Source organism: Ostrinia furnacalis, unplaced genomic scaffold, assembly GCF_004193835.3.
Source record: "Ostrinia furnacalis isolate ACB-3 unplaced genomic scaffold, ASM419383v2 OfSCF4967, whole genome shotgun sequence".
In the NCBI taxonomy this organism is placed as follows: domain Eukaryota; kingdom Metazoa; phylum Arthropoda; class Insecta; order Lepidoptera; family Crambidae; genus Ostrinia; species Ostrinia furnacalis.
Window position 1 is genome coordinate 1 of NW_021135206.1, and position 229,211 is coordinate 229,211.

Genomic DNA, 229,211 nt, shown 5'->3' on the forward strand with positions numbered 1-229,211 from the left:
AACCACTGTGTTTATTGCTCTGTAGCGGACTTAATATATCCCTAACAGATTGGAAGTCGACGGAGTCTCCATTTATTGCTCTAATAATTCTAAAGAGAGAGATAGAGACTAAATAAATGAGATATGGTAAAATGAGGTCTCCCCAAGCCCCAACCGGTCTGGCCAGCGTGGGGAGCGTAGACCAAATCCTCCATTTGCTCTGGTAAATTAAAGAGGTTCATTCTTCTGCAGTGGAGATTAAGTGACCTGATTCGAACTCCTCCTATGTTCTGCTGATTATTTTCGTTGCGGGTCCAATGACAGTTTAACTTTCTCCCGGGACAACTTGACCTTCACTGGTTGGGTTTTTATTGACGGTCAAGGTGTAGATCCTGGCTACACACGAGTTGCAGTGATGGGAACGAGAGGTGGGTATAGTCCCGTTTGATGATGAATAAATCACACTCCTTCCTAGTTTTTAAATAATAAACACTTGGATGGCGGACTGTAAGTCTATGGAGTCTCCGTTTACTTTTTGCTCCAAGAGTTCTAATTATTCTAGAAAGAGAGAGACTAAACAAATGAGACATGCTAAAATCAGGTCTTCCCAAGCCCCAAACCGTCTGGCTAGCGTGGGGAGTGAAGACCAAATTCTCCATTTGCTTTGGTAGAGAGGTCATTCTTCTGCAGTGGAGAGTAAGTGACCTGATGATGAATAAATCACACTCCTTTCTATAGGTGTGCCTAAGTTAAGTTAAGCCTTAGGCTTTAGTCACACAGTGCCTGTGGTATGTGAGCCACGCGGAAGGGTGATTTTAGGACGTCAATCGTCAGCAGCACTTCAAATGCGGTCTGAAAACCAGCGTCGTGGCCTTCCCCACCGTTGGCCACGGCATATGCTGAGTGGAGTCCCATTGCGATGGGAATCGCTGTTGCGACAAGATAACACTGCTCACTTCACTTTTTATTTCCTTGTAATATTTATGTGCTATTTCTGTCTTTATTTCTGCGTTATCTGTCCTAAACCAAGTGATGTTCATCGTAATAAATGTTTTTTTCTTTTTTTCAAATGTGCTCAGATTTGTATGATCTGTCACATCGTAATTATGTCAATGCTATCCCGTGCCGCTCCCATACCACAGACACTGACTGAGTAAGGCGCTAAACTATACAGGGTGTAATTTTGTAATGCCACATGAAGGGAAAGTACTCTTAATGTAGATAGAATATTTTACTCAAAGAAACCATCCATTATTTTTGAAAAGAAATAGAACTGCATTCAAAGATTTCCAAAAATTTACGCTACACCCGGGAATCGAACCAACTAAAATATGTGAAAAATTACACCCCGTATTTTTATTGCATCGATCGTTAGGGTTAAGTACAAGGATGAAATCTCTCAAACAAACTTGATAAATCAAATGAAAGGAAAACCATGAAATCTTAAATTATTGTAGATACAGATTATTGTATGGTGGTATGGTGGTAAATTTTCGAAAAAAAATCGAAAATCTTTGAATGCAGTTCTCTTTCTTTTCAAAAATTAAGGAATGTTTTCTTTGAGTAAAATCTTCTACCTACAGTATTAAGGGTACTTTCCCTCCAGGTGGCATTACAAAATTCCACCCTGTATAGTCTTTATTATTTGGGTGGACTGGAAGTCTACGGAGTTTCCATTTACAGTTATTGCTCCAAGAGTTCTAGTAATTTCTAACTGCAAATCACTGGGTTATTAAGTATGGCATGCTGTCGTTTGAAATTTAATTATTGCCGTAATGCATTTCGTATATTGTTAACAGTTACGTCTCGTTACATCCTGACCTTTAATGGCTTCAGAATAAGTTTTATAGTTTATTGCATCTTTAGGACTAGTGCATACCTAATATTATTCTTCTGTTTCCCGTTTTATTTTTAACCTCCAAGGATTAAAGGCGCTACAAGATTCAGTGTCTGTCTATGGCACTACAGCTCTCAATAAAAAACGTATTTTTTTAAGATGATATTAATATTGTTCTTAGCCATATTTCACAAAAATGATTTCAGCAGTTATGTATCTAAGTTTATAATTTTTAAGTGAAACATAAATGTCTGATAAAGTTATTTCCTCATTTTTAGTTTTAATGGATAAAAACATAGATAAACGTACAAGTCCTTTTTTTCCTATGAAACTTTTTGACTGAAAGGACAAATTGAATATGTTTGGAATAAAGCATTCAGCCTTTCAATAGCTATTTATATTTAATTTTATAGTTTTATGTCACACTAGCGGCCGCCCGCGACTTCGTACGCGTGAATCCCGTTTTTCCCGCTAATTCCCGTTCCCGTGGGAATTTCGGAAATTCCTTTCTTAGTGCACCTCTACGGTACCTAAGCTACGTCCCTTCCAAATTTCAAGTGCCTACGTTTAGCCGTTTAGGCTGTGCGTTGATCTGTCAGTCAGTCAGTCAGTTTCTCCTTTTATATATTTAGATTTTAAGCAGTCGCAGTGGTCAGTGTAACTTTAGCGCGGCATCCATGCATGTAATGCAGTTCTATCCATTTTTTCCACCCTTCTTTATTTATTTTTACATAATCGTATGCACCCACCTTAACGCCATAACGTCTTAAATTTTATTGCCCCACTGGGAAGCCAGTAGCGTAATATTAATGTAAGATTGCCCCTGCTTCAATGGACAATGTTGGACCATAAACTAGGGGACACGTCCAGTCTACTTTACTGGCAACACTGGTATTCCGCTGTTTGTACTCTCTATCGGTCTGGGTATTGTTCAGAATAAATAAATTTGCGACTGGCAATATTGTGTTGTCTAAATATTTAGTAAACGATAAACGGTTAAGCTTACTTATGGAGAATAAGAAAATTTATGCGAAATGCATTTTGGGAAATTGTTCGTTCGGTTGATTCATCAACCAATTCACCAACCAACCAACCAATGCTGGACAGAGACCTCCTCCGGCTAGAAACATTGAATTTTTGGATAAATCCAGTTTATTCTGTAACCTTTATTTGTGTCAATTCTTCTTCTTGTCGTGTCAACAACTAACCTACACAGTGTCAGCCCAAAACTCCGCCACAAGAGTGGCGTTGTCAGTAGCCTTCATTAAATCTTCCTGCGTGCAGTTGTTTGGGCTCGCAGGACATGACATCAAGTGCTTTGTCGAATGGGGAACAAAACTACACTTGCACTCCACGTTTGAGCCATCCAAGAATCCACTTGAACAGATTGTCCATACTACGGCCGACCTGCGCGTCCGAAGTCTATTTAAAGACAATTCAATTATTGATACCATTTGATAGAGCTCGTGAAGCACTTTTAGAATCAGTAATCATTTTTTTATATGTTGTAGTTTAGAAATAATCGAGTGACTCGCGTGGATCCCGTTTTACTCCCTTAGGGGTGAAGTTTCGTAAAATCCTTTCTTAGCGTATGCCTACGTCATAACATCCACCTGCCAACCAAGTTTCAGACCGATCCATCCAGTGGTTTGGGCTATGCGTTGATAGATCACCATGTCAGTCAGTCAGTCAGTCACCTATAAATTTAGACTAGAAAACTAAACTGTCCTTTATGATTGGCTTTCCCTGCAGATTATAAAAGGAGTCTCAGTGGTGGGAACAAGAAGGATTATCCCATGCTTCTAAAAATAGCCAACCAGTTCAAAATGTATGTCGCAATTATTATACCTGGTTCCATTAAGACGCATTTTACATTATTCGCTATTATAAAGAAAAGTTATTTTTATAACAATAAACTTGAGCTGTTTCAGGATTTAACAAGTCAGACTCATTATCTACAAAAGCGAAAGGTCACTCATTGACTGACTCACTCATCAATCTCAGAAACTACAAGTGCTAGGAGTCTCAAATTTTGCATGGAAGTTCCTTTTAGAACGACGACGGGATTTTGCGAAATCCAACTCCAGGTAAAAGAGGATCAACGTGTACCAAGTCGCGCTAGTAGTCAATATAATCAAGCAATTCTGAAACGTCAAGTACCTACCAAAAATCTGAACTAATAACCCAGCATTGATAGTTGCGCCCTCCTGTCAATTTTATAGCTGGGACGGTTCAGTGACAGAGACAACTATATCTTTATTGAATAAGTTGATACAGATACCTACGGCATAGCGGGCCGGGGGCGTGGGGGCGCCCCCGCCTGCACTGCACAGGTCACCACCACCGTCGGACGGGAACAGCTGTGTGCTTCCAGCTGTTCCTGTCGCCCCCCGTCCTGGGGGGCTTGTAGGGCCCGCCATGTAGGCGGGCAATCGCCGGGAGGGGCTGTGGTAGAGAAGGCTTTGTCCGGAAACCCACAGTCTCCTCCCACTTATGGCGAGTGACGGAGCACCGGGGTCTTTTTAGTGGGTATGCCTCGTCCTTCTGACGTGGTGAGCCCCACATAACCTACCCTGTCCCCGCAGGGTAGGTATGCGATTCAACGCATTTTTTCCCCGTAAAAAAAAAAAAAAAAAAAAAGATACCTACGGCATTATCAAAGTTCACATTGTGACATCTTGTGCAATCGTGTCATTTTACAATTGTGTTAAAATAATATACATATTATTCACAGCATTGCTTACGTTAAGTAGAAATTCAGATAATCAATGGTATTCCCAATTTCAGATGGGTCAGATAACTAAATTGATTAACTTCGATTAGTACAAAATGTTTTAACGCTCATTTTATTTTAGCGAGTAAGCTTTTAAAAAACATTTTTGCATAATATTTATTTTTACGTTTTAAAAATACTCATTTAAAAATCTCAGAACATTATGCTTTGAAAAGTGAACAAAAAGTCTTCAAAGTAACTACTCGTACTTTCCTTATGAAGATGCTTCTTCTACATTTAGAAGTGTCAATAAGGCAGCAAAGCAAAACAGTGTAAGTGCGTTTGTTGGCGTGAAACAAAAGCCCAACGTCGGCACAACCAATTAGTGGGGGCTTTGAGATAATGTTCCTCTCTTTGTGGAGGAAGGAATCTATTAGATATTAATATGTGGTAAAAAATATTTTGGTTTATGTGGTTTGGATCTTCAGCCTTCTATTGTTAGTGGTTTAGCGATGGTATTAGATTAGAGTATAGAAAAGACTTTCATAGTTCGGAGTTTGATTCTCAAGTATAAGTCACAAGTACTGTGGATCTTAAATAGTCAAATTCAAAATCTAAAATCGTTTATTCTGAACTACTGGTGAAAGAAATTCTTAAACGCAATAATGAAAATGAAACCAAACGGGACTATTCCCACCCCTCGTTCCCACCGCTGCACCTCCTGTGTAGCCAGGATCTACAGCTTGACCGCCAATAAAACCCAACCAGTGAAGGTCAAGTTTATCCCGGGGGAAAATTAACTGTCATTGGACCCGCAACGAAATTTATCAAAAGAATATAGGAGGAGTTCGAAGTTCGAAATGAAACCAAACAAAAAACTACTCGTAAAACGATTAAAATAACAATTTATTAATCTCTTGTGTGTAACACAACGTGAGCTACAAAGCTGGTTTGAGTCTTGGCTGAGTCAGTCTATTGGTAAAAAGAGTTTGCTTAATTTGAGACTTCTGTATCGGCAGGATAAAGCTGGTCCTCTTATAAATACGCATCTAACAATATACTCTTAAAAATTCTAGTCTATGACAGAGTATGAATAAGGCATATCTAAAGTACACTCGCTCTATGACCTTTCACTTTTAGCAAGCTTTTAGTTTCTAAGAACTCTTTGCATAGTGTACACGAAGATGTTGCACAGTGATTGGGTACACTGAGAATATACAAAATATAACATTTATTCTTTAGAAGTCATATGGAAGGAGTAAGGGAGATAAATGCGAACATCAGACCTCCTCAACCCGTACCCAGCGTGGAGAGTGTAGGCCAAATCCTCCATTTGCCAATGGTAAATTGGAGAGTCGTATTCCTGCAGTACAGTACAGACAGACTTAATAACCTGAAGATGATAGTTTTTACTAAGAACAATAGTGATATAGTTAAATTCCTCCAACTTGAGAAGAAGTTTCGCTATACAAATCTAAAAACCTTTTCTTATTTCTCATAGATTTATGTTGTTTCTTACGCCCGTATTCACAAACATTACTATGAGATTAACACTTCACGGGATTTATTGCAACAATATCTTTTTTAACGGTAAATAAGATATTATTTAGGTACCCTCCCGACGTTTCGGCTCGGTTGCACGAGTCATGGTCGCGGGCAGACTGAAGAGATGCGGCGTCGTCCGCTCCGGCGATAATATAAGTGATAATTTTATAGTAAAAAATGCAACATAATTGTTTAAAATATTACATTACTATGAGGTCTTACAGTGCGCGTGAACAGGGTGACACACGAACCAATCACAGAGCTCTATTCGATGCTGTGCGTTCGATTTGCTGCTTCACTTAAGCAAGCATCGTTTGTAAATACGTTAAACATTCATTGAACTAAGAAGAGGCAAATATCCTGAACAAAACAGCAGGATAAAGTAGACATCTCTCACTGTACGTACAACCGTGTTTAAAGCATAAAGGACTGAGCTTCATGAACTTTTACATAAGATAGGCATGCGTCAGACTAGCAACTAAGTCGCAAGTATGAAAAATATTCGTCAGTAAAAAAGTCTCCAATTTCAGCCACACAAAAAGTAGGTAACAGTTATTGTTACAAAATGTTGAAATAAATTATGAGGAAATATTTTAAGAAACTTTTGGTCTAACATGGACCTTAATATTTTATCATTATCATCATCATTTCAGCCACAGGACGTCCACTGCTGAACATAAGCCTCCCACAACGATTTCCAGACGGAGCTTTCCAACTTCCAACGCTTTTTTCTCTTTTTATTACTCCACTATTTTTCTAAATACCTATTGGAACTCCATTATTCCTATCTTACTCCCTTCTTGCCACCACGGGGTGGTGAATTGGTGATTGGCAATAAATATTAAATGACCTTATTGGAAATTATTGGAGGAGACCTACCTATGTTCAGCAGTAGACGTCCTATGGTTGAAAAGATGATGATGATGTATGCCTTACTTGTCGTATGTTTATTTTGTCTGAAGTGTTCAAAGCGCCTTAGAAAAGATTCTTTATTTTCTAAGAGCAAGCGAAGTGTCTCCGATAACACATCTCAGTGCAAGTGTACAAGACCTTTGTTAGGGCAGCTGTGAACTAGCGATTTTAAATTTGTCTTATTTAGGAATGTAGCTACTATTATAACCGATACAAGTTGATACAACAAAGACTGTTACCTACCGTGTGTGTGTTTATTTTTCTTGATTTTAAAGTAAAAATATCGAGCGCACTGCAAAGAATGGCTCGTGGTATGCGTACCATATTCTAATAAGTATTATAATACCTGTAATATGGTTTTAAAGTAATAATACTGCGACGCGTAATAGCACTTTTTAAAAGCCTATTTGCAGAAAATAAATTACTTTTATGACTTTTAAGAGCCTACCTGGCACTGAAAACCAGTGTCTCTAACTAAATTTTATGTATTAAGTAATCACTACCTAATTATAAAATTGACTGCTACTAGTGACGTCACAATATTTTAATCCAGACCCATCATGGCCGACGGCGTTTATTTTATAATAATTTTAGCCGACTTCAAAAAAGGGGAGGTAATTTAACTTTAGAAAGCCAATCAAAACGTCAAAGTATATTAAAAACCCAGCTCATTTCGAGCCAGCTGACAAGGGTCAATTCATGGGAATTTCATCACGGGTCTCATACCTCAAAAACTAAGCATTATAAAAGCATTATTATAAAAAAGGAACGTAGCGTGCAAAAGCTCGCCATACCTTGCGTTCGAGTGCGTCGACCCTCCGTAAGCTCAAAAACCTTTCTTTAAAAGTGTAAATTTATTCAAATTTCAAAAAACGAAGCCTATGCCTGCATCCTTTCCACGACGTATCGGTGCGAGAGAGACAGAATTACCTTAGCCAAGCGTGTGAAAGAGACAAGCGTACGTCTGTTCACCGCTGCCCGAAACTCGTTTAACAATAGCAAAGTCAAGTGATGCGCTCACGCAACAAGAAAGGCAAAAATGCAACTCTAAAAGGAACGTGGATTACTTTTCATAGAATATTGATCGACATTAAATTTTATGGCTATCGGTGAAATAGGATAGGCATCGGATAAAAAACATAATTGACTTTTTGTGAATAAGTGTACATAAGCGTAATTCGAGATAAATTTTATTTAGTATAGCATTGAGGCATGGAAGAATGTTTGGTGGAATTCAGGACTTAGGCCTCCATGATCCTAGTAGATTGTTTAATCAAACTCCAAGATAAGTAAGTCTTTGGGTTTCATTCACTGATAGATATGGTTTTATTTCCAGGTGAAACATACCCAAAACTTTGTAATTGTACATACTTTTGATAGTATTATAGTTCTTGGAACTCACGAAGGCGAGTGAGCTTTACTTGTGTGTGTACTTGTACATGCACGTACCTAACGATAGTATAATGTCTATCAAAACTTTTGAAAAACGAACAGTAGCGAGCCACCACACATGTAAAGCTCACTCGCCTTCGTGACTTGCAACAACTATACTACCTACATGCGTGATGTCAAAGCTCTTTGCTCTTGATCTAAGCTTTGAAGCTCGAATACCTAAATTACTTTTGTTAATTGATTATTATGTAGAAAAGTACTCAGAATACTTTAATCATCATCAACCATTATGACTTCATCATCATCGTCATATTAGCCAATGGCAATCGCTAACACTCTCTCCCTGTTCTTAGTCTAGCAGTACTTATTATTATTCTGTGGTCCAGCTAACGACAACTAGACTGGAGCTTTCAAATAGTATGTCTAAGACTCTAAGTACACCATCCCCTGCTTTTTCGTCCCTGAATTTTCTTCAGGTTCTAAACAAATGACTTTCATCACCAGCTTATTTAAAGAATCCCACTGCTGGATATTTAAACCTTCATTGGGGAGGATCACTCATAAAGGTAGCAGGAAGGCGCTGGATGCAGGCCGCCACCGACCGACCATTGTGGAATGCAGTGTTCAGCAGTGGACGTCCTATGGCTGAAATGATGTTGTGATGATGATGATGATGATGGGTACGTCCAATACGCACCATATTATTATATCTTATGTTGGCAACTTTATTCAAATCGTTACTTTTCCTCACTGGATATGACTTTAGTACTAGAAAATTATATATTTTTAGCATTCTGAATATGTATTTCACACTTTTAACATTTCCTTATCCGTCGACACAGCCCAATTATAATGTTTTATAGTGCACGGATATTATAACTGCCTTACATAACAGTTACATCATGCGTTTGTATCCTGTTTTTATTTTTAAATTATTTCTAGTGTTATTTCCGATTTTTCACGATCAATTTCAAGTATTTTGCGGTCGATAAAAAATTAAAAGCAGACGGTACTGCAAAAACTAGATGAGTATTGTCTTACGTAACCATTTGATAGTTAAAATAGGCTACGTTTTATGACGTATCGAAATAATCTAAAGAACTTCTAAAGGCAGATTTTACACTGAAATAAATACATATGTTATTTCCGCCACTTCTTTTCAGAACCCAGATATGGTGTCCCTAAGTGGTGGTAGTGTAGGTATTTAGAGGTTGTTAATAATTAAGAAATTAAACCATTTTTAGCAACTCCTCAAATAGAAGATAACCTTTTCATTCATTGTCTTAAAATAAGTATCTAAGTATGCATTTATATTTTACCAAATTTTTTTTAAGTTATCAACTGGAAACATACATACTACAAGTAGGTACATCAAGATGTGTAGTTTATCATGACTCATTCATTACCAATACAAAAAATAACATAATTTTATTTCATTTTAATTCCTCTATTTGCAATTGGATATAGTGGGTAACGCTTGTCATAATTACTTCTAAATCGAGTACAAAAAAGTCGGAATATTTATACAAAATGGATATTAAACAATTAACAAACCATTCGATCTAATAAATTAGCAAGTTGTAAACTTTAAATTGTGCCAGCAATAACAATATTGACATTAATTAATAAAGTCTGCAGACAGAGCACTCTGTAATTTAGACTCCGCATTTTCCTTATCTTCTAATTCGTTTCGCTCTTGGCAGAGCGGTCGTGGTCACGTTGAGGCGTTCACGTCGGTTGTAGATGCAGATTAAAAAAAAAGGTATTTAAGTATGTTTATATCCGTTTTCTAGTACCCATAGTATTTATAAGCTTTTGCTTAGTTTGGGACTCGCGGCGCAGTGTAAAATGTCCAAGGATGAAAAAAAAAACAAAAACATACAACTCTTCCGCCATCTCTCTCTTTTGGCAGACTGCCTGGTGCATGGTTTTCCACTGCCGATTTTACTTGGTCCGTCCAGCGCATAGGTGTCCTGCCACGCGATCGGGTACCTTAGAATTTTCCATGGACGACCAGTCGCTATATGGGGTTGTCACTTGTCATCCCGCCTTAAGACATATGCCCATGCCATTTTCATTATACTGTAGGTCTAAAATTGCGACATAGTATTTTTCGGAAATACTGCAGTTTTTACTAACATCAGCAAGAGAGACAGCAAGGCCATTGTTTATTCACAATGAGAAAGCTCTTGCTCTGCATCTCACCTGATGGAATATGATGATCAGGCTGAAGGTGGAAGAGAGCTTCACCCGGAATCCTAAACCATTTTAAAAATCAATTTGATGCAGAAAATATTGAATTCCATAATACTTCATCTTCTCTGAGAATCGAACTCTTGGTTCCAAAATCTTTGATTCAAGAGAATCGAACTCTACCATCACAGTGGCGTTTGTACTATTGTGGCATACCTACTTGCAAGGGAATTCAAAGGCGCGGTTATTTTATGTAGAGTCTATAGTTGTAATTTGTCTCTACATGTGAAGTAAAAAACAAACGCCCAAAGTAAGATATTCTGTCGGTCGTAATTTAATTGAAAATTGGCAGCGTTATAAATCGACGTGTCTTAACCCTTTCACAGGCTCCATTCGTTGTTGTTACACCTTAAGCCGAGGTAATAGGGATCAAAATATGACGGGAATTTTATTCCCACTGACTTTCAAAGGGTTAACTTCGGACCCAGTAACGCCCTTTGCTCCGGGCCCTTATATGGCATCGATCGAAATTAATGCATGAAATTGTTATAATTAAATAAAAAATTGGAAAGTAAATTGTATGAGCCATAATAATAATTATTATATTGATGACCGTCTGTCGCGCGTCTACTGTCCATCAAGCTGCTAGTTACAGGTTCAAATCTCGATGGGGTCAATTGCTAGTGTAATAAGAACGAGCGTTTGTCAAAGTCATTTATTAGACAATAGCTTTTGCCTGCGGCTTCACCCGTGTGAAATTTGGTGTGTAACATATCGTCATAAATTAAAGCTTTTATGTTATTCTGGGTTATACATATACAATAATACTGTCAAGTTTCATCAAAATCCGTCCAGTAGTTTTTGCGTAAAAGTGTAACAAACATGTTAACATCCAGACATCCATACAAACTTTCGTATTTTTAATATTCGTAAGATAAGAGATTTCAGAATTTCTACAAAACTAAAAAAAACTCAGGTTTTTTTACGACATCAATCGATGCCATAATAATAACTACTTTTGTGAAATTGTCTGAAAACTTATACAGTGTGAGTCACGTTAAAGTGTACATATGAAAATAGACGAAACTAGAGCTATTTTTAATCAAAAAATTTTAAAGATTTTTTTTTAATTTTTTATAGAATTTTTTTTCTTCCAATTACTTATTGTAAAGAAAACGTAATAACTTTTAAACTAAGCGGTATATCCTGATAAAATAAAAACAGTAATAATGCTAAATAACAGGCGATACTAAAAAATACATAAAATACACAAAAAAGGCCAACAAATAATATAAAAATATACTTTTTGAAAAAAATCTGCTTAAAAATTCGTGTTTTTTTGGTTAATTGATTAATCTCTCCAAAAAATGCCCCTATAACCGGGGGTTTTTATTACTTTGTATTATTCTCTATCGTATTACCTTCGTAAAACCAAAAATCGCATGTCTCTATCCCTATCACAACGTTTGCAATGATCGTTTAAACTAAGCCTCTCCGGGCGCGCCATTCAACGCTTCGTTAACAACGAAACTGAAAATGGCTCTAGATTTGTAATTTTGATAAAGACAAGTTAGATTTCAAATAAAAACAAAAGATTTCGAAGTAAAATAAGCATTTTAGTTATAATTAAAATTGTCTCTACCTGTAGCGGAGAATAATGTTGTGGTAGGCCTGTGTTCAAACGATCATAGCAAATGTTGTGATAGGGATAGAGACATGCAATTTTTGGTTTTACAAAGATAATACGATAGAGAATAATACAAAGTAATAAAAACCACCTGTTATAGGGGCATTTTTTGAGAAATTTATCAAATAACCAAAAAAATACGAATTTTTAAGCAGATTTTTTTCAAAAAGTATCATTTTTTATTATTTGTTGACATTTTCTGGATATTTTATGTATTTTTTCAGTATCGTCTGTTATTTAGCATTATTACTGTTTTTATTTTATCAGGATATACCGCTTAGTTTAAAAGTTATTACGTTTTTTTTACAATAAGTAATTGGAAGAAAAAAAATTGTATAAAAAATTTAAAAAAAATCTCAAAAAATTTTTGACCTCTTTTTTGTCGATAAAAATAGGTCTAGTTTCATCTGTTTTCATATGTACACTTTAACGTGACTCACACGCAGTGGATGGGGCACATAGCTTGTAGAACTGACGGCCGTTGGTGCAGAAAGTTCATGAGTGGTGTCCACGGACCGGAAAATATAGAGTAAGACTACTCGGTAGACCGACGATCTTTTATAGGCCAAGGGAAGCGCCTGGATGCGGGAACCCCACACCGGTTGTTGTGGAAATCCTCGGACAGCCTTTTATCCAGCGATGCTGCTAAAAAAAACTCATAAAATTAATTTTATTTATACAAGTAGCCTTTTAAAAAGCACTTTTACACGTCCCAGTATAACCCTACCACTGCTTCGGAACACAAGGGCCAGTGCTGAGAAGAAGCAGCGCAAGAAACTCACGCCCGTATTCACAAACATAAGTATGAGGTCTCACAGTGCGCGTGGACGCACAGGGTGACACACGAACCGACAGAGCTCTATTCAACGCTGTGCGATTTGCTGCTTCACTTAAGCAAGCATCGTTTGTGAATACGGGCGTTAGTCACTATTGTCAGCCAAGTGCGAGAGAGATTCTTCTGATTAATTTCGTTGCGGGTCCAATGACAGTTTAATTTTCCCCCGGGGCAAACTTGATCTTCATTGGTTGGGTTTTTGTGGCGGTCAAGCTGTAGATCCTGGCTACACAGGAGTTGCAGTGGTGGGAACGAGAGGTGGGAATAGTCCCGTAAGATGCGAGTGTCTCAAGTCGATCGACACCAGAATAAGGCTCTACTTATAAACTCCCCAATTAAATCCCATCCAATACGTTTCGACACTGATTCATCGGTAACATTCGAACTTTTTGTTTCTGAGTATTCAAAAACAAGTGTACAGATGTGAATCATTAACAATGTTGCAGGTATAAATTAAAAGCAGGCTTAGCACTTTAGGCCTTAATATCTGCATCAAACATCGAAAATGCGCATGTAATTACAATTTTTATTAAAACAGATACTAACTGCAACATAGTGTAAGTTTCTTGCGCTGCTTCTTCTCGGCACTGGCCCAATTATTGTCCCGAAGCAGTTGTAGGGTTAATACTGGGACGTGTAATTGCTTTTTAAAAGCCTACTTGCATAAATAAATGAGTTTTAGAGGTTGTTATATCCTTAGTTAACATTTTAATGCGAAAGTAACTTTGTCTGTCTGTTACGCTTTCACTCCTAAACCACTGAAACGATTATGATAAAATCTGTTTAGAGATACTTTGAGTCCCGGGGAAGGACTTAGGATAGTTATTGTCCCTGTTTTTGAAACAGGGACGCGCGTGCCAAAGTTTTTCTGTGACAGACAAAATTTCACCAATACGAAGTCGTGGGAAATGCTAGTCAACTATCTTTGCGCCTGAGTGTGCCCGTAGTAAGAAAATTCGAAAAAGGACGTCCAGTTTATTCCGAATAAACATTTTGGGAAACTTTTCCTGCTTTTCCTAACAAGTAGTTTAACATGTTTCATAAGTTCATAAGTTTTCAACACGACACACTGTGTATGTGAAGTAACAACAGTTTTATAAGAGACTGCGATAATTTTGGATAGGTACATTTTTCAGTCATAATAGTCAAGTAAGTAGTTTCGTTTGATGACTTGTCCCTGCAAGTGATTCTTATTTTTTGTTATTTTTACATTTACATACATAGATCTGAATATTACCTAGTTCTCAAAACTTTATTCAAAACCAATTTTAAATTGCATACATTTTCATGAATTTTCTTAAGATTTATCAAAAGTGTCAAGAGTTGTGGTTCACGTAGCATATTCTTATGATAACATAGATTATATACAAATAACAAATCCGAAATTGTGACACGTTTAATGTAAGGCGTAGTTAATAATGGGTCTTCTATTTTTTGCCAAAGTTACTTTATTTACAACCACTTCCGAAGCAAATAGAAATATCCAAACGCCCCATCATTGTCCAAACGCCGTGAAGTTGATTGAGCGAAAAAAGCTAAAAGCTGAGCGACCACTTTTGCCTAAAGAATACTGGTCGGAGCTAGCTCGATTCGCTCGCCGAAGGTCAACCACGCTTCCTGCGAGCGAACCAACCAGTTGCAATCCGACCGCGGCCGGGACCGCACGCGCTCGCTCCAAAAAACCACGTACATAGACACAACTTTTTTTACGAGCGTACATGTAAAAAGGACTATCTGTGTTGTCAAAGTTCCAAAGTATAGTGACCCAACACAAACAACTTGTGGTAATAAACTAGAAAGTTTTGCATAGCAGTGTTGCGTGCCCAGTTTAGTTTCATTTCGTGTAGTGCTAGAGTGAGGTTTATGAACCTTTACTGGATACTTTTTAGGTTATTCGGTAAGTGCATTTCTTTTGTCTAATTTTAAATTGACTTGCAATTTTGTTTTGACTGTTTTAGTAACATTATCATTGTGAAATGTCACTTTGAACAATAATAATATCGTTTTATCGTTCTGTAACTTCAATGTAAGTTAATGCATAAAACATTAACATTGAAATCTTTTACATTTACTTTAGAACTATTGAAAAATAATAAAAATGGCATCATTAGGATTACTAGTTTGAACGTAATCATTACATATTGGATCTGTTTTTTTATTTCATGTATAGACAGGGTATCTTGAAGTTTTATTTTTAGTAGGTTGCAGAGTCTAGTCTTAAGTAAGTTTTAAATCTTTTTTCTCTCTTGAAGTCTTAATACATACTTGATACAGCCTTGAAGCGAAGCTTAATGCATTTTTTGACGTCAACAAAAGCAAGGTTTTTAAATAGTATATTGAGTTAAGTGTTATGTCAATATTCGTTATGTGTGATTTAAGTAGAATGGAAATGCGCTTAAGTAAGAGAAGGACGCCATTAAGTATTTTGGTGTGCTATAAATTAAAGGAATTTTGAGGTCAAAATGAACAGGAATTTGGCTTTTGAATAAGGTAAAATACCTTATTGAATATAGTTCCGTTTATATAATCTATAATCACAAATGCAATTAATGACTGCAATAGTCTAGGCGGTTCTTTTGTAGAGTTTAAAAATAAGTTTATTAATTATTAAGCAATTAGGTATCCACTAGTAATTAAAACTCCAGCTGTATTTTACTTAAAAAACAAGCAGTTCAGTCAAAACTTATAGTCACATTAGAATTTTTGCAGAATTAAAGGAAATAGGTAGGGTGGGTGCACCAGTCCCACACCAGGAACCAGTAGTACACCATTTCTAATTTCACATCAAAATATTAACAATCTGTCGTATTTCCCGCCACTTTTGTTACGTTTGGTAGCACTGCCGTACTTCTACCAATAATTAGTCATTAATAAAAGCGACAAACACGACTTGGTACGATCTGGTCAACCTTAGGCAAATTGCGACTTTCCACATTGATTGTTAAATAAAAATAAACCTTACAGTATCAAGAAATTCGGAATAAGCTACTTGATTCTATGATAGACAAGGAGTAGTTAATTCTTTTTTTTGCAATTATTGTTGTATTAATTGAGTCACAATATCAAAATTACTTTTTAAATGTCGCTTATTCGGTTTGTTACACCCACCCTACCTACAAAGAAAAAAATATAAAACCTCAGTTAAATACTTTTATATCTCAGGGTTGATACAACTAGTTAAAAATACATGAATTAATTTTGTTTCCTATTTATGTTACTGACTCTACATAGACCAATAAAGCGACCCAAATGTAACAACTGCAAATACTTTTCCTACAGGAAAAATTTACATCTCCATAATAAGTAAGAGATGACCATGTGACAATTGAAATTTTGTATGTCACAGAAAAACTTTATCGCGCGCGTCCCTGTTTCCAAAACCGAGTTAAAAACTAACTAACTAAATCCTATGTCCTTTCCCAAGACTCAAAGTATGTATATCTATGCCAAATGTCATCAAAATCAGTTCAGTGGCTTAGGCGTTAAATCGACACAGACTGACAGGGTTACTTTCACATTTATAATATTAGTAGGGATCACGCAGGCAAAGTCACGGGTAGAACTTGTCTATAAACAGGAAAGGTATCTTTAGTACTCGACCCTGACTCCGTTCGCTTTTCTCCACAAAGAATATTATTTAGACCGCAAACCTGCAAGTATTGTATTTCTCCCATATAATATTACTTGCCACTTGAAATGACTGGTTTTTAAAAACGAGTTTATCGCCGTATTCCTGCATGTTTTGACGTTTTATTATCCTTTCTAGCCTTCAAGGCACTTTCGATATATTCCATAAACAACATATTTTATGGTAGACAGCATAGAGTCGTTTTTTGATCATTAATGATAATGTATCTTTGGGAAAAATATTGAAATGGCTTAAATTTTATATTTTGGGATTATTTAAATAGAAATTGGCAATTTTGCGAGTCAATAGGTACATTGACACTGAGTTTTGTGTCTTTTTTTAAGTTTCCAAGTGAACGGATCAAAAATGAATAAGTTGGGACATAAAAACGTTTCTTATCTTAAAATTAAACCAAGTCTGGCCTATTATTATCCGACTTCAACAAAAGGAAGAGGCTCTCAATTCGGTTGGCATATATTTTTTTATAATAACTCTTAGATCGCCTTAGGATCCAAGTAGTTATTATAATAACATTCTTTAAACGCCTAAAAATCCGAATGATTTGACTAACCATAACTTTGAAAGCCCTACGATAGCTTTTTTTAAAGAATACAGTAAGTGTTTTTGTTTTAAAATAATATTCGCTGGTTAAATAATGTCATGAAGATCATTTTAGGTTCCATGTATCTTTACACCAAATGAATTTTGGTTCAAGTACAACTTAATTGATTTAACACCTTATGCGTAAAACGTCTTAAAGTTACTTAGGCATATACATTTATTACTAAATGCATATTTCGATTCACGTTCACGGCTTAAACGTAAAACGTCATAAACTCACTTAGGCACTTATACACTGATAAATTGAAGAAATTGAAAAATATTTTCCATAATTCCAATTAGCCAAACACACCGTTATATAACTCTTATGTTGAACTCGATCATGATCGATTCAGATAGAATCACGAGTGATCCTACAATGATTTATAACGACGATACCATCTTAATGTCGACGGATTGAACGGTAAGTGTAGTAATTTGAATATATTATATTACATGCAATTTTCTTAGGGCTGTGCAGTTTGTGACCCGGCGCATGTAATGAAATGACACTTGCATGCATGAAGTCTAAGATTAATAAAAAGATAGATAAATCCAAAATAAATAAACAAAGGTACAAAATCTGGTGGGATGTTGTGCAGAATTTTGTGAATGTTGTTGTTGGCCATTAGTCTTTTCAAGTGCAAAATTCAATTTTTCTTCACACAAGAGACTACTTTAACTATGTTATCTTGCACAATCATCTTCTTTTATTTTTTTAATGGGGAAATAAAACTTTGTCAATCAGTATAACTAGGAGTTGGCAACCCTAATCTCTGGGATGCAGTTTAAAAGCAACTAGCTTTCCGCCCGCGGCTTCGCCCGCGTGGAATTTTGTCTGTCACAGAAAAACTTTATCGCGCGCGTCCCTGTTTCAAAAACCGGGATAAAAACTATCCTATGTTCTTTCCCGGGACTCAAACTATCTCTATGCCAAATTTCATCAAAATCGGTTGCGAGGTTTAAGCGGGAAAGCGTAACAGACAGACAAACAGACAGACAGACAGACAGAGTTACTTTCGCATTTATAATATTAGTTGGGATTTAACTTTACTTTCTTTTGTTAATAATTGGAGGTACTTTGTACGTGTGACTTTTATGAAACTACCCGTATCTGAAATCTTTTGCGTTTGTAGACCAGCCAACAAAGACTTACCATTTGTATGGGGCTGTGTCCAGTAGAGGTGTCAAGCTTTTATTGACATGTATGGACGGCAGCATATTAAGCTAGACACTGTGGCATTTATGTAATTGTAATAACGGCTATTTTAGATCCAAAATTCAGACTGTGGACGACGGCACACTGCAACGTAAACACTGCGACATCTTTTATACTTAAAATGATTGTCTATACTTATAATAAATCTGTAGAGAGGTCAATTCTGTACATGAAATATATTTTCAAAATAACTATCAGGGGTGATTAGTGATCGATACTGATGCCAAAAATGCAATCAGTAAAATTTTTGTCTGTCTATCTGTATGTTCCTCATAGAAACAAAAACTACTCGACGGATTTTAACGAAACTTGGTACAATTATTCTTCATACTCCTGGTCAGGTTATAGTATACTTAGGAATTCCCACGGGAACGGGAATTAGCGGGAAAATCCTTTTGTATGAAAAATTCTAAACCGCGTAAGATAGATGAAGGGGGTAAAACGGGATCCACGCGTACGAAGTCGCGGGCGGCCGCTAGTTTTAACATAAATGTATAAGTCTAATCTGCTGTTGAGTGTACAGAGTTACACTATTTAGTAACTTATGAATAACTTTAGTTTATTTTTTACATTATTGAAGAAATTTTACTCATATTTCCAAATCTGTACCGATTGTCTGAGCGCAAGTCAGCCGTATCAAAATATCTCGGGTGAAAGTTGTTTTAATTGATAAGTTTTCTAAAATTACAACCGGTAAACTCTCAATTTGTTGGTAATTTCAGAAAAATTGGTAACCAAGTAACGGGACTATTCCCACCTCTCGTTCCCACCGCTGCAACTCCTGTGTAGCCTGGATAGACTACAGTTTGACCTCCAATAAAAACCCAACCAGTGAAGGTCAAATACCTAAGTAGGTATAATTATTATAGACAAGAATTATAAAAAAGAAAAAAAAATTGCTACTAATGAAGTTGAATAAGATTTCTAATTGCTGACTGAAGCAAAATTTCCATCTAAATTGGAAGAGTTCCATCAATATCCGTCTAGTAATTTGTGCGTGAAATAGTAACAGAAATTCACAGCGTATGTAACGATCAATCAATATAAAGGTCAAAATCACGTAACGCAGTTAAAAATAACTATTGTCCTAACTTACCATGATAATGAAGTAAAAAGTCCGTAAGGTTTTATTTTAAGTACCTACATTATTAAATAATAATGTTATTATTTGTAAATGTCAATAACAAAGTGAATTATGTCATTCCGAAAATGACATAATTCGGCCTTTAAATTGATTTAACCTTTTAACTGCACCTGTCAAGTGTGTAGAGTTTGAAAAAAGTCTAAGTAGTAGTACTGGTGATTATTTTACGAGTACGTAATCATTAATTTGGTTAGAAAATTGAGTAACTCTGACTAAAAATAACTTGTGATTTAGAGAATCCTACTTTTCTCTATTTTTTAAACAATAATAAAGAGAGAGAAAAAGAGCATTGTGGGTCTTTTAAATGTCATCATCATCATTTATTTCAGCCATAGGATTTCCACTGCTGAACATAGGCCTCCCCCAATGATTTCCATGTTGATGGATTGGTAGCGACCTGCGTCCAGCGCCTTCCTGCTACCTTTGTGATGTCGTCGGTCCTTGTGGGTGGACTTTTAAATGTATTTGTAATATAATATTATCCTGTTTTACTGCATCTATTTGAAAAAAATCTTCCACTTTTTGAGGTACCGGTATTCTAGTTATAGTATTAAGCTTTTCGCCCGCGTGGAATTTTGTCTGTCACAGAAAAACTTTATTACGCGCGTCCCTGTTTCAAAAACCGGGATAAAAACTATCCTATGTCCTTTCCCGGCAGGAAATCTCTATGTCAAACCACATCAAAATCGGTTTTGTGGTTTAGGCGTGAAAGCAAGACAGACAAACAGAGTTACTTTCGCATTTATAATATTAAGTATAGAAAGTATAGATTCTTGCATCCAAGTAGATAAAGCCGTATGCAGACTCTAGTTTAAAAGTTGTACATTTAAAAGGTTAAATTCACTTAAAAACTTTAATTTGCCAAGGTTTCGTAACAAAAAGCAAATATTTATCGACTTGAACTTTACATAAAATTGGCTTTAATGAGATCAGAAACTGACCTACAATAATTAACATAACTGGATTGGTCAAAGTTAACAATCGTATCAGATAATGGCAGGACCGAAATAAACCGATAAAGTTCATAATATACTAGCCTTTGCCCGCGGCTTCGTCCGCTTGAATTTCAGCTGTCTCTCTGTTTGTCCGTTATCCTTTTCCGGGACTCAAAACTATTCTTAAATCGAATGTAGAGTCTTCCAGTGACTTGGCCCACTTTTAGCTTGGTCTACGGGCCAATCACTGGTTTGATTTTTCAAATAGTTTTTCTTCCACCTTCAATGTTTTATTAATAAATTAAACACCAAGTCAACCAAATTCTACTCTAGAATCTTAGAGGTGGGCCCAGTCACTGGAAGGAAAACTATTTAAAAATTAAACCAGTGACTTGGCCCGTGGACCAAGCTAAAAGTAGGCCAAGTCACTGGAAGACTCAAATATAGAGTCATCTAAACAGTCCAGTGGATTAAGGGTGACAAGTGTGACAACGTGATACTCGAGGACAGTTACTTTCGCATTCATAATATTAGTACGAATTATTATCACATTGGTTATCATTTCTAAAACTGAAATAGGAACTATCCTATGTTTTTCATGGGTTTCAAAACTATTCCGATACCAACATCAAAATCAATTCAGTATAAGCGTGACAAGGTAACAAACAGAGCTACTTTCGCATTTATAATATTAGTACCTACAGAATTTTATAATTTTGTTAAGAGCTATTTTAAAATCAGCTGATTTAAAAGTCGTTTACATTGAGTAGTAATTAAATCACTAGCCAAAAAATCTACTAAGTACTCATTTATAAAACAACAACTTAAATTTCATACTTCAATTAATATTTACGCAATAATATAATATCAATCGAATCAAAATAAAACAATTAATCGTTAAAACTAGAAAGTTAATTTGTTTTGGTATTGAATTACTAATCTTTATAATTAAGTAAATAATGTTTTATTTACTAATTTGGGACAAAACAATCAATTATTGTCTTTGTAATGTAATATTAATTTATAGTTTAATGAAGTGTTAATGACTTCATATTTATCTAACGAAAATAATAGCTACCATAATAGTTTGTTACCTACTACAGTAATATTATGAAAAGGAAAAAATTGATTGTTTGTATATGTCAACGCGAAATTGTGAACTCCGTCAGTGGGTTAGGATAGGTTAGATTATAATTTAACTACGTTAGATTACAATCTGACGGAATTCACAATATTACGGTGACATATATAACTCGGTAAGTATACCGATTTGAAAAATTCTTTCACCATAAGAATCCTGCATTATTTCTGATGAAAATAAGCGAAGCGACAGCTAGTCGTTATTATAAAGATATTTTTTATATAAACTTTTGTGTCTTTAATGGTATTTACGTCTGCACAATAAAAACATAATATGTAAGAGTAAGTATCATTTTTTTATAAATAACATCAAGAACAACAACAGATAATTGCATTGATATTTAAAATTGAAAATAAAAGGATCCTGACTAGATAACAACTAAGGAAAATCCTATGTATTTACATAAAAAGTATAGTATGAAATCGTGAGTTTTTTTCTTCCGGTAGTTCGGTCTCTCTTGATATGTCAGTCAATAAGATATTTGTAAGCTTAATGAGGGAAGATGATACAATAGTACGCTTTGTTTGATTTAACATGTAAATATGTCTGCACGATTATCTACTACTTAATTATAATGTACGAAGATGCAGGAAGCCCGCTTGTAGATTATGAAGCGATTGATTACAAAATTATGAGCTAAACGTTTCTACTCTTTTATAATGCGAACAGCTAGGGACTGGAATTCGCTGCCTGCTGCTGTCTTTCCCAAAGACTATAATCCGAGCCTTTTCAAGGTGAGAATGACAGGCACTTACAAAGCAGATATGCACCATCCTAGGTCGGTCAAATACCTGCCTTCTGCTGCAAAAAATTAGAGAAGTAATAACATTTCAGCTCCAGTCTAGTGTCTAGGAATAATGCCCAAAAGGTTTGAGTAGTAAGTATTGCCTTTGTCCAGAGAGGCCTCTAGATAGCCTCTAGATAAATAAATTCGCTGTTTCACGTTTGCAGCCTTTTTAAATTACCATCATCAGGTCATTTAGTCTCCATTGCAGAAGCACGACCCTGTCTAATAAAATAATGAAAATGGTGGATTTGGCTAACATTCTTTACGCTGGAGAGGCCTGATATCGAAATAATTTGTCACATAATGTGGCATTTTAAGTCACCTATGAAAAAATTGTGACTTACACGTTTTCGAAACCACACTGCTCTTAAACTCTACGTTGAACGAATTCTGATTTCATTTATTCATACTAGACTAAGAGCTAGTGAACGCCAGACCTACGTCATTTTATAAAAGCTGGCATTTTATATTGGGAGCATACGCTCACAAACTTTCAGCTTTTATAAAATGACGTAGGTCTGGCGTTCACTAGCTCTTAATCTATACCTTTCTAGTGTTGAATTACCGATATTACGGCACACTAGCCATCACGTTTAGAACAGATTCTGCTTTCTCAAAGCCTACGGGCCTACTACATACATTTTTATTATATACTAGCTGACCCGGCGAACTTCGTACCGCCTTAGCGTAGAGATTTTCTTAATATTTTTTTCCGTAAGAACCATCCTTGGACTTCCACAAACATTAAAAAAAAAGAATTATCGAAATCGGTTCAGCCGTTCACACGTGATGCCGTGACAACGCGAAACGGGTTTCATTTTTATATATATAGATTATACATAATTTTGAGGTCAAGTTTGTATTCGTGATTTCCCATGCCGATGAGTTTATCAAATGACGTCATTAAAATCATCTGCGGTGTTAACCCCGATTATTGACGTTAATTCTTCTGAATATTAGTCATTAGGGATATTGAAAATTTACTCATCCGTAACTAGAATTGGTATTGAGATGATTTGAACCTTTAAGCTGCTATAACTGCCCAAAGTCCAGTTATTGGCTATATGACACCATATTACAAAAATATGTTACACCATATTACACAATTTAATAAAAACACCACTCTGGTCTTTCCCTCTCCTGTTCTCCACTTTCGCGTTCCATTTCAATTGAATGTGTAGCAAAGTCAAAGTCAAAATTTCTTTATTTGTACCTATGTGCTATATCTTTTTCCCTACCAGCGTTGAGACCCATATTTCTCTGTTTTTTTAGTTAAGATTTTTAGTGACTTGACATTGATATAGAGATCAATTTAGATGGAAAAAATGTGACGTCATCAGATAGTAATGCCACACGAAATCTATAGGAGAATCACTGAAATTAACCATGATCATAGTTTTAACAGTATTTTTTTTTACTTTGACATCATCAGGTCAGGTCATTTAGTCTTCATTGCAGAAGTTGAACCTTAACTTCGAACTCCTCCTATGTTCTTCTGATTAATTTCGTTGCGGGTCCAATGACAGTTTAACTTTTCCCCGGGACAAACTTGACCTTCACTGGTTGGGTTTTTATTGGCGGTCAAGCTGTAGTTTCTGGCTACACAGGAGTTGCAGTGGTGGGAAAGAGAGGTGGGAATAGTCCAGTTCTTTGCAGGAGCAAAAACTTCTCAAAGTTACTAGAAATGGACGACTTGGCCTAACTCCCCATGCCAGCCAATCGAGTAACTATAATAGTTGTATTTAAAGGCAAAATTAAATAAGCTAGCATTATAAAAACATAGGAACTCTTGAATCTCCTCAAATAGGATGTCAAAGGTCATTATTATTATCTCATCATACCTAATTGATTCGGAAGCGTTTTTGATAACGTATTATAAAAACTCCACCTTATCATTAAATGGGGAAAAAATTAGGAAGACTATGTATCATTAGAGCGCTATTGTATAAGTTCTTAGAACTTCAAATTAGTTTTAGCTTGTCACGAAATGCCAAAGTACCATCATTGGGATCTGAAATTATTATTACATAGTACCTTTTGTCTGGAAAATATAGTGATTTTTCCCACCTCTCGTTCCCACCTGCAACTCATGTGTAGTTTTTTAGGGTTCCTTACCTCAAATGGAACACCTATAGGATCACTTTGTTGTCCAATCGTCCGTCCGTCCGTCACAAACTTTTCTCAGGAACGCGTGGAGGTATTAAATTGAAATTCATATGAAATACTCAGGACCATAACACCTTTATGCTGTAACAGAAAAAGTTATATAGGTACCTTCCTGCGTAGCGTGGGCAGGCCTCCTACTAGGTGGACCGACGATCTGGTAAAGGTCGCGGGAAGAGCCTGGATGCGGGCAGCGCAGGATGGTTCATTGCGGAAAACCTTGGGGGAGGCCTTTGTCCAGCAGTGGACGTCATTTGGCTGAACGAACGATAGGTACCTATAGGTTTGTACGGAACCCTCGCTCGGTGCGCGAGTCCGTCTCGCACTTGGCCGGATTTTTTCACAGAGCAAGCTATTAAAGTCTCGTCTTAGGAACATTTAACATGAATATAACCTCCTCTTTTTTGAAGTCGGTTAAAAATGTTTTTGGTGGAATAATAAAGAGTTTCTATGAGGATCTATCCTTTTTGTTCTAGTAAACAAAACACTAAAAGAAAACAGAAATGCGTGCTTGTTATAAACAATTTATTGTCTATTTTGTTTATGTTAATTACTTAGATTTGAAATTGAATAGACGAGACGAACAGGTCACCTTAGAAAATAAAATTGTATTTTTAACATACTGATATGGAAACTGGTTTGGAATCATAAAAAGTGCATAATTAATAGCTAAACTCTTTAATTAATAGCTTATATTTGTTTTATATGAGTACTTTATTAGATTTTGCGTTTTGAATAACTGGGATGGATTTATAAAATATTTTATAGATTTATTTATTGTTTTTAGCTATTTATTGTATTTATGGACGAGAATTATGTTTTATTTATTAAGGTAAAGGCACGTACGTTAACTAACGCCCGTATTCACAAACGATGCTTGCAACAAATCGAACGCACAGCGTTGAATAGGGCTCTGTGATTGGATCGTGTGTCACCCTGTGCGTCCTCACGCACTGTGAGACCTCATAGTAATATTTGTGAATACGGGCGCAATTTATCAACTTATGCTTATGGTTTTTGTATTTCTCTGTGCATGTACTAAAAGATTTCTATTAATAAGTAATCTGACCCGAGTGGTATTCGAACCCGCACCAATCAACCGTGACACCATGCCATTGAGCATAATTATCATAGTTCTAAATATCCAATGAACTTTAAGGTACGATAACACACGATTATTTCATTTCGATTATTGGTTACATACTAATTGCAGTAGTAATTAATTCATAAATATGCATTTATAGATCATGCGAGACTAAACTTAGCATTGGATTTTTTGCCAATTACTGGCATACATACGTAAATAAGGTATTTAAATGGTAACGAGACACGTAGTACGAGTATATGCAAATCGTTAAGTATGTAACGAGTACCTCATCATCATCATCATTTCAGCCATAGGACGTCCTCTGCTGAACATAGGCCTCCCGCAATGTTTTCCATGTTGATGGATTGATGGCGGGCTGCGTCAACGAGTACCTATATTCATAGTAATTATTATCCTTCTTCTGCTTGAAGACTTGAAGTCACAAACATACTGTAACATTTATTATTCATCATCATCAGGTCATCAACTCTTACACTAAAATATAAAAAATCTTTATTCATAGCAAAATAAAATACATATTGCGTTAAACATGTCCCTCGTTCCTTCGTTTCAGCAAATGACGTCCACTGCTGGACAAAGGACACCTCTAAGGATTTCCATAACGAACGGGCCTGCGCTGCCCGCAACCAGGTACTTCCCACGACCTTCACCAGATCGTCGGTCCACCTAGTAACTAGGCTAAAAAAAGTAAAAAAAAGATGATGCTTTAAGAATGTTATTTCAAAAAAAATATTTTCACTACAAAAAATAAAATGCAACTTCTTTTAAAAGATTTAGGTAACTTTATTTTATCGAAACACGATATTATTGGATTTAATAAATAAATAAAGAAACGTAGTTGTTACATTTCAGAATATACCGTTCGATCGTTAAGTAGGTTATACGTGATCGAATTGGCAAGAACTGGTAAAGGCGCGTTCACATCAATGCGGGGCTGGCACGGGGCGTTCGTCTGTGACACTTTTTTAAGGACGTGTAGTGTGTGGGCTTCTTATGTCACAACAGGTAGCGCACACCTTGAACTTGTCCCGTAGTTGAGTAAGGTTTAATTTTTTTATTTTACTTTACCTACTTTTTGCGGAAGAAGTAATTTCACTGTCGCCACCCATGAGGATGGCTTTCTCACCTACCCGTAATTTTTTTATTGGATCAAAACCTGTTCCAAATAGCTCCCAGTCAATATTCATCATCGTCATCTTCATGATCGGCATCATTGTCATTTTCTTTAGTCTCTACTACAGACGCACGACTCTCTCTAATTACCAAATGCAAATTAATAGAGGATGCAGTCATAAAGGTCACCTGACCTTGCCTGTACCTATATATTTATACTTATACCTATTGGCATTATAAAAACCCTACAGATTAGGTTAAATCCAGAGAATCCCGTACGGAGTAGTTCTAGTTTAGCACAAGGCAGAGAAACGATTCCTCGCTTCCAAGGCACCGTGGATTCCCCGTGTCTTGTTCAATGTGAATGCACCCTTGCTGTTTATATACAACTCCATAATACCGTCATTTGGATTCAAGGGGAGTCTTATGATGCGGCATTCGGAACACTTGGAAATTGTTATAGGATGACTGTAGGCTGTGAGATGGTGTTGTAACGTTGATTAGGAATTTAAGCATCTATTTACTTGGACACACGTCTCAGAATTAATTAAGAGCGTGCCCCTTTCTTCTTAAAAGAAAAGAGATTTCTGTAGCTAAGTTAAAAAGCTATTAGATTCGGCACTATTCCCACTTCTTGTTCCCACCACTATCACTCCTGTGTAGCCAGGATCTACAGATTGACCTCCAATAAAAACCAAACTAGTGAAGGTCAAGTTTGTCACGGGAAAAATAGATAGAATCCAAAAGTACAAGTCTGCAAATTAAGAAACTGTTGATTAGACATCACATTAGAGAATATAGCTTGATCCATCTACTCTTATCCTATATTTAGGTCTTGATAGACTGGTTACTGGTAGAAAATTACTTTTAATATGTAGACTTCGGACGCAGGTCGGCCGTAGTAAGGACAATCTGTTCAAGTGGGGATTCTTGGATGGCTCAAACTTGGAGTACAAGTGTGGTTTTGTTCCGCGACTCTTTTGGAGGAGTTTTGGGCTGACACTGTGAAAGTTTGTTGTCGATACGACAAGAAGAAATGTAGATTAAAACACATGTATGGAAGACTGCACCTACTTATCTGGAATAGGTATCCTAAAGTGCTGTCCATTGATGTAAAATATGCAGTTTTTTTTTCTTAGTTTAAAGATTGTTGATTGAATATCGCGTACGTCAAAAATTACGCAAAAATAACACTTTATCTAAACAGTAATTGCGGTCAAGTACTAGAAATGGGAACTTTCACATGATCGACACAATTGTAGAACCTACTCCTCATTCAGCTGAACACTGAAGCTCTTATGTAGTTGCAATAGGTGCTATATTAGATTAAAAATCTATAGTCTGAAGCCGTCGACAGTACATACTGATAACACGATATTTATTGATAGAGAAATCAGGGTATCAGCTGACACAATTCCACGTAATGTCGATTTATGATAAGTTGAATAAAATGCTTTCGTTTTATTCGTGACCGTAATAGCGGTTGAGATAAGGTGTAATATTGCGTCATATTATATGTGTAGCGATCTCAGACTCAGGTAGCGATATTCAATCTGAATTTAATGACTTTTCGTATTGGGAATTGATGGGTTAAAGCGATACGATTACAAGGTGTCCTAAAAATAATGGATAACCCTGCAACTATCGATAGGGCTCCTCATGACCTCTCTCTAATTCAAATTATGACCTTAATAAAAAATATCACAGTTATCAAGATTTTTTTTATATTTTTAGAAAATTGCCACCTGTGATTCTTATGGAATTCAAGTAACTAGTTCAAAAGTATTTAAAATAAAATAAAAAAAAGAAGAAAGGGAAAATTTTGTTCATAATCTCGCATCGCAATCGCAGGTAGTAATTTTCTAAAAATGTAATTTTTGAAAATTGTGATATTTTTTTAAAAAATGTCCTCTCCCTGGGTTGTCTGGAAGAGCTCGCTTCCCAGCGATAAGACCACCTCTAAATTTTGCAGTATCGATTTTCTATTTTTTGTTTGGTGTACAATCAAGTATATTCTATCGATGTACCTATATCCCATGATTCTCATGTTCCCAAGGGAACGGGACAAACTTGTTAGCTAGAAAAGTGACTAGTCTGGTCCAGTATTTTTATGGAAACTGGTAGCAAAGTAGCGATTACTACAAGGTAGGAATGGACAGAAATACCGTTATTTTTTCTATATACGGATGACAGCATATCACGCTAAATACTTGACTTTATAGTCAGTGTATTATGAGCAATTTTGTAACAATAAACTCATTATATTTTTGCAAATATGCATTTGAAAAGCACTTTTACACGTCACAGTATTCACTCCATTGAAATAGAACCAAAAAAATACTTTACTTCTGTTCAAATTTTTCGGATTTGCCCCACCATAATTTGCTCGAGGTCGCGCGGGGTGCGGGGAGTTTGATCCGAGTAATCAGAGCGTCATTATTGTACTGTGCGTGTAACTCATGGATAATTTTTTGCATGTACCGATAACACTCAACTATTAGCGGGAGAATGGTGGGGCGCGTCTTCATGGTTGAAACAAGTTATACGTTGTATTGAAGCTACTGCACTATTTTCTGTTTGACTGCTAAGTAAGGACTAGTATCTAAACCAGTATACCAGTTTTATCATGTGTTATTAGAATTGAATATGACAGATACTCATCGGCGCAGCAGCTGCAATTCAAAGGAGTGTTTTTTGAGATAATTCTAATAAGTTTCTACTCGTATCTGGAAAAGGAAGCGAATTGATGGCTTATTGCAAAAAGATTAAGAAAAGTGCATAAATCTAATTTTTGCTTCATTAACGATTTATGGGTTTTTAGAACAGTTAGAATAGAACCGTCATCACTCTTCACGTGGATGCGTGTAAAAGCGACTAACTCCCATATTCACAAACGATGCTTGCTTAAGTGAAGCAGCAAATCGAACGCACAGCGTTCAATAGATTTCTGTGATTGGTTCGTGTGTCACCCTGTGCGTCCACGCGCATTTTGAGACCTCATAGTAATGTTTGTGAAAACGGGCGTTAGGGACAAATTAAGCTAACAGCAGGTCTTCCCAACCCGTCTGGTTAGCGTGGAGACTGATATGACCGATCAGATAGTAGGCTTCTAAAGAAGAGACTGTATGAGCTGATGATGATGATGATTTGTTCTCCAATTACTGCCGTCTGCTACCACAACTCATCTGGCCGGCGTCAAATCCTCCATTTGCCGCTGGTACATTAGAGAGGGTCATGCTTTTGAAGTGGACACTAAATGACCTGATGATGAACTGCCAGCACTACCACTAGTTCTTGACAGGACGTTTGCGACAAATCAAGTCTTAGGCTGAGTTGCATCACCTTTTATTGTAACTATAACTTTAAACGGTGTTTTTGGATAGTATTTGATAGACTTTTGTTGTTTTTTCGGCAGGGTTAGTTATTCTTTCAAGTCTATAAGTACAAAATAACTTTTTGATTGAGTCTAGCAGTTAAACACGTAAATCAGTCATTAAATCTGACTCCAAATGACGGGACATATTGCCAAAATCATCCGCCATTGTTCGAGCGACGTCGTGACTGATCATGATATTTGTTTAGTGATAGGATGTGGGAACAGTCAGAATGTATCGATGTTTTTTCGAATGCTTATCGATATCGATGGTTTAAATGACAATTCGATACATTAAGACGATTGTAAGTACGAGAATATTTAGGCTTATTAGACGCAAAGTAAATAGCTAGAGTCGCAATTCGAAAAAAGTTTGTAGATTTAATCTAATGTGCTAGATTAAAATCTACATTTTTGTACCAAAATTGCACACATTACAACTACGAGTACACAAAATGCCACAGTGTTTAACACAATGTGTTGCATGCCATCTGTACCTTTCAGAAAAAAAACTTTTGCAAGGTCACTGGTAGCTTTTTTTTATTTATTGGGAAGACAACAGACAGATACCGACAGACTCTTGGAAGAATTACTAAGACTGGGTTGCACCATCTTACTTTGACTGTAACAAACGTAAAAATCTGTCAAACTCCATACAAAAATCATCGGTTATCGTTATAGTTACTGTCAAATTTTGGTGGTGCAACTCAGCCTAAGTATGAGACTCAGTGTCGATCATCGGAGACTTATATTTATCGTACCTCTTAAAAATATCGATATATCGATACTTTCAACGGGCCTATCCAGTGACATTATAATAGGTGTTATCGCAATAGGTCACATCGTATTGTTTCGTAGTTTGACAAAGATGACGGTCAGTACTAATAGTTTTGGCTATTTGTCTTACAAAGATATAGCATCTGAAATAACAAATGACATGTTGAATTTATTTACAATAATATTTATTTATATGAACCAGACAATTATCTTTAAACCAGTTTAGTTGGCCTGGCGAACTTCGTACCAGTCAATAATTATTAATGTGTGGCGGAGTGGGTAAATACCTAATTTATTTAGACATTATTGAGGTTATCATACGGAACCCTATGTTTTAGAAACTATTCTATAATCTATATTCATCAGAGATAATGTAGTATTCTAATGGTGAAATATTTTAAAATCGGTCCAGTAGTTTCGGATCATAATCAATGCAAACAAACAAATAAATCAAGTCTTTCCTCGCGTTGCGTTAAGTCGCGTCGCGTAGAATTCACGGTCACGTAGAAATTGCGTCGCGTAGAAGTCGCGTTGCGTTGAAATCACGTCTTCCTGAATTCCTGATGTCACATTGACTCTTTAACAGATGCATAATAACATCTGTGTGACTGAGTTTCTTGCGCTTCTTCTCAGCACTGGCCCATTTATCGTCCCGAAGCAGTGGTAGGATTAAAATAATACTGGGACGTGTAAAAGCGCTCTTTAAAAGTCTATTTGCAGGAAATAAATGACTTTAAGACTTTTATCCCTTTAAAAATACCGTTGAAGATGGAATGCAAATACCATCTTCGGCATTTCTCCTATGCTCACTTTAGTATTCAGTTATTTAAATTAACCGTCATTTGTAGAAGTAAACGGTTCTACGTAACTAATAGTTACTTTAATCTGCTAAATAAGCAGATAGCTTCTAAATGAGGCAATTAGAGACAAACGCACACGCATTGTCATTCAACGATATTTATTACTTGTTTCTTATGGACTAAGAGCTAGTGAACCAGCCAGAGCCAGATCTATGTTATTTTATAGCTGAAAGATTGTCGGCGCATACTCCGTACGTACATAGGTAAGAACGTTGACCTGGTGCATCATGAAGTTTGGGTCGTCGTGGCTTTGGCAGCTACCCTAAAATGATTCAGAGAGTTTCGACCGTTCCAAACCCTTCCCAGACAATTATTTAGGGTAGCTGACAAAGCCACGATGACCTAAACTTCATGATGCAATAACGCCTTGCTTTTGTTGGGAGCATAGATCACAGAAACTAAAGGGAGATGTGAAAAGGGGGCGGGGCCAGTGTCGCAGCAATATGCCCAAAAACAGAACACATTCTTCATGAAAGTAATTATGACAGCAGCGACGTCATAATGTAAACAGTTTACATTACTTGCGTAGTACTAAAGATTATTCGAACGTTGAGTACTGATACCGCAGTGGATAATGAGCACATATTTTGATTTCTTTGTGTGTGTGAATTTCTAATGCGACAGTGAGTTTCGAACTCAGCGCATTAGTTGTCATCTCTCATATCTCTAAGGTTAGGAGCATGCGCTGATAAACTTTCAGCTTTTATTAAATAACTAGCTTTCCGCCCGCGGCTTCGCCCGCGTGGAATTTTGTCTGTCACAGAAAAACTTTATCGCGCGCGTCCCTGTTTCAAAAACCGGAATAAAAACTATCCTATGTCCTTTCCCGGGACTCAAAATATCTCTATGCCAAATTTCATTCAAATTGGTTCAGTGGTTTAGGAGTGAAAGCGAGACAGACAGACAAGAGTTACTTTCGCATTTTATAATATTAGTGTAGATAGGTATGGCGTTCACTAGCTCTTAGTCTATCGTTTCTTAGGTTGGTAGCTAAATTAACAACTAATTAGGTAGTTAACTGTAATAGCTGATGAGGCCCGTGTCAAGTGGTTAACAATAGTTTAATTATACGTTAATGTTTGTCGCTCAGTTCAATAATCTGTAGTTTTTGTTTCTGAGGTGAAATTAAATACAATCATTATACGCTCATTATACGTATGTATGTATATTTAATGGAGAAAACTGTCTATTTGTTTGATGCTTTCACGCTGCTGAATTTCAAGGTAGATAGATCTAACCTGAAACCTATTATAGTATGTCATCATTAACAGCCCTTTACAGTCCACTGCTGGACTATGAGCCTCCCTAACTATAGTGGAGGGTTTTGCCATAATCCCCACGCTTGGCAGGCGGGTTTGGAGATCGCAGTTTAAAAGATTGATGTTTTTCAGAGAGTGCTGCTGCCCGTTCTCTGTTTGATGTGTAGTCCCTAAGTCGCCTCTTACGACACCCGTTAGTATACAGGGTGGAATTTTGTAATGCCACCTGGAGGGAAAGTACTCTTAATAATGTAGATAGAAAAGTTTACTCAAAGAAAACATTCCTTTATTTTTGAAAAGAAATAGAATTGCATTCAAAGATTTCCAAACATTTTCATGCCACACCCGGGAATCGAACCAACTAAAATTTGTTAAAAATTACACCCTGTATTTTTATTGCATCGATCGTTAGGCTTAAGTTTATGGATGAAATCTCTCTAACAAACTTGATAAATTAAATGAAAGGAAAACCATGAAATCCTAAATTATTTTAATTATTTACAAAAAATTGGATGGTATGGTAGTGAATTTTCTAAAAAAATTCAAAAATCTTTGAATGGAGTTCTCTTTGTTTTCAAAAATAAAGGAATGTTTTCTTTGAGTAAAATTTTCTATCTACAATATTAAGAGTAGGTACTTTCCCTCCAGGTGGCATTACAAAATTCCACCCTGTAGTATGTATTGAACTGTTAATATTCATTGAAGTCCAAATCCTCCACTTGCCTCTGGTAAATTAGAGGACTGTCCTCCTTCAGTGAAGACTAAAGATGACCTGGTGATGATAAATATTCTTTGACAGCTACTGATTTACGCACCGCTAGGCTTTCTCTGTAAGATCACTAGTTGACTGGAAGAGAAAACTTTTGGCATTAAGGTCATATTTTGACCAGCTTATTTTTTTAATCATCATCATTTCAGTCACAGGACGTCCACTGCTGAACATAGGCAGCTCCACCAACTTTTTTAAATATATCTAAGCAAAGTACACACCTAAAACCGTTTTATACAAGCAATGAAGTTTTTTTTTATGACAGACGAACATTACGCGAGTAAAACCACTGGCAGAAACTAGAGTCCCTCAATAATGAGATACAGTGGATACAGTGCACAATACGTTTGTTTGCGTAGCCCGAAGGTATGTAAAAATGTATGACATTTCCATACAACGATAACGATCTTTTATTACCGTTATTTTAGTTCGGATAACGGTGTCGTTATCTCACTGTCGTCTATTGTTTGGAAATCTTGATGAGAGTGATCTTGAGAGTGATGGAATTATATTAACAATCTTCATAGGATCTATTTCTAAACTATTCGGGCCATAACAAAATAAATAAAGCGCTGGACGCAGGCCGCTACCAACCGGGCAGCATGGAAAGCATTGGGGGAGGCCTATGTTCAGCAGTGGACGTCCTATGGCTGAGATGATGATGATGATAAATGATGAAAGGAGAAGTCGTAGTTTTCAACTAATTCAATAATTGGCCAATATGTAGTAAGGATGTTTTAGCACCGAATCACAAACGAACCAGAAAAACTATCTAATAGAAGGTGTTTAGATCGTTTACATTAGGGTTGTCACAGTAAAAATGCGCTGAAAAAAAATGGTTTGTTACTGCTTACAAAAAAAAGTGACTTGGGAACTAGAGGTTTACTACTAACTACTAACTTTGGTAAATATAAACAAAATGTTGTGTAAATTAAACAAAGTATTTTGTACACTTTTTTGTGTAAGCAGTAACCAAACACTTTTTTATTATTGTATAGTGTATTTACAGGCCGCTACCAACCGGGTAATGAGGAAATTATTGGGGGAAACTTATGTTTAGCAGTGGAAGTCCTCTGGCTGAAATGATAATTATTATAATGATGATTAACATTCTTCACGGAATCTATTTCTATTGTATCTCGATTTTCTGGTACTTGAAAGGCTATCACTGTAGGAGTAAAACTCTCAAAATTACCAGAGGCAAATGGAGGATTTGGCACTACTCTGATTTTAGTTTACACAGTGACTAGACAAGATAGGAAGGCCAGACGTTTGTCCTAACCTAACAGATAAGCAGAGAAAAGCAAGTAAATAATAACAACGTTATCGGCCGGTGTTAATTTGTTGACCAACAACATTCGTGGGCCTCGCTGAATATCTTTTCCTCTCGCTCGCTAACAATCGAATAAATGAAATTATTTAATACATCACTTTACTGTCAAATAAAACTTTAATCATGAGCAAACCTAAAAATATTAAAAAAATACTATAAAAATAAACACCATTATTGATTGACAACCCCATTTTCAAGTCTATAAAAATAAAATCATTGAAAAAATAAAAACACCATTAATGCAGATTGCCAACCCCATGAACTAAGTCTATAAAAATCACTATTAAAAAACTATTAATCAACAAATAAACGCCATTATTGATTGTTAAACCATATTTATAAAAAAGCAAGTATGTAAATTATTAAAAGAAATACCTTATCAATTAACAAATAAACACTATTATTGATTGGCAGCCCTGAGACCTGCGCACGAGTCGCGCGGCCCCAAACCGTCTCAAAAGTGTGTCACAGCTAAATGATTTGCTTGACGTATTGAACGGTTGTTCTCGAATTCACACTCAATAACCATACAGGGTGGTCTATTAAAAACAGGTTGAAAATTAAGAATGATAATAAAAAAAGATGACGTGTTTTAATTTGTTACTTTTTTTTTGTGTATTTGGAACACATCATCTGCTGGCAACAGCTCGATGAAAAAATCTTGAAACATCTACTGGACAGGGTTAACATTTAAAAGTAAACAATCAATGGCTGAAATGATGATTAAGTAACAAAATTATACCATCATCGGCCTCAACAGTGCTATATTTTGAAAAAATACATATTATTATGGTCATTTTTTGTCAAAATAAACGTTAAAAATGATAATTTTTTAGCAGGGAAACGCTGGACGCAGGCCGCTATCAATCGATCAACATGGAAAGCATTGGGGGATGCCTATGTTCAGAGCAGTGGAAGTCCTATGGCTGAAATTATGATGATATTTTTTAAATGAATAGTATTTCTTTACATTTATGTCAGGTTTCGTAATCACAATCAATTGTTTGATCATATTACAAAACAATAACATCTTGATACACATCACGTCCAGTTACGCATAGCACAATTCATAAGCTTAGTTTTCAAAAACAAATATGGAAGCGTGACTTCTTATTGTCTTTGTTATCTGTGGATATTCTTTACACCTGGCCAGTGACATCTCAAGCCACCTGGTGGTGACAAATTAAAACTGTTACCTTTTTTAGGCAGGTACCTTTACAGGTAAACACAAAGTAAACAAACATTGTATTTTATTATTTCAAGTAAGGTAAGTTATTGTATGGCTAGCGCATGGAATAATGTATTTTTTTACAAAATTTTCTTTCTCTAAGATAATAATAAGTATTTTTTTTCATATCTTAACAACTTCATAAATCAACATATAACTTGCTTATTACAAACTCACAATATAATATTTTTGATTATTGGGATAAGTACAGAAAAAATATAACAATAATTTAATCAACATGTTTACTTTTAAAAGAACACCATGTATTTTTTACGCCTTTTTACAGTGGACTTTTTACTTTTACACTTAAAAAGTAAAGTGGATTTACAATTGATTGGATGTTTATTTGCATGTATGTATACCTACTTCGTTTTTCAAAGGAATGTCTAATTGATAAAATGAAAAATTTCATACTTTTAATTTGTTTGTCACAATATGTGCTGAAGACAGTTCTGAAGGCTCCTGTGCTGTTGGTGCTCTAAGTGGAATACGTCGTAAGAATAAATTTAATTCCATTTAGAGCACTAGCCCAAAATATCGATAGGTGCTCTAAGACTGAGCACCTATCGAGTAGAATAGAGTCTAAGTGTAAGGCCAGGTGCTATTCGCACAGGTGCTATTTGAACGGGTGCTCAAATTAGAATACATACGTCGCTATTGCAGCCTTGCAGGTAAAATGTATAGTCACTATACTACGAGTATTACGCCGAATAAGTCCGTATATTGTTTATTTAAATACCATTGTCATATAATTGCTGTAGGAAGTGAATACCTTAATAAATAACTCGTAACTAGTTCATTATAATATAGGTATTTCAGGAAAATAATACTTTAAAATTCATTAAAATTCCAAAAGGGTAGTATTTAAACGAGTGACTGTAAATTTATGTTGTAAGTGTCAAAAATAATTAATGTGGGCTAAAGAATTACTAAGTGAGCGACTGAGTGCGAGTGACGAAAAATCAAAAGAACAGCAACACACAAAAAAAAATTTAGTTCCTTAAAATACAAAATGAGAAGCTTCATAATATTTGAGCGACCTAATATTTGATTGAGTCTCAACGTTAGGTCCTGCATTTTTTTCAATATTTGGCAAATGATTTTTTTATACTGAGCGGTATTTTTAACTTTAATGAAGTGTTTCGAATGCAAAAACTATTATGAGCAGCGTATTATGAGCCCACATTTAAAGAAAAAATGATCTTATGAAATAAATATTTGACGAAACACTATTCTAGTAGCGAAAAAAATAAATCATTAAGGGTAGGTAATCAAATGAAACAATGTACCTATTACCTGTTTATTGATAAACAAGCATTACTCAGGCTCTAAATGTGAAAACATGTTAATGGTTATAAGTTTTCTAAAATGTTAGTCTACATAGTGTCTACACTGTATTGTTTTCCTTGTAAAATAGAAATAGAATAAAATAGGTAAAATAAAAATTACGAAAAATGAAATAAGTTTGTATTTTCTTAAATCGGATCAACAAAAAAAAAACAAAATAAAATAAGTCACTTCTGTCAACCCAAAAAAAAGTAATCTTATTAAGAAGGTTCATTGATTGGTACCTATGAGGATTGAGGAGCTCTACCTACTCATCGTCACTGTATGATAAGTGCTGGCTTGGACTCAGCGGGCCGGCCTCGTTTTCTTTTTTGTCCAATAGGTATCAGTTTTGCTTCCAGTGGCGGTGTTGTTAGTTTGAGCCGAATTGCTAGACCCAAAACTTGTTTGCATACATATTTTGTTAAAAATTCGGGACAGTCGCCCCGCCCGCATTCGAATTCGCGCGCTGTAACAATCTGCAGTTTTTATTAATAAAGCGTATCAAAATAAAAAACATGAGACCTCAAATATAATATCAGTAACCAATAATCATTAATAAAGCAGCTCACAAAACTTTGCTTAGAATTGACTTTTTTGTAGTTCGTTCAGTAAACCTCAATTAGAAAAATCTAATGTATCTTCATATTAAAGTTGCCCTCTCTGTATTTCTAGTCGCTCACTTAGTAATTTAGTCGCCCGGATAGTATTTTTATGTCTGAAATGTAATAATCAAAACCCACATTTTGTAAGCTCGTTCTGGATTTTATTATTGATCAATATTCGTCGTTAGTTTGGTTAATTTTTCGCTTACTCAAATTCATACCGCTGAAGGTATTAAAACAGTAGGCCATCATCAGTCGCAAAGTTTTTTTTTAGTCGCTCGTTTTATAATTCCCCATTCCAAAATATCGCAAATAGATTATTATGAAAGATACTTTGGTTAAATCATTTTTAATTACGAAGTAGTTTACTACATAACCAAGCAATACTTAGTATATAAAATGTACCTTCTTGAAATGATGTTAAACAACGCTTTGAGAGCAAGAGATTCAGAACAGATAGGGACTGGAATTCGCGTGAAAATGCCTGCTGCTGTCTTTCCCGAAGACTATAATCCAGGCCTTTTCAAGGCGAGAGTGATTAGGCACTTACAGGGCAGATATGAACCATCCTAGCCTGCATCTCACTTAACACCAGGTGCGATTGCGGTCAAATACCTGCCTTGTCATGCATAAAAAAAATCGCGATTTGAACCCTGGTTAATATCTAAATATTTAGAAATATTCGTATTATGATTATCCAATTTAAACGGATTATGACAGGCATAGGTAGAGCCCAATTTCTTTTAATCTGAATGTCTATTGAGCTACACAGTAGTGCTCAGTATCTCACGTATTCACAAACGATGCTTGCTTAAGTGAAGCAGCAGAACAACGGGCTCAATTTCTTCGATCACCATCGTCGCTGCAGGAGGCCTGTAGCAGCCTAGACGGGCTGCTCGCCTTCTGGGGGGATCTGGGGTGGTTGGAGTAGGAAGATTAACTACAAATCGCGCACAAATGGCCCAATCATGAGGCTAAGTGCGGTATTTGATTGCCCTGCAAAACTAACTAACTAAAGTAACTAACTAAGGGAAGCAGCAAATCGAACACACAGCATTGAATAGAGCTCTGTGATTGGTTCGTGTGTCACCCTGTGCGTCCACGCGCACTGTGAAACCTCATAGTAATGTTTGGGAATACGAGCGTAAGTCAACTAGCTCACAGAATAATAACCAAATACATAGGTGACAGTGACAGTGTGACCGACTAACCAATTCTTGGTGCTTAGTAGTTGGTAGCTCAAACACCCTGTATTATTTATTCGAATTAATAAACATTAAAGTGGTATATTGATTGGTAGCTGAATCAAACGCCCTGTATTATTATTCGAATTAATAAACATTAATTACAAATAAATAACAGTAACAATTTGTTCCCAAAAAAAAAACAAGCTAACTTTAGTAGGCGGTCCAAGGATATATGGATTCTTGGTGCTTAGTAGTTGGTAGCTCAAACGCCCTGTATTATTTATTCGAATTTGTTCGTCGTCGTTTCAGCCAAATGACGTCCACTGCTGGACAAAGGCCTCCCCCAAGGTTTTCCACAATGAACGGTCCTGCGCTGCCCGCATCCAGGCTCTTCCCGCGACCTTCGCGACAGGTTCGTGGAAATTGTCCAAACGACTGGGTCTAAGTTCTTTAAAACCCGTCGTTCAAAAGGAACCAAAAAGATCTCTGACCTCACCAATCAACTCATGGAAGAGAGACGGAACTTGGTTATGCAGTCCTCTGAAGATGCTGCTCAGTATCGGCGCCTCAACAGACAGATCTCCAAGTCTTTGACTCGCGACCTACGCCAATTTAATACAGACCGTATTAAAGAGGCGATTGAGCGAATAATAACAACATTTATTCGAATTAATAAACATTAATTACAAAAAATAACAGTAACAATTCGTGCCCATAAAAATCAAGCTAACTTTAGTAGGCGGTCCAAGGATATATAGATTCTTGGTGCTTAGGAGTTGGTAGCTCAAACACCCTGTATTATTTATTAGAATTAATAAACATTAATTACAAAAAATAACAGTAACAATTCGTGCCCATAAAAATCAAGCCAGCTTTAGTAGGCGGTCCAAGGATATATAGACGGACAAATTGATTGATGTATAGAAATACTTAAGATTGATGTACACCGAAATGATCTCATTTGACCTCCACTATTGTTGTTTGATGATAAAATGATTTTTTATCGACTGGCAATACTTAGTAAAAAATGGCCGTTCGTTAGGGACTGGGCACACTGGCGAAAAAAGTTGGGTTAAAAATGCGGCGTAGAATATTCAGTAGTATTGTATAATGTTTATGATTTGATAAGTACTAGTGATGCAACTAGTGTGACAAGACACGATTTGTGTAAAGTTACTTTTTACTGATTTAAGTAAGGAATTGGATTTTATGAAAATTAAAGATTTTCTTATCAATGCAGTTTATGATTACCAATACTAACTAAACTCAGCACAGAAACACAAAAATACGTATTAAATACAAATTTTGTTTATTAATGTTTTTTTTCCGATGTCTTTCAAAAAAAATATAAAAAAGAAAAATGAAAGGTGAACAAGGATTATAATAAAAGTCTTGTTTTGATAATTCAATTACGTTAAAGAAAAGGAAATTACAACCGATAACATTACATACAAATGATTCACGCTTATTGTCTTTAAGATAGTGTACGATAAAACCGATAAGATCGATTTTTGCGAGCCAATACCCAGAATCGATATCTGTATCGATTTAAATTTTTCGTCATCGCTTGTCAAGATATTGTTATTGATTTTATTTATATCCGGTGGCTATCTGAGTGTCTGCTATTCAAAGATAGTGTTAGAAAATCCCTTGCCACTTTTTTATTTCATTATTCTGAGTATTCTAGTCATAATAATATGATTTCCTGGATGCGGGCAGCGCAGGACCGTTCATTGTGGAAAACCTTGGGGTTGGCCTTTGTCCAGCAGTAGACGTCATTTGGCTGAAACGAACGAACGAATATGAATTTTCCAAAAAAATATTACTATTTATTTATGTATCTAAAATATTTTTTTTATTAAAAAATACTTGAGTTTATGTTATATCACAAACTTTTTTGTTAAACTATTTTTTTGCAAATAAACCTCAGTGTGCTACGACCTTTACACAGATGGTTCTCTCGATATAGATGCAAAAAGGCGCTGACTTATCTATTATTGGAATCTACAAGTTAACAAATGTGCAAGGGGTTAACATGTACTTTGTATCTCCTTTTTATGACTTTGCTAATAATACTCAGTAGGAAAAAAGTTCTTTTAAACTTTACTGGACGTTAAAGGTTAAAAAACAGCATAAAAAGTAAATTAGTCGTGACAATAACATCTAAGAATAGAAGTTCAAATTAAATTTCATACTACTAGAGTGGTGACTATAACTTTCCTCCGGGACAAACTTGACCTTCTCTAGTTGGGTTTTTATTGGCGGTCAAGCTGTAGATCCTGGCTACACTGGAGTTGCAACGAGAGGTGGGAAAAGGCTATTCATCATCGTAACCATCATCAGGTCATTTTGTCTCCATAGGAGCACGATACTCTCTCTTGTTTACGAGATACAAATGGGGGTTCAAATCAAATCAAATAGTTTATTCAGTACATAGGCCCTTTCCCAAAGTTGCACAGCGTGCTATGGAAAGGGCTATGCTCGGTGTTTCTTTACGAGAGTGGTGTTAGTTACTGGATATTGAACTTTATTGCTACAATTTTTTTCACACCTACCCGTCCTTTCTCAAGAATGTTGTAAAACCAAAATTGTCTCCATCATGTTCATTGTTTAATTAACCTATCATAAAAACCACGGTTTGTTTAAAGACAGAATTAAACAAATACTCTTGATGTTTGATGACTGTCGTATGTCAATTCGGAGAAAGGCTTGTAGGGATATTACTCATTAAGTGTTTGTCTTTCTTTTGAATTGAGATAGATTCTACTTCAAAAGCGGAACTAATACTTATTACAACAATATTTTTGATAAATAAAAAGGTAATGCAACGCTCTATCACAATAGAGCAAAATTATATTTCTTGAAGTTTCTTAAAATTGAACCCATCTTTGTAGTCACTTAATTTAAAAGTTAGTTTTATTTAGCACAGTATCAATGTTGTGTTAATATGTTCGTTCGTTTCCGCCAAATGACGTCCACTGCTGGACAAAGGGCTCCTCTAAATCAATCAATACGTAACATGTTTCATTTACTTACGGCATCCTAAACTAAGCGAAGCTTGTACTATGGGTACCCTTCTTAAAAAACCAAATACAAACAGAATCAGATAGCATTTGTCACTGGCTAACTACTCGAGTTGTCTGTATAAGGCGGGCCTTAGCCTAGGCGCAGACCATCGATTTTTCGTCGGCCGATAGTTTAGTCGGGCAGTTGATCAGTATGGGCATGTATGGAAGTGCGCACATTACGCCGATTCGATTTGGCCGATTCTTCATACAATTTAAAATCGGGCACAACTATCGGCCAACTAAAAATCGATGGTCAACGCCTAGTCTTAGTCGCCAAATTCTCGGCCACTGCGACAAATCGGTCGAATTATTTCGACAGTTGTCACAATCAAACCAAACTGTGTCAATGATGACAGTTAATTTTTAATTAACAGCCGTCACAAGCGGTGACCAACTCTTTATTATTGTACCTCGAGCACGAATAAAAGGTGATTTATTGTTTGACGAGTGTCTTGTGACGGATCATAACGGAATTATTTTCATACATTTAGGTTGAGTTGCATCACCCTAACTTAAGCCGTAACTATAACTTTAACCGGTGTTTTTATGGAGTTTGACAGACTTGACGTTTGTTATACTTAGATAAAGTAATATGGTGCAACCCAGGTTTTGTAAAGTAACGTTTAAACTAGAATGTTGTGTTTTGTCGTGATGACTTCTGCCGTTCCCATACTAAATGTATGAGGCCGATTCGATTCTGTCTGAAATATAAATCCACCTTCACTATCCTAATCGTATAGCACTCGTCGAGTATTTCTTTACATACACCCGTAGCGGCACTGTTTTGTTTTTGATTACCATACCATAACGAGAACGATATTTATTCGTGCCCAGGGTACCGAGCTCCAGCTAAACAATACCGCAGTGAAAGCGCTCGCTTTTCATTTCTTCTTGTTTTCCATTTCGACGCAAGAAAGTGTCACTTTTGTTTTGAATTTGAATGTACAGGTGACAGCTCATCAGACTATACTTTTTTTGTTGAAAAATAGAACTTATTTCAAAGGCATAAGATGCCAGTGTTTAGCATGTGTTGTCGTACAACACGTTAATGTCATTGAAAGTTTAGTTTGGTTTTCGTAATACAATTTTTTTTTTTAGTTTAACAAGATTTTCGACGCGAAGAAAATGTGTGCCTTTTTAGAGACCTAGAACTTTTCATTTGATTCGTATACCTATGGGAAAAACCTATGGTGGTGGTAGGGGGTTAAAGGTATAGATCGTGTCATCCACGATGCGCCCCACCATTCTTCTGCTAATGTTTGATGATGAAAATATCCCTGGTATAAAAATAATAGAAAATCATCATCACGGGCCGGAAGACTTAGTACAGGCCACCCACTAGATAGACCGACGATCTGGTGAAGGTCGCGGAAAGTATCTGGATGCGGGCAGCACAAGAGCAGTCGTTGTGGAAATCTTTAGGGGAGGCCTTTGTCCAGCAGTGGACGTCATTTGGCTGAAACGAACGAACAAACTAAAACTAAACACATTTTTGTAAGAGCTGTTTAAATTCAAACAGTTAGATAAACTTCTGTAACAATGGCATTTCGTCATACATTTCACTTTGAAACTGAATATGTGACGGACATGCCTAATACGGACACGCTTTTACCGTGCTAGTGATTGTCGCACACTGAATGCTATGCGATAAAAGTTATGTCAAATTTTAAATGCGTTTAAGCATGCTCTTTTCTGTACTCGTCCCAATTTACTTGATCTGATTACCACTTTGAAAAAACATATCGGCTGGTATTGAGAAAAAGTAGCAGAAGAAACTCAATCACTGGTATTTAACCGTTACTACGTACTTACAGGCAAAAGGTTGACTCTATCATATGTTCGAAACTACCCAGAATATAACGCCAGTATTCTGTATGTAAGTCATAGTTAGAATTAATACGTTACAGATAAAACACCTTTTTTTAAAACATGGACATCAATAAATTATTGTTTTAAGCTTTCATGGTCACTAACATAATAATTATTATTGACGGGATTGCTTAAGGTACATGGTAGTAATCCTGTCAATTATAATTATTATGGACATTAATAATCTGGAATTATTATCTATATCTGAAGTGGATTATTATCCTAACGTTACTTTGGTTGTATTTTTGTTTGAAAGTAAGCACATGATAAATGACTCTCCTTTTATGGTTTAAAGTGAGAAACTAAAACAGAAAAAATATTTTAGTGTGTTGGTTTTTTCACAAGTACCTACAACACTGTTTTAGCATTTTCTTAGCTTTATCTGCCACTAGCTTTTGCCCGCGGCTTCACCCGCGTGAAATATACACTCCCGAGCAAAAGTATGGAATCACCACATTCGTTTTGAGTAATTGTTGTAGCTAAACGACTATGAAAATTAAATTAAAGATGGTACCAGTTTAAAGGTTACATTACAAACTTTAACTTGATACCATAGATCCATAGATAGTCATTGATTTCTTCAGATCGTTGGGAACAAAACACAAGTGGGTGATTCCATACTTTTGCTCGTAAGTATAGTTGGCCACTTATCGTCATAAATTACAGCCTATATGTTATTCTGGGTTATAAACTATAATACTGTACATCAAAATCCGTTTAGCAGTTTTTACAAACAAAAGAGAAACAAGCATGACGTTAACATCTAAACATCTCTAAACATCCATACAAACTTTCGCATTTATAATATTAGTAGGAAGTAGGATTTCTCCCTCTCTTTGTAAAGTTTGTCAGGTCAGGAGTTCATACTAACTTTATTAAAAAATAGTTCACAGTGGTCCAAACGTTTACAAGTTATTTTACAACAAAAATCTATACTAATATTATAAATGCGAAAGTAACTCTGTCTGTCTGTCTCTCTTTCACGCCTAAACCACTGAACCGATTTTGATGAAATTTGGCATAGAGATAGTTTGAGTCCCGGGAAAGGACATAGGATAGTTTTTATCCCGGTTTTTGAAACAGGGACGCACGCGATAAAGTCTTTCTGTGACAGACAAAATTCCACGCGGGCGAAGCCGCGGGCGGAAAGCTAGTAATATGTATTATAATCATAGCTGGGCATTAACTCGTTAATCCGTTAATCGTTAATTAACGAAGTTAACATTTCTATTAACGGATTAACTTTTAAGTTAACTTTAAAAAATGTTAACGGACTCGTTAACTTCCGTTAAATTATTATAAGTCCGTTAATCGTTAATCCAGTACCTACCATTTACCAAAAAGATACAGCAGGCACGCTGAAAAACACTAGAAAAACGCGTTCTGACAAGTACGTTTGGGCTTCCAGAACTTCCAGAACCCAAAACAACAGTTTTTGTAACCAGAACGAAACGATATAAAAAAATGCTATTTTTTTATTTATTTACAAGTTTTATATTGACTTCACTTGTTAGTATGTGTGGGACAAATCTTGTAACTGAATTTAAGACCAGTTCTCAACCGATTGAGCTGAAATTTGGTATACTTATGTAAGTACGATGAAAATGCAATGTTATGGTACCATTAAGCTGGTCTGATGATGGAGTCAGGAGGTGGCCATAGGAACTTGTCTTTTCCAGCACTTTAGTACTAGATGTTGTCCAGGGTCCTGATGATGGAGTCAGGAGGTGGCCATAGGAATTCCTAAACGAAATTTTCTTTTCGAGCACTTTGGTGCTAAATTGTAGTGTAAAGGCTTCGACAGACCCAACGCGGGTCAGAAGCAGTGCAGGTCAGTTGCAGCGCGGCTGAGACACACTGAAAGCAGCGCAGTTTCAAAGCAGTTGCAACGCGGGCGGTTGTCAAAAATTTCAATGTTCGAAAACCGCTTTCAACGCGCTGCTACCGCCCTGCCTCCGGTGTGTCATGCTAATATGGCCGCCATAGTAATACAAAAGCGCGGGCCCGCGTTCGCGCCGCTTCTGTCCCGCACCCGCGCCGCCTCGTTTGTCGTTCGGCAGTTGCAGTGCGGCGCGGTTGGAGCGCGGGCCCGCGTCAAATTTGGTGTGACACACTTCAAAGAGTTTCTTGTATTACAACTTGCGCGGGCCCGCACTCAAACTGCGCTGCTACTGCCCTGCGTTTGGTCTGTGGAAGCCTTAATTGAACCAAGGCTCTGAGATTGAAATACTATAGACTAAGAGCTGGTGAACACCAGACCCAAGTCATTTTATAAAAGCTGAAAGTTTGTCAGCGTATGCTCCCAATAAAGGTTAGAATGTTGGTGGATTATGACGTTTGGGTCATCGTTGCTTTGGCAGCTATTCTAAAAAAACTGTCTGGCAAGGAGTTGGAACTGTCAAAACTGTGTGGCTGATGTCGAAACAACTTCTAATCATTGCCCAAATATTATAGATACATAAAAATCTGATTTTATGCTTAGCACATGATAATAAAACGAAAAAAGTAATTGTATGCAAGGTTCAAATAATTTCGAAAGCTTGTATCGCGCACAGAATTTATTCCTCTTTTAAGTTTGCGCTACAAGCTCTCGAAATTATTTGAACCTTGCAAACAATTACTTTTTTTGTTTTATTATCATGTGTTAACGGATTAACGATTAACGTTAACTTGCGTTAAATCGTGCTAAATGTAACGTTTTAACGTTTAACGAAGTTAATTTTTTTATTAACGGTTTAACGATTAACGAAGTTAACTATTTGATTAACGGTGCCCAGCTATGATTATAATGATGTTTACAATGGCCACCAAAGATCATCCGTAAACAGAAGCGACGTCCTTCACACACCGCAATAAAGTTCAAATTAATATTTAAAATTAATCGCTCGATTATTAACATCACGATTGAGCAATAAACGCTTGGCTTGAACTAAACATTGCAATTAAACGTATTATTAAGTATATGCTAGAAAAAACCGGTCAAGTGCGAGTTGGACGAGCTTATTGAGGTGTCCCTACTATTAATTTTACGTTTTTATATTCTTAGATCTTATCAAAAATATCAGCTTAGCAGCCAGGTTTCGCAAATGATGTTATGTAGGTTCAAATCCTAATTAAGGCAGAATGTTTGATTTTTGAGAAAAATAATGATTATATCAAATTCGGCAGACTTGCATTTATTTAAATTAAAGTTTCAACCCTTAAAAGCCTTTATTGTAGCCCAAACTGTATCTCACTTCATCAGGTGTGATTGAAGTCAAACCAGCTTAACTCTGCATTAAAAAAACATAATATTTTAACCGAGGATTCCATCAAATTAGATTACAATATTTTATAATTTACGCCTATAACACAAGTAACCACTTAAACTAAATCCACAGTGTAAGACGTCAAGAAACCCCAAAAACTAAATAGGCAACCACAAAAATGCGGAGATCTGAAAATAAAGCGTTTAAGTTAATATAGTTAGGTTAAACCGTTGCTAATCCACCGGCAATCACGCGGTTACCGCTACGCAGTGAACTGGCGCCACAGAGTTGCTATTAGTCGACACGATTAGTCGGAGTCACCTTTTTTGTATGTTTATTTTCATTTACGGAAAACGACACTTGTGTGTTTAGTCTAACACGCTGTCGACTGTACTGAGATGGGCAATTTAAATTATACGAAAGTTCATAATTAAAAATATAGTCAGGTCCTTAAACGGTAGCTAATAATATATCACTTTATGTCGAATGATTTTCGGAAAATAATAGTTAGTTATATTTTCTGAATTTTATCTAATTAAGTATCTTGCCACTTCAATCGAATTAAATTGAATAGGATCAATAATTCAGTCCTAAAGTACGATCTCATCTATTTTTGTTGTGTTCTTGTATTATCAATTATTGGGTAGTGTAATTATTATCTACATTCGTTAATGTTTTCTACTTCACTCTACCTTTTCTGTCTTGACTTAAGTTCCTATGTCCCCTAGATGGGGCAGAGGGCGTCCACAACAGTCCTCCATCGCGTTCGGTCTTGAGTTTCACGCTTGATCTCGCTCCGATTTTATTCGCCTCGTCTGCTACAGTGCGCCGTCAAACTTGGGGCGACCACGTTTGCGCTTTCCTTTTCTGTGTAACATTGATAGTTTTATTTCGACTATCAGTCGCGTCTCTGTGGCGTCTCCAACTCCGATAGGTCACTAACGCATCTTCTAGGGGCCTTCACCCGACCTTGCGTGCCCATAATTGTGTGTAATGCCTCTTATAATAATGTTACGGCAATTCCAGTGTTTCTAGCAAGTTATAAATATAAATAAAATAGTTCCGGCATCTCTGATGGTAGCTTGCCGGTTACATGTTTGAAATTAGAAGAAAAAAATTTGTGTGATGAAAATTACGTAGGTATGATTTCATATGTATTTACAAAAAAAGTATTTAAGTAGGTTTATATCCATTGTCTAGTACCCATAGTACAAGCTTTGCTTAGTTTGGGGCTAGCGGCGCAGTGTAAAATGTCCAAGGATATTTTTTTAAATTATAATATAAATAAATAGTTCCAGCATCTCTGATGGTAGCTTGCCGGTTACATATTGTTTGAAATTAGAAGAAAAAAAATGTATTTTTTGAGATGAAAATTACGAGTAAGTACGTATGATTTCACTAACAGTTTTTTATAATAAATAATAATACCATGCGAATACTACAAAAAAAAATATGACACCTGTGATACTTTGAATATAACTTGAATTAAAATATAATTTTCAAATGACAGATTGAAGAAACATCCATCAGATAATTTCCATAAAAAATTTAAAAGCATAGTGGTCTGAATTTACTTTAAGTTTAAAATGTATCATCTAATCCAAGTAATTTTTTGATCTTCACTCCACGGCGCAGGCGAACATCCCTCTCCAATTCACAAGAGAAAAATGTCAAAACACTATTAACCTTTTTTATTTGAGTCCCGAACATGTTTTCGAAAACCATTTTACCAACTAACAGATCCCATGGAATTTTTTCACTTGCATAATTTTCACCGAATGAACTGTAAGACCAATGCACGTTTGACCAACGCATCGTTTGAGTTTTTAGCAGTTCACCGAATGAATATTCGTCCGTAAAACCATTTATATTATGTACAATTTCTTACTCCGCTTTTGACCGCAGAAATCATTGATCAAGAAATATAACAAAAGGGCAAGTTTATAGTTGACTGACGATTTTGTGCCCTAATGTAGTCAAACCTTTTATTAAAGGTAGATTAATCACATAATACCCAGGCCAGTATCTAAGTCAAGCACCTCCCATCATGCCTTTAACCCCAATCTTAAAGCCTTACGTATCAAAATTCGCGGAAAAACTTTGAAGTAATAATTAATGCGAGACAACCGTTGATTTAAACTAAATTAAAGGTCCCAAAAAAGACTTCCCACAGTTTATTTTTTGTCTGTGTTCGGTGAGGTGACGTCATACGTTGATCTACTTAAGGTTAGGGTTCAGAAGTGGAATGAAAAAACCTTAATGCATAAAAAATAATTTAAAATAATCAAAAAACTTACAGAACGGATGAAAAAATTACACTCGCGGGCAAAAGTATGGAATCACTTTACTTATTCTGAGAGATTAGTAAGTAAATGACCAATCTAGATAATAAAAGAAAGTCGTGTTAGTTACTTCGCTTATAACTCAAGAACGGCTGAACCGATTTAGCTGAAAATTGTCCGGGAGGTAGTTTAGAGCCAGGAGAAAGACATAGGATACTTTTTATCCCGTTCGAAATTAAAAAAAAGTCTGCTTATTTATTGCCATTAAGGCGGAACAAAGTTCGCCGGGTCAGCTAGTAGAAGATAAATAAAAATTGTACCATTTTAAAGGTAATTTTAAAATTAATACCTTAAACATAGTAATTCATTTCTTTATATTACTCGGAACAAAACACAACGGGGTGATTCCATACTTTTGCTCTTTTAAGTATAGTAAATAGTATTAAAAACTACTGACAGAAATATGTATGTCTATATTATTCTAAAAATAATAATACCTACACAGGAAATGCCAGGATTTTATACATGATCGAGCTTTTCAAAAGTTCATGCTCTCTCACCGTGGAAATAAACTTTTTTGTATTCTCCCAATCAATTCATACACACATAATTTATTCTTATTAGCATTGTAAATATTATAATTAATAATAAAAACAACACCAGAATAATAATTTATAATAATTTATACAGAACCGTCGAACGCATTCAAACTTCGCTGTTCACTTTTCTGCTTCCTACGCAATGTTTTGTTTTATACCTAAAAAATGTTTCGCAAGCCAATTTCAACTTTATTTTTGACCAGAAAGGTTCAATATCTTTACAAAAAGTTACAAGTTACTAAGAGAATATTTAGTTAAATTGTGCGTGAAAAGACATGCCAAATGTTTTGATTATGTTTTGATCAAAGGGTTTTTGTCTACAACGGAATTTTGAGTTTAATTAAGGTATGATGGGCGAAGATAATGAAGTTTAAAAAATATTTAACTTGGAATTACTTTGATGAAGTTTTAAAAATATTTTACTTGGAATTACTTTACAGAACACGATTTGTTACTTGAAAAATTGTACTTATTCAAACCCACTACATTAAGGTTGCCAGACAACTGTTGTTACCACTTATTACACACTTTTGGCACAGAATAAGTAATATTACCATGCTTTTGGTTAACTTTGATTAAAAATAATCAAGTGAATTTTACATTACGGGGCAGCCCTTTTCTATCAGTACATTACCCCAACATCTTATAGTAAAAAAATTACAAATAATCGAAGAGTAAAAAAAGACAAGCTTTAGGATTACAATTCCTTTTTATTGCACTGAAATAAATTATATTTATTGAAGAAATCACTACTGATCAAGGTTCTATATGTTGACAACCCTATATATACAATTTTCTTGCTAAATATTGAGTTGGGTATTGAATTTGCGTTTTATTATTTATTTCCTTTTAGGGTTGTTGCTTTTAGTTTCACCAAGGGCCTGTTTGTCGGCAAAACCTTTTGATGTTAATTATGATCGTAAAATGATTCTTATAGCCTTTAAAAAACAAAGAAAGATTGCATGTTAAGGCAACTCGTGTGTAAAGTAGTCTTAATCGAATTTAATGCCGATTACAGGTTTTTAACTACTTTTTAATACTTGCCTTACATTGATAAAACGACGCTGGCTAACAGCAAAAAAAAATTTTTTTTTGGGAATTTTAATGTACCTCAGTGTCTTGGTAGCTCACTGGTTACATAGAGTATTTACAAAAACAGAGTAAACACTATTTAAGCAGAGAAAACCTTTAAAAGTTTAATTTTTTTTTTCTTGAATATCGTAAGGGTATTAGCATGCTTCACAAAAAATGACAACTAAGGGTCTCAAATGCGACACTTAGTAGTAAATTAATACACATTCTCATTATTCTTTAAAAAATAATAAAAAAAAGTAAGTGACTCACAGATTGACGTTTCAATGTAATAAATATTTGAGAAACCTCGTTGTCAGTTTTAAAAGTCATCCAACTTAAAATTTTAAAGTTTTTACAAGTATATTTTTGGTTCTCAATAAACAAGTACTTCATCATCAATTAAATGGGCAAGATCCACAAAAAGATCTCCCACGCGTGATTGGTTATCTGAGCAAAAAGCCCGTATTTTTCCTGGCCTATAATTAAACCCTAAAACAATTGTGTAGGACCGTCTTATACATTGTCCATTCATAAGACTTACGCAATGCAAGGGAATGCGTATTCAAATCAGTATTTACTGTTGTTTCTATGTTTGTATTGAATTTTAATGTTAAAGTACCGTTGCAGTCACATCAAAGGGTTCATTTTTAATGCAAAATAGTATCTGTTACAATGATGAAAGATGTTACAGTGTTATGCTTGATTTTACGAATTTATATTTCTTCATCATCATCATCATTTCAGCCACAGGATGTCCACTGCTGAACATAGCCCCNGTTGGTAGCAACCTGCTTCCAACGCCTTCCTGCCTAAGTGAAATGCTTTATAGATTTAACGCGAGGCATGTTGCTATAGTCCCCTATCGTACTGACTGACCCACAGTTTTTTACAAAATACCATACATAAAAACCTTTTCAATTTACTCCATCCTTATCTTCTATCAATCATTTAACCATCCTTGTGAATTTAAGACAAATCACTTATCTAATAGCTCACGATATTCCAATAAAAAATTACTACCGTAAACAGCTAACAAAAAACACATTTTCTTATACATTTAAATAATGATGTTTCCTACTAGATAATTATTTATTCGTGAGTTATATTCACATGGGCAGCATAGGAAGCACATCAAGTTACATACTGACGTCTTATGTGTGTGCAATAAGAGTGATTTAGGCAAAAAAGATGTTTAAGTTGATGTACAGTACTGCCGGTCGGTACATTTTGTTTTAAATAATATACTAATTATTATTTGTAAAAAAATAAAGCAATAAAATACACGCACTAGTTTAAAGTTTTAGTATGATAAATACCAACCGGCCATTGTGGAAATCATTGAAGGAGGCCTATGTTCAGCAGTGGACGTCCTATGGCTGAAATGATGATGATGATAAATAAATATTGTTGCGCAATGCTCATCAAAAAAGTAAGAACTTAAAATTTTGGCGGTGCTATTGCTGAAGTTTTTTCTTCCAGACGATCAACAGATATTTAAGACATAGAAAATATTAGAGTTAGACTAAGTCATTCAGTTAGTAAGCCAGATATTATAATCAAAATCGGTCCAACCATTCCTGACATAGAAATGTTGTAACTAACCTAATATTCTTTTATCTATTTAATACGTTTACAAGAAGGGCTGTTTTCTCAATGTATACTGTTATTATATTTATTACGACTCTGGAACGGCCTTCCGGCCAAATTACGCAAACCTTCTTCCAAATTTACTTTCAAAAAGGCTCTCCGCAAACATTTCAAGGAATGACCTTTTTTTCTCCATTTTCTCGCTATCTCAGACATGAGTGATGTGTACATCTATAATATTATTAGCTATGTTTATGTATTTATGTGTATGTCTATTATATTTATTTGTATTATGTTATTTATTCTATGTAATCTTATGTAAGTAGGTTTATTATCAAAAATGTAAATTTTTTGCACCGCCTTACTCTTTCTGCATGACCCGTGGTTGACTGGCAGAGAATGCCATCCGGCATTAAGTCCGCCACAGTGCATTTGTTACTTTGTGTGCTGAAGTATAAATAAATTAAAAAAAATATCTTTTTTGTTGGAGCAATTAACTTGAATAAATAAATAAATAAGTTACCTACATGGTTTAGTTAAGTATTTTCTCACTGAACCCAAAAATAAACGATAATCCTAAAGCTAACCTTGTCTAGGCGTGACTGAACAGATTTTCCAACTTTGGGCTATTTTAGGCAATCCGTGACGTCACGGTGACGTCACCGATAGAGGCAAAATGCTATTATAATGGTTATTGGTTAAGTTATTGTTAGCTTGGAACACATTAAACCAGATTTGCTTTGTTGAAGCTACTTAAAATACAGGGTGTTTCAAGATGCGATATTTAGTAATTTCGCTTTTTCTACCCAATTATATTTTAATCTGTTTAGTCCCTTTTTATGGCACTTATTATTACGGAGGTATTATCGATTCCATGTGCTGCCGCCAAATTATGCTATTTACGCCACTCTTGTATATTTGTTCATCCACTTTGGTACTTTTTTGGGCCTTCATTTGCGCCAGTTCGACCATGTTTGATCTATTGTGGCAGTAGTAGGTACTTAGCCTGACTTTCACCGCCTAACTTTAATCGTAACTATAACGACAACTTGTGTTTTTTGTATGGAGTTTGACGAATTTTTGACGTAAGTAAAGTTAAAGTAAGATGGTGCAACCTATCCTTACAGTCTGCTTCAATTTAAATTAAATCTAGAAAACATTTTCTCTCATTAAATTATTTCCCTAACTATGACTACTCTACAAATAATTAAAATTTGTATACACCCTGTATAAAAAAGAACGTTCTAATCAAAGGTCACAATCAACACATCACTCGACAGTTTCCGAGTGACATTCCGAGTTGCACACTCTCGCTCAAGGCTCGATACATCACGCTTTGTCACTCGATTGTCTCGATTGGCCAGTTATTAAATATTCAGGGTTGTCACCTGGCTGGACTTTTAAAAAAATATGTTATTAGTTACGAAATATTTTTGTTAGTTAAGTTTATACTTAAGTCTTGACGGCCGATTGGTGTAGTGGTTCTGAATGGACTACTATGCCGGGAGGTGCCGGGTTCGGTTCCCGGCCGGGCAAAAATTGAAATGATGAATTTTAATCTGTGACGGGTCTGGGTGTTACTGTGTATAATATGTATTTACAAAAAAAAGTATTTGTATGTTTGTTTATATCCGTTGTCCAGTACCCATCATAGTACAAGCTTTGCTTTGTTTGGGTCTAGAAGCGTAGTGTAAAATGTCGGAGGGTATTTTATTGTTTTTTATTACACTGTTATGAATTTAAAAGGAACTGACAACGCCACTCTTGTGGCGGAGTTTTGGGCTGACACTGTGTAGGTTTGTTGTCGACACGAAAAGAAGAAGAAGAAAAGGAATTTTTTGTCCGTTGTTTAACAATTGAATTAATTAAAATGGATCTCAATCAAATCAATGCCAAATCCTCCATTTGCTTCTGGTAAATTAGAGTTGGTCGTGCTCCTGCATTGAAGACTAAAGGCTATGATGATAATCTGATTATCTATAAGCCAAAACTAAGCTAATTAGGATTTCCAATCGCGCGTTATTATAATTACGAATATTCTATGAACCTCTATAATATCATAATATCGCGCAATATGAAACGCGCTAGTAAAAACGCGTCAACTGGGCCAGCTCTAAATGACGTTGCATGTTTGTCAAACGTGTCAACCCTAAAAATAACCCAATAACGGTAACCGGTACCGGACAATGGGTCCAAACAATGCCATTGATTGCCTTTTAGACCTGATTCTAGTTTTAGGCTAATCGCCCAATCGGATCTGACTGGGTCTATAGGGTGTTTAATAACATTAATTTCTTTGTCAGTTTTGGTATTTAGTTCTGTCACAATAGAAAAAGAAATAGCAGTGTCACTCATGTTTTGTGTCACTTCTGTTTATGAGACATAAATATTCTATAGCAAATGCATAGGTGTTTAATGACGTTAATTTCTTTGTCAGTTTCGGTATTTAGTTTTGTCACAATGGAAAAAGAAATAGCAGTGTCACTCATGTGCTGTGGTGTCACTTCTGTAGCCGAAACATAAATAATCTAATTGAAGATGTCACACTGTCGTCGAAATGGACGAATTATTTTATGGCAAATGCATACGCCCGTATTCACAAACATTACTATGAGGTCTCACAGTGCGTGGATGCACAGGGTGACACACGAACTAATCACAGAGCTCTCTTCAAGGCTATGCGTTCGATTTGCTGCTTCACTTATGCAAGCATCGTTTGTGAATACAGGCGATAGTGTGTTTAATAACATTATATAATTTCTTTGTCAGTTCGATATTTAGTTTTGTCATAATAAAAAAGAAATAGTGGTGTCACTTCAGTAGCTTAACCATAAATTTACGAAGCTTTTAGTTCTTGAAATTAACCGCTATGGAAGCTGTACAATCTGTCATATTATATTTATAAGTGATTATCATACATACATTCGGACGGACAGACAGACATTTGTTTAAGTGTTTGATAGTGTAGCCATTCTGAACCTTCGTCTATTGTGATAACTTTGTTTAGTCTGTATAATTTAATTGTTCGTCGGTCGAGAATTCTAGTTTCTAGGCTCTGAAAAGTAGAACAGCATTTTTGTTATACAAACACAAAACTATTTTTCATTAATTTAGATAATCTAGAAGATCTAATAAGACCTAATAATAGTATTCTTAGTAGTAGTAGTAGTAGGGTAGAGTTTACTATAAAGTGCATTTTTACCATTAAGTGCTCTTTAAAGTACATCACAGCCTTTACATTATTTCTTCAGCCTGTGCAGAGAACAGAATTCATGATTGATCATTATGATTTTATCACTTTGTGTATTGGGATAAATATGTCATATCCCACCTATTGCGGGCCGCAACTTTTATGCCCAGTATATCTGGCACAATGACAGTTTCAACATAGGAAATATATCAAAATGTATATTCCAAGATTAATATAAATAAATAAATATCCTCAGACATTTTACATTGCGCTTCTAGTCCCAAACTAAGCAAAGCTTGTACTATGGGTACTAGACAACGGATATAAACATACTTAAATACTTTTTTTTGTAAATAAGTACATGCTTATTATACATAGAAAACACCCAATCCAATACAAACAAATATGTTCATGCACACAAATGTTTGTACTGTGCGGGAATCGAACCCGCTACCTCCGGAATAGTAGTCCGTTTCGAACCACTACACCAAATGGCCGACTACTATATCTACTCTTGTTTGGTCAAATCCACCCTTAACCCCAGTTTTTTGAATCATAGTTAAAATAACTAATTGTTTAATTTTGGTACTAATGGTTAAATATTAACAAATTGTAACTAATAGTTAAAAATGTACTAAAAGTCAAGCTAACCATTGTTCGAAAAAATGTTTTTTCGGATATTTAACCACTTGTCATTTGACATCTGTCAAATTTGACCATTGGTTATTTTAACTACGAATTAAAAAACTGGGCCTTATGCCCGTTTTCACCATCAATCCCTAATTTTTAAGTGAACCCTATGAAAAGAAAATTCCTGTTAAGTCTTACCATCGGGGTCACTTAAAAATTAGGGATTGATGGTGAAAACGGGCATTATGTCACATAGTGCACGGAGGGTTAACAAATATTTTTTTATATTCATCGTTATAGTTAATCTTACTCTACAAACAACAATATTGGGAGTAGCACGGAACTGTTGACCCTGGCCACCGTGTGCAATGGAAGCGTTCCTTATGAGGCGCGCGTGGGAGGACCAGTCCTGCCGGTGGGTACCTACTGGGCCCGTATGCATAGTAGTAACTGGATAACTATTTTTTACTACCGCACCCATAGAGATTTAGAGAGATGCCAACTAATGCGCTGAGTTTGAAACTCATTAGGCCCAGAACAGACGGTGAAACGCAACTGCAACGAAACTGCAACTTTCTGATGATTCTGATGAATGAAACTGAAAGTTTCAAACTGGTCGCGTCATGTGTGGTCTCTCAACGGACGCTATGGCAGAAACTTAGATGCAACTCAAAAGTAACTAGCAGTTGCAGTTTCGTTGCAGTTGCGTTTCACCGTCTGTTCTGGGCCTCAGAAATTCACACACACAAAGAAATCAAAATATGTGCTCATTAACCACTGCGGTATCAGTACTCAACGTTCGAATAATCTTTAGTACTACGCAAGCTATGTAAGCTGTTTACATTATGACGTCGCTGCTGTCATTATTGCGACGAGCAATGTTTTATATTTTTGGGCATATTGCCCCCTTGTCACATCTCCCTTGTTTCTGTGATCTGTGACCGTATCCTTTTATTTTAGTATAATAATATGCATGAGAGGAGCAGGATAGTTACTTTTTTACGAGTCTCCTTTTATAAATCGTTTAGTCTCCTCTACTACTGAAGCACGACCCTCTAATTTACAAATGAATGATTTAACCAGACGAGATAGGGAAGAGAAGAATCTCTTCGCTAGGAAGCAATCTCTGTCAGATAAGTCGAAGAGAAGAAGAGGAGAGAACGATCTTTAAAAAGAAAAAGCACCTCTATAAAGAGGTGAATTCAATTTTTTAGAGGAATATAACATCAAGGTGAACTCTTTTCATCTTAAGGTGGATTCGACCAAACAAGAGTAAATATTAATCTCAGAATAAATCGTCAGTTTTGACTGTCAATGTGCCAGTTAAAACAGGAGTTATTCTCGCATAAAAGTTTGGTCGAATCGAGCCTTAGTAAAATCAAAATGTTACAATACAAATTGTTTTTTAAATGGTGTTTCAAGTCTCCTTTTTAAGGTAACCTTTATGAATATGAGCCTGAATAACTGTGGCCAAAGCAATTAAGCATCGGTAGCTTTGTTCTGTTATCCTTTTATTGTATTTCCTTATTATTGGTAAATTGTTATTCTCATTGCCTCTGATGAAGGTCGAGAGAAGCACCTGGATGCGGGCAGCGCAGGACCGTTCATTGTGGAAATCCTTGGGGGAGGCCTTTGTCCAGCAGTGGACGTCATAGGTTGAAACGAACGAACTTATTTTCATTGTAACCGTTAATACAGTTAACAGAGGGCTTAGTGTGAGTTTACATCAAACGTCGTCACTGGCGAGCACGTTAAAAAATTATATGAAGATTTTAGTTCTTGAAAGTTTCCGCTAGGGGCGCTGTACAATCCGTCACACATTTAGGCTGGGTTGCACCACCTAACTTTGACCGTAACTATAACGATAACCGGTGCTTTTTGTATGGAGTTTGACAGATTTTTGATGTTTGTCAAAGTTAAAGTAATGGTCACTTTTTTACGCAGTCGCCATCGAATGCGTTTGACATAAACTCGCACTACGCGCCCCCAGTGAGAGAGGCTCAGCAGCAGTCCAGCAGTGGACTGTAAAGGGCTGTTGATGATGATGATGATGACGCACCCCCAGAACTATTCCCACCTCTCGTTCCCACCGCTGCAACTCCTGTGTAGCCAGGATCTACAGCTTGACCGCCAATAACACCCAACCAGTGAAGGTCAAGTTTGTCCCGGGGGAAAGTTAAACTGTCATTGGTTAGGTATTGTTTGTTGAGATATATTTATCATGTAGACAGGATACTTTTATCCAATTTGGATAACAAGTACTTATTTATTTGATAAGAAAACAATGATTATGGTGAAGTCATGACAATAAATTAGTCATTTAGTAGTATGGGTTTCGGTTTTGAATCTCATCGCATTTACATTCATAAACTGATAAGTTTGAAATTAATTGGTTTAATTTGGAAAATCAAATCATTAACTTCCAAAATTGATATTTTACTTTTTCTATCGTACTATATTTTTTACGATTTTTTCTCAAAACATAATGAACAAGATATCATTAGTAAAAATACATTCCTAAATAAAATCTATATATATTATACTACGTAGCCGTTATCTATTTATGGTATAATAAATCAATAGAAAAGAAAGTCCGTGATGTATTGGTTGCTCATTAATTAAGCCATCATGGTGTTTATGGACACCATAAAGGACGCACAATTAGAAACAAGCAGGTCAGGAAATCAGACCAGACTATGGTTTAGTATGGATACGACATAGACACCTATGTAGTTAGAAAAATATGTAACAACACTTCGATTATTATGGAACTAAACAATGATAGAAAGAAATACACAAATGAAAAAAGTTAAAGGTTAATCTCTCGTGCTAACCTATCTCGTGCTAAGGCATGCTTGTGTTACGAGTGGGCTCACCACAATAGTCCAGCGGCGGCGGGGTTCGAACCAGTGAACCTCAGATCTCGAGTCCACCAGTCACCAATGGGGTTTTCAGAAAACATTGTAGAGTTCCACATAGGTAGTAGAGAAGAAACATGGTACATTAAGATTAATATTCTTTGAGTTCTGTACCCAAAGGGTGCATTTGGGATAATTTTCATATCTGCTCCGCTGTCTGTCTATTTGTCACAAAGTATTACTTTCACCTCTACCAACCAACATTACTCTGCCTATGTTTTGTTTCGCAATACAATATTTACATACGATTTGTGACTCTTCTTTCGGACTTAACTTTAAATAGTTTACTATATTTAAGTAGGTACAGTGTGTTTAGCATATTATAAGTTTTTTCACTTTCCATTCGATTTTATTACATCCAACTGGTTTCCTTGATTTCAATTCGACCATGTCCATAAAAGGACACCGTACCGTTAACAAATAAATAGATACAGATTCGTATTACGGTCGTGACGACCGCGCCTTAATGTCTATGACCATATTATAATCTAATTATCAATCTTATTTCGATGACATAAAGTTTAAACTCCAACAACAGAAAGTTTTTAGGATTAAGTGCTTACCTAAAACAATATTAAAGCTACTAAAGAACTTATTTAGGCTTTTATTGCAAGTGAAATGTAACTACATAACTTGAGTGAAAGTGCTTGCTCGAATCACTTTCGATCTTAACTTAACCATTGGTTCCTAAAAAGTGGGACAGACGAAAATTTCCTTTTAAGACGCAATGTCTCTGAAATAGGTACTTATTGTTTACTAGTTTTTTGCTTGCGAGAATTTCGGTCTTTTAAATAAATGTCTTAGTCAAAAACCTGAATAATATTGACCTGTTTTCCTGGGTCTTAAGTTTTTGTCTGGTAGAGATCCCTTCCTAACGATAAGGTTGCCTTAATTATGCCGTTTTGATTTGGTATTTATTTTGTGTGTCTATTTTTATTATACTCTATCTTAAATATTGATAAAACGATGTCCTATAGTTACTACGATTAAAAAATTTCGTTGCGGGTCCAAAGACAGTTTAACTTTCCCCCGCGACAAACTTGACCTTGACTGGTTGGGTTTTTATTGGCGGTCAATCTGTAGATCCTAGCTACACAGAAGTTGCAGCGGTAGGAACGAGAGGTGAGAATAGTCTCGTTATGATTAAAAAACCTTAATTATGGTTGGTGGTAGGGCTTGTTCTAAATCCGCCTGGCTAGCTACCACCATTTTACCTAAGTCTGTCGCCATAACAACAATGTTAACAGCATTGTTGTGGTCCGGCAGTTAGAGGTAAGTTAGCCAGTTCCTCCGTGGTTGAGGATTACGGGTGAAGCTCGCTTCCACCTTCGGCATGATCATCACTTACCATCAGGTGAGATATAGGCCAAGAGCTTCCTCGTTGTGGATAAAAAAAACTACGCGAAAATGACACTCAAATTAAAATAAATCCAAATTGAGCTATAATTACTGACCCCACCAGGAGTCGAACTGTAACTAAACCGCCGCGATGCCAAGGCCGATGTATCAACACATTGAATTAGACTCACACGCACAGGTTATAAAGTAATCGCCATTATACTTCATACATTGGAACTGACAAGGTATTATTTGCTAGATGTGGCAAAGAGGTTGTTATTCTCTTTTATTTTGTAAAACATTAAGCCCAAAAAAAGCTGTAATTTTACCACCGAATTTTGCACTTTATTACGAGCGCAGTGCAAGTCAGCAACACATTTATTAACAAAAATCTATTTGATAAAAAAATTACGATAAAAGGCCTAAGTAGCCAGAAAAATCAATTAACCAAAAGAATCTATATATATAAAAGAAAGTCGTGTTAGTTACTCCACTTATAACTCAAGAATGGCTGAACCGATTTAGCTGAAAATTGTCAGGGAGGTAGTTTAGAGCCAGGAGAAGGACATAGGATACTTTTTATCCCGTTCGAAATAATAAAAAAAAAAGTCTGCTTATTTATTGCCATTAAGGCGGAACAAAGTTCGCCGGGTCAGCTAGTAATAGATAAAGTAAAAGTAGAAATTATAATCTCGACTATCAACGACCGAAGATTCAAAGAAAATTGTTATTCAATTATTTTGAATGGCCCCCAATGGTAGAGCTCGATTTTCGATTATTCCCAAACTCACCTCAAAACATTATAATCCCTGATCTCTAAACTTGTAACACTTAAGTCATATATTTTATTATAGCAACCCTGTTCGACAAGGGGAAACTTCCGTGTTTCGGTTTAGACACAAATATTAACTAAATAGGTTAAAACACGTGATGTTTTCCATAGATTCATTTGGTTTTGTTATTTGGCATGGGAATGGGATGTAATTGTATGAGAAATTTGGCCAATAGATTTTGAACTCTAGTTGTTCAGTGTAGGCGAAAATAAATTGAGAAAATTCGTCCTTTAATAGTAAGTTTTATGTGGACAATAATGTAGACAAAAGCACGCAAACTAAAAACTATGTATTACATATTAAATAGGTGTGATTTTGCAACAAGAATGTACTGTCTGCAGTAATAAATAACGAAGAAAATTATTCTTATCTTTTGATCTTCTTCCATATTAGTTTTTATTCTAATTGATACAATATCGGCGGCACATAAAATATGCGGCACAGGACCGGTCTTTGTGGAAATCCTTGGGGGAGGCATTTGTCCAGCAGTGGACGTCTTTCGGCTGAAACGTACGAACGAACGAACGATACAATATCATTTTTCTTCTTTACAGTTTTGTATTTTCTATAATTAAGCTACTTCGTTCATATCCTAAGAGAATGAAACCCAACGATAAGCTGTTTTATTGATCAATAGAGTATGTAGGCGATGATTCGATGTTTTAAATCGACAGTGATCTCATCAAAATTGGCCAAGCCACTTCTAGCGACTTGATCTCCGTCTTGACAGACAGATAGACAATAATTACGTATATACAATCTCGGTCAGTGTAACCACGTGGCCAGGAATGGGGACACGCTCACTTTCTGATATGCTGTGTTAGTGTGTTATATCTTTATGTGTTACGAATATGATTGGTGTAGTTATTAGATTATGTACTTATTTTTATCTTTGAAGAGATGTGAAGGTCATTGGGGCTAAGTCACGGTTTTGGGGAGTTTTGACTCTCCCGATTTTCACTCTTAAAGCATTTGAGGTTTAAGAGTCAAAGTCTCGATTCAGTTTTAACAATAGATTGATGCCCATTTTCACCATCAATCTATAATTTTTAAGTGACCCATATGAAAAAAAAATACCTGTAATATGTTACCGTTGTTACACGTGTTTGTATTTATTTGTCTGGACCAATCACAGGACAATATCGATGGCTTCGGAAAATGGACCTTAAAGTACTTGGTTTGATTCTCAACTCGACGACAATAAATGATGAGTTTATAATACGCACAGTCAAGTATTTGCCCTCTGAACATTTTATTCATTAAATAACTGAAAAAATTATAACTATCTGAGGTGGGAATCGAACTAACGACCTTTCGCTTGCCGGGCCACTGCTTTTTACCCGACTGCACCAGAAGGAGGGTTATGTTTACTTAGACACTGGATGAACATTATTTATTGCATAAAAACACTTAATTTGACCCTAAAGTATTTATTCAACAGATAGATCTAGCTAGTCAGATAGCAATAAATAGTCAAATGGCTGTCGAAAATTGATGTCATAGTTTCTTTGTTGAGCTAATTGAATAGAGAAATCACGTTTTGTAGAAAAGTTGACTTATGGCAACGGGTTTTTTCGATTTCCCACCAAAACGATTAATGGAAAAAAGGATTTATAGTTTTATTTTTTGTGATAATCATTTTGGATTATAAATTGAACATTCCGATAAAATAACAAAAAGAAATAACAATGTAGGCGATAATAATGATTATTTTAATAGCTTAATCTATCGTTACTTAATTTTGCAATCGTAGAATGATGTTATTGTGGCAGCCAATATAGCACCTGATGCTGGTTTAGAAATATGATCATTGATATAATTAAAGATTTTGAAACGCCTTGGAAAATGTAAAGACACGTGTCTTATTGGGATTGCAAATAAAACGTGATGGACGTTGTTACAACAGTTGTAATCACATTAGAGTTACTGGATTTTTAATAAGAACCACTTACAGCAAACAACGTTTTATATTTCTTAACACTAATCTTTATCAAATCAGTATCTCTATCAAATACCAGCGGCCGCTCGCGACTTCGTACGCGTGGATAACGTTTCACTCCCTTAGAGGTTGAATTTTGCAAAATCCCGTCTTAGTGAGCACCTTCGTTCTAAAAGGACCCCCATGATAGAGACTCCTAGCACTTGTAGTTTCTGAGATTTCGTGATGAGTGAGTCAGTCAATCAATGACATTTCACTTTTATAAATAATTATTACTCGTAGATTAAAAGTAATGATTTAGCTTTTTGATTTGTTTTTTAAGGGTAACCGTGTATCTGACGGTAGCTGAACGTTTGATATCATATTTTGAACTTGATTGAGTTGAACTACAGATCACTAATGATATTTTTCTGTTGTTTCAGAATTCATGTGCAGAAAAGGTAAGAACTTTTTATTATATCTATTTCGGTATTTTCTGTGTTTATGTAGATCGTTTCATCCATGAAGACGCGCCCAACCAATTTTTGGTCGAGGGAAGCGTGGGGTTCGGGGAGTTTGATCCGAGCAATTCGAGCGTCATTATTGTAGTGTAGCGTGTACCGATGACACTCAAACATTAGCGGAAGAACTGTGAGTCGCATCATCGTCGATGAAACAATCTATATAGTAGACTATGCTTATCGAGTAAAGAAAGTTTATGAGCAAATAAACACAAATCATCCGTCAATATCATGGTGTCATGACGACAACTGATGGACCGATGTTGACAGCGTAAGATTAACGCAAAAGTTTGAGATGATGAACATTTTTTTAAAGATTATTACTGATTTGTTATTACACAAATTACTAATAGCCCCGTTAGCCCATCGTACTAAGCTAAATATGCTTGTATCACGAGTGAGCTCACCACAATAGTCGAGCGGCGGCGAGGACCGAACCCGCGTTCCCCGGATCACCTCTTCAGCGTTCAGCTATCGTGGCTTCAATAATTTTTACTTCTTCATGCAAAAACTACTGGGCAGATTATATTAAAATATTTCAATGGATAATCCGGTATAGCGTATAAATTAATTGGTCGGGCTACTTTTTATTAAAATCTAAAGACAAATTCGCAGAAAAAACCTAGAAAATAAAATGGTTGTATCCAGTTTAAGCTGATGCTATCTACCCACATATCAATCTAGATCTTAAATTGATTTGCAAATGTTATCAATTCGATTGCAGCGATGACATAACAAACAGTCATTGCCTCACATCCTCCTGTCAACATTTTGACGGTTGCCTTTATGAAATTTGCTTACAATGGATGGTCTGTTCTCATTTATCGTGCACAACTGGTACAGTCGGACTAGACATCATCATCAGATCATTTCTTCTTCTTCTCAATCGGTACACTCTTGTCAGAATGGTCGTGGTCATCATTGTGAATCACGTTTCAGAGTGATGTTCCTCGCAATACGGCGCCATTCCTCACGAAATGCAGCTTTCCGGGTACTTTCGCTAACCGAGCACTTAGTTGCGGCCTTGATCTGGTTCGTCTATCTCATTGGTGATCTACCAAGTGGTCAGATCATTTAGGAGACTTCTATCTTGTACCCTCTCTCATCATCATCATCATTATTACTATACTGTGGCTGGCACAGGACATCCTCCTTCAATGATTTCCACATCGCTCGGTTGGTAGTGGCCTGCATCCAAAGACTTCCTGCTACCCTCTCTTATTAATTTCCAGAAAATTATGGAGAATTTAGTTTACGCTCGCCATACTGCACACGTAGTGTGGGCAGGCCTCCCACTAGGTAGACCGACGATCTGGTGAAGGTCGTGGGAGGTGCCTGGATGCGGGCAGCGCAGGACCAGTCGTTGTGGAAATCCTTGGGGGAGGCCTTTGTCCAGCAGTGGACGTCATTCGGCTGAAACGAACGAACGAACTGCACTCTGGCTAGATTTGGGCAAGTTATTATGTCTCCACTGCAGGAGCACGACCCTCTCTAATTTGCCAGAGAGGCAAACAGAGGATTTGGTCTACACTCCTCACGGTAGCTAGATTTTTTTAGCTTAGTACTGAAAAGGCAACTTTGGACTTGAAAAATGTAACCATGATATTTATGGTAAATCTTATCCTAAGGGACGTCCACCTACAAGGTGGACCGACGACATCGTAAAGGTAGCAGGAAAGCGCTGGACGCAGGCCGCTACCAATCGATAAACATGGAAAGCATTGGGGGAGGCCTATGTTCAGCAGTGGACGTCCTATGGCTGAAATTATGATGATGATGATTATCCTAAGATTAAAAATAAATGAACATTTTTACTCGTTGAGTTCTTCGGTTGGTTAATCACACGTTGATTGAAATGTTTACCATTTGACTGTATTTTAGCTACGTCTTTACGGGAACATATCCCGCCCACCGTCTTCCTCACCGCGTCCGATCATCTCGTCGGTGCCCTGCCTCGAGCACGTCTGCCTTCCATTTGTCCCAAGATAATTTGTTTCTCCAGACAAGGATTATTATAGTACTAGCTTTCCGCCCGCGGCTTCACCCGGGTGAAATTTCGTTTGTCACAGATCGTCATAAATTATAACCTATATGTTATTCTGGGTTATAAACAAAAATACTGTAAAGTTTCATCAAAATCCGTTTAGTAGTTTTTTCGTGAAAGAGTAACAAACATCCAGACATCCAAACTTTCGCATTTATAATATTAGTAGGATAATTTTTTTCTAAACATTTACAAATAAAACGTAGCTGAGTATACCAGCGCACGCGCTTACAATCGCGCCATTATAGCTTCTAAGCATTCAATGGAGGCGTCAATGTGCAAGCATGACGGTTCGCGGACATTATCATATGGTGTCGCGGTGCAAGTGTGAAATAAGGACTTATAACAAACGTCTAGATAAATAATTCTTAAAATAATTAACTTTTTAAAAAAATAAAACCGACTTCAAATGCGTGAACACAAAAAAAACTAAAAATTAAAAATATTGCGTATAAAAAAGTTCATCCCCAATTTTCCACCCTTGGGGGTGAAATATTTTCTTCAAATTCGGATGAAACCACCCTTTTGATAATACCTATTCAACAAAAAAATAATCGTTCAAATTGGTTTATAATCGGCGGTGATATTGCGTATAAAAAAGTTCATCCCCNTTTTTTGAAGTCGGTTGATAAGAAGCTTTTTTTTCTTACAACTAGCACGACAATGCGGGCAGTGCAGGACCGGTCGTTGTGGAAATACTTGGGGGAAGTCTTTTGCCAGCAGTGAATCCTACTAATATTATAAAGGTGAAAGTTTGTGTGGATGTTTGTTACTCTTTCACGCAAAATCTACAGAACGGATTTTGTTGAAACTTTAAGCATTATTATTTGTAACTCATATTAACATAGGCTATAATTTATACGATTCTGTGGCACTAAATTTCACGCGGGTGAAGCCGCGGGCAAATATGAAATAAAAATGACAACTCTCTAGTTATTAATAAAATTAAATTTAGTTGATTCCAGTGAAAGAAATTACACTGCTGATAGTCAAAGAATTATATTGTAGATACCTATACCATAGAGTGGTTATCGAGCCCGCTACTCTTGTCACAGTAACTAGTCTGATACAATTTACTCTTTGTCTATAAGTCGTATACTTTCTTTCACATGTCGATAAACGTAAAAAGAACGAATCTCAAGATTTTTTCTTTTGACATTATTTTTTCATCCTACAAGGTGGACCGACGACATCGTAAAGGTAGCAGGGAAGCGCTGGATGCAGGCCGCTGCCAATCGATCAACGTGGAAAGCATTAGGGGAGGCCTATGTTCAGCAGTGGACGTCCTATGGCTGAAATGATGATGATGATTATTTTTAGAGCTTTCTAATAAGTCATCTTGTCTTCTTCCTAGTCTTGCACCGCGACATAACATTTAGTCACCGGCATAACAATTATGTGTAATACCATTGTCTTCAGAGAAAGGGCAGGGCGTGAAAATTGGCGCGCGGTGAAAGTGGACATTTTGTACAATGTCTGATAGTAAAAGTTAGTTTGTGTTGTGAAAATACGTTACAAAACACTCAACAATTTGTGTTCTTTTTGTATCTGGTCATTTAGTGTCAGACTTGATAATCCGCCATAGGCAGCAATCTGACATTCATGTTTCTGGGAATAAAACTTAATTAAAATAAGTTACAATCAACAAGTAAATTAGTACTTAAAGTACCTATCTTATCTGATTTAGATTATACCACGATACTCATAAGACGGCGACATACAATATGTAAAACTTACACAGTGGTATCTCGTGCAAATTTTTAAGACCTTCTTTGTAACAAAAATATACAGCTCAACTTGTTACTCACTGAATATTATTATAAGCTTTGTTTTGTATAGTTTTCAATGATATAAAAATTTCTTCATTGTATAACAGTCTTAAGGCAGGTTTTCAAATCGCGCTGATCGTCGGCGCTAAGAGATTCTAAAACCATCCTAAAAAGTGCTAAAATATTTCTTACGAGATTCAAATCATTACCAATTTCAGATGATATCCAAATCGCGCCAATCTGCGCCGCCATCTTGAAATGTCAAGGCTCAAACGTCAGAACTGACAGTTAGATATGAATTCAAAAAAAAGAACTGTCAAGTGAGAAGGCAATGACCTCTATCTGAAAGAAGGAGCGTGTAGAATACGTTATTAGTAATTATATTATTAAAAAAGTTACGCTGTGAATTTTAATAAGCGACTGTCGGTTTGTTGATGAGTTATGAGAAGATTATTAATACCGATGATTGAAATTATAATAAAAAACACTTCATAAATTCTTAATCCAACTAAAAATATTTAGTTCTGTGGGAAATCCCTAGAAACCTGGCTTAAGCTTTTCTTTTCTTTTGATGTAGGCAATGAGCAATCAAAAGCACTTAAGAAGCTGATAATATAGCACCTAGAATACAGCACCTACTAGTTTCGTTCAGCTAAATGACGTCCACTGCTGGACAAAGGCCTCTCACAAGGATTTCTATAGCGACCGGTCCTGCGCTGCCCACATCCAGATACTTCCCGCGACCTTCACCAGATCGTCGGTCCACCTGATGGGGGACCGAGGAAAGATGCAGTATTTTATCTCTATCTATCTGTACCTGTTTAACGTGCTTTCGTGTGTCCTACATAATCTTAAACCACCGAATACATTACCTAATTATTTATTTTATGTACTGCATGCCTTAAGATCGAATCAGAAATGAGGAGATCCGTAAACGAACTAAAGTCGCTGACATAGCCCGACGGATTAGCAAGCTGAAGTGGCAACGGGCAGGGTACATAGTACGCAGAACTGACGGCCGATGGGGCAGCAAGGTTCTGGAATGGTGGCCGCGTACCGGAAAACGCAGCGTGGGACGTCCACCGACAAGGTGGACCGACGACATCGTAAAGGTAGCAGGCAAGCGCAGGACCTTAACCTTAGCATAAATTATTAAATAAACTTATTTTCTAGATGTTATCTGAACAAAATGCCGAAACATTATGCAACTTATGAGTCAGCAAAAACACGGCAATTACAAATAAATGCTAGTTAATTAAAATACTCTGCTTTCGATGTTGCCGGCATTTTTTAAGTTTAGTTGCGCAATATTAATAGTTCAAATACTTTTGGTAATAAGGTGGACCGACGACCTCATAAGGGTAGTAAGAAGAAGCTGGACGCAGGCCACTACCAACCGGGCGAAAAAATCATTGGGGGAGGCCCATGTTCAGCAGTGGACGCCCTGTAGCTGAGATGATGATGATGTTTATTCATTTAGAACGTGTACATAAGTTGTTATATTATTATAGTAGATTGGGTATTGAAGCTGATAATTTTTGACAAATACTAAGAGACTCTTCCCTCTAGCAAGTTATTAAGATATTATTCTATACTTACTTCTGTCTAGGTTATTATTAAAAGAAGATTTCTAACTTCACTGAGGAACCCTAAAACCGCGGGTGGGTTAGCAAGTCACGATAAATAGCCAGTTCCTTTGCAAATCCGCTAAACGCTCAACTCAGTCAAGACAGCCACAGTATACATTAATGCAGTATATTTATACCGGATTGCTAGAAGGAACTCTATGAATGGGAATGTGAATCTCACTTCTAACTTCGGCCTGATCATCACTCTCTATCAAGTGAGTTGCAAGACAAGTCCCATCGATAGATTTCATCGTAATCAGTTCATTTATAGCATAGTCCTATTGCAGAATGCCCGTCCACCCACAAGGTGGACCGACGATATCATAAAGGTAGCAGGGAAGCGCTGAACGCAGGCCGCTACCAATCGATCAACATGGAAAGCATTGGGGGAGGCCTATGTTCAGCAGTGGACGTCCTATGGCTGAAATGATGATGATGATGATGATGATTGCAGAATGAAGACTCTTTTTAATTTTGACAGAGCCAAATGAAGGATTTTGCCTACATCCCCCACGCTACGGTATTTTGCATATGAATTCCTAAGTCCGCTTTAACAACAACCACGAATAGAGTGCTGAAACCATTAGCTATAATTTACTCGTATCAAAAAGTAAATAATAATTTAAATACATACTATAAAAATTTGGTTTAATAAATTAGACTTACTGATTTCACTTAAGCTGTGGCTAAACGCTCAACTTAGTACAGTCAACCGCGAATATAGCTTAAAAAAGGACGACGCTAAATTGCATCCTTGCAATTTTCCTTCCCTATTTCAATACACACCTTCCACCACAATCATAAGGTTCAAATTTGTACTTAGTCAAGTAGAAAAGTACTTAGCAGTTCAGCCTAGTCGTGACTTCGATTTGAGTTCATATTTTAGTTTTTAATTTCTTTATTTTGCACTACAGACCGCCTGCGACTGTGTTCGAGATACAGGGTGTCCCAAAAAATTGTGTCAAGCCAAAGCCAGATAGAGCATCACGAGTACTACCCCAATCACCGCGACTTTTGATAGTTTTCGAGTTATAATTTTTTTACAACATATAGGATTTTAAGCGTTTTCAGTTTACATTCGTGTTATGAATGTAAATACTTATGAATCAGCTAGGCCTAGTAATCATCTAATAATATTTTTTTTTAAATCTGGCATTTACCTTAGGTAACTATTCGTGCCTTAGTGACCAATAAAGTTCCTAAGCTACAGAAATTTAAAAAAATCATAGCTCGAAAACTATAAAAAATCGCGGAACATCCATAGGGTGATTTGGGTAGCCCTACTGATGCTCTACGGCTTGACACGACTTTTTGGACACCCTGTATTATTATTTTATTATTATAGTGGTGTCCGACTCCAGACATGATTAGTTGTAATGACATTATGGTTTTGTTGGCACAAATAACTGGTCCTGATGGTATTTTTGTATAATAGACGAAGATTGCGGTCTTGTCGCGCCGATTTGTGTTATTAGAAAATTGTATAGTTATGCAGTTATTACGTATTAACGTTGATATGGTATTTACTGCTTCTTTCCTATGGATTGATACATTAGTTAGCTAATTACACGGGTGTTGAATGATATTATTGAGAAAATGATAGTACTTTCAAAATCAGTATAAGTGATTTTTTTCATCATCATCTCACCTCATCATCTTAGGGAGGATCCTAAAACAAAACTCTGGCTGATGTCTGACATTAACCGCAATGACTAAACGTGCCCATACTCCGAGGATCAAAAATCACTATCTCCTGCTTATTTCAACCAGCTACTTCCAACTTAACCCTCCCCAACCAATCTAACCAGCTTGAGGAGTTTAGGCCAAATGCCAAATCCTCCATTTGTTTCTATTAAAATTAGAGAGAGTCTTGCTTCTTCTTCGAATAAATTACCTAATGATAATAAATATAATAATGATGACAGTCAGCTATCTTCTTAAGGTCGTCGGTCTATCGAGCTACGATTGCCAAGATCTGTCCTATGCTAAAATTAAAAACAAACTACATTTCCTCGGTGGAAAATCAATACATCCACCACAAATCCAAATGCATACGAATTACAAGATGGCGGATACGGAATACACATCAAATGGCGGTACAAATAATCGTTCCGCATTTAGCATCCCTCCATTACTCGATTACTGTAAGTACACGCTTGCATAGCAAACTATCGGATCGATCATAGCGATTTTTAGGGATCTACTGTAGCAATGGAAAAGCCAATAAGCTAAAGTAAATACATGATCAGTAATAGAATTTTTTTGTATATTCTCAGCAGCACTTTTTTATCCACAACGCGGAAGCTCTTGGCCTCCATCTTTCTCACCTGATGGAAAGTAATGATCAGGCTGAAGGTGGAAGCCATCTTGACCCAGAATCCTCATCTACTGAGGAACTGGCTATCTTACCTCTTATCAGCAGTTTGAACCAGAGATATTTTGCTTACTAGACTATTTTACCACTCTCATCAATGTGTCAGAATCCATCATCATTATCATCATCATGCTTTACCTATAAGTAACCCTTTTGGTAGCATAAATAATTCAATATATACTTCTTTGTGATAATAATATAGACAATATAGTCTACTAGCTTTCCGCCCGCGGCTTCGCCCGCGTGGAATTTTGTCTGTCATAGAAAAACTTTATCGCGCGCGTCCCTGTTTCAAAAACCGGGATAAAAACTATCCTATGTTCTTTCCCGGGACTCAAACTATCTCTATGCCAAATTTCATCAAAATCGGTTGCGAGGTTTAAGCGGGAAAGCGTAACAGACAGACAGACAGACAGACAGACAGACAGACAGACAGACAGACAGAGTTACTTTCGCATTTATAATATTAGTTGGGATTGATCGAGGAGAATTGACTAGGTGAACCAACGATCTGGTGAAGGTCGCGGAGAGCACCGGGATGCGTGCGGGCAGTGTATAACGTCGTTGTGGAAATCCTTAAGAGAGGCCTTTGTCCACCAGTGGACTTCATTTGGCTCATTGTTAGACGACGATCGTACTAGAGACCCTGTTTTTTTTTTAAATAGATTATTAGCAATTTTATTGCACAAATTACTAATATTCCCGTTAGCCCCTCGTGTTAAGCTAAACAAGCTTGTGTTACGATGCAAGTTAAGAGATATTGTCTTAAAATTCTATACGGAACCCATGCTATAAAAGCGTCTCACCCTTACCCCACGATTGCAATGTACGCAAACCGGTAACAATGGGCCATAACGTAATCAGTGGTCCCAGTGGCCACTGAAAGATAGTATATTCGACCACTGGGTATTATTTTTAGAGAATCCATTGGAGGGTTGTTCGAGGGCTTAATTCATTGTTTTGTAATCCATTGTTTACAAGTCTGGTGTTGTTTTTTTGTGTCTGTCTGAACTCAAGAACTACTGAACACATTTTGATGGGGTTATTACCAATAGATAGAGTTATTAATAGATAAGTTTAGGTGTCTTTCTGTAACAGACCGATGAGAAAAAACATAGTTATTGGAACACTTTCAATGAACGTATATTAAGAGTTTTCGTAGAACATAATGAAAGATGGAATAGGAAATGTAATATCATAGAGACCTGTGGACTGAGTGCGAGTTTACATCAAACGTGCTCATTAAAAAATGTATGAATATTTTATTTTTTTAACGTTTCCCGCTAGGGGCGCTGTACAATCCGTCATACATTTAATGTCATTTTTTGACGCGCTCACTAGTGACCTAGTGTGTGCGTTTTATGTAAACTCACAATCCCTCCCTCTGGTCCAATCTGTGACTATAGTGCAATACAAAAATTCAACAAAATCTGTCCTGTAATTTAAGCGTGACATACAGATAGAAAAAAGAGTTTAGCATTTACAATGATTAGTACGAATCGGTTCCTCCTTCAACCTTAGACTTATTACACTTTTTATCAAATACGATTCCAAAAATCGTCGCTAACAAATTGCGTACGGTCCGCAAAAAAGGTGGACAGAAACGAGAGAAACTAGTTGAAGTAGTGTTGCGGAATCGTCGATAGTTTCAATATCGATAGTGGACGTTGAGAAATATTCAGGACTTGCTGCCCCGGCAAATTTCTTAACGCCTATATTCGTAAATTTGTAGATATCGCCTGCCTGCCTGTCTGTCCGTCCGTCCGTGCGTCCGTCTGTCTGTCTGTCTGTTATTTATAGAAACCAACAACGATACATAGAAAATATTAGCTAAAAGATTTAAGAGAAATAAAATTATATGCTACTAGCTTTCCGCCCGCGGCTTCGCCCGCGTGTATTTTTGTCTGTCACAGAAAAACTTTATCGCGCGCGTCCCTGTTTCAAAAACCGGGATAAAAACTATCCTATGTTCTTTCCCGGGACTCAAACTATCTCTATGCCAAATTTCATCAAAATCGGTTGCGAGGTTTAAGCGGGAAAGCGTAACAGACAGACAGACAGACAGACAGACAGACAGAGTTACTTTCGCATTTATAATATTAGTTGGGATATAATATCGATAGGGCATTTTGTACGGGACTCTGCAATTTCAGATTTTCATGTGAATTTTTACTACTAAACGGGAACCTGCAAAAAACAGGATGACTCCGTGGGAAAGATCCCGTACGATGCTATCAATAGTATCACACATGGCGACATAGATAGTTTCATTCACTAAGACGCGCCCCACCAATTTTTGGTCGAGGAAAGCGCCGGGTGAGGGGAGCATGATCCGAGCAATCCGAGCGTCATTATTGTTGTGTGCGTGTGCACTCATGGATAATTTAGCGTGTACCGGTAACACTCAAACATTCGAGGAAGAATGGTGGGGCGCGTATAACGATGTATACTATCGATATTATTTTTGGTTTTATTATCGATATTGTGCAACACTAGCTGAAGTAATGGCAGCAAAAAAAGTACGCGCCCGCGAAATTATTATCGGCCTGTCTTGCGTAAGCCCATTACAGTTTAATCAAACAGTTATTGCTTTACATGTTCTGGGCGAGGTACCGTCGGCAAAAGAAATACGACCCTTTTTAACCGACTTCAACAAAAAACGGTTCTCTATTCGGTTGTTTTTTATAATTTAGAGTTAAATGCACATGACGCTGAACCTATCTTTTAAACTAGGTTTTAATTTAAGCCACAGTACTAACTACAGTACATTATATCTAGTTAGTACCTCCAGTAAGATGAGCGCACCTATTTAGGTCCATTTGGATTTAAAAACTCTTTTAAAAATCATACAATGACCTTTCAGACTTGTTGCTTGAACCTACATTTTAATCTAAGTTTTAATGTATGCCAGTACATTGCAGCTAGTAGATACAGTAAGGTAGGTGCACCTATTTAGGCCTATTTGGTTTTAAAAAGTCTTGACTCAAAAAAGTGATTGAATGAATATTTTAATCTAATTTTAATAATTTGAGCCAGTAAATTGTAACTAGTAAGATGCAATAATATTAACGTAGAAATGATAATTGACAACCAACGAAACGTTGCATTGGCTATCTTTTGGAAAAATAAGTGTCTACCATTAACAATACTTTTCTTTATTTGTGGTTACAAAAGCTTTCCATTATTAAAGACTAAATGGAAGTGTAGAATGAAACAATACAAAATAATAAAAACTACCAGTTATAGGGGGATTTTTTGGAGAAATTTAACAAATAACCAAAAAAACACGAATTTTTAAGCAGATTTTTTTCAAAAAGTATCATTTTTTATTATTTGTTGGCCTTTTTTGTGTATTTTATGTATTTTTTTAGTATTGCCTGTTATTTAGCATTATTACTGTTTTTATTTTATCAGGATATACCGCTTAGTTTAAAAGTTATTACGTTTTCTTTACAATAAGTAATCTGAAGAAAAAAAAATCTATAAAAAAATAAAAAAAAATCTCAAAAAAATTTTGACCTCTTTTTTGTCGATAAAAATAGGTCTAGTTTCATCTATTTTCATATGTACACTTTAACGTGACTCACACTGTATATTGTAGCTTTATTCGCCCAATGTTCATTACTTCATTTTCCAACTCACCCTTGACCGATTCTCATTAACTTCTTTTTGTTGCAGCCCAATACATTGTTGCAAAATTACACCTCAGACGTTAAATTTTTATTACTTGATTCTTGGATAGATTAATACAAGATATCGACGTTTAATAATGTTACTGTAAGATTCTACTTTATGTAGCTTTTATAGAGTTGATTTTTGAGTGTGAAAATATTTTTCATTAAATAGTTTTAATTAAATTAAAGCTTTTGAAGTTAATTTTATAAATAGAAATACAGACAACAGCAAATCAAACTTAACACTGAGGCATGTTATGAATTCTAATGTAATTGTAATTGTTACGATTTTGCAACAACAATATAAACCTGATGTGCTGCCTAACTGAGTATTCTTTCATCGGACGAATGATTTTAACTAATGGTTAATATTAATTATGAACTACAGTATTTATTTTTCGTGGTACCTACGCGTGTTCATCAACTAAAATATCCACAAAGAAAAAAGCTCTTGGGCATTTATTTGACCTAATGGAAAGAATGATCAGGCCGAAGATAATTGAGCTTTACCCAAAATTCTAAACCACAGAAGAACTATGGATTTACTTAGCTCAATTAATTTTATTTGTATTACCTCCAACTCTATCAGGTGAGATGATGGCCAAGAGCTTTCTCGTTGTGGATCTGCTGAACATAGGCCTACCCCAATGATTTCCACAATGGCCGGTTGGTGGCGGCCTGCATCCAGCGCATCGTTGTGAGTAAAATGGGCGAAATACTCAACATTATTTAAAGTAATCGCAATTTTTTCTTAACTTTTCTGCTGTCCGTACACCAGGGCCGGACGGTATAAATAAGGAAGCCTCTCGCGCTGTTTGTTAATGATGTAATTACACGAGCGAGCCCTGCCCTGGTACACTGTGACCAATCGGTAGGCTGGCTCTACCAAGTATTAAGCTCTAGCTTTATGTATGAGTGTCTTAGATTTTCAATGAGGATTTTTTCGCAATACTAAAAGGATGTTTATTTTTTATTACTTTGATTTTGATCATCATCATATTGTTTTTCAGTAAATGGGTAATGTTAGGCTGAGTTGCACCATCTTACTTTGACTTTAACAAACGTCAAAAATCTGTCAAACTCCATACAAAATACGCCGGTTATAGTTATAGTTACGGTCAAAGTTAGGTGGTGCAACTCAGCCTTAGAGTTTCAAGACGAGAGTGAATTAGCACTAACAGGACAGATAATAATATGTACCTATGTACTATCCTAGACTGCATCTCACTTAACGTCAGGTGCGATTGCGGTCAAATACCTGCCTTGTTCTGCATAAAAAACCTTTGATTGGGGCATTTTTTTTTCTAACTAGTAACGTCATTTGACCCGCCAAAAAAATCTAAGTTATATTACTAAAACCCGGACAATGCACCCTATACCGGAACAATACTAGTCTATCTGAAATCAGATTTACTAATTGATTGAAATTAATTTTGATTTGATAAACCTTTTTACCCAACTGCGCCAGAAGGAGGGTTATATTTTTATCAGATGTCAAGCTGTAATACAAGATTGCATACACATTACACACTCGTACATCATGCACAAGCGAGTACATTGTCCATTTATTAATAGCCAAGTTGATGAGTTACGAGTCGCATGCGAGATAAATCGAGCGATCTATAACCGAACCGCACGATAAATCCCACGAACTTAAGTTTGCAGTTTGGGTGCTAAGATGGCGCTATGGAACGTGGAAGTAAAAAATACTGGAAAAAATTACATATTTTATTTACTGCACTTTTACCTTTACAAGAGTGTCAAAAATCCTAAAAGTCACTTTCTCATAATGATAATTACGTCACTCAATATACCGTGGAGTTCCTGTAGAGTAAAATAGGACCATACTGACTGTTCCCGTGGATGCTAAAAAGCCAATTGAAAGCAAATGCGAACATAAACTGGGCTGGGATGCGCTCCGTGATAAAATCTTATTGTAGACGACAAATGTACTATCCATGGGCTTATGGCGTAAAATCGATAAAATGGCACGATAAAAGCTTATCGTGGCGAACATCCTAGGCCTACAGGCCTCTACCTACAACTAGCCTGGCCTGTGTAAGCCAAATCCTCAATATGCCTTCTTTTGGTAAATTGGAGCGGATTCATAAAATTAAGATTTTGTTACTCTAAAAAACCGACATAATGATTGTCCTAATATGAGTTAAAACCTCAATGTAAAACAGATATTTCACAAATATAGCTATATTTGACTTGATTTAGTTATTTTATTTATTTTGTAAATTTTCACGAAAAGCTAAATTGTAGATTTAGGGGCTAGTAACATCTTAGTGGCCTAAGCAAATCGCGTGCCTACCAAAGTTAGGCCTCGACTACTCGACCGTCTATCTCGTAGCTTTCATATTGACAGTTCTGTACGTATTCACATTGTTACTATACCCTTATCTTGTTTTCTTCAAATGATTTGTGTGTTGGAGTTACTTCAAAGTTTATGTTTGGGCTAACTTTACTTACTGTAACTTGTTTTTTATTATGACCTTAAACTTTCTCGCACAAATAGTTGTGTTCTTGAACTAACAAACTATACTTTTTTCTCAATATCAAATACTTGGAAAACATTTAAAATCGTGCTACATGTTTCATCCATTAAAAGCATTTTAGGTATTTCATAATAACTGGCTGACATTAAGATTCAATTTCCAAGATGAGTTTTTCGTGAAATTGTACTGACGAATTCTGTTACAAAACTGATAGGTATTTAACTAATTGTTAAAAATAACTATGTCTGTAGCATGAATATGAGTAGAATAAGACCACTCCTACTTCACGTGGATGTTGTTAATGGCAACAGGCGTTTTGATTGATTTTTGACATAAGGACTCCCCAACCTGTTTAGTCACCGTGAAGAGTATTATGGCCAAATCCATCATCACCTTTGGTAAATTATTCAGTGGGGACTAAAATAATGACCAGATAAAGATGTCACGTTGGAGTCAAGTCGCGTTACAGTCACGTCAGATCCATACTAGAGTCTATAAAGCCTCGACTATAAAACAAAACCTATACAATATCGAGTACCTTTTGTGTAAAAACGCTGACAAGAGAGACCCTTAGCTGGAGTGCCTTTGTCCTCAGTTTTTGAGGAGTTTTCTTTATTAACCTCTAATTTTAAGCCTCTCGACTGAAACAAGGACTTTTCAGCTTCATTTTGAAAAGGTATTCAAATTTAAAAATGTATCAGAAAGTATACAGTCTTTGATCTTTGCTCTTTTGTTTCGCTGCTTTCACAGACTCAATTATGATTTTTCTTTTGAAAAATATTGGATACTCAAGTACTACTACTAACTTTAGGAATAACTCGATTGCACTACCTTTTGTTTGTCACATAGAAAAGCTTTTATCGTGCCGTATCAGAAGAATGTGTCCCTAATGTTAAAATTCATTCAAAATACTGTGAGCGTACATTTCTTCTTCTTCTCAGTCGTTACACTCTTGACAGAGTGGTCGTGGTCGTCAGTAGGCCTAGGATGAGCGTCGCGATAAACTTTTGGGCATTTCTACTGTACGGTGTATTTTTTCTCAATTCGGTGCTAAAATTTATATTTAGTTTTTTAAGTAGTTTCAATACAAAAAAATAAATGTTACTCCATTCTGAATGTAAAAATAGCATTGTCACTAAATATTGTTAAGTGGTTTATGAGAAATGTTAAGCATCGAATTGAGAGAGCACCGAATTGAGAAAATGAATCACGGAATTGAGAAATGAATCTCCAAATATAAAAATCGCTCCGCAAACTTAGAATTGATGACATTATGAAGAAATACCTAATGTATTTCAATAATTAATATAATACATACTTAAAACGTTTTGATATCTGATTGCTGGTCTATTATTTAGATGGTTCATTTTAGGTTTATGTGTCTGAAATACTAATGGAATAAAACAAAAATCCTAATCAATATGTTTAATTTTTTATAAGGAACTATAATAAATTCTTAATTTTTATATATTATTTTAATTTTATTTAAATAAAACAAATAAAGACATAACACAGGGTCTCTTTGTTTATTTATTCTTAACCTTAAACATAAAACAAATATTGCAAAACCCAAGAGCTAGATTGACCTGACACTATACCGAAGATATTATATCGGACGTCAGTTTGTACACGATTAAAATGGCACTCAAATAGCTGAAATACAACAAGGCACCAGGTGTTACGGCATTATAGCTGAGCTTCATTTATATAGCTTTATTAACTATCCCTTGTTCTGTGAATGTTGGTTTCATAATGGGGAAGTTATTATTTCAAAAGTTATGAAGCAAAAACGAGTAAATTCTGGAAACCGGACACTCCATTTTAGGCCAAATTTCGCCCGTTTTTGAACTTTCGGATTTTTTCAAGGCGAGATGTAAAACCTGGCGGTCTTCTAAATATGCTCTCCATCAAGTCAAGAGTTCTATAAATACGTGTGATTTTTTTCAAGTCCGTACTTCAATTTTAAAGGTACTTTTTTCGCCCTAGTAAGTCGATCGGTCGTCCCCGTAGAAATGCCCTTTTATAACGCCATTTTATCGATTTTACTCGATTAGACCATACATTTGTCGTCTAAATCATCGATAAGATCATGGCGCGCATCCTAGCCTAGCTGGAGTGGGATATGTTGCCTTTCTTTCCTGTTTTTCCCATCCTTTATTTCCCGTCCTTCCCTGTTGATGGTCTACTCGTACATTTACCATCCGAGAATTCCATAACGGCCTACCTGTCAAAATTTTACAGCTACGCCTAGGCTAGAGTGACAATAATTAATACTCTGTCAATTTATATATTAAACATATCAATAAGTTTATACTTAAAGACAAGACGTACTCAAAGGCATTCTGGCAAAAAACTGATTCTTCAGGCTAATGGCCTCACTTTGGAGTAAATTACGAATGAATATACTTCTTATCACTACCAGTTAAGGTACATTTTGAAGTATACTTCAGGAAACACGTGGTGAAGTCGATCTGATAAGCGGACAAAAAATGAAATTAATTACCTAATCTAAGACAACCGTTTTCGTTACAAAAAAGGTAAGTAGGTATTAAGTAATATTTAAGCATTGCGAGTGTCTTCAAAAGAAAATGATTTCGTACTTCGGAATCGGAGGGTAGATAAATTTTTAAGCAGTTGATTAAGTAGATGGTATGTCAGACAGTCTTTGAAAAATAAGTATAGGGATTTTTTTTCATGATAAAAACTTAACATAGCTATTTATTTCCACTTAAAAGTCAAATTACTGATTCCCAAGAGGCTGAACTGTGGGTTGTCAGATTAAACCTTTTAATTCGAGGGTCATTAGTTTGATTCCCGTCCACTGCTTGACTACATACCCCTACTCTTCCCACGGGTGTCGTAAGAGGCGACTTAGGGACTACACATCAAACAGAGAACTGGCAACAGCGCTCCCTGAAAAACATCAATCTTTTAAACTGCGATCTCCAACCCGCCTGCCAAGCGTGGGGATTATGGCAAAACCCTCCACTGCAGTGGAGGAGGCTCATATTCCAGCAGTGGACTGTAAAGGGCTGATGATGCTGACGATGATGCTTGACTACATAATTATAGGTATAGTGGTTTACCCAATCTCACAATATAGATATAGTTATTTATCTTTTTGCGCGAATACTTAATACATAGTAATTTGGATACTTACCACAAATTACCGTAAAAAAAAATAGCGATACTTGTTAAGTAATAAAGTGTTCTATCTATCTACTTGTAAACTTTAAATAATGATATTTGAATTGTAAATGTATATCTACCTGAGGCATCGTAGCTCCTAATGTATAAGCTGTTTTTGATAAAGTTTTGATAAATATGAGCTGATGTTAATTACGTTTCGCGAATATATTTGTAGCAGAACATTCTTTGCAAAAGTTCACAAAACCAGCGCGACAGTCAGTCAAAAAACTCGATTAAATCAGCAACTGGTTTGGGGACCACAGTTATCCCGAAACTCGAATTGTGTAACAGTATACTTACTGACAGTTGGGAACAATGCAGGAATCCGGTTTTGGACTGAAAATGCGGTTTTGAACTTTAGGGTAATGATTAGGATTTTATGGCGGTCAAGCTGTAGATTCTGGCTACACAGGAGTTGCAGCGGTGCGTGTTGAGAGGTGGGAATAGTTCCGTTTAGGGTAATGATAATTGATCATCATCATATCATTTAGGAGTTGCACCACCTTATTTTAACCGTGACAATAAAAATAACCGGTGTTTTCTGTATGGAGTTTGACAGATTTTTGACGTTTGTCAAAGTTAAAGTAAGATGATGCAACTCAGCCCAACGTCCGTATTCACAAACATTACCATGAGGTCTCACAGTATGCGTAGACACACAGGGTGACACACGAACCAATCACAGAGCTCTATTCAACGCTGTGCGTTCAATTGCTGCTTCACTTAAGCAAGCATCGTTTGTGAATACGGGTGTAACTCTGTTCGTGAGTAGTAGTAATTTGATTAATTACAAAAATACAGAAAGATTCACACAAGTAGGCAGTCTTATCACTCATAGAGATTTCTTCCATAATTCCAGTCTGTCCAACGAGCTCAAATCATTTTCGGAATCCGGAACGGGAGTCAAACCAGTAGAATGCCTTCGCAATACTTACTTACTCATAATCAGCTATCACTCCATCTCATTGTGAATAAGGACTGGAAACTGCATTGTTACAATTGCAATTAATGTTACAACATGATTACATGAATCATTGCAGTATAATTTACATGATTTTTGCTTAAAATCTGGCATTTTAAGAGCAAGAGCGCTTTGCTGATCAACTCTCTACCTTTGTGTTTTAATAAATAAAAGTTTCATAATTATGATATCACTAGCTTTTGCCCGCAGTTTCACTCACGTGAAATTTAGTTTGTCACAGATCACCATATTAATAATATGTATATATAATTTTAAGTACTTATTTACTAACACTATAATCTGTATGTGGTCGAAATAAATAAATTTATTATTATTATTATAAATTATAGCCTATTATGATATTCTGGGTTATAAACAATAATACTGTAAAGTTTCATCAAAATCCGTTCAGTAGTTTTTGCGTGAAAGAGTAACAAACATCCACACAAACTTTCGCATTTATAATATTAGTAAGATTGTAAGCTTATAAATAATGAATTATGTTCAAGATCTAACTCGTAAAATTGTAATATTTTAAAGTAGCTTTTGCTCGCAAATTCGGCCATAGCTTTCATAATATTTCAACTTATACATTGAGGTTTTATTTCAATAAACTTATATGACAATATGCGCTATTTCAATCACTTTGTAAATTCTTTCAAAATCCGTTCAATAGTGTAAAGGTATTATTATTATGAAAGATCGGACACAGAAAATATTTTGTTTATTTACTAAACATACCTTATGTTTATGTTCTCGTACGTATTTTTACATTGTTTATGTTACATTTATGATAAAATGTGCTAATGAATCTTTCCTATTTTTCAGGTATGATTTTAATCCAGTTCTAACTACAGTTGATCATCAAAAGTACGTAACATAAAACTTATTATTAAGTGCAAAGCGGTTATTGTCTAATATGTCTTTGTACACCACATATAATTATGTATTCATTTAAAAGGTTAAAGAATGCTTAATCCGATTCTGTTTTTGTGTACACAAAAACTAAATCTGTATCAAGAATGACATAATACTTACATTTGTATTTGACTAAACGTAGACAAAAACTAGACTGATAAAAACAATAATTATTCATTGATGTGGAGTGGTTAATATTCACGCCTCCAGTGCCAAGAAAACAAAATATCTCAACGTAGAACGTTCCAGGTTCAATTCCCAGAGGATATACTTTGGTATTTTTTTTTTAATTTAAAAATAACTTGAAAAAATCTAACTACCTGAGATGGGAGTCGAAACCACGATCTTTCGCTTGCTCTTCCATCTAAACTACTTAATAGAACAGTTTTTATTTGCAAGAAAGACATACAAGCAGGAAAGACATACAAGCAGGAAAGACATAGGTACATAATGAAAGAGATACACAAATGGACAGACAGCTGCTTGTGCCCCTCTGACAAAAAGGCACCCGCTCAGCAAACATCAAGACCGCGCCAGGGCTTGTCTCGAAACTGAAGAGTTAGACACTGGATGAACCCATAATATATCACTACATATGTTCGTTCAACCAAAACGTCGACGTCCACTGCTGGACAAAGGCCTCCCCCAAGGATTTCCTCAACGACTGGTCCTGCGCTGCCCGCATCCAGGTGCTTCCCGCGTCCTTCGCCAGATCATCGGTCCACCGAGAGAGGATTGTGTACTTCGTCTTTAAGTATTTGAGGGCCTGCACTAAGTCTTGCGGTCTGTCATCATCATCATCATTCAGCCACAGGGCGTCCACTGCTGAACATAGGGTTCCCCAATGACTTCCACATCGCCAGGTTGGTAGCGGCCTGCATCCAGCGCCTTCCTGCTACCTTTATGAGGTCGTCGGTCAACCTTGTGGGTGGACGACCACGCTGCGTTTTTCGGCACGTGGTCTGTATGTTTTTGTGTTGATTATGAGTAATTTTCCACACAATTCGGAAATTTCCGAAGGTCAACCGGGGAAAACTAGGCCACCGCGTCATTAGGCTTTGGCAAACATGTTTTGCAATGTTTGTACAAAATCCGTGCGTGATATTAACAACTATGCCGATTCAAGTTGACAATAAAATATACTGTTTAAATGTTTTATTTGGTAGTTTATGTGCCAGCGAACGCCAGCTGCACTAGCGGGCTTGAATTTTGGAGGAGTCTATAAGTTGAAGAGAATGAACAAATATGAAAGACAGTAAAGAAATGTATATAAGCTGTGGCATATTTTTAGTTAGATAGTAATGGTTTTATTTTGTTACAAAAATATCGACTGTCCAGCCAAATGATTTTGATTTTTAATGATGTATGACGTTATTTGTGTGTCCTATTTGGAAATTGATCAAAACCTCCGGTTCGAAAGAGATCAAACAAGGCGTTTAAGTCAATTATTTATCTGCATAACATAGGCTTTACAAGCGCTTCCCAGTATTTAACAACATTTAAATTTTCCTCCTCCTTCACTGGATACTTTCAGGATAGTAAAATTAGCTAATACTATTTAGAAAAGGTGTCTCTATTTCACATCGCTAAGGCTGGGTTGCACCATCTTATTTTAACTTTGACAAACGTCAAAAATCTGTCAAACTCCATACAAAAAACACCGGTTATCGTTAAAGTTACTCTCAAAGTTAGGTGGTGCAACTCAGCCTAATGCCCGTTTTCACCATCAATCCCTAATTTTAAAGTGACCCCTTTGAAAACAAAATTCTTGTTATGTGTTACCATAGGAGTCACTTAAAAATTAGGGATTGATTGTGAAAACGGGCATAAGACTCCCAATAAGTTCTTAAATACAGCCTGTATCTCCATTATCACCCAAAATAAGGACATAAGAGCAAACAGTAATACCTACTTACTTAACACAGAAAATAGAGCTTCTCTACATATTACCAAATACTATCTTGGATATTCCAACTCTGTCTAAACCTTTGGCACCAGTCCCAGTGCGTGCGATATCCGTCCCATGTTTTATTCATAAGTATAAAACCACAAATAATGGTCGTCTTCTTTCTTAGCTTTCTATTTTGGGGTGTAGTAAATTCAGTTGTTTGAAAAGTTGTATAGGTTTTGTTCAGGTTTCATAATAGTTCTATGTTTGAACGAAACTATGTTATCAGGATGCAAATCTACTTTCCAAGTTTTTCCTGTCGCGACAAATAAGTGTAGAATGTCTGAAAGTTATACTGAAAGATGATAAATAATAATAGTATTATGCTTAACCACGGGATAAATACTAGTACTTACTTCGGTTTTACTCAAACAAAATTTGCATCTGTATTCAATAGATCTACAAGCAATATATTTAGAACTTTTCTAAAACATACTGCCTACCTTATTACATATTTAATTGATAAAAGCATGATATTCCATTAGGGAGTTATTATTAAATTTACAATGTCACTAATGAAAAGTGCAATATTTTTTGTATTGTAATGAATATGCATGTGGCTTGTTCAAACCATTTTCTGATGTACTGGACGTCAGTGGGCCTATTGAAGAAAAAAGCACACTTCACGTAAAACTAAACATCCAAACTACCTTTCCATTAAAATTAATTACTTCTGCAAATAGTCTTTTAAAAAGTGTCTTTACACGTCCCAGTATTATTTTAACTCTACCACTTCTTCGGGGCAGTAAATGGGCAAGTTGTGGCTTAGTAGTAGTTTCGCACGAAATTCGTTCGTACGAATGTGCGAAACGTCCCCTTTCAATAATAACATTTTTTAGTAGGCGTTTTAAAATCACGTGCGAATCAACTTCTTCGAGAACTAGCAGTATGAGATTACTATTTCTCGAAGGAGTCGATTCGCACGCGATTTTAAATACTTTTAATACAGCCAGGCGAAACGCCTATTAAAAAAATTTCGCACGAATATCGTGCGAAACTACTACTAACCCAAGTTGTTGGCCAAATAACTTTTGGAAAACAATTCACACTGATAAAGACAAAATAACATAATCTAGTTCAGAGCATGATCGCACGTAAAGGAGTAGTGGACCTGGGAAGACGGGTCAAGGTGCGGTGTCGACATCGGGAAACTGACAGCTGTGGCGTGTGGTCCAAGCTAAGGAAAACTAGCGGTGTTATTAAATACAATTTACATAAAATAACCACCCACTAGGTGGACCAACGATCTGTGTGCTGACCATGAGTTTACGGTAGGTGCGCTCGCTAGCGACTGCGTAAAAAAATGACATTAAATGGATGACATATTGTGCAGCGCCCCTAGCGGCTACTTTCAAGAAATAAATTCTTCATAGATTTATTTACTAACGTAGACTCATGGTAAGCACACTGGTGAAGGTCACTTACTATCAGGTGATCCGTCTGCTCGTTTGCCTCCTGTCACATAAAAAAGGTCGCGGGAAGCACATGGATGCTTTAAAAGGAAAAGATAAATACGAGTAAGTGATCTTACTCAATCATTTCTAAACTATACAAGATATCGAAAAACTGGTTACTGATCCTGAAAGTGCTTCACGAGCTTTATCAGTTTCAATAATAGATTATACAGGGTGTTTGGTAAATGGGTATATGAGCCGACACTAGCCCATGTTAACATGGGCATATAAATGATATGGTGAAGTCAGAAATTTGATATCATCATTTTATTTTTTTAAATTTTCATACAAAATAAATTTTATAAATTCCGATTTGTATAAAAATTAAAATAGTTAAAATGAAGATATCAATTTTCTGACTTCNGTCAGAAATTTGATATCATCATTTTATTTTTTTAAATTTTCATACAAAATAAATTTTATAAATTCCGATTTGTATAAAAATTAAAATAGTTAAAATGAAGATATCAATTTTCTGACTTCACCATACCATTTATATGCCCATGTTAACATGGGCTAGTGTCGGCTCATATACCCATTTACCAAACACCCTGTAGAATGACCTGGATCCACAAGTTTTTGATGTTTTTTATAGTTTAGAAATAAGCGACTGAGATCACTCAGTTTAGAAACAAGCGTCTGCAGGGTGGAGAATGTATGCCAAATCCTCCATTTGTCTAACTAACACAAATTAGAGATGGTAGTATTCATGCAGCGGAGACTAACGCCCGTATTCACAAACATTACTATGAGGTCTCACAGTGTGACAGACGAACCAACCACAGAGCTTGATTCAACGCTATGCGTTCGATTTGCTACGTGAATACGGGCCTAAGTGACCTGATGATGATGTATTAGGACCCGCTACCTCTTACATTTGGGCCACAATTACCAATCAGTTTGCGTAAAGAAGTGTGACTAAGCCGAATTCCGAACGAATAAGCTCTAGTATTGATAACAATCTATTATTACCAGGGTGGCTGACCAGGCTCTCTCGACTTGGTCATGTTTATGTACAGTCGAAAATATACTGTGTAATATTATAGTGAGCGTCTGTTTTTTCACACTGAAACCGCTGGTATAGAAATGAATTGAACTTAGTGAAAACTGATTTAAAAAATTGGAAGTAGTTTTTAAAAGGAAAAGCCACCATTCTTATATTGCTTATGGATTTAAGTTTATACAATTCACAGGCCAGTCAGCCAGAAGTCCTCTATAAAAAAAAGCTTCCTCTAGCTTCAATAAATATTAATTTGGCATAAGCTACGATACATAATATTTGGTCTATTAAAATCACTTTCCCACTATACAATCCCACCAACTTTCCCACCACTGCAACTCTTGCAAAGTCAGGATCTAGTGCTGAGCCTTTAATAAAATCCTACCAGAGAATGTTGTGTAGTCCCGGGGATAGCTAACTGTCATGGAACCCGCAACGAAATTAATTAGGAGAATAATTATATAGATTTTACATTACCTGATTCTAATTTAAGCATCGAAAGGTTTAATACCAAGAAATAATAAGTTAACAAAATCACCAATCCGACTGTACATTCATGCCTAATTATAATTACAGCGTGTGTCAGGATCTACCTATAGTAATTTGGCAGATATTATCACTATGTCGTTAGGTTTTTGTGTGAAGGGCAAAGATAATAAGGTGTTCGCAGAGCACATCAATCTTTACACCTTTGTTACAATATAGCCTCTATTACAAGTTTATAAGATGACACTGTGTAACTTGACGTGCCGTTGGTATTTTTGAACCATTGTAATTTGCAATGACCATTATTTTGTTATTTGAAAATTAAGCTTTTTGGAACACATATCCGTTTGTCTTGGCTATTATACTAAACACACGTCTTCCCTGGCTTCACCAGGATTTCGGTTTAGTGTCAAAATTTGTACTCACAGTCCGCTTGCGTAACAATAATGCCCTTAAAATATTAAGGCAGAGTTGCACCACCTTACCTATTTTAACCATAACTACTATAACAATAACCCGTGATTTTTGTATGGATTTTGACAGACTTTTGACGTTTGTCAAAGTTAAAGTAAAATGGTGCAACCCAGCCTAAATCATGTCAACATTTTGACGCGTAATTTCAGAGTTGGCAAAACATTAGAATTTTATTTTCCGTCCAATTTAACATACATTCATAAAGGTCACCCAACAATCGAGAGATGACTGTTGTCGGTAACAATACGTAGAAAGTGTGGTTTTCTATGACCTACTGTAAAGCTGTTTACACAACAGTGGTTACGCAATACGATTGTAAACTATTAGCCACTTTCTACGCACCCCCGCGTGTGTACGTACCTTTAGCCAAAGATAATGCATGACAGAAGGGTACTTCTTATTATCGTTTCGACAACAAACTTACACAGTGTCAGCCAACCCGCTACAAGAGTGGCGTTGTAAGCAGCATTAATTAAATCCTCCTGCGTCCAGTTGCTCAGGCACTCAGGGCACATCATGTGCTTCATCGACTGGGGAACAAAACCGCACCTCAGTAGTTATTACTCGTAGTCGCTATGTTATAAATTACTAAGTATTAGGTAATAAATTTATGTATTAATTAATTGTCACGCAATTTTAAATATCACATTACTATACATCAATGAACTGTGGCATGCGCATTTATTTTCATATTCGCTGAAATAAATTAAATTATTCTTATTTATTACAATTTTCGTGGCACAACTATTATTGTACCTCTTTTTTACATTGATTGGCTTAGAGCCAAAGCACACCGAGCCAAAGCCACAGATTTCTATGTAAGACGACGCAGCGACACAGCTCCGTCGTCGCACCGCTGCCGCAACGCATCGTGTGCTTTGGCTCTTAAATAACTTAATTACTATAGCTTTCTCGTCATAGCTGTCACGTGCTACTTTTGTCGAGCTAATTAGGCACAAAAGCAAAGTCTATTCTGATCCGTGTTTAATCTTTGACGTTAATAACCCGGCGTTTCGGGGGCGTTCGTAAGTTACGGCCCGATGTGGGACGCGCACGCGACGGTGTTTGGGATTAACGCACAATGTAGGTGAATACAGTAAAATAATTAACGGTTCCCATAAACGAAAAATCATTTAAATAAACTAAAAATGAAAAATAAACTATGTAATCATTTTTTTTCTGTTTCTCTTTCTAAACACAAGGAGCAAAAGGATCTAACTGGGTTTGCCTACAGTCAATATTAGATCAAGCATAAATTAAATTATTAGAAATGATAAGTAGCCTACTCAAATTCAAGTTCAAAATATTTAGTCGCCATTAAAAAGCAACCCCTCTAATTGTTTATTTTTCATTCACAAGAAAAAGACCACTTAACTCTGACGATAACCGGCGTTTTTTGTATGGAGTTTGACAGATTGTTGACGTTTGTCAAAGTTAAAGTAAGATGGTGCAACCCAGCCTTAATATTTTGAAACGCATATAATATGTACAAAATTGACAGATGTAAGAATGTAAGATGCTTCAATGTTTATCTTGGTCTCTGGTTTGTTTTGTAGAAGACCTACTGAAACAAATCCCACTACGTCAGATTAAGGGAAAGGCATTTCTAATTCCACCTTTGTTGTAACTGAGGTATTAACCCACTTGTTACTAGCGTTCTTTTAAAAGAACGCTAGTTTTTACATAAATATTTTTACTAATGTGGGTAGTTTAAGCAATTTTAATATGCAACATTTGAAAGATGAGGTGTGTCGCAGTACTGTCCAAGTCTTATAAGTACACTGACGTAAATAAGTACCTATAAAGTTTTGGAGCGATTGTTTTGAGATAAATTTATCATGACTGATTTAAGGTAAGTGATAGAAAAAGTTAATTCCGTAACAAGTGGGTTAAATTATTAGCGTATTTGGGTTAGTTAGACGCTGATGACTCAGTACAGCGTATTAAGATAAACATGTATCTTATGTGTTTGGCAATAAGAGCGATTTTGGAACGAACATGTTTGACGTGCGTTTGACAGATTGAGGTCCTGTATTCTGTTGTCTGTGGCTGAATGGAGATTATGTCCGAGGTGTATTCTTAATGCTATTATAAACGCTTAAGTCTCATCCATAGCACTTTATAATAACTAACTGCAATGAATAATTAAAACGTTTTCAAGACACAAATTACCTTCAAATTATAATTTGGCACAGAAAAACAAATGAAGGCTTCTCCCTTTGCGCCATTAGCGAGTAAGCTCTTCTAAGTCTTGCATTGAGCTAACCTATGAGCACATTAGGATTTTTTTATTTTTGTAAATTAGCGTCTTTACAATTATTTAAGCTGTTTACGCCAGATCTCTGTGTAACTCGTAAATGTTAAGAAATTGTTTACAAACACAATATTGCTGAACAATAGCATTATTTTTATCCTTGTAAAGGCCTGTTTACACATGCAAACGACACAAACGCCCTTACATTATCCTAGCGGTCATGTATACTTTATGTATATTGTATACATGTGTATACTTAACACCACCTTTTACACGAGACCTCATCTATTAGATACTTATAATAAATCTGTAGAGAGGTTGATTCTGTAAATGAAATATATTTTCAAAATAACTATCAGGGGGTGATTAGTGATCGATACTGATGCCAAAAATGCAATCAGTAAATTTTTTGTCTGTCTGTATGTCTGTATGTTCCTTATAGAAACAAAAACTACTCGACGGATTTTAACGATACTTGGTACAATTATTCTTCATACTTCTGGGCAGGTTATAGTATACTTAGTAATTCCCACGGGAACGGGAATTAACGGAAAAATCCTTTTGTATGAAAAATCTAAACCGCTTAAGTTAGACGCTTGAAATTTGGCATGCAGGTACCTTAGTAAACTTAAAGCTTAGTTACAACAGGATATTGCAAAATTCCCACGCGAACGGGAGTTACCGGGAAAAAACATTTGTATGAAAAAATCTAAACCGCGTAAGATAGATGAAGGGGGTAAAACGGGATCCACGCGTACGAAGTCGCGGGCAGCCGCTAGTGTTACAATAAAACTATCTTGATCACCTTGTAATAAGAGTGCAAGGATATGAAGGAAAACATTTATTTATTCAATGCATGTAATTCAATAGCTCTAGGTGGTAATTTAAATAAATAACCCTCCTTCTCGCGCAGTCGGATAAAAATTAACTCTGACAGTGAACTTTTTATTGCTAAACCAATTTTGATGGATATGAAGATGGACCTAACTAATCTAAATTATAATTATAAACCACCCAGGTGAAACCGAGGGCAAAACCTACACGGTATAAATAAAATAAAATAAATTTATTATAATGGGACATAGAGCCTCCTCTATTTTTTCTTAATCTGTTAAAAATGTGTATCTTATCGTTGTGATATACAGGATGTCCCAAAATTAGCACGTCACAGTGACACTGGAGGTAGCTGAGTCTAGAAGCATCGAACAAGCTTAATATGTCCATAAAAAAGTTTCATAAGTTTTAAGATATGACCAATTTTATTTATTCATGTCCATAGAAAAGTTTGATGAGTTTTGAAATATTTTATGATTCATATTTATAATATTAGATCATATCATATTTTAAAAAATAGACTTAATATACTTGTTAGATGCGTTTTAAATCTCATTTACCTTAGCTTTGGTGTCAGTGTGAAATGCAAATTTTGGGACACCCTGTATGCTGTTTTTAAGCGCAAATATAAACTTTGATGTGCTAAAGACTGTACTCTTAGATGCTATCGTAATAATGGCAATATAAAATAATTTTTTGCCATTTATCATAGCTTTTTAATCCTCTATACCTCTACCTTGAAACGTAGCTATCAAACAACATTGTAGATGAATTTATTATCTTACAACACGCCCTGTATAATCCTGACACACAGCCCATATGCCATTGTGGCCAGTGTGATAAATTTACAACGTCCCAGGCGCGGGGTCGAGATGAAATCTCTTCCTAGGTCCGTAAGTCCACGCACTATCCATTCGTTGTCCTGCTCCGGCGCTCTCTAATTGACAAGGACAAACAATTATGTGTCTTATGTTATGTTGAAATATCACACTGTCACTGCATTGTTGTTACGATTGAGTGCAGTTGATGTTATAGCCATGTGCCACATTTTGTAGAATGAAATTGATTTTAGTTTCAAGATTGTAGCATGTAAGGCCTTTTAAGCCGTGGTCGCTTACTATGGGCCTCATAAGAAGGCTCAAGGTCACCCAAAGAGCGATGGAGCGTGCTATGCTCGGAGTTGCCCTGCGTGATCGAATCAGAAATGAGGAGATCCGTAGGAGAACCAGAGTGACTGACATAGCCCGCAGAATCGCTAAAATCAAGTGGCAGTGGGCGGGGCACATAGCTCGAAGAGCTGATGGCCGCTGGGGCAGGAAAGTTCTTGAGTGGCGACCACGAGCTGGAAGACGTAGCGTGGGCAGGCCTCCCACTAGGTGGACCGACGATCTGGTGAAGGTCGCGGGAAGTACCTACCTGGATGCAAGCGGCGCAAAGACCGGTCCGGTCTTTGTGGAAATCCTTGGGGGAGGCCTTTGTCCAGCAGTGGACGTCTTTCGGCTGAAACGAACGAAGGCCTTTTAAAAGAAAACTCTCACATTGTTATGTACCGAAAAAGTTTCTTTAAATCATACACTTAAATGGCCTAAAATACCATAATATTACAGTAAGTTTCAAAAACCGGAATAAAAACTATCCTATGTCTTTTCCCGGGACTCAAACTATCTATATGCGAAATTTCATCAAAATCGGTTCAGCGGCTTAGGCGTGAAAGCGAGATAGACAGACAGGGTAACTTTCGCATTTATAATACTAGTATAGATTTGAAGGCCCAACACTTTCTCCGCTCCGCTTTAGTAGAAACAAGACCTTAAGGAGATAATAATATATATTATTATGATTTGATAAGTTTTTACTGACTTGTTTTCACGAATAAATACAATCGTGTAAATCAGTCAGAAATTAAATTATTTTTTTTCTTTCTTGATAGTATTTTCATCGCTGATATAGGTAGTCTAAAAAACTCTCAGACAATAAATCATTTTAAAAAAGTTAAACGATTCTACACAGAACGTAGAATTGTAGAGAAACGTACAAACATTACTCTATAGATATCATGGGAAACCAAGAGGAAAGCATAAGTCAAACGAACAATACCCTGCTTTCTTTTCACATCTTTTTGTTCTTAATTGTACGTTGTAAAAACTAATTAAAACCTCTATCTGTTGTGCTCATCTGTCACAACAATGTTGCAAGGTGAAGCCACAGTACATTTTAAATGTAAAGCACACTTGTAGTGGGACGAGGGCTGTAGTGTCATATTCATCATCATTTCAGCCATAGGACGTCCACTGCTGAACATAGGCTCCCCCCAATGACTTCCACATCGCACGGTTGGTAGCGGCCTGCATCCAGCGCCTTCCTGCTACCTTTATCTGGTCGTCATATTGCCTGCTGGAAAAACAAACAAATAAAATGTGTCTATTGTGAAATCACAAGTACATACATAAGTCAGGTCATAAAGTTTTGTAAGAGATCAGCTGTGTTCCGCCGCATGGCATACAATATGGAAAGATTTAAGTTTGGTCCGCCTAATCTATGTGTAGTAATTTAGTAAAACAAAGTCGTCTTAGTTACACCAATTATAACTAAAGAACGGCTGGAGAGATTTTGATGAAAGTCATGGAGGTAGCTGAAACCTTGGATTAACATGTTACTTTTTACCCAACTGTCCAAAAATCAGGGTAATATTTGCATGCATCTAATCGCCATATTCCGCAATTGACTCCTCATGTCACAAATAATTGTCTGGGCGGTACGGATTTCGCCAGGTCAGCTAGTCAACAAGTAGGTACCAATAGAAACTTAAACTGTCATTGAACTCTAAATTAATCACAGGACAAAAGTTCCCCCACCTAAAGAATAAATTACATAATTGAAAAAGACAGAAGCGCAACTCGGTACAATCTCAAAATAAAAATCAAGTCGCATCTAAGATAAAGTTAATAAACCAGTAATCCAGGATTTCCTATCGCCGCATCTGAGTGAGATCTGACTGACATATCCGTAGCTACTGCATTACGATTCACACATAGTATAAATATGGACAGAAGGCCATCTTTCTGTTGATGCCTATTTTTGTAAAGTCTGTAGAATAAAAGTTGAAATTGATATTTCTATTAGCACCTCAGTGTTAATCGAAATGGCCTCCACCTCCTTAATAACGGAGAGTGATGGTTTAGGAGTTTTAGTTTTGTTAATTTTTCAAGTTCTTTAAAGTGTCTTGTGTTACAAAGCAATATCGATACTTAACAGTTAGGTTTTCATCTTGATGTGTAATAAGTTACCAAGGCTTTTACCATGATATCAAAATCTATGCGTGAATTTTTGTCGAAAGAATTTTATTTTTTGTTTTGTCTATTTTTAATATTCAAATAAGAAAGAGATTCCCTGAATGTTATTTTAGTTTAGAATGGTGTGGAGGTAGAAAATGGCACGCCTGAATTTACTTTCAAACAACCAAACTTTCTGTACATCTTTATCTTATGATATTAAGTTATACCATCTTGTTCGTTTTGTTTTATGCAACTTAATGCATTTTAATGACTTAGTTTAACTAAATTACCACACAGCATGAAAGTATCATATTCGAAATCGATTTCCGACCTGATATGGAAGTTTTAATATGTTTTAATTATTTTCAATTGAAATATGTATCGCGTAAATTCAAATAACACAAGTAAATTAAGAGTAGGCGCACACTGTTGATTTTTCGTCGGGCTGTTGATCAGTATGGGCATGTATGGGAGTGCGCACACTACGCCGATTCGATTTGGCCGATTCTTCATACGATAGTTATCGGCCAACTAAAAATCAACGGTGTGCGCCTACTCTAAAAGTTACTTAAAATGTGTTTTTAAACTACGTGCAATAATTTTATGTTCATTAAATTAATTTAAACTTTTGCAACGTTACATTCAAACGGCCAAAACGTAATATTCACAAGTTCCGAATTTATAAATCTTCTACATAAGTAAAAGCGAAATACCACTCACTGATTAATCACGAAATTCATAAACTATAACACCTACAAACTTAACATTTGGCTGGTAAGTTCCAGGGTGTGAACAACTACTAAGAACGGATTTTAAGAAACTCCACCCCTAAGGGGGTAAAACGGGGTCCACGCGCACTTACCTAGTCGCGGGCGCTTGCTAGTAGGTAGATCTAATAGTGAAAATTCCTATTTGGTCCAAAGGTTGTCTGGTAGAAAATGCCATATTATACATTGACTTTATGTCCCCTCAAAGAAGGAATGAAAAAATATGCCCAAAGAAATTTTAAAATAAATAAACAGATAATATGATTTTTGCAAAGTGATATTATTAATTGAAAAAAAGAATGAGCACAGCTATAAATCTTGCCCAATTAAGAAACACTCTAAGCTGTAGTAATTCACAGTAAATGATAAAATAATTTACCCTATGATATATTTGTACTGTAGATCAAGCTATCAACTTTAAATTACCCACCAAGCCATTAAAAAATAGCAATTGAAAGCATGAAAACCTTATACAGACGTACAAAAGTACAATCAATTTTTTACCACGCTTTGTGAGTCCTACGTTATTTTTTTCAGAATACATTTTCGTATTGCATCCAACTCACTCAATTACACTCGCGAGCAAAAGTGTGGAATCGCCCTATTAGTTTCGAGTGATCTTTAGAACTAAATGACTATGAAGATTAAATTAAAAATAGTACCATTTTAAAGGTAATATTTTGAAATTTAAATTGATGCCATAAGTACTAAAAAATAACCCCCCTTCTGGGGGAGTCGGATATATACACATTCGGTTCTTAAGACCACTTGGAACAAAACACAGGGGGTGATACCATACTTTTGCTCGTGAGTATACATTCATGGGTTTTTAACCTTTGCGCAGTCCCATACATATTTCATGAATTTGAAATGTTTTAATTGGAGAAAGTGTACTTTTTTTCGCGAATAACGTGTGCAACTGATTTTGATGGCATTTCAGTTTTTCCTCACATTTTAAGTTGGTTCAATATAAATAGATACATAAATTCATGAGTTTTAAAAAGAAACTAAAGGTTACGCTTAACATGAACGTGTTATTTGCAGTACAATTGCTAATTTAAAGTTTTTATTGTATAAATTGTTAAAAGAAAAACCACTGACTAAGTATAACTGTTTCAATAACATTGCAAACTGTATTTTAAATATACATACTCGTGCACTGTTACGAGTATGTATTTTTATTGTAAGTGTAGTTAACTTATAATTAATACATGAACGCTTGAGTTAATTAAAAATAGACATAGAACACGCCTGAATTTTGTTATTTATTTCTATTAAAATAAAATCACGGATCGTTAAACGAAGTGAGTAGCTAAACGGTTAACAATATGGCCTATTTTACCCGTTCCTGATATAATTTCAGACATGTAAAGCTATCCATCAGAAGAAGATTACCAGTCACTTAACCGTCAGATATCTCTATCTAAGACCAGTGAAACCTAACTTGACAAACTCTACGAGTACACCTTGCCAAAATAATAATATATACGTGCGTCATCAGACAGATGACTTTTTCACAATGTAAGCTATGTATGTATATCTTCTGATTAATTTGGTCAAACTTGACCTTCACTGGTTGTGTTTATATGGCGGTCAAGCTGTAGATCCTTTCTACACAGGAGTTGCAACGATGGAAATGAAAAGTGGGAATAGTCCCGTCAGTGCAAGCTATATGGCGACATTTTTATTAATAAAGTTTTTCGTGGGGTATTATTTCCCTGCACTTTAAAATAATTCCCTGCATTTATCTATAAGTCTTTTTATCTGAGCAAAGTCGTCAATAGATTCAGCTTTCCAACGCAATTAATATGTGAAGTGGGATGGCAGGACGTCCGCGCCATTGCAAAGGACGTGCGTACGCGCATACGAACTATTAAAATGCTATAGGGATAATAAGAGCTAAGACAAATAAATAACTAAATAAAAGAAGACTGCTGATACTAGATCTGTCTGGTATCTATAAAGAGCTTCCAGTGACTTGGCCCACTTTTAGCTTGGCCCACGGGCCAAGTCGCGGGATGGAATTTTTAAATATTTTTTCTTCCAGCAACTGGGCCCACTCTAAGATACTAGCTAGAGTAGATTTTTGTTGATTTGGTGTTTAATTTATAAAAACATCTCTATAAATACCAAAATATATTTAAATTGCGTAGTTAATACATGTATTTCAATTAATTAATACATAGGAAGAGAGCTTTTACAGAGCTTTCAGAATGTATAAATTTGACATAGTACCTACTTATTAGGAAGTTTTATGTGTCAAAAAATAGACTACCCGATTGTGAACTCGAGCGAATTCAGTGAGCTAATTTTGCTTCTAGTATGTATTATGCTCATTCGTACATTGTGTTGTATGTAAACCTACACCTGCGGTTGGCTACCATCCATTTTTACGCCAAAAGTGGGTAAAGGAAAACAGGAGGCTCTCTTTACAACCGGTTCTAACACTGGTTGGTAAGAGAATAATGTTTAGCAAACGTTTTGGACCTTAGTTCGTCTGGATAAAGTTCAACATATAACTGCTATAATGTTAACATGACTAGTTAAAAAGTTTGTTGCAAACTGTGGTTGGTTAGTGTTGTTTTAAATAGTTATACTTAGTAGAAGACAAATAATAAATTATTGTAGAGACAGTAGCGTTACTGGTGAATGCAGTAAGTTCAGTGCAGTGTTTTCGATTCCTAGTCGGGTCTCAGTTCAAAAAATATTTGCTATTAGATGCCTCGATACTTTGTAATACTTACTACTTACCTAGCATATACAATGTTTCTTACTTCAAACATATTATTATGATGACACTTGGAGTACCTATGTGTATCAGCTCAAAGTGATAAATTAAAAGTAAAATTGAAAATAATGAAATTACTTGGCTCTCAACGAGGTTTGAACCTGCAAACGCTTGGCACTTGGCATGGCCATGGCGCTGAGAAACCAAACTCAATCGTGCTCAATCTCTCTGTGATCAATTTGAACATCGATATTATAATGACCTTTTTTTAAGTTTTGATTTATATTTTGAGTCTAGTTTCAGAATACAGGCCTTAGTCATCTGACTCTATACGAGTTACCAACGGATTACATCTGACGTGTATTGTAATATTTATTACCATTTGATCCTCTAAAAGTACACATTTCGATTTCTCGTCACGAATCCACGAGGATAAGAGATCGTATGACGTATCCAATAAGAATTTATTTGTCACCCACTTTTATATGAACCTGCAATTATTTACACGTATTTGAACTTTAACACCATAGATTTAGGGTCCAAAATTCAGTTAGACTGCTAAGTTTGTGTACCATTATTCTGATACAATGTTATTCGTTTTCGATTCTTATTATCCACTGAATTTGGATTTTATTGCAAAGATGTAGAATCGATTTTGGAGTAACGTTTAGGTTTAATAATAAAACTTTTGTTACTTTTGCTTTCGGATTGAACGGAAACCGTAAAAATATCTGTAAAAGAATTCCTAAGAAGAAAGATTGGAATTCATATGAAAATACATGTTTATGTAGAATACTTTGCAGTCACATGTTCGAGGAAAAATGCATTAAAACTCCACTGACACGAATGAATGAAAATTAAATAATTTGCTTCTTCATTCATCATTCGGTCTGCAAGTGAATGGAACTGCCACAATACATTTGTTTGCCTCCTGTCCCATAAAAAAACAACCTATTTATTATAATACCTAAATAAATATCAACGAAAGATATCAGACATATCTCTATACCATTATATTGCTGAATCCTTCTTACACCATAAACTGACAAAAATAAAAAATAAAATTTTTTTGTTGGTAAGTAATTTCGCCGAACCACATTTTGAAAAATGTTTATTACGCGCACAATCTCTATAACATGACAAACAACGCATCAATAACTTTAAACTTTAAATGTATTTTAAATCTATGCAATTAAATAGGGCAGAAAGAAATACACATAATTCTTAAGTCATTAAGGCACTATTTGTCACTTACGTCTTTTTACCTACACTTGACATCATATGATAAATATCCTAAATACCACCCCGTCGTTACATTAGACAAGTCCACTTAATCATCATCAAAAGACCATCAGGTGAATATTCCTTTGCGTGCAACAAAAAAAAAGGTTCCCTTGACTAATATGCATTAAACGCCGTAAAAGGTTGTAAGTGTAAAAAACCTTTTCTAGAGCATTCCAAAGGCTGAATCATGTGTCGTTGACGTAGAGTCGTATATGGTTGTTATAATGTAAGTGTAGTTAGAAGGTTTAGTTACAACAAAGTGCTTTTTGTCTCAAAAAAAAAACTTTTTGCATTTCATCGGTACAAAATAATAATTTTGGTTTAAAAAAAGTAAGCGTTTAAGAAACGGCTACCAATTTATAAAAAAATAAAATGAAATATTTTATTCAGCGACACAAAACAGCATCAAAAATATGAAACAAAAGTAAAACTAAATAAAGTAGGTAATTAGTACCATTGTTTCTTTTTCAATTAAATTTTAAGAAAACGAGATATTTTAACTGACAATTTTTTTAAATTAAAAATTGCAAGTATCAATTTTGTGACATTTGGGCTTTATTTTGGCAAATATAGCACTCAACAAAACAAAATTGTCTTTTATCAAGCACAAAATCATAAATTTCGAGCTTCTGAATGCGGTTTATGTATTGTTGTATGGACATAAGTTGGTGGTGAATTAAATTCACTTTAGTGATAATGGGTAAAATACGTCATACGGTAATTTCATACTAAATGTAGCAAGTGTAATTTTCTTGAATGCAAAAAATCCCGGATACCTGCGCATGAGTGGACCACCAGGTGAGACTTCCTACTTTGAATAAAACAAAATCGAAAAATATTTTAGCACATTACTCGTACCTAGTTGTTATTTTATTTTAATACTATATGGCACTTTTATTAAATGGCATTCATAGTAAAAGATTAAGTTTTTCTTACTTATTTTTTTTAACTATAGGTAATCATCATGGAAACTTAGCAATAAATTAGATCAAGCATATCAAATTATCAACGCAAAAAAGCTACGCTCAAACCAAAGCACGTTATTCTAGTTATAGCAAAAACATTATACTCGGACAGTGTTTTATAAAATACTCTCGGCCCGACTTCGCACGGCTTCACACATTATAAACCTTCCTCTTGAATCACTCTATCTATTAAAAACCGCATTAAAATCCGCTGCGTAGTTTTAAAGATATTTAAGCATACATAGGGACAGACAGACAGGAAAGCGACTTTGTTTGTAATCATCATCATCATCATTTCAGCCACAGGACGTCCACTGCTGAACATAGGCCTGCCAGGGGGTTAATTTTCCAACATCCTAAGGTCACAATATGTCTGCTCATCAAGTAGTCATTACTCATGCGGTAGGTAATTATTTGAAGATTCAACCCAGGCATTACTGTACAATCGGCCCCTGAAATATGTGCAGTGTGTAAGCGCCTGACGTACGTTGCAGATTTATAGCTAAGCTGTGTTTATGTTTTCAGGAAGAGTTTGATTGGTTGGAAAATGAAGAAGGTATTTTTGATTTATTGCATGAGAAAATGTATGGTTTTATGGTAATTTTTTCGTTCGTTTCGTTCGTTTTCAGCCAAATGACGTCCACTGCTGGACAAAGGCCTCCCCCAAGGTTTTCCACAATGAACGGTCCTGCGCTGGTAATTTTTTCACTGCCAGATTTTTTTGATTGATCTTAAATTGTAAAAAATACTCGCCTTGTCATTTTTAACATACACGGAACCAAAATCATAGGAGTTTTAGACTGACGATTTATGTCAATCAAAACGTTATAATGCTTTGTTTAATTCTGAATTCTGTTGTAACAAAATTCAATCGTAATATTTGTTGAACTTTCATAAAAAAAATCCAGGGTATTTTCTTATTAATTAAGCTATGACTTTTCAGTTTCAAATACAAAGTTTTATCTACAAAACTAGCTGATCAGGCGAAGTTTGTACCACCTATGTTCATAAAAAATAATAGTAGATTCTAATAGTGAAAGAATGTTTCAAATCAGTCCAGTAGTTTCGGAGCCTATTCAATACAAACAAACAAGCAATCAAATCTTTCTTCTTTATAAACTGTAACGCCTGTAACGCCCCTGGGTCTGCGGGTGTCTATGGGCGACGGTAATCACTTACCATCAGGTGATCCGTCTGCTCGTTTGCCTCCTGTCACATAAAAAAAGTGTAGATAAACTTATTTTTCAATCAGATGTTATCAGAAAAGATTCCAAAGATGTTGTATGATTTATCATACAAAATCTATCTTCCCTACCCTAATGTCAATTGCCAATTCCCCGGTGTAATGTATGACATTTGTATGTTAAATTGCAAGTGACCAGGACATAAAGTATGGCTCCGACATGTGCCATTAGGAAGTTCAGTGTATAAACGGTTAACGTATTAGGTGATCACGTGGGATATACAGGGTGTGTTCTTAATTTAGGGAGGCCTTTGTTTAGTAGTGGACGTCCTTTAGATGAAAATGATGAGGACGATTATTCCAAAGATTTTGATTATATTCACTTAGGTTGGTTTCGTCATCTTACTTTAACAAAGGACAAAATGTCAAAAAACTTTCAAACTCCATACAAAAAACACCGGTTATTGTTATAGTTACGGTTGAAGTTAGTTGGTGCAACTCAGCCTTAGAATTCTGTTGTTAAAAATTTTGCTAGCTCTTAAAAAAATCTAGACAATAAATATTAAGTCTATCATCATCTCATCATGAGTATAATATTTTCTTTCTGAAAGAAACCTCTGTTAAGTTACTAAAATATAGATTTTTTCCATCATTAATGAAGTCATTTTTAGAAAATTTAAAGTTTTCTTACTAGCCCATCTCTTAAAAGTTGTTTTTTTATCGCATTCTCTATTTATTTTTTTGCCATCAACTACATTTATTTCTGCCACCAGTTACACATACTTTTTTATCCTTTTTACGCAATCCAGCCTAATAAATAGACAGCCTGTATAGTAAGCAAACGTAGATAATCCCCGCGCGTAAGTTACGAACATTACGTTAAGGCGGCGCATGCGCCGGAATGCCAAGCGCGCTTGCGGCGGCTCTAGGGCTGCCAACAAGGCGTTACTAGGTTACCAAAGGCCCTGTTGCGAAAAATTGGGGCCCTAACTAAACTGTATAGGTTTATCATCATCATCATCATCATTTTAGCCATAGGACGTCCACTGCTGAACATAAGGCCTCCCCCAATGCTTTCCATGTTGATCGATTGGTAGCGGCCTGCGTCCAGCGCTTCCCTGCTACCTTTACGATGGGTAGGTTGCATGAAGACAATCTCTAAATCTACAATGTACTTATTTAATATTGTAAGCTGAGGGGCAGTAATATTCATCATCATCATCGTCTCAGCCATAGGACGTCCACTGCTGAACATAGGCCTCCCCCAATGATTTCCAGATAGGCCGGCTGATAGCGGCCTGCATCCAGTGCCTTCCTGCTATCTTTATGAAGTCGTCTGTACATCTTACTTATCTTTGTGAAACAGGTTGTGCTTAAATCGTCTCTACATCAATTTGAACTTTGACGTTCTGAAAAAACGGTAAAAAACTTACAAAAATATTTTTCTGAAGCCTGGGTAGAGGATAATGATAAATAATGATAAGACCTATTGGATTCTTTTTTCACTACTTTGCTAAGTCCAATAATATATTTGAAACTTAATGTCATGTAGGCTTAGCTTATATGTATTACTTACGTGCTGTTAAAATTAAATTTACACCACATTTGACATGGCAAAAAAGTATTACTTTTTTAGACATTATTTTATGTGTGCACTTAAAGTATGAGATAAGCAGGTATTCTTTATAAATTTTGCGTGTAGACTACAATATTTTAACATCAATGTATGTGAGAATTAAAAGATTAACTTTGACCTTATTTAAAAGATAAAAAAACAATCATTATGCAAAAGACGTCTTGACATTTAATAAGCTGTACATGTAAACCCTTTACTGCACGTAAAAAAATAAAAGGACAAACAATGTTTATTTCTGTCTAAAAAAAATTTTGAGAGTATTTTTTCTTATTTTTTCCTCAACATCCAAAGTTTCTCTCAAAAAGCAAAGAGGTTTTTATTTTTTTTTTTTTTGTCGTCATATTTTTTCTCCAGCCAGTAATATATTCAGCAGTAACACAAAGTAGGCAACCCTAACACCCAGTAACTGATGAATCCGTCCGTTACCACTTGATTGATTGGCCGGCCGAACAAAACGTCGTTTGAGGTCAGTATAGGTTACTGCCATTTTTATAGCCAGTCAGGTTCAAAGCACTATGTTATGTGATGTTATGCCCGTGACGAGTTCGAGGAAACTGCGGTTCGTTTGTCGAACGAACGTTGGTGAAGTACGATTTGTTGGGAAGTTCTTTACTTTTTTATTTTTAGGTAGGTTTTCTGTGCTAGTAAATTGGCTCCTCAAGATAGGTATTATTTACAAGGTGCATTATATTTATTACATTATCTGAACACACCTATAGGACTGCGAGTCGAAGACAGGTCAAGCTAAATATATTCATCTCAGTACTTATCTACAATATCAATTAAACTAACATTGACTCAAGTTATTGGCAACAAATCATCCTTGATTGGTTACGCAATTTTTACCTGGAAGATCCTGAATGAAAGTCAGATCTAATATCAAATCCTTTCTGATGCATCATACATCACCGAGCCACGACCGAGTTTCTTCCGCCACTTCTTCTCAACACCAACCGATAGGGACATATTATGTTGTCCCGAAGTCGAAGTAGTGATAGAACAAGATACTTAACAATTTGGGGGATCTTTCAAAGTGACCTGAAAAGGGCCTACATTCTAACGTAGAACGTGAATTTGACCTATAAATCATTTACTACGTCAAAAAAGATCTTTCCAAAAGCAATTTGCTTGCTTTTACCACTTCAGACCACCCACGTCGTTCCTAAAATCGCTGATAGCCCAATAAGCATGTTCCCTTTACCGTCCTTCCACCACTCAATAAACCACTCGACTCACACTAACGCCATTTTAACGCGTATCCCCAATCAAAATGGCCGCCACGTCGACAAAATGGCGCCGAACGCGTCCTCGCATATTAATGTGTAGGATTGTTCATAGCTCGAGTCTTGCATTTTAATGAGGTGATAGCACATTTCTTCGGAACGAAAGATTTTTTCCCATGATGTCATAGGAAGCGCTTATGGGCGCTTTATTAATATTGATGTATGAATTTTACTGTGCGGTAGCTTTGTTGGATCGGAAGTAGGAGTTACGACTTTATTATTAACTTTTATTACTTGATGGATTAAGTGTTTATTGACTACTGTATCTTGTTTACTTTTATCTTTATTTAGCTAAAGACGACACTTTGACTAATTCATTTATAAACAATTTATGGAAATTTATGGACATCTGTATAATGTCTACTTTAACGTTTATTACTTATATACTAGCTTTCCGCCCGCGGCTTCGCCCGCGTGGAATTTTGTCTGTCACAGAAAAACTTTATCGCGCGCGTCCCTGTTTCAAAAACCGGGATAAAAACTATCCTATGTTCTTTCCCGGGACTCAAACTATCTCTATGCCAAATTTCATCAAAATCGGTTGCGAGGTTTAAGCGGGAAAGCGTAACAGACAGACAGACAGACAGACAGACAGACAGACAGACAGACAGACAGACAGACAGAGTTACTTTCGCATTTATAATATTAGTTGGGATTTGGATCTAAAAGCGAGACTTTGACTAAGTGTTTGACGGCGGACACACCTATCGATTCACCCTGACTTTTTGAAAGGAATTAGCAAATTAACTCATCAGCAAAATTCGGGGTCAAGTCAAAACAGAAGTGAAACCAGTAGGTATGCAATAATATTTTTATTTGAACTAAATCCTTTGGAATTGGATCATTTAGGTACCTACTTCATTAAACAAGCTCGTGAAGACCGCTGGGGCAAAAAAGTTCTTGAATGGTGACCACAGGCCATAAGGGCTTGTTCCCAAGGCAATCCAGTAATACAGAATCCCGGAAAACTGGATTGTCATTTGAACACATAAATGTCAAATCTCATAAGTTATTTAAATTCGAACTACAAATTTGGATGGATCGGTTTTTTGCGGGATCCTCCAAACGGGATGTTCACAACGTATACTAGTAAAAGGGAGCCTGCAAAAAACAGTTCTTGCAAAAATAGGATAATATCTCCGTTTGAACAAGAAATAAGACGTAATGTAGACCTTACACTTGGTGGTCCGACGATGTAATGAAGGTCGCGGGAAGCGCAGGAGCGGTCGTTGTAGAAATCCTTGGGGGAGGCCTTTGTCCAGCAGTGGACGTCCTTTGGTTGCTATATTAAACGACTATAAACTTCTGTGCGTTTCTTAGCAAGACTGCATTAGAAGATTAACTATTATTGTAATTTATAAGCCCATTCAAGCGCAGGCGCAGCGTGTCGCCTCACAAAAGAAGTGTTAGCGTCAACGTAAATAAATGCTGTATTCTAGGAAACTTTGTATTTAGAGACGTTTCTCAAAGCTACTGATGAGAATGGATTGTTATTAAATCAAGGTTTTAATATACGAGTGTTTAAATTGTTTGTTAGATGTAGAGGATAATCTTGGGAAATATTGTTCCGACTCAAAGAGTAATATAAACCTAAAGTACAAAGCTACAATTTTGCAATATCTACCTAGGTTCATTTCATACAGAAGATGGAAAAAATGGGAATCAAAAAACTCTTTTTCAAGCAAAAGCCTCCCGTCTGGCCAGCGTGGGGAGTGTAGGCCAAATCCTCCATTTGCCTTTGGATAATAATTAGAGAGAGTCTTGCTCCTGCAGTGGAGGCTAAATGAACCGATGATAAAATAAAATTATTTACATAACGAGTATATGAGTTTTCTTATATAAGATTCCCCATTATTTTTTCCACCCTGTATTACACTCCAATTAGGTATTTATCCCCACTTACACCAAAATTTATATATTTTTTTAAGCAATTGCAGTAATCATAAACGTATAAAACAGTCGTTAATATTTTTATACTAGTATGATTTAAATCGATTTGTCTGTCTGCAAACCAGATAGTTAGCTGTGAGTCACCCATAGTGCTTAAGCACTTAACTACTCATTTTACATTAATAATTTCGCTCAACCTATGCTTTCCCCCCTCAATTGTCCTTGCAAAAGTCTTTACGTAACTTGAAAGACAATTTCAACTTTAAATCCTGTACATTAGAGCTTAATTCAAGCTTTTTTACTTCAAGTTCTATAAATTCTAGCAACAATGAATTTTGAATTTTATGCGCTAAGATATAAGGTGGATTTTCATATGGTGTGAAAAAGATAATATAGGGTGTCTGCCGAAGCGAATCGTCATTTTATAATACGAAATGAACATATGAGTGATTGAAATAATGCAGCCCAGGTCGATACACTCGTGTATGCCGTCATTTTTACACTTTACGCGACTTCATGCATGGTGTAGCATGGTTTTAAATAAGATATTGTTACTGCGGTCTGTGGCATTTTGCACTTATTTTTTTTTTACATTGGAGAAAATGGTATAAAGTATACACTTTGTGTAACTTTTTGGTACTGAAAATTCGATAACTGTAAGCTCTATGAAATAACAATTGAAAGATGTAAGCTCTATGACATCAAGACTGAGTTGCACCACCTAACTTTAGCCGGAACTACAACGATAACCGGTGTTTTCTAGTATGAAGTTTGATAGATTTTTGACGTGTTTCTTTTCTAATAAGAGTTGTTTTTGTTCACAGATTCCTCACATGCTACGAAGTAATTAAAAGGTATGTAGCTTTTCTTAATTATTATATATTATTTTGTATGCCTATATTTCTTATTGTGCGCGGTTTAGATTTACCTAGTGGATTGTCTCTCACGAGAATCAAACCCGCAATGACTTGCATTTGCAGTGCGGTATACAAACCACCAATCACCAACTGTCGAACAAGGATTCAATATTTTTATTATTCCTATCAAGGAGTCAATATTCTCAATATTGTCCTCACGAACCAGTCCAATTTAGCAGTTTTTAACTGTACTCATACGTTTTTGCTCGAAACCAGACGATTCAGGATGGCAGCTGGTTTTGCCCGTATCGCGCCTATTTAGGCGTCGGCTGGTTTACCGCTAAGCGGGCGATCGCCACAGACTTGCGATTTGTCGGGCGTGAGTCCCCTAGACAAGTAGCAAAAGTTGCAGTTTTAATTTCGAAATCCATTCGCACCGGGTTTTTTCATCCCCTTAGACAATAAAGGGAGCAAATTAATTCTATAGTTTTGACATCGTTCGATCGTTCATCTAACCCTGGGTTGCCTGGAAAAGATAGTCCTAGCGATAAGACCGCCTGAATTGTGCCATTTTGATTCGGTATTTCTTTTGTGTCTGTTTTGTGTGGAGTACTTACAATAAAGAATACTCTATCTTTCGTTGTATGTTATCATCTAATTAGTGCTTATTAGGCGATAGTATTTTTTGTCGCCACAGTATTGCGATTTATCGCAGGACACGTGACAATAATAATCCGCGCATAATTTTTACATATTCATAGATGTTTTCATCTCAGAATTTCAGTAAATATAACATTTTTATCTTTTTTTTCTGTTTTTATCGGGAATCGAGCCCATAAATTTAACACAGTAAGAACCTAACTATTGAAAAAGACATTTAGGTATGTGTAATATTATTAATTAACAACAAAACAAAGATGCAAGCAAAAAGAATAATCAAAACACCACTGATTAATAAAGACTAAATATTTTGTTATAATTATAATATTAAAAATTGTGCGTAATCAATCAAAAGGCTTATTAGCAAAATAAACTAGGTACCTACTTAATGAGAATACATAATTGGGTGACTGGAAGAAACCGCCTTGGGCTCTAAGACCAAAGTATTTGTGCAACTTTTACATTATATTTTAAAATGGCAGAGCTTATTAACTATACAAACTATTAGTCAAATCATAAATTATGTGTACTAACAAAGCAAATACATATTACTTAATATGAATTTTATCGATAATATATTTTACTCGTACTGCATTAAAACACATTGTTTACATTGTCATGTTTAGATTTACCTTCCAGAACAAATAAGTATATTAAAATATCGAAATGATATTTTTACAATATTTATTAATTACATATTACTGAACCAGTTTCTAAAAAGACAGCACAATAATTAATAACTTTATAATGATTCAGTTTCCAATTTCTCAGGCACGATATTTTTCTCGGATATAATAAGAAGATAAGTAGTAGTAATTAATTAGTAGTTAATAAACAAAACTTCAAGCTTGAAAATATCCATTCTCAGGATCAAAATCTAATCTATTATTAAAGCTTTTGAAGTCAGCTTCGACTATTACGATAAGAGAAGCAAAACTATCGACATTTTCGTCCGTATTCACAAACGATGCTTGCTTAAGTGAAGCAGCATATCAAACGCACAGCTATGGCACAGTAATTGGTTCAATTTTTTTTTCAATTTCAAAATATCTTTATTTCATAAAATAATATTACAATACAGTTCTAGTGTCCATTTTAATCCTAGGCTGTTATAAAAAATAACTTTCAACTGTTTTTAAGCTAATTTTCTTGTTAAAAACTTATAAAATATACATTTTATCTGTATTTACGAATTGTAAACTAAAATTTATATTATATATTCGTGTGTGACCCTGTGCGTCCACACGCACTGTGAGACCTCATAGTAATGTTTGTGAATACGGGCGTTAATTTCCAATCACTCTATCATCTTAATAACAAAATACACAGTAGATAATCATTTAAATAGACTGCATAAATTAATGTTATTTCTTTAAAATACACTGGAGTAAGATAAATACATTAAGATAATGACTGAATAAAATATCTACTTGTCATACTACAACTATACTATTTGTCTTGTAAGAAATCACCTATAACTTCTGAGTATTCATTACAACGATCAGCTGATTGCACAGGTATCTAAAATAGGCAATAAAAATGGCGTCTGTAGTTATTTTTAATCTGTGATTAATAGCTTAATACTTTTCTTTTTGCCTTAGGATCTTGATTAAGTTACTGCCTGTATAAAACTATTTATAGGGTAATAATAAAGGGAACACCTTGATAGATTAGTGGTTTAAGTGCATTCCAAGGGACCTACGTTCGAGTCTGGTCCAATAAAATTTTAATGTTCCTAATCAATTTTATTGGGGGTCGGCCATTTTGCGTCAATTTTCTTAAACACATTTTCTAGCATGTTTTTGTTTTGCCTTTACAATCGTAAGAAACACCTAAATTCTTCACAGAGCGAAAAAGGGAAGCATTTTTGGTTATAATGGAATAATAATAAATGTATTAACTTGCGGAATCACCTTCGCACAAATAATTAAATTCTTCTTCTTCTTTTCCCCAGCCCTTTTTCCCATAATTTGGGGTCGGTTCTCCTTGTTCTGACAAATAAATAAATTCTATTAATAATAATTATACAGCTATCCAGTTCCAAACTATCTAACGGATATAAGCATAATTAAATGCCTACTTTTTAGTAAATATGTACTCGTACATACATACTGTGGATAGAAAACACTCAGACCATTGATACAAACCAATTATGTTCATGCACACAATAAATGTTTGTAGTGTGCGGGAATCGAACCCGCGACCTCTGGCATACAGAATCTACAACCACAGATTTACTATTAAGTTACTAAAATTTTTAACCGACTTCAAAAAAGGAGGAGGTTATATGTTCGACTGTATGTATTTTTTTTTTCTATGTATGTTCACCGATTACTCCGTCAATTGTGGACCGATTTTCAAAATTATTTTTATGTTCGATAGGGTACACTTCTGAGGTGGTCCCATTGTCACCAAGTTAGGATCTGATGATGGGATCCTAGGGAAATCGAGGGCAAACCTCAAATTTTATAGGCACGTATATCGTTTTTCAAACTTTTTCTTAAGTTATTCAAGTATTTGCTCCTGGAAATCATCATCTCATATTGATGAGCTGATGATAGAAGGTAAAACTTAATGCTTAGGAGTTGGAAGATAATTCTTTTAATTTTATAGATAAGTATAGTTTCTAAAGTTATTCAAGTGTTTACATCAGATATTCATCATCTCATCATGATGAACTGGTCATGGTAGGTACAACTCCTTAATGCTTAGGAGTTGGAGGTAAATTATTTAAATATTATAGGTTGCAGGCAAACTTTACATGTTTCATAATCTTGGCACCGACTCCAGAAGTATCAATCATGGTATACCTACATAAATATTAATTCGTCCTAATAAATAAGTAGGTAATTATTAATTATTTTTGTACTTTTTAGTGTAGGTTTTTTGGAGTCGGTTATAATTTTATTTAACCTGTCACGGCGCCGAGTGTTTTTAATTCGCCACTGTCACTAGCGGCCTTCGCGTCTTACTTTTTAAAAACAATGACTTTCACTCTCTGGAAAGCAGTGTTTTCTCAATATTTAGCCGGCTGACTAGTCAAATAAGGCGGGCCGTGTGAAAAATGCAAATTTCACCGCCATTTGAAGGTCAAAATATTTTTTTATCTACGCGTTAAAATGTTAGGCTAGGTCAGAAATAAATTCAACTTCTAGTTAAATAAACAATTATTTCATAACTAAAATTATATGTTCAATTTACGAGTTTTAAAAACTAAGGTTTTTAATTGAAATTATTTGAAAAATATTTTAAAAAAATTAAACAGTCACCTGCGTGGATTTAAACTATCTTTTACATCTAGACAATAGCATAATAATATTATGTGATAATAGCCTATTCTGATAATTCTGATTCTGATGTATGTAAACTACGAGTAGGCTGTAAAGTATCATCCAAATTAATCTGTAGTTTTTGCATAAAAGAGTAACAAACACCATCCATCTACACGAACTTTCACATTTTATAAATTAATAGGTTTGCAATCCATCCTAATCCAAATCTGTCCTCCAAGTCTGATTTCAATCTGTTTTCGATCAAATATCCACAATACGAAAATGCAAAAACATCGAAAACCGGCCTTTGTTAGATACCTCATCCACCCGTACTACATTAAAAGCAGTCGTATTAATGACTCAGCGGCAGTTCGGTAGGTGGCGCTGGACGGCTTTAGATCGCGCTAACATTTGATTTTTTCCAATTCTGTATCTGTATTGTTCACAACTATGTTACTTGTACATTTTTATTCTCTTTTTTGAATTTTTGACAGCAGCGTATTCGGTATATCACTTTTTGATATACTTGCAATGCGTTGCCTTAAACTTAAACAAACACTGAGGCTAGTATTGAATTATTTATTTACTAGCTTTCCGCCCGCAGCTTCGCCCGCGTGGAATTTTGTCTGTCACAGAAAAACTTTATCGCGCGCGTCCCTGTTTCGAAAACCGGGATAAAAACTATCCTATGTCCTTTCCCGGGACTCAAACTATCTCCCTGCCAAATTTCAGCAAAATCGGTTCTGTGAAAGCGAGACAGACAGACAGACAGAGTTACTTTCGCATTTATAATAGTATAGATATAGATATAGATTTTATGCGGGAAGAGACGTTCGTGACGTATAGTGTAAACACGCACTTCGGTTAGCTTCGCCATGCGGCGTCGACCATACTTTGCGAATCTTCGGTGTGTGTCATATGGATAAGAATAATAATACCATAAGAATAATGGAAAATGTTACTACCTTAAATCTAAACCAATACAAAAAATATAAATAAGTTTCGTAGTACGCCTGTAGATAGGATCTACTGACGCAGTCAGAATATGCACTCCGCAAAATGAGCACTCGACTCAAAAGATTTTACTAAATGTGCATTTTACAAACCGAGCATATCGCAAAGCTCATAAAAATTTCAAAACTCATTGTATTTTTGCAAGTTAGGTTTTTAAAAAGCACTTTTACACGTCCCAGTATTAACCCTACCACTGCTTCGGAATAATAACTGGGCCAGTGCTGAGAAGAAAGAGCACAAGATAATGCAGATGTTTGAACTGCGAAACTAAAAGTAATTAATCAATTTTGGCAATGAAGGTACATAATGTAAGTCAGACCCTTTCTATGTAAATATAATGTAGGTATAGAACATTCACATTAATACATTTTGTCGTAAAAACTATCTACAATACCCGGAGATAAATATTGCACATCGACCTTTAGAAAGAGACAATCGGCTAATTTCGGTTTCGTAGAGCGTTATCACTGTCGCACTGGAACAACGACTGACAATGACGTTTTGTCAAAGTGTAAACAAACTTTATTTTAAACTAGCTGACCCGGCGAACTTTGTTCCGCCTTAATGGCAATAAATAAGCAGACTTTTTTTTTAATTTCGAACGGGATAAATAGTATCCTATGTCCTTCTCCTGGCTCTAAACTACCTCCCTGACAATTTTCAGCTAAATCGGTTCAGCCGTTCTTGAGTTATAAGTGGAGTAACTAACACGACTTTCTTTTATATACAACGTGTCCCAAAATTCAAGGATAAGCCGACGCCACAGGATGGATATAGTCATGACTATTTTAGGAAAAATAAGGAAAAAAATCTATCTGAATTATTTTTTAACTTACACAATAAATTATGAAATTTGACGAAAATTGACACCCCTTATGATATTTTACATTACCACGACCACAATTATTCAAATATTCCTGTTTTTCTGTTTATATCGGCAACTTAAGTAGTGCTGCTGTTCACCCCAACTCTTAAAACCCCCAGAACCCTTGCAGTTTTTACACAATAGTTAATCAAAATATGTAATTTCCTTAAAATTTTCAACGATTTTTACTCTCACTCCACTTTGACTCATCATTTTGTAAAAAAAAAGTATGAACGCTACTGCGGCAAGTTTTTTATAAAGTTGACGCAACTATCCAAGATTCCAAAATGGTATAATACTCTAAGAAACCTAGTCGCAAAAAAGATATGCGTACCATTTTTACAAGCACTTCGCTTGTTAGTTAGTATGGGATAAATCTTACAACTGAATTTAAAACCAGTTCTCCTTAACCAATTGAGCTGAAATTTGGTATACTTGTGTAAGTACGATGACATTGCAATATTATGGTACCATTGAGCTGGATGGAGTCTGGAGGTGGCCATAGGAACTCTTAACGAAACGGCGGAATTGGCTAGTTTGGGTTCGTTGGACTTGTCTTTTCGAGCACTTTAGTGCTAGATAATGTCCAGGGTCCTGATGATGAAGTCAAGAGGTGGCAGGAGCTGGCCATAGGAACTCCTAAACGAAACGGCGGAAGCTTATCAAGTTTGGGTTCGTTGGATTTGTCTTCCTGAGCACTTGGGCCATAAGATTGAGAAACAACTAAAAAATTTAAAATAAAGTTGTAATTAAAAAAAAAACTTTTTTAAAAACAAATTTGACTTCGTTTGAATATTATAATTGACTTCATCATCAGGACCCTGGACATCATCTAGCACTAAAGTGCTCGAAAAGACAAATCCAACGAACCCAAACTAGATGCAATTCCGCCGTTTCTTTTAGAAGTTCCTATGGCCACCTCCAGTCTCCATTCAGCTCAATGGTACCATAATATTACATTTTCATCGTACTTACATAAGTATACCAAATTTCAGCTCAATCGGTTGAGGAGAACTGGTTTTAAATTCAGTTGCAAGATTTATCCCATACTAACTAACAAGCGAAGTGCTTGTAAAAATGGTACGCATATCTTTTTTGCGACTAGGTTTCTTAGAGTATTATACCATTTTGGAATCTTGGATAGTTGCGTCAACTTTATAAAGAACTTGCCGCAGTAGTGTTCATACTTTTTTTTTACAAAACGATGAGTCAAAATGGAGTGAAAGTAAAAATCGTTCAAAATTTTAAGGGAATAACATATTTTGATTAACTTTTGTGTAAAAACTGCAAGGATTCTGGGGAGTTTAAGAGTTGAAGTGGACAGCAGCACTATTTAAGTTGCCGATACGAACAAAAAAACATAAATATTTGAAAAATGGTGGTCGTGGTAATGTAAAATATCATAAGGGGTGTCAATTTTTGAAGAACTTCGTATTTTATTGTGTAACTTAAAAAATAATTCAGATAGATTTTTTTCCTTATTTTTCCTAAAGTAGTCATGACTATGTCCATCCTGCGGCGCCGGCTTATCGTTGAATTGATTTTGTGAATTAAATTGCTAATAGTCGTGAATGAAAAGTGGTTCACAATGTGTTAAAGTATTTGTCGAAGAGAAATACTAAGGGTTCGGACAATATTTTCATTGAATAATGTTTTGTCAATGACGTTTTGTCAATCATATAGGTAGTGTGCGACAAAGATAACGCTCTACGAGCCGAAATTAACCGATTCTCTTTCCAAAGGTCGATGTGCAATATTTAATGCCGGGTACTGTATTTACATACTGATTATAGTAAAATTCATATTGTGATAAGATCAATTTGATGAATAAATAAAAAATATGTCCATTGCGCACTTAGTATTATAATAAACATACAATAGCAATAGAAAAATGCTAATAAATTACCATAGTAATATGCCCATGTACTCGGTTAGACTCATACGTGTAACCGCGATTTACTAAGCGTCATAGTGTTGGGACATGGTAATCATTTTATCGATAGTCGTGGCGATTAATATGTGTCATTAATTGTTATGAATAAACTAGATTTTAAACCCACGTCATGGCGTCATTCATTTAGAGAAAATGATCTTAATTAAAGAAATTACACAGCTAAACTTTATACCTACTATTATAGTCACGAAAACGTCACGTTTAGTCTTAAAAATAAAGATAAAAATCGTGATAATCATGAGTGTTGACTTATTTTCCCTTAAATCCCATAATCAGATCCTGACTTAGTGACAGTGAAACTACCTCAGAAGTATACCCTATCGAACATAAAAATATTTTTTTTAATCGTTCGTAGTTTTACTGTAACATACATACAAAAAACATATCTACTCGTACAGTTGAATTGAAAACCACTCCTTTTTAAAGTCGTTTGAAAAGAAACCTACTATGAAAATTAATGTGAAACTGGTAACGAGTATCGACTGGACAGGTGTGTTCCCATACTTAATTACGAACGAGCTAATCCATTGGATCATTAATGTAGATCATATAGCGAAAAAAGATCAAATGAGCGCAAAGGGTAATCATGGAGACGTACTAGAAATGCAAAATAGATGGCTATAGGATAAACGTCAAATGTGACTTAAAATTGTTATAAAATTACGCTTCAAACGACAGCTGTTGGACTAGATGCTAAGTTACAAAAAAAAATTTCATGTGCGGTGCTTTGTACATGGCCTTGAGTAGCGTAACCTAATACCTATTAATTTCTTATTAAAATATCAAGATGATCAGACTCGAATAGATGAGATGCCATAGATCTTCAGTATCCTCCAATATTATCTATAGCCAGCATCAAATTTATACACACTGCATTCGTGATATAAGCAAGTCGCAGGATCCCCGCAGCGATTTCATTAACTTACCGGTTTTCTGTATTAACTCGTAAATTCTATACTAGTTACGATCTTTGTGAAATATTAGACGCCATTAATTGGTCGCCATTCGATTTCGCATTGCGCATATTTTTACTGGGCCATATATTTGTTTTTATAATCAATCGGCAGTAACTGCGAATAGTTAAATGGGCTAGACGATTGTATTTTACGAACTAGTTATGGTATTGAAATCTTGTATCTAAAAGGTGAATTAAAGTTTTTATGGTTTTGTACTAACTTCACAAATAGCTGTAGGTTTGTGAGGTACTTATAGAGCCTTAGGCTAGTATTTTGAAACGATACCCAAGTACATACAAACATTAATTCAAGCCTATGTGGTTTAAATCAGCACCTGTTATAATTACATAACCAATGATCGGCTGGTGACATCATAAATTTCCAGCCATAGGACGTCCACTGCTGAACATAGGCCTTTCCCAATGATTTCCACATTGACCGGCTGGTAGCGGCCTGCATCCAACGCCTTCCTGTTACCTTTATGAGACTAGTGATATTTACAGAAGTATTCTTTTAATCGATTATTTACCTGAATTTCAGCCACATCCTTACTTTTATGATTTTATTCTGACTGAAAGTAACCTTTTAATCAAATAAAATAATCATTTATTTGCTTTATTTATTTGTTCGTTTATCGACATTTTATAACACTATCGATACAAACCTTCACAACCCCATCACTACCCAGCGAGACATGTCACTAACGACATGATTGCACCCACGCGGATTCCTGGCTCTAAAGCGCAGCTAACCTTGGGCTCTGGCCTGAATACTAGCACTAATCCTAGCTAGAAAGTAATGTAGCATAGGTATATTTGAGTAGCAGTAATTAATCTACCTACTTTATGAAATGTTAGCTTTTCCTGCGAATTAAAATTTAACTCCCCGTGAACTTAAGTTTGTCACAGAAAAACTATCTTAAGACAGCGTCATTTTAAGTATTTGTTTTTTTTTATCCACAACGAGGAAGCTCTTGGCCTGTATCTCACCTGATGGTAAGTGATGATCAGGCCGAAGGTGGAAGAGAGCGGAATCCTCAATCACGGAGGAACTGGCTATCTTACCTCTAACTGCCGGAACACAACAATGCTGTTAACATTGTTGTTATGGCGACAGACTTAGGTAAGATGGTGGTAGATGAAAAAGCCCTACCACCAACCAAACCGCACAGAAAAATCTGCGCCAACTGGGAATCGAACCCGGGACCTCTGCGTCTGCAGCAGGTGGTATAACACTAGACCACAGAGGCGGTTAAAACACATTTAGCTGATTAATTAATGTAGCCTTGCAGTTGGGGTAGTTCCGATAGAGTAGAGTGGAATAGAACCCTCACTCTTCTCGTAGATATCTTAAGAGGCGTCTGAGGAAGAAAATTACTTCATCAACCCGTGAGACCAGCGTGGAGAGTAAAGGTCCAATCCTCTTTTTGATCCAGTAAATTAGTCATGTGTGTGTGAGTGTGGTGATGGCAGATTAGAATACATTTGTCACCAACCCCTACTTTCCCGCGGGTGTCGTAAGAAGAGACGACTTAGGGACTACACATCAAACAGAGAACGGGCAGCAGGGCTGAGTGTGAGTTTACATACAAACGCATTAAAAAATGTATGAACAATTTAGTTTTTGATAGTTTCCCGCTAGGGGCGCTGTACAATCCGTCATACATTTAATGTAATTTTTTGACGCGCAATCTAGTGAGCACGTTTGAAAAAAACTTACACTCAGCCCTCTGAAAACATCAATCTTTTAAACTGCGATCTCCAATCCGCCTGCCAAGCATTATCGCAAAACCCTCCACTATAGTGGGGGAGGCTCATAGTCCAGCAATGGACTGTAAAGGACTGTTGATGATGATGAAATTAGTCATGTTCCTGCAGTGGAGACTGAATCAGCTAATGATAAATATAAATAACTTTGATTTAATTAAAATACCAAGACTGTAAACACACGGGTATTCGAAGCAATAATAGAAAATCCATACGATTGTCGCATTTTGTGAGAGTTAATTCAATTTAGGCTTCGCCAACCCGTCTGATGAGCATGAAGAGTATAGGTCCAATCCTCTTTTAGCTCTAGAAAATCAGAGCCGTTCCTACATTGCAGACTCTGATGATGATTATAAATAACTGATGTACCTCATAAAAAAATACCAAGACGCTTTGCGTGTTTAGCAGGTATTCGAAGCAATAATAAAAAATCCAAACAATTGTCGCGTTGCAAGAGTGTAGGCAGAATTTGTGTCATGTCGCTTCTGTCGCAACACTAAGGTCAACCACGACGGGTCAAGTGATGACCCGCGGTGTCCATTATCGAATGCGAATCGTGTATGGATTGTCCGTTAGATGTTTATTTTGAAGTTTCTTGAAGGTCCGAAGGTGTCTATTATTTTTGTAATTGACTGTAATAACTAAGGTCATTACACTATTTTTGACAAGGCCAATGTAAATTATTATTTACCCTTAACTTCGTATGCACAAAATATAGTTTTTGGGATTACTACCTAAAGGTCATAGCAGACTTATCAACTGGGAAAGGGATCAACACCATATCGCCTCTTGATCTGTCATCGCCTTTTGCGCGCTGTCGACCGCTAGGCGAGGCGTTTAAGTTACGGTGCGGATAAGTGTGCATTGTAGTATGGAGTTTCATAAAAAGAATACTGACCGCCTCGAGTTGAAACGGTTACGATCCCTTTCCGGGTTGATAAATGTGCTACGCCCTTAATTGACCAACAAAACAAAATCTTCTTACAACCTTTTATGAAACTCACTTTATTAATCTTATAACTTAAAGAAATCCGCCGGCATGGGTTCATAAGTTACAAAGTAGATACAGTATGTAATCTATGATAACACATATTTTTTTATTAACCACAACAAAAGAAGCTCCCTGCATCTATCACATAACTTACTCAAATAGTTATTCAAGTTCTTTGCAACTGCAAAAAAAACCTTGGAAATTCAAAAATCAAATCCGTTAAATAATAACAAAACGGAACTCAAATCGATCCATAAATCATCGATCCATAATGACGATCGATACGAAAGTTTGCAACTAATTATTTTCACTCGTGTAACGGCGCACATCGTTATTTTAGGGTTAACACATTGAAAATTGTATCTGTTTGTCAATAATTCAATCATTTATATTATTAATAGTTTTCACTATTTCATAACGAGTTTTTGTGTCTTATTATACAGTCGATAATATTATTATCACGTGCAAAAATATATTATGCAATTTTATTTGAATTTAAAACTTGGAACAACGAGGAAGTTCTTGGCCTGTATCTCACCTGATGGTAAGTGACAATCAGGCCGAAGGTGGAAGCGAGCTTCACCCGGAATCCTCAACCATGGAGGAACTGGCTATCTTACCTCTATCTACCGGAATACAACAATGCTTTTTTTGCGCCAATGTATTTGCGACAACCCTAAAATCTTTCAGTAGATACCGTAAACTGTTATCGATTCGGGGAACATCGTTATACTAAGCATCGATAATAATTCGTTTGTAATCGACATTTATTAGAGTACTAGCGGCCGCCCGCGACTTCGTACGCGTGGATCCCGTTTTACCCCCTTCATCTATCTTACGCGGTTTAGATTTTTCATACAAATGTTTTTCCCGCTAACTCCCGTTCCCGAGGGAATTTTGCAATATCCTGTTGTAACTAAGCTTTAAGTTTACTAAGGTACCTGCATGCCTAATTTCAAGCGTCTAACTTAAGCGGTTTCAATTTTTCATACAAAAGGATTTTCCCGCTATATCCCGTTCCCGTGGGAATTTCGGGAATTCCTTTCGTAGTGCACCTCTACGGTACCTAAGCTACGTCCCTTCCAAATTTCAAGTGCCTGCGTTTAGCTGTTTAGGCTGTGCGGTCTGTCAGTCAGTCAGTTTCTCCTTTTATACAGGGTGGCCAAAACAGTGAGGTCTAAAAGAAAAATTTAGATTCCTTACATCAAGGTGTACCTAAATCACCCCCATGTATATTATACGATTGTGCTTAGTTTAGGAAATAGAGTTAATTTTGTGATATTTTAAAATTTTATGACCTAGTAAGCTTTAAACATTTTTATCTTTTTTTTGGGTTGACTTTTTTCAGATTTCTTTTTTTCGACAGATTTGTTGTGAATTGCAGATGTTTGAAAAAAAAAATCACCTTCCTATCTTTGATTTAAGATACAAAAGTTTTGCTAGAAACATTAAAATTATGCTTTTATCAGAACACTATCAAATCAACTTAAAAGTTTAAGTAAAAAAAAAGAACTTCCATAGGTCCAAAACCATTTTAAAAACTGCGCCGTTTCCTGAACTCTCATAATAATACAAAAAAACATGTACTTAATAGGCCACTATTTCCTGTAATCGGTCCACTAAAGTGGTAAGTCGGAGATTCCTATACATGTTTTTGACTTTCTTAGAGTGAATTAATATTGGGAATCCTCTAAGTTTACATTACGTAGAACAGATTTAAAGCAGTAACTGGGCAGAACACGTTTTTATTCTCAACGAGGAAGCTCTTGCCCTTAATCACACCTGGAGGAAACTGATGATTAGGCTGAAGGTGGAAGGGAACTTCAACTACAGGAGAACTATGGCTTCCTACCTCCAAATAGGAAACGGCGCAGTTTTTAAAATGGTTTTGGACCTATGGAAGTTCTTTTTTTTACTTAAACTTTTAAGTTGAAAATTTGATAGTGTTCTGATAAAAGCATAATTTTAATGTTTCTAGCAAAACTTTTGTATCTTGAATCAAAGATAGAAAGGTGATTATTTTTTTCAAACATCTGCAATTCATAACAAGTCTGTCGAAAAAAATAAATCTGAAAAAAGTCAACCCAAAAAAAAGATAAAAATGTTTAAAGCCATAAAATTTTAAAATATCACAAAATTAACTCTATCTCCTAAACTAAGCACAATCGTATTACATACATGGGGGTGATTTAGGTACACCTTGATGTAAGGAATCTAAATTTTTCTTTTAGACCTCACTGTTTTGGCCACCCTGTATGTATAATTTAAGAAGATTCGCGATTTTATACGTGACGCGGGTGTGCGGTTCGGTTTTTATGAAAATTGCGAACTACTGTTACTTTGTATTGACTATCGACCGCTTATAGCGGTTTTGATTCAATCCCTGGATCGGGCAATTAACATAGATCACTACATAATATAAAACAAAGTCCTGTATGTCTGTCCCTATGTATGTTTAGAACTTCAAAACGACGCAACGGATTTTGATGCGGTGTTTTAATAGATTCAAGAGGAAGGTTTTTAAGTATAATTTGTACCTGTGCGAAGCAGGGGCAGGTCGCTAGTATGAAATAATATGTAGACTTATGGTTCCGAGCGTTGAAATAGAATAAAGGACGTAGCACACTTTTCAACACGGAAAGGGATCGTAACCGTACCAACTCGGGGCGGTCAGTATTCTTTGTATGAAACTCCATACTTTAAAATCCTAACTCTCGTTCCCACCGCTGCAACTCCTGTGTAGCCAGGATGAAAATCCATACTGCAACGCACACTTATCCGCACCGTAACGTAAACGCCTCGCCTCGCGGTTTACAACGCGCGAAAAGCGATGACAACTTATGAAAGGCGATACGGTGTTGATCCCTTTCCGAGGTGATAAGTCTGCTATGACCTTAAAACCACCCCACTCTTAACGTAGATGTCGCAAGAGGCGACTCGTTCATTGTTTCACCCAAAGGACGTCCACTGCTGGACAAAAACCTTTCTCAATTTCCACAACGACCAGGCATCCAGGTGCTTCCTGCGTGCATCCAGATCATCAATCCACCGAGTAGGAGGCCTGCCCGCAACGCGTCATTTCAGTCCGTTCTATCCACTAAAAATTTTTCTGCTTTAACAGCCATCAGCTCTACGAGCTTTAAACGGTCACCCATCCGCAATTTGACCACTCTTAAGGTTGCTTAACTTTTGAACAAAACCGGAACTAAAAAGCACTAATTACTAATTCTTAATGATTTCACTAATGTAATCGGGTTTTAATTCCGCTATTAACTTATTTTACATCGATTCAGTTCCCATGTAGTTCACTGACCATTGGACTTGACTGAATGAATTATTTTATTTTTCCTGTTGGTGTAAAAAAGCTACATACAAAAACTTTACTGTTTAGGTAATAACTACAGATGAAAGTAAATAGAGTTTATTACTGTGGTAATAAGATCTATTTTGCTACGTAAATGTAGAGTTTGATTGCTGTCATCTGTACTAATAAACCGAAGGAGCGATTTTGGAACTGAAATTCTACGAATTTTACTTTTTCTATGATATATGAATTCGCAGAATTGCTAAAATCAAGTAGCAGTGGGCGGGGCACATAGCTCGTAGAGCTGATGGCTGCTGGGGCAGAAAAGTTCTCGAGTGGCGACCACGGGCTGGAAGACGTAGTGTGGGCTGGCCTCCCACTAGGTGGACCGACGATCTGGTGAAGGTCGCGGGAAGACCCCGAATGCGGGCAGCGCAGGACCGGTTGTTGTGGAAATCCATAGCGGGAGGTCTTTGTCCAGCTGTGGACGTCATTTAGCTGAAACGAACTAGGTATAAATGCGCTGAAAATGGCCTACATACTGCTCGTAATATAGAATTTGAAAAGCTTAATTTAAATAAAAGTTTATTACAATTAATTTGGCACTGGCTAAATATGCGAACGCACGAAGCCGTTACAAAAAGAAAAGAAAAAACAATTGAAACTCGACGCATTCCAAACGCGCGAAACAAAACAATATCCAGACACCGTTGCTCGTTGCTAGGGGGCGCTGTTCCGCAAACTGACGCGACCCCGCGCGGTCGTGTCGTGTCGTGTCTAAGTACAGTCGGGACAATAAAAAGTAAGTACTAGAAAATAAACTTTGTAAAATTAAATTTTGAAAACAATAATATTCCATTTTTATTTCATTATTTTCAACTAAAAGAGTTTTACTGCTTAACAAAGGCCTTCCCTCTGATTTTCACGTTCCAGCATTCAAAATCCAATTTTGTATGTAAAATTAAAATGATTGGTAATACCTCTCCCTTTCATAACAAAAATTATATGAAGTGTACTTAAATAGAAAGTTAAAGATCCTTTAGGGCAATTTGTCATTTTGTCCTAAACTGGATACGGTATTCTGTCATATTTTGTGATTCGACGTTTTTCTGCAAAAACAACACATATTTTTTTTACACAAGTAAACATTTATTAAAAATTCCATGTTAACTTAAAAAGAACAACACATATTTTTACTGCTGACTGTACCATCATTGAAAATACAGCTCTGAGCAATGCGGGTAACAAACGTTTTGTTTTTGCGTCTGTGGGGTCAAGTGACATTATGTGTTTAAATTCCGCAAAAGTAGGCGAAGACATTGCACTGTACAGCCTAACGTGTACTTGGTCTAACACCTTTACTCTAAGGCTGAGTTAAACCAACTTACTTTGACCGTGACACTAGGTGGACCGACGATCTGGTGAAGGTCGCGGGAGCCGCCTGGATGCGAGCGGCGCAGGACCAGTCTCTGTGGAAATCCTTGGGGGAGGCCTTTGTCCAGCAGTGGACGTCTTTCGGCTGAAAGGAACGAACGAACTTTGACCGTAACTTTAACAATAACCGGTGCTTTTTGTATGGAGTTTGACAGATTTTTGACGTTTGTCAAAGTTAAAGTAAGATGGTGCAACCCAGCCTAAGACTCCTCGCAGGCTACAGATTTTTAGTCGGCCGATAATAATTGTGCCCGCTTTTAATTCGTATGTAGAATCGGCTAATGCCACTATTATATGCGCACTATTATACATGTCCATTGCTGATTACTGCTTGCACGCTTGCATGCATGTTTGCTTGCATGCATGCATGCTAGCTTGCACGCCTGCTTGCATTTGCTTGATGAAACCCTAATAAGATTATTAGAAAATTATATTTTGGACCGTATATTGTGAATTGCTAATAAATAACCCTGGACACGTCTCGGTCGATTCTTTGCCGATCGTTCCTCTCAATTTAATGACTATGGCTTTACACCGACGGATTTTGCTCGTTCGTTTCAGTCAAATGACGTCCGCTGCTGGAAAAGGCCTTCCCCAAAGATTTACACAACGACTGGTCCTGCACTGCCCTGCCCAGGTACCTCCCGCGACCTTCGCCAAATCATCAGCCCAATGGAAGACCTGTCCACACTACGTCTTCCACCCGTGGTCAACACTTGAGAACTTTTCTACCCCAGCGGCCATCAGCTCTATGACTACGAGTATGTGCCCCGCCGATTTTGTTCACACGTACACATTTTCTAAGCTAACATTTTCACCACTTTTTAACACAAATCGGACCGTGTAAAGACCATCTCGATGCGACTGTTTACGGCCTCGTAAAACGGGTATTGTCTATGGCACAGACAGCACATCAAGGTTTACACTATACTGTCTTATCTACTCGTAATAAGCACTATTTTACTACAAAAATCCACTTTGATGTGCCCGTTAACGTCAGCGGAGTTCTGCTGAAATATGGCGACAGCTTTCATGTGGGTAGATGGAAAAATGCATTAAAATTTATGGACGATAAGAACTGGTGGAAGCAACCACAACGCTAGTTCGGTTGCGGCTTCGAATCCTGCATGAGGCAAATATGATGTACCTACTCAACAATTTTACATTGAAAGTGCTCAAAAATCATACGCTTTTTTATAAAAACCCAACACAAAAAAGACTTTTATGGAATTAGCTAAGTGTGACGTCACTACCTGCAACACGTTCATACAAATTATTTTCAACGTGGCACAAGTAATGTCACTAGATTTAAAACACTATTCCCACCCCTCATTCCTACCGTTGCAACTCCTGTGTAGCCAGGATCTACAGCTTAAACGCCAATAAAAACCCTACCAGTGAAGGTCAAGTTTGTCCCGGGGCAAAGTTAAACTGTCATTGGACCTGCAAAGAAATTAATTAGAATATAGAAGGACTTCGAAGACATTAGTGACTTAGAAAATTTTAAAAATAATTCATATTCTCTATTGGTGTTTTCGATTGTTTATTCAACACAGATATTGTCTGTGATAAAGCCCAATGACTGATTGCACCAGGAAATGTAGAGCCGTGTTACACTGCAATACTGTATCTTACCAGCCATCGATTGGCTGAGTTACAGCCTAAGAATGATCAACACCTTGCTTACTTATAAATTATCTAGACTTTAGGGTTGGTGTACAATAGACATTTTGCTGAAATTGAAAAAATGTGACAGTAGCGCTACAGCGTAGTTATGTGCTACATCTATACTATAAAAGCGAAAGGACTCACTCACTTATCACGAAATCTCAGAAACTACTAGTGCTAGTCTCAAAGGACAATGACCAAAAATGTATGGAGTGTGGTCCAAATGTCCACCACTAACGAGACCTATGTTGTAAAATAGTCTACTAAATACTGATTCATTATAACCAAACCGCAATCAAAAATATGCTGTCAGTAAAAAGTTATGACTGAATGAAAAGTCATGTTTTTACCTTTTCATCCAAAAAATGTTCTTGATATCATTCTATCCATCGCACATTTTGGATTAATCTATGCATGTTATGTCATACCGCTTAGTGTGCCGTGTTAGATTATCGCTAAAAGAAAAAAAAATAAACTCAGAAGAAGGACAACAATATTGGAATTATGGTCGGGTGGTCGCTGCTCTGACCCTGTTGGTTGTAGGGTGATGTTATTATAACCTAAAACCATCCTTGATAAATGGGCTATCCATAAAAAAAATATTTTTTCAAATCGGACCAGTACTTCCTGAGATTAGCGCGTAAACTACTACAATTTTTCATACGGTCATAACTTTTTACTGACAGCTTATTTTTTTTTCGTCCCATACTGAAAGTTAATCTCGATTTAATGGACTATAAGCCAATATAGGTCTCATTAGTGGTGGACATTTGGACCACTTTTGGTCATTGTCCTTTTGCATGGGGGTTCCTTTTATAACGTAGGTGCTCACTAAGACTTCTAAATAATTCTAGGTACCTATCTACTTCTCAGTACCCTTCGATACTGAGAAGTAGATAGGTACCTAGAATTTATTGTGTCTTGCTGTGCTTGTGTTTTACTTCATCATCATCAGCATCATTTCAGCTACAGGACGTCCACTGCTGAAAATAGGCCTTCTTCAATGATGTAATTTTCATGTTGCTCGGTTGGTAGCGGCCTGTATCCAGCGCCTTTTTGCTACCTTTATGAGGTCTTCAGTTCACCTTGTGTGGATTAGGTACATACCTTAGTTTCATTACCTATTAATCTAAAAAAACTGTTATCTTGTATTTTTTATTTTATTTTTTTAAACTTATGTTTTAAGCTTTTTTGTTGCTCTAAAAAAAAAAAAAACATACGGGTCGAATTGAGAACCTCCTCCTTTTTTGAAGTCGGTTGAAAACATGAGGTTTTAACTTTCAGAAATTTAGTTAATAAATTAATAACCGTCTCTACTACTGGCATTTTTTTAGAAAAAACACTTATGTGGGTAAATAGTAAATACCGTTGCGGTTTAATCCAATATCTATTAAAATATCAATATCTCAAATCCATATCGCACGTCTATCCTGCCCTCCGCCTAACAATCCGTGGGTGCGACACCGTCCGGAACCGAACCGACTACCCACCGTTGATTTAGTGAAACACGATGCTGGGGCAATATATAAATCTTCTTATCAACTGAGATAGTATTCTTATGTAACAACAAAATTTTCAATTTTAAAGGAAATGGAGAAATAGCTGAAAGTTTATTACGTAGAGTTCTTAAAACTTTTAAACTTTTCAACCGACTACAAGGCCAGCTGTGTATAGGATTCAAATCCCGTTGGGGGCAAATTATACTGAGATAAACATACGTTTTATTAGTTTATTCCTAACCGGATATGGCTGAAACACTTTTCTGTTTTTGATGGCACTTTCACTGGCAGAATTAGATTAAAAGTTACATTATTTCCCTAAGAATTCAAATTCAACTCAAAGTACATTATTATTGATTTAAAACAAAAAACATGTTAATAAATAAATGTAACCTAGAAATAAAAATAAAAACTAAAACTTTGTATGTTTGTTAGTAAAAATAATACTAAAAAAAACATCAAGTGAGTCAAATAGGACTAATTTTATTATACTATACTCATGTAATTTTTATTACCTATCTAACACAAAATAATGTTATTTGAATAAAAATATTTATAATGATGACTTCAAAACATGCCAGAACTCTGTATTTAGGTTCTAATCGACAATTTAGTTATTTACGCCTTACCATGTATATTTTAAAGCTTCAAACTCAAAGCTATTGCCCACAAAGCGTGCTCATAACATTGAATCATTAAAGTTTAATTATCTAACAAAACTATTGCAGAATCGCATTACCACAGACGGCAATTTAAAAACCATTAACCGATTATGTCAGCAAATAGGTATTAAGTCATACAAAGACATACAAACCATTCAAAGCTGTTTCATACGCGACCTTAACTAAACAAAATTAAGAGTTTTTAGGTATAAGTCGACAATTTTGTATTGGATACTAAAATTGAGAGATTAAGCATTGGCGTAAATCGAAAATTTTGTATTACTTAGATACTGCTAGATTTTCTAATAAATAGACACTTTTTGTAGCTTGATTATGCAAGTTTATAAATGCAAATGTTAACTCTATTTTTAAAACTTCAATCGAACAGCTTGACCGATGAGTTTTTGTTATTATTTGTTAAAAAAGAAAACTTCGAAAAGTTTCCTGAAAAATGATGAAATTGAGAAAAACATTGTACAATTTGGACAAGCCAACATCTGTAGGGTTAGCTACTAACCCCCTTACTAATAAAACTTACACGCTCGTTGAACAGTGTTTTAAAGTGACGTTTAGTATGGAAATGTCATTTTAAAACAGTGTTCAACAACTGTGTAACTTTTTATTAGTAAGGGGGTAAGTCAATTACATATAAAGAAAATCATCGGACTGGGTCACGAAGAAAGACGCTACATTGTATGTACATTCACGATAATCCTCACACCGTATCTCAGCACATTATACTCAAATCACCAAGTATCGATATGTAAGCAAACACATATAATCGTCCCTTTCTAATACAAGTGATGAGAGCGGGCAGGTCAATCTCTATAACGAGGTATAACGGTTATAAATTCGCTCACGGTCGCTCTCGTGAATTCACGTTAATCACCCTGTATCATTACTATACAGGGTTACCAGTTTCAGGGGTGGCACAAGTAGAAGGAAACTAGAGAGACAAACTTGACCTTCACTGGTTGGGTTTTATTGGCGGTCAAGCTGTAGATTCTGACTACACAGGAGTTGCAGTGGTGGGAAAGAGAGGTGGGAATAGTCCCGTAGTGAGAAAAATCATAACAAAATTAAAACTGACAAATAAACTTTTTGACCAATGAAGTTTGGTAGGTAGAATTCACTACGACTATTTTAGGGATCATGAATGAACTCTACTGAAAAGTCAAAAAACAACACAAGTTAAAAATGTACTACGCTTTGCATAATGGCGCCACGCATTTGACATGTTAGTTTCAATTTTCATTCATAGATGGTGTTATACCGAGTGGTGACGACGTTGACTCGCGGTATCGTAATATGATTCTTTCCGGGTTAGATGTTTTGTATATTTTATTATTATGTTTTATCAGCCTACCGAATTTTTCTTATTTAATGTGTATATTATTTGAGCCACGATAGCCGAACGGTGAAGGGGTCGGACTGGCCGACTCGTGATCCGGGGAACGCGGGTTCGGTCCCCGCCGCCGCTCGACTATTGTGGTGAGCTCACTCGTGACACAAGCATATTTAGCTTAGTACGAGGGGCTAGCGGGAGTATTAGTAATTTGTGTAATAACAAATTACTAATAATCTTTATAAAAAAATAAAAAAAATGTAGTGTGTGAACATATTATTAAGACTGAAACTTTAAATTCAAAGGTCGATAGCCTCTGAAACAGCAATGGCGGCGTTATAGCGTGTATCGGCACTAGTATGGTATAATCTCGGTTCCCAGACATGAGTGGTCGACAATCCAAAGTCAAGGGCTGACCCTTCACCTACATATCGGTCAGTATCTTATTAACGGACCGTTCGGAATCGTGTATGGTCCAAACGTGGAAGACATAGCGGATTCTGTGAGCCAGTGAGCCTGTAATTTATACTAGGCTGACCTGACGAACTTTGTATCGCCATCATCAGAAATAATGTAGGATTTTAATGGTGAATTTAGTCCCAAACTAAGCAAAGCTTGTACTATGGGTACTAGACAACGGATATAAACATACTTAAATACTTTTTTTTTGTAAATACATACTTATTATACATAGAAAACACCCAGTCCAATACCTCCGGAATAGTAGTCCGTTTCGAACCACTATACCAAACGGCCGACAATATTATTAATTTAATAAATAATAATTTGATTATTATCTTTCTTCTTTATAATAGTAGTTAGATGTAGACTACAGACGTTTGTCGCCAGCAGCTTTGCACTCTAGATTTTTAACTGCTTCTATGTTCTTCTGATTAATTTCGTTGCGGGTCCAATGACAGTTCCTTTTCCGCGGGAAAAACTTCACTGATTGGATTTTACTGGCGGTCACGCTGTAGGTACTAGCTAGTGAGAATAGACCCGTAAGACGACGCGTCACAAATGGCTACACATTTTGGGATCTTTTGTCTGTTTATGTACAAAACTCAATGAATATTAAGATTTTTTAACTATTCAAACTCAAGCATAGATATACAGCTCTGGTGTTGGTGAAATACTTATCAAATATGGGCATCTACAGATCTCAAAGCTATTTTTAAGTTTAGATTCACACAAGTCTACCCAGCTCTTAAAATCTCTCGTTATATCGTGGAATTATAAGTGTCCTCAAAGGTTTACTTAGTTCCGCTAATGCTTATAAATTAGGTCAACCCTAACAAGCTAGGTCAAAGGCCCTGTCAATGTGTCCGTTTGTTTGTTTAAGTCTCATTGCAAAACGCGTCAATTCTCTCACTTTTGGGAGTGTACTAACAAACAAACATGGCAGTGTCCATGTTTGATGTTATGATACATGTTGTATTCAAGGTTATGTTTAAATATTGCAGCAAGGATTTTTTAAACAATGTTTTGGCTGTGACTTTGTTGAATCGATTTAAGGTTTAGTTGCACCACCTTACTTTAACCGTAACTATAACCATAACCGGTGTTTTTTAGTTGGACAGACTTTTGACGTTTTTAATAGTTAAAGTAATGCATCCTGTTTCTCATCCTATGGTCTAGTGGCCAGGTCTTAGAGATCCCAGGGTCGATTCCCAGCAAGAGAAAATTCTTCGCGTTTGTTGGTTCTCTGTCTCCGCGTTCGTTATGATATGATCATCACTTTCAATTATTAACAATGCTTATCAATTTAATTATTACTTAATTTAATTACTTATTCCTGAACGTACCCGAAATTATGGCTTCTTATACAATAGTACAAACTTTCATCCCCTACCTTCAAGTTTTATTATCAAAGAAAATCAAATTAACCTGTTAGCTTTTATTGAGTGCTGAGTTTTGATTTTAATCCAATTACATTTTATTTTTTTTACAAATAAAGAAGCCATGAAGGCTTAATTAAAACTCATAGAAACCTAGCATAGCGAGACAAATTAATTGCTATAAATTGCTATAAATGTAACCAATAGAACACCTGATGATAATGCTCCACATCCGCCACAATGCACTGACCTGATTTTTATACTAATGCATTCGTGTTTTTGCACGCGCACGCGCACACTTCATACAAAGTCGAGTAAGATTTTTAGATTCAAGGTGGGTCCAAAAAGAACTGAAACTTTATTATGTTGAATAATATGTATTTTATTAAACATAATAAATTAATTATATATATGATATAAAAGAAGAGAGAGAGAGTGAGAGAGAAAATGCGCAAACCCTCAATCTGCGAGTCGCATTAGTCCACTTTTATTTTTGAAAAAATCTGCCAAAATTTTATTTTAAGTAAAATTTTATAAAATGGTAATGTACCTACTTTAATTTTATTTTTTTCGACATACTTTCAGCTAGTCACAAAATAGGCAGGATGACAAAAGAACAACTTTATTGACTTACATTTACTAATAATAACAATTAAATATGTCGATTGTGTGCTTATGTTACATTACATTCAATGCATAATAGGTATGCTACATGCAAGATGTAATTATTCAGATTGTTAATGATCGAATACTTTTTGCATATCGATTAATAATAGATTGTTTGTTCCAGATCGCTCGATAGAGACGAGCAACCTGTACCCGCGTGTTTATAAGGTAAGCAACCCAAAACTTGTGGGTTCTATTCTCGCGAGGGTCAAATTATTCGTATTGTATTATGAGGTGTGTAGCACAGCACACGCATTTTATATTTTAATAACAAAATAGTTTTGTTTACAACAATTTTATACCTATGACTGTGGTCTAGTGGTAAGACCAAGGTTCGATTCCCAGTGGGGGCAGATTTTCCTGTTCGGTTTGGTTGGTGGTAGGGCTTGTTCTAAGTCCACCTGGCTAGGTACCACATCTTACCCAAGTCTGTCGCCATAACAACAATGTTAACAAAATTTTTGTATTCCGGCAGTTAGAGGTAAGATAGCTAGTTCCTCCGTGGTTGAGGATTTCAGGTGAAGCTCGCTTCCACCTTCGGCCTGATCATCGCTTACCATCAGGTGAGATACAGGCAAAGAACTTCCTCATTTTTGCTTAAAAAAATCCCTCTTTGAAAAATATTCTATAGCCTATGTTCATTAGTAGGGATAATGTATGATTCTCCTGGTGAAAGAATTTTTCAAATCGGTCCAGTAGTTTCGGAGCCTATTTCAATACAAACAGACAGCCAAATATTTCCTCTTTTAATTAGCGTAGATCATTTTTAATTCAGCTCACTGCAACAGATCAGTTATGCCCGTTTTCACCATCAATCCCTTATTTTTAAGTGACTCCTATGGTAACACATACCGGGCATTTTGTTTTCATAGGCGTCACTTAAAAATAAGGGATTGATGGTGAAAACGGGCATTAGTCTTTCTTTTTTAATCTTATTTACTTTCCAAAGTCTATATACACGCAGGATAGATTTTGATTATGTACAGTATGTAGACATTTTACTAGCACTTGACGTAGAGAATGGCTACTAAGCGGGTGGTCATATATTTTTGCTGTTAAGTGTCTGTCTTGTGGCAGGCCTGGCTCACTCCGCGCGTTACATCCGATAATTACCTACAGCGAAGCGCCCCGCCGGCGGGTATTATATCAGTCGAGTGTCACGCGCGCGCCCGTCAGTATGCTGGCATGCGTTTTAGTAACTAATTCTATGATCGAAGTATTATTTAAAAATGGACATAAAGAGAAAGAAATATTTTTGTGCGGCGTTCGGGTGTTTAAATTCGAAAAGAAATCTACCGGATTTATCTTTTTTTTTCGCTTCCCAAAGATGCTGAAAGGTATGTTGACCATGTAGGTAATCAATAATTCTTAGGATAGTATAGGAACCTAACCTACCATGACTACTGCTCAGAATGCGTTCGTTCGTTTCAGCCAAAATAAATGACGTCCACTGCTGGGCAAAGGCCTCTCCCAAGGTTTTCTATAATGAATGCGTACTTACCTACATACGTACCTCATAATAAATAAGTAGATTAATTATTTTTTACTAGACACTACTAGACAGCAACCCTAACAGCGTAAGAAGAGTTCAGAGGCACGCGATAGAAAGAGACAAAACTTGTAGGTGAATAAAATTGTAGGTACGTAGTGCTGTGCGAGCTGAATTCCACTGTATCGCGTCGTAGCAAGACTCGCATTTATTTAAATCGTCTTGCGGAGTAATCCTTCTGTACCTGTACTATTACTTATTCTGTGCTTGTGGCCTGGAATGTATTATGTAAAGGTGTGTTCACAATAGGCCACATTCTCAAAAATTTTACACAAAAAAAGTTCAGCCAAACAAAATTACCTAAAGTCATAGTCAGAGGCAAATTTTTTGAGGCAGATTGAAATTAAACAGTGATTATATCATGCATATTGGTTAGTGTGAGTTCATTAACCGACTTCAAAAAAAGGAGGGGGTTTTCAATTCGAGGTTTTTTTTGTATGTATGTTACCGCAGAATCCGTCATTTATGAACCGATTTCCAAGATTTTTTTGTTCCAAGGTGTTCCGAAGTGTTCCAAGTCACCAAGTCAACGTGTGTTGATGGGATCCTAGGGAAATCGAGGGTAACCCTCAAATTTCTTCTTTTTTCTTATTCTTCTGTCCTTAACCTGTCTCATAGCACTGGTGTAGTAGTGTATCTGTTACGGTTAATGTAATAAATTGAAAATTATTAATAATAACCGGTTATTATGAATAATTACCGAAAGTCGCGGTAAAAGTGATAAATTAATCACATTTAACAGTAATTATTTAATAATTCAACCTTAGTACTAACAATTTTTACAAAAGAGAACAACATCTTGTGTACGTGCTCGTGTACAGCCAAACTTTTGAACGTTTTGATATCATATATTAATATAATTTTGCATAATGAGTTTGGAATGTTTCTTGCATAATATTAATTTTCCATGATGCCCATAACATAATCTTTTGATTTAAAGTGAAAAATAGGTTAAGGTGCGGCGGGGGTGGCCCTTGGGCCACCCCTAAGCCGCCTATTTAGTTTTATACACACATAAATGACCTCATATTAATCACATTTACCCAATCATGCGGTAATTATTCATAATAACCGGCGATTATTCATAATTTTCACATTTATCACTTTGACCGTAACATATCGACAGCCTAAGTACCTATGGCGTTATGGGCCCATAAAATAGGCACGAGAATATCCCATATATTATGCCATGAACTGAACTAGATCTGGGTTTAATTCCAGCTCAACTTTTTACGAGCAAGTAATATACCTACACCATTTTCTTATGTTCACCAAGTAAATAAATAAACATTCAAATCATTAATGGTCATTATAAACTCATGGGTTCGATTCCCGAAAAGAGCACACAAAGAGTTAAATGAGTATACTTGTATACAATAGGTAAAAACGAAAGGTCACTGATTGATTGATCACAAAATCTCAGAAACTACAAATGCTATCGTGACTGCGCGTGATCGAATCAGAAATGAGGAGATCCGTAGGAGAACCAGAGTGACTGACATAGCCCGCAGAATCGCTAAAATCAAGTGGCAGTGGGCGGGGCACATAGCTCGAAGAGCTGATGGCCGCTGGGGCAGGAAAGTTCTTATGTGGCGACCACGAGCTGGAAGACGTAGCGTGGGCAGGCCTCCTACTAGGTGGACCGACGATCTGGTGAAGGTCGCGGGAGGTACCTGGATGCAAGCGGCGCAGGACCGGTCTTTGTGGAAATCCTTGGGGGAGGCCTTTGTCCAGCAGTGGACGTCTTTCGGCTGAAACGAACGAACGAACGAACAAATGCTATGAGTCTCAAATTTTGCATTGCCTTTTAAAACGTAGGTGCTTCACTAAGACGGGATTTTGCAAAATTAAACCCCTAAGGGGGTAAAACGGGATCCACGCGTACGAAGTCGCGGGCGGCCGTTAGTTTATAGATAATTATGAATTATGAAGAAAAATTATAAGAAAGTACGATAACGGTTTAATAGCACTTTGATATTACTGATTATAACGAGATAGATCATTACCAAACGAAATCATTTGCTATGCCAATCATGCGTTCGCTTGATCACTATAAAGATCTAATTTATAATTATACCCCGCTAAGCCTTGGATCGAAGGCTTCTTAATACAGAAAGCAACATCTAATTTTATAATTATAGTTAAGTATAATCTTACACTTCATTTTGATCATCAGATGAGTTTTATAAAAGACGCGATGTGATTAAATTATGCACACTTGATCAGTGATTGACGAAATAATTTAGGTAGGTGTTAAAGTTTTGACAGTCATTATGTACAATTTCAAGACGACCTTTAAAGGTGTTTTATTCATTTAAGGGGCTAAGGTTTATTTTCGCCCACTAGAATGCTTTTAATCTATTAAGCTTTGTAGTTAACTGTGTGTGCTTATTTTTCTATGAACGAAGTAAATTATCCATGTGTGCCAATTTTGAATACGCACGCAGCAGATAACAATAAATAAATATTTTTAAAAAAGTTTTTTACGTAGATCGATTAAGTTACTGATTCTCAGTGGCTCCTAAAAATTTTGAAACTGTTTGCAAAATCACCCTTTGGTACACAGATACTGGGTTAGGGTGTTTTTAATATCGTGCGTTTTAAATACAAGTAGAAAAAGCTAGCAGTAGTATAAAAAAAAGCAGGAAATCATGCTTTAAACTGTCATTATTTCACGTCCTTCTCAAAATTAACCAAACAAATCTCAGAAAGCACTACCAGGCTGCGGCGGCAAAACAATTAATGCATTAAGGCCCCGTTACACGCGAGTTAAGGGTCCGTTAAGGGTCAATTAACGCTAAATTAGTCCTTCGTCTCAATCAATTCTGTGTAGATTACGAAAGGACTAAAGCACAAGAGGTAGCGTTTTATGAGAGTTTTTGAAGTATCTGCAAGATGAAGGATGCAGGCCGCTACCAACCGTGCGATGTGGAAGTCATTGGGGGAGGCCTATGTTCAGCAGTGGACGTCCTATGGCTGAGATGATGATGATGATGATGAAGTATCTGGTAGTCGCACATAGCTCGCAGAAAAGTTCTCGAGTGGCGACCACGTGGAAGACCTAGTGTGGACAAGCCCACCACTAGGTGGCCCAACGATCTGGTGAAGGTCGCGAGAGGTACCTGGATGCGGGCGGCGCAGGACCGGTCTTTGTGGAAAACCTTGGGGGAGGCCTTTGTCCAGCAGTGGACGTCATTTGGCTGAAATGAAGTAACGAACAGGTAGTCTCCCACTGCAGGAGCATGACCTTATCTAATTTACTACTTAGAGATGATTCTTCTAAGTTATCAGAACCAAATGGAGGATTTGGCCTACATCCTATGCTGGCCAGATGGTTCGGGGCCTGATATTTACATATTATTATTTATAAATAAATTAATGAATGAATGAATGGATGAATAGATGAATGGATGGATGGATGTATGGATGAACAAACGAACGAACGAGCGAACAGACAGACCGTCAGAAGACAGAAAAACAGACAGATAGACAGACAAACAAATAATTTGTATCTACGATATCCACAGGAAAGTGCGGGATGGTTCTATTTTACTCTACCGAAACCACACGGAGAATATGTTAAATTGAAAGTTGAATCTGGGGGCACGGCAGTGCCCCCGCCAAGTCGAGCGCGAAGCAAACACTGCCGTACCATCCTTTACTGGAACCATTTCGCCGCATTTTCAGGCCCCTATTTGAGAACCTCTGGATAAGACCAGAACGCAGAAATTTTCGTCATCTAGTAAGCTATAATCACATACTTTAAATATAAAATTTCAAGTCTGTTGGTCATTTAGTTCCGAAGTTAAGCGAAAGCAAAGTTTCGCATTTACGACACTCACTCACTCACTCACTCACTGATGATCATCAAAATAGAACTAGTACTTCCCATTAACTCAGAGGGCTGAAATTTGGTACAGAGTTAGGGTTTAATGGCCACATAAAGGGAAAACTATAAAAACTAGGAAAATCGAAGATCTGGAGTAACCACATTCATAATCAATACTACTCCGGCCCCGTGGTGTTCGCCTGTATCGCTCACCGCTAGATGGCGCTAGCACTAGCAAGCGGTGTCCAGATTTTTTTATTTTCTAGAGAAAGTCGTCGATTAAGTTGAATGTTGTGTAATTTGCATTTCGTTGATTTCGTTTATTATACTGTAAGGTTCGCTTAGGTTAATATCGTAAAAAAATGTTGATAAAAGACGACGTTAAATAATTTTGCCACGTTCTACAAAAAGAAGTGAAATCCCACCAAAAACATTCTGTAAAAAACTAGCCAAGTCTCGATGGAGCTGCTTGTTTATCTCTAAAAAGTAATGAAATCTAGACAAAGTCGTGCCAAGTCTATGGTTCCTTACTGCGATTTCTTTATTATTATAGTTAATGTTGTGTGACTTGGCCGTTGAACAATCTTTATTAAGATAATCATACATTATAAATACGCAGCTTTAATGAACCTACAATTGACTGGTTATTGTTGAATCAACGTTTTCCAAGTGGCAATTTTCCATTTTTCAAATTCAAATTTTTCATTTTTTCAATTTTCAATTGTAGCGGTTCAGGCGACTGATTGGTGCAATGGTGTCATGGAGCACCTGGTTTTGTCACCCTTCAACGGCCAAGTCACACAACATTAACTATAATAATAAAGAAATCGCAGTAAGGAACCATAGACTTGGCACGACTTTGTCTAGATTTCATTACTTTTTAGAGATAAACAAGCAGCTCCATCGAGACTTGGCTAGTTTTTTACAGAATGTTTTTGGTGGGATCTTTCTTACTCTACCTATAAACAAAGTCGTAACTGCACTTACGTCTATTACGCCGCGACTTGTGCCTCACACCACACCACGGCGGCTTAATGCAGGAAGAAATGCCCACTTACGTCGGGCCGGCACCGGACGGCTCGGATCGCGTGTCGTGGCCGTGTTTTACAGCCGTATTGATGAGATGCCTCCTTCATTTCACACGATTTCTCACTGGAACATGCGTAATATCGTAAGTGCAGTTACGATGTTATGCAGCTAGAACATTTTATGCCATTCGTTTGGGTCAAAATAAAAACTAATTGTTTCTATTTGGACTTAATGTAGCTAAAGTAATTTGTAAAGGTTTTTAGGTAGCCAAAAGCCAAGTGAGTCTGAATTCTCTGTCTGAAATCGGAAAAAAAATTTTGTCAACAAGCTATATGACGGCTATCGCTATAACGGGATAGACAAACAAATATATGAATATGACTATTATAACAACAAAATATCAGCTTTCGGCGACGGATTCGCCCACGTGAAATTGAGATATATTGTTCACTTTAGATAAAGTATTTTATCTATCTAAAACGCCATGAAATATATACAAAGTAGCGTCTTTGAGGAACTCATTTTTATGGTCGAAATACTCGCTATTTCTATACATTTGAGAGAATGTGTTATCTCAGTTTATGAATCAGCACGCTTCATTACCCACATTCATTGGCTGGTCTAGGGTTGCCAACTTCAAGAATCAATGTATTTTTATATCCACAACGAGGAAGCTCTTGGCCGCATCTCACCTGATAGAAAGTAATGATCAGACTGAAAGTGGAATCTTCACCAGAAATCCTCAAACACAGAGGAACGTACCTCAAACTCTGCACTCCATCAATATTAAAACCATTTTTGTGTTACTTATGTAAGATAGTGGTGGTTTGCCAGGTGTACCTACTTAGAATAAGCCCTACCATACCCAGCAGAAAATATTGCCCTCATTGGGAATCGAATCCGCGACCAAGTGTTCTTAAAACTAGACCACAGAAATGGAGAAATTAAATAATGTTTTTGCGTTCTTCATCAGATTCATTTAGTCTTCACTGCAGGAGAAGGACACTGTAATTCACCAGAAATCAGTCCAGTCAGTAGTCTTTTGTACCAAATTGTGCCCCAGAATAACGAAGTCACTTAACACTCGATGCACGTTCAAATAAATAATAGTATTGGTAAAGTTGACAGCCCTAGCCGGGCCTCGAACTTGAACCAAACAGAGCGAGGACCGATTGTTCATTCAGCCAATGTTCTATGGAGCAATTGAGGTGCGAAAATATGTCTTATTGTATAGAAATAAGGCTAAAGAATTTGTTATGGGTAATTGGAAATTGTTTGAGCTATGATGAAGACCGGAGTTTGCTTGTATGAAAAAGATGTTAAGAAATTTTTAGCCATTGAAATGCATTTATAAGCTTCGCTTGAGATGATGATGATTTTTATAGTAATTTTGATAGAAACTAACAAAGAATTAGTATCGAAATTGGTATGAAGACAGAAAGGAAGAAATGGTCATCGGTCGTTCATTTGATAGTCTGTAGCTGAAAGATCACTTTAAAACTAGTATATGTTATTTTAACATTACTTTTACGATCCAAGCGTTTTTCAGCATCTTATTTTTCCAAAAAGTTGTTATTAGAGACACCTAAACACACACTAACTTACAACCGATTAATATAATTTACATCTTCAATATTACAGACAGACATACTTTTTAATACAGTCCAAAATTTGGCACTTAGTAAAGAATGGCGTGAAACATAAAGATGTCCCACATTTCAAGGCTCTTAATTTATTGTTTTTTGTAAAAACAACGGTACTTTACTTAGTTAAGCGACAATTTTGCATAACAATATCCGGTGACTGACACGGTTAACAAGGCCGCCGATAATAATGTATTATTTCACTGTTAATTAGTTAGCGTTTAGCACAAAATACAGTAGGTATAATACCTAACCGTAATTTTAGGAACTCCCACTCTACTTCAGGATGTCGTAAGCGCCTCTTACGACATTCACGGGTGGCGACTAAGGGGTAAATATGCGAACATTAACCTCCCCAACCCGTCTGGCCAGCGTGGGGAGTATACTCCCCAATTGGCCTATAGGCCAAATCCTCCATTCTTCTTCTTGTTGTCATGTCGACAACAATCCTATACAGTGTTAGCCCAAAACTCCGCTACAAGAGTGGCGTTGCAGTTGTTTGGGCACGCAGGGCACGACATCATGTGCTTCATCGACTGGTGAACAAAACTGCACTTGCACTCCAAGTTTGACCCATCCAAGGATCCCCACCTGAACAGATTGTCCTTACTACGGCCGACCTGCGTCCGAAGTGTATTGAAAGACTTCCAGGTAAGCTCATGTCGAGGTGGAGGACTTTCAGACATTAGGAGGGACATTTCTCCATTTACCTCTGGTTAGAAGACAAGGTCGAGCTCCTGTAGTGGAAACTAAGTAACCTGATGTTAATGATGATGATGACCAATGTCAAAGAGGTACCTCTTGAGTGAGACAAGTTTTCCTATACGTGATCCATAAGCTTTAATTGAAATAAATACATAAAAGTGAAAGGTCACTGACTGACTCACTTATCACGAAATCTCAGAAACTAGAAGTGCTAGGAGTCTCAAATTTTGCATGGGGATTACTTTTAGAACGCAGGTGCTCACTAAGACGGGATTTTGCAAAATCCAACCCCTAAGGGGATAAAACGGGATCCACGCGTACGAAGTCGCTGGCGGCCGCTAGTTATTAATATGAGCGGCAAAATTCAATGGTTTTATAATGATTTCATTGCTCTATCCGCCTACCAGTTACACATTCAAATGATATGACTATAAAACAATTTGGCCCAATAAAATCTAAGCATAATTACGGATCGGCACATAAATATGACATGTCCAAATTGGGGCTCCACGCCGAGACGTATAAATCAGACGTTCATGGGAACCCCATGTAACGGGCAGAGAGCGATTCTTGGACTTTGGGGCCACGAAACTAGATAAATAGTTGAAAGTCTGTTAGCTAGGTTCTTAACGCCCTAAGTAACAGGTAAAAAAAACATAGTCCCGGGTTAGTAATAAAAACTTATACCTAGGATGAACCTTGGATTAAAATGTCATTTCCATACTAAAGGACAATTTAAGCCAGAGTTCAACTAGGGTGTAATTTTATTAATAAGGGGAGTAAGTTACTGGTGACAATAGGACGGTTACTGCTATACAAAGACTTTTGCACTGGACGGAATTCGAACCTTAACTTCCAACTCCTCCTACGTTCTTCTGATTAATTTCGTTGCGGGTCCAATGACAGTTTAACTTTCTCCCGGGACAAACTTGACCCTCACGGTTTTTTTTGGCGGTCAAGCTGTAGGTCCTGGCTACACAGGAGTTGCAGCGGTGGGAACGAGAGGTGAGAATTGTCCCGTGCTGCACAAAGACCCCAAGGTCGACATTCCACCAGCTCGCACTAAGCGATTCGATAACTCTTTTATAATGCGAACAAGAACTGGAATTCGTTCCTGCTGTTGTCTTACCCGAACACTATAATCCGGGCCTTCTCCTTTGAAAAGGGAGAGTGAATGAGTTACAGGGCAGATACATACCATCTTAGACAGCATCTCACTTAACATCAGGTGCGATTGCGGTCAAATACCTGCCTTGTTCTGCATAAAAAAATCTATTTAACCGCGTACAAGTAAAATAATATAACATAGCCTAAAATAAATAAATAAACAAGCCCGCTGTTTTAGTGGCCCCAACCGAAGCTCCTTATTTGTCTACCGCGATCGAGTACAGTTACCCACAATATTAACTCCACAATAGGTTTAATCGTGCGACGGAGTCGTGATGTACACTCCAATAGAAAAATGTCGGAGTCGACTCGTGATCTTTCGGTTTGTGGACGATTTCTTTGCAATTGTCTGTATTGATAAGCGAAGGCAGATTGCTTATCTGCTCTTGGGAATTGCAGACTTTGATATTGATAATGTTTTTTGTGTTACAAATAAAAGCACGTCAATATACACTGTGGCATCTTAATCTAGTTGCAATTTTACAAAATCTGATGTAATGTTGTTCTTGTTAGTTACTTATAGTTTTTGTCAACCAGCATCAGAAGTTTCTATGATTTCTTGGAAAATAGCCTATATTATTTATAACTAAACTAGCTTTTGCCCGCGGTTTTACCCGCGTTAAATTTAGTTGGTCACAGATCGTCATAAATTATAGCCTATATGTTATTCTGGGTTATAAACAATAATACTGTAAAGTTTCATCAAAATCCGTTCAGTAGTTTTTGCGTGAAAGAGTAACAAACATCCACACGAACTTTCGCATTTATAATATTAGTAGGATAAGATATTGTCTTGTGTAGCTTAATGTGCCAAGGTCAAATTCTACTTTCTCCCCCCACAACTAGCATGTAAATATCAAATGTAAAAGCCGATTTGAAAACATTATCCAAATAAAAAACTGTCTGTGTGTGATTTTTTGCCGACACCAACAAAAATGAATGAATTTTTCTGAACTCTACATTTATCAATTAAAATAATTTTAAAATTCCATTGCCTTTCCATCGCCAGGAGTGCACATAATTCATTAGTTCGCACAAAAACAAAAGGCAAATGTGGTAAAAATACGAAAGAAAGATACAAAACGTAGTCGGCCACTAATTGGACGTGCGCACATTATTAATTAAAGTTTTTAGGAAAGTAAAATATACAGTGAGCGAATTGTATACTTAATTAATTTTAAGGGTCTTTTTGTAGGCCTAAGGGAAAATTTATAGTTTGGTTATAAAAAGCAACATAAAGCTACAAGGAAACCAATATTGGACTAAGTTCCCATAGGTACAGTCGTAATAACTTTTTATTATTTACTTTTTGACCCAATAATAGCTTCTTAAATGACTACAACTTTATTATGCAAGATCATTTTCAAAAATATACCTGGAAACTTCAAAGCTTCGTGCAAACGAAAAGGGGTTATCTGCTATAAAGTAAACTCGTCACACTTTTGTGAGCATTAAATATAATTTATTTAAAAACAAATTTGTTATAAACATGAATAAGCATACGTTAAACCACGAGACAATATTCAAACAAAAATACGTATAAAAACATAATAATTAATCTAAGAAATGCGAGTTAAAATATCTAGTGCAAATCCAATCTAAAATATCTGTCTGTGTCTGTAGCCATAGAGTTCCCCCAATTTAAAAACGAATTCGAAAATTCGCACAAAATGACAGGTTAGATAATATAACTGTGACGAATTTATTGACTTATTTTCCATGTGACCAGTTTACGAAAAAGTCTATAACCCACGAAAAACACAGACGAGTTGTGATGTGACGTAACAGCGCTCGCTGGCATCACCGCAAGTTTAAGGTCAACGTACAGGGACAATGCCGTTGATGTAACGCCGAATAACACTACGTTACGCGCCGGCGCATACGGGCTGGTGGCACAATGGGCGCGATGTATTTTTTAGTCTTTCAAGGGCTGATTTTTCAATCGTCGGATAACTTTTAACTGAAGAATAAGTTCGGCACATTGACAGTTTCAGTATGGGAAATATGTCAAAATAAGTTAGTACTATACTCGTACATTAGCAAAAAGGTGTATATTCGGATATTTTCGTACTCGTACGAAGTATTTTGACGTTTTTCTGGTCCCATGTTGAGCTATTAGCTCTGTTTTTGGCTTCAAATTGAAGAACTCAATGGGGCCTATCGATTGGCATTTACAGGCCTGAAAATTTTGAGTTTTGACTAGTCTATGTGACACGTTAACTTAATAATATTGATTATTAAGTTGTCAATAACTTATTTATTTGATTGCGAGTGAAAGGAAATACTCGCCTGTAATTCAGCACAGGTGTTTATTTTTTATATGTTTGTATTTATTTTGTGACAATTCTGTGTTAAATTAAAATTTTGTGTCAATCAGTCTGAAAAAAATGACCTGCATAATTTATATTCTGCGCTCACTGTGTCCCTGGCTTTAAACAAACCGCGTATCAGCTCTTTAGTTTTTAGCACAAAATTACAACATTTTATGACGTAACGGTACCCGCTCAGCTGATGGACAAACCAATGGAGTTTTTATTATTTTTATGCGTATGGTTGAGTTTCTATCAAGTTGACTAAAATTGAAATTTTGAACCAATTATTGAGAGCGTAACCCAATAATTACAATGCACAATTGCTCTAAAAATCTACATTTCAGCCCTGTACCTCTAGCATGAACAACTTTCGTCTTCGAATCGTTTGCGTATTCGACAAAACTCGCTAATCATCCTTCGAATTAAACGATAATGTGTCAATTTTGATTCTCAGAATAAGTTTCGTGCGACCATTTTTCATACTAAGTTCACTTTACGACACGTTCACAAGCGCGCAGTTGTAGTTTTCGTACTAAATCTTTTGATGGCGATTCGAATACGCAAACGATTCGAACTCGAAAGTTTTTCGTGCTAGCCGTCCTGAAAGCAAGATTAGTTCTAAAATAGTTCTAAAATAATAATACAAGTTGCAAAAAAAAAAGATTAAATTGGCTCATCCGTTTAGAAATAACGATGCAGCAGGCAGAAACACATTTACATACGTCTAACTCGTTCGTTCGTTTCAGCCAAATGACGTCCACTGCTGGACAAAGGCCTCCCCCAAGGATTTCCATAACGACCCGTCCTGCGCTGCCCGCATCCAGGTACTTTCCGCGACCTTCATCACCAGATCGTCGGTCCAACTCAAATCCATCTGCTACAATCATATTTTTCTATTAATAAAAACAAATGGCGGCTAAAGATGGGATGACATGGGCATGGCTATCAAATTTTCTCGGAAGTATCACTTCGGCACCATATGTTATACCGCTGAAGTTGTGGTTTTTACATCCCAGAGAATGATATTTATGAACAAAGTTTATTTATTTATTTATATGCGTACGGCCATCCATCCATTCCCCTACTGCTATGTTGGTTGCATAACCTCAGGTATTTGTATTATTATAGAGCTAACAGGGTTGAAAGCCTCCTTATCAACATAAGTATAATATACGATCAAAATAATTCTTAAATTATACAAGACGGAATGTCGTCTTTCATATGAAGTATTCGCACAATTTTAGGGTTTCGTACAAGTTTTAAGAAGAGAACCATGACAGTAATCCTCAAGTTTATAAATTGAAACTTTTATCATAAGACTATTGTTTATTTTGAAAGTATATTATATTCTAAGGCCTATTAGTTTACTCACAACAAATCTATAGTATAAACATTAATCGTAAATTGTGTTGGTAAGCGCAAACTCAACAATGCCTGGACCAATTTTACCAATTCTTTTTTTTTAATAATGGTTGAAGTCCAAGGATGGTTTTTACGGCGAGATTTGCAAAATTCAACCCCTAAGGAGGTAAAACGGGGTCGACGCGTATGAAGTCGCGGGCGGCCGCTAGTGTACTCAAAGTCAAAGTCAAAGTCAAAATTTCTTTATTTGTTTGGACTAATAAATAGTTCTTACAAATCGTCATTTTGCTCTTAAGGAGCCTCTACATGTCTCATAATCTTTTTACCCTACCAGTACTACTATAAATTGTACAGGATGACCCAATGGTGGGAGATCAAACAAAAAGCATTCTAATGCTCAAATGCAAAAACTTTATACGGGGCCATATTGTTTTGCTGCAAGATAAAACAGCTCACACTTATCCGGTTTTTTGTCCCATACGCGTTAAAAGCAAGGTCTTTGAGTTGTTAATGTTTGTTTTCGCCAGAAAACTCTTTATTGCGTAACGGTGTACCGCAAACCCGAAACCAGCATTGCATTTGTTAAGCTAACAACACACTGTCGTTATACCAAACTCACAAAGATAGGTCCCCATAATTGATGCTTACTGTCCATGGTGTATAACTTTTCTTACAGATTACTTATACCTTTATTTTGTCTCTTATTATATCCGCTTTGCACTGGAGGAAAGTCGATCGTAACTTCGAACTCCTCCTGTGTTCTTCTGATTAATTTCGTTGCGGGTCCAATGACAGTTTGACTTTCCCCCGGGACAAACTTGACCTTCATTAATTGGCTTTTTCTCGGTGGTCAAGCAGTTGATCCTAGAGTTGCGTTGCAGCAACAGTTACTGTTTAGTAAGTTTTTACATCCTTTTTGTGGTAGAGTCCCTCTACCTCAACCACATTCCAAAATATTATACTGTTAATTAAATTACGAGTAATTAAATTACAAGTAATTACGAGCCTACTAACCAGCATTATTAATCCGAGATGAGAAGTTTGTTAGTGTGACTGTACCTTTAGCTTTACGAAGAAAAATTCTGATTGTTTTTGCAAATATTACGCATACTAACGGTTGTTTAAAAAAGAAACACGAGTGACTTAAGAGCCGTACGAATGTTTTGATTCTTGCCTCTTTTTCGCAGTTGACAAATCAACGTTTCAAATAAACGTGTTTTTCCAATGGATTTTGTACCGTATTTTAATGATTATCTTCAAATAACTTATGGATATTTGTTTATACGCTGACAACTGTATTTTGTTTCTTTTTTCTTTGTTATATTTTTAAAAACCTGCCAGTAATTAATTAATGAATTTGTAAGAATATGTTTGAAATAGCTTACGATATTTTATTATAACTTTCTTTCAATAAATGCAAGTCATTGCAAAAATACAAGAATTTGTTTGTCACTATGATTCCATACTCTCTCTCATTTCAATACCACTATAATTTCTGAGAGCAAAGTAAACCCAACGTATTCCGCTCAAGAGAAATTACATTTACTCGTAAATGTTCAAGATAAACATAGTAACAGCTTTTATCAAAATAGATCCCAAATCAATATTATTACAGACCTAGGAAACATATCTAGATTATTGCGTAATCTGTTTCAGCCTAGTCAACATTGTCATTCAAAGGCAAACGAAGTGCACTGCAAAATTCATAGCAACCGTTTAAAGTAAGGCTGTTTTATGAAGTCCCTTGGAAATCCGGACCACCCTTAATGCCAAGAATATTGACTATGGAACATATAATCTAACCAAACTTTTTTTTTCTTTCCAGATGTGACTACGCCCACGATGGCAGCCACAGATGGCCAGATCGTGGTAGCCGCCTCCCGCTGGGCGGATGAAGGCAACTATCTCCGAGAGTTCGCTGCCAAGCATCGCCTCCCCAACGTCGCCAAGATCATCAAGGGCCAATATGGCGGCCTTGGCGTCCCAACCCTCCCAAGTCCCAGCCTCCAAAGCACAGCTCTTCTTGTCTCCGCCGGAAAAAGAAAGAAAATCATCGCCCAAGCCATCAAACTTAAAGAGGGACGACGGATGGTCAGTGTAGGACCAAGGATTGCCATCCCCGACTCTTACAAAGGGTATTTTGAGCTACTAAGCGAGGAAGGCAGAGCTGTCAGGTGTATAGAATCGGTCGCCGAACTAGCCAGAAGAAAACTAGACGATGGATGCCTTGTCAGAGAACCTATCAGAGTGATCTGCGCTAAAACAGATCTAGATGGTAACGTGACAGCAGATGGGGCTAGAAACCTGCCCGCGGGCGAAGTCATCATGCCGAGAGGCGAAGTGTTCTTAGGTAAAAGTAAATATTTAAAATGCACTGACTCCAAAGGAGACACGGTGCTGTTGAGCCAAGACCAGAGAGGAAAGTTCTCAGCCATTGCCAAAGAAGAGAACATCAGCGGAGTGCACACAGCGAAGACGTTGCTGACGAAGAGACTGCCCATTACAGTGAGGCTTGTACACGGAACTCCTCCAAGAGGCCTGAAAAGTTCCAACCATTTTGTACCAGAACTGAGATTGCTGTCCATGTTTGAAGAAGACCACGTCTTCGCGCTGCCGCTCCAGAAAGAAGGCAACGCTCTCATAGCGCTCCCCTTAGCCGCTCCTCTGAAAATGCAAAGATGCAAAAACGAGGAGCAGATCAAAAACTTCATGGAATTCTCTAGATTAGTCGAAAAGTGCAATCGATTGCTCGTAGACGTTGTCGACAGGATACACGTACTAGACGGAAAGCTTGGTGACCCCAAAAGATTACTCAATGCCCCATTACACGCTCCACCGTTGATCAAAACTGGTTACTTCCTCCGGAGAAGTGCGTCTTCAGATACTGCCAATCAGCATAAGCATATAACGCGCCATAGTCATATTTACAGCAGCCATAGAGACGAGAACAGCATCCCAGATGAATACGATGAAATAGACCAGATCTACGACTACGTTAGAGGATTTGCTCCACTGCCGAAGAATATCAAAGCATCATACTCCAACGAGCCAAGTCGCCACGAGTCTGCTCCGTCTTCACCAGCGCCCACGCCTATTCATATGCCTTTAATAACCGAAATCAAACCAGAACCACCTCCCATAGAGACCATCCCTACAAAAAAGCCTCAACTCTGTCAAAAGGCAGAGAAAAGAACTCGCAAGGCAACAGTTCCAATAAAAGAGACACCAGTAACAGTTTACAAGGAAAAGTGTTCGATTGCACCAGCTCCGAACAATTTGCCGAAGCTGTTCATCAAGAACAATATAAACAACAACAAAAGCAGGATGGTGTTCCGGCAGAAAAGCAATTCTCCGACCAAGGAGAGTCCTAGTCCTATAGCTAGTCCGGTGCGTCCGTTAACGAAGGGTGATTCTCCTATCTTCAACATAAGGTATAAAAGTCTATCGAATATCCACCAGGCGATGGAATTAGACGGGACCTTAGACTCGAGCCATTCTGGTGGCAGGACTTCTGGGGATTCTGGGAACGGGCCGAAGTTGCCAGAAAAGAGATCCAGGAAGCTGAGCAGGCCTAAATCCTTGACGAACCTGGTGTGGGAGCTGAAGGGCTGTCCCGTGGAACCGAATGAGAAACCAAAATGTAGGGTTAAAAATGAAAGTTACAAGAAAATGGGCACGAAGTTATCGCTGGGAGCACAGAAGAGGGTGCCGACGCTGTATCTCTGATTTCTTGGTAAGTATTGTCGTTTTTAACAAACTAATTATTTACATTGACCCGTTATAGCTTTTTCAAATTAGACATTTTGAGGTGAACGTTTGTCGTCCGTTTGCAGGACCGCACACTGAAATTTGTATTACAACTGCGTTGGAATAAAAATGACAATCAATTACCAACAGAGTGTGCGGCCTCGCAAACACACGATACGACTGACGTCCTGCTCAAAACGCCTAATTTGAAAGAACCCTCATCCAGCAATTTTATTCAGAGCTAAAAGTATTTTTCTGTAAATAATGTCATAAACGAGGCGAATAAAAACACCTGTAGATAAGATATTACCACTGTACTTATGTAATCCGCATTCGTGTTATCGAAACAATCTGTTAATTAACTCTTAATATCTGCATTTAGCCATTTTTATTCAAATCACAATGTAGGTTCATAGATAACTCGGTGTGAAATATAGATAAGGCTTCAAATGATGCTATAAACACTTTTAATCATAATTAATTTTCGAATTTTTTAAATCATCTCTAATTAAAATTATATTGATAGAGAGAGAGATTTATAGCGCGTAGTGTTTTATTTCATTAATATAGTAGCTTTAACATTTATACTGTTTATAGAAATGCAATTTGTTTATCGTCTTCACCATTCGGTACATTCAAGATTCCTCAACTGGTATCGGATGGCATATCACGAGTTGCGGTTGCGAAATATAAAGATTCAAGCGATTTATGCTCACCCTATCTCTATTGAAAATGCTCATCGGTGGCTTACTGTTATGTGGAAATGCTTTGTTAGGGCCACACCACACTATACAAAAATCAAATCAAAATCAAAAATATTTTATTCAATTTTGACCACTGGTGGCACTTATGAACGTCAAATACAGTAAAAATAGCCCTAAAGGGGCACTTTACTTGTCTTATTATCTTTTGGGCCCTACCAGCGCTTCGAGACAAACATATGGCAAGTGCTGAGAAGAAACGCCGGAACAAACGACGACTGGTTAGTGAAACACATTGATATGTGCCCGGATCACGGCGCAGTGAATGGTTGACATACTGACAGCCTATGGAGTCTTTGGACAGGTTTCCAAAACGGTTGTTTATTCAATTTTGACCAAGATTTGGTAAATTATAAATAAAAGATTTGTTACTTATGAACATAAAAAAATTAACCCTTGATTGACTTAGTCTTTTCTCTAGTGCTAAGACGAAGCCCCGAAACAAACTCGTAGAGGTCCTCGGAATAAACTCGTGTCATTATCAATGACTTAATAATAATTACCTCTAAAACACAGACTTTCTTTAAGTCTGGAAATACCTTTTCCATTGTGCCAGTTTCCAATGAGAACTTTAATGCCCTTCTGTCTTCACAATACACATTTTTTTTAATTTAAGTTCGCATTTTGCGACTTTACTTCACTCTATGTTCCATGGTAAAGGTAAGCGTGGTTTGACCCTTACAGATATTTATTGAGACATCAATGCCTTTAGCTATTTTCTCATTGTAAACATTCGTTCGTTCGTTCGTTCGTTTCAGCCAAATGACGTCCACTGCTGGACAAAGGCCTCCCCCAAGGTTTTCCACAATGAACGGTCCTGCGCTGCCCGCATCCAGGCTCTTCCCGCGACCTTTACCAGATCGTCGGTCCACCTAGTAGGAGGCCTGCCCACGCTACGTCTTCCAGCCCGTGGTCGCCACTCGAGAACTTTTCAGCCCCAACGGCCATCGTCTCTACGAGCTATGTGCCCCGCCCACTGCCACTTGATTTTAGCAATTCTGCGAGCTATGTCGGTTACTTTGGTTCTCCTGTGTAAACATTAACATTAATTATTATTATACACAGAACTATGAAGATTTTATTAGCAACATTTTAAGGGGGGGTTTTGTTTTGCAACAAACGCCCGTATTTACAAACATTACTATGAGGTCTCACAGTGCGGTGGACGCACAGGGTGACACACGAACCAATCGCAGAGCTCTTTTCAACGCTGTGCGTTTGATTTGCAGCTTCACTTAAGCAAGCATCGTTTGTGAATACGGGCGAAAGTCTATTCGTCACACCTTTGCAAGAAAATTCGTCATAAATGTAAATAAGTTCACGTCAAATTGACATAAGAAATATATGAAGTGTGACGAGTTTAACATGCTTTTCTCTATGAGTTAACTGTGCCAAATCGACAATAAAGCTTTAACCACACCAAGGCGTGCAGATCCTTTGATCAGATCCAATGACAGGTCGCGCGACCCATGACAGTTCACGCGACCTGTCATTTCCCTATGATCGCGCCGTAAGGCAGGGTACTCATTTGCCATGTAGCACGTAACGTAGCATGTAACGTGTCCAACCTTGAAGTGAGTAGGGCTCGTCCACGGTCATCGCGTATCTGGCTGCGAGCTCCTGGATCCTACTGCGAGCCGCCTTTGTGCGAACCACGCGCGAGCAACTCGCAGCGGGCTCGTGCCTATGTACTCACTTGATACAGTATCTAAATATAAATGATTTTAATTCTTAGATTTTACTTAATGTGTAATATGTGTATAGAATTAAATTTTTAGTTTAAATATAATTTGTATGTAAGTGGATTGTTTATATATAATAATGATATGTATTTTGCTAATGATAGTTAATTAAAGTATAGTTAAGCCTTTATTTCGCCTGAGATACAGGAATAAATTTCCTAGTTCAGGCACATGTATAAATTTTACCTTTTGTAGCATAAGATTAGCCTAGAGTTTAAACTGTCAAATAAGTTATACAATAAAAAGAAAAAAAAATATGTATGTATAAAAGGAGAAACTGACTGACTGACATATATCAACGCACAGTCTAAACGGCTAAACGTAGGCACTTGAAATTTGGAAGGGACGTAGCTTAGGTACCGTAGAGGTGCACTAAGAAAGGAATTCCTGGAATTCCCACGAGAACGGGAATTAGAGGGAAAATCCTTTTGTATGAAAAATCTAAACCGCTTAAGTTAGACGCTTGAAATTTGGCACGCAGGTACCTTAGTAAACTTAAAGCTTAGTTACAACAGGATATTGCAAAATTCCCACGGGAACGGGAGTTAGCGGGAAAAAACATTTGTATGAAAAAATCTAAACCGCGTAAGATAGATGAAGGGGGTAAAACGGGATCCACGCGTACGAAGTCGCGGGCGGCCGCTAGTCTGATAAATTAGATAGATAGATAAAACGTTTATTGCATGTTACATTACATGCTACACGGCTAGATGAGTACCCTGCACGCGTTGGTGTGGTTGAAGCAGAACCAGGCCTGGCTCACTCCGCGCGGTACATCCGATAATTACCTACAGCGAAGCGCCCCGCCGGCGGGTATTATATCAGTCGAGTGTCACGCGCGCGCTCGTCAGGACGCTGGCGTGCGTTGTAGTATGATTATAATTCTATGATCGAAGTATTATTTAAAAATGGACATAAAGAGAAAGAAATATTGTGCGGCGTTCGGGTGTTTAAATTCGAAAAGTAATCTACCGGATTCATCTTTTTTTTTTCGCTTCCCAAAGATGCTGAAAGGTATGTTGGCCACGTGGGTAATCAATAATTCTTAGGATAGTATAGGAACCTAACCTACTATGACTACTGCTCAGAATGCGTCACTGCTGGACAAAGGCCTCTCCCAAGGTTTTCCATAATGAATGCATACTTACCTACATAAGTACCTCATTACAAATAAGTAGATTAATATTTTTTCACTAGACAGCAACCCTAACTGCGTAAGAAGAGTTCAGAGGCACGCGATAGAAAGAGACAAAACTTGTAGGTGAATAAAATTGTAGGTTCGTAGTGCTGTGCGAGCTGAATTCCACTGTATCGCGGCGCAGCAAGACTCGCATTTATTTAAATCGTCTTGCGGAGTAATCCTTCTGTACCTGTACTATTACTTATTCTGTGGCAGAACCCATTTTAGTAAACACATTACGTGTAAAAAACAAGCTACTAATAGAAAGGTATAAACTAAAGATTTAATTATAAAATAATGATGATTAAATGTACATTATAACTCACTCAGTGTATTGTTTAATTATACTTTCAATATGGAACTTGTTGTTGATTTCACGAGCCATTAAGCATCAGAACATCCAGAAAAGGTTTCTATTCTTCACGTTTTTTAGTTTTTCTGGTTTGATAAGGAAATAAATATGTTTTTATTTAATATTAAATTACACTCGCTTTTTGTGTTACAAATCTATTTCTAAGTTAACTCTGTAAAAACAAAACAATCGATTGGATCATCAACAGTTAAATGTGTAAACTAACTTGAAACTACCATAAAAACCGTTCAACTACGCAATTAATTGTAAAATAGAAGCTATTAAAACTACAATAAGATGCTACAGTGATTACCTTGATGTACACACATACATACATACATACATATTATGTTATAGTCAAAACTCATAATCGGTCAAAACCCGATTTTGAATAACATCCTTGGTCAAAACCACTTTTGAGTGGAAAAATCAGTCAATAGTGATATTGACCAAGGGCATCAGTCAAAACCATTTTTGACTGATTATTGCAGTCAAAAGTGGTTTTGACCGATTATGAGTTTTGACTGCAACACATACACAGGATAGTTTTTATCCCGGTTTTTAAAGAAAAACACGCGCGCGTTTATGTCTTTTTGTAACAGGTAAAAATTATCCCGTTCGAAGTCGTGGAAAAAGTGAAAATAAGTAAACACTCATGTCTTTTGCTGTCTCACATAATAACATCTGTACGGATTCGGTATAAAGATAGCTATTTTATTATTTTTGCTTTGTAATATCAATGTTTATCATTTAGTACCAAATAAATATTTTTTCTTTCTTTCTTATTTAAAAGTACAGGAAAAAAATAGGATAGATTTTATCCCGGTCCTTAAATATGGATACGTGCGCGTTGATGTCTTTTAAACCTTAAGGCCCGGTTTCCAAAGCGGAGCGGAGAAGGTTTGAGCCGTCAATTTTTTTTATGAGAGAGGAGAAGAGAAGTAATAATGATAATAATAATTTAATAATAATTTGTCATATTGTCCTGAGGGTACTATTTTGTCCTACTTTTGGTACTTTCTGTTTGTAATGTGTGTTTCTGTTATGCAAATAAACGTTTTATCTATCTATCTATCTATAATTATTATTATTTACATTGTAAAAAAATATTTAAAATTAAGAAAAAAAATGAATAAAGAGATAGTAATAACAAATCTTTGGACATTTCATTCACACAGCGCCAGCTAACCCCACCCAAAGTAAGTAATTTATATGCTTGTGTTATGGGTGCTATCTTAACGAATATACTAGTTATTCATTTAAATACATAGGCATACCTACATAGTAACACCCAGACCCGTCACAGAACTTATTATCATTACAATTTCTGCCCGACCGGGAATCAAACCCGGGACTTCTCGGCATAGTAGTCCGTTCTGAACCACTACACCAAACGGCCGACGAAGTGGAAATAATTAAATCTGATTGGTCATTCAAAAACACTTCTCCGCTCCGCTCCGCTTTAGTGGAAACCGGGCCTTAGCCGTTCAAAATCGCGGGAAACTAAAACAAGTAAACACACGACTTGTTTCACATAGCACACCGTTAACTAATAATTTCTCCGCTAATCAATAAAGCGCAATAAAACCCTCGGATCTAGTCCCCCGGTCGATGACTGCGGATGTGACGTCACTCGTCCTGTTGCCAGTCATTATGATAAGTATGATCAGGTATGCTGGTACGTATAGCCTAATGGGAAGGCTTTACGTACGAGTCCCGGTCTGTATTCCGTTTATTTATTCAACTAGCTATGCTTGAAAAGCATCATCATAAACCTGCGGTTTCATAAAGATTACTAATTAAACCTTTTTTTTTTAAGACTAGCTTTCCGCCCGCGGCTTCGCCCGCGTGGAATTTTGTCTGTCACAGAAAACAATATCGCGCGCGTATTTGCTCACCGTTTAGACCTACCCTGGTCTACGACAAACATTTTAAAACCAAAATCAGCTCAATCGGCCCAGCCGTTCTCGAATTTTAATCAGACTAACGAACAGCAATTCATTTTTATTGTTAAGATAGATTTGTATTGCACAAATTACTAATAGTCCTGTTAGCCTCTCGTGGTAAGCTAAATAAGCTTGTGTTACGAGTGGGCTCACCACAATAGTCGAGCGGTGGGATTCGAACCCGCGTGCCTCGGATCTCGAGTCGGCCAGTCCGACCACTTCACCGTTGGGCTATCGTGGCTAATAAAAGAAATGGTAGAAGACTTTTCCAAAAGTAAAACGTATCGTGGTTCCTGGAGATTACCAAGGTATAGCCTGACCAGGAACATAAAAACCCTGGCATAGAGGCGCGTCAATTGCATTTGATAGTGCAACACTGAGTACAGTCGTACCTGTGTTAAATTAATAGGCTAACTTTATGTATGAGGATTCAGGATTACGGGCTAATTTGATATTTTCATGAATTAACGAAAAAATATTATTATAGGTAACCTGGTTATATATAAATTAAATGAAAACATCAATCGAGCTAGTAGGATTTATTTTATTATTCAGCAATAATCAAATTCAGAACTTGAATATTCAACTGCAATGTCTGCTCATGAATGCTTCAAAATCGGTACTTCTTTCCCAATTCCAGAAAATTCAACACTTAGAAAGTGACAAAAAACTTTAAAATAGGTAGTTGAAACAAACCACAGCTAATTTTCATAGTGGACTGTACTATACGATAAACATGTCAGTCAATTTGACACCCTTGTCGGAAAAATTATTCAATGAAAATATTGTCCGAACCCTTAGTATTTCTCTTCGACAAATACTTTAACACATTGTGAACCACTTTTCTTTCACGACTATGAAAAGATTTTAGCAATTTAATTCACAAAATCAATTGCGCACATTTAAAATAAAGTTTGTTTACACTTTGACAGCAATAGACTGACATGCAAGGTGACATGACAATGAAGTTTTCAGTTACTGTTGCCATTAAAAGAAATTAGTACCATTAGTTTTCCGCAACATGGCGAGGGTTTTTATGTTCCTGGTCAGGCTATATATCGTAGGTACTTTGTAGCGTTCCTTGGGTAAAAAGTCTAGCAGTGGATTTACTTAGATCAAATAATGATCAAGAATAAGTTCAGTCATCTTGAGATTATTTCTTACAAAAAATTTAAATGCTATCTGTTATGTAGGTACCTAAGTATATTAAAACTCATGAAACTCATTTTATTTTTGCAAGTAGGTTTTTAAAAAGCATTTTTACATGTCTCCGTATTAACCCTACCACTGCCGGTACAATAAATGGGCCAGTGCTGAAAAAAAGCAGCGCAAGAAACTCATCTATAAGTTAAAACTAAACTAGGTAGCTTCTTTCAAACAAAGTAATCTATCTAAAGCCTACTTTAGTAAATAGATAGGTAGTAACAATAAGCACTTCCTACGTGCCCAGTGCGATGATATTTGCAGCAGGTGGATCCTGCGCGAAAGTTTGACATTTACCGACAGCATTCTGATATTGGCACAGAGTAAAAGGCTTACAGAAGTGCCACTTCATTGCGTTATGAAGATGTACTCGTAGCTTCTTCATTTGGCACGAATAAGACTTCAAAACCTACCTTGATTTTTCGCCACTTAGTTCCCACTAATAATAGTAATACATACGAGTGTAACCAGGCAGTTATGTGCCTAGCAAAGTTAAGCACATACAAGCATAGCTCAGGGGAGCTACACCATAGAAACAGCCAAGGCAAAAGATTAGCGTAACAAAGTCTGAAGATAATTTATTTTGAGCAAAATCTGGTTTAATTTCTCTCTCTCTCTCTCTCTCTCTCTCTCCTTCATGTACGAAACAAATGCATGAAGTCATCTTGGCTATTTTCTATAGAGAAATGTCAATTAAATTAAATTTCTTGACAAAATATACCTACTCCTGCTTTGTTGGGAAGTCGCACCTCAGTTGCCTAAACCCACAAGATAGAATACGAATTTGGCTAGCTTTTAGGCTATAAATATTATAACAGACGTAGACAGTTAATGATAATGTTAATTACTGTCTAAAGTAGTAAATGGTTGATTATCGCCTCATTAAAAAATCTCCGGTTTTTCTGTAACATATTTTTTACCGATTCGCGAACTGTGGTAAAGTAACGGCACATTATGGCTGACACAATCGAAACTTGAACGATTTCGATAGCAATTAGCCCACACAACGTATTAAGCGTATTATTAAGACATCATTAAGCTTTTGGCGAGCAAAAACGTCGCCATAATTGGACGATGTCATAACTTTAATTGGTTTTTGACTCAATTAACTGTTCTATAAAGTTTGTTTTTTGCTAAACACGTCTGATATAATTATGCTTAAGTGTCTACAGCGGAATTGGATTTAGGTGCTCGAGAGCATCTATTTTTTGTGTTGCAAGACATTTTATAAATAATGAAATATATACATAAATAAAGTACTATTCATTTAGGTTATTTGGGCAGTGCCTTCCTGACATTCGGTCTTAAGTTCGAAACAAATCAAAAATGTTACTTGCTCATTCAAAAATAAATAAAAACATTCAACCAAACACGCAGGAAGTCGAAAATTTCATAATGTAAGTATGTAGCTAAGATCAGGAATGCTAGCTATTTAGTCCCTCGACTGTGCTTAACTATGCTAGGCACATAAATAACGTCTTCATCGCACTGTCCCATCTGCGGGTTGATCTATGCCACTATTGTTGTATCCTTCATGCAACATTTTACAACTGTGACCTTTCGTTAAATATCTTTAAACACGACTGCATCTTAATGCACTCGCAAACTTATTATCATGTTCGGAGTTACATTCAATTAGGTTTTGAAGCCGTCATTGTATTAACGTAGTGCTTAAACATCCAGATTGTTTATTATATTTTGTTTTAAAGGCATTTCTGACGTATTTCTTAAAGTAAATGAGTTCATAACCGAGTAAATTTTATGAGCTTCTAACTAAAGTATATTCATTACGTCATCTACGACATTTTAACTAAATGCAAATAAAATGCTGAGTTAGTAAATATGATAACAACATCTAGAGACTAACGCCCGTATTCACAAACATTACTATGAGGTCTCACAGTGCACGTGGACGCTCAGGGTGACACACGAAATAATCACAGAGTTCTATTCAACGCTGTCCGTTCGATTTGCTGCTTCACTTAAGCAAGCATCGTTTGTGGAAACGGGCTTAAATGTCTAACCCTGGTTTCTAAATTAAGATTTTAAGCTTGTGTGCTCATTCTCTACTTACTTAAGCTTTTGAGTTCATATTTATGTCGAAAATAAGCACGCTGAAGCTTTAAATTCTCAATTTAGAAACCTATAATAATAACGTATCTTCTGTTCCTGGTTCGAAGAGTCTGTGAGCACTTTTGGCTTTGTAAAGGTTAAGAATATTTAGTTAAAACACGTCACCTCCTACGAGTGAGCCATCTGAATTGATCGGCATTTTTAAAAGACAAATCAAGTCCGGCTTTGTACGTTTTTTTTATGCTAGACAAGGCAGGTATTTGACCGCAATCGCACCTGGTGTTAAGTGAGATGCAGTCTAGGATGGTACATATCTGCCCTGTAAGTGCCTATGTACATAAGAGTATCCGATATGTATAGGACTACTGCTTAACTTAGTCCATGACTGAAGTATAAAATTAGCCCGAGGGAGTGTTTTTGGGTCAAATGTGCTTCAGTTTGTATGCTCTGTCACGACATAATTATGTCAAAAAAATTAAACCTGGGACAAACACTGGTTTAAAATGACATTTCCGTACTAAATGTCAATTTAAACCGGAGTTCAACCAGAGTCTAGCTCTTTGTAATTTAAAGGGGGATACGGGACTATTCCCACCTCTTGTTCCCACCGCTGCAACTCCTGTGTAGCCGGGATCTACAGCTTGACCGCCATAAAAATCCAACTAATGAAGGTCAAGTTTGTCCCGGGGGAAAGTTAAACTGTCACTGGACCCGCAACGAAATTAATCAGAAGAACATAGGAGGAGTTCGAAGTTAAGGTTCGACTTCCCTCCATTGCAAAGCGGATGACAGGTGAAAAACAAAGGGAAAATAAGGGGGATAGTGACTAATAGACTAAGAGCTAGTGAACGCCAGACCTACGTTATTTTATAAAGGCTGAAAGTTTGTCAGCGCATGCTCCCAACATAGCTAAGAACCATGGCCAAACATGAAGTTTGGGTCATGGTGGCTTTGGCAGACAGACGGTACTAAAGGTGTGTAAAATACCAACTTAATTACGTCAAAGTATAAAGGCTGATTTTTTTATATTTCCTTCAAAATGTTATTAGAAATGACGTCATTAATTGACAGACACCTACCATGGTGGCAGCCCTTAGCCAGACACCTTAAAGTTCATGAAAATGTAGTCCTACTTACGTCATACTATAAAAGCTGATATTTACATAAAATATTTGAACTATCATTTGATGAAGTTTCCTCATCAGCCAGACACTTCTGATGGTTCCTTCGCCTTGCCAGACAGCTTTTAGGGTGGCTGAAAGTGCGAACGCGAGGCACTATAAATATTGTTTTTTGTACTTTTTCTTAAGTTACTCAAGTATTTGAGTCTGTAAATCATCATCTCATGTTGATGAGCTGATGATGGAAGGTAAGTACAACTCCTTAAGGCTTAGGAGTTGGAGGACAATTCTTTAACCAGTATATATAAGTATAGTTTCTAAAGTTATTTGGGTGTTTGCTGCAGCTAGTTATCATCCCATGTTGATGGAAGGTACAACTCCTTAACGCTTAGGAGTTGTAGGATAATTCACGTCATGCTCCCCGGCGGAACTACTTTTGATTTAACTAGTCTAGTGTAAGTTTCTAAAATAAATCTTTGAAATGTCTATAAAATTCCAGTCCTATTAAAAAAAAAAGGTGTCACAGGTTTCGCCGTATTTTGTTATTGAAAGTGGTTGCGCTGCGGAGTATCCTTCCAGCGAAACCATCACGATATATCTATTACTATGCATAGTATAATCAAATTTATAATATCAAATAATACTATAATAATTCTATATTGAATTAGGACCCCCAAATCCTCACTAGAATTTATATACGCGGAAAATGTGGTGCCACAAATTGTATCTTCAAAATAGTTGCTAAACGCCTAGAGTAAAGTTCTTAGCAACATTAGCATTAACATAGGTAATGATAATGTTGCTAAGAACTTTACTCTAGGCAACTTTCAGAGGTAATCACTTTAAAATTAGGGATTACCTAAGCCTTAAGGAGTTGTACTTACCTTCCATCATCAGCTCATCAACATGAGATGATGATTTACAGACTCAAATACTTGAATAACTTAAGAAAAAGTACCAAAAACAATATTTATAGTTCCTCGCGTTCGCACTTTCAGCCACCCTAAAAGCTGTCTGGCAAGGCGAAGGAACCATCAGAAGAGTCTGGCTGATGAGGAAACTTCATCAAATGATAGTTCAAATATTTTATATAAATATCAGCTTTTATAGTATGACGTAAGTAGGACTACATTTTCATGAACTTTAAGGTGTCTGGCTAAGGGCTGCCACCATGGTAGGTGTCTGTCAATTAATGACGTCATTTCTAATAACATTTTGAAGGAAATATAAAAAAATCAGCCTTTATACTGTGACGTAATTAAGTTGGTATTTTACACACCTTTAGTACCGTCTGTCTGCCAAAGCCACCATGACCCAAACTTCATGCTTGGCCATGGTTCTTAGCTATGTTGGGAGCATGCGCTGACAAACTTTCAGCCTTTATAAAATAACGTAGGTCTGGCGTTCACTAGCTCTTAGTCTATAAAGTACTAGCTTTCCGCCCATGGCTTCTCCCGCGTGGACTATTATGTTTTTCCAAAATACCTAAAATGTAGCCTATGTTACTCGTGAAAAACATAGCTTTCGAATGGTCAAAGAATTTTTAAAAACGGTCCAGTAGTTTTTGAGTCTATTAATTACAACCAAACAAACAAACAAAGTTTTCCTCTTTATAATATTAGTATAGACATATACATCAAGGTATTAATTACTGTAGCATCTTATATTGTTGCAATACGTGCTATTTTGCAACAAAAAATGTTAGTCTTATATGCTGTTGACTGTGTTTTGTTTAGGACAACGTAATTATTGTGATTGAAAACTAAATTATCTGCACCTACAAAATTTGTATTCAATACAACCTTGCAAGTCTAATAACAGCAAATAGTCGTAAAATCTAAGTAGGTACATGACATGTTAGAGCATTAATCATATTAATAAAGCTCTGTGTGTGTCTGTGTGTATGCAAATATAGAAAGTCACGGATCAAGGTGAGCCTGTCAAATGTCACGCAGTCGCTTCCGACCCGGCAAATGGCATTTGCAGGTGCAATTTTGGAATCAATAGATATTTTTAGGATGAAAAGTGAATCTGGAAACCGTATAAATAAATAGTCATTTAAATACAGATTGCTTTTTATATAGCACACGACACAAAAAATACAAAATCGAAAAGGGACAAAGGCAGTCTTATTGCTAAGAATTAGTGACTTCTTCCAGAGAATCCATGGAGAGGACTACAATATAAAACAGAAAAAAATCTGTTCTGTGGAGAGGATATACTTACATATGTACATTAAACAAACAAATTAAATTCCGGTTTCTCTATTTCTTTTTAATATTCGAAGAGATTAAGTCAGAAACGATGGATATTTTGCAACATGTAAAATTTAAATACATTGTTACTTAATACTTAGCTTGTCCTAAGATTCATAAGTACAGTTTTAGTTTCGACTGGTTTCATAATCAAATTCTAATGCTAGAAGGCAAAACATGATTTAGGAGTAACTGGCTAATTAAAATGACATACCTAAACACAGCGGGCAAATACTAACTTATTATTGTATGCAGGATGTATTTTGTGTGGTCAAATCTAAAGCGTACTATGTTACCTGTGAAAATAACTTCTTTTAGTTAGCGCATAATAAGTCAAAGAAAAATCGTCAGTGAAAATAAAAATGAAAAATCTTTATTCGGTTTAGAATCAAACTTGGCACACAAGAAGTTTTAATTTCGAAAGCGCCTCCCTCCATTTTTTTGTGCTTCTCTATGAAGCGATAGAATAGAAAACTTTTTATTTGAAAGAAAGGTATACAAGCAAGCAAGACATAGCTATACATACAGAGAGAAATACACAAGTGGACAGATAACTGCTTGTGCCCCTCTGACAAAAGGCACCCGCTCAGCGTACATCAAGACCGCCAGGGCTTGTCTTGAAACTGCGGTAGCGACATTGATTCTGTTACGAATATTAATATCTATTAGGTCAGGAAGTTCTTCAAAAGTTTTACCTACATCATGCTGCGCACAGGTCATAATCAAATTAATTTGTACAGTAAACTTTTTGTTGTAAAATCACACCTAATACAAATACATAAGGTTCGGTAGCTTGATGTGCCGCCTATACAAGGTGTGTCATTACGACCTAGACCTGAGGCCAGTTCATGATGGATTGCAGTAAATGCTTTGGAATTCGGCGATCAATCACTGAACTGATGGCTCATTCGTCTTTGTGTTGGTGGAATAACATAATATTTACCCACAGATTACAGACCTTTTGACGCTTAAAGTTTATTTTGAGTTACATGTGCGAATAAGATACTTTTATTGGGGCATGGGGGCAGATTTTTCTGTTCGGTTTGGTTGGTGGTAGGGCTTGTTCTAAGTCCACCTGGCTAGCTACCACCATCTTACCTAAGTCTGTCGCCATAACAACAATGTTAACAGCATTGTTGTGTTCCGGCAGTTAGAGGTAAGATAGCCAATTCCTCTGTGGTTGAGGATTCCGGGTGAACCTCGCTTCCACCTTCGGGCTATGAGACTCTCATAGCTGAGTATAAGTAACTTGGAGTAAGTAAAAAATGAGAATTTTTTTCTAGTTGTTAAGTACTTTTCCTGCTTGTTGCTGATAAGTTCCTCTTCCCATAAATTCGGGACTAAAAAGAAACTAAAGGTACTTTTCATTTTCAGACGTTCATAGCCTTATATTAATAATATTTAGAAATCTGTAACAAAAACAAAAGGAAGAGCTTTATTTGTCTACAAGTCAAGAATAGTTTATTATTTTTTCCAAATCCAGACTGGGAACCAACTAACAGTTTTAACTGTAAACAATTTAACAACGTAACAACGTTTGATTCCATTTACCATAAACATTGCACTAATGGCCGCCCGTCATGCGATGTTTACCGTAATCGTTCAATTAGAATGCACCTTTCTGCATTATATTAATTAATTTCAAATTTCAGGGAAAGCGTGGTTTTTAAATTATTATACCTATCAAAGTTCATAACGTTCCGAGTATCATGCTAAAATAAGTCAACAACAGCATTCAGACTGTGCATTTTTGTTGCAAAAGTGCGTCTTTACAACTTTAAAAAAACCACAGACAGTTTTTACTTTTATGTTTGAAGACTGAAAACACTGATTGAGCGAAAAAAATAGCTCACAACGCGTGGTCACTATGAAACGTCCACATCGCGAAATTCGTCCCGTGGCAGCTTTATGAAAATGGACAAGACGCGTTGTGGCAACGAAGAAAAGCCATGACATGACGCATTGGCTGGTTTTAGTGTCTGTGCGGATCGCTCCGCACAGCCGATCTGTATAAACTGCTAGGGAGCGAGCGGTTCCTCCGGACCGCATTACTCTAAAGCGCTCCCTAGAAGTTCATACAGACTGGCCGTGCGGAGCGGGTCCGCACCGGACGGTCCGCGTGACACTAAAATCAGCCATTCTGAGGACTAGGTACTTGGTTTAAATCACGACGGACGTTGTATCTTGGCAGCAGGGTTTCCAATCGGATAGTTTTCCGTCCATTTTAATCCTACAATGTCGTAGATGGAATGCTACGTGCAAAATCACAAAATTTTAATCAAGGCGAGGCAGACAATCAACTGATGGCAATACGTTAGTTATTTAAAACTCTAATTTGACATTTCACTATCCCGACAACCTTTTTTGACCTTAAAGGTCAGAGTTCTAAGTTATTGTGTATTAATTAGCAAAATTGACTTTGCCCAATCTGGGGGTTTACTTTGGAAAACGTAAGTTATTTATTATATTTCCAAAACAGTTCCAGAAACCAAACCAGCACGTTTTAATGAATAAAATTTTAAATTGGGATGAGTATTTCATTTTGATGTTTCAATAATATCATAATATTCATCATGAACAATCGAAAGCACATCATACTAATCATTTTTGTTACAAAATAGCACATAAGTAGGTACTTCATTTATCTTTTCCTTTTCTTTTGTACTTTTATATTTTTCTTTCTGTTTCTTTTCTTGTCTTTTGTTGTGTACAATAAAGTGTGTTTTATATATTTTATACATCCACATAAGAAGTGCCAGTGTGTAAATTGATGTATTCTCATAGTTTGTTAGTCGATAGACATCCACACGTTTGAGAGTCGACCCCCAGCATAGCCGGTGTCATACTTTCAGCAATTTCCCTCTAATTGCTCAATTTAATGTCCCTAATGGACAACCGAGCCCAGTTTTCGCACGACACGCCGCACCTCGGTATTTAGCGTGTTTTACAGAATAACCTATTTCTGGACTGGTTGATTAATTGCGATGTTTTTACGCGACGATATTTCTGTTGTTGGAATTAATATGATAAAGAGTCTTTAATTGTTCCAACAGCACATCAATCTGCGACAAAATTACGTTTAGAAATGGAAATTTTGGACCGGTCATTGTGAATATCCTTGGGCTTTTGTCCAGCAGTGGACGTCTTATGGCTGAAGCGAAATAAGGCCGTATTGAGTTTTTGACAGAGCAGAATAACTCTCTACTCCTCACATGGATGTCGTGACAGGTGTCTAAGGAACAAAATATCGCGAACACCAGGCCTTTCCAAACCGTCTGGCTAGAGCAGCGGTTCCCAAACTTATTTAGTCTACTGCCCACTTTGAGAATAAATTATTTTTAGCGCCCCCCATTTTTGTAGTCAAGAGTCGAGCTCAGTCGGTGTCTCAGAGTCCTCCTAGTAGATGACGCCGCCCAAGCCTCTACACAACGTCCCGATTTTTTTTCTGGGTCTCTTACCGCCCCCCTTTAAGCCTGCAGCGCCCACAAGGGGGCGTTATCGCCCACTTTGGGAAAGACTGGGCTAGAGGCTAGACGAGTATAGGCCAAATACTTCATTTGCCTCTGGTAAATTAGAGAGATTCGTGCTCCCTCAGTAGAGTCCAAAAAAAACCTACCTAATAATGAATTATGGTTAATCAATTGTGAATTTTTGTTGCTTTTGTCGAATTCTTTTAAAGCTCGATGGATCCTTAACTATGTCAATGATCATTTTCCCCTTTTGCATAGTTTTAAACGAATTTAAATACTTTTAAAATAGTACGAGTACGATCTATAATGCCATCTGAATTATTGATGTGCGCAACATTTAAAACTACTTTTTACACTTCTGACAATCTTGATAGAACTCCTTTATATTATGGAGGATAGATACAACGATAAAATCATAGACAAGTACTGTTGTTTATCTTAAAACTTATTAGAACGAAAAGTGTTTTCAGATTGTTCCATGAACTTTTCCAAAAAGGTGATAAAAGATAATGGTTTTTATGATGTTCGTATATTTTTTTGTTTTGAATTTCATTTATCATATTTTGATCAATTGATTTTGAAAACCTAGAAGTGACGTTTTTACAACTTAAATTCATCTTTATCGACGATTATTCATGTACCTACTTTTCTTATGGTCACTTCGTCTAATCGTCACACATATATTCCAAAATCGATATTCAATTGTTTTTCTGAAATTAAGTTGCATCTCCTTCATATTTCATATATTTTCTAGGTGGTAATATTTTTTCATGTTTTAAACATGAAAAACATCCACAATCACTACCTTGTTCGGAGCAATTTACTCAGCAATGGATTTAAAATTGCGGGCGCTTTTACGTTCTTTCGTTCACCACACCTCGATCAAGGCATAAAAAGTCAAAGTCAACTTTTTGCTAAGTCTAGTCTTGACTCTTGAGACCAGTGCGGGCTAAAAATACCCCATGAATTATGTATACGACTCCCGTATAGGCGAATGGATGTACCTTTAAAGGGATAAAACTTTGAAATATATTGGAAATGGCCGTTTTATAGGTTGCTCGTAAAGATAATCTTTTAATACGAAAGTAAAACTTAGGATCCATTTTCAGTGTGTACGATCAGATAGCTTGGATGTATAGGCCGCTCAACGAAAGTTGAGGCAAATACACTCACACTGATGCAGGTAATATTTGAACACAAACAACAAAGTCAAAGCCTTTCAGTACATAGGCCCTTTCCAGGGCGCTTACACACGTCCCAAATATAGTTTGCCCTACCACCACTTCGGGACAGCATAATTGGTGCTGAGAAGAAGTGGCGGAAGAAAGTCAGTCACCTTTATCAGCCTCTTAACACAACACATTACTCATTCAAGTTCAAACATCGAATACACTCTACCACGCTCTTGTAATGTCTGCAAGCGAGACAGAAACGAACTCTCCTATATTCTTCTGATTAATTTCGTTGCGGGTCCAATGACAGTTTAACTTTCCCCCGGGACGAACTTGACCTTCACTGGTTGGATTATTGGCGGTCAAGCTGTAGATCCTGGCTACACAGAGTTGTAGCAATGGGAACGAGAGGTGTGACTAGTCCCGTAAGCGAGACCAAAAGCAATACTATAGTCAGCGCAGTCAGCGTATGTACTAATACAAATCTTGCTTGTGTTGATGGCCTCAACTCTCGTTGAGCGACCTATAATAGTAATATCTATCTGCTTTATAGAAATTAAATGGTATAGAATAATGTTTTAATCTAAAATTAGACTGACCCTACTGCTGTATTAGGTAGCATTTATTGGAAACAACTTTCTCATGAAGAACGATAAAGGAAAATAGAGAAAAAAAGTTAAATTAATATTATTATGGTAAAAATGAATCTTTGCCAGCGCTGCAGTGAGAAGAATTTTATTTAGCCAGTATCCTACTAATATTATAAATGCGAAAGTTTGGATGTCTGAATGTCTGTATGGATGTTTGTTACTCTTTCACGCCAAAACTACTGAACGGATTTGATGAAACTCTACAGCATTATTCTTTATAACCTAGAATAACATTAGGCTATAATTTATGACGATCTCTGACAAACTAAATTTCACGCAGGTGAAGCCGCGGGCAAAAGCTAGTAAAGTATACGTTGGAAAAGTAAACTAGAAACCAATCTTATAACAACAAAAATACTTTATTTAATAGCTTACTCTCTGAAAGTTTTAAAACTTTGTAACAAATAAATCACGAAATCTCAACGTCATTATTCAGTGGCATAAAAAAGTGATTAAATCAAACATCGTTAAGAATTTATCGATTAAGTAACGAGTTATCCGATAAACTTTTAATGGTTTTAAACAAACCTCTTGCATAACGCGAGTACAAGATGGATGCCATTGCATTACGGCGACGTATCTTTTAATCTCACAATATCTTTGATTTACGTCGGATATCGTACGTTGACCCTATTCAGGGTCTCCAAAACTTGAGACATCGGACTTCCGCTCAGATCAGAGAAGTTGCTAGTACAATCACAGGTACAATCCCCTTTGCAATGGAGGGAAGTCGAACCTTAACTTCGAACCCCTCCTATGTTCTTCTGATTAATTTCGTTGCGGGTCCAATGACAGTTCAACTTTCTCCGGGACAAACTTGACCTTCACTGGTTGGATTTTTATTGGCTGTCAAGCTGTAGATCCTGGCTACACAGGAGTTGCAGCGGTGGGAACGAGAGGTGGGAATAGTCCCGTTAGTTCAGTCCCCATCAACTCAAGGAAGGATTTATACAGCTTAAAAGTAGGGGATTCCGGCAATATTATAGATTAGGACCACTCTTCCCATAGATGTCGTAAGAGGCGACTAAGGCCCAGAACAGACGGTGAAACGCAACTGCAACGAAACTGCAACTGCTAGTTACTTTTGAGTTGCATCTAAGTTTCTGCCATAGCGTCCGTTGAGAGACCACATGACGCGACCAGTTTGAAACTTTCAGTTTCAGTTTCATTCATCAGAATCATCAGAAAGTTGCAGTTTCGTTGCAGTTGCGTTTCACCGTATGTTCTGGGCCTAAGGGACAAAATAAGGTTCCAGGAAATAAGGACCAAATCTATTTGCCTCGGGTAAAATAAAGTCGTGTTCCTGCAGTAGAGACCAAAAATATGATAATGATTTTAAGTTAAATCTTTCACGTTAAAAAATAATAATGCATATTAGCTGCCTGCCAACCCTAATTAAGAAATGCCGATTTATTGCATAAGAGTTAGAAAACTTCGGAATTTGATGGCATCGATGGAAAAAGGTGGAACTTTTTAATGAAGAACGATGTTAGTACTTTTATTTACTCAGGGGCTCAGGGCAGCAGTTGACGTCCTTAGTTTGGGAAGGTATTATTAGGTTTCTTAGCATGACCACACTTTAGTTACACTAGGTAAAATATATGTTTTGGAAAGGTTCTAAATAAGAACCTTCTATTCTAGATAGTTCATTCGGGACTATGAGAAATGTGTCAATTTTTTAATTTATTTAAAATTATAAATCGTGTGGCCATAACCTTAACCGACACCAATGGCCATCCAATTATTTAAATTTAAATTCCATTCATAAAGCAACCCTCGTGACACTATCTGTCCTTTTCTGGCACATTGACGCCAGATAGTGCCGTCGCGCCGAAAAAGGAGATAAATAGCAAATATCCGAGGGAACCGTTACGTCGTTATGCAGCCACAGGCTGCGTATCACACCGTATTGTAACGGTATTGAAGCAAAAAGTATCTACATTGAGTAAATTTGCATACGTTTTGACTTTTTCTTTTTAAGCGAACAGCTTTAAATGAAAAAACACGTTTATTTATTTAACTTTACCTTCTCTGTATTATCTACTTACTTAAGTTACGAGGATACAAAAAAGGTATTGTTGATTTCACACACATATCTTGATATCTAGCAACTTATCTATAGAACCTATAGGTATGATGCTAGCTAGGCTTAATGAAAACATACTAACTTTAACGAAAACTCAAATTTTTCCTATTTGGCGTGAGTATCATTTGTGTGGCATAATGGGACCCTGGTATTAGACTGCGGTATCAGTCTGCTGGTATCAGACAGATATCCGGTGTTTAAGTAGCTCTAAAGTAATGTTTGCAGATATTATTATTGTTATTATTTTCTGCCTGCTTCACACACACTCACACTAATACACTCATAGTACACAACACGCTCACATGGTCACCTAAGAGAGTACAATGCGCCAGAAAAGTCTAGGTATTTTTTAAGCAATAAAGAGTAGATTTTATTTCATATTGTTAAGTGTTACATTTTTATGTAAAAGTTTATTAATGTTTATGGTGAAATGCCAATGTTTATTGCGTCCCTGGTGACGCTCTTTTCAAAATGGTTCCTACAGAATACCAGCATCATGTTATTTACGGAATATGATACAAGCTGAGTAGGAGCCATTTTGGTTCAACAATTTTGTTTGAACCAAATAAACAATTTTCTTTCTTTCTTACTTTCTGATTTCACTACAGATGCCCTCTACATCTAATAGTGGTTTTCTAAATTATGTCCAAGTAACACAATGCTTTTTCCCCCTGAAATACATAGTAAAATTGTAGGTAAAATTCACTTTAGTCTCGTGACAAAAGTCACAGTTCGGTGTAACAGCCATCCAATTAGACGTGCACAGCCCACATCGGATTTGGACGTCGGAAAACATATTATTTCAAATATTTTGCATACCGAAAACTGTACCTTACCTTACCATGTATAAAGTACTAAATAAACACTAAAATATTTACAGCTTACAAATCAGAAAAATGGCGCCCGCAAGTTTTAACACGAATTTTCATTTTCAACTTTAAGTTCTCTTGTATTTGAATCGAACGAAACCTTTTTTGCCCTTATTTTCCTGTGTACCCTTGGCTGTTCCCTTGATGGTACAGTGGAAAATAAATTTTAACCGCTGTACCCTTGGCCGTAAAACCCAACCAACTTAAATTGTACACGTGACCAAGAGGACTAGCTTTTCTTGAATTTGGCCAAAAGACAAAAAGAAATGAACATCGATAAAAACAAATGAAGTAACATGGATGTAGATAAAAGTAAAACCTAATTATAATTAATTAAGTACATAGAATAAAGACAATATTACGCCATTTTTAACTGACTTCAAAAAAGGGTACACATTTTTTTTCTATTTATGTTCACCGATTACTCCGTCAATTGTGGACCGATTTTTAAAAAAACTTTTTTTTGTTCGATAGGGTACACTTCTGAGGTGGTCCCACTGTCACCCAGTCAGGATCTGATGATGGGATCCTAGGGAAATCGAGGGCAACCCTCAAATTTTATAGGCACGAATATCGTTTTTCATATTTATTCTAAAGATATTCAAGTATATGCATCTGGTAGTTATCATCTAATGTTCATGAGGTGATGATGGAAGGTAAAACTCCTTAACGCTTAGGAGTTGGAGAATAATTCTTTAAATATTTTAGGTACGTATGTACAAACGTTGTATTACTTCAGGTTTTTTAGTTGAGCTGATGATGAAAGGTCAAACTTCGTAAGTTAGGAGTTAGATGATACTTTTTAGTTGCCCATATTTAAAGTAGGTAGCCTGTATTTGTAGGGAGAAGTGGTACAGGAAAATGGCGTAATATTGTCTTTATTCTATGTACTTAATTCATTATAATTAGGTTTTACTTTTATCTACATCCATATCCATGTTACTGCATTTGTTTTTATCGATGTTCATTTGTTTTTGTCTTTTGGCCAAATTCAAGAAAAGCTAGTCCTCTTGGTCACGTGTACAATTTAAGTTGGTTGGGTTTTACGGCCAAGGGTACAGCGGTTAAAATTTATTTTCTACTGTACCATCAAGGGAACAGCCAAGGGTACACAGGAAAATAAGGGCTTTTTTGTACTTATTTTTACGGGCGCTATTTTTGCAGTTATAAACCTTTTTACTCTAACAATAAACTTTCTATAGCCTGACCAGGAACATAAAAACCCTCGCCATGTTGCGGAAAACTAATGGTACTAATTTCTTTTAATGGCAACAGTAACTGAAAACTTCATTGAGATGTCACCTTGCATGTCAGTCTATTGCTGTCAAAGTGTAAACAAACTTTATTTTAAATATGCGCAATTGATTTTGTGAATTAAATTGCTAAAATCTTTTTATAGTCGTGAAAGAAAAGTGGTTCACAATGTTAATTATTAATTTAACACAGGTACGACTGTACTCAGTGTTGCACTATAAAATGCAATTGACGCGCCTCTATGCCAGGGTTTTTATGTTCCTGGTCAGGCTATAACATGCGTTATTATTGTGATTTTTGTTAAAAAAAAATTTTTTTTCATTTGATAATTGCGACTTTTGGCGTAAATACTTTTTTGCAGATGTTGTAAACATTTTTTTTCTCTTTCCAGGTCCAAGAGTTTGCAGAGTGATGCCCTTCTTACGAGCAACAATTCGACAACGATCATCATACGACATTATCTTACATTTAAAATGATAGCATAATAGTAACTAAATTGTACTGCAATCAATATTTAGAAGGTCCTTGGTTAATAAAAACATACGTAACTGACTTTTACTGTGTCCATATTATTATTGATTTATTCCAAAAATGTTATCCCAAGTCAGAATGTCCTATAATATAAATTGGACCCATAGATAGACTCTATTAAGGTCATGTGGTATTAAATAAATATTTTTTTCCTTTATCCCAATATTATAAATATTTGTTTTGATAAAAGAGAAAAACGTTAGAGATACTGGAATACGTCTAGTTTTGGGTCTAAAAAGCCTTAAAAATAATTCTTATCCACGTTCTTAATTTTCAAATTTAACAAAATTACTAGAATGCGCTAATTTATTACATGATGTGTTTCGATCCCTGATTAATTTTATACCAGGGGCCGTAAGCAATTTTCTTTTTTTCCACTATGTTTCTCTTTTACAGTTTTGTTTTTATTAAACAAGAACCAAGAAATACCAAACTTTCACACATTAATAATTTTGATAAAAATAAAAATACTTATTTTTGATCTCTTTAATGATATAATTATAAATTGTTATTTATGATTTTAATGCCATATTACGGTGTAATACTTCCTTGGTGTTCTTAATTAGTATAAGCTAATATAATTAAAAGTTTCTCGAAATTGGCAGAAGAAAATATTTAAAAATTTGAAAAAAAAAATGTAAACCAAAAATGTGAGGTGCCTTACTAAGTGAAATAAATTGTTTTGCTTAGATATAAAATTGTTACAAAATGCTAATTATTTTAGTATTGATAAAGGCAGTTGTTGTTTGCTTAAAGGAGATTATTCACTGGTTTAATGTAATATTTTCTTTACAAAAATTACAAAATTGCTTTAGACAAAAAAGTAGTTAGTATGTAAGTTATACCAGAATATAGAAAATGTTTTAAGAAATACATAGAAAAGTTCCAACTCAAATGCTGTGACTTCTTTGGTTTATAACGTAAAGGCCCATTTTTTAAACATCAGAAAACCCGTAGTCTAAACTTGAAATTATTTATTTTTGTATATAAAATAAATGTCTAAATGTCAATTAATTCCTGAAACAAAATCTGGAGAGCGAAAATCTATCGTAAATGCAATAGAAATCGTATCCAGACGTAACAAACGATCAGGCACGCATTCTATCAGGCAAGACCTGAAGTACTTTAAATGACTAGCATTATGTGACAATTTAAATGGAAATTATTATTATAATGAGAAACAGTCACAAAATAACTTTGAAGTTAGTTTACAAAATGTTTTGATACCTATGCATTTATCGATGTAATAACTACAGTCATAGGGGTTTAGTCCTTTTTATACCTACTCTTTTAATTTGAAATATTTCTAAGGTTGCTGGTTTTTGAAAGCATTATTTAAAAAATCGGAAGAAAATTTTAATTGCGAATACAAAAAAGAAAAAAACAAAAAAAAAGAAAAACCTATTGCAAAATAGTGTATGGCAGAACGTCGGGCAATGTTTTTGGAATGAGTGCGATGTTGCCACAATAATTATAAATAATTCTTACGACTGTATTTACGCAGATCAGAGTCAAAAACATTTTTGACATTGTATTGCGAAGTATTTTTTCATCTCTCGCAACATTTTTTTATTTATTCCCATAAGACTATGTTTTCAAAAACCAATACCTGCCTAAGTAGTTATAGTAATATCTTTACGTACATAATATTACGATAAAATTCTCGGAGTTTCAAAATAATTAAATATTTTTAGTAAAATTTTGAATCTTCGACAAAATTTATCGGATTTACTCGATGTACTCTCTATTTTAAAAGATCCAAATATCAATTCCCGTATAGATTAAGCTAGGTATCCTATTTTCATAATTCCTAGGATATTTTCTATTATTGTCATTAGTTATAAGATTTCTTTAAATTGTCAAGTCTCCATATTGTAATTCTTATGAAATAAACGAAATATTTGAATGGTGTAGCATTATTTCTTATACCACTACATCAAGTAAAAATTTTTTCACTAAAACTGGAATAAATTACCTTCTTCAGCGGTACTAGATAAACAATATTAACAATTTAAATACATACCTAAAAAGGTTTTGTTCCCCTGAAGGTAGAATCCAAATTGTACAGCAGCGACATCTATGTCATACAAGTAACACCACTACCTAACAGGCAAGTTTTCCACTGAGTCAGTTAGTAGAGATTTCACTAGATGGCTTAGAGAAGATAGTAGCGCCAACTAGTGAGCGCTAAGAACATCGTATTATGTATTATGTACAGTCCTCTCAACTTAAGCTGAGAATTGCATTTGTGTGAGTGCACACCGATAGTTTAGAGTGGCAATCGGCTTGAAGCGCGGCGCGTCCCGCGCATGGTTTATTATAGCAAGCGGCCTGAAGCGCGGCGCGTCCGCCACGCACCGCTTCCTTGTCGCTCACATACTTCACTTCACCCCCGGTACTGGTAGCAGATACGTGTAATTTGATGTAATTGTGTTCCAAATATTAGTGAAATGGCTCCTACTGTAAGCGAATTTCCTGTACGAAATCCATTAAGCAGCCAAGTGAAAGAAATTTTATGCAAATTGAATACGTATTTTAAAGGTGTGAACGAAAAGTTTTTAGTCTGTTTTTATTTTGTAATTTTATAAAGTTTGTCTTTTTGTTGTATTTTGTAAGGCTGGCTGGACGCCCTCTCTATAAACGGTGCTCGCAGAATATCAGCGTCGAGGTACTTCGTGCCTTGGCATATGCTGAGCGAGGACCTGTTTTTATTTATTTATTTATTTATTTAAAAGGATGTGTCAAGTGTCGTTACATCGCCCTAATTGGTAGCAAGTGTTTTATAGACTTCCTTTTAATAAAACATTAATTTTATTTGTATGTGTTTTACTAACGGTACTTTTGGCGATCACTCACACAAATGCAATTCTCAGCTTAAGTTGATAGGACTGTAATTACAAATCTTTCAATCACAAGAGTGGCGCCACTGCCACTGTAGAAGACCCTCTCTTGACTATCTTTGTTATTTATTTAGTAATGTGAGCAATGTAGAGTGTATTCATAATAATAATACATTTCTTTATTGCTTTCATAGAGTAATACAATAGTACATTCAATAAAAAGTACTTAATTAAATTTTTATTTAGGTTATTATCCTGATATTTATAGTTAACCTATTTACTAGTAATTGGTAATACTTACTAAACATACAAATTAAGTCCGCCACATTACTCTACTTTTGTGCATCAAGCATGTAGCTTAGGGTAATTTAAGTTTTTGTTTCAGACAAATCTTTGAACATTATTTTTGCCTCAAATCAACAAAACTTGTGTAATTTGCTATTGCTATTATTAAAACTAACAAAACTGGTTTAAAGTTTCACATGAATCATGGATCGACTTTCGTCACTTAAAAGCCTTGCTGTTACAAAACTCTTCGATAATGTTTGGATTTCGTGTATTTTTCGGCGAGATGACAGGAAAAACCCGGGTTCGATTCCGGGAATTATTGAAAAACAACCTTTTAGACAGCATGGCGAAAATTGCAAATCCTCCATTTGTGAATGGTGAATTAGAGAGGATCATTCTTCTGCTAGTAGAGACTATGACCTGATGATGATGATGATGATAATTAATTATAAAGGAACATAATAATGAACTGGAGTAAAATTAAGTAGTATGTTTTTATTAGGTACTTAATAATTATTAACCAGAAACTCAGCGTTAAACAAAAATAATATGATTCGATTATTCTCTCTAATTAACAAAGGAACATTAAAAACACCACGTTTTAATTTTATAACAGAAAATGTAAACTAGGGTACATTTTAACTTAAATAATAATTGTTGTTAATTTATGTATAGTAGTAGTTGGGTGTATACAAATGATTTTCATTTGATTAGTACATTAACTTATTTATTTTGTCTTCAGTCAGTAGTTTGTCTCATCACCGTTTTCCACTTCATAACAAGTAACCACAATACACAATAACTCTTTGGTTCAGGTAAGTTCTTAAAACCTCCCCCAAAAACCCTGTAACCAAGAAGGCACTAGCAAAAAGTATTAAGGTTGAAAATAGTTTAAACCACCCAAATGTCCTTCATCGCGTTGTCTCTGCTTCGCCAGTCTTTCATCAGCACGACCATCTATTCCTAGACCCAATCGTTCAATTAAATACACAGATTTATCGCCATTGAGTTCCACGAACTGCTTCCTTCTTTTTAAAGAAATATCTGGGTCAAATATCCAAGTTTGCTGATCGTGGATTACTGGATGTCCAACGAAATTAGTCCTTATGAAGTTCTCGATTGGTCCTGGAGGATCACGAGTTTGGGATGAGGCTGCATGGCAAAGCATGCCACATGCACCCAGGAACTGGAAATTAAAAAGTAACCTGTCAATATTTACGCGGGAAATTTTTGACAGCACGTAAAACGTTCGGAACTTGACACTTCAAGCCGTCGCCAAAATAAAAGAAGAAGAAGAAGAACTTGACACTTTAAAAAATCGTAACAAATAATTAGGTCAGGTTAACACAGCACGAAATAACACTCACAATTAAAAGTTTCATTGTGGTATGGTGTAGCAAGACCAACTCGCGTGACTCGAGAAACGATACTGGTCGTACGGCAAGTTGTTTATTGCAACTTTTACATTTAAAACAGTTCAGCTTGGTTACTTCACACGTCCGATTAAGTTACAACATCGACCGACTGGCAGTGAAGCCAATCTGCAAGTCCTTTCGTCCTAAGTATATAGAAATTACGAGTATGTGGCAAGATTTTTTTGTTCTCCTCACAAATATTATAATTTTGACCTGTGACCTCGTATTTATTGCTTAAACCACTTTGAGTAATATGTGAATGATGAATAATGAGTTTCTAATTTTATTATAACTTAGTCACAATAATAGAGGAAAAGTATGTAAGAGATTTCAAAACTGTTAGATCTAATACTGTTGAGCTTTTATTAGATAGAAATTAAGTATCTCCTAGAATTACCGCAATACTTGATTATTAGTGAATCGGTATTAGGCTATGGTTAGGTTTATAATCAACTAGCTTTCCGCCCGCGGCTTCACGCGCGTGGACCCCTGAACCCTGTGTTTCCCCAAAATAAAATTTAGCCTATGTTACTCGTGGATAATGTAGCTTTCGAAATCGGCACAGTACTTTTTGAGCCTACTCATTACAAACATACTGTTACTTCGATAGTGAGTGTAGTAGAAGTTAATAAATGAAAAGAGTGGACTGTATGAAAATAATTGTCTATTCGGTATAAATTTACAAGATTATCGAGACTAGGGATATTCGATATACATCGATGTATCGAAAACATCGATGTTTACAATGCGATACATCGAATGGATCCGATGTTTTGAAAAGCTATTGAAATACTCGATGTATCGATGTTTTTAAGTTTTCAGTGTTAAAACATCGAATCGATGATAACCAATTAAAATTTCATAAAACTCAAGTCTGACCACTAAAATTTTACTTATACGGACAACCCANTAATCGAGACCGTTTAGTGCAAGGTCGTTGAAGAGAGTGCGTCAGGATCGTCTTCTTAGATGTTCGCTCGCGAATCGAACATTGCTCGTTCGTTCGCCGAACGCTCGCCGCTCCCTCCGGTCACGCCGCCCGCGGGCAATGTCCGTGAGAGACATCAAATAAACCGCACCTTCCGCGACGCGAACTTTAGCGATTTTCTTCTGACACAATCATGGTGCCCCAACAATATTGGTGTTATTAAATTTTTAGCGTTTAGAGTCGCATCTCAAACTAATTTGAAAATTATAAATAACTTGAAAAAATCGAACTGCCTAAGGCGGGAATTGAACCCACGACCTTCCGCTTGCCGGGCGACTGCTCTTCCCGTGCCTTCGTGGGTTCAATGAGGATCATTTCGATTTTTAGCTGTGAATGCAGATTTATAGGGCTAAGAAATCCTTAATACACAGTGCAAAAATTTTTGTTCTACGACAAAAATTGACGAAGTTATGGCCAAATTACTAAAAAAGTTCACTGACCGCCCGGCGCGGGGACGATGACGTCATTATATCCGATCCGAACGCTGCCGACGTACTGCGTGGATAGAAAATATTTTTTTCTGGCCAAATTATCAGTTTTAGAGAAAAACTTGTAACGACATTTATTAATCAGAATAAAGTAAGCTATCGATAGGTAATTTTAAAAAATAGAAATTGTGAAAAATAACGCAAAAAATCCATACGCTCATACGATTCAATGGCACGCAGAGACGCGATTGGGGTCTCCGCGGTGGTATATTTGGCGATTTATTCAAATAAAGTGTTCATAAGTGTTGTTAGAGTCATAACCCAGGCTATAAGCTGGGTATGACTTATCCCCCTCCCCAGGCCAGAAACTGGGTATTAGCATCATAATAATATTATGTATTTATTATGTTCAATACAAACAATCATTAAGTTACACTCACCCCAACCGCGTCTCCGCATTGCATCGAATCCTATGAAACTGTGGTTTTTGGACATGGCAATACTTATTTTTCACAATTTTTATTTTTGAAAGTTACTGGTCGATAGGTTACTTTATTTTGAAGAATAAATGTTATTAAAAGTTTTTTTCTAAAACTGATAGTTTAGCCGGAAAAAAATATTTTCCATCCCAATAGTACGCCGGCTGCGCTCGATTCGGATATAATGACGTCACGCGGCCTTGCGTACGTTGACTTTTAGCGGTAAAAACGGCCTATGTTTATTACTTAATATCTTCGTAAGTAATGGTCCGATTTGGATAATTCAAAAAGATATATCTTTCTTATGTCTTAAAGATTTACGTAGATACTAGTTTTATTGAATTTTCTACAACAGTACTGATCCTCATTCCCGCCTTAGGCAGTTCGATTTTTTCAAGTTATTTATAATTTTCAAATATTGGTGTTATTTGAAAGCTCAATAAATATTATTAAAGAAAAACACATTTAATTTCTTAATAAATGATTAACACATACCATAAATGTGACTTGAAAAAATACCTCACCTTGGGCCCACCTATGGGATCAATTAGACCAATTTTTATGGTTATAAAACCAAATAATGATCTCACGTGTCCTCTTTAACAGATGGATAGCAATTAAACCCAACTTAACAGTTTTAAATAGCCATAAAAGTTGGCTCTAGCGTAACTACCTATTTTTTGAAGAAGTGACTCTGGATCCTTCTAAAGACACATTTTTGGGGTAAAAACCTTTCCTTTAATGAAATGAAGGTAGCCTAGTTCTAGGCTTTTAAATGGTACCAATATTGGTGGGAAGTGGGGATGCATACGTTTGAAAATGCTTGTCACGGGAGGTGCGATTTATTTGACGTCGAGTGTATTATAGTGTAGATATAGGTAGATATAGATTTCGTTGCCTACCAAAGAAAGATTAAACATTTTTTTTAATTCGACACTGGCCATGCTCAAGTCAGGAAGCTTTAGAAAAAACAATGAAAATCTTTTTAATCATTAAACTTTTTCGCGCCAAGCGCCCCCGCTCTCCTGATTCGTCGACACAACGTCATCCCGTGCTGTTTTACCGACTCAAGACTGACACCCGGGAAAAATCAATAATTTTGACAACAAACAAACCACACGTCGCATCCAGTTGTGTTTTGTGATTGTATTTCGTGAAAAATGATGCAAGAATACGACGATGACTTCTTTTTTGAGGAGGACAAAATGTGAGTAATATATTTAACTACATTTTGGAGGCACAAATAATAAGTTTAGCTTTTTAAATGTCAGTTCTTATCTGGCCCTTGTTATCAGTGACATCCTTCCTTTATTTTGCAGTGTTTGATTTTCGTTTGTTGTAAAGACTTTGTTTTGGTGTGTTCTTCGATAAATGTGGCAGCCGGAGAACCCAATTTTCGACTTCCACGACCCCAGGATGTACCCCCAGTTCCATTCCCTGTTGGGGCACAACATGTTCGAGGATAAGATGTAAACATGTTTATTTTGTTAAATGCTTTTAGTTTATATTTTAGATTATGGGACTAACCAACTAAATAAGGTTAAGATTCTGCTTAGTTTACCTACAATGGTGTAAGCAAGGGTGTAAGGCCAACAAGCAATAAAACATCAAATACATTAATTTAATTAGGCGAAGTATTTGAGTGCATTGGACACGTCATCTAGACCAAATTAATTTTATATCATTGAATAATTGCGGTACATCGAGATTACGCTATTTCACCCTCTTCAAAAAAATTTGCCGTAAAAATAACCCTGCCCGTCTCCTAAGTGATTTACTAATCTCAAAGTCAAAATTCCTCTATTTTTACAGCTGTTTTGTGCGTTCAAGCGTTACCTAACTAACAAATAGAAATTAGTGTTAAACAGAATTACTTAGTTTATTAATTTAAATTTTTACACACATAAAGGTGTGACATTAACAGTTTGGTTAATCTACACTCTACATGTTAGATTTAAGTAGGCACCTATTTTGATTTTAGTTAAAATGTTTACTTATTTGTTTCTTCAAACAGTAAAACCGACGGGAAACAAATCAAATCCGTTTTATTGTTACCAGTTGAAGAAAGGTAAATAAAATTACAACCGAAATTAAATTCAATACGTTTATTAATAAAGTTAATAATTCATTATCCAAATTGATTTGTCTAGTGCTTCAATACCAGTTCCAGAACCGCCCAAAGATGAAAATAACATCGTGGTTGAAGAGTAAGTATTGTTTTTGTGTGCTTTTGTAGACAATTGTTTGAAATGTTTGACTTTTGACCCCATTTATTTGTAAACAGATTAGGTTGTTTGCTGTTTGATAGTACATATAAAATAAAATACATGTTATAAAACACAAGTAAAATCGGAAATCGAGAATCCCAATATAAAATTGAAAAAAAACGTGTTTCAGCGATAATCTGCCTAAATTATGGTTCTGTAGTTACTTAATTATAAGTCTTGCGCTTAACTGAGTGAGTACCTGAGGTATATGAGCACGAGAGAGTTGAAATTGACATAATTATGGGACACGGGACTATTCCCACCTCTCGTTCCCACCACTGCAACTCCTGTGTACCCAGGATCTACAGCTTGACCGCCATAAAAAGCCAACCAATGAAAGTCAAGTTTGTCCCGGGGGAAAGTTAAACTGTCATTGGACCCGCAACGAAATTAATCAAAAGAACATAGGAGGAGTTCGAAGTTAAGGTTCGACTTCCCTCCATTGCAAAGCGGATGACAGTTGACAAACAAAGGTTTAAAACCTATAAGAAAAGATTATGCACCACGGACAATAAATATCAATTAAGGGGTCCTATCTTATGAGCTACTAAAATAGCTTAAAAGCACGGAAATTATGGGACGGAGCATACAAATCTGAAGCACATCTGAAGTCTCGCTGACGTTTGACGTTACGAAAACACCCTCCCATGAAGTCCCATGCCGCTCCCATACCTCAAGCCAGTGACTCAGTTTATGCGCTAGACCTGTAGTACATAAATAGTTGTGGTGTACAGACGCCTTGAACCCTCGTTTAAAACAGTAAGGTCGGTTTTCGCCACTACAGTATGACACACGTCCTAGCCCAAGGACTTTTAGTTGAGCAATAGCGGATTTACATTAATGTGGTCTGTATTCAAATGAGTTTAGTATGACTGTCTGTTTACACTTACATAGAAATAATAAATTAAACTTATTCACCTTTGTGAATCTACCGTTTTACCAATTTCAATTGGCGCCATTGGTTATACCACAGAATACATAAATACTTACAATAAATATCAAAGGATATTATCGCAGATCTATCCATAGTTTTGCTAAATTATGTTTCGTAAGATAAATGTAGAGTCAAAATAGTATTGTTTTGTTACTTCAAACCACATCCACATCCATCTTGTTTAGTAGAATAATATCTAGTTTTTACTCTAGTACACTTAGGCCTAGAACAGACGGTGAAACGCAACTGCAACGAAACTGCAACTTTCTGATGATTCTTATGAATGAAACTGAAACTGAAAGTTTCAAACTGGTCGCGTCATGTGTGGTCTCTCAACGGACGCTATGGCAGAAACTTAGATGCAACTCAAAAGTAACTAGCAGTTGCAGTTTCGTTGCAGTTGCGTTTCACCGTCTGTTCTGGGTTCTGGGCCTTACTCTGGGATTGCACCATCTTACTTTCTGTCTGTAAAACTCCATACAAAAATACTGATTAGTTATAGTCACGGTTAAGGTTAAGGTGGTGCATCTGAGCCAGCGTGTGACTGTACGTACACCGACGGCACATCAAGCGTAACATTGACACTGCAAAAGACGCTCTTATCTCTCTACTAATAAGGACGATGACATGTTCAACCTAACCTGTTACGCCTATTGTGCAGTTGGGTCTACATTACGTTGTCGATACAAATCTTAAGGCTGAGCATACTAAATTAATTACTTGTTTTCATATAGAGAAGCCAAAGAAATCACTGAAAATCCTGATTGCATCTTCAATGATTTACGCCAAGAGAGATACAACATACTACATCAAGATCTCATGTAAGTAAAATACATAAAAATGCTCAGACACAAAAATCTAAACATCATGACATTTTCATGCAAGTCTCTACATTATGTATCTATCTCCCCAACCCACGTAGAGAAAGAGTGTGGGCCAAATCCTCCATTTGCCTTCGGAAAATTATAGAGCTTCTTACTCCTGCAGTAGAGACCAAAAGACCTGACGATTCTTGAGGGAAGTCGAACCATAACTTCACACTCCTCCTATGTTCTTCTAATTTATTTCGTTGCGGGTCCAATGGCAGCTTAACTTTCCCCCTGGAAAAACTTGACCTTCACTGGTTGGGGTTTTATTGGCGGTCAAGCTGTAGATCCTGGTTACACAGGAGTTGCAGCGGTGGGAACGAGAGGTGGGAATAGTCCCGTATCCATCAGTTTAATATTTTTGGACATGTTTGTGAAAACACGAAGATGTTTCGATTTTTATGTCACTGAGTGTACTTAGTCAATTAGTTTTTCAATTTATCGCTATTGGCTAGTAGATTTTAGACCAATGTAGAATTAAACCAACGTGTGATTTCTTTTTCAGGTGATGCTAGAACCGCTAGAAGTGTAGTTGGAGCTAGATAGTAAAACGGCCAGTGTTCAATAGATTTTAATATTAGAATAAAATAAAATAGTTGGCAAATCATTATGTTTTTTATTAAATCGCCGCAATCACGAATAGATGTTTTTGTAGATACTGAAAACCACTTAGTTTTTAGCAGCCAGTGTCAATCTACATCAAACGTATAAATAATTGTAAAAACATAATTCCTTCGTCATTGAGTTTATACTTCATTCCTGTGAGAAAATATTATTTGTCATTATGTTCACTATAATATACAAAGGCTCAAGAAGACCTAAATAAACTGTTCTTGTGGTTCAAATACTCAGATCATAGAAGGGAATAGATGTGAAACGGGGGCGTGGCGCGTGTCTCCGCGATATGCCCAGAAACGAACATCGCCCGCGACGCCAGGTTAGTCGCGATTCAGTCGTACTGAGGAAATGTTCTCCGATATTGTTGGATAATGCGTCGTAACGTGCAATAACATAAGTGAAACGAAGAACTACATGAACAATGAAGTCATTTACCACATGTAAGTATTGCAAATCCATTGGTATTTTGCTTATAAATAAAAAAAACTAAACATTTTTACGAACGAATTCAGTGCCGTGACATTTACTGCGATATCGAAATTAGTGGTGATAAAAATTCAAACACGTTGTACATTGACGATTTAGTTAGCAACCACTTTATGTCATGCGTAACTACTGCGCAATGTATTTTATTTCTTCCGATATCCACTGACGCGTGAAAATACACAGTACGGCCGCATGTGCCGGTCGTAACATAGTGCAGGGCTCGTGTTCTAATACGGTTTCCTATTATCGATAAATAGAAGTAAATTATTATTTTCTATTTTCTAATTTTGAATGAAAAAATCATGAGTTGCTTGCGATTTTTAAGTTTTTACAAAAACAATAACAATAGTAGAAGGGATTAGTAACTGTCAACTATGTAATTACTATAAGAGCTAGTTGAAAGCCTAATATAGGCATTATTTTTGATAAACATAGGCGGTACGAATTTCGCCATAATTAAAAAGTTAATGCGCGATAGTAGTTAATAATAATTACAGTGATCCTGTTATTATTATTAAAGTAAATAATAATATATTACCAATATTGTAAATACTGGTAAAAATCGCAAGTACCTACTTAACCCATGACTTTTCATACAAACTTTGTCAGTCTATAACTTCTATACTCCATCGATAACGACATTGAGCTTTGGTTGGGGTAAATTAATATAAGGTAACTTCATTTAGTCCCAATAATTGATTCTGAGTTTTTCGTCCATACAAAATGGAACTGACTCCTTTATGCAAAAATCGTTAAAGAACATAATAATAACGTATAATAATAAAAAGGTTTTCATACAAGCATTTTTTAAACCAATTTCGAGCCTTGCCCCCAGGATTTAAAGTATCGATATCTTATCGACTCCATTTTATCTTTCTTCTCTCTAATTGCTTTTTTCAAAGTGTGCGTCACGTCACGCGGCCATTGATTGGCCATAAGGCACGCCTTCTGGCCAATCACAGCACTTTTAAGCCGGTTGCACATGTTGTCGTAGACTCTCAGTCGCTTTGTTTTTACACAGTTGAATGTGTGTGTGGGAGCTGTGGTGGGGGAAATGTGGGGACACTGGTTCTCGTTGTAGTTACGCGCGACTTCATATCTATTCTCTTTCTATGATCTGAGTTCAAATATAATCTCCTTACAATAAATGCATCAAAAACTTGTTTCGTAATATTTAAGGCAAAAAATAAAGTAATAAAACCATGGACCTATAAAAAAAGTCGGACGGAGTCTCATCAACAAAATACTGTGACATTAGGATACACCAGCTTGCCTGTACGTACAGGCCGGCACGCACACATTCACACCCTGTTACACCACTTCGAGAGCAAACTTCACACAGTTGACACATTTAAGCAGCGAAAAAACAACACGAATACGACATGTCTTGTGTGATGAAATTGTGTAAAAACCGTTCTGTTCGAACAAACAAAAATTAAGGAATCACATTTCACAGGTAAAATAATAATCCAATCACTTATTTCCCGACATTAAAATATTGAAATTAATTGAAATCAAACGTCATTCACTCGAAAAAATAATACGTCAAAGACCAGTGTTCTCAGTTATTTACGTGGGAAAATTACCCGAAATATGGGAAATTAATAATGATTTTAGGACTTTTTAGTTATGTATTACGCATACTATGGAAATAAAATAATTTATCATAATTATTGTGTTTTAATGGGATATATTTTCATAGGCAAATTTGATCCTTCCCAAAAATGTGGAACTGCGAAATTCAAATTTTCTTACATTGATTGCAAGTCAGTGTCAGGTTGTATGTTAAAAAATATCTATCAGAGATAATAATAATATATTGATGATGCATAAGATTATGATTATAATGTACACAAGATTCGTAATTTGTAACTGCGTGAATTATTTTTGATCAACATTATGTACATACCCTGACACACTGACTTGCAAACAATGTAAGAAAATTTGAACATTGAAAATTTCGCGCCTACCTCAACGCATACACCTTTCATCCTTTTAAAATGGCACGGAATAATTCTGTCTACATTTCCAAGTAACATCTGCCGATCTATGTTTTTCTTAAAATAAATGGGTAAAATGTTTTGGCTAACATGGCATCCCTAAATTCACTCACACAATAGACAAACGCCAAAATTTTGCATCACAGTTTTGTTGTAGCGCGAGTTCCGTCCGCCTTTTTTTATAGGTCCATGAATAAAACCATTCCAATCTCTAAAAATAAACAATATTGAATTAAAACAAAAAAATTGCGAAAAATATCTTGGCCTTCGAATAGATAGCGGCTTGACGTGGACTGCACAAATCGAGCACGTCAGAACGAAACTAACGTCTCTCATTGGCTCTCTTAAGGGAATCTCTCGGTGTATCCCGCGTTGTCTACGATACACTATATATAACTCTCTTGTCAAATCGCATCTACTATACTTATTGGAGATTTGGGGTAGTGCTGGTAAAACAAAATTGGCTCCACTTCAAGTAATGCAAAACAAAATTATAAAAATACTTTTTCAATGTAACCGCTTAACTTCAACTGAAAAAATATATAATGATACTAAATTAATGAACATCAAGCAATTATATACCTATACTACCTGCATACTAATAAGAAAAATTTTAAAAAGCTCTTTCCATACTAGTATAACCTTAACTACAGCTAAAAACTTTACTAAACGAAGCGCTCGCCGAGCCAGTTTTCTCGTACTACCCAAAGTAAGAACAAATTATGGCAAAAAAATGATCACTTTTGAAGGAGCGCAACTTTATAATAAAATACCCTCAGAAATAAAAAATGTAAGCTCATTTAGTGGATTTAAAATTAAACTTGCTCAACATATTTTAGAAAGTACCTAAGCAGTTGGTTATTTAAAAATAAAATAAAATGATACGAATGCACTAAATGAGTACCTACCTTTTGAACCTACCTACAGCTACCTCTTAGCGTTTTGAACGATCTATTTAAATACTCATGTAAATGATGTTCTCATGTAAGTGACTATTTGTCTTTTTTGAGAATAAATTTCTTTAACCATAAAATTCCACATTGATGCGAATGAACTGTAGTCTAAAAATACAATATAATCCACTGAAAATTTGTCATCTTTTTTTCTGTAATACATTTTCTGACATATCTAACTGTCATTCCAGGGGTATGACAGTAACATCGGGTAGTGTGGCGCTAAGCAAAGATGAGAAGAACCTCATAGGAATCAGCATAGGGGGCGGAGCGCCTTTGTGTCCATGCCTGTACATTGTCCAGGTAAGTAAAACATTATGTTTGCACGAAAACAAACTCTACAGCTCCTTTAAGTAACAAGAATCTAACAAACAAAGTTCCTTTTTTGGCCTCGTGAAGCACTTGAATCTTGGAAACAAAAATGTAGGTCACTTCGTGCTAAAGACCCACAATTCAGTTTAGCTCTACATTTTCACTATATTCCTCAATTTATTGTAGCACTTTGACCCATTGTTACTTTTCTTATCCAAAACCATACTCCGTCCGGTCACCGAAAACTCACTGCTGCCGCCCGTCGCACAGTCGCGACAGCAATATAATTACGCGCGAGCGATAAGGATAGGTATCATGGAGTCATTGGCCGAAATTCTACGTGCTCGGCGACCAGACTTTAGTTCAATGGCGATCGCAATTTCCACACACCATAAAAACTGACAAAATAATACTTTCTTTCAGATATTCGACAATACCCCAGCGTCAAAAGATGGGACGCTCCAAAGTGGGGATGAGTTGGTGGGGGTAAATGGACAATCTGTCAAAGGAAAGACCAAAGTGGAAGTGGCCAAGATGATACAATCAGCCAAGGTAAACATTTATCCTACTAATATTATAAATGCGAACGTTGGGATGTCTGGATGTTTGTTACTCTTTCACGCAAAAACTACAGAACGGACTAAATTTCACGTGGGTGAAGCCGCGGGCAAAAGCTAGTTTCATCATATTTTAAGAGTCATCATCATCATAACCACTGCTCGACCCTCTTTAGTTTATTTATTTATCTTTATTAAAGAAACATACAGCCTTGTTTGACACATGCAGCTTAAAATTAAAATACCAGGAAAAAGGGGGACAGACGACCTCATAAAGGTAGTAGGAAGGTGCTAAATGCAGGTCGCTACCAACCGGCCAATCTGGAAAACATTAGTGGAGGCCTATGTTCGGTACTTCAGTAGTGGACGTCATGTAGATGAAATGATGATGATCATGATGACTTGGCCTTCACTCTCCGTGCTGGCCCAGATACCTTAGGGAGGAAATTTCAAATTATTTGTAGTCTTTCTAAATATAAGTGTTCGTTTTAGTCAAATGACGTCCACTGCTGAACAAAGGCCTTCCCCAAGGATTTCCACAACGCCCGGTCCTACGCCGCCCGCATCCAGGCACCTCCCGCGACCTTCTCCAGATCGTCGGTCCACCTAGTAGGGGGTAGTAAAAATACGTGTAATATTGCAATATTTTAGGACGAAGTAACAATAAACTACAACAAACTGCACGCGGATCCGAAACAAGGGAAGTCCCTGGACATAATAATGAAGAAGATGAAGCATAGGCTGGTGGAAAATATGTCTTCTGGCGCTGCAGACGCATTGGGACTCTCCCGGGCTATTCTCTGCAACGATACTTTGGTGGCCAGGGTAAGTGGGACATAAATATTTAACAAAATTGAAACTTAAAACAAAATTACAACGTTTAAAATTCTTTTTCCAGCTGGACGAACTTCGAGACACAGAGACCACATACAAAAGATTAGTCGAACATGCAAAGCGGTAAGTGTTACAAAATATAAACTAACCTACTTCAAATTTTATACGCAGTTAACAGGTATTGTCCGTATGTTTCGTTCGTTCGTTCGTTTCAGCCGAAAGACGTCCACTGCTGGACAAAGGCCTCCCTGGAAATCCTTGGGGGAGGCCTTTGTCCAACAGGCCTTTGTCCGTACGTTTAAAATTATTTAAATATTTTTCAACTAAGCTACTTATAGCTAGATTTACACACTTAGGTTTAGCTCGAAAAACTTTTTGAATTCTACAGGCAACATTTTATGTTGACGAATACTTGCTCGTTAAAAAACAGAAGGTGGTGATGTTGATGAAGGTCTGTAGTGTATTTAGCGTGTTTCAGGCTGTAGATGTGTAATGAGGGCCATTGTTTTTACATTTACCAGTTGGGACCACTAAGTATAAATGGTAGGACTTTACTAGAGTGGTGGCATCCTTGCAAATGCTACAGTCCTACCATTTTAGCACTCACCAGTCAGCAATTGACGCCACTGTCTTAGCACCTTATTCTCTAGTAGTGCCACCTGGGTGAGGTCAAATACGATAGACCTCATTAGTAATGGTCATCTTTTGTTCCTCCTAGGATGCTAAAAGCATACTTCGACCTGCTCCAAACGTACAAGTCTCTGGGCGACATCTTTGCCGCGATAGGAGTGAGGGAGCCTCAAGCGCGCGCTTCAGAAGCTTTCAGCAAGTTCGGGCAGTACCATAGAGAGCTGGAGAGAGATGGGATCAAGATGCTGAAAGCTTTAAAACCTGTAAGTATTAGTGCTTTAACATCATCATAGTGATTATGATCATAGCTTTTGATAACTCTGTGAGTAGGCTGAGGTCGTCCAAGACTTTCAGCTAGTTGAGATTGTACCATAGGGAGCTGGAGAGATGCTGAGGCTTTGAAACCGGTAATGTTGGTGCAGTTTACTGGACCAGTGCCGACCCTGATACCTTTAGGTATCCCACTTTAGTGGGATGCAATCTGCGAAGGTACCAATTGGGAAGCTTCTAATTAACGTACCATTTATGAGCAATCAAAAAGCTTCCTTGTTCCAAAATGTAGGATGAACTTGCTATAATTTTTATCCTTACCAGTACTTGTTGAAAGCCTTAAAACCTGGTTTGTGAGAGTGCCTTCAAACCACTGTTCTGCGTCACAGTTATTTAATAATAATAATAATAATAATAATAATAATGGCAGGGCAGCTTTGTGGCGAGCTGTTGGTGAGTAGCGACACCACGGGGCCAGTTGTTAATACGAGTGCTCCCGAGAGTCGGTCAAGACCCTCGTCTTCGGCTTGCCGAAGTGGAATCCGAGAGGGTCTGCAGGACTTTCACCTCTGGCTTGCCTTAACCGGCCGGCCAGAGTGGAGTCGCTAGAGCTATATGCTCCAGGGGTGGAAGTGTTAAAGGGCATAACGCCGCGAGTAACTCCGGAGAAAGCGCAGCACACCTCTCTACACCCCTGAGCTGGCAGACGCCAATGTTGCCCCTCAGTCCGGTCTATTACGACCCATGACGCCAGGGGGGGGCCATTTAGTCGCTGGCTAGTCACCGCCTGCCATTTTTTCAGTCCGAGACTATGAACCAGGCAGGTGTCCCGTAGTCTCCATCCATAGCCCAGTAACCAGTCCATCCATCCTTCATCCATAACCCTAGTCCATTCTTCAATAACTGCAATAGCTCCTGTGCACAGGCTGGGGATGGTCTCTGGCTACATCCCATGATATAGTCGGAGACTAGATCCAGCATGTGCACCACTTTCACTTTTGTCGATTATTTTGCGCTTCCTGGTTTTTCTTGTGTTGGAAAATAACTGAAAAAGAAGTGAAAAAAGTCATTTTTTTTCTAATTAAATCCATTCTTACTCCCTTAAAATGTATGAAACTTGTATCTGTTTTCTACTTCTGCTAATAGATAATTTTATTGGCTATCGTATGATATAAAATTTTTGCTTATTAGTGTTAAGCTACCCACGCTTTCACTTGTTTTTGAAGGAAGAGGTGAAACCAAAAATTAAAAACTTAAATCCTCGTAATTTTGCGAGAAATGGGTCAAGCCCCAAATTTGAAGTATTTTCATCGATAAAATTGACCATAGATTACGCCCTTAAAGTTTGATCACTACAAACCCGGACACACTGTATAAAACTCGAAGGTGACTGACTGACTGACATAGTGATCTATCAACGCACAGCCCAAACCACTGGACGGATCGGGCTGAAATTTGGCATGCAGGTAGATGTTATGACGTAGGCATACGCTAAGAAAGGATTTTACGAAACTCCACCCATAAGGGGGTAAAACGGGATCCACGCATACGAAGTCGCGGGCGGCGGCTAGTATGATATAAAATGTTGAAGTAGAAATTCAACTGTCTCAAAATTCTTAGTGATTTCAACATTATTTGAATTTGTCTTTCGGCCAACTCTATTGGAGCGAACTAGGTGTTGTGAAATATTTGTGCAACACTAGCCGGAGGTAAATCAAACTCTTTCGAGACCTTCACAGCACAGCCGTATTTTTATTACGACGGGAGCTTATTTCGTAATGCTTTCTATAAGCTCCTAAGACTCTGAACTGGAGCTTTTCCTGAAAATACTTCCATTTTAATCATTTTGTAAGATTATTGGATGGTCACGGCTCAATTGTTCAGTGGTTAGAGATTTTCGCGACTCAGAGAATCTGAGTTCGATTTTAAGGGAATAAATATTGTGAAAATACTTTGTTTATTTACCTACATTTTTCCAGTTAGGTCGACCTGGATGGATGGTGCAGAAATACATAGGTATTCGTGTAAGTTTATGATGATGATGATCGTGATTTTAACAATCCTAGCAGACTTTATGAGAAATAATGGGGATTAAAATTTATCAAGGCTCTATTGGATTAATAGCTTTGATATGATTTTTCTACCAGTCAGTCGGTCTGAAAAACTGGAGAGAATGCGATTTTTAGATATGCGTTACTAATCGTAATTAGGAAAGTATTCTTAAATCAATTCACTATTATAGTGCTTATTGTATAAATTTTAAAATTTTACCAAGTACAAGACACAAGATTTTTGTTGCACTAAATATTAATAAAATGTTTTTATTCATAAATAAAATGCTATGTAGGAGTGCTCCATTTATTATTCGTCGTACAGACGAGCCATCAAGGTAACCACTGTGGTGTTTTGTATGGTTGTAATAGGGTCTGTTTTCCAACAAAAATTTACAGCCCGATGCGCCGCTTCATGTACCAGTCTCTCAGTGTTACGTATGGCACATTTTTATTACCACATCAAAACGTGCAACTAGACGTTGTCACAATAGAGTTGGATGTGGTAGAACTTCCAACGTTCTCTGTAGAACCTATGCACATTGCATACGGCGTTTTTAAAACGCGCCTACGAAGTTCGATGTCGTTTTTTTCTACAAACGTTTTTAATTGGGTCTGACTCAGTTCCCGTTTGTATCGATTCAGACGCGCGTCGACGGCATGTGCGCAAAGGTCTTAAAATATTGTAAGAAAACACACTAAGTACTCCAGGGCATGGGAATTAGGTAAGTTTGACCGTTCCATAAGTATTATCATCATCACATCATGGAATTGAATGAAGGAGCACAACTCTCTTTAAACTATCTGATTTAGATGTTTCATGTTGGTATAAGAAAAGATATAGATTGAGTCCCAAAAAGGACATTTATGATACACGTAGTTTTAATCCCGGTTTTTTAAACAGGGACGCGTACGGTAAAGTTTTTCTGTGACAGATAAAATTTCACGCAGGCGAAGCCGCGGTGTTAATCTATTTCTAACTAGGTGACCCGGCGAACTTTGTTCCGCCTTAATGGCAATAAATAAGCAGACTTTTTTTTAAATTTCGAACGGGATAAAAAGTATCCTATGTCCTTCTCCTGGCTCTAAACTACCTCCCTGACAATTTTCAGCTAAATCGGTTCAGCAGTTCTTGAGTTATAAGTGAAGTAACTAACACGACTTTCTTTTATATACATACTAGCTGACCCGGCGAACTTTGTTCCGCCTTAATGGCAATAAATAAGCAGACTTTTTTTTTAAATTTCGAACGGGATAAAAAGTATCCTATGTCCTTCTCCTGGCTCTAAACTACCTCCCTGACAATTTTCAGCTAAATCGGTTCAGCCGTTCTTGAGTTATAAGTGGTGTAACTAACACGACTTTCTTTTATATATATAGATATAGATAAAGAATTATAGAGAGACTACCGGCCGCCCGCGACTTCGAACTCGTGGATCCCGTTTTATTCCCTTAGGGGTGGAGTTTCGTAAAATCCTTTCTTAGCGGATACCTACGTCATAACATCTACCTGCATGCCTTTCAGCCCGATCCGTCTAGTGGTTTGGGCTGTGCGTTGATAGATCACTATGTCAGTCAGTCACCTTTGAGTTTTATAGATATTTATCTTCTGTACAAAAATTACTGGCACAACCTCCATTGTGTTTTGATGAAGCGCACATGAAGATGGATGAGGATTTTCGTATAAATTACTGCTTACAATATACGCAGTGAAATACGTCTGTGTGTTGCTAAGAATTTGTTTTTTGCATAAAATATGTAATAAAGTTGATGTTACAGAGCTTTTAAGTTCTTTCGGAACCACAACGAGCCCCTAGGGCATGGTTGAGAGAAGATAATGGCGGCTACATCACGTTTACTGTTTTAAAGATAAACAACACTCAACTTCTGCGATAGTTTGGAATAATGTAGTGTCCAATTACATCCTACTATCCTACTAATATTATAAATGCGAAAGTTTGGATGTCTGGATGTTTGTTACTCTTTCACGCAAAAACTAGTGAACGGATTTTGATGAAACTTTACAGTATTATTCTTTATAACCCAAAATAACATATAGGGTATAATTTATGACGATCTGTGACAAACTAAATCCGCGGGCAAAAGCTAGTGTAAGAATAAAGTAAAAGTCTTCTTTGCGATAGGCAATAAATGTAGTTACAAAATTTTGAAGTTCTGGGTTCGATTTCCAGATAGAATATGCAATGTGCAAATCAATAGATAGTAGATCGCAATAAAAACATATTTAACCACTAGCTTTTGCTCGCGGCTTCACACACGTGAAATTTATTTTGTCACAGATCGTCATAAATTATAGCCTTTATGTTATTCTGGGTTATAAACAATAATACTGCAAAGTTTCATCAAAATCCGTTCAGTAGTTTTTGCGTGAAAGAGTAACAAACATGTTGACATCCAGACATCCATACAAACTTTCGCGTTTATAATATTAGTATGTATGTTTATGAAAGTAAGTACCTATGATAATTTTATTTGATTTAATTTTCCCCTTTCAAAACCGGAATAAAAACTATCCTATGTCATTTTCCGGGTTGAAACTTTATAGATACCAAATTTCATCAAAATCGGTTCAGTGGTTTAAGCGTGAAGAGGTAAATAGAGCTACTTTAGCATTTATAAATATTAGTGCGGGTGATAAAGAGCTTTATAAGACTGGGAACATTTTATTATTTTGTCCAGCTGTAATGACTTGGCTGCATATTTACCAAACCGCCTGCAGAGTAGAGATAAGTACCTAAAACCAATTGCGAGTACACTAAACGTAGCGTCAAAGCAAACACTAGTCTAGGATCGGTTGCGGCTTTACAAAAAGCGGGGATAAAATGACAATAAAATATCATTTTCTTCTGATAATGATTTAAAACTTGAAATAAACTGCTCCGTGTGAGCTCCGAAAAACAAGTCTGTAGCCCCGCAAATCTAAATGGACAAACTTTTAAGACCAAACGTCAGATCAGAGTATAGTTGAACGATTTTGAAACGTCAAATGTGATGGCAGCACCCTCCTGCAAATGACATTTCAGTGAAACCAGCGATCCGGTATTGACGGTGGCGCCACGGGTGGGACAGTTCAGTGTAGTATAAGAAAGAGGTGGGAGCTAGAGCCAGCGTGTTACAAAGCATGCTAATTAAAAATATTTTTTAGCACAAAATACGACACATCGCGCCACAGTAAATATTCTCTTTGCGACCTTTATTAGTGCAATAAGAAGTTACGTTAACTAGCGATCGTTTGACGTGACTCCCAAGATCGTGGACAAAAGATTCAAATTGCAGTTTCCTTCTAAAACCGCTGTTCACAGAACCGCAGCCCAAAGCGCAAGCTCGTAAAGTGGACTATGCAAAAACGCGGCTAAATAAGAATACCCATTACACTGCCTTTCACTGAGCGTAATGGTCTGATTCCCGCTTTGGAATATTTAAATCTGTGTCGGGTTTCATAATAAAATTGTACAGCATGGCGGCGAAACGTTTTAGTGGCTTATGATTTTGGTATTGAATTTTATTGAACGCTTGTAGGATAATGCGTGTATGTGAGTGAAAACGTTTCTTTTGTATCTCAAACGTGGGGTTATTAGGAATAATAAAATGTATGGGAGTATGTTTTGTTCTAGGCACCATCTTGAATGAGTGATTAGAGACTTTTGCATTTGCTGTTTGCATATTTGTTTTAATTTTTTACTTATTTTGAGATAATGTTGATATCTTAAAGATCAATTTTCACCTGAAAAGATTTATTGCCTCAGTTAGGAGTTGAAATCATTAGCTATACCTGCTGGATTTACCAAGTCTCCATAACTTGGCGATCTGAGCTGGCACCCCGCTAACGAAAGGCCGTGGGTTCATTTCCTACCTGAAGCAAACGTTTTAATTTTTCAAATAAGAAGTACTATTCAAAGAGCCTGTTTGTTAAATTACAAACATTTTCTTTTTTTCGTGCCTATTATATCGTGTTTTGTATCGTTTGATGGTGACAACTTTTGACAATGTGATGCAAGTAGTTTCTTAGCTAGATAATGTTCAAACAGAGAAGGTAGGTATTTATTCCAAAAATTCCAAAGAATCCACCTCATGACCTTAGTATCGGCGCCAAAATGCAGAACGATATTTCTTGGTAAGCCCCCGTCCCCCTAATAGTTATAACAAGGCGTCCATAAAAGTTGTCTGGAATAGTGCAGGTTCTGGAAGGCGGCCAGGTGCACCGCACCTGTGGATACCATTAGCCCAGCTCTGATTTCTTTTCCATAAACCCCACTGGAAATTTGAAACCGATTAATGGAGGACATCTGGAAATTTGCCTTTTTGCTACGGTTTTTGGAGAAATTAGCTTTTGGCCTTCGGTTTTCTCGCTATTTTTTTTTCTTTTATGTGACAGGAGGCAAACGAGCAGACGGTATATATATTTTGTACTGTAATCGAGTGATGTCAAAACTGAGTTCACAATGCAAGGCATAGTTTATGATCGAACTTTACCGTTTGAATTTAAAACAATTCATTGAATTATTTAAATTCCTTGTAATATTAAAGTTCTTTTTTGCTAAAAAGTTTCTTCCTTCAAAATAATAGAGTCGGTCTTTATACATTACATAGAAAACAAGCAGATACAATAGGTAGATATCATGCATCTTAAAACCGTAGTAACAGTTACGTTCTCACGAACATTGATGGATGCATGATTTGGCTTACACTCCCTTTAGCCATACAAGTCGGACAAGCCTGATGTTCGCATGCATCTCCCTTAGAGTAGGCGCACACCGTTGATTTTTCGTCGGCAGATAGTTTAGTCGGGCAGTTGATCAGTATGGGCATGTATGGGAGCGCGCACACTACGCCGATTTGATTTAGTCGATTCTTCATACAATTTAAAATCGGGCACAACTATCGGCCAACTAAAAATCAAGGGAGTGCGCCTACTCTTATTCGCCCCTTTCGACACCCAAGAGAAGACTGTGGGTCGTTCTAATTTAATCTGCTGGAACCACACTAGTTGGGAAAAGTTCCTTTAGAAGAACGTTTCAGATAGATAAAATTCAACCAAAGATCACATTATCAATGCAAACATGCATAGCAATAACCGAGTTTAATAAAACTACAAGCAATATTCATTATGGGTCGTGCAGGCCGGCGGCCGACAAGTTGTTTGGCTTTCAACATTTATTGTTTCACTGCTCCGCGGTGAACACGTGTGGGCTAGGGGATAGGGTGCAAATAGAAATACTGATACATAGGGATGAAGAAATTCTTGAATGCTAGGGAGCTATGCATGGAGTGATCGAATCAGAAATGATTAGATCCGCAGGATAACTAACGTAAAAACCCGCGGAATTGACAAAACTAAGTAGCAGGGGTGGCACATAGCTTGTAGAGGTGATGATCGTTGGGGCAGGAAAGTTTCTGAGTGGCGACCACGAGCTAGGTGGACCAACGATTGGTGAAGGTCACGAGAAGCACCTGGGTGCTGGCATCGCAGGACCGACCTTTGTAACTCTGTGGACCTTAATCCAGCAGTGGAAAGATTAGACAAGAAAAAATATTGTTTGCACCCAGTCTCCAGTACTACACGTCCACCGGCCATCCAACCCAGCAGTTTAAATTCCAACTTAAACACAACACAATAGCGCACATTTCGAACTGCAGCGAAGTTGGCTTATTTGATTTATTTCAGGACGAATGTATTTGACTCTTTCATGTAGAGCCCCGAATGAAATAATGTGTACGAGTCGACTCTATCCATCTTTTGTAGCGAATTCGTTTTTCGGATTAAAGTTGAGGATTTGGCACACTGCATGCGTTCTGCGGTCAGTGTTCAGGTCAAAGAGCCCTCGCCCACGGCAATTTTTTGTAGTGATGTTGTGACGCGTTTCGTAAACGAGCGACAGCATCGCAACTAACGCAGAGTAGTCGCATTTGCAACGCACTACAGAAGCGATGCCAACGCGCTACTAACGCGCTACAGCATTGCAACAATATCGATGCAAACGCACGACCGTGTCCGACGAAATCGGGGAAAGAACGGAGGGAGGGTTACTGAATCGCGTTTGCATCGCGACAGAAGCGCGACAGTATTGCGTTTGCATTGCGACAGAAACGCGTTTATGTGGGCAAAGGCACACAGCTAGCGACTGCATTGCGACTGTATCGATGCGAACGCGCGACAGAATCGCTACTGCATCGCTAAAAAAAAGGCGCCGTAGGCGAGGGGCCAATATAAACACATATGAACGACATTGTCGGTCTCTAAACATTTTGTATTAATGCGATCTGACCGTGCGGGCACGAGCAAAGAACGTGAAGCGCACCGCTGACGGATTGCCTTGTCACGACCGTTGACATAAAAAAACTCATTTATTTTTGCAAATAGGCTTTTAAAAAGCACTTTTACATGTCCCAGTATTAACTCTACCACTGCTTCGGGATAATAAATAGGCCAGTGCTGAGAAGAAGCAGCGCAAGAAACTCAGACACTATTGAGTCAGACAGATTGTCTTTCCCAGACTGCAGACCGTTTTCCTGATCGACAATGTTGTAATAATGATGCAGGCTGCGTTCGACCTGATCGACAATGTCGGTCATACATGATGCGGACTGCGTTCACTTTGACCTAACTACAGACCGTAGAACGCATTCAGTGTGGCAAACCCTTACAAGTTGGTTTGAAATAATTAACTTATTTCTGTGCACTCGTCGCATTGTTGTAATAAAATGTTTTATTTACTCAGTTGCAATTTATGGAGGTCTGTTTGTTTGTGGGACTTTGAACCGTATGACACTGGTTTTAAAAGTTTTGAATACATTACTAAGCAAGAAGAAATATATTTTGTCCTTCTACTAGCGGAGCTTGCCACTTACGTATGAAAACGATTTTCAGTTATTTTTTCAGCCAAACTTCAACAATTTTAAGTAGGTATACCATGCATAACATGACTTGAGCTCTCATGCGAAATACGATTTTTTTTAATTTTTTTTATAAACAACGAGGAAGCTCTTGACCTGTATCTCACCTGATGGTATGTGACGATCAGGCCGAAGGTGGAAGCGAGCTTCACCCGGAATCCTCAACAATAGAGGAACTGGCTATGTTACCTCTAACTGCCGGAACACAACAATGCTGTCAACATTGTTGTTATGCCGACAGACTTAAGTAGGTGGTAGCTAGCCAGGCGGACTTAGAATAAGCCCTACCACCAACCAAACAGAACAGAAAAATCTGCCCCCACGGGAATCGAACCCGGGACCTCTGCGTCTGAAGCAGTGGGTTTACCACTAGACCACAGAGGCGGTTAAATGCTCTGTCACGCTCTGTCACCCCTCCCGTGCCGCTCCCTTACCTCAGGCACTGACAGAGTTAAACGCTAAACTTATACTCGTAGTAAACTGGCAATAACTTTTTAAAAAAATAAAACCGACTTCAAATGCGTGAACACAAAAAAAAACTAAAAATTAAAAATATTGCGTATAAAAAAGTTCATCCCCAATTTTCCACCCTTGGGGGTGAAATATTTTCTTCAAATTCGCATGAAACCACCCTTTTGATAATACCTATTCAACAAAAAAATAATCGTTCAAATTGATTTATAATCGGCGGAGATATTGCGTATAAAAAAGTTCATCCCCAATTTTCCACCCTTGGGGGTTGTTTTTTCTATTATTAAATTAAAATGGGATCACCCTTGAGGTATTACCTATACGCCGAAAAAAGATTTGTTCAAATCGGTTCATAATTGGCGGAGTTATCGCGTAACAAACATAGAAAAAAAAACATACGGGTCGAATTGAGAACCTCCTCCTTTTTTGAAGTCGGTTGAAAATAAACACAACTAGTTAGCAGCGCCCCCTGAGGAGCGCGCGTCACTTACTATGACAAATGGCGGTGGCTCCCTCTAGCGGCACAGCTATTTCAGTTTTATTATACGTTAAAGTGAATAATTTCGCCGCCTACCCTCGAGTTAACGGGTCGTCTGGGGGTAAACACGAGTTCGGGTCAGAATGTTCAGTTTTTGTTATTAGGGAAATCGTGGAATTTTCATTTTGTTTTGAATAATGAGGATAAGGACTGTGCATAATTTTGTGGGTTGTTTACCATGTTTTTGCTGGTTAAAATAAGTTTGGAAAATGTGACATCTTCTACGATTTGTACGAACTAAGATTACAAGTTGTAGTAGTTAGTATAATTTATGAGTCTTATTTAAATCAACCTAGTTCAGGCTAAAATGACTATGACCTATGAACGTAAACTCTAGTATTAAAAGTTTAAAAAAAGCTCGTATTGGTAAAGCTTTTGTAAAGCTCGATTATTTTCATGAATAACTATTTATTTATGATCGGACTGACAACGGCTAGGATCTTTGCGGATGAGGGGGGATAAAGGTATAGGGAAGCACAAAAGATCCCAATGGGTCGACGTGCACTGCACCCATGCGAGGCCCTAAATAAGATAAGATAAATAAGATAAGATACAACGGCTAGGTACTAGCGTATCTTGCAAAGCACATAATTATTTCAGTCAATTAAAAGACAGGTAGAGAAGCGAAGCTGTATTTCACTAAATAGAAAGTGATTATCAGGCTGAAGGTGGAGTCAGTAGTCTTCAACCACAGAGGAACTGGCTATCTTACCTCTAACTGCTGAAACACAATGCTGTTACTTGTTCAAAAAGGTTAGGCTACAATGCAAATCCTTGATCCAGTCTTTTAGGCTCATTGTGCAGAGGATTTTTCTCAAATTTTTGATAGAATTCTTCGTTTCTAAAAAATCGAGCGCCAAAATAAAAAAAATCGGTACTGCTACTTGAAAATCAAAGTATTAGCTTCTACTGCATCAGCTCAGTATTTTTTAATCAAATAAGAACTCCAAAGAGTCCAGAATAAAGTACAATATACAAAGAGCGCCAGGCCACGTCCCGTGGCCGTGACGTCAGCGCAAGTTTAACGAATAAACTTCGAGCTATGTTAAGGAATTAGTTTCTTCCGCTAACGTACTCTTGGGTTGTGGTGCAATTCAGAATATAAAAGCGGGCAAAAAAGCAAACTTTTTAGACCAGAATTTCTGAGTTTACAAACAAAATAGTTAGGCCCAGAACAGACGGTGAAACGCAACTGCAACGAAACTGCAACTTTCTGATAATTTTGATGAATGAAACTGAAACTGAAAGTTTCAAACTGGTCGCGTCATGTGTGGTCTCTTAACGGACGCTATGGCAGAAACTTAGATGCGACTCAAAAGTAACTAGCATTTGCAGTTTCGTTGCAGTTGCAGTTTCGTTGCAGTTGCGTTTCACCATCTGTTCTGGGCCTTACAGTTTAGACTATTGTTCTAAGACCATTCCATTGCCATTGCACCAGCACATTTTTAAGGTTGGTCTGCATCTCCTTACGCTATTGCGAAAAGTGTGATAGTTGAAACGATAAAGTGATTTGAAATCATCTCATTATACAGCATGTGGTTTTGTGAAATAACGCCCATCTCAAGGGTGGTAGTCCACATGAAAATAATTACAAGAAAAATGACGGGACTATTCCCACCTCTCGTTCCCACCACTGCAACTCCTGTGTAGCCAGGATCTACAGCTTGACCGCCACAAAAACCCAACCAGTGAAGGTCAAGTTTGTCCCGGGGGAGAGTTAAACTGTCATTGCACCCGCAACGAAATTAATCAGAAAAACATAGGAGGAGTTCGAAATTAAGGTTCGACTTCCCTCCATTGCAAAGCTGATGACAGGTGACAAACAAGAAAAATAATAGGTATAAATAAAAAATTAATACCGCTCGCGCTTGTTACTGCTCGCACCACCCCCGCGTACCCCGCTACACTACTAAGTACATGCGGCCGCCATCCTGAGAGAGCGGGGGGCCTGACTGATAGCTCGTCCGCTTAATAGTATAATTTTTCCATGTTTTATTTTCTTTTTTGGCATCAGTGTCGTATACTACCACCCTTGAGGAGATGGGCGTTGTTTTACCAAACCACACTATATATAGCTATAGTCTGGTCCGTGAGCACGTAGAATTTTGTCCAATGACCCCAAGCTACCCATCCTTATTGCTCGCGCGTAATTATGTTGCTATCGCGCTCGCACACTCACTGCGGGTGCCAGTCGCACAGTCGCGACAGCAATATAATTACGCGCGAGCGATAAGGATGGGTAGCTAGGGGTCATTGGACAAAATTCTACGTGCTCACGGACCGGGCTTTAGTCTCTTATCAATTACACCACGCACCACTCTGCCCGTATTGTCCTCCAACATTATATTTCGCGGGGAACTTATGAGGACAGACTTTTGTGTCCAGGCGTCGACACAGATTCCTACCTACAGCTGATATTGACTTATAGACGTAACTTTGAGCAACTTTGTCATATAGATTTGACCACCTTTCTTCTAGAGCAATTTGCTGAAGTTTCGCTGATCATATTTTTTTAACGGTTGACGAAGCATGTGGGTCAAGGTGGAAGAGGGAAAAGGTTTGGTGCTTCTTATTTCAACATTAACTTACTGGTTACATAAAAAGTGACGTATGAACTGGTATTATCTTTATTGCACAACTTACAAAACTGATAATTTAGAGAACTATACAATTAAAAGACACAAAAGTCATGGCACACTTATCAATCCGGAAAGGGATTGAACATCATAGGACGCCTTTAGCCTCGAGTTCACATTACAGTGAGGATATGTGTGCGTTGCAGTACGGAGTTTTAAACAAAGAATACTGACCGCCTCGAGTTGATACGGTTACGATCCGTTTCTGGGTTGATAAGTGTGCTTTGTCCTTTAGGATGTCTTATCGCTAGGAATAAGAAGTGATCTCTTCAAGACAACCTAGGGAGATAAGACCAACTTAACTACAAATACAGTTTAATTATTATGTACCAAAATTATTTCATGTTTTAACCATTGCAGTATTGTATGTTTCAAAAGCTAGTCCTGAAGCACTTTGAGACCCACTAAAACTTCGAAAGAAAATATGAAAAAAATATTAAAGTGCTAAACTAAAAAAACTATACTTCAAAAGACACATTTAGAAGTTCTCCTTAACAAGGCTGTTACCTATTCAGGCTTTCTGCGCAACTTATGTTATTGAAGAAGGCCCATTTTTCGATATTTTTTGTGAGTGAACTTTTCAGTCACACCCACGTTGACCAATCGTCCAGACAAAGAAGACCTCTGATCTCGCGGTGAAAAGTTAAACTGTGATTGGACCCACAACGAAGTTAAATTAGTAAAACGTAGAAATTTGAAGCTAAGTTCATTGAGTTCCCGATTTAAGGACGTAGCACACTAAATCAACCGTAAAGGAATCGTAACCGTATCAAGTCGAGGTAGACAGTATTCTGTGTAGAAACTCCATACTCCAACGCACACTTATTCGCACCGTAACGTAAACGCCTCGCCTCGCGGTTGACAAAGCGCGAAAGGCGATGATGAAAGCTCGCCAAAGGCGATACGGTGTTGATCCCTTTCTGAGTTGATAAGTCTGCTATGACTTATAGGCCTGCGGTAAGCTATATCATCAACAGCCCTTTACAGTCCACTGCTGGACTATGAGCCTCCTCCACTATAGTGGAGGGTTTTGCCATAATCTCCACGCTTGGCAGGCGGGTTGGAGATCGCAGTTTAAAAGATTGATGTTTTTCAGAGAGCGCTGCTGCCCGTTCTCTGTTTGATGTGTAATCCCTAAGTCGCCTCTTACGACACCCGCGGGAAGAGTAGGGGTTGGTGACAAATGTATTCTACTCTGCCGTCACCACACGGCTTATAGTATCTATAAAAATTTAAAACTAACTGGATACAGGTTGCCCAGGACCGAAAATCCTTGGAGGAGGCCTTTGTCCAGCAGTGGATTTCATTTGGCTGAAACGAAAGAACTATTTATTTTGGAAAGCGAGGCTACTCATCGCACTTCTGTCGCTCCCATCCTGCCCCACTAACACACATACCTAAACATGCTCCGAGCCCTCGGGACGAGTGCCACGAGTGGTTCTCGCTGCAGGCGAGCCTGGAATAATGACGTCATCAGAGTTTCAACCGGGGCCGCGTTTAGAAATCTTGGCGCGAAGCTAATGGTTTAGAATGTGGAGGCTGCTGTATCTTTTTAGATGAAATAAAATAAATAGAAATATTATTTACCAAGTTAGTAAGCTATTTAAGGCCTTCCCCAAGTATATATGTATAAAAGGTAAAAGAACAAAAAAACTTAAAGCTTAGGCTGGGTTGCACCACCTAACTTTGACCGTAACTATAACGACAACCGGTGTTTTATGTATGAAATTGTTGACGTTTGTTAAAGTCAAAGTAAGATGGTGCAACCCAGCCTTAATTATTGAAATACTAATCAGCGAAACAAAAATCTTTCTAATTTTAACCAGATTGTAACACGTCTCAAAAATGACCTTCTACTCAATTTAAGAGATGTCCACCGTACTTTTATTAGGGTTCCGTAGCCAAAATGGCAAAAACGGAACCCTTATAGTTTCGTCATGTCCGTCTGTCCGCCTGTCCGTCTGTCCGTCTGTCCGTCTGTCCGTCTGTCCGTCTGTCCGTCTGTCACAGCCGATTTACTCGGAAACTATAAGTACTACAGTGATGAAATTTGATGGGAATATGTGTTGTATGAACCGCTACAAAATTATGACACTAAATAGTAAAAAAAAGAATTGGGGGTGGGGCCCCCCATACATGTAACTGAGGGATGAAAATTTTTTTTCGATGTACATACCCGTGTGGGGTATCAATGGAAAGGTCTTTTAAAATGATATAAAGTTTTCTAAAAAACATTTTTCTTAAAGTGATTTTTCATACAAAAGGATTTTCCCGCTAATTCCCGTTCCCGTGGGAATTCCTAAGTATACTATAACCTGCCCAGGAGTATGAAGAATAATTGTACCAAGTTTCAATAAAATCCGTCGAGTAGTTTTTGTTTCTATAAGGAACATACAGACAGACAGACAGACAGACAGACAGACAGACAGACAGACAGACAGACAGACAGACAGACAAAAATTTTACTGATTGCATTTTTGGCATCAGTATCGATCACTAATCACCCCTTGATAGTTATTTTGAAAATATATTTCATGTACAGAATTGACCTTTCTACAGATTTATTATAAGTATAGATAATAAAAATCTTGCCTGTTTAAATAATCCAGTGACAAAGAAAAAACTCCGTAACAAAGACAGTGCACCAAGCAGCGGACTATAATGAAAAGTAAACAGCGAACGCACAAACCTCATTAATTCCGAAAGGTGTAAAATACAGACAAAAGAGTTACAAAAACCACGGAAAAGTAACTTAGGGTGTTTTGCTGGGCTGCCCGGATGTTTTAAATTAATTTGTCAAAGGCGACGTGAGTGCTTCCAATATATGCAAGGCCATAAACATGCATATTGTTATGACCTATCAAATCGCCATAAAATGTATTTTACTAGCTTTTGCCCACGACTTCACTTGCATGAAGTTCAATCTGTCATAAGAAAGACTATCGCGCATATTTTATGTCTGTTTAAAAAACCATATAAGAATTTACTTTTAGTACATAAAACTGTACTGTAGAGTGTACATTTATATTGGAAAACTAGCGGCCGCCCGCGACTTCGTACGCGTGGATCCCGTTTTACCGCCTTCATCTATCTTTAAAAAAAAAAAGTATTTAAGTATGTTTATATCCGTTGTCTAGTACCCATAGTACAAGCTTTGCTTAGTTTGGGGCTAGCGGCGCAGTGTAAAAATGTCCAAGGATATTATTATCTTACGCGGTTTAGATTTTTCATACAAAAGGATTTTCCCTCTAATTCCCGTTCCCGTGGGAATTCCTAAGTATACTATAACCTGCCCAGGAGTATGAAAAATAATTGTACCAAGTTTCGTTAAAATCCGTCAAGTAGTTTTTGTTTCTATAAGGAACATACAGACAGACAGACAGACAAAAATTTTACTGATTGCATTTTTGGCATCAGTATCGATCACTAATCCCCTGATAGTTATTTTGAAAATATATTTCATGTACAGAATTTATTTATTTATTTATTTTCTTTTATTTGGGATAACAAACAGAATTGACCTCTCTACACATTTATTATAAGTATAGATAGCGAGTACGCGAGTGGCGACTAATAATGAGATGCGTTGAGCTTCATTGAGAATATTGGTTGGTCGAATCATCGTATGGCTTGGTTGGTTAGCGTCTGGTCTACTATGATTATAAGGTAAGGATTTATTACGAAATATATCTCAATATTACTCGTTGAAATTTATTAATATTTAATACAACCCCAAAAAAATATACCCATTCATTATGCAAACCTTTTAATCAAATCAATTTGTATTCCCCAAGGAGTCTGATACATTTTTCTAAAGAAAGTAAACTTAATTGTGAAGGCTTTACGTCTACCATTTAATAAACTCTAGAACACCTGGTGCTTGGAGTCAGGTTTACCTTAACGAGACAGGCAAAAGTGAACCTTGTTAGTGGGTATTAAAGTACAATGTGTTTTGGAAAGTGATGGAGCAACACCTGTCAAGCGATAATGAACCGTATCCTAAGCCGATAGAAATGTCTTAAAAAATATTAAAATATTATGAAAGGCAAGTAGTATTTAACTATAGAATGTTGTAATAAGGCATAGGGTAGGACATGAGGGATATGACAACGTTTCCAAGATATATAGATGTAAAAAAAAAACTTTCTCTATGGCTACTGACCCTGAAACTGTCGATTCCATTGTTCAGCCATGTCAGATGTCTGTTGCAATTCACATGATAGTAGATACTTATAAAAGATCATAACTCTGAAGATAATGATCATGTCAATGTCAAAAACGAAATAGATACAGTGCACGTAAGAACTATTTCACTTCACCCACGCATATTGATATCCGTCAATACCCAGCAACTCAGCCACGTCTCCCCGATCCTTCATCTCAATAAAACCTTCAACTCGCAAAACAAACAGTACAAAAACGATTTATTTCACACGAGCCAAGTTACGTGGTATTAAATACGCTCGCGTCTCGTGGGTCTGGGAACAGAAGAGGAATTTCAATAACCTCTAGCTGCACTAGGGCTTGGTACGGCTTGGCCTGTCAGACACATAATATCTTGTAACTGCGCTGTCAGAAAACGGTTTCAAGGCTTGAACACTTGAATATAGACGCTGGTAAAAACGTTACAGTGTCACATTATTATTAAAAGGCAGTGCAACAGACGAAAATTGGTTGGCACTCTACCAATTATTTGAATCTCTCATTAATCACATGTCTAAAATAACATTTATTTGTGACTCTGGTTAAGATATTACATTTTTGAATGTTTTGTTTTAAACTTTCATGGCCACTAACATAATTATCATTACTGACGGGATTAGTGGACGGGACGGGATTATGTCAACAGTGTCGAAATATCGGAAACTTAAAATTAAGGTACATGGTAGCAATCCCGTCAGTAATAATAATTTTGAATGTTTATTGAGTTACGTATTTCCTTTTCAAGGCATTCCGCATCGTCTATCAAATATGTTATGCTGATTGACTCGGTCACACACAATGTACGTTTGTAAAGACAACAGGCACTCGACGCTTCAGTTAAGTTTTACCGAATAGAACATGTAAAGATCTTCAAATATTTAATTAGCCAATTAGTGCAAGTAGAGATTACAATTATTATTCTATACTTGTACTAACAAAACAATGCTACATGACGCTACTAGTATGCCAGGCGTCGTCGTCGTCGTTTCAGCCGAAAGACGTCCACTGCTGGACAAAGGCCTCCCCCAAGGATTTCCACAAAGACCAGTCCTGCGCCGCTTGCATCCAGGTACTTCCCGTGACCTTCACTAGATCGTCGGTCCACCCAGTGGGAGGCCTGCCCACGCTACGTCTTCCAGCTCGTGGTCGCCACTCAAGAACTTTTCTGCCCCAGCGGCCATCAGCTCTTCGAGCTATGTGCGTGCTAGGCGATGCGATTAATATATGTACGCGTTAGGTTTCGTTTTTTGCAAACCAGCTTTTTAGCATAGAAACTAATTTAGTATAGGCCAATTTAAAATATGTATTACGACATCACGTAGACAACTATAATCATAAAACCGTACGTATGCTTTGTTCGTTTACATATTTACAAACCTAAATAGTACCTAGAGTTGTCTTGAGAATATTTTAAAAAATACAGACACACCGCCCTACGTGATATGTAGATAAAACGTGTGTTTTCTTCAAGGCCTTTCTCTAGACCTGTAATTCAGGCTTTTTACATTTCGCCTAGACTTCTTTTTATTTGCATACTTCTTGCTCTACGAAATATTGCGTATTCACTTTTCGAAGAAAGCATACAAGGTGGGTAATGTAAATAAATATGGTGTCTTTTACAACTCAAAGCTTTTAAGACAAGACCTTTTTGCTTACAGAAATCTATACTAAGATTATAAATGCGAAAGTAACTCTGTCTGTCTGTCTTGCTTTCACGCCTAAACCACTGAACGATTTTGATGAAATTTGGCATAGAGATAGTTTGAGTCGCGGGAAAGGACATAGGATAGTTTTAATCCCGGTGTTTGAAACAGGAACGCGCGTGATAAAGTTTTTCTGTGACAGACAATATTCCACGCGGGCGAGCTAGTATTATAAAAGCTGCAATATTTAGAGCATAAATAAAAGAAAGTATCGTATCAAGGCAAGATATGGGCCTAACATCATCATAAATCAAGTTTTCGGAGTATTTTCTCAATACAGACTTTAAATAACAAAACCCTGATCAACAACTTGAAACGTGCATTAAATAAAATGATCATCCAACCCATCAAATTACAGCTGCAATCCCAGTTGCTTAAATATTTATTTATTTAAACTTTAATGCCAAAATAACTTTGTACATAAGGCGAACTTAAAGAAACTAAAGTATTCTCGACCAGTTTACGTTTGGGTTGAGCAGAAAAGAAATTTGGTTGGCGGTACTTCTAGTGCAAAGAAAAAACGAAGACAAAAAATATGCTGATATATAATCCCATCCCAATCCCAACTAATATTATAAATGCGAAAGTAACTCTGTCTGTCTGTCTGTCTGTCTGTCTGTCTGTCTGTCTGTCTGTTACGCTTTCCCGCTTAAACCTCGCAACCGATTTTGATGAAATTTGGCATAGAGATAGTTTGAGTCCCGGGAAAGAACATAGGATAGTTTTTATCCCGGTTTTTGAAACAGGGACGCGCGCGATAAAGTTTTTCTGTGACAGACAAAATTCCACGCGGGCGAAGCCGCGGGCGGAAAGCTAGTATAAATAATATACAGTGTGAGTCACGATACCAAATTAGGTACAGTGTGAGTCACAATAAAGTGCACATACCAAATTAGGTGAAACTAGACCCATTTTCATCGACAAAAAAGAGGCCAAAAAATTTCTGAGTTATAAATAGAATAATAACTATTTATCCCAACTTAAATAAATACAGGTCTCAACGTCACATATTTTCTCTATTTCAATATTACTCGAAAGCTCAAAATTCTCCTGAACTTATCCTATTTTCGCTGCGTTAAGATATTTTTAATTTATCTGTGTCTTAACACGATTACTTCCTCATCGGAGATAAGAGATCATTTCAGATTATTCCAGTCGAGCGAGTAAAGTACGCGTCTAAGCTTAACGCCTCGGCCTTATGATCTTTGGAATGTATTGATTGAGCTATTTTAAGATTAGGAATAGATTTTGGATGAGTAAATTTTAGTTGGAAGATAACATTTTAGAAACATATAATTACTTGCTGTGCCGGTGTCTTCGTACGCGTGAAAATAATTTGAATAATATTTTCCGTTTTCGCAACATTTTTCTTTACTGCTCTGCCCTTATTGGCTGGCCTGGATGNTAGTTTATAGTACCTAATGACATTGAAGACTACACGAGAACGAAAATATAGTACAAATCATGACCTACTGGCACTTAGGATAAGAAAATAAAATGACGATGTTATAAACCGTCCGAGCGAATTCCAGCAATGAAAATACTTTGACGATCATTATTATGGTAATTCATATTTTCTTAACGCAGTATTATAGCACTCACCAGTAAAATTTTACGATGAGCACCGTTACAGGAATAAAATTAAATTATTTTCAGTCTATTCAATTTGTCAAGTTCAAAAAACCCAATCAAACTAGCAATGAGCAGTTATTTAATGTTCGAAAACTCACTTTAAACTTCCAATTTCGATTGAATCGCCCATTAAGACTGTTGGTTGGGTTTTTATTAGCGATTTCGGTCTGATATGGGCTTATTATTACTGCTTACCTTAACTGGAGACGATGCCAGCCATAGTTGGAACAGGTCTGACGTCACGGACGTACTCCTCGCCTCGTGGTGTGGCCGAGGCGACAGTGGCCCCGATGACGTAATACTATGAATCCTATTCACTTCGTCCGAAGACGCACATTCCCTTAAATACCTCTCCAAAACACGCGGCTTACTCTCTAATATCTTCTTTAACTCGTTTAGTTCTTCGTCATCATCCTCATCAGGTGATGACCTTTCTATAACTTCTTTAAACTCGTCAGTACATTGCATTATTAACTCATTGGTAGCTAGCACATCGAACACAACCTTATTTCCTAAGTCCTCGGGACTTCCATCTATCACTTTTAAGTATACATCGTCACTCGTCTCTTCAGCATCACACCCATTAGTTTCTGTGATCTCAACGATGGTGATTGGCGGATTTTCCTTCAACATATTGTTGTTTTCAATAAGCTCTGGTTTGTTTATTTCTTCTGGCAGTTCGTAGACTAATCTCATAAGATCATGGGACCTTTTTTGGCGTGAATCCTCAACGTTCTCGACTCGTTTGTTGACTGGGATTTCTTCTGCGAATTTCGCGCAGTCGTCAGTCTTCTTCTGATCTTTTTTGGTGACGGCATCAAGAGGCTCTTCGGAGGTCATGGCAGATTCAGTGGGTCTTCTCAGGGGGAAAGTACTGCTCGGACTCAGTGAGGAACGACATTTCTTGATGATTCAACCTTGATGAGACCTGGGGACAAAGAAAGATTCAAATTTAAAAAAACATATTAAGTAATATGCCATGGACCTAATATGCCATCTAAAACCTACATCAAATAATTCACTGTTCATTCATATTTTCATTCATCGTTCAAAATCAAACAAAGAATTTGAATTTTTGGTCATCACCGTAAATGGTGATGACTTAGGTACTAATAAATAATTTAAAAGTAATAGTAAACACTTAGTCTGCACTTCTGCAGTTCAATAATAATTGTGAGTTCAATAATACCTTATTTTTATTCTTAACAACAATAAACACGTAGAGAATGTTAGGGAGGTTCCTATCTATACGCGTCAATTCACTTACTAAAATAATTCAAGGTTCTCTAAAATCCTTAACCAGACCTGGAATACAATGGCCAGTGTTGTTGATAAACATCAATTAATCGTGTTTGCACGGGGCAATTTACGCGGCCGTCGCATTTGACGATAAACAGGGCGATCCCGGCCACAGTTCAAAGACAACAGTCATTTACAATCCGATTGAGCTAACTGCGTAGGTACCTCTTTTTTTTTTATTTTTATTCTTTATTTGATTTGGGGCCCTTATCCACATGGATATGTCAGCCCCATTGTATCTTCACTTACAAACAACATAATAATATTATACTTAACTTAGAAACAAGTCAAAATAGGTACTATTTAGGTAGATACTTACCTAAATTTATAAAAGGAGTCACTGTTCTGTTAAATTTATTAAATTGCAAAAGTTTTCTAGCAGTCTCCGACCTTGGCTCTGATAGAATACTTTGCACCAATCCTACATCTTGGGTATTTAATCGAAGCTCTTGAAACAGTGATTCCCTTTCAGTTCGATTCTTGACACAGTCCATCAGCATATGTTGTACATCCTCAATTTTATCACAAGTGCTGCAATTCGGTGAATCAGATTTTTTCATTAGGTATGCAAACTTCGCCGATGGATAGTGTCCCGAACGAAGGCGTAGTGCAAGTTTGATGTAACTTCTACTCAGTTTATTATCGTCAAACCAAGGAGCGCGTATGGGTTCTCTTTGTATGGATTTGTACCATATTCCTTTGTCAGTAGATATCAAATCAAAGTGCTGTTTCCATTTTTGAAAGCATGTCCTTTTATATTTTGATACATATTCCCAATAGTCTGGCAAATATTCGATACGATTCCCCACGCGCGCTGAGGTACCTCTTTAAAATGCGGCTCATAGCGTTCGCCTTGTCCGTACCAGAGCGTTGATGTGACGTCACGGCCGCCAGGTGCGCAGTGAACTCGACGGGTTGTAAGCTAGTGCTTATTAGAAACTTACTTTTCGTACTTTGAAAAGCATTTTTCTTTTCTATCTATGGTTTTTTTACTTAGATATAAAACAGCTGTTTGTAATTTAACTTTCATTGCTGACTCAAGACACATGACACAACTCAGGATTTCCAAAAAAGGAAAATTATAGAACATTCATATTTCATATAGATAGAGGATAAACTTTAATATATTTTCTACCTGTCAGAAATCCACGTCACGCTTGCGAAGAAGCACCTGAATGCCTTGATAGCATGGTTGAAACGAACGAATCCAAAATTTGATAAACAAAGAGTTTTTAAAATGTCCAAGACATTCTTAATCATCAATAACATCACTAAACAGTTTTCACGTAACTAACGCCGTATTCACAAACATCACTATGAGGTCTCACAGTGCGCGTGGACGCACAGGGTGACACATGAACCAATCACAAGCTCTATTCAACGCTGTGCGTTCGATTTACTGCTTCACTTAAGCAAGTATCGTTTGTGAATACGGGTTTAAATGTACTACTATGTTCCGGCAGACGTCATTTGGGCAGCCTGGTATTATCTAAAGCCTGGTCCGTGAGCACGTAGAATTTTGTCCAATGACCCCAAGCTACCCATCCTTATCGCTCGCGCGTAATTATGTTGCTGTCGCGCTCGCACACTCACTGCGGGCGGGTGCCCGCGCGCCCGTCGCACAGTCGCGACAGCAGACTTAGTGCGGACCAGGCTTTAGTGCCGTCTATTCTACTATATCGATCTATCGAGACTTTCTTGAAGACCTATTTTATCCGACCCAAAACTTGCTTCATTGTAACTAAATATTACTTTGGAAAGTAATTAAGAGTATCTGTTATGTGAGAAGGGTGAAAGTGAAATGAATTGATCAAAGCAATTTTGATTTCTATTTACACGGTACCTACTTTGTTAATTAATGTTTGAAACAATTAATTGTTGTTATCTTCTTCGTGAACTTTAGTCATTATTTCTATGTGCTGAAGAATAGAAAGTTTATGTTGTATATAAATACTTTATTAACATAATTAACAGTTACTTATTTGTAATCAAAAATGGGCGTTATTATTACAGCTTTTACCGTATCTATTTTACATCCTCTTATAAAAAAACTGAAACTCATTTATTTTTGCAATTAGGCTTTTAAAAAGCACTTTTACACGTCCCAGTATTAACTCTACCACTGCTTCAGGACAATAAATGGGCCAGTGCTGAGAAGAAGCAGCACAAGAAACTTGGAAACTTTTATGGATATTTCGAATATTTCCAGTAGTAAAGTCGGTTCCAAATGAGATTCTTGAAAATAAATAGTTAATTGAACATGTTACAAATTATTTATAGATAGTTTAGGTGTTTTCCCATCTTTCCCATCACTACAAAAGCATGTTATAGCCCACCTTCACCGAAAATGGTGTATCATGGGCCTTACTTATTTGAGTCATTACGAGTAACATTTTATCAGTTCTTTGTGTGTAATTCTTTCCTGAACATCCCAATATTGAGTCAGTGAATGTAACAATATTGTAGATAAAAATAAAGAATCAAATACATGAGGTTTTATCAAAATTGATACGGAAAAAACAGCAATTAGTGTTGTTATGATTACGAGTGATAACAAAATTATATCAAAAAAGATTCAGTACGATGGTATTGGGTAAAATACGAAATTTTGGTGGACAACGTTTGCAATAATTTGTGACACCTATGTGTATTTTAATTTTAAAGGAAGCCCTTTAGCCAAACTACTTTTCTCAGTAAAAAGAAGAAAAATATAATTATATTGTTTAGGTATTTACAGATTTCACAGATATGAAACCCGTTCAAAGTTACTAAAATAATGGTTTAAGATTTGAGATATAGAAGCATTATTTTCGACATCGATTGGCAAATTAGGTTAGTCGTGTTGTTAACTTCGTGTGATATCCAACTAAAATAGTATCTATTGTGTCTCCATTAGCAACATTCATCAACAGATCCCGCTGGACACAAACAAACAAGGGGATAATGTGATTGTCACTTTTGTCCACCCAATATGGACACTTTCCTCAATTCCCCTATACTTTTTGTAAGTTTATCCCAGCTATTGTTGGGGATTGATGCGTATATGTACTATTTTTGGAATATTATTATTGGCCTATTTTATTTATTGGAGAATGCTTCAGATAATAATAATGCTACGCTTGATATTGTAATGTAATACAAAGATTGTGTATGGCGATGTCAATCAACAAAAACATATTATCTGTTTTCCAACAGAGAGTTAAATAATTTTCCATTGGCTTATTTATTTATTTATTTATTTAAACTTTTATGCCAAAATAAATTTGTACATAAGGCGAGTATGTCTAGTTACATTTTATTTTCTTATTATAAACAATAGGTTTGAGTGTCTTCATTTTCATTTACTAAATATCCGTCACTGTACTCAGTGGCCATGACCATGATGTTAAAATTGATACTAAGGAGCAATTGCCATCTGACCTCTAGCCCTTATATAGGGGAACCAGACCATTTGGACAAAAAGTATCAGATCTACTACCAATTGAACATAATTCTAATGTTTTTTCTAGTAGAAAATAATTAAATATTGGCTTGAAGTTTGTCTATATTGAAGATCAGAAATTCTTAAGATTGTTCCTTTAACATCAACATCATTGTATACTCCTAATCTACTGTAGCCAATGAAGATCAAAACCTGACAACTTTAAGTGTTATCAGCAAAGAGTCATGACGTGCAGGAAGCATTGATTTAAGGAAAAGAAAGGCATGACTTAAGAGTGATTCAGGGTCTGGCACACAGACACATAATTTGAAGATGTGTGGAAATTTTCAGACCTTGGTTCAGAAGTGATCGACGATGGAAGTTCGTAAAAACTTTGTAATGTCTTCGATCGGGGACCAATTTTTCTGAAGGATAGCTTCGTTTTTCGAGAATATTATGTAAATTGATCTAATATTTCTTTGGCACACTCTACTGCCTTAACGGTTTGGTGAATTATTTTAGCTTAAATAATGTCTTTAGTGTAAGTGTAGTCATCACAGCCAGTAGGTGCGTCATGTTGAATCAATGTATTATGTTGTCTTGTCACATAATATTATAATAATTTTAATTAAAGAATTCGTTTTAGTAGTCAGCGTCTACTGGTTCTTTTAGCTCAAGGCCTTCATACCAGCAGCCTGCCTAGTCTAACTAGCAAAGTCAACCTCAGGGACGTACTTTCGTTTGATATTATCAGTCAAATTATCAAATATGAATACCTAAATTGCAAGGTGAGTCAAAAATGACACTGATAAATGCGTATAATTTGTCACAATTGGGTCAAACAGTATGCAAACGACTCGAATAACATTATTATGAACAGAAAAGTTATAATAGCCGCGCCATTAGCCAAATATGCCTGGAACGATGCTCATGAATGCGACAAAATTACTAATGAATATCAAATGAGAGATGTGACCATGCTGTGGGTAGAAATTAGGACAAATTAGGACAGACACGTCCTACTGCGCTTGGCATCTGCTGAAATGTTAGAGACAGTTTCATAATAGGAATCTGGCATAAGTAAACCAAAACAGACTCGGCTTTCACTGGTTGGGTTACATTGGTTATGCTTAGATCCTAGATATAAAGGAGTTGAAGCAAACGGGTAGGGTGATCAGTATTATAGAGACTAGCATCTAACATAATAGAGACCTCAACTTTCCACAGAGACAAACTTGACCTTCACAGGTTGAATTTTTATTGGCGGTCAAGATCGAGTAGATTCTGGCTACACAGGAGTTACTGTTGTATGAGAGGTTGGAATAGTACGGGTATGGAGAACTCAACCACATTGGAACTAGCTTTCTTACCTTCAACTATCGAAACATAAAAATGTTTTAGCGACAAAATTAAGGCATGGAAAGATGGTGGTAGCTAGACTTGAACAAGCTCTACCACCAACCAACTGAGCAGAAAGTGTTACCACAACTGGAAATCACACCCGGGACCTCTGGGCATAGACAGTTCTTGCCAGCTTGTGTTATTCAGAAATGCAGGACAGCATGATTGTGTACAAATAATGCAACGGCAGAAGCTATTATCTGAATGTAACTTCCATATTTTTAGTGGCTTTGTTTCAAAAGAAAAAGCACCAATTATCAATTTTATTATGCTAAAAGGTCTCCAAATTGCACGAATCATGGTATCCCTAGAGACTACGGACATACAAACTTCGTCGACTATGATTACAAGACGAATGTCTCAAAATCGCCTTTGACGTTTCTCGGAGGGACGCCCCTCCGATTATGACTAAATTACTGTCATTTGACATTCATGGCATAATGACAGGTCTTTAGACGTTTGAGTAAGACTGTGTAAAGAAAATTACATTTCTGTAGACTGCTTTAGTGGTAACATTTTACGAGTATTTTGAACAGAGTTTTATAAAGCATGGCCATCAACGTTAAGAAAGAAAGTGCTTTATGATTTTACTTGACTGTTTAAGGGTTATCTTTGCTTCGAAATAATTTCGATGCGAATCTAATAACAGTTTAACTTTCCCCCGGGACTTTGACCTTCACTGGTTGGGTTTTTGTTGGCGGTCAAGCTGTAGATCCTGGCTACACAGGAGTTGCAGCGGAGGGAAAGAGAGGTGTTTTTGTTTTAGATCTCCAGATTTCCAAGTTGGAAACTATAAGACATATACCACGTTTAGTACCACTTTATAAGCGCCCAATAATACCGTTATACGGACAAAGAACACAATCCATAATGTCACAAGTAAACAAAAAGTAACGAGTTTATCCTTGAGAGGATACTGTCTCCAAACAGCACTTTAATATTCAGCGTTGTCATCGATCCGACATTGTCCATTAACACACTGCTGGTGCGGATGGACAGCCAATTGTGATACACACAGGTGTGATGTTCGGAAATCAATGTAGTACTTGACTTCATCACTCTGAATCTAAGGTCTACTGTCCATGGAGGTGTAGATTCTTTACGCGTATTAATCTTTTTAAGCTTGGTGTATGCTTGTTTCGGTACAGACGACTTTAATTTTTTGTTGCAAACTCGACTGTATTACAATTGATTAAGACCTTGAACATGGGTACACTGTAGATACATAATCATTATCAGATCATTATTCAGTCTCAACCGCAGGGGCATGATCTCAGATCATTCTATGATCTTGACCCTCTTTAATTACAAAAAAATACAGAGGCAAATTGATAATTTCGTCTACACTTCCTATGGATTAGAGGCCTGATTTTCAGATAATATGCATACATATTTGTTTACAATTAAGTGGTCTCCTTCTATTCTGAGGGAATCAAGCGGCACGTTTTCATACAAAAGTTTGAAACTCTGTTGACGAAGCGTGACGCAAGCAGGACCCTACAAATAAGTATTCCTCAAAACCTTTTCAAGCACTTCTCAGGGACTCGAATCTAATCTAACGAAAGTGACTGTAAGTTTCCTTCATCTCGTCCCGTTACTATTGTGGCTGCGTTCGTGACGTACTTAATATTCCTCGCACCATGCGGCCAATGTTTGCGTTCCGTACGGGCAGTGTGTGACACATGTAAGCAACACTGGCCAATAAAGCAATTGTGTGGTCGATTACGCAATCCGTAGGGAAAGCTATATCTCACGGGTCCTTAAGTCAATTGGGTAAGGATCAAAGTGGAATGCAGATGATGCTGTACAGGTAGCATTGAATGAGTTGGATAACTTTCCACGGAATGACAATGGACTTAGGATCAGCCAATTCGACAAATTGTATCTTTCGAACTCGAATATTGCAGCAAACATCAGTTGCTCGTGGTTCTACCTTATTCCTGCTTGAAAAATTCACTTGCAGTGTCTCTCCAATACTCGTAGAAAGATGGGCAATGTGAGTTTTATACCAAACATCTGTGATACCTACTAGCAATACGACTAGAGTTGCGGTATGACCACGGAAAAGACGTCATGGTAGAAAAGTACCTTTTATTAATATCGATGTTAAAAGTCTTTTGTATAAAATGCTGTGTAGGAAATCTATACATTTTATTTTAAAATGCTAAAAAAGGTAGAAAGCTAAAAATGACCAAGATGAATCTTTTCTTAGCCTTGAATTCTAATTCAGTCCTCACTAAGTCCATAATATTGCCAAAAGCGTTATATCTGTGTAGGCACTTATCTTTATACCAACAACCATTGGTACAAGTGTAATAATTTTTGTGGGCACTAAAATAGTTACTTTATAGTGTCATTACTCGACCTCTGTAATTAGAAGTAATGGCATCAGATGAGTAATTCGGGGGTTTTATTGGGGCTCTTCTGTTGCTTAGGTAATGTATTTCTTACGGGCTATATACTGTAATGATACTTAGTCTTAATTATGGCTTTGTTAAATAAACATAGGACAATGTATTAGGTCAGTCATTGAAAACTATAAGCAGATGAGGTGGATTCTGTTCGACGTTTAGAGCACTGCTCTCAGCAGAGACAGGCTTTTCTTTTTCTTAATTTCAGGTTTTTTTTCAGACTAATAGTCGAAGATATCCCGCCGCTTCTTAAGCCGCCGTATGGTTTCTGGGATAGTGAGCTGCCCTGCCAACTGGTTCGGGTGTTTTGACAGTCTTAGCTTGTATGTAGTTGTATCCCTGGGTGTCTATCTCTTGCTTCACCATAGGCACGTTCAATAACTCGTGCAGCTCGAATTTTCACGAAGTATTAGACAAGAAAAAAGAGCTTTGATGGATGGATGTTACTCTTTCCCGCAAAAACTACTGAACGGAATATGGAAGCCACGACTAAAAGCTAGTTTATTAATTAATATTGATAGTTTGTTTGTTCTCTATTTATTTAAGTCCTACTAATTTTCATTACTGAAGAATAGAGTCACACAACCTAGAGCATAAGTAGGTATTTTCAACCGACTTCAAAAAAGGAGGAGGTTCTCAATTCGACCCGTATGTTTTTTTTTTCTATGTTTGTTACGCGATAATTCCGCCAATTATGAACCGATTTGAACAAATCTTTTTTCGGTGTATAGGTAATACCTCAAGGGTGGTCCCATTCAAATTTAATAATAGAAAAAACAACCCCCAAGGGTGGAAAATTGGGGATGAACTTTTTTATACGCAATATCTCCGCCGATTACACTGGTCAACAGTGGTTTTGGTGCCAAGGAACTTTATATATTTTTTGATTAAGGACCTTATACTGGTTGCTTTAGTAGCAAATTTGTTGATTTCCTACGTGTAGTTTTCTAGATTTTGACGTGTATAGAAAAATACAAAATTTCACCAAAATCAGCGTTTATAATATTTTTAAGTGCTTAAAAACTTTCTTTTCCATGACTTTTGTGAATGAGGTGTAATGGAACTATCACGTTACATCCTCCAGCAGTAATCAGCCATCATATAGCTATCCCATCTGCCTTGGTACCTCTCTTCCAATGGTTTTTAGGTCTTGATAGCATCGCTCTCCCTGTTCTTAGCTATAGCATGCTATAGTGACCCAAGATTCTCTGGGAATTGATCAAGATGACTGTGGAGGTAGTGCCCTTTGATGAAAATTATTACATCCTGAGTTTTTAGGGCATGTCTCACAATTTCATAGTAGTTACTAGTCCTGTGATTTCGGAAAAAAAATTTAGTAACTTCAACGAACGAAGTCCACGTAAATCGTTCCAAACGTCCATCAAACTTAATAAATCAGTATCTTTTATTAATATTCTTATTTGTGGGCCCTCAAAAATTTACTGCTTTAACCTTTTTTTATGCTCAAACCAGATTTTTTTTTGTTTTTTCGTCACTTTTTCCACTCTGAACTTCATGTTATGGCTTCTTTGACCATTAAAACATTGCCTCAGTGTTCACAGCAGATTATACAAACAATTTCGGGTATCCACGGCTTGAAAACAACCACAATTTCCGACTTAAAGTAAGAAAAATAAGCACTTTTTATTTAAATTTTGTCTAAATTTTTGAAATTCTTTACTGTGTACACATCACAAATATAACAAATTACATTTGGATCGTTGAGGCAACTTCTTGGCAATGCAGACATGATATTAAAATAAATTTCGTTATAAAAATATACCGATAACATTACAAACTGTGCAACCAAAGTACCGATTAAAGCTAAAATTTAAAACTGAGGTTAGATCAAAAACTACACGTAGGAAAAAAAAAAGAAAAATATTTTTACTATTACTAATACACACCTAATAATAAACTATCAACAGAATCTCGGCACCATTTTAATTTTGATTTTTTGTTGACCAGTGTTATAAATCAATTTGAACGATTATTTTTTTGTTGAATAGGTATTATCAAAAGGGTGGTTTCATGCGAATTTGAAGAAAATATTTCACCCCCAAGGGTGGAAAATTGGGGATGAACTTTTTTATACGCAAAATTTTTAATTTTTAGTTTTTTTTTGTGTTCACGCATTTGAAGTCGGTTTTTTTTTTAAAGTTAATTATATCATTTAAATAAGTCTAATCATCATAGCACTAGCTCTACTATTTTGGGGTTACGTTATGAAACTCTACTCAGTTTGGAGACGTTATGATAGACAGATTACCATTTATCTAACGACAAATCTTCCAACTAAGTCGGTCGACACTTAGTTCTCACGAACATCTAGTGATCCAGTCAATTGAGGAATAAACACTTGTTTTGCTAAGTGGCGGGAGGATTAGCAATGAACTTGTGACACAGTTAACAATAAAACAGTAGGTTCTTTCCCTACTAGGTATTGATAAAACTCTACTAAGTGCCTAATGAATGAGTGTAAAGCCTGGTCCGTGAGCACATAGAATTTTGTCCAATGACCCCAAGCTACCCATCCTTATCGCTAGCGCGTAATTATGTTGCTGTCGCGCTCGCACACTCACTGCGGGTACCCGTCGCACAGTCGCGACAGCAATATAATTACGCGCGAGCGATAAAGATGGGTAGCTTGGGTTCATTGGACAAAATTCTACGTGCTCTGCTCACGGACCAGGCTTTAGACACAACTATTCCCACCTCTCGATCCCACCGCTACGCTCTGTGTAGCCAGGATTTACAGCTTGACCGCCAAAAAACCCCAACCAGAGAAGGTCAAGTTTGTCCAACGGAAAATTAAACTGTCATTGGACCCGCAACGAAATTAATCAGACAAACATAGGAGGAGTACACAGAACCACACAGAACGTAACTATCTGAGTTTTATAGAAACGTCTCACTTTCAGGCACATTAAGCCACGCAAACTTATTCTAATCTTAAAGTAAAACTTTAATTTTCGCAAAAATATATTTTTGCTAAGCTCTCCATACAAAATGAGTTTTATATTTTAAGAACCTAATATCTAGGTACGCCTACTGCTGTCACTTTTACTGTGGTCGAGGTCTCATCACGCGACGAGTCGGCAATTTCCGTGTCACGTGCTCCTTGTTTATCTGACCCTAGAAACTGTGATGGTTTAATAGATTCGGAAGGTAGATAGATAGATGTACTCTTTAGTGCACATCACACAAAAGCGACAAATAAAACATCGAAACGATACAATTTAGGCTAGTAAGCCACCTCCTCTTCTATATAATCTGGGGACAGTATAGTTGTTTTAAATTTAAAATTTTTACTAATGAATGTATGTAGTAATTAACTCGTCATTAAATGTTTATGTCATCTAATTAATGAGTATTGACTTTACACCCACTGTGTTCTATTGGTTTCTTGATAATAATTCTTTAAGTCTTAGTACTTTGTAATTCAGGTTTGAACACTAAAGATGCGTTGTAGTTCTGAAAAGCAGTGTCTGGACTTCATTTAATAAGTAGGTACGATACTCAATTATGACTATTGTGAAAAGAGTCGGCGCCATTTCGGCACATATTTATAACCCCCGACGAAAAAACGACGGGGTGTTATAATGTCTTTTGTAGTTTAAGTTTTGATGGGTTTGAACTTTGTATATCTACAATGGCTCCTATTATACCCATTTCTAAAACCTCGCAACGTAACTCATAAACACATTCAATTCTATGTCAAAGCCGTGCCCCACAATAAAGTATGTATATTGCCGTCACGTACCATATCGCCTTAAAATGTCTGTGCAGCTGCATACAAAGTTAGACAATATAACTAGGAATTTCATATATCCGCGGACGGTCATAAACTGGTCATAAAGTGGCCATAAACTGTCTTTTATAAAGACTTTCACACCACGCTTACAATCCCTTTGGGGCTATAGTTTGTGTTTAGTAGGCTTTGAAAGGTTAAAGAAAGGTTATAAAACGGATCTATCTCTTATTAAACGTAACTTCTAATATACACAGGGTAGAAACGATAAGTGATCTCACTCGATTATTTCTAAACTATACAAGATATCGAAAAACTGGCCCTGAAAGTGCTTCACGAGCTCTTTCAAACGTTTCAATAATAGGTTACAGAATAAACCGGATCTTTCCGAAAATTAAATGTTTCCAGCTTTCTTCCTTTTTGGCTAACATAAAATGTATCTACATAATGTATGTCCATCCGCTCGCTAAAGTGGTCCATAATAAAACGTATTATATTATCTGTGATAAAACTAAGAGGAACGGGTCTCTGAAGTGACATTTATTACGTAGTACAGAGTAGGTACTTACAGCTTAACGTTTAAGCTGTATTCCTACAGCCGTGGTTACCACAAGCAGACTAAAAAGGTGCTCTTAGTTCTAAGGCTGGTTTGCACCATCTTACTTTAGCTTTGACTGACGTCAAAAATCTGTCAAATTTCATACAAAAACAGGTTTAATATCGTTAAAGTTACTGTTAAAGTTAGGTGGTGCAACTCGGCCTAAAAGTTGTTTTAAGTTTTAAAAGTAACGGAACGCGGACGTTTTAAATCTTTTATTACAAACTGTACCCGCGACTTCGTACGCGTGAAAATAGTTTGAATAATATTTCCCGTTTTTGCAACATTTTTCTTTACTGCTCCGCCCCTATTGACTGTAGGGTGACGTTATACATACATATAGCCTAAAGCCTCCCTCAATAAATGAGCTATCCTACACAAAAATAATTTTTGAAATCGAACCATTAGTTCTTGAGATTAACGCGTTCAAACAAACAAACTCTTCAGCTTTATAATATTAGTATAGAGTATAGATGGACCATTATACCTACCCCTAAAATGATGATAAGCCTTACAGAGAGGTCAACTCGCATTACTTTACTCTTTATTACCCTAAAATAGAGTGCACTAGACGACAGAGGCTAATTTGCCCCGGCCCTTCCATCATCGTTTCCCCAAACATCTGCGCTAAGGTTTAAAAATCCCATCCATTTTGGTAAATTAAAACGTAGAAACGTCGACAGGGACGGGCTAAGGGTGGAGTTGCCATTCCAGATTAGATTACCCTTTAATTTTTAATTGCCTGTACTTAGGAAGGAACTATTTTTTGATTCAAGAAGAACTAAAATGTAAAATGCTACAATTTAAATCGCAATGCACACGATATATCGTATTAATATTATTATTCACTGATTACTTCTAGCTTAACAATGATTGTCGCCGTTAATTTTTAGTTTACTAGGTGACTATCTACTAGATAGTAATATCTTGGGAATATTTTAAACGTGCATGAAACTTTTTCAAACTTAGACAGCTGTCTAAAAATATTCTTTTTTTATCCACAACGAGGAACCTCTTGGCCTGTATCTCACCTGATGGTAAGTGATGATCAGGCCGAAGGTGGAAGCGAGCTTCACCCGGAATCCTCAACCCAACCCAATCAACTCTTAACTGTTTTTGTAAACCATCATTTACCTTCTTATCTAAGATTAATTATTGTAAAGGATTTATAAGGCAACATAGCGAAATTCAAAGTTTCCAAGATGCAAATGAAGTCCTCAGAAGGACAAATGAAAATGACTGATGGACTTATCAAGTTATCACACAGAATTCCGTGCATGGAATACAAAAGATTAAATTGTGTTAGTTGTTGCGTAAGAACGCTGGCAGATTAAAAGCCAGCGTACACTGTTTTGTGAAATGGAAAGAGCAAAAGCATAAACTCATTTTAGGAAAAACAGTTGAATAAATTCTCGTTACCATTTTTGTGCCAGCTTTTGTTTTGTTTAAATATTCATATGTTTGCAAATTGCGATGAAGTTTTCCGAAAACAAAATACTGCTTGCCAGTTAGATAATTTAGAGTTGCTATCAAACGACGTTTGCCTCAGTGATGTAGAGAACAAGGCACACCCAGAAGTTGATTTGGATTTTTTTTACATTAGAGAATAGACCGGAGATCTTCTGTGAGTATTCTTCTAATTGATCTTTGCTGTCTTCACTCAGGGTTTTGTAGTGATAGGGACACAGGCATCATTATCATCATCATTATTTTAGTGATAAAAATCACTGCTTAAATCAAAATAAACATATGTCTGCCACTAGTGAAGATTCCATCTAGTCTGTCGTCACAGACCCCGTCGGGTATGAAGACATGAGATAAGTATTCTGAGGACTCATACCGCGGTGCGAGTCTGTTTCACCCCATACTTCGTTGTGCTCATAGCTTAACCCGTCGTAGGCTGATCTAATGGAGCGTAAATTGGGTAAGACATTTACTACGCATGCGAAGAATCCATAAAGAGATGTCGAATTGCGTAAAATTATTTCGTATTTTATTTGCCATGTCTCCAGCCGCCGTACTTAATAATGTTGTTACGTTCCCGTTCAATACTGTAATAAGTAATAGACTAGACTAGACAAACTTTTTATCGTGTATTTGTGTTAATAAATAACAAGTTCGACTAATTAACGGTAACCACAGTAGTTAGTTATTTTTGTTCTGTCATTATATTGTCTGTCATTCAACTACACCAGCGCGTGCAGATCGCGCTCACAATGGCGATCTCATGCGTTGGTGTGGTTAAAGCTTTAATGATAATGTATGTTTTTCATTTCTGTGAGTTGATCTAACCAAAACTTTACACATTCATATAAATGTACTTTCAAAATAAGAAATGACTTCTGCAGATACCTAACACGAGTATGTTTTACCTTTTTTTTAAAAGCATTATTGCTATAAAAGCTAAAAAATGTTCATGTGAACAGTCTCAAAAAGAGGTGCATTTTCAATTCTATTTCTATTTTATCAATGGAATTAACCACGTAATTAACCAGCTATTCTAATTCCGGCCCTGTATAGTTTAATTTCCCTCCAAAAACCGCGGCCATCTTCAGATTGCCCGGTGTAGCGTCATTGCCCGAGCCCAGCGTTAATCTAGTGCAGGGTAGTTGGAAATTAAATTCCAGTTATTACGGTTCTGGAGTGACGCGTAGCATTAGCATTTTCAGATGGGATTATTAATCCAATAATCCGAGCCATTTAAATTCCAAGCTTTAGAGTGCAGTTGAGAAGTCAGTTAAATGCTTTTGGTGTCGTTGAGCTTGAGAGTTATGAATTATTGTAGATATATTTTTTCCACCGTTTCTAAAAACACTCTTCATAATATTTTTGCAAGAATTCCGGTGACTAATGCCTGTTTTCACCATCAATCCCTAATTTTTAAGTGACCCATATGAAAACAAAATACCTGTTACGTGTTACCAAAGGGGTCACCTAAAAATTAGGGATTGATGGCATAAGTTGTTTTATATTATCAACCTCTCTAACTAGTCTGGCCAGCGCGGGAAGTGTAGAGCAAATCCTTCATTTTCTTATGGAAAATCAGCAAAGAGATATGATGACCTTTATCATCATCAGAATATCATTTACTCTCCACTGCAGGAGGACTCTCTTATTACCCATAGGAATTAGGAAGACTGTGCCTAACAATCCCCACCCTGTCCAAACGGGTTGAGGAGGCCTGACGTTTGCCTATTTCTCCCTAAAGGTCATAGCAGACTTATCAACTCGGAAAGGGATCAACACCGTATCGCCTTTCGCGAGCTAACATCGCATATCGCGCGCTGTCAACTGCGAGGCGAGGCGTTTTACGTTACGCTGCGGATGTGTGCGTTGCAGTATGGAGTTTCATACAAAGAATACTGACCGTCTCGAGTTGATACTGTAACGAACCCTTTCTGGGTTGATAATTGTGGTAAAGACCTTTAATCGCCTCTGTTACTAGATGTAGGCTATGTAAATCAATTTAGGTTCCATTGGGTTCCATCTACAACACGGATAAATCCAATCTAAACCCCCGTAGCTGTACCTTCCCTAGTCAATACAGTCGACTTTTCTGTTACTTTTTTACACATTTCGCGCCGGGCAATCCCTTCAGTGCATACATTTGCTTCAAACCAGCCGTCCAGTTGCAAATGGATGCTATGCTGATGCTATGTTTGGTTACATTGAATTGTCAAGTTTATCAAAAACATAAAGGTAGGTAAGTACTAATGCGAACAGCTAAAGACTGGAATTCGCTGCCTTCTTTCCCGAACACTAATCCAGGCCTCTTCAAGGCCAGAGTGAATAGGCGCTTACAGGGCAGATAATGTACCATCCTAGACTGCATCTCATTTACCTCACCTCACATAATAATTGCAGTCAACGTTCGAATATCTTTAGTTGGTACTACGCAAGCAATGTAAGCAGGTTACATTATGACGTAATTGCTTTCACGAGCAATGTGTTCTGTTTTTGGGCATATTGTTGCGACACCGGCCCCGCCCCCTTGTCACATCTCCCTTTAGTTTCTGTGATCTGTGGTAACTACCTACCACAAAAAGGCATAATATGAATCGTTCCAATTACAGCGTTTAGAAATAGCTTTCAGTGTGCGACTATCTAACAGATAGCGCTTCGTCCTTGCTGTCGGGTTAATTTAATTCCCGGGTTTTAGCTCTAAGCTCTTTCGCCCTTCTGTCGTTGTTATAAGATCCAAAACGGCCCAGCAAAAGCGTTTTTAATCCATTGCACTAGAGAGAAATGTTTGCACAAAATTCTACCGAGGTTACAGTTAACACACTTCGTGTAAATGAAGTTTGTATCTGACGTCTATTTATAAGTTTTGGAAGTAAAATGGGGTAATGGGTTACATTTCTTTTTCGTCGTTGTTTTTACGTAACATTTCATGACGGTTTCATAGGATTATGAGGTTAAAGATCAGTGGTGTATGGAGCGTAATGGCAAGGCTGCATTGATTACGGATTTATCAAAAAGTCTCTATTGTGAGTAGCATGCTTGTTTCCCGTTTATAAAGCTTAATAATAAGTTTTGTTAACGTTGATACTGTCCATGCTGAGCAAAAGCCCAATGGTGTCGGTGTCGGACTGGCCGAATAAAGATTTGAAAGAAAGAAACAAAGAAATAAATAAAGAAAGAAAAAATATTTATTTGGTATCAAAGATATTACGATTTGAGGCGGGTTCGATTCGAACACCGCCGCCGAACTATTGTGGTGATATTCGTAACATAAGCATATTTAGCTTACCAGTACGCCTATTTATCACGCCATTTTATCGATTTTGCCCATACATTTTAACGTCGATAAAAGTTATCAGGACGCGCATCCTATCCCGGCTGGAGGGGCTAACTGGGCGATTAGTAATACAAAAAAACTATCACCTGTTTCATTGCCTTCAAAATCTGAAATGGTCACCATTAGGTAATATAGTTGTCATATAGGCCACCTAGACCTACAGGAGAAGGAGAGAAGAAGGGATTAATCCTTCTGCTAACGAAAATACATCGAAATTGGATCAGCAAATGAGTAGAGACCGACTAACTGACAGTGCCTATTTTATTATTAGGTACAATTAGACGTAACATACACGTGCGACGTGCGTGTTTAATATTTATCCGTACAGTTACAGAATCCCAGTGGTCAGCAAGTCGTAAAATGTACGAGGGTCGAGTCCCGGCTGTGCCTGTATCGGATTAGCCCCACAAATTGAATTTGATTTCGGACGAGAATATCAAATCAAAATAAAATCCAGATGCGATATTATGTTATTGTAAGAGATACCGATGACTGCACGTCGAATTATGCATAGTGGTATCTTGTGTAATAGAAATAAGTGCGATTGTTCAATAAATACGTATCCTGTTATATTAAATCTTTATAGAGGTCCTATTACATATTTTACAACCAACAATATTAGTCATAAATACCTACTCGCTAAACAATATCAAAAGTAAAATAAATCATTGTTCGCCTAAAAACTTTACGGCGCGGTTATAAAAGATGCCCATGATAAAAACGAGTAAACTGCTAAATCAATCATATTATGTAATTTTGTTATTTACTTTAAGAAAAATAAGTTTATATCTTTCTTTCAAATAAAATTGACATAAAAAGCCTTGATAAACCATAAAGGCAAAGGAAAACGGCTCAAATACTAATAAAGAATTTGAATATTCTTACGTTACTTGACATAAATTTAATATTTCTCTTATTGGGTGCTCGCTCGGTTGGAAATGATGTACTCCAAGATTTATACACGCGAATTTGTTGAGAGATTCCATTGATTCCAGGGTTGCTATGGAAGCTTTTTCATGGCTGTGTAATATTTTCACCCCTTTATCACCCCGTTATGGGGTGGGGTGAAAAGAATTTGCTAAGTTATTGAAAAGAGGGAGGGGTAGAAAAATATTCGTAATTCCAATGGATTTCTGAAGACTCAAGGTAGAGGGACTTAATAAAAAAATAATATTATACTTCGTATCTCTCCNAATCGGTAGGTAACCCCCAAAATCCTGGGGGTACCAGGGGGTGCCTTAGGACTTATGACGGGGGGGGGGGGGATCGCCCCGGGTGCCAACCCATGCTACGCTGCCACTGCAGAATATTGAAACAGCTCTCTGACATTTTAAAATATTCAAAATATTTCACTGACGCATCACTGTAGCACTGATACTGAACTGAGCGGACACTGTGACGAAACTGTGGCTTCACTGATATGTATGAATCGAGCTTAAAACCTCATCGCCCAAGTAGAGGTGGGCGCCACGCCGGCGCGCCGCCGCCGCCGCGAAATTTTTCACGCCGCCGCCGCCGACGATCGGCTGTCGGCGCGCCGACTCCTGTACTGCACTATTTGTTTTTTTTTTTACAAATGTTTCTATTTCGCGGGAATCGAATCCGTGACCTCCGGCATAGATTACGAACATACCACTACACCAAACGGCCAACATACTGAGTAACATACAGCTTTGGTAAATTATCCATAAGGCAGGAAAGCCGCCTAACAAAGTCTCATCCTATAGCTCTATTAACCTGACTCTTGTATTTTCAAAATTGTAGGAAAAGACCGTCCTTGGACGTTTATCTCCTTGCTTAAGTATGGCCCATGTAGTAATCGACCATCAATTTATGGCATAGTTTCAAGTCAAACTCTGTGAGAAGATTTTTTTTAGCTGCAGAGCTTGAGTATCCCAGTACTCCGTAATTGGTCCGGTCCTCTACAACATAATATCAATAATATTTACTAGTAAAGTAGCTCAGTCACCAGAAACAACTGTGGCCTTCCTCAGATGTGAACAGTGATCTTAAAGCCACTATAATAGACTGTTGCAAACTCAGCTAGATGTGACTAATGCTTAGCTGACCCACTAGCGCATAAAAGCAAACTCCGAAGTCTCACCATAACACATTTAGGACATGTCACATGAAACTTATACTCCGGCCAAACCGTTTTGTCGGCGTGATCAATATACATACCTCCACAAAATTACAGCTCTCTAGTGCCAGTAGTGT

The 229,211-nt window shown here is 36.7% G+C and overlaps 3 protein-coding genes across 3 annotated transcripts; 2 read left to right on the plus strand and 1 right to left on the minus strand.

Annotated features, from left to right (window-relative positions):
* The first annotated feature begins 14,730 nt into the window (after positions 1-14,730).
* sano (CABIT domain-containing protein serrano) lies at positions 14,731-173,592 on the plus strand. The gene is made up of 6 exons (XM_028315066.1): positions 14,731-14,990; positions 64,646-64,663; positions 108,067-108,096; positions 132,118-132,161; positions 147,415-149,322; positions 171,862-173,592. Exon 5 carries the CDS (start codon positions 147,432-147,434, stop codon positions 149,313-149,315), a length of 1,884 nt encoding a protein of 627 aa, XP_028170867.1. The 5' UTR covers positions 14,731-14,990; positions 64,646-64,663; positions 108,067-108,096; positions 132,118-132,161; positions 147,415-147,431; the 3' UTR covers positions 149,316-149,322; positions 171,862-173,592.
* Positions 173,593-175,662: 2,070 nt separating this feature from the next.
* Positions 175,663-176,675, minus strand: LOC114360369 (uncharacterized). The gene is made up of 2 exons (XM_028315067.1): positions 176,497-176,675; positions 175,663-176,315 (listed from the first exon to the last, which is right to left on the minus strand). The coding sequence occupies exons 1-2, from the start codon at positions 176,509-176,511 to the stop codon at positions 176,004-176,006; spliced, it is 327 nt and encodes a 108-aa protein (XP_028170868.1). The 5' UTR covers positions 176,512-176,675; the 3' UTR covers positions 175,663-176,003.
* A 2,878-nt stretch (positions 176,676-179,553) lies between these two features.
* Positions 179,554-189,523, plus strand: LOC114360367 (PRKCA-binding protein-like). Its single transcript, XM_028315065.1, has 11 exons — positions 179,554-179,646; positions 179,759-179,908; positions 180,454-180,507; positions 180,590-180,646; positions 182,375-182,461; positions 186,755-186,866; positions 187,299-187,427; positions 188,084-188,257; positions 188,331-188,389; positions 188,985-189,159; positions 189,491-189,523. Exons 2-11 carry the CDS (start codon positions 179,811-179,813, stop codon positions 189,521-189,523), a joined length of 978 nt encoding a protein of 325 aa, XP_028170866.1. The 5' UTR covers positions 179,554-179,646; positions 179,759-179,810.
* Positions 189,524-229,211: the final 39,688 nt, after the last annotated feature.

Excerpts from the sequence above, each read along its gene's own strand:
- sano (XM_028315066.1), top strand. The coding sequence starts at position 147,432 with ATGGCAGCCACAGATGGCCAGATCGTGGTAGCCGCCTCCCGCTGGGCG.
- LOC114360367 (XM_028315065.1), top strand. The coding sequence starts at position 179,811 with ATGTGGCAGCCGGAGAACCCAATTTTCGACTTCCACGACCCCAGGATG. Across the intron at positions 179,909-180,453 it reads AACATGTTCGAGGATAAGAT|TAAAACCGACGGGAAACAAA; the intron begins GTAAACATGTTT and ends TTCTTCAAACAG. Across the intron at positions 180,647-182,374 it reads AATAACATCGTGGTTGAAGA|AGAAGCCAAAGAAATCACTG; the intron begins GTAAGTATTGTT and ends GTTTTCATATAG.